Raw genomic sequence first — 288,358 nt, 5'->3', positions numbered from 1 at the left:
CCATATCCAAACTCCATGTCCACAGGGAAACATTCCACTGCATATTGTTCGGGCATCGCCCCACTGGTGAGTAAAGGCTCTAGAGTACTGGTTATGTTACATATCAATTATGTGGACCTGACGTTTACACAGCTCTCCCAAGTAATTGGGGTGGGTTGTGCACTTTGGTAACCTAAGCAGATTCTACATATATTCTCATGGCCCAAACCCAAAATACACAAAAGAAGAGGTCCATTGAATTCATGCCAAATGATTTAATATGGGGTTTTGATGTTCTGGAAGACTACAAATTATGGTCTGAAGGCAATAAAGTAGCTTTAGGATTGTTCTCTTGGGCGGGAGTAGCAAAGAATATATTACAACTGGTTCTTCTTTTTGAACAGAGAGAAGTTTTATTTTGCTCCTGGCGAAGGAAGTGTGCAGCCGGGTTACAACATTTACATTGCAAAACATGAACTAGTTTCTTCTTCTATGTGCCTAACTTTCAACTGGCCACTACCTCAATATCACCGTGCCACCTAGTGGGCTAGCGGACTAGCATTCAATAATCTCAATTTTACATTTACAACAGTCACTATAGCCACAGATACAGCAATTAGTGATTAATTGGAGGCCCTTAGACTGACAGCGATGCAAAACTGCATGGTTCTAGACCAAACCACTGCTGCACAGGGAGGTGTATGTGCTATTACTGGGACATCATGCTGTACCTTTATCCCAGCTAATGGTGACGATGAGCAGGCTATTCAATGAGGTATTTGCAACATGTCAGCTCTGGCTAATGACTGTATTCCTTATTCTCTGTTGCCATGCCACCTGTATAGTGCCTATATTCAGATCCATGCTCACCAGAATGTTCACTCAATATGATCACTCAATATCCATTAAACAGATGGTTCTGCAAGAACTGCCATACTATGATGATATAAACCAAAATCCAATTCCTGATGAATGCAGCCTACAATAATTTCTGACTTTATTTATTAAGAATAATGAGAAGGGGGGAAATGTGAGGGAAATGATTGTATGAATATGTATAAATGCTTGTGTGAACTTGTGAAAGGTGAAAATGCTTAGTGATAATCATAGAAATCATGTTTGTGCATCTGAACAGTATGTTCATGTGTGAAAAAGAAACAAAGAACATCTGTTTATTCTGAAACAGATCCTGCCATGTCTGTTTGGGTATAATCATGCATAGAATAGTCACAACAACTCCTAGAGGTTGGTGTGAAACAGATTAAGAAGTATGCGTCCCTGTTCAGGGTTCACTCCTCTACAGCAGCTCGTTTGTCTGTATCGGGTATTCGTGAGCCATGCTCTAAGCATTAAAGAAAGTGTGACAGTTCTATATCGAGAGTTGTCTCTTTCCTTGATGAAGTTAAGTGGGTAAATTCCCATGACAAGCTCTAGGACTTTATGTCTAAGATCACATGACGAGCCATTATGATATTTTGGCCATAATATGATTTTTACATGTGACGAGGAGGGGAGTGGAGAGGAAGTCCCCTTTACAGTTATCATTATTTCACACCTCAGAAACTCAGAGATTTACCAGAGACACTACATCAACAGGAATCAATTATTTAGACTGCAAATAGAATATGTGTCATGTTTGTGCTCACTTTTTCTGTCATACCTGTCAGCGTCATTAGAGAGGCTATAAAATATTCAAACACGTATAGATAGCCAATAAACTAAAGTAATATCAGCTGTGATGGAACTACTGCAACAACTACCAGTTATTCTATTATATGATATTTTCTGTCACATTCATGTCAGTACTGCTGAGGTAGAATCCCAAATTGCTAGATAGGCAGAGAAATGTCATACTTTTACTCTCCACAACCATATATATTTGCACACATTTGGAGGACATTGAACAACCAGGTTTGCAGTATACATGTAATGTAGTGCAACCGTTTTTGAGGAGTAGTAAGGGGACATAATTTCTTCGTTGCACTGCTGCCTCATTTTGCGCATAAAAAGAGCAATATATGGGTGCATCATTTAGTAATAATATCCACAGATGAAAACCAGTAAAATATATGATGAACCTATTGTAAAACAAAAACCACAAAAAGTGAAAGAATACCTATTGCACTTCTTGAATTTGGCACTTGTGAAGTTCCCCTGAGCAAAGCATGTATACCTGCTGGAGCTGCTTGGGTTTCAACAAGTGTATTTAGGCATGTAGAGATGTATCATATTGTATTTACAGGACCGTTTATTCTCTATTAAAGTTAAAGAACAAAGGTGAGTTGCCAAGTGTAACATAACTGACCTTCTTTGACTTCCTCTATTTTGCTGCAAATCTGAGATATTCAGAGGAAAGATCTATTGAGAGGGGAGACCCCCCCCCCCCCCCCCCCAACCAACCCCTTACTGCTACATTCTCTGTTTCTTTTCTCTTATGGGTTCTTTCTTTTATCACCTCTGCCCTTATTATTTTTTACTTTTCTTCCCTTTCCTTTACCTCTTCTTTAGCTGTCCCTAATAACATCATGGTGCTCAGCGGATTCTGGCATTTTCACACTAACAAAAATGAATCCATTCTGCATCTAATTTACAGTCCCCATAACAACCTTTCATACTCAATTTTCTGTGAAGGCTCTGCTGTGCTGCAGGTATTGGTGCAGTGTTGGGTTTGCATGTCTGGATATACCTCAAGGACCCATTCACCTCTGAGATTATAAAGTTATGCTGTACATTGTTTTATTATGGCAGCATGACTATTGGGCCTCTAGCTTCACAGTGGTAAACTTGCACAAATAACACACTCTGATTTTAACGGAATCTTGCTTTTGTTTTGGTCCAAACTGCTGCCTGGGTGTGGCATTCCTGATATGGGTGTGTTATGAATATTCTGCCTTCTGCCTACAAAAGTTAAGTTACCATAATAAGACAAAGGGCCCTATTTTTGTGCTGGTGCGGAGTGCAAAGTGCTGCAGCATACTGTTATTTTCTCACTGAGGTTATTTCCTTGACAGCACCAGGTTGGCATCTTGGTGACTCACTGTGCACCACAGTGGGATGATAGGCACAGTTGAGGGTGTGGGGATGCCAGTCCAGCAGCACACTGCAATCTTGGTACCAAGAATAAATGCGTCTTACGCCACTCACCTGCTTGGAGCAGATTGAAATCTCAGTACATTTGTGTTCCATATTATTTTGCCACTTTATTTGGGTGAAAGCACACTTATATAAACCTCTCTGAAATCACACAAACCGCTTTTTTTGTGTTTTGTCTTTAAACTTTCCAGACAGTTTCTTTTCTGGTAATGGCATTAATGACTGATTGCCTTGAATGATTCTTACCAGCATCTGTCATCCACAACAGCTAGCATCCTTTACTTTACCTGATGACTCTCTGTAAAGCCATCTGAAGGCGATAGGTTCAATCTGCAGTCTCTAATTGGAATGACACTGCACATTGTCAAGGTACAATTACCTGGTTAAATTTTGTGCAACCAGCACCAGACTGTTGCAAAATCACAGAAACCAGGCCACAGTTTTGCCTGGAGCTCCACGTTTTTTTTCCACAATATAGGTAAACATGTGGCAAGTAAAATCATGAGCTATTATGTACAGAAAACACGGTGGTTACTGGAACATCAGTGTGTCCAGCATAGTGAATTTAACTTAAAAAGAGCCTGCCTTGGCAGTATATTTTAGCTGCTGTATTCATATTTGAAACTTTTTAAAACCTGGACAGCAACAAGTTTTCTCTGAGAAAAACTCTGCAGGATTCCCAAATTGTCAGTACATCATGACTGAGAGAGCCCTCTGTTTAAAGATGATAAAAGTAGTGAATGTGCCTCCATATACCCACGTATAATGTATGATAATGTATTCTTTCTGATCCCACCCTATATCCAAGTGCACCACAAGTGCACCCGGCACGCCTGGCCACAAAAATACCAAACATGCGCTGAACATGCCCCAGGTGCTTTGTACAGGGCGCACTTGACTGCAATCTTGACTGTTCACGAAAATAGGGCCCTAAGAGTCTACAACCAAGCTAGCAGAATGGGAGGCTGTTGTTAGGCACAGGGGTGCTATGAGCTAAATGCTAACATCAGGCGCTACATGAAAAGTCAAGGATCACCAAATTCATTAGACTTTATCCACTAGGGACCTTGAATGTCTGCACCAAATGTCACAGCAATTGATCCAATAGTTTTTGAGATATTTTTCTAAAAACTGTAAATGTCAACCTCGTCATGGCGCTAGAGGTAAACTCAGCGGTTTGGCAAAGTCAGTGGGCAACTTTCTCTGAAGACTATGAATGTCTGTACAACATTTCATGGAAATCCATTTAATGGTTGTGCAGATATTTCAGTCTGGACCAAAGCGGTGGACCCACCAACTGACCAGCTAACCATCAGACTGACATGAGCATCCCTTGAGCCATGCAGGTAGCGTAGAAATTAGGAAATTACAAGAAAGTAGACAAGGAATGTAAAGTATGTTAATGATGTTTGATAACATGTGATTCCACTGAGCCAGACAATCCCTGTAATCCTGTTATAGACAGAACTTTACTATCATTTCCATAAAGACTGTGGCTAATTTACATCATCACCATGTCCAGACAATTGAATGTATAGTTCACTGCCGCTACATTCTGATTATTCATGGAAGAATTTTTTTAGTGCTGTTTTTAGTGCTGCTTTGATGTAGAAGTTACATAACTACATACCACGTCGATGCCATGTTGTTCAAACATCAAACATCTTCAAAAAGGTGCAGGCGTACTGTTTCAGTAACTAACAGCAACTCATTCTGAAGTTTTAGTTCTGTTGTATCGAGACATGCTGGAAAGCTGTATCTGTATTCCTGCCACATTCCTCCCTCTAAGCCTTCAGGCAGAAAGTCAGATGGGGAAGTTTATTCTCATACTGGGAAACAGAGGGAATAGTAACTGAATGAAACAATTACAGGACTTTCAGTGCTGTGGATGCTGTTTGGCTTCTCAGTGGCCATGCCTGCCTTGAACGTTCAGCTCTGAAAGTGAACAATGGGCCTCATGCATGAATCGTGCGTACGCCTAGATTTAATCTTAAATTGTGCGTGTAAACACTTTAAGAACTTTTGTGGCATTTATCAGTACTTGTGTACTTCCTGCTTGTTCTTAGATAAGATCAAAATTTCAGAGTGTCCTGGACCACAAGTAAGTCAATACACACAAAAGTCTCTAATATCTTCTCTTGATTTTGTAGGACCAACTCCGAGATGATCTCTACTCGGGTGGATTGTCTTGATGATCCAGGCGCACTCTGAGAGGTGGATGGGGCAATAGAGGCAGATGCATCTGACTAACAAATAAAGACCATTAATACATATGTATTTTGTTTCATTTGTTCATATACCAGTGATTTAAAATGGGCATGTAGCTTAAACAAAAATGGGCATGGTAAGCTATAGATTAGCTAAATTTCATGTGTTTTTTTTTTTTGTTTTTTTAATATGTTTAATGTGGAATCAAATGAAGCAATCAATTTAATTAAATTCCCTTTGAAGATTAAAAATTTGGAGTAATGCTTACCATTGTCTTCAGATGTTGCTAGTTGATCCTGGGGTATGCTGTCTGGTGCTGGCGGGATGTTTCCTGGTCGTGGCAGGTCTCTGTCCAGCAGAATATCAGACTGCACCCCGACAGAGAAACCTCTCCAATGATGGCTCTGATGCGCTCATCCATGTCTGTTGCCTTGACAGTTTCCAGGCCCCCTCCAGTGACTGTCATAGTACGTCTGGCAGCAGACAGTTGTTTTTTGACATCCATTTTCAGATCAAACCATTTTTTTTAAAATTTCACAAAGACTTCTTTCCTCTGCACATATAGCATTCATTGCACTGGTGATCTCTTACACTTTTCTGGGCTGATGACCCTATTCCTCACACTTGAATTTTTTTCTTTTTTTCTTAACAAAACTTCATCAAGTAGAGTTTCTATCTCTGTTGACAAAAAGTTTTTTTTCTTTTAACTGCCCTCAGATGACATTTTCTTTTCCTTTTTTTTTTTTCTTCTTTTGTCTGAGTTTAACATTACGTTGTCAAATTGCTGTGGCTTGTTGGTTTGGTGGTTTGCACACGGTGCCCTTGCTGCCCTTATATAAGTTTATTGGGGTGTTTCTTAATTGCAAATTGCCTGGCACACACATCCAATTTAAAATCAAATGCAATTCATCAACATATGCAAGTGGGTAAAAATAAAATTTGGCTGTCCGCATTTCATGAATCCCGCCAAGGATTTTTCTTATTTTCCTCTTATTGCCTTGTGCAAGAACAAATATAAGACAGATATATAAAAATATATATACATTCATGCATGAGACCCAATATTTTTAGACAAAATAGCATAATAATCCACAGTACAATGGACACATCTGTAAAAAGTACTTATAAATAATACAGACACTGCTTCTGTGCAAATAGCCTCGATGCCACTAGAAAAAAGATCTGTTTACTCTCTCTGTTTAAGATAATTTTATCATGCTCCAGCGTTATTACACCGTGTAATGGTGCAAAAAAGAACCAGAGCTATATTTGAATATCACCACAAATTTAGCCACATATGCAGTGATTGCTCCAGTCAGACTGGATATACTGTCCTCAGCAAAATAATCAGTAGCATTGGTCACTTCAAATGCTTAAAACCTGCATATGAGGGGCAAAAACCTGAATAGATGAGTGATGAAACATACTGAAAGGTATACAGATGCCTCCATACAGGACACAGGGGTCACTGAATGATTTGATAAGTGTGAAAAAAATGAAAATATTATATCACAGGCATGTCGTACCTTTATTAGAGAAACACAGTAGAGGGGTGACAGGAAACAAGGGTGAGAGAGACAGGGAGTGACATGCAAAATTTGAATGTTGTTCAAATTACTAAGTGTAATATGAAAAGAGTAATGTGCTACTTGTAAGCCACAGAGAATTGTCACACTACTCTGGCAGTTTCCCTCAGCTCTACAGAGCACTTTAGTGTCTATCAACTCCTTGTGTTGGTTTTATTGCCTGCAACCTTACTGTTTTGTTCAATCTCACACACAAGTCATTTCCAGCGGCAACAGAGAGCTGTTTTTCAGTGAAAAACACTACATATGCAGCACTAAACTGCAGATAGACAACTAGCTGTAATGGAGCTCTAAGCAGCTAAAGAGCCAGATATTTCCCTCAGGAGTCAGTGGAGACCAAAAACAGGTATCACAGGGGAGTGGATAGTGACATTTTCATAGTCTTGAAAAACATCATGTGGAAGAAGTTGGGGTAGATGGTTGGGCATAAAAAATGTCTGATTTTGACACCACAGTTTGCCACCCATCTCCTACCAACAGTCAACATGGTTTCTTTTAACCATGACCACAATCTGTCCTTAACCAATTTGTTTTAATTGCTTGATCATTGAGCAAAGAGTTAATTTGCAAAAACATGATTTAGGATGATGAATGCATGTTTTTTGGATCAGAAAATACTCACATAAACTGGTCACGAAATGGTCATGTGGGCAGACTCATCAGTATGGTATCATTAGGTGTGAGGAATTGTTGCTGCTGTGCCAATAGTTCATTTTTGAACCCACTCAAAGTAAGTGTAAATTTCAATTAAGGATAATTTCTGTCTGCTATAACCCCCAAAACCAAGCTGTGAAAGGATTTTGAGACCATGAGAGGGGAGGCAATTTTCTGCAGTTAGCGACAAGCTAATAAGTAGTGTGTCTAGTGTATATTGCACTGCCATGGAGTGGAGTCATTGTACATGAAACTGTCTTTTTGTGCAGAAGTCAATATCCATACAGCAGCAGAAGAGGAGTGTATTGGATGAAGCGACGGGACACACTGGTATGTGATAAAGCCCATTCTACGTGTTCCTCCTTTCTTTCTTCTCCCACTCCTCACTTGCTTCATTTGCTTTCCTCAGCCATCAAACAGTTATATAGACACTTCAGGGTCTAATCTGTGTCAGCTCAGTCCAGATGAGAATCCACTCCCGACTTCAATTTCACCTTTCAGTCATGCTTTGTATGCTACTGAGGTCCCATGAAGGTATATTAGAGGCAGCTAACACACATCGGTCCTCAAAGTAAGGCATTAGTGTCAGTCCTGCTCATATATAAGAAGTGACTCTGACATCCTCCCCACCCTCTACTTATAGGCAGGGGGCTCATAGGGGGTACCAACATGATCAGTGGATAAAAGGCAGTAAATAATCATAGCAGCGACATATAGGGGCTGTAACATGTAAACAAAATGGAACACTCCCTGCTGGAGATGAACACAACATAGGTTTTCTCAAATATTGTGTCATCAATCCTACAGAGTCACAATGAGCCAACAGCACATTGCGGCACATGGCAATGTGACTGGATGGATTTCTTAATCTTCAGCAATAGAAATACAGTCACATAATACTTGATGATATAGCCTGGAGCCTCCTCTCTGTAGACCTGTACGTTAACTGACCTGTTTCATTAGCACAGATATGCTGGTCTCAACTTCAGTTTGCTCATCTTGGGTTTCCACCACTCCACTCTCTTATCACCGTGGGTGTTTTGAGGAAATTATGATTCTGATTGAGAGAGATAAGCTAAATAGAATCTCATGGCCACTCATTAGTGGATTTAAATAGCTACTTAGTCAAGTAGAAGAATTTCATTTACTGGCTGCTGACTATGCCCAGTGCAGTGATTGCTTTCTCATTTTGTTAACTGTTCCCCATTGGCTTCAGGGATCCGCTGCATTTTTCCCCTCCCTTTTATCCATTTGATCTTTTGATTGCTGGTGTAAGGCTCTGAATACTAATGGTATATTATTGCTGATGTTAGACACTATATGTGCCACATGTGTCTGCTTTGCTGATTTTAGCAAGGTATTTGCTCTGTAACACTCTACAGATGCTGACTTTCAGGATGCACACTAGACTGTAAAGTCGTAAGAATAGGTCATTAACACTGATTTAATAAAGAGAGGCTGATAGTCATATAAACCATGTAAGCGCAGCATACAGTGGAGCTCATGAGGATGCAGTACAGGGGATTATAGAACACAGTAAAAAAGTGGTTACTGTAGCACAGTCGAGCCTCCTACTTCTGAGAAAAGGCTACACCCCCTACTGTGGCAATGTGGTTGATGTTCTGGCCATCACCTTGTGAGCATCTGACATTTAGGTTTTTGGATTGTAAGTTTGTTATGTGCACAGCGTCTACGCAGTGCGGTGACCAGTGAAAGACTCAACACTCTGTCAATAGAGAGGGAATTCTGTTAGAACAGCATGACAGCCAACATGTAGGTTCACTTTCATGTTGTCTTCTCTGCTTTAGAACTGTTGAGACTCAGCAAGTAAGTAAATGAAAGATTAAATAATAAAATAATTTTGTTTTTGCTTCCAAATCACTGATCTACATAATATGACGAGGCTGCAGATTTGTTTACAGCCTAAGTGGTAATCTGAATAGTCATGTCACTTGGCCTGCTGGATTTCAAGCTAGCGTGTTGCTATGTCCCGAGATCCAAAGATGTAATGTAAAAAATGTTCTTTACAGAAACAAAATGTATAAAAAAGAGAAAAAGCTTTAATAGCAATGAGTACAATCTTAAAATCAATTCTGAAAAAAGCCAATGAACCATATGCTAAAAGATGGATGAATTATTGGTTATAAGTCAGAAGGTAAGTGTTCATAGTATTACAGGAGTCTTTTCAAGATGATTGGAATCCTATTTGTATCATTGCAATTTAGTATTGAACCTATTTTTGCAATGTTCACTGAATAGGACAAGAAACAATAGACAGGTTTTCAGTCAATACATCAATACAAAATTTCTCAAGACAGTGTTGCATTATAGCAGCAAAGACAGGTTGAATATAGCTGAAGACATGCTGCTGTTGTTTCGTTATTTCTTAACATCTTAAGCGCCTGTTCAGACTCACAAATACCACTGCTTTGGTCTTTTAATAAGAATATTATGGTCCACAGTATCAGACCACAGTAACAAATTCTTCTCTAATAAGACGACCAGGGATTCAAGAAGCAGAATATTTTGCCATGATTGATCACACACTGATACACTTTTTGCCTTTTATGTGTAAGAAAACTAAATGCTTGTATTCATGAAAAGAATCTGAAGATTTGTGGCTTTTAAACAGAATTTTATTTCCATTAAATTTTACAACTCTTTTATAGAGAGGCATAGAAAATCTTTCATCCAAGTGAGTCAGGAGATTGAATGGCGGCATGATTGGAAAGGCAGAGAGATGGAGAGACTAGATAGAGGAAATCACCAAAATTCTGTCAGAAATACCTTTTGGCTCCTAATCTATTATCCCATCTCTAGTTGTGGTTTCTCCTGCTGCTGCATTCAAACTTATTATCAGCCTCTGCCTTCCAATACACCAGTTATTGTGGAAAAGAATGCATGCACAGATCTCATTTCTACTATTGTGTGAAACTGAGGAGCGTATCCAGAGACAGCAAAGATCTCATTGCATCAGCGTGATGAGGCCCCCAGGCTGGGTCAGTCTAACTGATTAACCAGCCAGCAGCATGTCAGTCATCGCTGTGGAGAAACACGCTGATGGATCGTGGTCGACACTATGAGGATGGAAGAGTGGCCCTCAGGCAAGGAGCTGCACTTGTGGCACCCCTCTGGGGCTTTAGACTCCAGGTGTTGGCACGCAGGCCAGTTCCTTCCTCCCCCCTGCTGTCTCACCCCCATTTCTCTGCCTGCACCTCTCAGCGAGGGCATGGTGACTCAGGAGAAAACTCTGGTTGGCCATGCATTTCAATACAGTCTGGGTCCACAGTGAGAACTGTGAGGCCATGGCTGCGATGCAAGGAGAAAAAAAGAGTAAAAGGTACATCAGAGGATGGAGAAAGATTCCGCTGAGTTCAAGCCATAGACTGTATATAAAGATAAAGGGCCCTATTTTCATGGAGGCGCAACGACCAACGCAAGCAGTGCTCTGACTGTTTGGTATTTCCTGACCTTGAAATTCGCTTTACCTGTCTGGTGTTTTGGTGGCCAGCGTAGAGCACACAGTGCACAGGTGGGAGGAGAGTATGGCACTTAATTAGTCTCAAAACCTGCGCATGTAAAAACCAGGCATGTGCATGTAATACAAGTTCACAAAATGGTATCCGCAAGCGGAAAACCATCCTCACGAGGAAGCATTTCTGCTCTGAGTGAACAAATGCAGTCCCTTACCAGGGAGTTACCAACATCCTTAGGAGTCATTATTTGGGGCCATGAAAGTACCAAATTTTATGTCAATTAATATGTCAAGCTTTTTCAGTGTTCTGAATTATGTGAATAAATTAAAAAATGTAAAGGCAAGACAGTGCAAATCTGTCCAACGTTGCATATTGTAGCTATAGAGTGTGTCTGAAACAAATATAACGCAGCTTTTAAAAAGGTAATTTTGCTGCTTCACTTCTTGTAGTAGATGATGCTGAATTAGGGGTGTGAACACTTCATAGGCCAAATCTGTCCTTTCAAATGGTTTGCATCTTACTCTGTACTACTCTGAAGTAGCATTGCTGCCGGAAAGCTGCCGTGCCTCATCAGCTGTCCATCTCATTGTTGTGTTCTCAAATTCAACTTCTCTGGTTTCACTTTGCACTACAGATTATACATAAATATAATAGTCACCATCTGCCACCGAGCAGTGTTTTTTTTTATTTATTTCTGTACAGTGATTGCTCATTCTTTAAATAGGTCAAACGGAGTGTATGGATGGTACTGCATGTACCTTTTGCCTATTCAAAAGTAGGCAGGAACACCAAGCAAATCTTATGCACTTTTATGAGTCTGACTCTCTGTCTGATGTGCTCTGTATAACAACTGAAATGGATCATTTAAGACATTTTTATAATGTTCTCCCCCCCCCCCCCCACACACACACACATACACACACAAAAACTGTTACCTCTGTAAGAACTACAGTACAATCTTCCATCATTATTGTAACACATGTCATGTTATACATTTTTGACAATCAGGGAGAGCTAGTTGACGAGAAGTCCAATAATTTGATCCAACTTTCATGCAGGTTTCTTTTCTCACTATTGCTTGCTCCAATTCCTCTCTCAATTTCTACTCTTCCCTCTCTCTCCATCAATCAACAGGAGGCGCTCTGCTTTGATGCTGCAGGATTTGGCGAACGGTGGAGCTGAGAGGGGACATGCAGGGCACAGGGAGTTTAGAAGGTGATTCTCCCTGTCTCCAGGTTTGCATGACCCTTAGCAAGAAAGACTGAGACAGGAAAGGGAAGCTGAAGAAACAGATCAGACAAGAGGAACAACTGGCCAGCCTCACTGCTAAATTCTCTCTCAAAGTCAATACAGAGAGTAAGATAGTTGTCAATCACACACACACCAGCATACTGTATTAAGATAAGATGAAACTTCATTTATTCTCATGGGAAAATTAGGCTGTCCCTGCAGAAAGGTGACATCATTCAGCAGTGGAGACACAACTAGAATATGAGGACAAAAAATTCATAGAAAGAGATAATAACCATAATAAAACAATAAATTGTCATTTAAATACACTGACAGTTTGAATTAGGTGAGAAAGCTTATTATTAAATAATTAATGAGAAGGAAAATTTAAAGGGAGATTCTGTACAGCATCCAAACCACACACACCCACCCTCCCTGCAGCTACCACCAGGTTGTTGCTGTGAATTTAAAAAGGTCCATTTTGACTTGCAGGACTCAAATAGAGGTTAATATATATATATATATATATATATATATATATATATAATTTGACCCATGGCTGGTCAAATGGCAAGATACATCATGTCTTCTAATTAAAGGATCACTTTATTCGTCAGACTCCCAACTCGGCCTTAGATGTATTATCTGGATTACAGTGTTTGTGTTTATTCAGTCACACCAAAATGCAAACACAGCATGTCATTGTAGAGATACTCCCTGTGGTGTCTAGCGTAATAAAAGCAGCTTTCATGTGCAGTGTTTGATAAATGAACTCTTGAAGAAATCCCCATATTACAGGTGAATTTTGTTTGTTGTTGGTTGTTACAATGTTAGCGATAATTACAGTCAGGATGTATTGTAGCTGATGTAATGTATCTTTTAAAGGAGTTTCATATTGCAGATATTGTGGCAAAACTGACTGAATTTTGTCTACCTCTCATCCTCACTTCCTTTGTTTTTCTCTATTAACTAGTCCTGTTTGCTGTCAGTGGAGGAAGTCAACTTTGCCCTCCTTGGTTGTCTACTGGAGCAAGGCAGAATGATTGACAAGATTACAGCACATCTGGAGCAGGTGTGCTTGAATGTCTGTGTGTATCTTTGTGTGTGTACTCACAATCATGCGCTCATTCTATGATGTGTATGTGTGTGTTTATGTGTATTTAATGAAACGGATGATTGGCAAGCTGGAATGTAGTTTATGGTTGATAACATTTGAAATGGGTAACTTAGTCTGATTTGTTGTGGTACACTGAGCATTTATTGCTTTTAATATTTTTGATTATTTTACTAAAAAAATATGCATGCATATATATAGTGTATATAAACAAAGATTTAACTGATCTTTGTATCCATTTACTGTACCACTATTATGTATGATGTATGCATGTAGAATAAGTATGGGTTTTTTGAAGGTCACCAGATGACCCTGATTCCCTCTTGTCACAGCATCACTGGCTCTGCTGCAGCTCAAATGGAGTATCAAGTATCAATTTGGAAAACTCGAGGCAGCTGTGAAAAATCCAACCTGATCTCACAGAAATACGTGAAATGACCACAACCTCTTACCGCATTACGTGGTGATGGCTGGTATAATGGAAACAATGTCAATGGAAAGTCAATTACGATCCTTTGTTGTGGTGGACACATGAACGCCCTGGGTGGTAGTTAATATTGTTTTATAGTCTATAAAACTTAACTTTATTGTTATTTTTATTGTCATTTGACTGAATTTATTATAGTGCCTTAGTTATGATTTTTTCTTCTCTAAAAACATTGTATTGTGTCTGATATAATGAGGTAAGTTTGAGGGAATGCCAGAGCTTCAGCTGTGTCAAATAGATTGTTTCCTTTTTTAAAAGGAAATTATATCCGTCATTTATCGTTTCCCCTATTATCCCCTAATAATAATTTTAAAAATGATGATGATGATGATGATGATGATGATAATGATTGTGAAGGCCACTCCCCCTGCATTGGAATGACAAATTTGTTAAGTATGATGTGATGACATTGCTCATCTGTGGTTAATTTGACTTTTTGCTTTATTGTGAATTTGCATATAATTCAGTTTGATATGATTTGAAATTGCATATGTACTAGAGCTTAGGCAGAACAGTCAGTTCTTGAAGTTGATGTATTGGAAGTAGGAAAAAGGGGAAAGCGTAAGGATCTGAGCGGCTTTGACAAGGGCCAAATTGTGATGGCTAGATGACTGGGTCAGAGCATCTTCAAAATGGCAGGTCTTGAGGGGTAGTCCTGCAATGGTCAGTACCTAGCAAAAGTCATCCAAAGAAGGACACCCGGTGAACCGGTGACAAGGTTATTGATGCCTAAGGCTAATTGATGCGTGTGGGTAGTAAAGACTAGCCCGTCTGGTCAGATCCCATAGAGGAGCTATTGTAGCTTTCTATGTATGGGGCTGCGTAGTATCAGACCGGTCAGAGTGTCTGTGCTGACCCCTGTCCACCACCAAAAGCACCTACAATAGACACATGAGCGTCAGAGCTGGACCATGGAGCAATGGAAGAGGGTGGCCTAAACATTTTCTTTTACATGATGTGGACAGTCAGGTGTGTGATGTTTACCTGGGGAAGAGATGGCACCAGGGAAGAAGGCAAGTCGGTGGAAGCAATGTGATGCTCTGAGCCATGTTCTGCAGGGAAACCTTGAGTCCTGGCATTCATGTGAATATTACTTTGGCATGTACCACCTACCCAAACATTGTTTCAGACCATCATGGCAATAGTATTCCCTGATGGAAGTGGCCTTTTTCAGCAGGATAATGTGATCTACCACACTGCAAAAATTATTCAGGGATGGTTTGAGGAACATGACAAAGAGTTCAAGGTGTTGCCTTGGCTTCCAAATTCCCTAGATCTCAATTTGATTGAGCATCTGTGGGATGGAAAAACAATTCCGATCCATGGAGGCCCCACCTCGCAACTTACAGGACTTAAAGGATTTGCTGCTAGCGTGTTGGCGCCAGATACCAGAGGATACCTTCAGAGGTCTTTTGGAGTCCATGCCTCAACGGGTCAGAGCTGTTTTGGCAGCACAAGGGGGACCTAAAACTTTTGCACAGTACTGTATGTGTTACATAACAATGTATTTAGAGAGATACAGTATGTTTGTGTTTCCTTGCCTAGGCTGTTGTTACACAAATAACTCAATCTAAAGTGCCTGTGATTTTGCTATTGCATTTTTTATCAAATTGCACAGCACCAAGGGATCTGCATGAACACCAGCTTTGACACCCATCACTGTTTCCTGTGAGCCACAAAATTACAAAACAGGTCCAGAATAATAAAAAATTATGCCTGAGAAAACTATCAGATATGCAACCATTCACACCTATTCCAGCCCTGCACAGCACGAATGTGTGTGCGTGTGTGCATGTATGCACGCATATGTATACAATACAGTAACACTCAATATTGGCAAAAATATATTCAGACAGCCCCAGACCTTATGAATTCAAGGACAGAGGTTGCTCATTTAGCTGTAGTGCTGTATATAGTCAGACACTTGAGAAATGTACACCTCGAAATAGAGTGAACCAAATAGATGGAGACAGTGAAGCCTAACCACAGCAACCCTCAAGCACCCTGTGCCCTCAATTTAATATAGACCCTAAGCAACATGCTCATTCCATCTGAGAGCAAGCTGCGATGTTACCTGTTTATATTTACATTTTTACTTAGATATTTATGGGGTCCTGGCAAAGAAAAGTAGGTAATTCAGGACACAATCATTTTCAAACCACTGCACACGATAATGAGGTCATGATTTCTTCTCGAAATGATGTCACATGCTCAATGGCCAGAGAGCTGTACTGTGTTCAGTCAAATTATAATATTATATTTGGTTGTTTCTCCAAATCAAATTTAGTTGGAGCGGGATTGGAGAATAAGAAGTAGAAATACAAATGGAGGAGTTACAGAGTGTGATCTACTTTGTCGCTTTAATTCATTATTATTGAAGGTAAATGAATCACCTGATTGCTTTTTTGGCTGAAGCGCCAAAGGAAAATCACAGTCACATTGGGGCAGGAAAAATAAACTGAACTACACTGGTCTAATTGCATTGGGATTCATGTCCTCAGCCTACAGTGCATTGCTCTGTCAACTTTTATCTCATTCGCCCATGACATTACTTTATAAGAATACAATATAGAAAGAGTCATACAACTCAAGAAATCTAATTAAATATGGCACCAACCATAATCCAACTGGTCACAAGCTTTCTGTTTTCTTATTCCAAAAAAGGCATTGACTATAAAGACAACAATGAGAAAGAGCCTAAATTTCTTTCTAAAAAAGTCAATAAGAGAACAGAGATTCAATATCTAATTATGCTTCTAATGTGCATCTTGGTGAACATTTTGTGAAATTTTTGTTTCAGGGGAAATTATGCCCTAAAGAAAGGTATATTTAAAGCTCTGATTGCTTTGAGTGACAGCTGTCTCAGAACATTACACTCACTTGTGTTGATTGCCACTTGCTCGCCACACCTTCATCACAACCAGTCTCAACTGAACAAATTTGGATTTTCTGACTTTCTGGAATAAATTTTATAAATGTGTATGTGGACATAATGTCACATAATAATGACACATGCATGTGTGTGTGTGTGTGTTGCCATCCAGGCATTGTGACCATGGCAGTAGGCACAAAGCCACTGTGAGCAGACCTTCAAAACAACTGGATTACTTTGCATGTGAAAACCTGTTACTGTATATTTGTTTTTATTTTTTGTACTATTCTCCTGTGGGAGAGGAGCGGGAGGGGGCAGTAGAATTAACATGGAAGTTCTGTTTCCCATGGAGGCTCTGTCAGAATAACCAGAGGTCAGCCATAAAAAGATCCCGGGGTCACAGTCTTTCTTATCACACCAACACAACGCAGAAGCCCACCAGTTACAGAAGGACAGATGTACACCTGCTTGTGGCATGTCATCCAGTGCAATATTGCTATTATTATTATCAAATTAATGAAATTCAAGTTGACAATTGCTTGCTCCAGCATCCTTGATAAGGATCCAGGTCATCAGCATTAACACAACAACATATCTTCCGGTTTATCCACACTGTTCCGTCAACTAATTTTATTTGTATGATCAGGAGAACATGGCCCTGTTTCCCAGCATCAAGTGATCGATTAACAGTGTCTATGCTTGACTCTGTAAATAGTCACTTCTCCCTAAACAGGACTTAGAGGTGACTGTCTTGAAACAGCATTTAACAGTTCCTTGCTGTCATTTCAGTGTGTGCACAGTTGCACTCCTCTACTACCACAGTGCCTGTTGGCTCTACAGGACTATCCACACTGCTACATCATCTAATTCTATTTGTATGATAAGGAGAACAGGGCTCTGGTCCCCAGTACCAATCGATCATCCAAGAGTGTTTTCCAAGAGCAACTCTGTAAACACCCTATTCAAATTCAGGAAAACTCAGGAGGGCTCATGCTATATGCTATATGAACATGCCTGGTAACACCATTTTAACATCAGTGGTCCATGGTGCTGAAAGGCCTATGTTAATTTAACTGCCTGTAAGCCATGTTACATATTAATAAAGCTCAGTAGGAAGCACAAATGAAACAAAGCATTTACATCAGGAAGTCTAATGTACACTTGACACTCATGACTCTCATGGCTCATTTGATGTCATACAAGCGTGTGAAAGTAAATATAATTAAGCACAGACTTAGGCTACATTTTGATCAATTTGGCTTCTGCTCGTGGCAGGTGTCGAAACACAAATTAGAAACTATCTTCAAATCAAGCAGCCATAGGCAGTGAAGGCACTGCAGAGCACAGCTGTGCACACATTGAAATGACAGCAAGGAGCTGTTAAATGGTATTTCAACTTGTCTACCTGATAAAAGCAAGATTGCCGGCTGACAGAAAGCCTGAGTAGATAACCAAGTGTATTCAGGAGGTGATAACAATTGTGAGCCAGGAACAAGATGTGCGAAGAGGAAGATATTTTCTTCCAGCTCAACTTTTTGCTGTGAACTTTATAATAATAACATTGAAAACAAACTAATTACAGTATATATTTTATTTTGTAATCTGTAATCTCTGTGAAATGATTTCCCTTTTTACAATCTTCCATTTTACTGGCAAACATTTTTTTCTTAATGTAATTCTTTTATGTTCAGCAAATTCACAAATACATCCAAAGAACTAACCCTGTAGAATAATGTGCCAAACTGATGCCCCTTTCCCAGCAGGTGAGAGAGAATATTCATGTAGCTTAATGTCTCAAGACTAATTATTTTAGAGCCTAATTTAGCAAGTATTTAAATCCATTACCTATTCCAGCCAAAATCTATCATTGACATTTGGATTTATTTTTAGTCTCCATTTAAATCACTGAAGGTACCAACAACACGGGGCCTTTTCAACCAGGCCCATTTCATCAGGATTCACAATTTTCTGCCTTTGCCTTTTTCCCGGGATAAAATATTAACGCTGAAGGCTTGACAAAATGATGACATCTTATCAATTAATGATGGGTTTAAAAGTGCAGGGGATATAGAAAGCGCTAATGTCCTTTTTCATTTTGTGGAAAAAAGACTGATGTTGTGGAATATTTATACACCAGCAATTAGACCCGGCTTTTTAAAGAGTACCAGCTCTGACAAATCATTCATCATGTGAAAGCGACAGTTCCATTCATAGTGTTGTTTTGTGCAGCTGGGCTGCTTCCATCATCAGAATTGAATAATTAGCAAATGTGCAGACAGGGATTCCCATGGCTTTCTTTTTGTTTCACTTATATTCTTTTTCACCCCATTTACCCTGAATTTGTACTAAACCTTAATAGGTAGATCACTCAAAAAGAAAACTTTATTTAGCTATTTGCATCAGAAATTGGCTCAAAACTTAATCTATACTGTTCTTATTATTTGTTATTTGGTAAAACCATGTTTTATATTGTGTATATTACAGTTCAAATGAATAAAGTTACATATTATGGACAACTGTATATTAAAAAAGGAATTCCTATTTTCTCCACCCTAGTTTTCATTAATATGAGTAAATACTCTGATCTGCCTCTTAAAGCTGCCATAATCAATAATTTTATATAAACAATAAACCAAATGGCCATGTGAAACGTGAAAGGGGTCGCTTATAGTGATGGCTCTATGGATGAATTATGGCCCAAGTCTACAATTCCCATCTATGGAGCATTTTAGCGTTCAGCTCATTGTTTTAGTTTGACAGTCTGCAGCTTTACTGTTTGGTTCAGTCTCCACTACTCTCACTAACCTTGTTTCCAGCAGCTGTTTTCAACATTAAAGAGCTCATAAACCCACCTGCCCAGCACCAAACAGCAGACAAATGCATTAATTGATGTTTCCTTCAGGAATTATGGAGACCAAAACTAACTAAACTTGTGGAGACCAAAATTAAACAAACACAGCTCCAAATGAAAACCAATGCTGCTCTGTGTCTGCTGGCTGTGTAAATAGGCAACTGTAACAACTTTATAAGGTAATTATATTTCAGTGTTGTGTTCCCAGCTTGTTGCGCTGCCCCTAGGTGGCCAAAAATAATCAATTAATGCAGGTTTAACGGTTCTGCAAGTTCTGCAAAAAGCAAGTATGGCAGCTAAATGTTACTGTATTCTCAGTAGAAGATACGAAGGCAGCTAATTAACAAGGCAAGTGAGGCTTAAGATTGTAGGGAAATAAGGTAATTAATAATTTGGTCTGTGTGTCACCATAATATGTAAGATATTCATTTTTTGGTGCTTTTTTAAACTCTCATTTGAGCTTTGTAGAGCCATTTTTCATCCACTGTAGCTATTTTGGGAAGGCTGAGAAGGAGCTGTGCCAGCTAATTTAATGGGTGTTATGTTTATTGTGCTGTGTTGACATGTGAACGTCATCAGTGCTTCAACTGATACTGTATGTGTTGGAATTTTAATTGGGTGCTCTATTCCTTTAAAACTCCTAATCCTTTCGCATCATACGTTCAATTGTACATCTTCATAATCCTAATATGAAAAATGAATGTATTGCAAGCTAATTTGATTTGACAGCAGGCTATTGTTCAGTCATGTTTCTTCGCATCTGGACATTTTTGAACTGGGTTCATAGACAGATTGATGTAGGGTTGACCCCATATCCCCCCCTTTTTAGTGCATGCCTATTATTTTAGAAGATAATAATGATATAGCCCTGAAAAATACTACTTTTGTGAATCTTTGTGTGAAAAGTGTTGGTTAAATATTTCAAGCCGTAGTTTTTGATGGTGTTGTGTTGGATTGCTCTACACTGTACTGTATGATGTACATAATACCCAGTGGAGTTGTGTCATCACTAGATCACCACTTTTTCTACTTTTCCTTCCACGGTATTGTCTTTGAAATACTTGATGTTAAAACTAGTGTGTATACCCCCAAATTATATAAAGATTTCAGTCCTTCACTCAACAGGTAATCAGATGTACCATAGAGCAGTGGACTTTAGAGCTGTGATGTTTGGCTGTCTGTAAATGTTGTTGTAGGTCAGGGGTTTTCAAAGTCTGAGACTGTGGGCCTCCCCTCAGACAAAGCTTGGAAAAAACTGTTTGGAGCCCCCCTGGGGAGGCTGGCCTCCTACTGTGAAAACCTCTGCTGTAGGTGTTGACCAAAGTAAAGATTGACAGGGCAAAATGTTAGACCTGAGTGCTCCATTGATTTATTGAGCAGTTCCAGTGTGTAATCGTCCTTACATAGAACAAATCAATCATTAGCTTGCTTATTAGTTTTACTAGATAACATTAACTACACATTTGTTGTTTGTTTTGGCCTCAATCGGCTGCAGGAAAACTAAAGCTAACGTACTACTTAGCCAGCGTTACTAAAGGACTAATTTAGGTTTAGCTAACATTAATGTAAGCTAAAGTTGAAAAGGAAGACATAAGAATGCGCCAAGACATTGATCGTATTAATCTGAGAATATGAATCTCAGTGCTGCTGATTCACCTGCTCATTTTGCTTCTTTTTCCAGGACAACATGATGGCACGGGAAAGGACACAGGATGAATGGTCCTGTGCCGTCATGTTGTAGAAATAAATAAGCAGTAAAATAAGCAGATGAATCAGCAGCTGATTCATTCCTTTAATTAGGAGCAAAAGTTGCGAGGGAAAGAAAGAGTTGGTCTCCCACCAATAACTTTCGTATGACTTGTTGAACCTCCAGACCATTATCCCATCTCTCCAACTGTAACTGGCCAGTGGGGATGCAGCCCTGTAACACACACCTACACAAGGACTTGAACTTGTGTCAAAAATTCAGCCGCCAAACTGAAAAAAATGACAGCAATCCTGATAAGTGAAATTGTTTTTCATAGTTTGTCCATTACGTGTTTGTTTGATTCTTGAAAGATTCTGTTCAATTTTTATGAAAAAAATCAAATCTCATACAGTACCTGCTTCCTTATTAACATTAACAAATTAACTATTAACAAAAAGGTCACAGCATTTAGCTACATTAATTGAGGTTGCTTATAGCCAGCATTTTTAATTGTAAAATATTCAGTTTAGTACAACTGCTTAAACTGGAACAAAGGTGTCAGTACTCTGAACCAGCAGCCAGCATAGCATGCACACGCATTATTTGGGGGCACAAACTGTGTGTAAGAAACATTAATTTTAAGATACATTTTTTATTTATAACTGGACAACACATCATCCCTCACACAGCTGCACATTTCCTCTTTTTGCAACTTACTTGGGCAGGAAACAAGCCTATTTTTCCCAACACACCATATACAACATGTAGTGGTGTAGTTACTGTGTAGTCACTTTCTATATTTCATTTTTATTACGGTGGTACTGGGTTATATGTGATAGCAGGTGGACAAAAATGTCACGTGTCGCTACTCTGTACCTTGCATCACCATATCACTTCATGCAGACTTACAGTACAGACAAGAATGCCAATGAGGCACAAAAAGAATCATGGGAAATTAAATCACAGCTACTGTATATCACTCATGCACTTGACACTTACAAAAATTACTTTCACCATGACAAACGCTGTTAGCACCTGGGGATGAAATGAGATCAATTTCCTGTGGCTGAATTTGCTCTTGAATACAGCACAGTTATGACAGCAACACAGGGAAAGTTGAAAACATACCTTGACAACTAAAAGAAATAGCCATTTCACTTATTTTCACACAACAATTCTACAGGCTTTGCTGTATATAGTAGACATATAGTAGTAAGTAGATATGTACCTCAGAAATATGCCTTTTGGTGGGCATTCTGTGCTTCTGTACTTTTTTAATCAGATGGATGCAATTAAAACCCAGATTAGAACATATTATTTTGCCATCACTCTCTTGATGTGCCTTATGCCCTCTCTTTCACACACAAATACACACAAGCTCTTACTAAAACACACTTAGACATCTTTATGAATTGGACAAGCCTAAATACATCTGTCAGTACTTACAGTAAAAGCTTATCATGTAATAACTGTACTTACAATCAGCAAGCTGCCTTTGAATCTGTGATGCTGGATGAATCTATCAGTCATTTTCATTTTTCCCACTACTCACTTCAGTTCAGCTGCTTTGTGAATGATTTCCCCCTTGACACATGAGCAGCTCCCTGTCATCAGCAAGATATGGCTTCATTTTGCTGGCAGTGAAGGATTTGTTGTGCTGAGCTTAGTGGGGAAGCACACATCTACCAGGAGGGCATGAGCATAGCATCATGCCTCCGCAAGGCATGAGTTTTACAGTAACTATCGTAAAAATATGTTTTCAAGAATTCTGGTCCAATCAACTGAAAATTCCCTTTTGGCATCTAAGAGCCAGAGAGAGAGCAAAACCTTCTTAAGTTCTAAAGTGATTTCACAGCACTAGAAGAGGCAATACAATCCATCCTCTGTCACTCTATTTAGAGGGCGAGAGTGAAGCAACAAGGAGCAAAGGGATCCTAAATCACCTGTGAACTGCAGGCTTGCAAGAAAAGCAAGGCATGCAGCTCAGGGCATTAGAGTTCAATTGCTTAGTTAGATCTCAGGACTCCCACTGAGAGCATAATGACACCCACAAAGTCCTTAAATACAGCTATCAATCCATTGTTAAAGGACAACCCTGTAATTAGTGGGTCAGAAAAGCAGAAATTGCCTTTGATATTTCCCGTCTCCTTAGGCTATCACTGTGCCCCAATGTGAAAATGTATTCTCTGTGCAAAATCGTTATCCAGCTGAATTTTTCCTCATTGATTTTATTGATTCGCATCCAGGTTTTGTGGCATCATGTTCTAACCATGGCTGGATTTTGTCTCGTTGAACCCTTTTTCTCCTTAATTTCTCCAACCTGGTCAATTGGGTCTTGAGGTCGAGCTCTGGTTAGATATGATCAATCACAAAGTGGATAGTGGCTTGTGCACAGTGGGAGTCCCCTTGATAAATGATTAGGTATTTGATTTTGTGTCTCGACAGCCCCTAAGGGTTCACCCGAGGCAGGCAGAGATGAAAGATGGGATGGTCACATGTGTGCAAGAAATGGGAGAAAAGTCGTCTGTCAAACTCTTTGACCCACTGGCATTTATTCCCAACACTAAAACATAGATGGTAGAGGTAGAGGTGTTTGATTTTATGGACTTGGGTTTGGAGAGGCCTAGCAGTAATGCCATCTAGAGATTGATTCAGTGTGGACTTTTTAGTGGGTCAGGTTTTGAGAATCTGCTTTGTCATTGCATCCAAGGCAAATTCCTAGAAATTGTGCTGGACTTTGTGATTTTAGCATGCTGGCCACATTCAGAGCTACAGGTCACTTTATGCCCTCTGGTCCAGTAAGAAACGTTTCTAAAAGCAAAGGTTGTAAAATGAAGAAAAAACCCTAACAATGCATGTTGTTTGGCCAAGAAATAAGAAGCTTGAATCTGGACTGTGAAGCAATTATGGCATAGTGGCCAAATGCAAAAAGACTTTCCCATTTTCATTGAAGAGGCTGTAAAACCATGAATACCTTTTTCTGAGTATGTTAAACACCCTGAAATGGCTCTATGGATTGATCTGTTTAATCCATAAAATTTGTCTCTAGCATGCATACTTTCAACCAGCTCGGTCAGGAAAGGACTATGTCTACTGCAGAAGTCTAAAACAGAAGTCTATTGAAACCTGAAAAACATATTCAGCGCAAGCACTCATAGAAATGAATGGGGCCCCATCTTCGAACATGATATCCAGTTTGAGCAACTTTGAAAGTGAGCAACTTTGATTGGAATGAATTGGGAACCTCTTGCAACATTGTATCCAGTTCTCAGCAATGATCAGCAATGATCCAAGAAACTGACCTTAAAGTGTACTAGTTCTAGTCAAGTCAAGTCATTTTATAATGCCAAATCACCTTCAGCACAGGTCTAGACCGTACTCTTTGTTTTACAGAGATCCAACATTCCCCCAGGAGCAAGCACTTGGCGACAGTGGCAAGGAAAAACTCCCCTTTAACAGGAAAAAATCTCAAGCAGAACCAGGCTCTACGTGGGTGGCAATCTGCCTTGACCAGTTGGGTTGAGAGAGAAAGAGTGAGGGGGAGAGAGGAGAGAGAGACACAGAGAAGCACAACAACAACAATAATGACAATAACAACAATAATAGAAATAGAAATCTGACTAAAAATAATAGTTGTAGCAGTGGGCGTCAAGCTGGACCATAGGGATAGCAGGCAGTCCATATCCATGTTCTAGTGGGATAATAGGGTACAACAAGCTCTTTAAGATATGATGATGCCTGACCATTAAGGGCTTTGTAGGTAAGGAGAAGGATTTTAAATTCTATTCTGGATTTTACAGGGAGCCAGTGCAGAGAAGCTAAAATCGGAGAAATATGATCTCTTTTTCTAGTTTTTGTCAGTACACATGCAGCTGCATTCTAGACAGGCAGGAGAGTTTATAGAGACTTGTTGGGGCAGCCTGATAATAAGGAATTTCCATGATCCAGCCTAGAAGTAACAAATGCCTGGACTAGTTTTAGACAGGATGTGCCTGATTTTTGCAATGTCATGTAGGTGAAAAAAGGCAGTCCTTGAAATTTGTTTTATGTGGGAGATAAAGGACATATCCTGATCAAAGATAACTCCCAGATTCCTTACGGTGGTGTTGGAGGCCAGGGCAATGCCATCTAGAGTAGCTATATCATTAGATAATGTGTTTCTAAGGTGTTTAGAGCCAAGCACAACAACTTCAGTTTTGTCTGAGTTTAGTAGCAGAAAATTGCAGGTCATCCAGGTCTTTATGTCCTTAAGACAGGTTCTACATATCAGAAGATTGCTGTTATTCTAAGTGTGCCAGTGTGATGTCAGCATCTTCAGTAGAGAAGACAGATGGGTTCAGAGAGCTGTCCATAGCTCTCACCTTCATTTTACCCTCTTCTCATCACTGTATTCACACAGATGATGGACGGCACCTGTCAGTGTTTTGACTACATGAGAGTATGAGCACTTAAATTGATTTATGAGAGGGTTAAAAGTTCCCTATTGGTGAATTTCTAAGTGAGACGATGGGAAGGTGGCTCTTATGTTTGAGCATCTTCATGAAACATAAACACATAAAACATGGAGGATATTGATGGCGTTGATATTTTACCCATCCATGTTCATATTTGCATGTGGACACTACATCTGTCATATAGCAGTGTCGATGGTTCATTCATTTTTCCTAAAGTAAAAGATTTGACTGCTGTCTCCTCAGATCTGAGTTATCTTCAAGGCCATAGCACACAATATGAAAACTGCATTAAGCTAGAACTGCATCAGTCATTATTTTTACAATAACAGTGGATCAAATGGCAGCTCCTTGTTTTGGTTTTAAAGCCTGCAACGTCACTGGTTCAGTCTCAGTGCTCTCATGAACCTCGTTTCCAGCTGCCACAGAAAACAAAGTTCTGATAAACTCACTGTACGCTACCTGTCCCCCCAAGTGCCTGACAGACCAAGTTAGCAACTAGCTGGTGATCATCCTGGAGCATCTACCTGCTACAGAGAACTAATATTTCCCTCAGGAGTTGATGGGGACGAAAACAGAGTGAAATGAAGAGTGAATGATTGACTTACATTCATCAGGAGTACAGAAACAGGAACAAGACATGCACTAAAAATGCTTTGATCTACAGTTAAAAATAAAAGGCACTTTTGTGGCTACTATATTTTTCTCATGAGGACTTTTTACATCACTACTGAGCTGAGAGAAAATAAAGGGTTTTCTTGCAGTGAGTAGGATCAGAAATTACTTTACTCTTAACAAATCAATTTTATGAAAGTTTTCTCTGATTTCAGTTGTTGTGAAGAGAGGAAGAGAGAGGGATCGCAGGGGGGGTTGTGGTTTGGTTTGATCACTGAGAGCAGGAACTAGTGTTTCTAAGTTTTCTTATATGCTGGGGGTGTTTACTCCCGCCAAGTTTAATATGTCAGTAAGTGCTTTCTGGGAGTAGCCACTCTGTCTGTCCCCTGTGATAATGGCAGCTGAAATCACACAGAAATCACATCGTCACATTAAAGTGAAATGATAAAGTGGCTCTAATGGATAAGCACAGATTCATAACCCTGATGTATCAGCTTTTGATGTATTGACTTTTGACTTTCAACTTGTACATGTACTAGTTCTTGAGTATTTCTTTTTTCACCATGTCTAACCTTTTTTTTCTTTCCCTGATGGAAATGGGCCTTAGTCTTTCTAATTTACAGGAATGAGTTGATGAACAGTCAAGTATTAATAGCATATTATTAACCAACCCAATAGTGGATGTAGGAGATATGAAGGAATAAGATGAAGGAAAGGGTGGACATGCCTGTCTACACATCTGTAGTAGATATAAGACCACTCCAATTTGGTCAGTGTGTTCAACTATGTGACACAGTATTAAGGACATTTCCTAATAATGTCATCATAATAGACCTTGTAGTGGGGTCCAGAGATATATTTGCAGCTCTGTACTACAGGGTCAGTAAATACAATTTGTGATGTGTGGCACTGGCTTTGGAACATACAAGTGGTCAAACATCCATCATCACAAGTAAGTTGCACATATTGATGGGTCCAGTGTAGGAGCCGGAGAAGACCTTGGAAACACCTGGGAGAAGAGTGATATTGCGAGAGAATGAAGACAGAAAATCTTAGCTAGGTTTCAAAGCTGTTTTTTTCAGCACTAGAGGCACTTGGGCCTTTGACATTCAGTTTTCTGTTATATTTTTGACAGAGGATGGACCACTTACAGATTAGATTGAAGGACTGTGCTCATGTAGTTCCCATGTTCTCTCTAGCTCTATCCATTTCAACCTTGCAGAGAACAGTACAAACTGTGTAGTATCTGACTGAGCTCAGTGGAGTGTAATTGAAAAAAAAAATCCATACAGTACCACAAATGAAACAATTCTTCAAATGTGATCTCTAACCATGAACATCAACCCCATATTGTCAAACCACCCACCCATCCATCTCATCTTAGCTTGTCCTCCACCAGCCACAGACTACAACCCCCTCTATCACTCCCACTACAGAGTAAGGGGGAAAGAAAATTTAAAAAAACAATATATCGGTGACAAATCCATAGAGAGGACCTGTAGTGAATGTTGTAAAAACTGAAATCTTTGATCCGTCCTACTGAATCTCTTCCCTGTTGAAAGTACTGTGCCTCAGAACAAGTGGTGTCATATAAAATGGAGCATGAAAGGTGAATTTAAGTGCCCTAATTTATGATAGACTATGTGCTTTGATCAGGACATAGTCCAACAATATCAGGAATATATACTGTACACCTAATACCTGGTGCATAATATGACATATTACTATATTCATTCATGAAAATCTATTTCAAGCACAGACACTTAATGTCAAGGAATTGACCATTTATGGCCAAGACTTATACTTACAACAATTCTGTTGGCAGAACTAGTTCCCTCTTACTGAACACATACATGAACATCAAAACTTAAAAAAGCAACAATACCAAACATTTAGCTTATACGGAGGAGATTAGTAGTGGAGGGAGCTGCAGCAGCAAAAAGTGTTGGCACAAGTGGAGTAATTGTGTGATGTGTCAGATTAAAATGGCTGCACTTGTATGCCTGCATAAATGTGATTGGACATAACAAGTCAGCTGATTTAAAGCATGAATGAAGCAGGTCATGCCAATCAGCTAATAAAAGTGCGACTTCAGTGGTCTGTCTGAACTAACACAATGCGAAATGTTAGCAAAAGCTATAACATCTTGGATTAGCTCAGAGAGACAGTTTTTCAACATTAATACTGACTTCATAAGATATCTAAGGCTGTAAGATCACCAAACTCATTTATATGACAAGAAGGCATGACTAGGTTAGGGCTAAAAAATGTTTGGCTCGAGCTCTGATAAGGGATGCTCTGCTTGTCACACTCTGTCTCAATGCATTTATGTTGGACAAAGTGAAAAGTATTGATGACAGCCCATAGTCACTTCAAACCTTCCTTTCAAACCAGTTTCAGGCTCTTCTGACTAGAAAACTATACAAAATACTCACCTTCTGAGAGACCAAAAGCATTAAGCATTTTATATGTAAAAGTAAATAATGAGCCATTCTATTCCCAATCCGATCCCTGGCTCCGTGCTCTCTGTCGCGCACAATAGGCTACATAGTGTGAGCTAACTTCTAGCAAGCTAGTCACTCATCTCACCCTGCTGCAATGGACTGAGAAAGAAACTCATGAGCCACGGCGTGAAAGAGAACTAGAGTAATTCGTCACTGCTAGCTGCTCCACAACCACCATTAGCTGCACCATTAGCACAGTCACCGCTCCCTCTGATTTAAGCCAGTCACCTGTTGAAGAACCAAGGTGTTCTCTTCTTCAGACATCCCTGAGAAACAAAATGGCAAGCCCTTGACTCAGCAACCTTGCCTGCCTGTCCATACATGCAGAAAGAATCAAGGCCCTGGATGCCTAAATTATAGACTCAACTGAACCTTGACAACAGACCTTATATAAAACAACACTTGGTGAGTAACTGATTAATTTATTATAAGTATGCCATAAGATATTATCATGTGGTATTAAGTTGGGTGATTTTGTTATTGTGCGCCTGTCATAGCCTCATCTATTATAATGAATTTGCAACTGAAAGGCCTTATATTCATTGACAGAGCACGCCTGTCCAGTGATGAGAACATGATTCAATCGCATTGATCTGGATCTGGATCGAACAAGAACACACGTCTACAAGTATTTTTGTAAAAGAAATATAATTGCTAAGATTGTGATGATAGCCAGCTCATTTTGCACAATGTGTGCACAGTTGACAGGCATAGGGTATTGTTCCTTTCATTTCTGACATTGTGATAGACATTTAATCCATAACATTATAACCAATGCACAGCAGGACACATGTACAGTATATCGTCAGCCTACAAGTTATTTTTGTTTGCAATAGAAATAAAATCAATAAGATTGTGGTGATAGCCAGTTCAAGTGTGTGCACAGTTAACAGGCATAAGTTAAATGCATTGCACTTCTTGTTGTGGCTGCACTTGGATATTATTGATTTCATTTCTGATGTTTTGATAGCCATTTCATCCAAAACATTAATACCAACGCACAGTTATCTGATTATGCATGTGGAATAAATGCACTTCTTGTTGTTGTCACATTTTGGATGTATTGTGTTATTATTAATTGTGGCTGCATGGGTGCTGTCCGGTGCTGAAGTCTTTCACCTTTGCACGTGAAAGATGTTTTTGTCATTGCATTGTGGTCACTTGTATTGGGCTTATAACTTTTTGTTGAATATTGTTTGGCCAAATTCAATTAAAAACTAAATTTATATTGAATGTGTGAATGTGAATATCTGCTTTTACTGAAAAAACAAGAACTTCCTTATAAAGTAACTCTGAAGTCATGAAAATTGACTGTTTTCTTAGCACCACACGTATTGGTCAAACTCCCTTTCAGCACTGAGAGAGAAAAAAATCCTGGTGCCAGCCCTGCATTCCAGACATAGTTAATGAAACCTGTGTGACTAATGAGGTGTATTTCAAATAATGAAGAGTTAGTCAGTACAGTGACTGACATTCAGCCTTTTCTGCAAGCTCACTTTGCAATTTAGCAAAAAAGTTAAAAACACAAAAAACATATGAAAGTAACTTCTGTCTTCTTTGAAAAATGACTTGCAGCGGCACCCCAAAAATAGAAGTAAGCAAGAACTGATATATAAATGAACAAACGGACATGGGTGCAGATCCCGGGGCGTGTCCCCTTCAACTTCTGATAGACATGAAGTTGTCCCCCCCAGTAAATTATTTCTAAATAAGTTATGTAATTGAGAATAGATATTTAATAGATGCTGACTCCACTTTTGAAATAATTCACACATAAACATCACACTTCTTGAAGGTTTTGTTCATATCCCCCCTATGTATCCTGCTCAGTGTTCTGAACCATTGCATATACTAAACTATGAAGGAATTTGGGGAATTTTAATGGTTTTAAAAGTTAATGGTTTACTTCATCCTGATACCTTTGCTTGCTATTGGACTACATTTCCCAGATTTCATTTCTGTAGCATCTCTGTAGCACATAAGTTGTGTCTTTCAGTGAGTGAGTCTAGTGGAGGGGTAGCCAACACGGTACTCGCGAGTGCTTGGTTGCCCACAGGGAGCCAATGAGTCATCCACAGGGAAGTTCTCTTGTAAGAATGGTGTTCCATGATTTCTCCACGAAAGAGGAACTCCTGACTACTGCCCCTGAAGACAACAACACAGGGGGTTGATATTTATGATGCGGTGAAGGGGTATTTTGTGGAGAAAAAGGTACAAGCCAGCCCCCACACAGGCTTCATTGTGCAATACAAAGGTGACCCAGATTTCCACAAATTTCTACATCATTCACCAGCAGGCAATATGTGCAAAAGTGATGGGCTTTGATCACTTAATGACTCCAGTTGTGAAGATCATAAACAGCATCCACTCCAAAGCTAAACAACACAGGTCATTCAAGGTTCTGTTGGAGGAGCTGTCAGCTGAATATGGTGGCCTGTTACTACACCCTGAAATCTGATGGCTCAACAAGAGAGGGGTTTTACAGGTTCTGTATCACTTTTGGGTGAAATCAAGGAGTTCATGGAATCCAAGGGGAGGATGCCTCGCTGCTTCAGGACACTGAGTTGATACTAGACTTTGCATTTCTGATGGACATCACTAGGAAACTCAGCCATTTAAATTGTGAACTGCAAGGTAAAGGTAGGTATGTCTTTGACATGATCAATGCTGTAAATGCATTTAAAACCAAGTTGAACATTTTCTCTGTGCATTTACAGAGAAAGAAATTGCTGCACTTTTCCTCTGTGCAGTTAGTGCTGAATGACAATACTTCTGCATATGGGACCTTGGACATGGCTGCAGAAAAGTACTCTCAACTCATAAATTGCCTTGGGCAAGAGTTTGAAGACAGGTTCTGTGACTTTGATTAGCTGGAGCCATGTGTGTCATTCATTTCAAATCCTTTCATGCAAGTGGACATGGCATGCATTGCTGAGCAACTAAGTGCAGCATTCAACTGTCTGCCTGTCTTTTTGGTTCAATGTGTCTGTGTGATTGAACCTTTCCTGATACGAACTTCATTAAGAACAAACAGAACCCGCCTTACTAATGCACATCTAGAAGACTTAATTAGAGTTGCAGTGTCAAGTTATACCCCTGATTACAGTATACTTGTGAACAGTATGCAATGCCAAGCTTCCCACTAAAAGACCTTTACAGACTAATCAGGTGTTTATAGATGTTTTCTTTTGAAACATCAACAAAAGGAGTTTAGGAACTTTTTTGTACAAAAATGTGACAAATGTGATGACTTTCAAATGTTGACACAGATTAATTGTTGAGATTCACAGTCACAATCATTAAACTTGCATGTTTATATATATATATATATATATATATATATATATATATATATATATATATATATATATGTATGTATGTATGTATGTATATATATATATGTTTTAGCCTTTAAGGTGGACCAGCTATTCTCATGTTAGTCACAATCTCAGCCGCTCCTCCGAGCTTTGCTCAGCCCCCCACCCACCCCCACCTTGTTTGGTTCTAGTTTTGTTCCACAATTTATCTTAATCACAAAACCATTCCATATTTTATGTTTTATGTTATATTTTTACCATTTGCTGTTGTTTGAATGTTCAACATATTGTAACCTTCTTGCCTAAGTGTAAGAGGGTGCAAGGCCATGTCATCATAGGAAAAACAGCTACACTTTTGTGTGCTTGGTGAGCTATGTAATGTAAATATAAGTGTCAGCTTTTTTGTGTTTTATTTCCTTTCCAGCTGATGGTTCTGTGCTTCCTCTGCCAAGTCTGCATGGATTGAGGACGTATGACAAGTGTACATAAAGGTCTGAGAAATCTGGTGACTAAGTCCACAAGCACTTGTCAATTTTGCAGTTGGACAGCCCTTATCCTTCAGAAATTTAGAGGGAATGCGTCACCTGTGAGGACAGATATTTGGATTGCACCTCAAGCTGTGCTAGGCTTAATGGAGCACAGAAAGAGGTGGAGTAAGTCCTGTCCAGTGCCTCTAATCACATCATCAATCATAGCTTCCATTATCATTTTTTATCATATTTGTATGAAAGTATCAACAGAACAACACAGTGCATCTTTGCTTTTCAAAAAATATACTTTAATACAGACATTTTATAACCAGCGTGCATCTATGACCTGTAAACCCATGTAAATCAAACTCAAGACAAAAGTACTCATGACACAGAAAACATACAGCAGAACAAGTCTTGACATGCCTTTGCAAGTACAACACAACAAACAGGTGTAGCAGCTTGATATTCAGGGTAGGGAAGTGAGAAATAGGAGCTTTAACCCATCTATACATGTTGGAGGTGTTCTCTCCCCTTATCGGCATGCAGTACAGTCTGTAATCCTTGCAACAAAATGTAACGCTGGCAGGTTTGTTTGATTTATATCTTGCCTTATCTTCAAGGTGAAGTCACTACTTCCAAAAGCCCATACATACCTACTGTATCTACGCCTTGAGATGGGTCTTTGTGTGTGTGTGTCTTTGTGTCTGTGTGTCTGTGTGTGAGTCAGTAGTGGGGAGGCTTGGGTAAGGTTAAATGAATACTTATTGTTGGTAACTGGCGAACACTGTGTGTGGACACTAAAACAGAAAGTTTGGATTTTTTGATATAAGGTAATACAAATTGCTGACCATTTGTAATATTGATATTGGAAACAAGCTCAGACAAACAGTAGTGTGGTTGGAGTTTTTCCAGAAATGCACACCAACAATTTCAAGCCACAACATAGCATCAAATAAACCAGTGTATACAGTAACTACGCACTAGAACCTGGACCATGGCTCACAAAAGCTGGAACAAGATATAATAACGAGGAGCTGTACTCAAATTGTGAATTGATGTTTTCAGAACTTTTTGTTTGCTGGCTGTTTTACTCATTTTTCAATAAAGCCACCTTTGGGTCACTGTGAATTGTGCAACCACAGGACTGTTTGCCTGAGTTCATGTTCACACATTAATGTACCTTTCCAGTCAATAACTTATATCACCTTATGTCAAATGATCTGAACTATCCCTGTAAAAAGTCATGTAGGACATTGTTATTTGTAAGTCAAGCCATACTTCATAGTTACTGAAGTTTCTTTGACATTTGCTTGTCTGATGAATACCTGTTTAATTCCCTTCAAAGTGGTGGTTTTGCACTGCAACAGTGCAGCAACAAAAGACATGTTTGTGTAGTAAAAACATTGTGCTGGAATATTTAATTCTGTTACCCAAGAGGCTGAGTTTGTAACTGATGCCTTTACAAATAGTGTTTTTATAGCGTTTACACTCAACATTCAACCAAGGGTGAGAAGTGATTTTTGAGCGTGATGTGAAGAATCATTTGCAAGACAACTGAGAAGTGGTTAGACATAATACTGACAATGCCAAAAGACAAATAAATAAGGTCAGAAAACATGTTTAAGAGGGAAACGTTATCATACAACATGGTCAGACTAGAATTTAGCAATTAGCACAATTAGACAATTGACAGCAAATTCAGACAGACCTGAGATATGGCTTGAACATTTTAACATCAGTAAATCAAGCAGCTAAATGTAGAGACATTGGGATAATCACTTTAAAAAAGATGCCATCACTGAGAAGATTGGAAACCTCTTCTGGCATCTATACGTTTTACATCTTGTTCATCTGAGTCAAATTTTGCTAGAAATCCGGATTGCCTTGTAACACAAAAGTATGTTTCTGTTAATGGCAGATGACAAAAGCATTTATATTTTAAAAAATCACTTAAAGCTGCATTAATCAATTTTTTTCGAGTAACAGGCAGAAAAACACAAAAATAAGTTAGCAGACACAGCCACCACCATCATCACTGGCATATAAAATTGTTAAGGCTAATGTTTGCCTATTTACACAGCAGACGTGGACCGATATTAGTATTTGTTTGGAGTCATGTCACTGGCAACCTCATTAATATAAGTCCAAAATTCACTCTCCTTAGTTCTGTTTAGTTTCCAGAAAGTTACAAAAAAAATATCTAGGTCTTGCTAAATGTTCAACTTTCTTCACCAGCTAGCTGCTAACTGTCTGTTCAAAGTATGATGCTTGGCAGGTAGAATCAAGACAGTTTATTGGAGCTTTTTTTTTGCCTTAAAAGTGTATGAACTCACTTATTTTGTTGGCTGGAAAACCAAAACAGTGAGCTAAAAAAGGCTAAAAAGGATAGCTGCTCACTCATCATGCTAAAATCACAAAGAATGACCTGTTTATATTACAGTCAATTTATCAATTTTTATCAATTGTTAAAATAACAATATATTGATTTACAGCAACCTTAAGTTCAGAAAAAGAATATTAAAATGTTATCCTAACTGTTAACAAAAAGCAATAGGGATCATGGAAAATGAAATTTAATTCTGGGAAACACTGGTTTGAGATAAGTGCTACGTACCAGTCACCATAGTCTCCTGTTGTTATGCTTAATATATGAAGGCATCACAATTAATTTGGCACAGATGCATTGACGCTTAATGATGCTAAATGTTACTCCTACCAGACTGGGACTGGCCAAACATGATTAGAACACACACTCAGTACATAGCAAAACAGACACCATACTGTTACTTTTTTAACATAGTGAATCACTGTGCAGCATAGAGAATACAACAGTGTTTTGACAAATATTCAGTAATAGTGAACAAACATGCACCACAAAGTCAAGTAGTAGACATTTTAACACTCACTGCTACATCTACTGTAGCTAAAGCTGAAGTGTTCAACTGTGTGAAGATATTTAGCTTTAATATTGCTGTTGACCTGTGCTTATGATGGGAATACTCATTGCTTTTGTACATGGCTACTTAGCTAAGCCACTCTTGTGCTACGATATTTATTGATGCATTGTATCATCTTCACAGTGCCTATAGAGAGCTTATCACAATACAGGCAGTGCATTGCAGTCCGAATGTGTGTGTGTGTACATGTGTGTGTGATTGTGTGTGTGTGTGTGTGTGTGTGTGTGTATGTGTGTATAGATGTGACTGTGTTGCTTGTGGTTGTGTGCATGTTTGTGTGCTTGCTGATCCCCTGTTGGCACTTCATAAATATGTTGTCCTCCTACATCAGCAGCATAGGCAATAGGAGACTGGCATTTCCGAGTCCCATTGACCATCTTCACTAAAGATGAAAGCTTTGACCCAAACTAGTCTACACAGGATACACTAAAATAAAAGTATCCAAATTCAGAAGACTGCTCCGTCCTCTTGCGGAGTGGAGATGAATGACAACGCGCTGCCAAAGCAAAGTACTGAAACAGCATAGAAAAACAATGCTTTCTCTCCAGGCTCCATCACAAGGCTTCAAAGGAGAAGGCAAGGACGAGATGAAAGGCTTGGATGCATTGTGGTATGTGAAAAACACTGGCTAGCCCTCAACTAACTGGTGTCAAAGTTTGCGATTTTAGCAGTCTCTTTTTTCATGGGGACATGACGGCAGATGCTATCAAGTCGGATCAAGTGCCCTCTAATGTGACACACTAGCAGGTGTGCAGTAATGGTCAAGAGATCATCCAAGATATTCTTCGAAGGATGGAGGAGTATCCAACAAGCAAATATTTACAAGATATCTATTGGGTAAAGCTCTGAGCATTTCTGTCTATACAGTTCCTTCTCATCCTCTCTGTTGTGCTTATTTTAATCAATTATTGAACAATCTACTGCAACATGCTGAAGCACAAAACTTCTTTTGTATTTGATGTTTTGTGTCCTGAATTACTCTTGCAAATAAAATATAAAAAGTGCTAGAATCATCAACTATTAAAACCCTTCAAACCTTTCTTTGACCTTCTGTTCCTCACACTGTACTCCCCAACAAATAAAAAAACAAACAAACACTTAAAATTCTGTTCAAGTCCATACAGTTTCTGAAACACAATGTGGCTAGATTACAGAAGGTTAATGCGGACTCTGGGGGTCAGAGGACAGAGTAAGAGAACACGTATTGGGAGGAGGTTTACTGTTACATTGGACACACTTTGTTCTCTGGGATGGGGAGCTGGGCAAAGGAGCCACAGTCGGTTGGGGAGTCATCAGACCTGGGCGATGCTGTACCACCCACAGGGATGCGGGCCGCAATGGCTGACATTTCTCCTGTTTGACTCTCAGCAGTAATTCCAGGTCGCTCTGACGTCTGGTTAATGTTGCTGTCTGGGATGGTGCCCATGCCGGTGAAGAGCTGGATTAGGCACTTCCTGAACTGGACAGAAATCAAGAGAATTAAAGGCAGTTAGCTTGATTAAAATGATTTTCATTTACAATATTTAGGGACCATGTTTATACATTTTGAAGTACACTTATAAGAAGATTGATACCACTTGTGTGTGTGTCAAGTGTGAAGCTAGAAAGGCATTAGGTAGGCAGTTAGCTTACTGTAGTAAAGCTTAGCATAAAGACTGGAAGCAGCCAGCCTGGCTCTGTCTAAAGTTATAAAATACAACTTACAGCACCTCTAAAGCTCACTAATTAACATTTTATGTCCTAATTGGTTGATCAGTTTGCAAACAGAAATGTACAAATGAGAATTTGTTGTTTTAGAGAGAGTTACACAGTGTAATTTGTCAATTTGTATATGGGATAAAAAGAAATAAAGTGTGTTAATTAGTGAGTTTTTAAGGCGTTGATAGTCTACTGTAGACATATTATTTATCTTCTGACGGAGCCAGATTAGCTTTTTCCCCCTGCTTCGAGTCTTTATCCTAAGCAAAGCTCCTGGCTCCTGCTCCACAGACATGAGAATGGTATCAATCCTCTTATCCTAACTCTTGGCAAGTAAGCAAAATGTCAAACTTAACTAATGCTTTAATGGATGCAAAAAGGAACTGCCTTGCATTTTCACTTACTTGCTAAGTCTTAGTGTCTACAGACACACTAAATGAATATCATTTTAAAATGTTTTGTCCCATTGTATATTACTTGTGTCTTGAGAAAGGAAGATCCCGCACACTGCTCTTGCTCAGCATCACATTTATTAATCATAGGTGACATCTAAAGACCTTTGCGATGCTAAATTGTGAAGCTTTTGAAGTTTGAAGTTTTTTGGAACGCCCTTGATGTGGCATGCCAGTGAATTTTGCCCAAAACATGAAACAGGAAGTTGTTGTAACTTGACTTTACATTGTCCAATCTGCCCCAAATTTCTCTTGCTTGATAAGAGCCTGAACACATCTACATGTCAATATTGAGTCATAGTCATAGCGCCACCTACTGGCAACAGGAAGTTACAGGTGCTTTATTTTTACAACCTCTGCCAAGTAGGTTGACCAGATCCACCTCAAATTTGGTCAGAAAAGCTTTAAGATCTTGATGATGCTATATTGTGAAGCTTGTTAGTTTTCATTAAATGCCATTGCCATGGCCATGCAGCAAATTTCAATGCTTCAACAAGAAAAAAGAAACTATTGTAACGTGACTCCACATCATCAGATCTTTCCCAAATTTCACATTTGATAAAAGTCCCAGTCTGAGGACATGTACAGGCCAATATTGAATCATACTCATAACACCACCTACTGGCAACAGGAAGTTGTAGGCCCCATAATTTTACAAACCACTCCTAGCAGGTTAACCAGATCCATCTAAAATTAGGTCAGCTAAGTTGTAAAATCTTGATGATGCTAAATAGTAAAGCTTTTGAGTTTTCATCGAACGGTGTGTATGTCCATTATGAAAGAAGAAGCTGTTATAACTTAACTCCACATGATCAGATTTATCTTAAATTTCACATTTGATAAGAGTCAATGCCTGATGACTTCTACACACAATTTTTATTCATAGTCATAGCACCACTAACTGACAACAGGAAGTCAGCCCTATGTGACAAACTTGAAATTTACATGGTTTACATGTCTTCACATGATATACAGCAACATGATGCATAATTAGTGGGTGTTTTCTAGTGTGACATAGTGGACACAGGAAGTGATATTTAACTCCTTTGTGTAATGAAAGTTCATGTGCATGTCAAGCAACCTCCACTAAATGTATTACTGCATTAATGACCCATTTGTGTAGCACCACCCACTGGCAACAGGAAGCAAGGCGTATGTAAAACTTCCTTTGATGTACATGAAATTTAAAGTGTGTGGTCTACATTTGATATGCAGCAACATAGTGTACACAGGAAATAATATTTTACCCATTCACACGGTGTCTGATAATCCTGAAAATTCAGAGCCATGTCAACCAACCTCCAGTAGCAATACCATGGCTGCCGCTCCCTCTGATGCATGTGAGGTGTGAGGGTCCGTTAAAAGAGGCTTAACTATTAAGCATCATCAAGGTCTTAAGACTTTTCTGACCCAATGTGAGATGGATCTGGTTAATTTGCTAGGAGTAGTTTGTAAAAGTATAAGGCCGATAACTTTCTGTTGCCAGTAGTTGGCGCTATGGGTATTGGCCTGTACATGTCTTCAGACCAGGACTCTAATGAAACCTGTGGAATTTTGGAAAGATCTGAAAATGTGGAGTTGAGTTACAACAGTTTTCTCATGTTGAAACATCGAAATTCACCGCATCGCCATGGCAACAGTGTTCAATAAAAAATCATAAGCTTCTCAATATAGCATCATCAAGGTCTTAAGGCTTTTCTGATCAAATTTGAGGTGGATCTGGTTAAGGTGATTTGTGAGGCAAAGATCGTAAAAGTACAGCACCCATAATGTCGCAGTGATACAAAATGGAAATCTGGTACTTTAACGAAAGCTTTTTAACTTTAATGAAATCTAAATTGATTTTTACGCTGTTATTTCTGTAACAGTTGAAGCCTGGATACAAACCTGTGCATAAGTTAATGCACTGCTTATCTTATTATCTCTCTAACCAGCGAGGTGAACCAACTCCATTAGATCTTTGAGAGATGTGAGAAAAAAAAGGATCCACACAACAGCTCTTTGGTATACATACCAGCGTAATTGTTCCAAATGCTTTACTTGAACACAGATTAAATGCAATTAGAGGCTGTTTATCTAACCAGAACAAGTCTCTGGCAAAAAAAAAAAACCCTCTGTCATTGTTTCTAGTAGGTCTGCTCAGAGGGATTACAGCTGGGAACAGGATGGCTGTTTTAAAACATAGTTTCCTTATATACAGAAAAGGAACTTTTATACACAAACAAGAGAATGTTCATTGCATAGGAAGGACTATAGGGATGGGAAAAAAACAGTTGGTTGGCTAATGCAAGGGTCTTCTGAGGTAAATATAAAGAATTTAGGTCAGTGCAACCAAGACGTTTAATCAGCTCAAGCCGCAGTACCCCGGGTGGAAATAGCATGGGAGGCCAGGGAGAGGGAAACCAGTGTGTCACAGCTCCCGGCCTGACTCCAGGCCTCCCCTAATGCAAATAAGACCCATAATTTCCCTAATGATCCCAGATCATGTATGCCTCACACATGTCCCACCAACAGGGAGAGCTTCCTCTTCACCACTGACCTCGAAGTGGGTGTGCCCACCTTTGACTCTGCATGAAGTTCAGAACATGTAAGCACAGTGCTAGTACGATAGGATAAATAGTTTGAAAAAAAAAACAAAAAACAATTGGGTTTGAATGCCAAATTGTGGTAAAAACTTTAATCCAAGTACAAACATGATTACTGTTATTAGTCTTGGGAACCGTTTCTCAACAAACTAATGCGCCTGTAATCTTCAGGGTGAAGGAACATGTCACCCAGTGCAGCGGTGTGGCTCATTGATGTGTTTTCAATAGTTTTTGGACAACAACAGAGGTCTACAGCACAGAGGAATAAGATATATCAGGCTTTGGATTTACACAATACTTCTAAATACATCCATTCATTGTTGGTTTGGCTCTGCACATAAGATTTGTTGACAAAAAGGAAAATATAGAAAATTACCAGCCTTATCCTTTAACACATCTGACTTTGACACTGGAGACTGCTGTCTGCTTCCTGTCTCTAACTGTGAATGTTGGTTGCTTTTAACCCAAACTACATTAATCAAGTCATGTGCATGTTATAAGGAACTGACATACAATGCCATTCTGGTCGGCCGAGTGTTGGAGTTTCCCCATTTGCCATTGCTCTTTCAAAATGTATTAGCGCAAACAGTCTTCTATTACAGCGGTTTTATTCATTGACTGCAGTTCATTCCAAATGTATCGCATGCTAAGAAGGGAATATTTTGCTGCTCTTGGATACTACTATCTGAAGACTAAAGACTTCTGAATTCTTTGACCAGACCATTTTGTCTGTCCCTCCAAGGTAAGTGAAATGCTTCATTAATACATATCATAATGTGGCCGCATTTCTGGCGAAACTGCATTGTCGACGTCAGCAATTAACTACTGTGACAAAATACTCAACACAGAGTGAGTCATAGAAAAATGAGAGCCATCCGCATATAGAAACAAATGAAAGATGTGTCTAAATATCAAGATCATATTGGAGAAATGCCTCAGATTGACTGAGCATGTCACTATGGAGACACACAGTAACAACAGTTGAGGTTACCCTTACATAACAGCCATGGAAATTATACAACATCTGTGTGCTGAATATGACAGACTGAGAAAGACAGAGGCAGGTGCAGAGAGAGTATGTTTGTGGGTATAAAGGAGATCTAGATGCTAGTTTCATAGGATTTCCTTGTTTTGCATTTGTCAGAATTGACAAATTCTCTACCAAAATGTATCTTACTTGCTTGTTAAAAATGTGCATGTTAAGATAAGCATTATGATTGCTGGCACTGTTTTAAAATCACTTCTACTAATATTATATCACAGATTTTAAGAATACAAGCGTTGGAATGTATTTAGCCTGAACTACAATTGAAAGAAAAAAGATTAAAGAAAGAAAGCCCAAGTATACATCAGCCGAAACACATTATCAATTAAAAATGATAAAAATAGAGTTTGCTGCTTATCTTTATGAAAGTCCAGAGGGACTGAAACAATCAATAAATTGTGATGGTGAGCAAGAGGAGTGTGCAGATTCTTCCTCTCTCAAGACTGAAGTGATACTTTTCAACGCACTTGCATCTGAGATAGCTGGATGTCCTTTGAAAAAATAATACGTGCATTGAGCTGTGTGCATAAAATCAGTAAATCCAAAATATCATTTTTAGTGGCCAAAACATTTCAACTGTTAATAATCAAAGAATCAGTCACCATTTTCGAGGGCATTGCACTCTCAGACACACATACGAACACAATGGCAGTGACAATCAAGTCAACAGTTGTTCTTAGAAGACCACAGCCTTTTTCAGCCTGTCCTCACTAATAGCACCACAATCATTGGTTTCCACATTACTTTAAGTCTAAAAACACTAATTGACCTTTTTCTGTGTTGAAACTGCCACTCTGTGAAGCCCTGGGGAGAAATCATGATTCCTGACCCTTAATGACCTGTTTAATTTAACTCAAAAGCCTCCTAACTTTAACCAGTAATGCTTTTCAAAGTGATGTAAAAACCTCTCTGTTACCCTCTGTTGTCATGAAAACACAATGGTGCTATGATGATGTTGTAGGCTTTAAAAGTTAAAATCCTTTCTGGTGAAAAACATCACTTTTAAAACACTCCAACACAGAGAATCATAAACTTTCATTTTAATGGAAAATGAATAGCCTGGAACACAGTAACCCTGAACATACACAACAGATACTTCCATCTTCTCTTTAGAGCAGTTTAAAACTGAACTGTAGAGATTCATAAGGGTAGTGAAACAGATTTCAACACCACTATTAGGCCACCTGAAGCAACCATATAAATGATATCACTACAATGCCATGATAAATGTAAGCATATGCATACAGGAAGCATGCAATGGATATCACAATGATCATTCCTGGTCATGTTTATTCTAAACCAACCAAACCAAAAGTCTTCAAACAGAGGGAACTATACTGTATGTATCACCACAAGCAGAAGTCATCATAGTGATGTTAAAAGAAATCCTGTTGCTGAAATTTGGATATGTAAAACACTTGAAATTTTGTGTCAGCATGCCTTAGATTGTTTAATATGGACTCACTGGGTTCAATCTTGATTGGCTTCAATTTCTGTTCACATTTCAACGCCCACAGACCAATAAGTTTCTGTTCTGTCTGTTATCAAAGCTGGATGACCAACTGGGCCAAGTGACCAACGTGCCATTTTTCACTTTTTTTTGAGACATTTGAGAAGCTTGTAGGAGGCTCGCACAGCTTTCCCTGATATACGATATATGTTTTGCAAAAGTCCTTGTTTCCCCAAATCTCTAAAATGGAAGTGGCAAGTGCAAAGTAAGAAGAGTTACAATGGCCACCAGGTTGAAATATACTGGAATTTTCCTTTAAATGTTGTCATGAACTGTGTGCATGCTATGAGTGTTTAGGGGTGGCAGGTTACATACATACACAAGGAGACTGAAGAGGAATCGTTTTTGCCTCGGCTAGACCATAGTGACTTCATCCAGCCATGTTGGTGGGTCATTTTCATCTGGCCTTTATTTTTTCAAGGTCTTCGTTCGTTTTGCTCCTGGTATCACAGCTCTCCCCATTTATTGCTGCCATAATGGGCAAGGTTCAGGTGAGGGAGGTTGTACTACAAGAAAGTGGTCGCAATCGTATGGCTGTATTCAGCTGTCAGCGATTATGATAACATCACTTTGCTTTCTGACAGTAATGGATTGGTGAATTGCAATCCATTATAAACCTATTAACTATGCAAAGGAACACAGTGCTTATAGTATATTCCACCTTTTCATCCTATGAAAAATATTCCAAGGACATATGCATTGAGGACATAATGTTTTAAGCCCATTTGTGCTTGTCTGCTCGGTGCATTTCTATGGCCATCCTCCCATCAGCCATTAGTGCTTTTGTGAAATACAGGTTTGGGATGTGAGGGAACTGTAAATATTTCTCTCTTAACAGCCACTTCTAATGACGATCTCGAGCTTTCTAACGTCTTCACCAATCACACAACTCTCCTCAGACAGTAAAGATCTTTCATGTGAAGCTGCAGCCCTTTTGAAATGGTGAAATGATGTGTTTCCATAATCTGTGGGCTAAATCGATTTGTGGCCCAAAAGGCCACTTGTCTTATTCACTGAGTCATCCGATAAAATGTGAGCATGAAGAGTCAAAGAGTAACATTCTCTCATCCCTCAGGAAAACCTGGAGTATATGCTTCTAGTACATTCATGTACCTATGCAAGTACTGTAAATGGTTGAAGCACTGTAATGTTTTTTTTTATTGTGTGATTGTATAAATGCTCTGAGTTTTACAAACTTGATATATGCCAGCAGAAGTAGAGGGAGTAGAAGAAGTATATTTTCTCAAAATGGGTCAATAAAGTTTTCCTGTCACATCAAGGTCCTAGTGTCAAAACATCAATTTATTAATTTTCTAAGTAAATCTTGTCAAACCAGTCAGACTTAATTTTCTTACGTGCTTTATTTTTAGATCTCTGCTTTGCCTTTCCTATTGATCCAGCAGTGTGGTATTGAGAGAGCAAAGCCTGTGTAAGCCTAATGTGAAATGGGATTTAAATAATACTAGTAGATGTGATAAATGGATATTTCTTAAATGTTCTTTCACCTTAGAAACCTTTTGACCTGAGAGATCCCAGTTGGCTGCCTCTCTCTAAAACTGCTACAACAAGTAGCTATAGTCATGCATCATGGAAATCCCCTAAGACTCTGGTTCACCTTTCCTTGTTATGTAACTTACAGAGGGAGAGCGAGACTGAGTGAGAGAGATGTCATGATCAAGCAGTAGAGGTCAGTTGATTTCTATAAGCACTAGCAGTTAAGCTTAAGCAGCGGGAGCTCTGCTCAAACCAGAATGTGCCTGCTAGCTGTCCTTACTTACATCCAGTCAATGTCTTAGTGGTGACACTGGCTGACCCATTTAAACAGTGAGTGCAGCTCAGAAGTGGGGCAGTCAGATGGTCATGCAGACTGCATGCAGTTCTCTGGCAAGGAAAGTCTGATCTGGGAGTCTTTCCAAGCACATATACATATAGTGGGACTTGTATTACTTTATATAAAAATAGATCACTTTAAAGTGTACTGTAGGCAAGTCTCAAATTTGCTCATGTCAGTTTTAATGTTTGCTATACTGGCAGGACTGTGAAAAATCCTGTTGAAATAATAAAACCTGTCATGTATAATCAACACTGTGTAGATGGAGGAATACATGTTAACATTAAAAGATTGTTAAAGACTTCAAAGGAAAACTTTGCACATTGGTGGCTCTAAACTGCACCAAGAGGTAAAGAAAACTGGAGAACAGATGTGACATCACTAAATTGGACACAGTATGATCATGTTTATCACAGACACTAAGATCTAACGTTGGTGAGTCCAGCATTCTAGGAGCAGTGAGCCCCGCAGGGCATCAATGTTTTGCGGGATGACACTGTGAGCTCTATTTCTTCACACACGAACCTTTTTGGCTGGAGTTTAAGGTGTGCAGCAGCCAGTCAGGGACATCTATAAAGAATGGGCTTGTGAGCTTCTGAATAAGATCACTCCATGTGAATTTTGCTTGATTAAGCTCTGAAAATAACTTAAAATTATTTGCACCTTAATTGTTACTGATTTAGCCCCTCTAAATCTCTTCCTCCACTTACTATAAGTGTAGTTACAGCAAGTCACCGACTTGTGTGCATGTGATAAATATCAGTTGCCAGCTCAACCACCAAGACATAGTCTTTGATATCCAACTTAATTGCTCCAAACATTTGGCCTTACAATGTTCTTTTGTCAGCATGCATGAACAGATCAAGGATAAGGTGGACATAATCACTTAGAGCATATTAAATCCATGTGATTCATATTACAGCATGCTATAGTCAAAGTAAAGGGGAGGTGAAAAAGCACAGAGTGTGGCAAAACAGTGTTGTTCACTGTCTGAATTTAAGCAACACAGAGACAATAAGATATACTTGTCTTAGAGTTTGTCTTCACAGTGTTGAAAGTAGTCTTAGTAGGTTCTTGTCTGCACTCTGTATGTCTCCACTCTATAGGTGATATTTTCTGTGTGTGTAGAGGTAGAGCTACTAGACCCACAGTGGTTAATCGATTAGTTGCAAACTATTAAATTAGTTTCCAACTATTTTGATAATTAATCGTTTTGAGTCATTTTTTAAGAAAAAAATGTCCAAATTCTCTGATTCCATCTTCTTGAATGTGAATATTTTCTGGTTTCTTTAGTCTTCTATAACAGAAAAACTGAATATCTTTGGGTTGTGGACAAAACAAGACATTTGAAGACGTCACCTTGGGCTTTGGTAAACAGGGATAGACATTTTTCACCATTTTCACCATTTTCTGACATTTTATGGACTAATTGATTAATTGAGAAAATAACAACAGATTAACCCATGATGAAAATAATCATTAGTTGCAGCTCTATTTTACACTGCACACTATCAAAAAAATACACCGACTGTGAATATTCTACAATTAGAAATGATTAAAAATAAATAGGATAAGCTAATTTATGTTTTATTTTATTGATAATGGCCTTCATCGAATTGGACACAACCATGGCTCGTGTGCAAGATATGTCTCACAGTCAATGCTTACATTATCTATGTGGGTATAGGCATAACCGCTTGACCTTTCTGGGATAGCTGCCTTAAATAAAGCATTAATTAAGAGTGCAGTTAGGATGTGACACTTGCCAGTTAATAGACCTTCAATCCAGTCATTTACATCTTTGGTGTCACACTATAATTAACTCAGAAACCATCATGGGAGGCAAATGTCAGCTCAAAACAGAAAAAAGGCAAACTGTTACTTTGAATAAAGAAGGATTGTTTCACAGGAAAACTACCAACATGACTGCACTGTGGCTTACACTATCATAAAATAGCTTAAAATGAGCCTAGAGACATGTGGACAGGGCTGTAAACCAGAAATACCATGTCATGTGTGAAAGGAGTAAAATAGTGTGTGTCTCGCTTACATTGAGAAAACGAGCTTGACAGCACGATGTAAAATTAAACAAAGTAAATGGCATGAAAAAAATGTCAGCAGTCACTGGTCTTCCACAATTGCAAGCCTCACAAGCGTACCATAGGTGGCTAATGTATTTTTTAACAGAGCCATGCATGGACAATTGTACTCTCTGGATTTCACATTTCATTTATACATACACCATGCATTACTGAGAGACAGGCTAACACCCAGTAACAAAAGAAAAAACATCTTAATATTCTGCAGCAACTTTTATCTGCTACATACAAGTAGAGATGTATCTTTGCTACCTACCCTCTACACCGCAATAACTAGTTTGGTACTAGGCAAAAGGCAGAATCAAGTAGAATAATTTACATTGGCTGAAATAAATTTGCAATTCTTTTGGCTCTAAAATGAAAAGTTACCTGTTTGTTCATGAAGACGTAGATGATTGGGTTGTAGACAGTGGCTGTTTTGGAAAAGAAGGCGGGGATTGAAGCCATCCTGGGATCGATTTCAATGGTCGGATGAGCTGTGACCAGTATGGCGAAGGCTGCGTATGGTGTCCAGCCCACCATGAATGCCACAATCATCACCACTACCATACGGGTCACCTGCCGCTCAGGCTTCTTGGCACTGGCCAAACGACCATGAGAGACCTGGAGGAAACAATGACAGGCTGTACAGTTCTTTGTTACTTAATAGACAGGCCATATATTAAGATTGAACAATTACATGTTTTTAAGGCTGATATAACAATTATTTTATTTTAATATAAAAATGTTAAAAATAAGCATGTTTAAATAATTAAGTTTGTGTTTCCCATCATTTTATCGTTATTAGGGCTGAGCCTTCGAAACAAAGCTAAGACTACCATTGAAACTGAAACACTCCATTTTACCCAAAGTAATGAGTTTCTGTTTTTTTAGGCAGGTGACCAGCTACCCTAATTTAATGGTTTCTGGAGCAGTTAGTTACAGCAGAGCACTAAAGTCGCACTTGCATTAGCTAATTCGCTTCAGCTGTTTCATTCATGCTTCACAATCAATGGCTTGTTCACCAGCTGTGTGGCTGTCAGCAGACTGGTAACATCCAATCATATTCATGGAGATATACAACGCAGCCATTATAACCTGACACTTCTCCCTATTACTGGTGATTTAACTAAGATTTTAGGGCCCTATTTTCATGGAGGCGTAACAACCACAGCAAGCAGTGCTCTGATTGTTTGGTATTTTCCGGAAACTTGAATTTCACTTTGCCTGTCTGTGTGGTATTTCGGTGCTGAGAGAAGTGTGCACGGCGCACAGGTGGGAGGAGAGGCACAACAGATGAGAGGTTCATTAAAATGAGGCAGCGCAAAGTGAGCTGTTGATATTTTGCTGGAATTTCAGTCGTAGATGTTTGCAGAGAATACACATCTCAGAACCACATCTCTTTCTGGGCAGTATGTGAGTGGTTAAGCAAGAGAGCGAGCGTCAGAAAAGTAACAGTGAATGTGAGCAGAGCAGAGGAAAAGCTTAGCAGTAAGGCCGTATTCAGACCAAATCAGGCGTTCAGTCGTAGGGTTGAGCAGAGGTGTGTGGGGGTGTGGGCGTGTCTATTTGTCCTCCAGAACATAACCGCTGTGAAACAATCAGAAAATAACATTTTATTGATATGATTCACCGGCTAGCTCACTACCAGCGCTCCCTCTCTTCATTCACTCTCTAGCTCGCTCGACCACTGCTGCTCTCTCTCTCTCTCTCGCTGGTGCTCTCTCTCTCTCTCTTCTCTTTTTTAAAATGAGTCGGGAAGCAGACAGCAAAGCCTAACTTTACTTTTAACGTTAGTTGTCGTTAGTTAGTAAATTGTCAATCTGACAGTGAATGTACAGTACAGACTACAGTGTGTGGCTGCTAATCATCCCCCCCCCCCCCCCCCCCCCCCCCCCGCCAGGCCAGAGCACTCAACCTAGGGGAAACACTGGACCTGATATGTACTGTAACAAAAGCGCCAAATTAGCATAATATTTTCAGCATAGTAAATCGACGTGGATCACAATTATATATATATATAATCCTTGCATTAGCATGCTACTTGAGTCTGATGTTTCTGATGTTTTCACCAATGACAGAAAGATTATTATAGAACTTTCTATGGCTCTGGCACAGAGTGTGGAGATGGCTCTGTAACGCAAGTGTGAAATCAGAAATGTCTTCTTCTTCTTTCAATGTGTGTCCTGTACGAACTCATACTGACCTTCCTGAGCTTCCGCAGGAGCTTTCCATAGCAGAAGAATATCACTCCAAGGGGCAGAATGAAACAGGTGGTGAAGAAAGTGATGATGTAGCTGTGGTCTATGATGTTGGTTGAATACCTGTTCAGAGGTGGACAACACACATTTATTGAAGCTACATTCAATCAGTACAAAAAGGCTTGGTTAAGGTTATAAATCTAAAAAACATCATCAAAAAACAGATAGTTTCACATATAATTGTTCAATATACATACATGTACTATAATATTGATAATGACAGAGAGTAACTGATAGACATATGACTACTGTATAGGATCAAGCAAACGATTTGTTTGAGAACACTTTAGTGTCCCTTTAAGAACAAAATGGTGAACAGTCCCATAATTTCACAGCTATGAGCTGTCTGTGAAATGTCATTTTGACAATCAGAGGCTTTTATCTGGCTGGAGAGAAAGACAGCAGTTTTGCACCTCATTTGAGCTTCCGTTAAAAGGGAAATTTCACAGCTGAGACAAATCTCTGTGACACAATTAAGGGCCCTGAGGCCTCTAATTTAGTCTAAGTATGTAATTTCCATGAGAATACCTACCACCATCAAATGACACAGGCTCCAGATTAATTTGTAAGGAAATACCTGGCAAACGGAGTGGGGTGTGTGTGTGTGTGTATTTGGCGAGTATTTTTATGCATGCAGCTTAATCCTTGTTGCACCTGAAAAATGTGAAACATTTTTGATGGGGAGATTCATGCCTCATACATCCATGCCCATTCCTCATTAATTTATTGTCATGTGACACACATGCAGAATTCTAGTTAATAACACATACTGTAAGGATCCGCTCAGTTTGTAGTGGGTAGTGCCATACTGTAGTTAAAAGACACAGTAGAATTTTGCAGGATTTTCATGGTATATCTGTACAAAATAACTCCAAACACTGCATGCTGCTTGACATTCTGGGTCCCTTGATAGCAGCTCACTTTGGACCCTGAAACTGTAAATATCTGTAATCCCTGGTATGTTTAAGCATCCATATACAACTCTAGGCCGCCTGAATCATTCAGACTTTCTCACTTCATTCAGCACCCTGAAGCCAGGAAATAAGCAATGCTAATTTTTCCTCTAATTGCAGCCATACAGACAGTCACGCACCGCTCATGTCTCTGCCTGGACTCACCACGTCTGCCCTTTTTAGTTTTATGAAAATATAAAGTAATGTACTCCTGTTGTCAACCTCACACCATTTAGTTTCTTTCTATGGTCTCTGCCATGTGCAGACACACGACGGACAACTTGAGGGTAAGCCCCTCCAATTTGGAGGTCTTTTAGCTCTGTACATGCAAAACATGTAGTTAAATCTGTTCAGTTTCTGGTGTATGAGTTAATAGGTCACCAACTGCATCGGACTAAAATGAAGGTTACGATATTGTAACCCTAGTTCTATAAGCACAGGCGGAGCCCTCTTCTGGACTCTATGGGTAATACCCTTCCAACCACCTCCTTTATCTGGACTTTAATAGCATTTTAGTGAACAATTGAGAATACACTGCTTCACAGTGGCGACCACAGATAGCTGCAATAATGCCATGTGAGCAAAAATGACAGTGAGTGAGCTGCTACTGTATGTTCAAACAGCCACAGTTTGGGAGTGACAACTGTTTTTTGAAGAACAGTAAGTCTATTGGATTGTCTGGTACAAACATGACTTCCCAATACCACATAAACATGGCAAGTGTACACATCAAAGATGGCAACAACTTGTAGCCTCAGAATGCCTACAAGACACAAAAATGAAGAATGTACAACGAAAATTACACAGAACACTGCACTAAAATGTCTTCCATTTTTATTGACTATAACTTCACTAAATCTGACAAAATCAAATGACTAATGCGACAAACTAAATCCAAATCAGGTGCCATTAAAACTGCATGACTCCATCACTTAACACTATTTTCCATTTAGCTTTACAGATGCTGCCAGTTGTTGTATTCTCAGTTTCATGATCATGCTGGTCATAAACATAATGCTGCATTCACATGGATTCAGGCAGATGGTAGACAGCAATCCGGATATCATTTTAGTGGACGAGTGCAGGACAGTAAAATTAGGTGAGGCCGGCAGAGAATACCGGCAATGGTCACAATAGACAGCTGTCAAAAGTTAAAAATTTTTAACCTTTTGCTGCCCTCCACGACGGAATTTACGACCGGATGTTAGCTCCCTCACACAAGGAGAAAACATGGGCAGTCTGGACAATGAGAAACTAATCATTTTAAGGGATACACCAAGTACAGTTCTCCTTGCACTGTCCACGTTGGAAATGAATGAATTACCTTACATTTTGGAGGTAATTTAACATTAATTTTAAGTTTGCAATAGAATTTTAAGAGAAAGCTGCATTTTGTATCTACATGCATTACTAGAATAATTACATTAAATAACAGACAAAATAATTTAATTCAGTATATTTTGTTCCATTCTTTGTAAACAATACAACATCTGTTTGTTTGTTTGTCTGTTTGTTTTTCCATCCAGATGGTGTTGTCCGCCTACCGTCTGTCGTCTACCTGAATCCATGTGAACGCAGCATAATGAATGCTAATGTTTATGGTTTCATCACTTAACAGGGAAACTGAGCAACAGGCCAACTTCCCAAAAAAGGGGTAAGCAGGTTACTGATTTGCTGTACACGCACCCATTTTCCCAGCAAGTCCAGGGATTTGAGCTGGCAACTTCCATCTGTGTTAACGTGACATGCCAGATGGTTTGTTACACAGAACCATCTGAGAAGTTGTCCTTAGAAACAGTTTGAAAAAGGGCAGGCATTTTAAAATACTTGGCTGGTGGTTGGATGAACCATCTGTTGATCACTATCTATCATGGGCTATCGCTTCTCACTCCTGTCACACCTTAACCACACCTGTAGCTGCCAGCAGTTCTAGGATGCTGATTGGTCCGAACCACTGGCGGTTGCCTCGCAAGGTAATTGTGTGTATCTGTGTGTGTCTTCATAATAAATGTCTAACACAATAACTGAGTGCTGGAATGGATTTGAAAGAAAGTCTGCAGCATACCAGTAGTAGATTGTATTCCGACCCCTCACCAAGGGCACAGCCACTTACTGACAGTCCACTGACACCACCTTCTCATTTGCAATCCTTCAAAACCTTGCATTTATGCTTTTTAACATTCAAAATCCATCCAATGCAGAATATTGACATGCATCCAGTGATAAAAAGACGCACATTAATAAGGCTTTTAAAATTCATTCTGGCAGTGCATGTGGCAACATTTTGGACCTCACACACCTGTGCTGTTCACACTCCTGCTGTTAACCAAATGTTTTCTGACAGAAATCATGCTGTGCGCAGCCAGAGGTGGCTCAGTTCATCTATGCACTGGGTATCTCCATAAGGTGATCTCTTAATTGTATTGTCTGAACCATTCGTTTCCCCCACACTTCTTCTGAGCAATGGTTCCCTTACAGGGCTGGAGGCAAACACTCAGCCCCCTATCTGCACGCCGTTGATCAAAGCAGCTAAATAGCATTACCCAGATGGCACCCTGAGGGCCAAGGTCAGAGCCGACCTGTTTCTTGACTTTTTCCATGAGACACATTTACACGGTGTGAGCTAATACGGCTGAAGCAGCAATGTAGATCTAAGCCAGAGGGTTGAGTGTAGAATGTCAATGGTCTTTATCTGTTTGTGTTTGAGGTATGTGGTAAAAAAAAAAAAAAAGAATCAGTGCAGGGTTTTATCTGGGCCAATGGCTGGGTTGAAGCACTGGGGTCATGATTAGGTTATAGTATGCTTTAAGATTAGGGTCACAGAAGTTTAAGTTAAAATCCCTTTAAAGATTTTCATGAAATCAAACCCTGTTTTTGATAGTATGGTCAGCATTTTTTTCAGCAATAGTTGCTCAGTGTATTTAATTACCCCTCTGTATTCTAGGTTTCATTGTTGGTGGCAGACTCCACCAGGGCTCCAAACTAACTTTTTTCACCACTGGCTCGGCACTGTCCTGAAAAACTATTTTAACCATCCTGAAGTGAATGTAAACCATCCCAAAATCAAAATTTTGTTTCTTAAAGCAGGACAGAGGGCCCCCAAATCACTAGATCCGTACCTGTTGATGTATGAGTGTTTTCTTTAACGAGTTACTTAGATTACTTAGATTAGAGATGCTGTTTTCAGTAATTGTAAACGTTTCCATGGTAAACTGTGCCTTTGCAATATAGTTTCATATTTATGTAGTGCACTATGTATGCTGTCTGGTGTCTCTATATTTCTTAGTATTCCCCATTGTTCTGCTCTGCTCTGCTCTCTGCTATGTTCACATTTTAGGGAATGTAATTAATAGTTTCCTCATTAATGATGTATTATTTCACCACCTGTGACCCATCTACTATTAATCAGAATGTAATTTTTTATGACCTGACCGATCCGCAGATTATCCACAGTGCAATCCGTGCATCACTACTGTCCACTTACAAGCTATGTTTAATAAGTGTTTAAGGCTTAAATTATAACAGAAAACTAAAATAATATATTGAAATTGTCTAAATGTATGCTTTAGCTAATATGCTTACACACAGCCAGGGTAGCGCTGTTTTGTTTAACCAGTGCAACATATTTGCAAGGTCCTACCAGCAAGCTGTTTGTGACTGAGCAGATAGATGGACTATTACCGCAGGAACATTTCACTCACACTGAGTAGCCAGCCAGTGATAGTGGTATGCATGAGAAAATGTGCTCTGTTAATTCAGTTTGTCATTTGCTAAGCGATAGTTTAAAATAAATAAATAAAATAATAATTATATATAAAATCCCATTCGTCCCGGAGGCGTCCCGGGGAAGATCTCTGTTCATCCTGAACACATTTTCTACTGTCCCTGGGATGACGGGATGACGGGATGACGGGACGCCGTTAGTCTTGAGCACTGGACTCCGCCATTCCCGTGCTGGATTCAAATTGCCTTCATACATACAAGGGATTCAGAAGAAACAATGTATGCATTTAATCCAATGTTACTGTTTTTACTTGTGTCTCATTGATATCAGCCTCAGTGTTCACTGTTCATTCTCCTCATCAGAACTGTATTGAAGTACTGCTAATGCAAAATGAAAACATTTCCTACTGCCACTGCTTCACATTAAATGCATTCAAGTGGCCAGCCGGGGTGGCTTTTATTGTGAAGCAGTCACATGAAACAGAATGAGTTTGTCACCAAGGTTAAGCACCCTGGGAATCATTCATCAACAAGAGTCTACAGTGATGCTAGCAGCTCTGTGAGTCTGTAGATAGGCACAGCAGAGCTTTGAGCTAAATGCTAACGTTGGCAAGCTCATATGCTCACAATGATAATGCTAACATGCTGATGCTAAACCTGGTATAATGTTTACCATTTTCACAATGTTAATTTTGCATGTTAGCATGCTAACATTTGCTAGCCACTGTGCCACTGGTGTTGCAAAATAAACCCAAACCAATATCTTTACATCTTCACGTTAGGTTTAAAGTTTTGTTTTGATTGTGGTTAGGCAAGTGGGACTTGATTTCAGGATAAATGTTCACTCCTTAGAAATCATACACCAAATTTGAGTGTGTGTGTGTGTGTGTGTGTGTGTGTGTGTGTGTGTGTGTGTGTGTGTGCGCGTGTGTGTGTGTGTGTGTGCGTGTGTGTGTGTGTGTGTGCGTGTGTGTGCATGCATGTGCATGTAGTGGGGAACTATAAATAAAGTTTGCTTCAGCACATACAGGCTGCAGCTGTGATTCACACAATCACCATTTATGAATACTAAACAAAACAGATCATCAGTGCATCAGTGCACTATGGGGGCAAAATAATTAACCACAGTCTTCAGTATTAAATGGTCCCTTAATCATAGAGGTTTTGAGCAATGCAGTTTTGATTTTATTTTCCGGGGTTTGGAAATATTGTGCCCTGAAACATGGAATGCTGACCCAGTACAGTGGAAGTAAATGGAATTTCATTTATACTGCTCAAAGCATTAAACAATGAGATTTGAAAAATTTAGTAGCAATATGTCTTTTCAGAAAAAAAAAATTCTGTTCAGTTCTTCTCACAGTGAGGATTATTCTAGAAAATCCATTTTTGTTATTTGAGTGAACTGACCCTTTAAGGCCAATTTCTAAAGGTTTGAACAATCACAGATCATAGAAGGATATTTCTCACCAGTCAGGTTCACAGGTGGTTCCGATCTTGCTTATAGTGTATCTGTTCCAACCCAGCACTGGAGGGAAGGTCCAGATGAAGGAGAAGGTCCAGACGAACAGCAGACCAAGGATAGCATGCTTCGCTTGAAGTCGGATGTTCCCCAGAGGCCGGCAGATCACAAAGAATCGTTCGAAGGACAGAACGGCCAGGGACCACAGGGCCACGATCCCTGAGGCAAACAGCAGGAGGTCAGTGGGACGACAGCAGAGAGAAACACGCACCACCAAATCCTAGAATTTGTTTTCAATTCCGATGAAAATCACAGCTGTGTTTTTCATTTATCTGACACAGTAATAAAACTAAACACATTATCTTCCAGAATGTTACAATGTGTGAGCTCTTGATGTGTGTTTTTGCATCTGTTCATCTCTTTCAGATTGCTTCCCTATTTCACCAAAGTGTGAAATGTCATTAGTTTAATTTTATCTCCACTTCTGGCTTTTATCCAGCTGGGGTGGCCTGGTTAAGACTTCCCTCTATAGTGCAGCTATTTCTTATTGTTTGACAAAGAATCCCAATTCTGTAACATGGCGAGGTGAAAGTGGTGGTCCTGTTGCTAGAAATACTTTAATGATCCCGGGTGGGTGCATTAGGCTGCCTCCTATTGGGCTCAAAAAAAAGAGCAGACTTTACAGTAATTATGGTAATAACTCACTCTCACCGACCGGCTAATTACCTATCTCTCCACAGCCAGGTACTCTTAGTGTCTGCCTACTAGGCTCATTGGAGAGGACAAAAGAGAGTGGTGGAAACCAGGGTGTTCAATTATGTCACACACATTAAAACAAGAGCCTCTGCAAAGGTTCACAAATAAAATTAACACCATTGCCTCATTGCTCTTTTTGTTGCTTGTTAGGGTTACAACTGATGTTCAAAAGGTGTGTTCATGTAGAAACACACCCATCATGTTTCATTCAGTTTTAATGTGTTTATCTACAAAGCACAGGTGCATGGAGACAGAAAAACTAAGAATAGACAGAAATAGAAAATATTCTCACCCTGAGCAGAATATTAAGTGGAGCATCCATCCTGCTCATGGAGAAGAGCTAGCTCAGCTTAATCCATTTATAATTTACTTACGCATACCCCCCTTCACACACACACACACACAGGTGACACCAGTACAACACAACCGTCAGTCATTGAAACCACTGGTAAGACCAGAAGTGGATTGGCTTTCGACTACAAGCCCCTTGAAGAAGTAAGCCTATCAGCATGGCTTCCACAATGATAATTTATTACATGAGGTGGTTTCTTTTGTTACTGGACAAGCATCTCATCCTAGTAACAAAACTCTGTTTTTGTGATGCCATGTGCTACAGCTGCCCTTTGCCTCAAGTTATTTGTTTCAATACTCTTCTTAATAATGAATAATGCTATGAGGAGATTCTACCTTTTAGGTGGTAATTCAATGCATCATACCACCCTATGCACCATGATCCACTATGCAATTTATCCATGTAAAACATTCAGATGTTCTGTAATCTTTACTCTATGCTATAGTCCCAATGTGCTTGGATCAATTGTTCTTTTTGTTTAGTATATATCAGGATGTAAAGTCTATATTCTGGGGTATATACACTCAGCAAACACACAGTGAAGAGCAGCTCTGGCAATGATCCATATGGGGTATTGTAACTCATAATAGGGACCAAAGATCAACTATTTCAAGTGAAAGTAATGCGATAATATTCCAATGGAATCATGTGAGCATCACACACCATATGAGACTCATCATATTCTCTGAAGCACCCATTATAAATTAACATTTACTGCTAACGGTATAGCTGGCAGTTTGACAGTCTGTAATAAAGACATCCTGTGACTTACTCGAAAGTCGTACTTGTACTTTAAGTAGTGAAAATAGGATTGCACAAACTTTGTTACCAAATCCAATAAGCAGCCTTTGCTTGAATTAATCAAGTATTCTTTTTTCTCTTGATATCATGCTCTTGAGGCTACTCACCAGATGCCCGGATCCCACTTTGGGAGATTCAGTCTTAAATAGACTTTCAGTAGAGACAACGAACCAAACATAAACTGACTTTGTTAAATGTGATTGGTGGTCACAGTGCTGGTAACCTACTTATGGTAAGTCATGCACCAGCAGTATGTCAGAGGGCTCCTGTCCCACTGCTAACATCTGTTGTGAGCGTGGCTTTGAATTCTGCCTCACAGGCTCACAGTGAGATTTTGTTACTGATGCAGCAATCTACACACATCACAGCTGAACAGCACATATCATGCAGGTACTGTTTTAATACAGAAAATCTTAACTATGGGTTCATAAAGAATCATTAAACTGCAGTGACTTTTTGTCAGCTGTTGCCTGAAGTACATGAAGTTTTAAGTTTTTTTTTATCTTGATAGTAATCAGTTTATGAATAAAAAAAATGTTTCCACACACGTGTCAATCATCCCAAACCTTGTGATCTGGTTTTAATTTGCCATATTCTCCATAATGCTGGTTACACTTGCACCAAAGGGCTTAGCTTTAAAAGGTGCAGAGCTGATTAAACCATAAAGTTACTTAACTTTGCACACACCTTAAAAAACCACTGTAAAATCACTCCTATGTGAAATAAGTTATGTGTTTGCTGGGCTACATTGTGAATTATATTTAACGATCGTCTTCTTGCTTTAATATTTCCACATATAGAAAGTGGTATCTTACTCAGACATAGTACATTATTGCTTTTTTTTCACGAACAATTTTTTCTATATATGGACGCTCAGAGACACTGAGCAAAACTCCTGTCAGTAAACTCCATTATGATCCTCTTTACTTTTACGATAGTCAACTTTTTTGTACTACATTTTGCTGTGTGTGAATTTATCAACCTATGGCAGCCGTGGAACTGATTTGCCATTTTTATTTACCTCCCTACCAGATGTCCTGTCAAGATAATTAGTGAACAGATGTTAAAGTCAGTGTTGATGAAAGTCTGAGAACGCGTCATGTGGAGCTGCTATTCATTTTACATCTTTGCAATATATAGTCTGTGATAAAAACAAAAAAAAAAAAACAAAAACGCTCCAACACTGACATCTACAGTTATGGAAGTTGCGTTCACATGCAACCTTGCAATTAGCAAAACCAAGAAAAAAACAGGTACACCTACCGAAAAAAGTAACAGCAAAGCCCTCCAAGACGCAAGCCCACTTCCCAAGGAAGAAATAACCCCTGGCGTTTGTCAGGAAACTTATTAGTCCACCGGTGAGGGAGACAAGAAAGTCAGCGATGGCCAAATTCACTATAATGTAGTTCAGGGGCTGTCTGAGTTGTTTGTACTTGAAAGTGACAAACATGACGAGGAAATTTTCGCTCAGAGACAGCGAGGTGACCACAAACATCAGCACGGCCAAGATAGTGAAGTTCCAAGGCGCGATGTTCTTGACGGGTGCATTGAACGGATCATTAGCAGTGGAGAGTTCCGCTGCCACGGTGTAGGACACAGCGTTCACAGATAGACTTAAAGTATCCATTGTCCATGCCCAGAGTGGAGGCTACTTGATTGGTGACCCTAACCGAGTGAATATCCGGTTTGTTCTCTTTTTCTCATACTCACAACTTCATTTGGAGTCGCTCCTGGACAGCCGCGGTCACTAGTCTGCGTTAAACACACAGTCTACGCTGTGGAGCATCCTCTGCGCCCTGGGACTCTTCTTTAACAAAGTTTATGTGTTGAAATCCGCGTTGACTGAGGCGCATGGTCGAGACCGAGAGAGAGAAATCCGCCCTAAATCTCGAGTAGAGCTGTTAGAAAACGTGAGTCTACATGTGAAAGCGGAGTAGTGGGGAGGCACACGTTGCAACGGCAGAGGCGATGCTTTAAAAACCGCTGGCAGCAAGTGCACGAATGACCGATCAGTAGCATCTTGGGAGCTCTTATATAGGCGGCTCCGGCTTCACTGCTGCCCTCCAGGAGAGGCGACAGGACGCCACGCGATCTCTTCTCGTGCGCTCCTGTGTGCGCTGTGCACACTGGTGACAACAAACTCTCTGGGCTTGACGCACACATGGCTGAACCCGGCAGCTTATAGCCGCGATCGATCGATTTCTGTCCTTTTAACACAAACCAGTTTGATCAATACACCAAGTGAGTCTTTGTTTTAAGAGCGTTTAGGAATTACACGCTGAGATGTTGTGGCTTTGTGCTTTCCGGTGCGCACTTCATTAATCATGCGTAATTAGGCGCATCAGGAGGCTGATTGGTCACAGTATTCGTGGAATTCATCAAAACTACATGTGTTCACCTTTCACACATTAAAATGTATGTGCATGTAAATGTCTTTGAGTGATGTGTTTTCAAACACCTGTGTGGTCGATTAACCTGGACAGATGAAATCAACCTTTTTTAATCAACTTGTCGTCTGTGTCTTGCTGTGCTTTGTGCACGACTACAAAAAAAGGACACGCAATAATATTAAAAAAAAAAACAATGCTTTGTCTGCCTGCTGCCTGATAATTACAAAATTCAAATAAATAAATAGCCATCCTTGCTCCAGCTAAATGTGCCATCAAGAGGTCAGCTCAGACAACAAGTAAATCTTTGATTATGTTAGACTGACCCCCACCACACAACACAACCACACAGACAAAACCAAAACCACCTGCTCACTAATCATCTAAATGAGCTTTGTTCCTCCACTTTCAGTCCTGTCTTGTCCTCATTCCCTCAGCATTTCTTTTAAATTCATTACACACATACACATAGTACATGGACAATGAAAAGGCTGACTGAACATATTGGCACTGCACATCACAACTTGCAGTTCCACAATACAATCACAACAGTCGAAGAAAAGTTTGTGAAGTGAAAACAAATTTTAAAATGTTTTAAATCATAAAAATATGTGACACAGGAGAGAATTTGACACACCTAATGATCTCTGATCTGTTCATCAGACTAATCATTAACAATTATATTTATACAGATACACTTTATGATTGGGGGTTTAAGGTACGACAACTGGGAAAGGTTTTGAAAAATATTTGTGATGCATTTTGAATGCTATGTTTCAGTCCATCCCTTTGCCCTCAAAATGTGCTTTTCCCTTTTTACCATTTAATTTATCTTAATTTTTAACATAATTCAGTTTCTGATTGCCTGTTTCTAGTCCTTCTTATACATAAAAATGGAAAAAAAAAAAAAAAATTCTCAATTTTTTGTGTACAAAGCATGAACATTATCTGCATTAAATGTGTAATTTCACTAAATTTCTTCAAACTATATACACAAAAGCACATTACTGTCAGCTAGAGCCAGCTCCACCGTGGATCAAGCGTCTCACTAAGCATCACTACAGTATATTGGTTGTTAAAGTGAATGATAAGAATTTCTCATGTAGCAGCCTGTTGGCATTTCTCACATCTGTCTATCTAATCTTTTAGCTACAGCTGTCCCAAACTGCTTTAAAGACAAGAAAATCAAATGTGAAATGCTAGTGGAAGGTACGCATCATTCTGAACTGCCTTTACTGTAGGTTATGACCCTGAGATGTCATTAGCAGTTCTCACTGACAGTGAGGAGGCACAGCATGGACAGGATCAGGAAATCCAAAGAATTAGGAGTTAGAGATTTGTTCCAAATTTATTCCCAATCTTAAAGGTGTGTCATTTAAGTTTTTTGGTTCTACTTTCATGTTAACTTGAATGTCAAGTTCACGTCTGCACAGAACTTTTCCTCCGAGGTGAATCACCTTCCCGCTGTCTCCATCTCTGCCCAGTCTTTGATCTATTACCCTCTTGTGGAAGCCAGCTTGTCACACCTCAGTGACCATCATGTAAATGAAGATTTATTGCCTGCACTGTCTTTCCAGACCTCTGTATGACTACTTTTGTTTGGCAGGTGTTTTAAAGTTCAACTGTTTGCATTGCTCAAGAGCCAAAAGAGCAGATCAAATCAATAACATTCCAAATTTTAAATTTTGCTAAAATATTTTCCATGATTTGCTATTAATATGCCACCAGTCTCTCTGCAGCGGCACTGAAATTCTATTACACTTGACAAAACAGTTTTGCATGAACACCTACAACCTCACATGGTTATTCTGAGTCAGTTCAATTTCAAACCTCAAAAAGTAATAATATTCAAGAAATCACCATAGATTACAACATTGCACTCCTGTGGTAAATGTAGTTTTATGGCACTGATGTTTTCAACCTCATTCTGTTGACAGACAACACAATCCCATCTCATCCCTCCCTTCAATTACATGTTTACCAGGCTACCACCAGGGCAGTGACCTGTGGAATTGGCTGGTCTTGCTGTTTCACTGAAGGCTTAGGATTGGATGGGAATGAAAGACCATGGGGGAAATCTTGAGAAGCGCTGGCAACTGAAGGACAGTCCTGAAATGGACAAGTTAGTGGTCATTCCTTCAGCACTCTATTATGTGTGGAGGTGGTGAGAATAGGAAAAACCCTTGCACACATTTTTTTCCACAGTAGCTAGTGGTGCATTGATCCACTGGAAGTGCACTAGAAGTAGAAAAGGCCCAACGGTAATTTTACAGAAAAAAATTTTAATTTGGTGACAGATAGCTTGGTAAACATGACTTTAATAATGTCCCTTATTAAATATTATATACTGTATTAAATATTAAGGCACACATAATACTATATTTACTTCATATATACTTTAAGTATACATATACTTCAGTTTCCCTAAATGTGCAAACGTAGCTTAGCATAACATAACACATTAACACAGCTAATTAGGCAAGGCAGACCTGTCAAGCTTGGGTTTTTCAAAACAAACTAAGCTAACTAGCTTACTACCTACAGTAGCAATCAAGAGTTACGTCCAAAGCCAAGGAGCATATCATAGTACATTATTTTGTGAAGTTACAAAACACAATAAAAAAGCCCTGTTCAAGATAGCACATTCATCCTGTGTGGAAGTTGCTGTATGCTACCCTATCAGAGCATAGGCTAATGTTAGCGGGTCTGTCCCCTTGTTGAAGTTTACACTCCAGCAACCCCGGCCAAACTTGTGTTTCGACACAGCGTTACATTCGCTTCACACATTGGTTAATCTACATCATTAAAAGCCTTTTCTTTTGTAATGTTAAAAATGAAACATACAAACAATAATTCAAAAATTAACTAAAGGGCACAGGGGATTAGCGAATAATCACTTTGTATTAAAGCCTTTGTAATCTGTTTCAAGAACCTCCACATGCTCACCAGCTTCATCTCCTTTCATACTTTCCTTTCTCAGTTTGTCAGCACATGAGACACAAAGCTATTCTCGTGCAGGTTGGATTATGAAATTCTTCTTTTCCTGGTGGACAATACAAAAAGGTGGCCCTGTTTATTTCACTTCCCTTGCTCCAGATCACCTGCAGTGTGCAGAAACACCCTCCAGCTCTCAAGCTTTTGTGTTGGTGTGTGTGAGTGTACTTGCAATAACATCCTGTGACTTATTTAGGTGACTTTGGACATGTGTGCTACACTCTGGTCCTCCACTTGATGTTCAACTAGAATACACAAAACAGTTTGGAAACTCAGCATTAAATTGTATTCCTGAGGCTTTCTATATCTGCTGTTGGACACTCTATACAGACTTCTCCTGGGATTTGAATTGAAATATTAGACTATATACAGACACCTTCATACAAAATATACACATTGCCTCTAAGAATTGTGTATTCAAGGAGCATCCATGGTGCATTTAAAGTTCTCTCACAGACCTGTGTGGTTATCACAAGTAGAAAGAGACATTAAAAAAGGGGGGATTTTGTGTACTGTGATTTCAAAGCATAAGGTTACATGCAGTAACAACCAAACAAACATTTCAGCCTCTGCTCTGAATGAAATTCTAATACCATCCACACAAGGCATTTGAGATCACATACCCACTTTGAACATCTAATTTAACAGACTGGTATATGTATATGGCACTGGAGCAAAGGTTTGTCTCAAAGGTTGCGAGTCGGGGTTCTATATCTTGCATTGTAACATCAAATACAGCCATGAACAACAATATCTGGGTTTATGCCAATAATTACAACCTCTGGGAGAATAAATGTTTTACGATGATCTCACTGTATTTAAACAAGAACTCTATGTAAAAACAGTTGGGTTGTCTAACTACCTCTACATATTAACCACTATTAATGTCACATTTCTCTATGAAGTTCATTATGGATTTAGCAGTATGACAACCAAGTGAGTGTAAAGGCTAGTGTAAGTGTAGTTTTAATATCAGTCACATTGCACATTCCCAAATTATGCCTAAAACGTTGATGTCAAAATGTTTTTTTCCCTTTATATTTTTCTTATATTTTCTTAGTTATGCCAAAAGTAGAAGTCGTGTAAATGTATAAATGTGTAAGGATGAATTTAATAAGTGACAAAATTGTTAACTTGTAATGTAAAAGCCTGCAATAAAGTAAAATAATAAAAATAAAAATAAATTTAAAAAGGTGATGTCATACCACACTGCATTCTGTTGTACTTTTGGAAACTCATTCCTCAAGGATATATTGACTGACTATGCCTGAGCATTCAATGAGAAGTGCTAATTATTGGAGAGCCTTGTGTTATTAAGGAGAGTAGTAATGGTGTTCCTGAGGTGAGGGTGTGTGCTTTCACAAAAGGACATTATCATATGAATGCAAAGAATGTACAGAGGATGCATGTTTAGAGTACGGTGCAGTTATGGGCAAGGTTTTTACCATTTGCGTGTCCTTGTGTTGAGAAGACAAACTAGAAAGCAAGTTGAATGATGTCAACTTCATTTAGATTTCACAACATCTGTATGCCTCTTTTAGTCATTTAGAAATGACATAATGTTGTTACAATGTATTACACATCTTTTGAGTACCAGAGCAGAGAGATGTGCTGCCTGCAGTTGTATGCAATAGTTTGAAAATATGTAAACACAGCCTCTCTAGGATATGGAACATAAACACAATATTTTCAGCAAACATTAACACATAGATACTTTTATAATAAATTGAACAAAAATGAAAACATCATTGTGGCATATGCAAAAGTTTGGGCACTCTACATACTCAGTACTTAGTAAAATCCCCTCTGGCAGATATCACAGCTTGCAAACACTTTTTGTAGCCCAGCTAAAAGTCTTTCAGTTCTTGTATTTGGGATTTAAAGGTAAAAGGCAATATTATAATAATATCTGCAATACTCTTAGGCCGTCTTGCACGCACAGCTCTTGTAGGATCCACCCACAGATTTTGAATTATGTTTAAGTCAGGGGACTGTGACGGCCATTCCAAAACCTTCAGCTTGCATCTCTTGAGGTAATCCATGGTGGATTTATTTAGGATCATTATCCTGTTGTAGAAGCCATCCTCTTTTCAACTTCAGCTTTTTTACAGATGTTGTGATGTTTACTTCCAGAATTTGCTGGTATTTAGTGGAATCCATTCTTCCCTCCACCTGTGCAATGTTTCCTGTGCTACTGACAGCAACACGACCCCAAAGCATAATATATCCACCCTCATGCTTAAAGTTCTTTTCATGAAATGCTGCTCCTTTCTTCTCCAAACATACCTTTGCTGATTGTGGCCAAGAGTTCTATTCATCAGTCCACAGCACTTGTTTTCAAAACGCACCAGGCTTCTGCAGATGTTCCACTGCGTACTTCTGACGTTGGATTTTATGATGAGGACACAGGTAAGGTTTTCTTCTACTGACTCTTCCATGAAGGTCTTGTTTGTGTGCCCAAACTTTTGCACATGCAACAATGATGTTTTTAGTTATTTATTTTATTTTTTAATCAATTTATGGCATAAAAAGTAACTATGCATTAATGTTTGCTGAAAATATTGTGTTTTATGTTCCATATCCTAGAGAGACTGTTTACATATTTTCAAATAAAAAATCACCAAAATGTTATTTGTCAAAGGGTGCCCAAACTTTTGCATATAACTGTATTTGTCCTCTGTGGAGTTGCTGTGTGTACATGAAAGGTGAACTTTTTTAATCCTCAATAAATCATTGTCACATAAATGTTTAGACTCTGGAGACTAAGTCTGGTGATATGCTATATTTTTCTTATTGTAAGCAAATCCCATGAAAATACCAAAAACTAACCATTAACTCATCAAGTATTGTCTGTGTGGCCAAAGCCTGATAAAGGATATTCCTCTGTGCGACATAGACCCCCTGTTGTTGCCCAAAAGTGATCCAAAACACATCAGTGAGCCACACAATTTCACCTGGTGACATGTTTCTTCATTATCATGAACATGGGCACCGCAATTTACTTCGAGCTCATTCCACACACACCCTCCTGCTGCTTTAAATACTCATTAAAGCAACAAATATGTATGAAATATGATGAAAATGGTCCCCAACAAATGTGCCATTTACTCCTGTTTGAGTAACGATTGCTAACAACTACGGTGCCCAGCTGCTTTATGAAATTACTCAGCCTTTTACAAAAAAGACACTACATATTTGTGACCCATTTCTAAAGATTTAAAACAAGTAGGAATGAATGGTCTTGGGGCTGACAACCACAGACAGAATAAGGAGCTTGGGAAGTACTGTGAGACAGAATAACACAATGTGGGTTTTGGTCTTTCCATGGGATTGGTTGACATTACGAAAAATATTAAATGTCAACATTTTCCTTTTTTCCATGAATTAAAGAGATCATCCACAAGACAGTGCTGTTACTGCTCTGCATTATTTTTTTTGTACTTTCAGGTCAGATTTTGGCACAAGGTGACTTTGCCTTATGGCGCCAAATATTAAGATGGAGGTTTTTGCCAATAGCAGGTAGGGAACAAGTGAAAGCAGAAGGGGCAGGAAAGAAGATAAGATAGAATTCATTCTAAGATTAGTATTCATTTGACAAAACATTGGAGATTTGAGATCCGACTTTAAAAAGGTTCATCTCTAATGTGGATTTAAAAAGGTGCAGATATGTAAGTCCACCTCCTTTCCTCAAGAGGCAGATCAATCATGTGACAGATATAATGTTCCTCTATCTCTGGCAGACGGCTGTCAAACGGAGGTCACGCTAATTCATTCTTTGTGAAATCACAATCAGGCAGATCAATAGTCCCCACCAGCCACCATGAACTCAGCGAGATGACCTCTGCAATTCTCCTCGCAGCTCAGCGCTTTTCCAAGAATGCAGCTCTAAACCCAGTTTTGAGTAATGACTTCATGAAAGGTCTTACGTTGATTACTCTGGACTCTGCTGGATGGTTCACTCGGTGAACTAAAAGCAGCAGACCATCTGCAGGGCTCACCGGGGAATTGCATTACCCCCCAAGACACGAGAACACACGCTGATTACACACAAATCCCCAAAGCAATCCCTCCTAGGTTACCCGTTTTCTTTAGAAACAAACATCATTAAGTGCATAAAGTGACACAGTTTAGAAGAAGGATGATGTGCACTACGGCCACCATATCCCCATGTTTGGATGTGACTGTTCATGCGTCTAACCTTTCCAAGTATGTGTTTACCTTGAGAGATGTTTAATGCAACAATAAAAATCAATTACAGGCCCGCAACGAAAGGCAGAGCCAGTCGGAGAAAAGATCTGTATAATTACAGGTCACCTACAGGTATTGATTTTTAGATTAGGTCTTACTGATTGAAATGAGAGATGAATAATCTGATAATCAACAGCTGTGAGTTAAATGTGTCCTTTAAGATACTCTTGTGCTATTATGCTATTGCACACGACCTGTGCTCATCATTAGCATCTGCTGAAAAGGTTGTTGAGAAGAAAATGCTCCTCAGTGAGTCTCAGGTTTGAAACAGAGGCGTGAGCCCAAGTGTTTACATTTCATACACTGGGATATACAGGAAATATCCAGGTATCAGAAATAATCTCATTTGTATGTTTCACCCCATTTGTATGTTTTCCTATTAAACCTCACAAAACTCCAAGAACTTCACCAACAGTGTATTTTAAAGCAGGATCTTTTGGCAAGCTTGAAAAAAACACCAGAAAGAGTCAAAGCAACACTGCTGAGGATTTCTGTATCCCCTCTCTGCCCTTCTCTTTTAAACAGTGAACATTTTTATCAAAAGAAAAGCATATCTGACAGATTGCAGCAATACATAAAAATACAGATACAGCAAGATTAATGGGTTACGATAAAAAGGCACAAGTTAGGGAAAAGGCATTTATTTTACAAGGTGATTTCAGTATACCTTAAATTTGAATACTTTTAGGGTAACATAAAATAATAAAACATTTTAAAAAATAAATTGTGAAGAGATGACAGGAAATGAAGGAAGGAGAGGTGTAAAAATGGTCCCCAGCCAATTTCTAACTGGGGACATTGCAGCTCATGATTGGTGTCTTCACCTTGAAGTCACAGGGGTGCCCCTTTTGGTCCCACAACTTTACTGTTTTGGTTCTCTCACTGCTCTCATAGCATATTTCCAGTGGCAGCAGGAAATTGTTTTCCACAAAAACACTGATAATACCACTGTGCACTATCAGATCCCAGAATCAAACAGGCGACAAAGTTAGAGTTTAGTTGGAGAAGAAAGAACATCTTGCAGCTTAAGAGACAGATATTTTTCTCAGGAGTTGAGACTAAAACAGCTAAAAGGAAAATGAATACATGAATATTGGACTGAAATTCATTAGGTGACCAGAAACGAGACTCCAAATGCTAATGTTGCTCCAAATCTGCTGGATGTGTAAATAGGTGACAGTTTGGGCAGGTGGGAAAAAGTCAGAAAAGTTTCAACAAGTTTTCCAAATTAAACAACTAAACATGTCATTGGTCCTATCCCCTTCAGAATGACACTGCTGTTTTCTGATCTGCCCCAATCAACAGAACAATATTTCCATTTAAAAAATAAAACCCTTTCAGATGTTCATCGTCATGGTTACAATAATAACCACTTGGGAATAACCGCCATCATGGTTAAAAGAAACAAAGTTGTAAGTAGGAAACAGGAGACAAACAGCAGTCTCTCATGTTAAAGTCCAACATTTTGTTGATCCATCCATCCATCCCGTCCTCCTCCCTGTATGGACTTGGTCACTCTTTTTTACACTACTTCCTCCTTTGCTCTCGACGGACCAACTATATTCTACCCACATAACCTCAAGAGTACTGCCTCATCAACACTCGCTCATTCTACAGTAAAAATATGAACAACAAACAAACAGATACCACAATAGTTTTAAGATGAAAAATAAAAAAATAAATCACTTTTCTTTCAAACAAACCACATATACAAATGAATAAATTGTTAAACATTACCAACTACTTTTACTTGTTAATAACATCTGAGACACTGGCACTTATTCATAGATTTTACTCGATAGATGACTCCTTCCATGATGTCATGTGCCCAGAATGTTCTGGACTATTCTCATGGGTTTTGGGTATTTCACTGAAATTTTTCCAGTCATTAAATCCATTACTGATTGATTTGTAGTTTTTTGTGAGCAGCAGCTTGCAGCAGAAGCAGTAAAGACTTTTTTTTTTTCTTGGAACGACCCAGCTTCTCTTGATTTTCTCTCCATTCACTAATTTTCTATAAAAATGGTAGTGATGGGAACTTCTCCCATCCTCTCATTTTGGATATGTAGAGTCTTATTTTACCTGATATGGCCTCTGCTGACTATCTCTGTCCTCACCATATTAAACAGGGCTGGCCAGTCAGCAGGACCCATAGGTGCTGCCTTGATGGACTCACATACTTCAGGATATGTTCCAGTTGATGGTGTCTGCAGGCTGTAGACTAGTAGCAGTGTGTGTTGTGCTTATTGTTCCTTCACCTGCAGGCAAATCTAAACATACATGCAAATATAGTTATTATTCTCTTAGATAGGACACACAATGATTCATAAATTACAACAAATCAGGCAATAAACACATCTCAAGCATGAATTATAACAGTTTAATGGTTGACCAGTACTGTTCAATAACATGAGTGAAAAACGGTCAAGAATCTAGGTTTAAATTATGTTTGATGGGAATCAGTTATTCTAGCTTTAATGTGTCCTGTAGATAACTTGAATTGATGAAAGTCCTTTGTGTCATTCTACTGCATATAAAGTGGCACTGTACAAATAAACTTTATTTAATTTGACTAAGACCTATATTTAATTACTAACAAGGTGTAACAACAACAACAACAACAACAACAACAACAACAATAATAATAATAATATAGCAGTGTATTATCAATTACACAGAGACCACAAACAACTGCCTGAACTTACCTGTTTCAGAGAGTGGTGTAGATGCGAGATCAGATGTAATTTCTCTAGCAGCTGGGGGCTTCTGAAAATATTGCCTGAGTGCATCTGGACAGTTATAGAGTAGGTATTAGCCTATTACAAACAAAAACATGTAGCTGCAGAGTAGACAAACAACTGCTGCAGCCTGTTGCACCAGCTGTGTGTATAATATATAATGTAAATTATTACTAAGTTGTGATTTATGCATTACTAAAATAAAAGTTTTCACCATGGAGATAAGTTATAGCATAACTTTAAGTAACAAATATTTACACACATGCCCCTAGGGTAAATCATAAAATGTCACAGAACTCATTGATGGTAAAACAACAGTTTTTCTGCCACACACCATAATTTTCTCATTAATTGCTGCTATTTTACAACACAGTAATCCAGTATAGACCTAATTTATTGATATAATATTTCAATATCGATCTAGCTTACTACAATGTGCTAAGATACCAAGTGGCTCATGCCAGCTTATACGTAGCTGGTGCAACCCAGTGCAGAAATCTATGTTTTTATGGATTCACATTATATTGACAAACAGGTACATAAAAAACCCTTCAGTGACCTTGTACAATACAGTATAATATTGCCAAAAACATAAGGTAGCTCATTTGTACTGTTTCTTGCCCTATACAATGCAGCTGTCTGGCACTACATAGAAAAATGAGTCTGTACCATAAGACATTTGGACATCAAAGGGCTTAAAGTATCGCAAGTCATTACTCGCAAAGCTTTTATTGCACTTACAGTAACATAACAAGTGTAGTTGTCATCAACTTGAGTACTTCACCTGGTTCACTGTCTCTTAGCTCCACTGTGTGTGCAGCTCACACAGGGAGGGCTCAGCCCTGCTCTCACTTAACCACAGAGAGCAGAGGAGAGTAATGCAACCATAAATGACAGCAAAACGTGGTAGAGACTCTGGTTATTGATGTTATTAATCTAATTAGCTTTGTGAGTAAAAAGCCAAGGAGAGTAACTTAATCCATGTAAAAGATGGACATATGATGTTTGGGGCACAGACCTGAAACTATTTACTCATTGAATTTACAGAAAATGTGCTGTATCATGATATGCATCATTATCAGGATATGAAATGACCTATATGGGGATATGAGGTTTTGGTCATATTGCACAGCCCTACTTAAAACCATTAAAACAAAATTTGCTTAGCACCCGACTCCTTAGAGGGTCTTTTAGTACAACCAAACACTGAACAAGAGTTTTTTTAGGCAACCAAAATGTTACAATTAACTTTCATGAACTGAAAACACACTGAAATAGCGACAGCTATGGCTACGGCTTTGCCTATACTCTGTGAATCTGGGGTTACACCATGGTTACGTTACCTAACCAACGTTGTCGCCATGGTAACAACTTGTCAACTTTTTAATACAATTGTCTAGTTTTGTTTAATTTTCCTTACAGCACAACCATTGTTCATAGAAAAATAACGTACCATAATATCCCTTTTTTGAGAGTGAGAACAGAGACACTGTAGCTGAGCCTTTGCAGTTACAGTAACATTTTAAAGTGCGGTCAACAGTAAAATTGGTTTTGCTAAATAATGTTTGAGCTGATGCTCTGTCAATAAATACATCCTGCAGTAGTAGTTCACAGAAAAATATTCCACAAAACCAAGAACTGAGTTCAGACCTAAATTGTCACCTGTCGTGCAATGGTGCCATAGAGGGGTTGTTCAGCAAATGACACTTTCACTCCCTTTTGCTCTAGTGCTTTTAGATCTTCTACAAATGAAGTTAGTATTTTGTCAGTGCCATATTTTTTGCATCTTGGGAATGAAACAAAGAAATGAGATGGATATTCATCAAGGATGAATACAGATGTAATGGTGAATTGTGGAGTGTAAAATATAAACATCCAAGCTTATGAATGCCTTCTTTTGACCCTATTGGATTTGATTATTCAATGTCATCATAATAAACTTGAATATGCAAAGCATTTCTTGGTCTTGAATATAACGGGTGCAGTCTGTAGTATTTTCTATCACATAAATCCTGGTATAAAACACTTAGAGCAGCATATTTATTAATTTGACAGCAGACCTCCTCATTCTTGAAAATTAACTAATTTTTTTTTTTAATGGCGGTACATAAATGAAAGTGTCATTTACTGGTACCTACTCATATACTCCAGATACTTTGTTTCTATTTGAATCATATCTCACTCCTAAGCAAATTTCCACCGGTTCAACAACACCCCATTTCTCAGTAAAATACTTTGTCCATTTAGAGATTGTGTTTAAGTCTCTGAGTGGATTGTAAGTATTACTGAAGACGTCTTCCACCGCACTTGTACTGGGATTCTCAACAGGCGCTGCACTTAACACTTGTTCTTTAAGATGAACTTCAGTGACATATTCCTCCATGCTTTCAACAACAGATAATACAACATAGTTGGCAACACCACTCCCCTGCAATTTTGCTATAATCGAAGCACAGATTTCTTTTGCCTGTTCTGTTGACATATGAGATGTGGAGGGTTGATTTATCCCGTCTAAGTCCATATCAGAGGCATTTTTCTTGTGAGATCTGCTCACTTTAGTCTGACTGATGTGGTGTTTCCATATTAACATCATTGCTTGGGCCAATGTTAACAGTGCTATGACAACTGCTTAAATGCTTTCGAATACGTGCAAAACTTTTAAACTGCAATAAACATCCTGCTTGAGCACAAAAAAGAACAAAATTTTTGCCAGGATATAATCCATGCAAAAACTTAAGGTGCTGATTTAATGCATTAGGTGCATCATGCAATGATCTACAAATATGACATCTACATACATTGATCAATAACTTGGCTCTGAGCTCCTGTTCATGAACTTGGCTCTTAATTCTTTTACCTTTGGGCTTTCTTAGTGGTGTTGACATCAATACAGTAGACTGTTGTCTGGAAGAATGTGTACAGGTTACTGAGATCATCGTCATAGCTTGCACTGAAAATTAAGTGCACTTTAAAGAGTTCATCAAAGGGCTGCCAATGAAGTGGTTCCCTGGCAGAAGAGGAGCTTCTTATCCATCATGATGTAGAACGTGCTGATGGCCTGCTTGCTGGTCCCAGAAGCAAGAAGGTATCGCTGCTGATGCCCCTCCTGGTTCTCTTGGTGTTCTTCGATGCTCCTGCAGGACTGAGGGAAAAACAATGACAAAGTTACATCGTAATGTGTTCTTTCAGTCTGATCTACACGTAAAGCACATACTGTGGCCCAGTACATACCTTGTGAAACACAACTTGGGGGCCCATAGCCTGGTATGTGCTGATCTTCAATGTTTTCTTTTCATGGGCTGAGATGGTAGGATATGCAAGAGCAGTAGGAAAGATGCCATATCACTGTCCCACTCTGTAAGAAGCAAAAAAGTCCAGCATCAGCTTTATTTGAATCACAACTATGTTCCCTTTTAAAACTTCAATTTAACCTACTGCCCGTAACCTCCCCAGGCTTTCTGAGCTGTGTTAAGTTCCATTACAGGTACTGCATATGACCTGATGCTTTCAAAATGATTCAATTTGGCCTTTAGCTGAATAACTGGATGATCCTCAGAGGATTCATTATTGTACTGATTCCTGACAGACTTCAGCAAACTCTGGAGCACTGGGGTAGAAGTAAGAATCTCTGATCACCTTTCCATAATAGGAAGTATGCCACTTCTCCATTAGTTTGGCATCTATTTTTGGTCCAAAGAGAAGACTAAAATCTTGAAGTATCTGCAGCAACACAGAGAAAAGATTTTTCTTTGTTCAATATACATTATCTGACAATCAAATGATAAGCTTTTAGCTATGAATTGTGATAACAGAAGAGGGATTCCCCTGCAAAGAAAAAAAAAGGGAAATTGTTGTTTGCTCACTTACCGAAGTACCTGACAGCACTTCACAGGGATGGGACAATTATGACATTACTGCAGTAATATGAATCTACTGCAGGGTTGACACCAACACTGTCATTGCTGTTTTTTTCTCCAATCTCAACTGCTAATGTCCTTTCACAATCCAACAAGGATTGACTAAGCAGCTGACACACACGCTGCAGCACTGCAGCAGATGTCCATATAAAGAGTTGACATCGGCTCGGTTTGAAAGTAGAAAAAACCTTTGGAAATCGAGCATTCAGATCAGGCTGAAGCTTTTTGCTCACATGGATTACATACATTTACTCCTACATACATTTACCCCATTATTTTGACACTTCATGCCACATTTAATATGAACATATGACATTGTAACATTATATATATGACTGAAAATTAAGGAAAAGCATAATTGGTCCCCTTTAAAATGAAAAAAAGAAAAGTTCAGTTAAACAGCTGTAACCACCTAAGCTGTCCTATTTCACACAATTCTGCTCATCCTTCCAATCAAATCTATGCTTTGCTATGCTATGCTCTGCTATCATCATCTTACCCCTCAGTCAGACAACCATGTGCGCTGTAAGAATGTTAACTATCTGTCTTCTCCTACTGTCATACAGCATTCCAGTCTCTTCATATGCTTCAAGCACTGTTGTCCTTCCAGGGTTTGTCAGCAGGATCTGTTTTATCAGCTACAGAGATGACAATAATGAATTAGAGTGGCACTTGTTACAATGTATACCTCTAACAAGGCCAAACAGTATGGTCTGGATTTGGCTCTGTGTCTATCAAAATTTAATCAGTTATTCTTTGGATCGCAAGGAACCTTTCCAGAGTTACATGGGAGTCAGTACAAAACTTGAGTAATTCCGAAAGCATACACATTAAAAAATGCAAATGTAAATATTTCCTCCTTCCCAGAGGTATGGTTAGTTGTTTTACTTTTAGACCAAGAGCAGCAAACTAGTTTCAGTCATCATTATAGCATGACGGTAATGATGATCAAGTAAAGCCAAACTTGAAAGGACACATTTTTCCTTACTCCAGATTTTTGTGAATGTAATGTAAGGATTTTATATTGACATGTTTTTTGTTTTATTTATTTTTTTATCTTACTGTGTGTTGAATGGCAATAAAACATTTAAGCACATGAAATTAACCAAAAAAGTGACAACAACAACAATTTCAATTCAGATATTATTTATACTGTCTATATGGAGACACCTGATGATAAACTAACCTCTCTGACTTAAGAACTCTCCATTGCCTCTTCATCACTTCTAATTTGCTTGGGTGGTCTTGAGATCTCACTGTCACTGCTACCGATGGAGGCGATGACTGAGATCTGCCTGAATCTCAAAACAAAACATATGAACAATTCACCTTATTTGCAGTTGAACTGTGGACTAAATCTTGAATTCAGTACTGGACATGACGCCTGCTCTCAGCCATGCAATAAACTCTGCCAATATCTTTCCTGACTGAACAATTAGGAATCAATAGAGAAAACGTCTGCTTTGCTATGCCACAGTTCGTGCTATAAAGACATCACTTATCAATTAAACCCATTACTTCAAGATAAACCGTGTCTCAATATTTCATATACTAATATTAAAACTGGATTTAAAGTAATTAAGTCAATGCGATGGTTCATCTCCAATGACCACTTCTGTTAATGCAATATAAAACCAAGCTTCTTTTTAAATTTACCATTGTCATCATGACTGTCCTTGATGACAAAACAAATCCCTTCCAGAGTGGATAATTCTGCAAACACTTTCATCTGTCTCAATGACAGAATCATCTTCCACAGTGATTTTGTCCACAGGGATGGAGAACGTCTTTCTCACTATGTGATGAGGTTAAGAGAAAAAATGGCATGACAAATTGTTGAAATTATACAATATAATGACTTAACCATAATTTGAATTACTGGCTAGTCGTACCAATTGGAAAGTTTACCTGCAGTAATTAATTTTTCAAAATCAGCTGCTTGTAATTTATTTGATGTATTTCTTGCAGTTTTGATACTGCACCTTCATAATCTTTTTGCCATCTACAACATCAGACTATAGAGGAAAAGGGGGACAACATGAAATTTCTTAAGATATCCTTTCAATGCTGTTTTAATTATGAATAAACATTGTCTTTTAATAACCTACTCAGTTGCTCTCTGATGGACATAAATATACTTGTTGGAAAGAAGCTGGCGGGTATTAAGATGCTCTCTTTCATTTGGACCGCTTTTAACAAATATGAGTTCACCTTGTGCTGTAGTGGAAGTGTTTCATGTTTCACAAAAGGCCTTAAAGAAGAGGAGTCTCTGTTAGCATTTCAGGAAAGCTTTCCAACAGGACTAGTTTTTGTTATCTTAAAAAAGCTTTTTTCCAGAAACAGCTTTTGGAAAAGAAGGTCATATTATAATCAGTGTCGTCTTAAATTCAGCTCAAATCCAGTAATTTAAGGAAAACGTAATGAAATACAAAAGAAATATGGGAATGGTACATTCAGGGAACTGTACTCATTTCCTCAGTATTTCTAAAACTCTGGCTACAGCTCTGCTTATCATTTCATGTGCGTATGATACAGAGTGATAGAGAGCGAGATAAAAGGAATAGAACATAATAACAGCTTATTGCCAGCTCCAAGTGAGCTCATTAGATAGAGAGCATCATTCTGGGAGAGTACGTGCACACAGATTGGCTACCTCTGACCTGAAAAGTCTGACAACAAATCAATTTCTCAGATTTTGTGACAACATGCCTCAATGTTGGTCTTGAATCTGAAAGTCTCAGCAGTTTCACTTACAAGGAACTTTGACTCAACTCAGCCCCTGCAGATCAGCCAGGGAGAGTTGTTCAAATCATATTTGCTTTGTACTTGTCAGTCTGATTTCTCTCCCTTTGAATGAACAGCTATTGACTTTGCAGGCCTCCGGTATGTGAAGCAGAGATGACCTATGACAGAGTGTCAATATCATTTCTGCACCTTCAGCCTCAGCTAATTTCTTCCCACACTGTGGACCTTTTAGAGATCAAACAGCCACGGCCCTGACTGTGTGTCTGGTCTGGGAAGGGCGGGGGGAGGTGACAGAATAAGATTTTGGCGACTTGTTTTGATGACACTCATCCTGGGACCTTTCTTCATATGCCAGTCTGCCGAATGGCATTACACGTTTCTCTCTCCCAGTTTATTTGCCTACTCTCTTATCAGCCACATGAGAGGCCCAGACAACCCCCCATCAGGAGACGAATGATAATTGTCGGCGCCTTTCCAGCAAGATGCAGGTAAGGGAAATGGACTGGCATTTATCCCCACATTAGTTTATTGGTCAAGCCAGAGAAGATGGAAGCGAGGCTACGGGCAGCTGGAAACAATCTGATTGTGCCACTCTTGCAGACCACAGGAGTGTAAATCACAACCTCAGCAACTACATTTCTTTCATGAATAAGGAATGAACAGCGGTGAAAGTTCAAAGTCTTTCCTTCATCTAATTTTCATTCTAAACTATTAGATGTCATGTTCACCAACATATGTTAATTGATCTGTAGGGGAAAGTGGCATAATAGCAAAGTGGAGCATAATTGAACGCTCTCATTAAGTCACACATGTCTGTGGTAATCAGACCTCAGGCCTTTACCCCTCATGTAGTTATCTTAATCATATTCCCCTGCCGCACTTGGAACCTATATAAATGCTAATTGCTCTTTTGTAATTGTACACAATGCCAGACGTTCCCTGCACATGCTAATAATATGCAACAGTCCCATGAAGCTGCAGCAACCTTTGCGATCATACAGATAAATGACTTTCGTGTTAAACCGTTCATTTGTTATAACCTTTTACCACTGTGCTGAATCAGAGAGCACGACATTATGCTGTTCATTTGGTGTAATGTGACACTCACGCAGGTGGACCTCCACTGGTGTTGCAGTGGCTTGACCTTTCCAAACTACTCTCTGGGGGCATGTCTGTAAATGTCGGATCACTTCCTATTATGAGAAAAAAGTTACTTCTTGTTATCCCGCTTTTGTAGAGAGCAAGTGTATGTTATATGCTACAGTGTCATTGAATTATGTGCACAAAAAAAAAAAAACCTCCAATAAATACTTTAATGGCTGAACTTTGCTGGATATTCGGGATGTAAGCGGAGGTTAAAGGACACAATTAGGGTTCTCTCTTTTTCCACATTTTGGAAATATGCTTATCGGCTTTCTTGTCTGGAGTTTGATGAGAGGGTCAATACCATTCACATATCTGTCTGTTAAATATGAAACTATGCCAGTTAGCTTAGCTTAGCATAAGAATTGGAAACAGCTAGTCTAGTTCAGTTCAAAGGTAACAAAATCGATGTAGCTTAACATCTAAAGCTGACTAATTAACACATTATTTTTTGTCTATTAAATCTGTATAAAAATTGAAGTGTAAAAATGACTGAAAGGTTATGCTTTTATGGGGGTCAATGTGTGGGACTATTTCTTGGCCAGACTGTCTGGACAGTCTGTCATTTGTGCACTACAGTTTTTGTATTAAACCAAGTAGATATAGCATGTTCATTAATGAGCTTTAGACCACAGGTGGATTTTGTCATCTTTGGACAGAGCCAGGCTAGCTAAGCCTGTGCTAAGCTAAGCTATATGGCTGTAGGTTCATATTTACCATACACACAGAGTTCTGTCCATTCAGTAAACAAAATACTTAAGTTTGGGTGCAGTTTTCAACCAACAGCAACACTTAATATTTGCTTGTTTGTAGCAGTGGAACTAAATGTACAAGGGGCAGCCTTTCAGTCCTTGGATGGTATTCTGTATTGGCTTGTTCCAACTTTTCATAGAAGTTACAGTATTTTTTTTACAATGAGTAAACTATTCAAACCCACTGCACCATTCCTTACCAATGTATAGACTTTGTGCATCATTACACACATTTCCTCATAATTCAGACTGAAACTGATCTTCACTAGAACTGAAAATGAAGATATATGGGTTTGAACAAAGTTTGGCTGCACAGCATGAGCTTGTAATAATTCGTACTCCAGTTGGTCAGTGAGGTTTATGGGTTCATCATAATATCTGAAGTCAATGTACAGCCAGACAGTGAAGGTGAAGAGACTGATTACAGGGATGTTGGCTCCCCATGTGGCTGTTTGCAGTATCTCAGTGTTGCTAAATGAGCGTGGCCTAAGGTAAAGAGTGTGATGGAGCAGCTGGCTGTCTGTTGGGACCTTCAGCGCCGCTGGATATCCAAACTGGATGCCCCTGATGCATGTCTCAGGCTACAGACACTTCCAAGAAAATCAACCAGATTTATCCCCCCCCACCCCCCCACCCCCCCAACCCCCCCTTCCTGCTGTATGCATGTCTCTGTGTGTGTCTGTGTATGTGCTTGTTCATGCTTTTGCACAAGTAAAAGTACATGGATGTCCGCTTTCTGTATAAGCATATGGTGCACTTTGTGCTTAGACTAGCATTTCTAGGGTTTGAAACTGACTGAAAGCTGTTCTCCAACTTCTCCAGTTATACTGAAGACATTTTTCATGCCTCTGTCCTCCTTCAGAAATACTTAAATTTTATGTTTCAATTTCATATTCTGGCTTATTATAAGTCATTTAATGTATATTGTGTAAATATAGGAATGATGTTTGTTTTAATTATGGTTGAAAAAATGTAAAAAGATGCATTAGTTTTGATGAGGGGAATACAAGCAATTCACTTGACAATATGAGGATTATGGAAGTAGATGCAAATTCAATTTTACTATTAAATATGCCAATAGCACATAATTTGTGTTGATATCTAGTATACTCAGAATTTTACTTTTGATACTATAAATACCAGAATTTCCCAGAATTTATGTTATTGGGTTAAATATAACAAGAGACATTTTCCACATTATCCCAATCTTTCTTTGTACCCATATTTGTGGTTGTTCACGACTTTCAGTTGTCCAAAAAAGGGTAAAAGTAGCAGAAACATCATGGGAACATCATGTGACTTAAAAAAAAAAACTCTCCAATGAAATCCCCCAGATTAATAAAAATTCTTTAAAGGTTAGCAGCTCATTAATGCTCCTCAAAATGAAACTGGGATTGCAGTTGAAGCATTGTAATTCCAAGGTCACAAGTTTCTCCATTCCTTTAATGAGGCATGCTGCAAATTTGAGATCAAACACAAATCACATAGAGAGGGCAGCGGGAAGGGCAATGCAGGCGAAGACGGAGCTCCAAAAACGAGGCCAGTCTCAGCTGTTCGCCTGGAGACTCGAGAAGGCCAGGGAGATGTTGATCTGTCTGCGCTGAGAAAAACCATGTGTCACCTCAAAAACACAACCCTCCTCCCCCCTCATCCCACTGTGACCACATGGGGACCGGGCAGACATGATGTTCTTCACTTCCTTCCTCTGTATTACACAACATGACCTACTTTATTCAGGTCATCAAGATAAGGTCATACTGGCAACAGGTTATTTGCTGGATGGAGTTTCCAAATATAAAGCATCCAATGATGGATAACTTGAATTTTCTCTTGATCTCTTGTAGATGGAGAAATATCTTGAAAATACAGATATTTTAGTTGTTGCTGTTTAAGTGGAGTTAACCTATTTACCCATTCAATTTGTGAAAATAAGTTACTTTTGTAAGTTCTTTAACAGTCACTATGACTAGCCTTTTCCTCTACATAAAAAACTCATTTTAATTTTATAAAATATGATGCATTTTTACAGCTTAAACTATCAAACAGGATACAGCATTTAAAAATTGCTATATCCACCTTGACCAATGACAACATTAAAATGTTGCCAACATGTTAATGCATCATAATAATATACAATTTAAAATAATATAGCATGTTGGAGGGAATCATTCTGTATATATTTTAACTTTTGATACTTTAAGAATATTTTATTTTGAATGCCAGAGACCTTTACTTGAGATTAAAGATCCCCCTATCAGACATGTATTAAGACATATAAAACATTCTGCATGGAACAATAATTTGTGTCTATGTTTTTTCTACAAAAAAGTGTAATTACCTCCTTAAAATCCTTAAAATGACATCATCTCCTCCCTTCTCCCTCATTAAAGAAAACACAATCTATGAATATGAAAATTTCAGAAGTTTAACTGTTCAACACAAGACATCTCCTACTTTATTGTAGAGTCCATCCTCAGTGTTTGTGCACTGGAGGCTTCAAATTTCCACATCACACTTGTTTAAGTTGAATATTGGACCAGGGTTTGCTTCCAAACTAGTTGTGATGTCACAAATAATGCTCATAGGCCCTGAAAATTGGAATTTTGGTTAACACAGAGAAACTTTTCATTTTCAGCAGATCAATGTGAAAACAGATTTCTAGTGTCAAACTCTGCATGTACATCATTCTGCACAGTGAAGAGAACAATACCCAACTGTCAGAAAAAGAAGAAAAACATATTTTTGAGAGGAGGGGGACTATTTAATTATTTTTACAATCTGGTATTGCCACTTTCACTTGAACCCTCCACTGAAAAATGTATTTGCTTATTTTTATTTCACCTCATGCTAGAAGGCTGTTTTCACATTTATGAAGTGAAGGGAGAAAGTTTCTCTGTGCTCACTTTAAATCTGAGTTTAAGCCATGAATATGTCATGTGACATCACAACTAGTTTGTAGCCAATCGTGGTCCTGTATGCAGCTTATACAAGTGTGATGTGGAAACTTGAAGCCTCCAGTGCACAAACACTGAGAATGGACTTTACACTGAAGTAGGAAACATCTTGTGTCCAGCTGTTAAAGTTTTGAAATGAAACAATATTTGCATATGTATAGATTCTGTATGTTTAACAATGTAATTCAATTTTTTACCAAACCATATCAGAATGCCATCTTTTACCATATCAAATTATCATTAAAAGCAGAATATTTTTGTCTTAAACATGTCTGGAGGGGATTTTTAAGTAAAAGATATGAGTACTTTTTCCACAGCTGCAGTCTGCATATGAACATTTGGATCATGGCCATGTTCAATAAAAGATCTAATCCGATGTAGTCCAAAAGGATAAATCAGATAGTTATTAGGGGGAAAAAAATGTTGACCTGTATTCATTCTACCACGAAACCAGTGGAGGAAAATACAGAAACATCAGTAGCTTAACAGATTGGTAGGATGGGCGAGTGTCCAAGTTAGGAGTTGAAGGGAACAGCTTGAAGGCTAATGAGCCAGTCAAGTGGATATCCTCTAGAAAAATATGTCAGGAGCTGCTCTCATCTCAGTGATGTGCTTAACTGAAATATGGCTTAATTCCTCTTTGGACACACAGACCCTTGTTGGAATCTTTAAACTAATGAAGCAGAATAAACCCTTTTAACCTGTTGGACAACATGTGAAAAATACCACATCACTACGTTCAGCATGTACTAAACTCAGGAGAATCTCTATAAAACATAAAAAAACGAGCAGTCAGGTGTGCAAGAGTGTATACAAAAAGCTAAATATACATTCCAGCAAATGAATTGTAATATAAAATTAATAAGAAACTGCATGCTTAGCAATTTATCACTAAATTGCTGTTTTAATTTACATTTCAAACTGATGTGAAGCGAAAGCTGAAGGTGACCAGACCCTGCTGACCCTGTCCAGCAGATAAATGAACGGGAAAGATGTAAACTACCCATAGTTCCTTCTGTCTTTCATCTGTGCACTTAGCAGAAGCTATAACCTGCTCTGGAGAAGACAACAGGAAGTCTACCAATTTGACCAGCCAGCAGCATTTCAGTCTTTGACACACTCAGAGCCATTGACGTAGGCTAGACTTATGTATATGTTTGTGCATGTATGCACATCTACATTTGCACGTGGGTATGTACGAATGTATGAATATGTTAACAAAACCTACAGGGAGGGTAGCCAATGCACCTACCATATCTCAACAACAAGTTGTGCAAATTTGTCCATCATACAAGTTTATCAGTTGATTCAGTCCCTGTCAGGAGGTGGACCCGCAGTGGAGACAAAAACAAACACAAATATACATGTATAAAAGAAACAGCCAGGCAGGAATGTGAAGAATAATTCCAGCCGATAACCACACAAGCAGCTCTGTGAAGCTGTACTTTTGCACAGCATTGCTTTGAGTTAAATGCTAAAATTAGCATGCTAACATGCTCATAATGACAATCCCAAACCATATTATATATCATGTTTAACAGGTATAATATTTAGCATATACACCATCTTAATTTAGCATGTTAGCGTGCTAATATTTGCTAATTAGCACCAAACACAAAGTACAGCTGAGATTGATGGAAATGTCATTGACCTGGTGACGGTGCTAAATGAAAAGTCAAGGGATCATCAAAGTTATTACAAATCATTCTGCAGGGAACATAGATGTCTGTACCAAATGTCATGATCCATCCAAAAGTTGTTGAGATTTCACTTGACTACAAATGTCAACCTCATGGTGGCACTAGAGCAAAAACCAGCGAATCCTAGCCACTAGCATTTGTCAAATTGAAGATGAAAATGTGATATGAACGCCTTTGTACCATATCTTAATAGCAATTTAGTTAAAATCTGTCTTTGGTGCTCTGCAACCTGTTTTTACTAATATTATAATTCCATCTTAAAAGATGCCAAGCATAAAGGTCGGACACTTAACTTATCATTATTGGGTTTATTAAGAAATATATTACATATATATATATGGCATGATTAGAATTGCATTATACATGATGGAAGACATTCATTTTCTTGTTACCTATCAGTCTGTCGAATAAAGGATTCAGTCCTCTGCCGAGTCAGTGAGATTTTCGAGGAACTGGAGCACTGTAGAAGCAAACTCCTCAAACTGGTGTCTGTCTGATGAATATAGGCAATGTTCATTAAGTAGAGTCAGGCATACCAGCCTTATGTGAATTCATGAGGACAAGGGAGTGGGAGTGACTCTCTCCTCATGGTGACAGCTCTCCTGGAGTGAATCACTAAATGAGCTGTGAGCAGTAGCCCCCGCAGAGAGTTCTCATGGTGGAGCTGCTGAAACACATTCACAGTTCCCAACAGAGCATCACCTGGACGAGGAAATTCAATCTAAATCCTGACATTGTTTTATTGTAAAGCAGGGATAACAGACAGTATAAGTCTGCATTCCAGACTCAACCCAGATAGCTACACTTGTAAAGAAAAACGTCAAGGGGGCCGTGGGAGAGAGAAAACGGTAGGGATTAATAGACGTTCTGCATCAAATACTTTTGACTCTGAGTTTTCTGCGGTGGACTCACCTGTTCTTCTTCACAGCATCTCCATGCAAATGTCACCTGGCAAACAGGCCACCATGTAATAAGTCAAAATTAGAACCTTTGTTTATCTCTCCATGTTTATGAGGCGAGACAAACAGTAGCATTTTCCTTTTTTTTTCTTCCATGAAATGAAAGCTGGTCCTGAAGAAAATCCCAACACTGAAGCTGGGGCAAAAAGTTGAGAAAGCTTTAGATAAAATCCCCCTTTAAGTAACAGTCAGTAAATGACAAATATCATGAACATCAGTGCACTGGTTTGACACTTAAAGCTGCAATAATTGACTTTTTTGACCACTTGGGGGCTGCAGAACAAGCTGAAAGTTGTCTCATCATCTTATAAGGGTAACATGGCAAATATGTTAGTAAACAGTTACTTACACATCTAGCAGACACAGAGCAACATTCATTTTGAGTTGTTTTTAAGTCCAACATTCACTCCTAGCTTAATATTTATTTCTCCTGTGGAAAATATCTGGCTCTTTAGCTGCTGTAAATGTTATGCTATGTTCAGCAGCTAGGTAACTTTAGCTGTGTCTCAAATCACATACTTCTGTTAGTACACTTTCATGTAGTACACTGTGTACACTATGTACTTACTGGTGTAGTGCGCAAATCTTGACAGGGTAGTGTTGTCTCAAATCAAACACAGCTGTTGTGCACTTACCAGCTACCGAATCATTACAGATTGCTAAATTAATAGGTAGTGTGTCTCCCTCAAGCCCAGGTCCTCTACCAGAGGCCCGGGAGTTTGAGGGTTCTGTGCAGTATCTTAGCTGTTCCTAGGACTGTGCTATTCTGGACAGAGACCTCAGATGTTGTGGTTTGTGAGTCACAGCCCCCAGTACACTGATTACCACTGGCACCACTGTTGCCTTTACTCCCCACATCTTTTCCAGCTCCTCTTTCAGCCCTTGGTATTTTTCGAGCTTCTCGTTTTTCCTCTTCCTGATGTTACTGTCGCTTGGGATTGCTACATCTATCACCACTGCCTTCTTCTGTTGTTTGTTGATCAACACTATGTCCTGTTGGTTAGCCATCACCAGTTTGTTAGTCTAGATCTGGAAGTATATATATATGTGTGTGTGTGTATATATATATATATATATATATATATATATATATATATATATATATATATATATAGCATAGGCGTCAGGTGTTGGGGAACCAGGACACCCTGATGACAAATGGGCTACTGGAACAAGACATAGATGGAGTAGAGCAGGGAATAGGGATCTGTTGGAATGCTACTATACAAGTAACCCCAATGAGAGGGGCTACATGCAGAGGTTGTGAGATATATGGTTGCTTCAAAACCTAACATCTAAGCTGACAAAGAAACAAATACTAGCTCAGTGTTCCAACATCCGCAAATGGCAACTGCTATCACAACTACAGATTGATGAGGTACAACGAACATTCTACGGCAAGGGGGAGCCAGAACGATGGGTCGGGGGGAGATATCTTCATCCCCACAGTCCGAGATTGGGTACCAAGCCCCAACAAGCCTTTACGACACATATTCCCTTACCACAAAGCCAACTGACCTGAGATTGAAAATCATGACCAAGCTGGACACCCTGCACCCCCGTAGCCAATTAGCAAGGCTAAGAGACAAAGTACCCTCATACGTCTGCTCGAGGATGTGAATGCAGCACTACGTATTATCCCTACAAGGACCATAACTGAGACCAATCAGCAACAATGATCCTAGAGATGATTGGCTACAAGATGAACACCTTAAGCCACAGAGAGCATGACCCCCCATTGAGAAGGAGGCTGGAGGCCAAAATCAAGGTGACACGGAGAGAAGTTAGTCAACTCTCAGAGCAACAGAAAGGTGTGGGGATGAAAGGGATACCTAGGAAGTACAACAAACTGTCTATACCTGAGGCACTGGAGACTGCCAAGCAAAGGCTCACAGCTCTGACTACCCGCCTGAAGAGATACACAAGAGAAGCAGAAGCCAGAAGAATAAATAGGATGTTCTCCACAGAACCATTCAAAGTGTACTCTCAGTGACAAGGTAATAACACGAGAACAGATCCACCCATGGCTGAGACTGAACAATACTGGAAGAGCATATGAGAGAAGGAGGCATCACAAAACACTAATGCTCAGTGTCTAGTGGATCTAAGAACAGACCACAGCAATCTCTCAGAACAAGATCCAGTAACCATTACAATAGCAGACATCCAAGAAAGAGCATCAGATATGAAGAGCTGGACAGCACCGGGCCCTGACATGATCCACACCTACTAGCTAAAGAAACTAACTGCACTCCATGAACACCTGGCAGCACAAATGAACCAACTGCTGATGGATGGGATGCACCCAGATTAGTTAACCCAAGGACAGACAGTTCTGATCATGAAGGATCCCCAGAGGGGCGCAATTCCATCCAACTACCGGCCAATAACCTGCCTCTGCACAACATGGAAGCTCCTGTCAGGAATCACAGTGGCTAAGATGAATAGGCACATGGCCCAATACATGAGCAGGACCCAGAAAGGAATTGGTAGTAATATCAAGGGAGCCAAGCACCAACTACTGGTCGATAGAATAGTCACCCAAGACTGCGAGACCAGGAAGACCAACCTGTGCACCGCCTGGATTGACTACGAGAAAGTCTACAACTCAATGCCACACACGGATACTGGAATGCTTGGAAATGTACAACATCAACAGGACACTAAGGGCATTCATCAAGAACTCAATGGGGCTGTGAAAAACAACTCTGGAGGCGAACTCAGAACCAATTGCACAAGTTACCATCAAGTATGGCATATACCATATGCCATACTTGATGGTAACTTCCTCCCTGCTGTTCTGCATAGGCCTGAACCCCCTCAGCCAGATCATCTCAAAGAGTGGCTACGGATACCGGTTCCAAAGTGGAACAACCATTAGTCACCTCCTCTACGTGGATGACATGAAGCTGTATGCCAGGAATGAGCGAGACATCAACTCACTGATCCACATTGCCAGGATCTACAGCAACGACATCAGAATGGACTAGATAAGTGTGGTCAGATGGTATCAAAGAGAGGAAAGATGTTATTGAAGATGTTATAAAGTTATTATAAGGGAGAGACTCTGCACTAAGGACATTGAACTGTTATCCGTGTCACTAAGACCCCAGTATCTGTGTTTCCCCAACTTTTTGTTACAGTGGTGTATATCCATCCAAGGGCTAATGAGGCGAACGTACCGGAGACCGTTGAACAGGTGATCCAAAGGCAACAGTCTATTTCCTCTGATTCCCTAGGGGACTTCAACCACTGTACCCTGAAAAAGACTCTGTGCAGTTTCCATCAGTACATTACCTGCCCCACGCACCATAATAAAAGCCTGGATTTATGTTATGGATCCATTAAAAGCGCATACAAATCCATAGCCAAGCCACCCACTAGGTCAGCTGATCACAACTCAGTGATCCTTGTTCCAGTTTATAAGACCATTGTGAGAAGGGAGAAAACACAGACTAAGAAGATTATAGCTTGGACTGATAATTCCATCCAACGTCTGCAGGGGTGCTATGACTGCACAGATTGAAAGGTATTTACTGACTCTTGTGCTGATATTGATGAACTCACTGATGTTATCAGTAGCTATGTATGTTACCTTTTCTGAAGACATGAAAATTCTAGTGAAATCTGTTTAAATGTGTATCCAAATAGTAAGCCCTGGGTTACAAAGCCACTAAAGGCTCTCATGAATAAGAGAAACAAGGCATTTTATGAGGGGAATTTAGTGGAAAAGCATAGATTGCAATGTGAAATCAAATGTGAAATAAGCAGGGCAAAACAAGGCTATAAGAAAAAGCTTGAGAGAAACATGAGTACAAATAATTTTGGGTCTGCTTGGGATAGAATGCAGACAATCTGGAGCTAAAGCAAAATTCATATCTGCATCAGCAATGCTTGTTTTGCTTGCTAAAAGGTCTTTCACTGTTGACAATATATAAATGACCATTTCTTTTATTCAGTCAGTATTGTGTTTTTCTGTTTGTTGGTTAAGAAATCTTAGTGTGACAAGTAAAGACACTCGTGAAGCACTGCAGCAAGGTTATAGCAGTCAGACAGGCTGGTCTGCCCAAATTATTCAAGAGACAAGCCCTGCAGAAAGCCTTCTTGGTGTTGACCACCTACTACACTCAGAGTTCCAGACTCTCCCCTCATGTACCCATTTCAAGGTACCAAGGCTTAAAACAAACACAAGCATTCATTCGTTCCTACAGCTATTAGCTTGTTAAAGAGATATGCACTCTCACTTCACCGTAGTAATGCTTTACTGTGATGTACTTTACTTTACTGTAGACTACAACCTACTGCGATGTGTGTTTGATTATGTCTTTTTTAACTTTTGTATTGTTCTTTTTGCTGTCTATTGCTGTGTTGCTCTTGGCCTGTGAAACAATTCCCCTGGGTCATAATAAAGTTGAACTTGAACTTGTGGACTTAACACTTACCAGTCTCTGAAACAGCAACAGTGCAAGAGAGCTAAAGGTTGTGATTCATACCTCTCGCAATCACACAGTCTCAGCCATAGATCTCTGCTTGTAGCTCTGATTTTTTAAAGATTGACCTCTGGATGGGTAAAGATATTGTCATAATACTGAGTCATGTTTTCATACTGTGCCTCGCTGTATATGGTTACCTCTGTGCCTGTGCAGCTTGACTCACAGGCTTATTGTAAATTCCACTTTATTACACTGATAATCTGAAACAAAATGAGTTTCTGATATTTTTCCAGACTGCTTTTTTCAAATTTTCCATAAAGTGCTGTGTTTATCTTTGGTTTAAAAGCTTATATCATGATATTGCATATAGACAGCAGTGCTAACACATTATACCTTTTGTAACTTTGAAAAAAGTAGTGTGTACTGTGTTGAATGTAACTTCAAGTTTTTAACAAACAAGATATAAACTGTTAATTTGCAAGCTTTTCAAATTTTTTCCTCTTTGAACACATTTGGGCTAACTGTTTCCCCCTGCCTCCAGTCTTTTTGCTAAGTTAGGCTAAATATCTGCTGACTATAGATTCATACTTAGCTTACAGGCCAGAGAGTGGTATCATTCTCCCTATCTGACTCTTGGCACTGCACTATTAACCAAAATGTCAAACTATTCCTTTAAAGACAGGGAAATGTTCAGACAAATGCTCAGATGTAAAAGAAACCACAACACTGTAGCTATTTGAACATAAAAGCTAATGGCTGTATAAAACTAAGCTTTCAGATGTGTTGGTTGTCTTTTACAGGTGAGGTTGAGAATGGTCCTTTTTCCACAGGACCTTTGCATCTTTAAGGACCAAACTCATTTGCTACCTAAAGCCTTATTGTTCATTAAGAAACTGACCTTGCAGGGTATGAAGCGGACTGTCCAGGTGAGAGCAAAGATAATCATATGGATCAGTTGTCAATGGTGTCACACACCCTCCTGTGGTCTTTACAGTGTACTTAGAGTCCGAGTAAAGGAAAATGAGAGATTTTATTTTAAACACAATATATATATACATTGTTGAAAACGTGAAAAGACTGTGAACTATGTAGTACTGAACTGTGGAGATGGAGTGTTTCACCATATCTGTGTTCAGGATTTTTTGGGCGGGCCTGAAATGGTGGCTCTATGACATAGAGGGGTGATTTTTTTTTGAAAATATCATCCATGTTGCTTGCCTTACACCGACAAACAAATTTTAAATGGTGTATTTTTATACGGGACTTAGGTATGAGCGTTGTGAACACAGAGGCTGTTCAGTTGGGCCGTGCTTTCAGCACCTTCAGCAGACCCGCCAACAGCCTTTCAGAGCAGAGAATACTGCTTATTTTCCCACGGTTTTGAAATCTAACTTTATATACTTAGCAATTTTTTTAATCATTCAAATTTGTCTGGGTGGTTAATAATACATTTTTCACAGACTTTAACAAAGCCACAGGAGCACAGAAGAAACAGATCCAAGTAAACTGTTCACAGTGAGGTCTATGTGTATCATCCCTCTGAGTAACTAGGGCATTGTTTCTGAAAAGAGATGCTGCTGTTGAATTGTTCAATGCTGTGAGCACCACAAGTAAAATTATATTCTTCTCCATTGTATTGAGGTAGTAGAAGAAATCGCAGAGATAGATATCGCAGAACCTGAGTAGTTCACTAACAAGGCTCAGAAAAGCAAGGCTTACTGTGAAAAGCCTCTTGCATGAGTCTAACAAATTTAGCCAGAATCACGCTGTTTCACAAAGCCAACTCAAAGGTAATGTAATCAGACTATGTCAGATCTGGTTTACGAGCTGCTCAGTTCATGACATCAAGCACAGATCACATCACCTCACAGTGAAGAAAACTGTGGTGTTGGCAGCCCCAGAGCAGCACAGTAATACAGTAGTAATACATCAAAAACACCTTAAATACCTCTGTTAGATCATTATGTTTCAGTGCACTACTTCTGTTGCAACCCTGTCTCCTAGAAATTACTTTTTATATACCACTTAATTGCAACAGCAAATTCATTTTGCAGTAGCATAATGCTGACCGAATTACTTTTGGCTAAATGTTATTAATTATAATGACAAAATGTTATTAATTAACATATCTGGCATTTGGCAGGAAAAAAAAAAGTTGCAGCCCATGTCAAAATGTGACATGGGCTGCAATGGACAGCTCTTCATATCCCAGACTTTTCTCTTCCCCACAACATACATACTTAATTTCAGCCGAAATCTGTAGAGAAGAACTCCCTCTGTAAGGGAACTAAATCTGTAATTGCCACCCGACCACTAAATGCATCAAAGTCAAGCAATAGGCCACTTCAATATCAATTGCACAGTAATGGATGCTTCAACTGGCTGTTCACTTGTCCTTGAACTTATAAGCTGCCTGGCATGATTTCTGCTTTTGAGGTTCATCACAATGGAATGAAAACTCATGACCCTCCTTTGTTGTCACCTAGAAACTTTTATTTTCTTCTCTTTTTTTCATTATTATGTTAGCTAAGGTGTAAGGTTGATATGAGCAGAAGCACTTCCATATAGGGAATGTCAAGCAGGATCCTATTAAAATATTGTAGCTAAAGAGTATATTTCAGTCAGTGTACATTTCAAGTCTGGGTCTTGGATAGTTTTCATGCAGGCACATACTGTCAACGCAAGCCATTCACAGCAAAACCAATGAAAAATAATAGTTTCACTGCTGCACCTGAGGCTGAAAAGAAGCCAATTCACTACATGGTTACAATCTAATTATGATTTACCCAGAAAATCATGTCTGACTCTATGAGCTCAGGTTATTAATTGGTCTCAATGGCGCTGCAGTCATCATCTGCATGAACAATACCTTCATTTGTTCATACCTCTGTGCAGTTGGATGTTTACCTATCTGCCATGACGAAAGCAGTCATGGTCTAATTAAGGTCCCCATTTACTCACAATCCAGCCAATTTCCTTCTTTTCTAAGCCTAAACAATCAGATTATACAATGAGGTATCAGTCAAGGTAAATGGTAATGAGAGCATGGAAAAAGAGCCTCCTTGTGACAGGTCGCCATCATCTATCAGCCTTTATCCTTGACCACACAGACCTCTTTCAGGTCTGCTTCTATAATCAGCCATGATATTGGTGTGTGAAAGCTCATCACATTACCAAGAAATGTACCAAGGAAATATTGATTTGTATGTTTTATCCACAGCTGGCCAATACATGTTCACACAGCACTGTGACCTTTAACCACACAGATATTGGACATGGATGGAGATGGAAGAGTTTGGGTAGTTTTTTTTTTTATCCCTGCCAGCTCATATGTCTTTATTTGAAGGTTGACATGGGTACGCTGTCCAGGCAGAAGTTTTATACAGTACTGTAAGATGCTGCGGCATGTTGTGATGAATGTAATTAATTACGGCGGTGACGGTAGGCAACCTGCATCCATATCCCTCTTCCTCCATCTCCCCTCCTGCTCTGAGAAAGCTCCATCCAACTGTCCCCACCAGTTCATCTCTATTAGGGAGCAAATGAGCTGTCGAGCTGCCCGCAGAAGTGCTCAGACAACAAAGAATGGTTTTCAGCCCTCTGGAAAGGCTCCTGTCACCCCTGTATGGTTATCTACCTTCCACTCCACATGCCGAGGCCACTGATCGATCAATAACCTAGACACTGATTGCTTCTTTAAAAGAAAAAGTAAGCCTTTATAAGCCACTTAAATACATTGATTAAAAATTTAGCTCTGCAAGCATGCTCATTAGGAACAATTTTGGTAATAGGAGTGGGCATTGCTCATGAAATATCCCTGTTCTATGGGTAATTGTAAATTCTGACCCAGAAACAAAAGCTTAGAGAAAAGACAATGGTGCCAGGCCCAGCCACTCATTTGTCTTAATCTGGATAAACTCCTTTATCCTTCATCTGCCTTTAATTCTCTCACTTCTTATTTGCTCTGTCATCAATACCGGCAACAGCCAAAGTGGGCCAGCCAGCTGCCAAGGAGAGCGAACATTAACACGGCGTCCCTGACAAATGTCCTTAAGAACAAAAAATGCTAAATAATTTCAGGAAAGTTGAGGAAATTCAAACATCAGTAGCCACTGAGGCCTTCATGGTGCGTCAGAGGCAGGAGAACCCTAGCAATGCTGACCTTTGGGTGTCGGAGCAATCAATCAGCCTGACCCTGTAGGTGCTCCAGCTCTCCAAAACAGCCCAGTCTGTACCCTTGATATCTGCCTAATAGGAGGCATTACATTAATCTCGCTAGTGACACTGGTTACGAGAGCGCCAGACGTTTAACTTCCTGGGTGCTACAATTCAACCTTCCAACATGCAAAAGACTAAACTTTTATAAAAAAAAAAATTATGCCATTAAAAGATGACCTTATAGATTTTTAAGGCCTGTTGTATGTGTAAATTTAAGTTTCTTGATAATGGATGTCAAAACTCAGAAAGTCTTAAATATCGACCAATCAACCAATAGTGAGAAAATGTTTTTCTTCCCAACTGGGTTTGTTGAAATACTGTGACTCACCAAAAGGACACAGACATCATTTGTTGCAAATCATTGACAAATGAACTTTCAGAATACTCTAAACCATGTTTTTTTCAAGGTATTAACATTTTAGGAAAAGGTTAATGTTTCATGATTGACAGATATTTCATTTCAATGCTCAACGCCCCAAAAAAAGCTAAATGAAAACACCCTGAATCTAAACACCTTAAGGTGTTTTGTGGTTATTTGACTGCTCTGACTAAATCATGCTGCCTCATAGCTGCATAAAAATGCGCTGGTATTAATCACAGCTGCTGCTGTTCAATTGTCATCATCCAAACAGAATGTTATCTAAAACTCTAATGTTAATCCTTGCACTGATCCATGTTCCTACCTATTGATCTTTTCCTGGTTATGTCTGCCATACTCAACACAACTATTGCATTCTTTAAAGCTACTATGTGTAGAGGTTTTATGCGACACTGTTAAACTCTTTGCTGTTCTTGATGCTACCACCAGATGGCATTAAGAAATCCTAAATGTAGGATGTAAGATCTAGATCAATATATAAGAACTAATCAATATTTCATTGTTAAAAACTGACATCAGTGTAAGGTGTGTTCAGACAGAAAGCAAAGCGGATTTTCGCCTTGCTTCATTCACACGAGTTTGACTGCTGGACCATTTGTGTTTATTCACCCCAAACATACCCAGATCAGAATCCTAATTGGCCCAATCAGGTTGTTTCAGTTAGATCCATAGATATGGATATATATGCCAGCAAAACACTGCTATGCCCACACCTATCCAGCAAGTGGCAGCATACAGCAAGCAAAATCCTTGTTTGCTTCTTCCTCTTTTTGCCAAGTCATGACAGTCATTCAGTCAGCAAACAGCATGAAAAATGGACAACGAAATAGGAGAGATGCCATCAAAAAATAAAAATATCTGTGTACATATTTTAATACCTGGGAGACTATTTTCCCACCCCCACTAGTCAATTAATCGATTAGTTGCCAACTATTAAATTAATTGGCAACTATTTTGAGAATCGATTAATCGTTTTGAGTCATTTTTCAGAAATTTCCTAATTCTCTGGCACCAGCCTCTTCAATGTGAATATTTTCTGGTTTATTTAGTCTTTTAGACAGTAATTGAATATTTTTGTATTGTGGACTGTTGGTTGGGACAAAACAAGAGATTTTAGGTTGCATCTTGGCATTGGGCAATAGTGATCGACATTTTTCACCATTTTCAGACATGTTATAGACCAAACAACTGATCGATTAATCGAGAAAATAATCTACAGATTAATCGATAATGAAAATAATTGTTAGTTGCAGCTCTACTTTGTTCACTCCCTCTAGGACAGTCTCAACAGCCACTTTGCTGCTCAGTGGACTGTCTCTCTAGTTTAGTTGAATCAATTTTATCTTGCTGCAGGACTTTCTACAGCTGGTCTTACTGACTTTGTGACACTGCCATCAAACAGGTGGTTAAGAACCTCCTGATTGCCTTAGATTTAAGTACTCCCCCAGTTCAGGTGCTATTTGATCTTACTGCCACTCTCAATACAGCTGATTGGAGTGTACTCCTGAGCCATTTCTGACAAAATACTGCACATTATGGCCCAGCTCGTTCTTGACTTCTCCCCAAGCTCTCAAATGGAATGCACTGTGTTTCTTTCAACATGATATCTGAATACCCCAAAGGTAACTAAGGTGCAGCACAAGGTTCAGTGCCAGACTCACAGGAGTTTTTTAACTTCATGTTGTATTTTGTAAGATCCTACACAGTGACCTAATTTATTTATTATTAAGTAAAACATAAGCATTTCAAAGACCACACACAACTCAAAAACATGGAATTTTTCAGTCCGCTGCAATTAAGGCCGTGGATTCTACTGAAATGTTCAAACTGAAACATTCTCAGCGTCATATGATCATACTGAGCACCATTTATCTTAGGAGGAATTCACTCTCTACCTTTCCTACCACGGACAGCACTGATAGAGTGAATAAGTGTTAAGAGAGTTTTGCTTTGCGAAGTTGTGCGTGTGTGTGTTTGTGTGTGTGAGAGAGACACCAGTGCAAGTGAATGTAGGATTGTGGTTGCTGTGGCTCCTCCTGCAGACAAATGCAGATTCTATCACTGGCCAAACTCCCATCCAACCACCAGACTACATGTACCTTATGCTTTAACCCCTTTCTCTCTGTTCATGTTACTGTGCTTTTACTGCTCTGGTTGATACATGCTTAGCCATCCAGGCATGGGATTTCTGTAAGAGTAAGACCATACAAATATTTATTTTCATCATCAATTGCCTTATTTCCAAGTGAACGAGAAGGGAAGCAAATATTATTTTTGATTTTGATGGGGACACAGTAGTTTCAAAACATGAGTCTGTTTGCACCAGAAAGGGTGAAAATCAGTGTGCTCCAGTCTCTTTTCTATCTAAAGTTTGCTGCCCTTGATTTGAGAAGCACCTGATGCAGCTTTACAACACTCCAAAATGTGCAGAGAACTCTTTTTTACAAAACAAATATTAGCTTGGTGCTAATGTGACCTAATCCCTAAAAATGTAGAAACACCTGCAAGAAATTTACCAGTCAACAACCATTGATGTATGAAGGAAAGAAATAACACAGCCAGATATAATCAGGCTATATCAATCATGTGGAAAAAAAAGATAAGTCTTTACTTTTTTCCTCTCTTTTTTCTCATTTTTTTCCCAAATAAATACTGAGAAACTACAATTGTGTAAACATTTGTAGAAGTTTGCAGAACATTAGGAAGTTAGTAAAATATTTCATGTTTTCTTATTATTTTCATCTTTTAAAGCTCCGTCCACAGAAATAGAATCCAGCAAATTCCAAAAACCTCTGCAGCCCAAACATTATTTGAAGGCAGAGTATTGGTTGAATTAAAATTAAACAGTTGGTCTCCTCACACAAATATCTTGGTGTTTTTATTGACAATTCATTAACCTGAAACACCCATGTGGACAGTCTCTGTAGCAGATTACAACAACAACTGTACTTCCTACATCAACTCAGAGTTCATAGTATTGATCAAAAATTTATGTTAGACTTTTATCAGGCAGTTTTAGAGCGCCTTATCAGATAGAGCATCACAGCTTGTTTTGATAATCTCTCTGTGCAGCTAAAGTCTAAACTGGTCCAGCTGATGAAGACTGCATGGAAGATTACAAGGGTAAAACAACATACATCCCTGCAGTCTACTTAGGAACAGACTACACTAAGGCAAGCCAATAGGATAGTAACTGACCCATCCCATGTTCTACACACTGAGTACCAGCTACTGCCCTCAGGTAGGAGGTTCAGAGTGATTCGTAGCAGAATAAATAGATTTAAAAATTCACTTATCCCAGTGTAAATAAAACTTTTAAATAGTGGCATATAAGGCCAGGATGGACACTGGATGTTTTATGTAAGGGATTTTTAATGAAAAAGAGATTTTCTCTGTTTTTTATTGATGTGATTATTTTCTCTGTTTGCCTAGGTACTTTAAGAACCATGGTATGTTACTTATTTACATCTTTGTATATTTTCTGTATGTAAAATGGTTTTAGTACCTTGTTTGTTATTTATAAACTCATTTGTATTTTGTCTTTGTATATGAAATGTTGTCTTTTAATGGCTGCAGCATGGGTGAAGAGCCCAAGACAAATTTCCCAAAATAAAATTAATCTTAATCTTAAACCTCAATGCTTGAAGCCAAAGAATAGCTTCACTTTTCATTCTAACAAGTCAGAATTTATTTATAGATATCTTAAATTATCCATCTGATCAGTTTTCAACTGATTTTGGTGTTTTGACATGTCAAACTGAAATTGTAGATGTATATATAAAATGGATTGTTCTTTGTAGCCATTTTATGGTCACATGGCTTGCCATCCATGAATCCCCACCTGATTAGATCTCCGCACTGATGACTTGGGGTAGCTGGGATGTATGAGGCTGCAGGCAGCACGTGTGTTATGTCAATACCTTGAGGTGGTCGGCTTTCCCTTCATCTCACAGGGGAATTGAATCAAACACACATCTGTAAGGTTTCGTGTCATTTACCTCTTGCACTTGACTTCAGTGAGGAAAGAGAAAACTCTCTATATAGAATTGTCACACTTTCTTTAATGCTTAGAGCATGGCTCACTCACACTGGATACAGACATACAAGCTGCTGTAGAGGAATGAGCCCCAAACAGTGGGGCAAATACTTTTAATCAGTTTCACACCAACCTTTAGGAGTTGTTGTGACTACTCTATGCGTAATTATACCCAAACAGACATGGCAGGATGTGTCTCAGAATAAACAGATGTTCTTTGTCTCCCTTTCACACAAGAACATACTGTTCAGACGTAAAAAGTGATTTCTATGACTATCACTAAGCATTTTAACCTTTTACAAGTTCACACAAGCATTTATACATATTCATAAAATAATTTCCTTCACAAAGGTCAGCCGCAATATTTCCATTGGTTATGTGAAGTGCAGCCTGCAGCCAATTAAGTGTTATTAAAACATAATTAATCCGATGCTCATTCCTACATATTAGAATGCTGCCAACTGCCATTTATTCCATAATCCAATACGCCAAAAATAGCAAATGGGTTGATTGAACATCATCAATTACATATGTAGTACATTTACAAGCACAAAGTTTAATCTATTTGTAAGCACATTTGCATCAGCCTGCACATACAATCTACCTCATGCTGTCCAGTCAAGGTGTTATGGAGTCATTTTCCTATTGTTCCTGTTGCAAACACAAACCAATAAATTGGCAACTTATCTTAATAAGTCAGCCTTCACATGGGTATCCATGGGAAATTTTAGGGGGATGATATTCTATAATCCTTAAGTATCAGTGAAGGTATGGTTCCCTCCTGTCCTACTCCGCCAAAGAAAATAGGCTGCCCGCGAGCTTGGCCAAAAACAATGTTTTTGTAAGTTACGGTCAATCAAAGCCGAGCTGCACCACCCAGCGCTTTCATTTCCCTCAAGTCCCCCAAGTTATTGCTCCCTGATCTGTGCTGTAATGCAGCTTTCACTCTCTGATTTCCAAACGACCGCAAAATATGGAAACAAACAGACAGAATAAGAAAGTTTTGTGTTGAGAGATGTGTGCTGAGATGGATGGGACTCATCATGACTCTCTTCCTGACAATGTTTAAAGGGGACCTATTATACTTTTCCCTATTTTCAGCCATATATATAATGTTACAATGTCAGATGTTCATATTGAATGTGACCAAAGTGTCAAATAATGAGTTAAACGTATGCAGAAGTAATCCCTGTGAGCAAAAAGCACTGGCTTCAGACTGCTCTGAATGCTCGGTTTCCAATGTTTTTTTTCCACAGTTCCTCTTTAAACTGTTTTTACAAGGATAATCATGGCTGAATCTGTTGTTTAATTTGTTAAATGAAAAAAAGAAAAAAAAAAAAACTACCAAAACCACTGATATACAGTATGTCCATGTCAAACTGACGTCCATGAGGGCAGAGACATCAGGCTGCAATCTACTCACAATCCAGGCACACAACCAGGAGGCTGTTGAGTTTCTTGGCCCTCTTCTTGATGCAGGTTGCCATCTAGTGGTTCTACTGAGATTTCACCCTTCCTCCAGTGTGAAATGAGGTTTCACATCACTATTACAGAAGAAAATCTGTATAAAATTAGCAAATTATATTTCTGTGAATTTACACAATGTAGTTACAATTTAGACAATGACTAATTCACTCTACAAAAATGATAAAAGACAGATAAAATATTAATTCTGTAATATGAACACAAAACACCAGGCATAACTAATTCAGTGATTCCCAAATTGAGGGGCGCATATACCCTTTTTTTTTTAAAGGTGATATTTTGACCTGTCAGACACAAGTGTCACTAATAACAACACTTATTGCAGCCCTGCACTGCAATAACTGGAGCTGGAGCAGCATCATAATTAATGTTATTAGTTGCACCTGTGCTTTCCTGTGATGACAAGTCAGAATGTCTTCATTTGGGAACAATAAAGAAACACAAGTGCTGTGATGCCAGGAGGACCATCAGGATCAGGATTCAGGTCAGCAAGATTTATTAAAATAGCAAAACATGTCAATTACAAGACAGACACACGTTTGACAGGGAAGAAGACAAAAACTGGTGATTTCATCAGTCAAGTAAGAAGCAAATAAGAATCTTGCTCTGGAGTGTCGATATAGCAGAAGAGTCTTGTGTTTTTTGTCTGTAAAAACTCTGGACAAAGTTTAACTTGTATTGTTCATTTGCACAACAAAATTCTTGAAAGAATCTTGGAAAAAAGAGGCACTTTATTGTATTTAAATACAATTAAACTAGGTCCATTTTGTGACTATAGTTGTCCAAGTGTTACCTGTTGATAAAATTGTAATCAGTTTATGTGTCCTGATGATATGTTCACTTAATCTGCTGTAGCCCCTCAATGATTTGTCAATTGTTAAGAGGTCTGTAAGGCACCGTATTTGCAGGATTAGACATATTTTTTTACGCTTAAATTGTTTGAGATTTTGACTTCAAGTCTACCATCAGGCTGCTTTATTTGTCTTTAACCATATAAACGTTTAGTATAATCACAGCTCTGGTTTTGGTGAAAATATTAGATATATGTTTGTGTAATAAATGTGCTAAAACGTGCTGTTGGATGATGGTGGGTTAACATGAATGTTTGGTTTGTTGTTAGTTAATAATTCCATGAGGAATCAGTCATGTAAATGACCAGACACGAAAATAAAACAATTCATTCATTCATTTTTTCATTCATTCAAATTTGAAATTTATTTTGGTCTGTAAATAAACAAACAAAAAAATGACTTGAGAGGCCACTGCTACTGAAAAACTGTGGGTTACTGCACACAGCAAAGAAAATAATACTGATTCTGATTTTCTTCTCTTTGATTTTTTTTTTTAAAAAACGTTGGAAACTGATTTACTTTTCAATCAAATAGGGGTCTGTTTTTGTTTTTATTTATTCATTTATTTATTTAGTGTCTGTTTTAATTCTTGATAGTCGACCAGTGAAGCAGCAACATTTTTAATAATAATTAATCATAACTAATCATGACTATTTAATCATGACAACAAAACTTGTCAGCAGCTAGACTAACTGTCACTGTTATTGACATCATTTCCTTTTTAATAAAAGACACCTGACAACATTATAGTCTATCCCAAACTCTACACTTTATATGAGGAAGAATTCATTACATTCTTTTATGAAGAGTAGCTTTCATGAAGCTCTAGTGCTCCTCATCATCTTCATACAGCTTTTAACACATAAATCAAAATATCAAAGAGTTTTCATTCATATCAACCAGCAGCAACATAACTTGTTTGCTTGTTTGATGAATATTTTTTGTTCAGGGATGACTGACTGAGCACATCTGAGTTTTAGAGAGCCAGTGTAGTAACAAGTATATTCGCGCCACTAGAGGGCGCTCCTCACCAAATTATACAGGTTTATAATCCAGATTTCCTCTGCTTTGATTGATGTACGTGTAATTTCAAGTTTGAAAATGGTCCCAGTGCTTTTTCTTCCATTTGACCTCCCGCCTAGTGAATGACTGCAGATGACATGAGAACAATAATGTAGTTTTACATGATGTCTTCTCACCTGAAAAAAACAAACAAAACAAACAGTAGCCTACGTATTTTGAAGGGTCAAACACTTTTTTTTATTTGTAAACGCAGGGTAAATTGGATTATATCTATATATATTTGTACTGTTTATAATTATTTTGTTGATGTTTGAAAGTGCAGAGAAGCACTGACACTAAAAGCCCGGTGCTGAAGCTGCTCGGTGACTCTGAACACAACTGCAGACTCCAACAAGCGTCTTTTTGTCCAAACATCTTCTTATCTTCGCTGTCTCTGCTCCGTCAATCCCCATTTGTGTCGAGATTACACTCACATAAGATTATCTTTACGCTCTTTATTAACCTATTCTTTCAGTGCTTAGACAAAGGCCTGTGGTAGCTGTACGCGCCATCAGCAGGCCAACAGCCCATTATTACAAATCACAATAGAATTTACCGACATAAATCAGCTTTATATTCGTCTGAGCAACAGGTTTATACAGATTTATTTTCTGTATTATTATTGTTGTTATTATTATTTCTATATTATTAGTATTATATATGCATATGTCTATTATTAGTATTAATAGTATTAGTATTATTGTAGCTTAGATTCGTTAATGAATTAGCCTATTAATTAAATTATATGTGACAAATTATTTTAGCTGTGATCCAGTCGCTGTCTTCGTGTTTAAATCGTAGAAATAAAATATAATTTTATATCGCTTCAATCATCTTTCCGGTGATCATCTCATCTATCAGGATTTTATACCTTCTAATCGTTTAGTGAGCGTCACGTCTATTTATTTTACAAATATGAGTTTAAGGGTTTAAATTTTAGATTACCTGTAAATTTAGAAGATGGAAATTGAGATGATTCATTATGTTAAAGTGCGATGATGGTTTGAGGGTGACGGGCTCTCTGGCAGCTGCTGTCTTGGCTGCAGATGAACTGGAAAAAGTGCCAATCTTTCAGTCATTGATCTCTCACTGGGTCAGCCTGCAACTGCTTTATTTAACTCTTGACACTTTACAAAAATGAAGGAGACTGAGCAACCCGCTGTCAGCACGCTGCTTAAAAACTCTAATACGATATATGTGTTTTTCAATAGGCCTAGTGATCATTTTAGAAAGACTTTAAAACAAGATAATAAAATCAATGTATATAATCAGGGGGAAATGCGGGTATAAATTAGAAACAGAGGACCATTTACAGAATTAGAAAATGTGTATATACTGCATCCCTTCATCGTGAAGAAATACAGTCAAAATTGTGAATCACCTCGCGTTGAAAACCTTTTAAAATCCACAATCTTTTCCCCGGTGAGCAAATGGGCAGCAAGGTGCATTTGCTGAAGCCTTTCAAATGCTAACGTGGCCATATTTCACTCTTACAACCTTCTCACATCTCCATAAAATATTCCAGCACTCAGAGTGATGACTGGAGCCTGGCGCTTTTTCTCACACACTTTCACCGTAATAACGCAGTTTGTCTGAAAAAACACACATTATCTCAGTCATAGAAAAGCGAGCTCTGTCCTTTAAGGAGTTTATACTCTGTAATGATCAGTACAGTGTTGTCTGAAAGGCCAGTGGCTGCTGCTTTAAAAAAAAATCCAGTTCTTTCAAATATGTAATGGGAAGCATGAAATAATAGGGATGTTCAGCAAGATGGAGTAAAGTGAGTGAACAGTAATCTTTAATGCAGGAATAACTCGGTTTATCCGACCTCATTTTCCAAAGTACCGGGATCAATCACAAAATATTAAAACACGAAGAAGAAAAGTCCCAGCTGCATGTCATATCAACGTATGTATTCTAAAGAATCAAAATAATGTTGAAACGATTCGCTTTTCTTTAAACCGTCTCACGATATTTTATTTTAACTAATAAAATCTCCAATCTGCGTCAAATTCACTAAAAACCACGAAAACATCCTTCTTCGCCCCCGCCGGCTCCCGTATCTACTTTAATATACTCACACTGTCTTCAGTAGGAGCTTATAATGTAAATGTATACTCTTTGTCATATGTGGAAACAAAGATTTCCACCGTGTGAGACGCATCATTAACAGCGCCGCAAAAGATCTTAATAGAGTGTAGCTTCTGGTGCATTCACGGTCACCTCCGACTCTCTGACTTCCGCAATTTTCAAGTCTTAAATACATCAACAATCAAGTTGTTTTACTTGTTGATAGCAAAATTATTATAGTTTATAGATTATTTTCTATAGTTCAGCTATTTGCCTCTGTAGAAAAATTCTGGAAAACTGTGTATGTGTATCAGGCGTGGTCTTTTAAAATACATTTAAATTACAGATAAAAATACAACAATTCTATTTTTCAGAAAAGAGAACTTTATAGAGGCCTAAATAGAAAAATAACCTATACGTTATCCTACTTTTTTCGGTTGTTGGTTTGCTCTGAAACGCCATTTTTCCGCAACATGGATCATCATCTATCATGAATAAATCCAGTCAGTCCTATTTAGCGCTGAGTTGGCTCGTTCCTATGCAACTCAACTGGAAACTCTCATTTCCGACAGCACGTCAACGCAGCACCCGTCCAGCGGAGACGCACATGTGAAGCAGCGGAGTTTCCGTCTCCTCCAATCAGGACGCCGTTTCACTCAGCCCTGTCCAATGGGAATAACGCGCGTGCAGGTGGCTGCGCTGTTATCAACGGGTCCCGCTTCACTCTCAGCATAGAGCGAGTCCATTTATGGAAAGACAGGCCGAGCCCTTAATGGTTCCCATCAAAACCACTAAAACCATCATCAGCCCGGCCGACTTCCGCGAGGATTCCTGTGGCGGGCGCATGCAGCTCTCTCCCAGCTGACAGACTGACACCAAAACAAACACGCGGAGAGACATTTTTGGGGGTTGAACAAGCTCTTCACTTCCCAAGAGAGAAGAAGTTCAGCTTTCCTCAAGTTTTTCAACATTCCCAGAGTCTGCTGCTTCTTTATCCAGGATACTGCCGGAGGAGGCGGCAGAAGTGGCCTGGCTCCAGAACAGCACCAGACCGCTCTGTGCCGTTATCCACTCTGATATTAGTTTAATTTAATATCCTGTTTTTATCCGAGCGACTTTGGTGGTTCATGTTCACAAATGTTAGCTGTCGGGCAGATGGAGGCTAACCGGCAGAGTGCTTTCGTCCTGGGCAGCACCCCGCTGGCGGCGTTGCACAACATGACCGAGATGAAGACGTCCCTGTTCCCGTACGCGCTGCAGCAGAGCCCGGCGGGCTTTAAGGCACCCCACCTCTCCAACCTCAGCTCTCATTTAGCCGGGGCGACCCCTCACGGAATAAGCGACATCCTGGGGAGACCCGTCGCCACTGCGGGACAGCTGCTCTCCGGCTTCCCCAGGATAAACGGCCTGGCCACCACCGCAGCCGCCGCCGCAGCAGCGGGGATGTACTTCAGCCCGGCGGTGTCGCGGTACCCGAAGCCCCTGGCCGAGCTGCCGGGGAGGGCGCCCATCTTCTGGCCCGGGGTGATGCAGGGTTCTCCCTGGAGGGACCCGCGAGTTCCTTGTCCCAGTAAGTCCTGGTTCTCTGTCTGTTTTTGCGCGTTTATGAACAGTTTAAATTCAGAAAGAGTCAAGAATTATCCACGAGGCTGTGAGATGTTTTTGTAGAGCTTTGTTTCTTATTTTAGACACTGTTTTTAGGCCTGTAAGAGTTCTGCTACACAAACATAAACAACTACACTTACATACAGGCCTAGTTTCACACAAACATCACAGCCTCTAAATATAGTTTTATGAATATTGCACTTGTACCAAAAGAATAAAAAATCATTAAGTAATTTAGCCAATTAAAATTATTTTTGAGCATCAAAGACACATTATAACTCCATATTAGAGCAATAAAGGAATCTAATGTGATATTTTAAAATAATAATATTTTTATAAACTTGTATTAACACACGAGACAGTTTGTCAGTAAACTCATGCAGCTCAGACACTCTGAGCTGTTTTAGGAATATTTTAGGCACATTTTTAGTTGAGGGATGGTTGTTGAGTAAATGTGTAAACATTAAGTGTAAAATAACATGTTTACTCCCAGTCTGAATAAACCTCTTTATGTATCTTTTTCCAGCTCAAGCTAACTTAATGATGGACAAGGACGGCAAGAAGAAACACTCCAGACCCACTTTTTCAGGACAGCAGATTTTTGCACTGGAAAAAACTTTCGAGCAGACGAAATACCTGGCCGGCCCAGAGAGAGCCCGCCTGGCCTACTCATTAGGAATGACCGAGAGTCAAGTCAAGGTAAAGACTGTCAGCACCTGCTGAGGAATTTTTGGCAAATGTGGAAAATATCATGTGGCTTCTCTGCAATCTGAGAAATCCCACTTTTGGCTGCGCAGGCCAAGAAAATGAGTTATTACTGAACAATTACATTTACAACTTGTTTATATTATCCTTCTCAAAATAATAATAATAATTATTATTGTTATTGTAATTATTATTATTGTGTTATTTAATAATATATGATATATAACGTGATTAAGTTATATCCAGGACTATTTACACCTGTTGTGATTAGTGTGAACTAGTGAACCATTTGTCTTTGTGCCTTCACTTTATTACTTTCTTATTTTTGGACCTGTTGAGCATCTTTGCGCGTCTCTCTCTCCTCAACAGGTTTGGTTTCAGAACAGAAGAACCAAATGGCGGAAGAGACACGCAGCAGAGATGGCCACGGCCAAGAAGAAACACGACTCTGAGACGGAGAAGATGAAGGAGAGCTCGGATAACGAGGACGACGACGAATACAACAAACCACTGGACCCAAATTCAGACGACGAGAAAATCACGAGACTGTTGAAAAAGCACAAGGCCACCAACCTGGCGCTGATCAGCCCCTGCAGTAACAGTTCGGACACCTTGTGATGCCCACAGCTTGGGGTGGGGGGCAAAGTGTGGGGGGCCAAAGGGTCCAACAGAGACTTTGTCGCACTCTTTCCGACCCCCTTTCCACCTGACATTACGAACATGCGTCCGAGGTGATCGCATTTTGTCTTTGACAGAGCAAGAAAACGCGTAAAAAGCAAGAGACGCACTGAAGACGCGCTCACCAAAACGTGAATCCAAATCCACTTACAGACGCGTATAAACGGAGATATGACTTCTGTCAGAACTGGACCACCAGAAGACTCATAATGACAAGTTCATGTCAGCTGAAAGGACAAAAATATTGGGACAGGAAATTTGTTTTGGCGACGCAATTCAGTTTTTACGCATACAAGTGGAGTTTTAACAACGGGTGTAAATGTAAACAAAATATTATATACACACAATCTGGATCAGTGTTGGGCTTATCACACACACTCACACTAATAGTGTGAATCATTACTCTTATTACACGAGTAATGCTACTCTACTCTGGCAGTGTAATTCACACACTTGTTACATTATTTTCCATTACACCTCTCCTTCAATGATTAGCAGCCTTTGTCACCTTACAGAGTCATGAAGGTCGTTCATTTCGCTCTGAATGAGACTGCTGAATGTTCTTATTAATTGATGATATAAATCTTAAGACTCATAATATTTTCACTTGGAAGAAAAGTACATAATTGCCAGTCTTTTTTTCTTTTTTTTTTGCAGTAAAAGTGCACACAGTTTTTGGGGCAGCTTAAATCTGTTTTTTTTTTGTTTTTTGTTTTTGGTGAAAACAAAGGCAACCACTTTTATGTACAGGCTTCATTTCTGAGGGATGGTGGGTGAGATTTTCATCTGTGACTGTCTGCTTTTATTGAAGCTGATTTATTAGCAGCCACAACACTGATCCGGATGTCAGACGCATGTGTAATATGGCAGGTGTAAACGGGGCCTGTGATGCTTTTAAAGCTCAGTTTAACCAGGGTATCCACTGTCCTAAAAGGCGAGAGAATAAAGAGGTGAGAGGAGGCGCAGGTGCTGCAGCCTGAAAATGAAAAATGTACGTCAGATTGTATTGTATATATTTTTTACTGAATAAGTTATGTTGTTTGAACCAGTGGAAACGTGGCAGCCTTTTCTCCCCCGCAGCCCTGACGCGCTTATTTCCCTCTCAAATATACCTGCTGCTTCCTTTTTATTCCTGATTGTCGCCCATTTCTCCACGTTTTACAATTCTCAGTTCAGTACCGGCACACAAATGTAAAGACACAAACTGCTGTAAATAATCACTGTAAAAAAAAACAACAAAAAAAACAGCTTGTTTTAACGACATGACAGTACACACTTTTCTTTGGTTTCATTTGGAAGAGTTTTATGTTTTTACCTCATCAGACAGCGGAATAGAAAACTGGACATTGTTTATGTTGCTATTAAAGAGAGTATTATTGCTTCCGGGAAGGTTATAGGAAGAAAAAACACTTTGTATTATGAATAAATTATTTAACAAGCATTTTAGTTTTATTATGGGTTTTGTTTTAATGTATGGGCTTAATATAAATTAAAGATAAATTCATGACTATCAGTAACTGAATTTCATTATTGGTAACTGTGACGCTGATGTGCTGTGAGAGGGATTATATTATATTACAGACTGCACGGAAAACAAGGACCTGAAGTTAGAACAACAACAACAACAACAACAATAATAATTACACAATACATTTAATTTAGTTCACGTATTTTTTACCAAAAAACAAAGTGACATTTTCGATTTTTTTCCCTTCAGGTTCAACTTAAATTTTATTTTTCAATAATTTATTCCATCAAGTTACATTAAGTAATACAGATTCTATAAAACATTAATATTGTAGCACATGATACACTGTTAGATATTTGAAAACTATTATTATTAAAGGTGCAGCTGTTTAATGATTTTAAGGAATCAAAGCAGGAAACGCGCACTTCGTACTAATGACGGCTGTTTGATTTTGCACTCATGTTTCCTGCAAACTCAGAATGAAGCTCTACAGTTCAGACGTCCTGCTATCTGACCTCTAGTAGAATTTATTGTAAATATATCCAAGAAAACTATCGATTATGGGTTTATAATGGTTTCTGTTAAACAGTTATAGATTTGTGTTCAACTCAAACCCAGTAGCATAGAGACGCTTGACAGAAGTGCTCCCTCTCTGTTCATGATCAAGTATTACAGCTGGATTCTTCTCTGTAGGTTGAATCAATGGGAGCTTTATGCACCGTGTCATTTGGATTAAACCAATCAGATATTAGCACTCATAAAATCTAATCCCATTTAGGAGTGAGTGTGATAATCTATATGATGTGATTCAGAATGAAGAAAACGAAAAAGAAAAGTATTTTGATAAAAGCCCCGATTTGTAAGAGGAACTTTTTAAATTTCCCATCATGTAGATAAAGATATACATTTATATTCCAACACGTGGAATAATGATTATTTATTCTTTGGTATATATTTGGTATATCTCCCCAATTGAATGTAGGATTTGTCTGTGTGTTTGTATAGAATCCGTCATAAGATTATTATTGAAACTCTGAATTGTTTAATTTTTGGAAAAGTTCATATAAGCCAAACTCTCAAAATATCTTCTCTCTTATTTACATTAGACTCTTCAATCTCTTAATTCTTAAAGCAGCTTCTTATAGATGTATATGACGTCAGCCGGATAAAAGTGTGTTAAAGGGCCTCCAAACATTTGACAGCGTGAATTGGCTCTTTTAATGCACGGAATCAGATTTTTACTACATATCCTGCGGGAATATTAACAAATGCGGTGATAATAAAACCTAAGTAGATAAACCCAAAGGAATGTTATTTTTCGTTGAGGCTGGTGTGGAGGCCCATCATCAGCCAGTTCAAACTGGTGTGACAGAAAGAAGAAATGTGTGTGTGTGTGTGTGAGGCCTGTCACTGTGTAATAATACTCTGATGCTCTTGTGGAAGGCTCATTGATGAAAGCCTTTTATTTAGAGCTCTTATTGTAGTAAAGAGGTAAAATGAGGACAAACAGCCGTTGAGCTCTAATGGTTTTTATTGCTTGAGAACTGCATCACCTACAGTAGAGGCCAGGCCGTCCAGAGGGGCTAGAATAAAATCTCTATCTGCTTTTTATAAGATGGAGTGAAGGAAAACTGCGGCTTATACTCCTACAGTATACACAATGACCAGCAGGAACAAAAACAAGCAGGGCTTCTTTTTTTTTTTCTTTTTCTTTTTTTTAAACTTTTTGCCTACGAACCAAATCACACAAGACAACATAAATTCTGCTGCAGGCACAAAATCATTTCCACTTGCGGTGATTTAGATGAAAGAAAAAATCACTGAGGATCAATCTGACGGCTTCACACAGTCTGAAATCTGTAGTGTAGTAAATGAAATCGATAAAAAGAAACGCTGGCGTTTCATAACAGCCGTCTCCCATCGCCTCATTTAATGCTCAAATTATTTGCAATGAAGGCTACATAGAAAACAGATAAAAAGCAAGTCTTCCTGGTCTTTCCCCGCATTTAGAGTTTCTCTATTATTTTTTTTTTTGAACATTTCATAATCAATACCTTTACCGTCTGACTTAAGTATTTAATAACTCTTACACACTTCATGTCTGTGTAGGATACTTGGCACCATAATGCAGTAACAAAAATAGACCAAAAAAAAAAAAAAAAAAAAAGTTTACATTTTAAAGATACCCAAGCCTATCTAAAATATCACATTCAGAACCATAATATTATTAAGTAGAAATAAGTTAGAGTAAGAATAATAATGAAATAATGTGAGAGTGCTATATATGAAACATTATCTTATATACTTGCATGGTCTATGGCACTGCTTAAAACATTCTTGGATAGGCAATAAATCACGTTGGCTGAACAGTTGCTCTGTTTCTCTTCTCTTGTACTGACTATTCAAAGGTCACTGTGGCTGCAGGAACACCCAAACAGTCACTCTGTCTGCACACGCTTCAGCATAAACATTTTGGTAAGAATTATAAATTATCTCTTTAAAAAGTACAGTATATAAAATGAGACTCAACTGATGTGTCAGGCATGGCAGTGTGTTGTGCACACAACAACAACAACAACTCAAAACAAAAAATATATATATATAGAAACAGTTGAAATAAACTGAAAAGATGCATCTATTCCAACAAAAAGGGACCACAAAGTTTGGTCAGAAAAGAGAACGGCACTAAAACCATCAACAACTCTATGTTATACTGTCCAATGTACAAATAAACCTAACAATATAGATATACAACTTTTTTTGCATTGCACTTTTCTTTTTTTAAAACACCTTACATACTGTATGGAAAGTAGCTTCTATACATAGAGGCATACCTAAAAATGGCGAGTACGGTGTCTAAAAGTATGTAGTAGGACTGATTTCAATTAGAGTTTTGGCAACGAGGCTGTGGCATGGAAAAGAGTCGTCCGTCCTTTTCTTTTTTTTTCTTTTTTTTTTTTTCTCTCTCTGGGGGAATGGGGTTGCATGGCAACGGTGAGGTCAGCGATGTGTGTCTTGTCTGGAGCCGGGCCCTCGGGTGCTAGTCCACATCTCAACAAGTGTTTTATGGAGAGAAAACGACTGAGTTTTCATATGAATGAGGTGTCAGGACAACTGCAACTGATCAGCACTGCTGAAAAGTTTGTCTAGGTTCTTCAGTGTACGCTTGTGCAAAGTGTGTGTGTGAATGTGTGTGTGTATGTGTGTGTGTGTGTATATATATGTTTATATGTGTGTATGTTGGTGTCCTGTTTGTTTCTCCTTGTGTTTTCATAGAGGTGCTTCACGGAATATCTTCTCCCCCCTTTGGCAACACTTCCCTGTGGAGAAAAAGAAAAGGAAAAGTTTTACTCCAACACACTCACATATTGTTTTCAAAGAATAAATGACCCACTCTTTTCTTTTCAAAGTTCAAATACAAGATGCAGCTAGTTTGTGAGTACATGTCTTAAAATGACTGCAGCATTTTAAGCAATCAGCAACCATGATGTCTGATGGTATTTATCATCAGATTAATGATAAATTATTTTAAATAAAAAGGCAGATTTGCCTTCAGGAACATTAGTGCAAAGTAATGAAAAATCAAGCAAATCAAAGCAAACAATAGCAACAATGGAAAGAATTATAATAAAGAAAAAAATAATATTTACCACGACATCACTGCACCACACAACACTTGTGCTTATTTGCATTAGGTTTACCTGCCCCCGCTGTTATTCGGAAGGACAGGAAGACAGGCTGGCAGGGGGACAGAGACAAATCAGAGTTAGAAAAAAGAAAAAAAAGAGAGCAGTTACAGAAGACTTTATTAATGCTCTTTGGGACAAGTGTGAGCTCTTTTTTCCCTCTCTGAGCTCCTAGGACACACAGGTTAAACTCACACTACCAGCGCTGTGCATTTTTGGGCCCGTGTGCTAACTACATCGGACATTTTTTAAACATAGCCAGCTGTGATTTTAGCAGTAGTGTGTGGCTGGGAGGTGAGGGCCGCTGCAGTGGCTGTCAGTGTGCACAGGTCACCTCGCACACACACACTACTGTCTGTGTCACACTAAGTAATGATGAAAGACCTGACTTAAGGCGCCTCTCTTTCAGCGGAAGACCTTCTGTCTGACACCGCAGAGACTGAAGCGACAGTGTTCAACACTTTCTATACAGAAAAATAAATCCTCTCTGCTGCCATGACCTCTCGCCTACTGTTTGGCTTTTTTTTTTTTTTTAAAGGGCAGATAGTTTTTTTTTAATAAAGCTGCTGATAAGTGAAATTAAATGTCAATATTTCATACATATGTTCATATTTAGACATATAATATGTAACACACATAGCTGTTTCCCTAAAATAAGTGCAGATGTGTTGAGAGAAGTCCATCCTTTTCCATTCCAGAGGCAGACTGCCTGAATCACACACGGACACTTTAATCACCACAACACACACTCACACACACACACAGACACACACACAGACACAGACACAGACACAGACACAGAGAGAGAGAGAGAGAGGGAGGACAGGAGGTGAGCAGAGCCCCTGTTGTTACCTTGTGGTCCCCCATGCAGACATTGGGCCCAATGTTATCATAGACTATAGACTTCTCTTCATTTTCAGGCTGCAGAGACACAAAACCAAAACCTGAGTACAGCAGTGAACAAAACATCACAGTGGTTAGATGAAGGTGCTGCGGCGCAGCGTGTGTTACACACTGAATACACACAGGATGCACAGTCAGCAGCACAGTGTTTGTGTTTACACTGTACAACCATTACAGGCTTGTGTCGGCTTTTATGACACGTTCATGGATGAGCAATCAATGTACGAGCTTCATTAAACACAATTAGCAGGAAGTAAAAGTAACCTGGAGGTAGCAGATAAACATGAGCTTCAAACGTGGCTTTCAGCTCCACTGTAGAGGTCAAATAACAGTTTTCACAAAAACAAAATATTTGAGGTGCCAATAACATTCTAATTTTATCACGAGTGCTGCAACTTTCTGTGGTTTATTTGCCATAAGCCGTAAGATGTTTAGTTTCTATGTACACTATAGGGATTCTCAGCCATTCAGTTTGAATGAATATGAATTTGTAAAGGTTTATTCTACACTATTAGACTGAATAACTATTAGTAAAAATATGACAATTCATATGAAAAAAAAAGAATCACAACCAACAGAAAGTGAAAAACATTTATCTGTATCAATCATGTTGTTCAAGTGTTTAATCAAACTTTTATGATGCTAGATTTAATCATTTATTGATGACTCAGGAAACATCGCAAAGACTTTTTTTTTCTTTCTTCAGTGTTCTCACAGATTGTGAAGGAGCAGCAGCACAGCGTCTGAATTATGAAAAACACAAACATCCACTGAACTGAACGCACCTTTTAGAAAGTGTTTTCACTTTGAAACGTATGCACTGCGGTGAAGAGAAATGAAAAGCAGGAGTAATTTACAAAGTGGGCATTTGCCTCTCGACCAGATACACTCCCACCATAATCTAAGTGCCTATCTGAGGGAATCATGTTTCAATATCACTTTCTGCACACAAAGAAGCTGTTACCCACTCAGACATGAATCTGCAGACTGGAGTATAAATCATACTTGTCTGGTTGAACTAAAGACTTTTTAAACAGCCACCCAACCCCCGCGCGCACACACACACACACACACACACACACACACACACACACAGAGGCTGGTGGGTGCTACCAGTTGTGACTCGGTGAGCTGTGCTGGCGCTTCAGAAGAAAGACACAGAGAGCTTGAGAATGAACCATAGAGTGAAATCCAAATTAACTTCAGACCAATCCTGCAGGGGAGCGGGGTCAGCACGCGCTGTGCCGCCACCTCACTCTACCTTTTCTAGCAGGCCACGCACTGGCACCTCTCTATTTGTCTGGCGGCCGGCCCCGAGCCGCTGCCTCCCAAAGCCGGAGATACATTCATCAAACACACACTTGATAATTTACAAAGGCAGCATAAAATTGTGGATTTTCGGGCTGCATAATCTTTAGACAGATAAACAAATTACCCGGGGCCCTCCGGCAGAGAGGGAGCGCTCGCTCGGCTAAACATTCATTACCGGCACTCCTGGAGCTGGTGCTGCGCTGCACAGCCAGCGGGCAACCTTTGGCGTGTTAGGGCTCGGCAAGCAGAAAATAACATGATGGCGAGTTAACCGACCGTGCCATGATAGATGACGCCACACACCAGGCTGTTTACGGACCTATGTCTCAACAATCTGTAATGCTCGGAGCCTGAGAGTGTGTGCTCAGTGAATCATCAGCCAATCTGCGAACACACTAACTGTCTGCATTACAAGCAATTAGCCGGTGCTTGAGGAGAAGAAAGCAAACAACAAAACAGCTGTGTGCACGTGAATCACTTTTGACATCATTCTGACACATTAAGTGGGTGATATGTGAAACAAACGGGGGTGTCATCATTTTAAAAACACTTTAGCCATTGTGTTTCTCATCTTACTGTAATACACGGTTATTGTTTTAGTGTGGCTTCAGTCAGTGAAGAAGAAAGATCAGGAAGGAATTTCTCATTTGTGGTGGACAAAAGAAAGCCAAACTTCCTGAGCGGCCCCCTGCTGTGGACCGTTAGTGTACAATACACTGCTGCATCTCTTTCAAACACATTAACAGATGAAAGCCCGCAAGTCGCAGCTCTGAAAAGACTCGAAATTTAAAGTTCACAGCTCGTGTGCTTAGAATCCAGAATTCGGGATCTAAAAATGGTTGAAAATGTGGCTTTTTTCCAGATGAAAAGGTGTTGTCTCATGGAAAACACAGCTAAAAAAAAATCTGGGAAAACTTTGCGAGGCTGCATGGTGGATTTCTAAGTAATCCAGCAAACAAAATAGTGAGTCAGAAGTGAACAGACTGCAGCACAGGCTGTGGGAGGAGGGGGGGGGGGGAGGTGGCAGATTGGCTGCAGTTTACAATGCTGGGATGGATTTGAAGGGGAGTGGGGGGCCTGCAGGGTTCGACTCTCTGAGGAGGGAGACAGATCTGTGGCTTTATGAAGAAGATGGGGCCCACTGGAACTCTATAAGTGCCGGGATATATATACTGTCTTGGTGGACCCATGGCTTAGCGCTCCAAATTAATATTCACAGACACCGCATCCTTCCATCTGTGAAGTGACAGAGGAGGGGGAGGAAAGAGCACGGGTAACAGTGTGGATCAAGGACGATGGAGCTGTAGATAATAGAGAGTGATGAATGAAAAGGCACCTGTATTTCTGAGGGAGAACTGCTGACATTTTGGTCACGATATGTAGGAAATCTGGATTTTAAAAGCTTCTGAATTGGATAAAATGCGTTAGTTTGGATGAAGCTCACCTTTAAGACCAGGTCTCGGGCAGTAGAAGACATGAGGATTCGGTCACACCAGGCAGGGCATCTGGTGTTCATGTACTCCTTCCCCTGATTGCTGTCTTCACTGTATGGATAACTGAAGACACACACAAGCAAAAAAAAAACATTTATGGTAATTTCTACACATAAAAGTTGTATCCAAATAAAAACGAACTTTACAATGAGAATAATAAATGCATAGCACTATACAAGAATAACAAACTGCTGTACAAAGAACAAGACAATAAAGGAAAGCCAATCAGGAAAGCAATAACTGTGATGCATATGAATCAGCAAGGCTGCAGAGGAGCAATAAATATGAGACGTCACGTCATCTGCCTTATCTCAGAGACAGATCAAAATGTTTTCCCGGGAAAACAGGAGGTCCATTAGTATGACCAATCATCTGAGTAATCTCTTGAATCAACACACATGGATGGCTCAATCAAAGCAATCTTTCTCTGCCAACTGTACAGGTTGTGAGTGTGTGTTTGAGAGAAAGAGAGAGAGAGAGACAGAGAGAGAGGGAGATGGGGGGGAAAATAAGAAGAAAGAACGAGAGCGATTTAGATGGAGCGGGCCAGAAGGAGATTCAGTTGCCCATATGTATGGCTACATCCCTACACGGTCATCAAAAACAGATTAGGTGCGGCGGGAAATGGCCAAGAGAGATTGTATCTTGGAACAGCAGGGAACAATCGCATGATTTAAGCGACGGCGGGGCTGGAGTCGGGCGAGGAGCCATCGAGCTGATACAGATTTACATTGTTGAGAATTCAATTTGCCCCTTCGGCTCATCAAACTGCTTCAGATTTACACGCCACCAATCCAATTTGTTTGTCGGCGCTCATCAGGATGTAAGAGCGGGCTTACATACTGTAATACCAATCCAATTTGCTCCTTCAGTGCCACGCGTGCTAACCGTAGCGTACCACAAAGTGACTCCTCTCCCAGGACGGTGATATCCTAATGATAAAATAAACACGCGCGCACACACACACACACACACACACACACACACACACACACACACACACACACACACACACACACACACACACACACACACACACTGTGCTTTTGATTCATTAGTCTTGCCAAGCTCTGATAACTTAATTGGACTTTGTGCTAAGGCAGAATACATTCAATGAGTATTTGTTGTGATTGCTTTGCATGTACACGCCTGCATTCATATCACTGTAACTAACACTGATAGAGCTGCTGCTACTATGACTTACTGCTTTCACTAGTAAAAATGAATGTTGCAAGAAAAGCACCACTACTCCAGGTGTTTACAGTTATCCCACAGCTGGTCTAACACCAGTACACTGTGATATGGTGACCATTTTTGTAAACTGTGAACAAATGTCTGTGTGTGTGGTGGTCTGTGTTTGTGGGGTTAAGGCTGGGGCATGAGAAGGCTCACATGCACACACACACACACAGAGCCCCCCCACCAGGTGTACAAACAGACCTGTGGAGAGCTACTTAGAGAAGTTCCCTGCCTCCAATTAGCATTAATAGCACTTAAACCATGGGGGAAATGCATGGGGGTTTTGGTATGCTAATCAAAGGGCTAAAGAAGTGATCCCGGGATAAAAGAGAGCATGAAGAATAGGATGAGTGAAACAGAGATAGACAGGGAGGCAGAAGAGAGGGGATAAAGACGGATCAGACAGAAAGAGGCAAAGTGAGGGTGGAAAAGAGCAAAGTCTTCAAAGGGCTGCTGGAGCTGCTTGACTTCAGGGTGGCCTGAATGCTCCTGCTTCCTGAGGGACGGACCCTGGCCTTAAACAGCCTGTGAACAATCCTGCTATCAGGGTCTGAGAGCCACTCTGTTAGAGCTTTATTGACTAACAAGCCTGGGGTCATTTTGGTGTTAAAGAGATTGAGAGAAAATCAAGTTTTCCCCTTACCTCCTTCAAACAATGAACTCCCTCCTGATAGCAAACTTCCCCCGAGCACTTCAGCAACAAAACTTTGCTTCGTTCAGTTATTTTTGATGACAGAAAGCCATTGTAAAAGCTGATTAAAATACTCAACAATGGCCATTAAAGGGCCATTCTGCGTCCCTGTGTGTGTGCAGGTATAGGTTGTTCCCATTTCTGTTTTACCGCACCCTCCATTGGCTCCAATAGAGATAACAAGTCTTAATGCAACAGCAAACAGTGGAATGGCGCGCTGGGGCCAAAGTGATTAATGTGTCCGATTAGCAAGCTCACAAACTTATTGCGGAAGGTAAACGGTCCAAGAGGGCATGTGGGCTGGAGGCCGTCAGCTCCTATCAGACCCTTATCGCCCACAGCAAGACTAATTACACTAATTAATGGGTCAAGCTGATAACTCCAACAATTGTGTATCTGTATAGGAGGGGAAGCTGTACTTCAAGGGATCCACCCACTCATACACACACAGCATGTATGTCCAAAACATACATGCAAACAGCCACATGTAAAGCTTTACTAACTCTGGTCCCAGTGCTAACATACCGATAATGACTAAATTAGGAGAGCACCTTTTGAAACAGAAAGGTCTTAATAGGAAAATGCAGCCATTAACTGTCATTAGTGGGGTTGAAAACAAAGGCACAGAAGATGTGACAGTTATTATACAAGCAGGGTTGCTATATTTGGCAAACAAATTATGATTTGATACAGTACCAGTCAAAAGTTTAGACACACCCTCCCATTCCCTTAAGGAAGTGTGTCCCAACTTTTGACAGGTGCTGTAGATGTTATTCTGTCCTGAAAGTGATGCAACTCAACAGGACCAAATATGTTTTGATAGTTTGCAGACATTAAGAAATTACATGTGCTATGACTCATTTTCTGTACGTTTTTTGTGCACCGCAGACAAAAAACAACAACTGTGGATATTCACAACAGTGGGTAGTGCTTCATGCTATGTGCAGAATTTTGTTTAGACTGAACTTTTTGAATTTTGAAGCAGAAATGGAGGAAATATGGGTTTTACATACAATTCAAAATAGTGGAATAACTATCATGGGAAATAATACTGATTTGGATTTGTCTTCAACCAAGAAACCTGAGGGAATAAATTGCACTCTTCTCTGTAGGGTTCAGGATCTTTTGAAGAAAATTTAAGGTTAACTAATCCAACAAAATATTACTATAAGGCCAAACTGTTTAATTTGGACATATGAAATTTACAGCACTTACTAAATCCAATCTTGTGAAATATAAGGCTATGTACTGTATGTCTACAGTATACTGTTTCAGTAAACTGTTCTGCAGGTGCATAGATCTTCAGACGAGTCCTTTTAGTGACAGAGCTAAAAATATCTGCACAGTGCAACCAGTTCCTTTAAACATACTGTACATCCAAGTGACCAAGTTTAAAAAAAATAAAATTAATTAAAACTTACAGTACATTATATGCTTACATGCTGCAAATGTGCGCAAGTGAAAAAGTGACTAGAGAAAAGTTCTAGATATGACCCTACTGATGGTCTGAAGACTGAAATATTTGTCTTGCAACTTCGTCTAGGTCATAAAAGTGTAAACGGACAACTTGCGTCCAATAAGAATGTCACAGATACGGACAGTTCTGCTTTCCTCAACAACTATTCCTTACATGAAAACCTATACAGTGGTGAAACCTGACTTGCTTACAGTTACTTTTTGAGAAAATTTGACATAAGAATACTGTTTTCCGGCTTGTTGGCTCCTTCTTTGGTGTTGCTGACCACATATCAGATGACATGTGTGTGCACGGTCAGACATGGAGAACTTCTAGCACCCATTGAGAGCTGATTCATTTATGCTTGGTTTAGGGTTTAATGTTTGACCGGGCCGCTGACACATTACTTACATGTATTCCGGCTGGTGTCAGCTTGTTTGTCTCGCCACAGTAAAAACTGGCAAAGTGAGCACAGGCCCTACCTTTAGTGTGTCACTCAGCCTCACCCAGCAGAGGGAGAGGCTGTTGAGACATTCATTACAGTGCTGTACAAGCTACTGTATCTACACCACACGTTATTTGTATAACATTGAATAGCTTAGCTCCTTAAAACAATGAACAATAAAACTTAGATATCACTTGAAAAGGAGGATAGAAAATCAAAAGATTCAACCACAAAAGGAATAAGACAAACTAAAAAACTGAGATACTGTAGTTGGGCTGGGCTACCAACCGGCCTCCCCAGGACCAGACACTCCTGGCATGGACTGCTCCAGGCCAGACTTCCTTGTCCCATATTCTCCTATCTCTCCATCGAAAGCTATTACCTTGTTCTAAATAATGACAAATATGTGACAGGCCAAACAGTGGACTATTCAGTTGTTCAGTATTTAATGAGGGCAATATAAACTTGGGAATATAGGTAGGGCAGGAAGCCAAAGATAAGAGTCATACTATCAGTGACATGAGGTCAAGGGTGCTAAACAGCCTCATGGGATGTTGGAGTGGCTGTGGCAGGGCTGCGATTGGCTAAAAAGTCAGGAATGACTCGCTGCCTCTACAGCTATGTTTGTTTGCCGTTGTCAGGGGAGGCTTGGCAAAACACAACACACACACTCATACACAGATTCAAAAAGATCAGCCAAATGCTATCAATAAAGCTGAATGTTTGCTTCAGTTTGTAGAGCTGGGAGGCTCGCAGGCACAACATTGGCATAGTGCAGTACAAACAGAATGAAATGCCATCAGTAGCTCATGGCTCACAGCCTGCTGGGGTTCGGCTATTACATGTTCTGCCTTTAGCTGCTCTAAATGAAGACGAAGACACAGATGGCATCCATTTAATCGTCTCTGTGTAAGATTGTTTTAAACAAAGCCTCCATTTCAGTGGCATCATCTCAGACGAGAGGCAATGACACATGACAGTGGACAATCTTCAGCTATTATCGCCACAATGGCCCCTCATCATTTTCACAGGCTCTCTAGTAGTTAGAATGATGGATGCTCTGATGGCTCTAAAACAATGTTCCTGTTCAGTAGATCAGCCTGCAACGCTGGATCCTGTGGCTGCTGTGAGCCAACACGAGCCACACACTTACAGTGCCTCGGCCGCAGTGCTTTAACCCAACATTGTCATTAAAGTACATCTGTGGTTCTCCTTAAATGGAGTCATACATCCAGTATAGGATGGCTGTTCACATTGAAGAGAACAAGACGCCTCCTTCATATAGGATGCAAATAGCAGGGCTATAGGACCAATGTGATCACAGTCAAATACACAACTACACATTGAGAGAGGATGACATCATTAGTACAGGCCTACAGAGATCACGGGAGCTGTATGAAGAGTGTTATTCACAGAACAAGGACAGTTACTGTATACAGGAGAGCCATCTGTGTGAGCACTTCCAATGAGCTCAAAACGAGTCTTGAGGAATTCTCCACCGCTCTGATAATTCACTCATATGTACTTATTAGCAGTTATGGAGGAACTGGCAGGTGGCCATTTGTGTCACCTGATCAAAATTTCCTCTCCTCCAAAAGAGCAAAGTCATTCTGCCTGATATCAGCTTTCAAACCTCCCCCTTCCTCCTTCATGAACCTCTGAAAGTTGTAGCTTTTCCCAGCAGGCAAGTCACTTTGTTGGCTTGTCCTCATAGTCCTGCAGCGTTTGGAAAATGTATGCTAATGTGCCAAGGTTGGTCCCAGGGTGCTTCCTCTGAGTTTCCTGCCAGGCACCAAATAGTAAAGACACAACTGTTTATCAGTTTCTGCCTCCTCACTGGCTTCACCTCCTGACCCCCGGGCCATGCTCTGCTCCTTTCCTTCGTTCCATGTCTAGACTTAACAAACACAGACACATGGGACTGGAGCCATCCTTTCCCCTCTCATGCATTCCCATCATTCTGTCTATATATACTACAACAGAAGTATGGTTGAGCATTGGAACAAATGAGAAAAATACATGCTACAAGGATACATTTTCTATGTACTAGTTGATTCCCAAACAAAACATTTTTGCACATTTTTGACTGTCGGTTTGGTTGGTCCACAGACTGAAATATCTTGACAACTACTGGACAGATTGCGAAGAAATTTAGTACAGACATTCATGTCCCATAGAAGATGAATCCTACTGACTTTAGTGAACTACTCACTTTTTCTCTAGTGCCACCATGAGGTTCACATTTGTGGTTCAGTGTGAAATACAACTATCAGATAGATTGCCATGATATTTACAAAAGATATTCAAGGTCCCTTGAGGATACATTCCAACAACTTTGGTGATCCTGACTTTTTGTTTAGCACCACCAACAAGTAAATACTTTCACTTATGCTATGATACTGTGTATCTCAACATGTACTCAATGGATTAGCACATAATCTGATACGTCATGGTTCCCAGATGACTGGTGATCCTCTGACTTTTCCTCAAGTACCACAGTGAAGTTGACTTTTCAGTTCTTCATTGAAATATCTCGAAAACTATTGGATGGATTGCTGTGAAATTTGGTGCACACATTCATGGTCCCCACACGATTAATTGATATAGCTCTGATCTCCTGACTCTTCATCTAGCACCATCATCTGGTCAAAATTTAATTTTGCCCAATACTTTGGTTTATGACCGAATACCTCCAAGACCCATGACATTCCCATAAACCTGCTAATCATCAACATGCTAGCATTATCATTGTGAAAATTTTAGAGCCTACTAGCAGTGTTTCAAAGAGCTGCTAGCATGGCTGTAGACTCCAAGTCATGTTAGATTAATGGTAAGCCACACTCTTAACTTCGGAGCAAGTCAAATACTCGTTTATAGCAAGCACATGCCCAACATGCAACAGCAGTTCCTGAAAGAGGGGAAAGAATGACTGAACTGATTCACCCTTTTTGCCCAGATTTTCCGAGCTGGTGTAGAGGTTGAAATTTCCATGCTACCACTGTCCATCCAAAGATACACATTAATACATCTATGCAAATGCAAAAATACCAACTGGTAGTGTTTCTAGTGAATTCCCAGATGTTATGTACTGTATATGTATTTCCCATGGCTTCTTCCTCTGTCCCACTTTTTCACTTTGCAACAGATATGGGACAGCAACTGCCTTTTCTACTCCTGGCTTTTCCCATTTTTCCTTCCACCAACCGTAAGCGATTTCCAAACCATTTCCATGCCCTGAAATCACTCATGATTTGCCTATTGATGGAGTTGTACCGCTGCTCTGATGTCACTCAAAATCTCCCTCAAAGCCCATTCCCAGTAACCATGTTACAGGCAGAATACATTCCACTGCTCCCTCATTGTCCACGGCATTTCCTCCTGAGCTGGGGTCCCGATTCAATTTTTGCATCGATCTTGTGCAAAAAAAGGGCAAAGAAATCGGATCAGAGGAGTACTAAAAGCTTTCCTTTAAATCAATCACAATGCATGAATAAGTTACTTGTGCCTTAGTATGTTTTAGGGGATATTACCTTAGTTATGCCATTTCAAATATGAAATCAAAAGTATAATAATGTACAGTAAAACTTACCATTATTTTCAGTCAAATGGCCATGCTGCAGCCTACGTAAAGATAATGATCTAATGGCTGGTTGCAGTCTCATACATTACACGTGATGGAGAAACTGTGTCTAAATAAATGAGTGGTTTCTGATTAATAGACTCATCTATTCTCTCACAGTACACTGGTTAAGAAATCTGTGTACGACTATATGTGTGTGTGTATGAGCGGTCCCGCGGCCTATCACTGCACGGCAGCCGACTGGCTCCAGGTCCAGCTGTGACAAGGCATGGGCAAATTCCTCACCTCGGTGCCCGAGTACTTAGACTTGTCACGGCCAACTTTGACAGACGACTTTTTGAAAGTAAAGCGATATGCTTTTTACAGCTTGCAGCCTCTGCAGCGATGCAGGGGGAAGAATTCAAGTGTGTAAATATGGAGGCAGAAATCTATGTCGGCCAAAAACTGAATGTGCATTCCAAAAAATGTAAATGGGAGCTGCTGGCCAGGGATGCTTCAGCTGTGGTTATCTAGTAAAAAAGCTGGAGATGATTGAGGCTACCGCCACGTATGTACATGAGTAGCTGGAACCAATCAGTCAGTTTGTGTTATCCAGTTCATCCTTGACAGCATGTCTCATTTTGTGACAACTTCTTACCCACCACTGGACAACAGGCAGAATTAACTTGCAGATTAAATGTTTGTGACTAGTATTGATTTATAGATTTAAACAAAAGTGAGCCGTGTGTGTGTGTGTGAGGGTGTGTGTTGGTGAGGGTGTGTTTTGATGGCCTGCATTAAAAAGAGTAATAACCTCACAGATGGCGAGGGGCTGGTCCGGAGCAGGCTATGTGATGGAGAACAATCGTTGAGGCTTGATTGCTCAAGGAGCACAAGGCAGACCTGACAGGGGGAGGGGTTCCAGTACATGTGTGTGTGTGTGTGTGGGGTGTGTGTATGTGAGAAGTGGGAGGAGGGGGTTGTTTAAGTTTAACTAGGCCACTGCTACCCATTACAGGGCTGACAATGATGTGGTTTGTCGCGCACACAGAGTAGATCAAATCAAATTTCATATGCTGCTCCCGGGTTTCATCTATTTGATTCATCATCACCTCAAGTATGTGGAAATCATTTGTATTCTCACACAGCAGCACATTCATTCCTCCCTGTGGAGAGATGATTCAGTATTATATGGATAGGTGCAAAAGTCAGCCAGTGTAAAAGGACAATAAATCCACCTGTCACTTATGCAAAGTGATGTAAATGGGGTCCCTGATTAAGACACAGAGTCATTTAAAAAACAGGGACTTGCAGAACCTTGACACACACATACACACACACCTACTCAGTCTCGAACTCTCACACTCTCACACATGATAACTTAATCTCAAACTCACACTCAAAGCCACTCACACATACACACACGCCATGTATCTCAAGCTCTCTTTCTTTCTCTTTCTCACACACACACACACACACCCACACCCACACACACACTAAAATCCCCCGCCGCCCTGCGCCTGCCACTAGAGCAGTTTATCAAGTAATTATTGTTTGATTACAGCGTTTCATTATCTGCACTGATTGAGTCACAACCGACGGCAAAGGTCAAGCGCCATTAACGCGCTGCTCCCGAAACATATTTCCACGCCGGCCGCGTGTTTGCCCTCCCTCTCCTCTGAAAGGGCTAATTGCAAATGCATTTGTTTGAGGAAGAGGAGAGGAGACCACCCGCTCCAATCTCCCCCAAGTCCCACTGAGACGGAATATCAATGCCGCCCAAAGCGTTCTCTTGGCGGCACACGCACCACACACACACACATATGAAAAAACATACACAAGGGAGTAGTTTGGGGCCATATCCAATCATACTTAACAACTGATACCCATCAAACACAGATCCAGCAGCTCTCATAAAACCATTTTGGACAATAAGGAGGTGATTGACTCCTTCTGATTGTACATAATAATAATGAGTCCTTGTGGCCAGGATTTGGTCAGCTTAGTCACTGCATCTACAACACTAGTGCAGTGCCCGTTCACATGCCTGTTTGGAACAGGCCATTGCTTATTGTTTGTCGAGAACCGCATATGTATGTATCAACTGACAAATGTGTCAATTAAAACGATAAGGAATTAATGGATTAAATGGTTTAAATCCAGACACAAACTTCACCAGTGAGACTAAACTGAGGTTGAACCATAGAAGCAATTTACAGTCTTCCATTGGTTGATTCTGCAGCCAATCAAATGTGTCTGCACTCTTATTGGCTAGTTTTACTACCTCTGTTTTTTCTCTCCTGTGTGGACTCATGTTTTGCTCTCCTGCAGTTTAACTGAGTGGGGCGCGTTCCTTTGTCCTGCTCAGCAAGTCAGAGCTCAGAAGCCCCACCCCGCTGTGATGTGATGGTGTTTATATCAAACAGCCCTTGCTGCACTCAGACACAGAGCTAAGCGGCTTGCTGTTTGCTTGTTTATTCAAAGTTTGTTAAATGTGTTGCATTGCGCTTCCTTGGGTCCTCAACAGTACACCTTCCAAGTGTGAAGTTGATTGGATGAAAAATTGTTGAAATACTAGAAGGACACACATACATACAGACAGAGATTCCTTCTAGAGAGTGATCATGTAATCATGCCCTGTGGTTAACTAAAGAGGTCTTAGTTTCCTTTATGTCATTATTCAGTGAAAACCATTTATCTCCAAATTAGATGATTTTGAATTTTTCAGATAGTCTGAGGGATTAAGTGTTATTTTATGGGTTGAGAAATTTCTACCACCCCTTAGGCTAAATAAGACATTTAAAACAATTATCTCAAAAATGCATGTCACAGTGAGTGACAAGGGTTCTTCTGAATATTGGATATAGATTGCATTAAATGAATTCCTTTGTGTTGCAGGAGCTTTTTTCTTATGTCCGGTGACTGCAGCTGGGCAAAAATCACAGGCCAATTATGTACTTACATACTCTATGTCCTGCTAATACTCAGGATGTCTGAAAGTTTTGTGGTAAATCTAAGAGTTCTGAATATTTGGTGGGATGGAATTTAAGTCAAATAACCCCTGACAGGGACATGATAACTAACACTTTAAATTCAACATTTAATCAAGGCCTAGAAGATTTCACATTTTAATCATAGATATTTTAAAAATTCGAGACATGACATCACTGCAATAATGTACGACAGTAGCAAAACATAGAACAGTAGTGTAGTGTTGTAGTTATAAGGAGTGTGAATGCATAAGGTGTGTTGCATGTGATGTAAAGAGGGTCCATACCTGGGTGGGAAAGAGATCTCCAGTTCATGCAGCCGATCCTTGAACAACGACAGCTCTTTGTCAAACTCTAAAAGCTGTATAAAAAAAAAAGAAAAGAAAAAGAAAAAGCAATCAGTGGAGGGATGAGGAGAGACAGAAGCATCAATAAACTCATTACAAATGAAATCATATTACTTTTTTTTTTTTTTTTAAAAAAAACAAACTTTTTTGCTCTTTTCCAGCTCTGCTCTACATTCACACAGTTACAGTAAACATCTTCCCTTGTCCTGAGCTGGTTGTTGACAACAACCAATATTCCATTTTTGTGACCAAGTATATGTTTCTCAAAACCTTGATTTAATAACAGAACAGTATGAGACTTCAAGTTTGTCTTTGGTAAAAATAGGTAGGTCAATAAACATACATGCCAAGACAATCTTTATTCACACCTTGTCTTATTCAGACAGTTTTGCTGGATGGCTTGTACTACAATAAACTGATCCACAGAAAATTCATTGGCAACTATTTTGATAATCAATCATTTAAGCTCATTTTCAAGAAAATTTCCAAACATTTGATGGTTCCAGCTTCTCAAATATAGTACACTGAATATCTTTGGGGTGTAGACAGAACAAATAATCTGATGACATCACCTTGGGCCCTTGGAAATTGTGATGGGCATTTTCCATAGTTTTACAGATTAATTGAGAGGATAATCTGTAGATCAATCCATGGTAAAAATAATCCTTTGTTGTAGCCCTTAATGTCAGAATTCAGAGTTTCAAAGGAAACTGAAAAGGCCCGATGAACACTGAAGTCAAAACCCTTCTAACAACAGGCTCCAGTCTCAGTGAGGTGTGGATTATAATAAGCCGAATGAGAGTTGATGATACCATCTTTTGGCTTATTCAGTCACGTCCATTTACCCAACACTGGCAAGAATTGACAGCAGTTGACCAGTTGTGTGTGTGTGTGTGTGTGTGTTCCTAGCCCTGTCCTACTAGGGGTCTATCTCTCCACACTGACAGTGCATCCACACACTCTTCATCAATCATGTCTCCTCACCCAGCTGTATTCACTCACTAGAGTGTACACACACACTTCCCCCAATTTCCCCCCTTTCACAAAACCCATAAATCATTAGTGAAAAGTGCAATTAGCAGCTTCTTGTACACATTAATTATCTAGGAGATGAACAGGTAGCTAGGGCACCTGCATGACTGCCTCCCTGAGAGATTGACAGCGACGTTTCCCAGCAACTCCCCCCCTCACCCCCGGAGGGCCTTGTGCTAGCCCCACCCTTTCCTTTAAGACAGGAAGACATCTGAAGGGACCCAAGACATGTTCATTTAGTGGTAAATTGGGCCGTTGTACATGTTTCAAACACGAGGCTACAATTATGGCCTGATGAAGACCTCATTCTAGATGGGAAGAGTCTGACAGCAGCTCTATAGGCAGCTTGACGTTAATGACATTACATGGGTGTATTACAATATGTTGATAGGTACATGATGAAATATCCACAGAGATGTACACAGGGGTAATATTTAGAAGAACATCCTCCCAAAGTGGAGACACGGGAGGAAGGATGGACATCATATGAGTATTATTATAACACTGGAATGTAACTACTGTTTTCCATCTACACTGACATATTTATGCTATCCGTCTATGACTGTGTGCATTTGTCTGTTGGGTACACATGTATAAATACGCCAGCATGTGCCTTCACAATCGCGCTTGGTGTTTGTGTGTATGTGTGATTGTGTGTCAGTGGTGTAGAACAGTGGCCATTACTTCCAGGCAGAGGGGCCTCCCAGTCGGAGTCTCTGTGGTTCAGGAGGGCAGATGTGCTGCATTCATCAAACTCACACTGCCGGGGTCACAGGAGAGACTCACACACTGTGGATGAAGGATGGCAGAGCAGGGGATGCAACCCCACGCTCCACTGTGCACCCCGTCTCACCATCCACCCACTGATACCTTCTTCTAGTGTGTGTGCATGTTATAGTTTGTCCAATACAGTACTTTTAAGGCCAATATCAATATTTGAGTTTTTTTAAAAATTGTACAATTACCATAATGACTTTCATATGAGATGATATTTTTTTTCTGGAAATTATGATTGAAAAAGAGGGGGCTGTATTATATTTGAGGTACTCGCACCATCAGATGTCCTTTTTGAATGGGTTAATGTAACAGCGGCAACAACAAAGAGTGTTGTGTTATGGGTTGTTTGTAGCCTTAATGTTGCCTTTGGGATTTTCTGATGGCTCATGTAACTTGCTTTGCTGCATGGAGGAGATAAATTCCTGATGAGTGAAACAAGGTGAAAGCATCCTCCGAAATCATTACTGCAGAAACGGACCGAAGCCCAAAGCAGTCAAGAATTACTGCTGTATCACAGAATGTCCTGATGAGGACCTTAAAAAAGATATCCGGCCCCTTCCAGGAGCCTGACAGGAGAGAGTGTAAATATGTGACTAATAAACAGAATGAAGAGGTACGCTTGCTTAAGCTACATAAATGTGGGATTTACTTTCTGCTTTAATGAAAGTAATCAATGTCACATTTTTTACAAGAGAAAAGACTTTGAAGATGAGGATTATTGTTGGACTAAGAGTATCTATGGGAAACCTTCCCAGCAGAACTAGATTTTGTTTTGTCATCTTATATTCCAGCCAATACGGTAAATATGTTGCGATACACAGTAATTTTTCAACAAACATTTTTGATAAGGATCCGTTACATTATTTTTGTTAGAATTGTAATTTTATATTTGAAAAAAAACTTGTCAGTACTCTCTGGTGGACAAACTCTTTCTGAATTACTGCAAACATATCTTTGGTATTTCAGTACTGAAATTTCTACACATTTATTGTCCGACATATACACCAATACCGATATATCTGTAGCAAGCTAATATTGGCTATTACTGGATATTTATAATGTGTGTGTGTAAGTGTGTGAGGTTGACATAAAACATGGGGAACAGAAATGGTGGAAAGTGAAAGTGCATGCAAGAGGATATTTAACAATCCAGTATATTAGTATAATAGCAAAAGCTCATATTGATATTTAAAAATTTTGGTAACAAGCCAGTTGGTATCACTATATTCTGTACGTACACATGCATCTACATGCTCACAGGTGTGTCTGTTTGAGGTAAAAATCCTCAGATTATAAGTGTTCGACACAGTTAAAACAGCAGGAGATGAGCAACATATGGCTGTGTTGGTCTACTATGTGTTAAGTGAATGTTGAGTAATTCATTCAGGTGGGTGGAAAACCCTGCGGCCAGAAATTTCACACTACATTTCATCCCAGGTCAATTAAGCATAATGCTCCGCTGCCGGGTCAGTGGTTTAAAAAAACAGCTTATATTGGTTCAAGGCCTCCCGACATTATAAAGCCAGGAGTAGTTTGTCAACCAGAAATGACCTTGGGAGTTGTGGAGGAGGTGGTGCGAGATGATGCAGCTCCGGCAATATCACGGAAGAGAAAAAAGATGAAGAAGTGTCTGGGTAAAAACTACCCTGTCATGGGCTCAAATTTCTGACTTTGCTTGGATGATCAGCACCCTCTTAAATCAGTGTGGGGGTGATAGTTAAGAAGCAGGAAGTTAAGGGGGGTAAAAAGAGGGAATACGAGGTCTTTGGCCCCCCAACCGTCCCTCTCGGCGTGCTGGCGGCTTGTCCACCACCTGTAATTGTGCTTTGATTTACGCGTTGTCAAATATCCCCTGTGACAACACCTGCTGCCATTAAAACCCATCAATAAATGTTGGGGTGAAAGGTCATTTAATTTGATTTTTACACCTCACACTTGGCTTTCATTGCAGCGGCCATATTTTCCCTTCTTTTTATGGGATCTTCATTATTTCGTGTGGAAAAGCGATAAACTGTCACTGACGGGGGGATGGCAGATTGGTACAGAGAGGGGGCAACGCAAACAAAACTCAAAGCTACAGTGCACTGAACCGCTGAACTCTCAATTTTTTATGTCTATTAAATTATGCAGAGAGGGATGAAATTAGATGATTTCTGATTCAATGATGAGAAAAATGTTAGCAAAAAGACACAGATGTCCAAAATAAGGGCTTAATTTGGACTTTTTTTGCACCTAGAGTTACCAGGCTATGACTGTAAAAACTTAATCTTTTTCCAAGAGTACATACAGCCTAGTGTGCATGTATGCTATCTGTTCTGATAAGGCTAAGTAAGCAATCAATACTTTCCCCAACTATTCAGAATAGAGATGAGCGACACTAAGAGACAGCCAGGGACCCAATGCAGCATCAGTTTATACAAATCCTATAAGGTCACATTTCATTTAGCATGGCTTCTGTATTAGCACTTAAGAGCTCCGACAGGGAAAATATGAAACAACTTTGGGCTGGAGAGGCATTAATTTTTTTTTTTTCCAGGGCCCGCTCATGTTTAAAGCGTCTCGAGGCTTTTGAGTAATGCTGAGGGCGACGCTGCCAGCATGACAAGGAGAGGCAGGCCAGACAGAAAGGTTCATCACTTACTACAGCTAGTACACAAACACACCCTCCTCTCCCAGTCCCCCATCTGCCGACACCACACTGATAAAGTTACAATAAAGAGATACTGAAACAAAATCAATGGGGATGGAGGAGGGGGACGGCCCCCCGGGTGTGTGTCTGTGTGTACTCCAGGATAGGACGAAACTGTGTGCTGATTGCACATCTACAGATGCACAGCACAAACATGAACAGTACGCATGCGTGCGCACACACACACACACACACACACACACACACACACACACACACACACACACACACACACACCACAGTCCTCCCATCTCTCCATCGGAGCAAGGCCCCGCGCTGCCCCTTGACGCCACGAGCACCCGGAAAATTTAATCTTCCCAAATACTCATCAGGGCTCTCCATCGTCCCGCCGTGACAGCACTGGGGATAATTAATTATACAATTTCGATGGGAATATCGACTAAACAAACCTATTAATCATAGCAAAAGTCAATAGGCATGGACACATTCAATCATGTCCCGGCCAATGATTACTCCTCTCAAAATACAATAATTATTTTCAAGAGCTGCCTCGAATTAAATTTCTGTCAAGCTGGTACAAGTCTTGCAGTTGATGAAGGATGCAATGGATTTTTTTTTTCTTTCCCCTTCCCCAGTGGAGAAGTGTGAGGAGGGACATTTATCCTTTTGGAAAGGTAGTTTGTTTTATAAGGATCATAACATGGTGTGTTTAACTAGACCATGACCATCAGATTATCTCTGATGCCCCCATTATGTCGTCCATCTTGTCTGGCTTGGTGAGGAGGAGGAGGAGGAGACGGAGGAAGGGAGGGAGGTGGATTTGGGGGGGAGGGGGGGTGCCCCAGCAACCTACAGCTGCTGTTGCACAGTCAGGGTCCCTACACATTTCTGCTGATCAAATTCAATGATTTTTCCATGTCATACAGTACAATGTGCAAGGTCAATATCTGCCAACATCTGTGTCTTCCAAATCCCATCTTTGGTTAAAAGGCTGAAGCGTGTCCTTTGTACCTTTTATACCTTTATCACTGGTATATGCTTTGTATGCTTTTCTTTGGGAAAAAGGACACGTGTTAGTTGATTATTCTCCTCAAGAAATAACCAGATGTCCAACTGATGGGTCCAGCAGATTGACTTGTTCATATAACAGAAATTGTGTGACTATGCGTTACTAAACCCACAGAACTTTATTTTAAATTCTTTTCATTCTTTTTCTGAGATTCCAAAAATATCACTACAGTTAAATATCCCCTCCAGATATGCTTTAAATACTCTACTTTAAATAATAGTTAAATTAACCAATTCATAATGATAAATTAATTTAAGTTTTGCTAAAACCGACACTTGTCCATTGTGAGTGATGAGCTTCTAGCTTCTGTAGCATTAGTGACATTGTTTGCGACATGTCTGATGGTGCTGACTGCAAAAAAGGCTTAAACAGCTTCCTGCAGCACAATCCACTGTCAAACCAGTCCCACTTATAGTTCATACATGTCTGATGTCTCCCAAAAGCATTTCATATCCAACATTACTGCCTATGGTTGGCAAGACAAATATGTAAAACTTTCATAAACAAAATGTAAGACTTTAAATACCTTCTAAGCCCTTTTTTAGGAAACTAAATTCAATGCTTTTCAACACCTGCAGATACCCTGTATGTAATGCCATGGCACATGTAGGCAAAATATCACAAAATCAAAGCTTCATTGTTATACATCACATTAGACAAAACCTTGTGTGTGTGTCTGTGTGTGTGTGTGTGTGTGTCCTTCGGAGGATTTTTAGCAAGGTCCAACTTTGCACTACTTAATGTAATATGTGGCCATATAAAAGTTGAAGTGTGTATCAGGTGTTTTCTTCTGCAGTCACTTAAATGTTCACCTCATCTAAACTCAATCTCATTTAAAAGTTATTCCAAAGACATTTGGCCTCTCAGTGGGGACAAAGAAAGTGTGTGTGTGTGTGTGTGTATGAGGCCAAAATGATGTGAGAGCATCAGTCAATGCATCTGCATGTCTCAGGTCAGCAGCTGCATTAATGATATTTTGTACATGTGCTTGTTTTTCCTTTACACTGCTCTTTCTATGCCCATTATCCAAATATAAAAGACCTCAAATCAAATCTTGTGGCTGCAAAGAATCTTTTGATTTTCATTCTTGTGCTCTGTCCAAGTTACAGATAATCAGTTTGAAATGCAGTAAATGGCAGCCATTGTTACTACGCAGTGGAAAAAGAAAGTCTATAAAGTCAATAAAACAAATTAAATTAGTAATAAATAACTTGAAGAGGAGAGATGATGGAGAGAGGATGAATATATAAAGGGTTAGAAAGCCAAGGAGGTGACTTACTGAGGTCCCATTGTTTTCCCGGAAAACGTCCTGGTTGACATAATTAAAAAGCTTCTTTTCAAGTTGAAGAACAACCTAAACCAGCAGCAAGAGAGGAAAAGGGGACTGATTAATATCAATATTAAAGTGAAGTGTGCTTAGTAATCAGAGAGCTAATGAACAGCAGTGTGCTGCAGTGGTCAGCAGTACTGTTAACTCTACATGTGTTTCACTGATGCATCACACCACATTATGTTGAATGTAAAAACTACCTGTAATGTCTCAGAAAGAGGTTACAGGTATGTTAAAGGGAAACAACAATGAGAAGTTTGTGAAATAATCAATATATTTAGGAATTATATTTATATTTCCATTTTTTAACCATATTTCCATTAAGGCTTAGTCACAGCAGCATTTAAAACAGCAACATTTCACAGCTAAATCATTTGTTTTCAGTTGATTAGCTACATTCAATGGATTTGCACGCAGGGGAAAAGTAAAAGTCCACTGAAATCTTTTGTGTCTAGTTCAAATTTGATTAACTTTGACACACAAATTATCGCTGTTGACCATTAGCAACCATCTTGAGAGTCCTGACCTTTCTGGGAACAGAGCTGGAGAGTCCAAAATGGAGGAAGTTATTGTAGCTTTTTAGCTGTGATGCATCATCCAGTTTTATTTAACCCTCCTCAAAATATAAATTTTTCCATAAAAGAGATGAGTTTTTTTGTTTTTTTGAAATTATGAGACATTAGAGAAGTTAAGAGCTGATGGAAGAAATTTCTCCTTTGAATAAAGTGTGAACTTAATGTCCTGTTAGTATCCAAGGTAATGAGCTTGCTAACAGTTGCAAGCTAGCTAACTCAAAGAGCTTTTATCCTCCTCTTCAGCCCGTCATGTGATTAAATCATATACAATCCTAAAAAAAAATTTCACCTAAGAGCAACTAGCGCTAGCAAGCTCCCAAAGAAGATACATTTTGCTATCTCAATTTCTGGTGTGACCAGCCTTAAAGAGAAAGTTAGAATTTTCTGAAGTGGGGTTGTATGAGGTACTTAACCATAGTCAGTGTAATACCTGCAGTAGATTTGGGTCTTCCCGGTTTGGAGAAGCAGACAGGAGTATCGGCAAAGAAGCTAAGCAATGTACTGCTATGGATGGCGCCAGCAGCAAAATGTATTTTTGCCACCTAAAAAAGGCCCACCTAAAAAAATGATCAGTTTACATTTACGCTATATTTAGAATATTTTCACCGCTTTACCTTGCCATCAGACAGCCCTTTCCTTTGGCACTAAATTTTCTCAACCGTAGAACTTATGTATTCTTGTGCATGCTGCTTATTTTTTTATGCCACAGCAGCTCTCTCTGACCCAAACAGCTGATCTACGTTTTGCTGCTGGCCCCGTCCAAAGCAGTACATTGCTTAGCTTTTATGCTGGTACCCCTGCCTGCTTCTCCAACTGGGGGGTGTGTCGAACACCATCTACTGCAGGTAATACACTGACTATGAATAAGTATCTTATACAACCCCACTTCAAAAAATCCAAACTATCCCTTTAAGACAAATTTGATTTTATTGAAATTCAACAAAACAGTGTTAGGATGACAATATTATTTAAGTTTCTTTTCAAATCTATGTTCATTTTAATAAGGTTATGACAAGTCAATATTTTGACAGGCAGTTTACCTTTCGGTCATTATCACTTTCTCGGAATATTAGCTTGTCGACTTCATTGGTGTCGGCGGTTCTGACTGTCTGCATGGTGGCAGTGGAGCAGAGACTCTGGAGGTGAGAGAGGAAGAAAATGAATCATCACAAAGAGACAAAGAAGCAGGAGAGGAAGGTAAAGGTATACCCCCCACGAGAAATGTATGCACTTCATGTGTTCATAAGAAAAAAGAAAGAAGTGAATAAAATGGATAACTGTGGCTGTCACCCACACATCATAAAAACACACACGCACACATACACTTTCTACAGTAACATTTATGCTCTGCGGCCACACTTTTACTGCAGTCCTGGTACCCAACACTATGCACAATCCTGTGATGCATCTGAATGATTTTTAAAGAACCGTCCCACAAACAACCAGCTCACTGTCCCTTCTCTTTATTTGGGTCTATGTACTGACCCCATGGACTGTGTGCATGGTTAAATTCCCCTTTGTGGACTCTTTTAACAATTAGTTAAACATTCGACCATCTGTGTTTGAAGACAGTTGAATGAGGTAATCCCTCAGCCAGTGGTTCCCATACCACACGGCAGAGACTGGGTGACCTGATTGAAATTCAAAGCACAGATTAGATAATCGGGTCAAGCCAATATAGCAGGCAGAAAAAGGCCCTTTAGACTGAAATGTCACAAATCAGTCCTGCTTCGGCCACGAAGAAACGGCACACCAGATTAGAACAAACACCATGCCCTGAGAGAAAGTGGAACAACTTCCCCCCACTGCCTCAAATCCATTTCTTCATGCTCACCCCCCCTTCCCCAAAAGCAACTTTCTAAAGCCCTAACAAATCGCTCCATCTTTCACTCATTTAGGCCATCCAAATGCAGGGTCAATATGGTCCCCTGGCAGCCAAATGCTAATGCGCTTAAGTGCGCTTAAGCAGCTTTGTGCAATGAATAGGCCAAGGAAGGAGCTAGTGAGAGGGGCAAGAGATACTTTCCCTGTCAAAAAGTCATTGTAGCCACAGCTAGCAAAGACAACCACAGAAAGTACTTTTTTACCATCTCTGATTAGTACCCAATGCACATTATGTGAACCTAGTATCATTTCTGCTCAAAATGTTCAGTACATTTTAGATATTAATAGCAAAAACTACAAGACTCTGGAAAGTCTAGTGAAGGTTGTGAGTTTGACATATTAAAAAAATATTTTAAAATGGACCTTAGTGGTTTTGGATTCTAAAAGCATCAGGGTCTTGTAATTCTTCCAAGCGAGCCCCTTCTGTCGCCCGCTTTGCAAATCCAAAAATCAGTCAAGCAGAAATCCCTGGCCACTTCATAGTTACCGCCGAAGCCAGAAGCTCACACTGCTTACTGGCACAAAAAGCATCAATATTTAAAGCACAGAAATAGCCCCTCCATTCATGTTCAAATAATTTTGATAATCCAGTAAGCGAGGCTCGAATCAAAGAGCGGTCATCACGAAACAGGAACATGTCCTCAACATTTGGCAGTGGTACATCGACCAATCACATGTAAATGAGTGTAGATATGAACAGAGGGGACGATACATATAGGTTTCTTCTTAGAGAATAGTGGAATGACATATTTCCCAGTGAGATAATTGGTCTGCAGGTTTTGCATTCACGTTAGCTACACCTTGTGCCAAATGTCAGCTCAGTAAGAAAAAAAGACAATTAGCTAATGCTGTCTTACCTTGTAGGAGAATGGCTTTTCCCAGAATGGTGACATTTTAGATTCCTGGGTGAATTAAACTATTTTAGCTTTAGTGAAACTAATGATTCCAACTGCCGATTTTACATTTGGCCTTTTGGCAAGAGTAACAAAGCACAGAAGCTGAAGACACCTGATTTATTTGAGGTGTGTGTTACATACGTATATCCACAGTGTAAACGAACATGTTTTTATTCATTTTTATTTCAAAACTATTAAAGAGTGTAGCAGGTCACCACTCATGTGGTCAGTCCTTTACTGTAGGTATCCTGGGTTGGACCTTTGCATGCAGTGAATGCTGTGATGTGACTGATTGATCCATTCATAAGTTCATTGACTGACCAATCAGTGTGTCAGAATGGTTGGTGGTGGCTGATTGCACTGATTGATCACAGCTCTCCTACTGTCGTCCTCTGTGAAAAAACATCCCCCTCATCCAACACAGATTCCAGCCTCAGCCCTTGCTCATCCCAGTGCCTCTGTCATAAGATCTGCCCACCAAACACCAAGATGGGGCAAATGAGAACCCCATGCTGTCACTTAAGGCCATATCAATGCAGTGATGTCTCCTTCCTATTGCCAGCAGAACCCAGGTGCTTGTGCAGAATCTCTGAACAAATCTCTTCTTCTTCATGCAAGCCTTCAAAGCTCCTTCCTCCTAAGCACATTACATGTAGACACGCTCTCACTGACCACCCTAAATGATATTACCATAATTCATTTGACTGCAATTGCCTCCTTATTTGATACATGCCAATTAGTCTGAGGGAGGGAGAGAGGAAGACAGCCAATGGGAAAACACTAACGGACAGCTGTCATGAAAAGCAGCTATAGTCCAGGGGACAGTAAGGATGTCTTCACTCCTCTGGGCTCTTTAACGGATCCTGCAAAGTGACTTGGCATTACATCTCTGCATTATGGGTCACAGGTCAACACTGAGTGTTTGTACAGGGCCAGAGGCCGGGGGGCTGGGATGAGAGGTTGCCGAGGAAGGCGCTGGCTTTGTGCATCAATGGAGGATAATCTCATGACTGTCGGAGGAGGAAGCGGCTGTTTAAAGGAGCTCTCTATTCCAGCTGCTCTCCTTAGAAGAGAGGTTAAAGCAATCTGTGCCACTTCAAAGACCAAAGACACACACACAACCAAGCCTTCTGTCTCCAGTCCTGCCAACAGATGGAGGCAATCCACTGTGCCCAACTTAAACACTAAGAAACCCACCCACAACACCATGACATTCCTGACAATGCAAAAGCAGCAGGCTCTACTCTGATGGGATGCAGACACAGAGAAGATTATATTGAAAAATTGGTCTCACACTGCGAAGGCCAATTTTTTTTAGCATTTCATTAGAACATTAAAACCTTCACCCTCGATTCTTGGAGATGCAGGTCTGGCATTTTGATCTGCATTTTTTTTGCCCAACACAAAGTTGGTCAACAGATAAAAAGGGGTTCTCTGTGAATTTGCCAGCAATGTGCTGAATCAGGTGCAAACTTCAGAGGGAAAAAAGACTAGTGTATTGGCACTTTCTGTACTTTTGCACTTGATTTAAGATTTGTTTGTATTGTTGTGACTCTTATTTCATTATGGTGTATGGCTTGTGGCACTTGGACAATGGTTCTGGCAGCTCTGGCCTGTTAGAGTTACTATCTAATGACAAATGTACACCTACAGCATTCTAAGTTGACTATATCAGTATTTGCTTTATGCTAATTTTGTCATACTGACTCTGATGAAGACACAGTAATGTTGAAATGTAAGTCTGGTTAATAGAATTTTAGTAGCAGAAATTTGTGACATACTAGCCAGTGTACAATTAATTTTAACTTTTTAATTCCAGTCCAATACAATGATTTAACACTATTCATTAAACTGTCATTCCACCCCATATAATAATCCATTGAGTGCATTTAGAACTCAGTGATTAAACCTCAATTAGGTAGAGAGAGCACTGTATGAGACTGTGCAGAGAGAGACAGAGGATGAGTGGACAATGAGCTAACTATTCATTCTTCATTACCAGAGGCAGGGGACAGGGGCTCCCCTTTGTGTCAGCAGGGGCAGTGGCATTGTCAGAATGCACCATTATTTTCTCACTGCCACGCAAAGTGAGGCTGCCAGCTGAGTTAAGGTGTGCCAGCGGGGCTGGCAGGTTCAGCATGAATTGCTTAGCACTCCGATCACTTTTCTTCCGATCGCCACCGTTCATCACACCCATCCCACATGCGTGATTGCGACATCTGCGCGAGTGGGGTAGAAGGGGGCATCCAAAGTAGGCAACAACAAATTTGGCCTCTTGCTTTCCTGCCAGCTATTACACAGGAAAGCCAGTAAATCAGCTGTGACCCTCCCCACCTGATCTGACTGGACACAAGCCAGAGTTATCCACTCCTCTCTCCCTGTGGCCGGCTAATTTAATGCTTCCAAACACGCTGGATTAATCATTGACAAACAGAAGAGGATGGGGATTCAACATGGAGGAGAGGTGACAGTAGACACGTAATCACCCGCCAAGTTAGCCTATGTGTGACCCACTGGTCAGCAGTTGACCCTAGTAAACCTGGCCTGTGTCACCCCTAACAGCAAGTAACACTCACACAAACTCTCAACCCTTCCCATGAACCCATTGGGCTGTGTGAGAGAGCTGACGCTGAGGGTTGATGGCAGTGTGTGCGTTGTAGGAGGTCTCCTAACCTGCCACGCCCTCGCCAAAAATGAGCTTGGAGAGGTAAGAGGGCGTGCGAGGTAGTGATAATGTGCCCTATTTATCTTGTGCATTATAACATCTGGGAAACTTCTCTAAAAACAATGGCACGCATTGAGGGCTGCCATTCTGGCTTTACCTTCAGAAACTGGCCAAAAGCATTTGTCCCCTTGGAATGGATAATGGACAGGCCACAAATCATTCAGGACAACAGGACGGAGGGGTGTGTGCGTGTGAGAGAGAAACTGAATGTATGTGTATGTTTTGTGTGAGTGTGTGTGTGTTCCCCCCTGGTATTTAACTTCTCTGCTGGCCCATTCTGCAGGGCCCCGCAGGACAAATTGCCCTGCATGGTTGTCTTTGAGAGGCAGTGCAGCGCGCAGAGAAAGGGACAGGGCTGAAACACAGGGAACAGGCCTATAAAAATTCATCACTTTGACCCCGGCGACCTCCCACTACTGGGGGGTTACACACACACACACACACACACACACACACAGAGAGAGAGAGAGATGCACGAGCACGCACTTGCCCACCCACCCAAACTCACACTCGAAGCTGGGAGCAAATATTCTGAAATTATATCCACACATTTTGAGTAAAGCCTTACACTAACAGAAACATGCTAACTTAAACATGTCCTATAAGACTACTGAAGTCAGAGAAATGTACTAAGCCTCCTGATCTCTCTGTCTCTTTCTCTCACACATACACACTAGCAAGCACAATGGCCATGGAAAAGCCTTCTACACAGGAAAAGGCCACCAGATGCTTCATTGTGACTGTTTCTCTGTGTAAAGTAGTGGCAGTAAAAGGAGGGTGGGTTCTCCTGAGGCGTATTAGTCCCAGTAAGAGGAGGACATTGTCTCAGGCCGGGCTCTTGACACATTACTGCCACCTATACAAAGAAAACCTAATGAGAGATTTAATCTGAGATACCTCCCCTGCCACTTTTAATCTGCACTTTGAAACCAACTGCGGCAGATGTCTGCAAGACTGTTTAACGTACCAGGTTCTCTTAACCTCTCAATAAGGTCATACACACTCAGATTGCTCAATAGCCATCTTAATGTGGCATTCATTTGAATGTTGTTAGCTGCAGTTGTAATGTTTCTGAAAGGGAGCTTTGTGATCTGAAGGAGTAGCCAGCAGCGCTACTGCAATTCATGTTTTCTTTTTAACACCCTAGACTTAAAAAGTACATTTATCCTGTTAATGAGAAAACAAATTCACATCCAACCGTGAAGCAATCATTGAAGCACATTTAAATATAGCCAACCGAAGTGCTATTGATAGAGTATAAACACTTACTAAGCACCTAAAAACATTGCACTCTCATTTACCTATTCCACCGTAGCTCTCGCTAGGAATCAATTAAAGGAAACAGACAGTGAGGTAATCTGTCGTTGTTGAGTCAATTACAGAATATCGAAAACCCAATCAGTGATTGGTGATTAGTGACTGTCCAATAAGAATGCAGACTCTGCTGAGTTCATTACTCTGGAATTCGATAAAGATCAGGACCGGACAATTAATGAAAGTCTAATTCTGTCCCTTGTAAAAAGGAAGCGTGGTTGGATGAACATCAAATATGTAACAGAGATTCCTTCGCTTGTTAGAAATTTCCAACTTAATCTAGGATTCACTCCATAAACACTGATCAAATCCAGAGAAAACCAGAGAGAATTACCAAAACAGTTGATGGCTTTTTCAGGCAGGCAGGTGACCAACCATCTTCCTTCTAGTGTGTACTGGGAGGAGAAGACCCAAGTGAGGCACAAAACCCTCCTCATTCACAAAGAACATTGATTCATTTGGAGCACCACCCTTTAATTTGTTTGCACCATTTCATCTAAATGATGTGCTTGTCCACCAGGGTGAGAGAGAGAGGTGTAATTCAGCCAAGGAAAGGGGAAAGAGGAAGGTACTGAGGGGAGGAGGAGGGGTCTTGACACCCCACCACAGGGCGCTAGGCAACCATCTAGTGGGTGGGCTTTGTGATACATTTTACCAATTTTTCATGCCCATCCCTCTTGATGTGACCCCACTCAGGGCCTTTTATGCCCCTGACAGCTCTGCGCAGGAAAACATGCTGCCGCTCTGATAGCATGAAATCGGGAACAAAGACCCCCAGGGAGAGGAGAAGGGGGCCACTGAGGCACGCTGTGCTCCGGTCCCGCCTGGCTCTGGACACAAACAGATGTTAGGCCAGCCCCGGCTCTCTTGGCCCCCTGAAAGAGGAGGCCCTGTCGGAGAAATGGGCCTGAAATGCATTGTTTTGGGTCTCCTCTAAGACAAAAACAGGAGCCACTCCTTCTGAAAGGGCCCGGCAATATGGCCGTCACAGATAAATCACACAAGGGGGACTGAGAGAAAGGCCCATGAATTCTCAATGTGGCCCTTAATGGGCCCTCTTAAATATGATGGGATATTTGTGTGCGGATGTGAATGGAGCCCGGTGACTTTTAATGTCAGTGGGCAGAGTTGTTTAAAAGCCCATGGTGCCAACACTGGGTTTACAGCTGTGTTACAATGAGCCATTCTGTAGGAACATCACTCTGCTGCTGACAGTAAAGATTCACACTGGGAAACCTGGAGGCCAAGTTGTTTCAATAATCCTATCACTTCTACTGTCACAATGGCCTCCTGAAGAACAACAGAACATTACATTGTATCATCACTGATATGTTGTCCTTTTTAATTTTGCTGTGGACTGAACCAAAGCAAATAAACACCATGAATTAAAGGCATTGCCTAATTTGAATAGGAACTGTGACTGACTTGTTGAATGGGCAGCCATGCGCAGCCATACTTAAAGAGACTGCTGCTTTGCATATGCATTAGAACTAACTATAATGATTATAATTCTGGAAATAGCAATGGAGACAGTGTCTGTGCATGTTTGTGCACAACTCCCAGAGACAACATGTGTTATCTTGGCAAACTCTCCAACCTTCAGAGAGAGAAAAAACAATTATTGTGCTGTGCTTCACAAAGGCTGAGGACTGCATTAGTCAAAAATAGACTGACATCACACAAGTTGGACACTATGTGCCAGGCACAAAGAGATTCCTATCCTTCACAGTTTATGCCACATTTCATCTGGACTAAATAATAGCATCACTGTTAACTGGTGGCTGTTCCTCCTTGTGATTTCAAAGGCGTGGGTGCATTTTGACTAACAGAAGAAAAGACAAACCATCAATAAAGCTACAAAAAAAAAACTGAGCTGGAAGCCGAAGTTGATTAATTGTGATTTATAGATTACATTGTTTAAAGGTGGTGGATTATTAACAGGGAACGGCAACATGACAGGACAAAGTAAAGGAGAAAATTAATAATCAAACGAATGTGCAAGTGAATATGTTTGGGATAGTGAGGAAGAACAACAGGAGAATGAGTGTATTTCAGGGCAGTTTGGGGATATAAATTGTGTCTAAATGTGGACGACAGGATTTTGAATTACTTAAAATGATCACTTTCAGCAGAATTCATTGTGCATTGTGTATTAGCAGCACAGCTGACAATTCTTTCTTGGATGTTATATACAGCAATAAAATCAATGTTCTGCAAGCCGTGGCTGTCAAACAACTGGTTACCCAAAAATTTCCTCTACTCTCTGACTTTCTTTAAATGAAATATTCAGAGAGAAGAGGTGACAGTGCACCAGTAGTGCAGCAGCAAGTTAAAAGAGAGATCTCTACATTGGCGGCAGCAGTGAATGATTGAAGGGTAACTCAGGTTACATCCCTGACCGGGGCCAACCCCAGGGGCCTACAAGGCAACGCGCCCTCCCAGGCCCTGTTAGTGCCAGGCTCTGCGCTCATCCTTGGCTTGGTTGATCACGCCATCCCGCTGTTGGCATGGTGTTCCCAGCTGCCAGTCACAGTGCCCCCCCACCTCCAAGTACACAATGGCAATAGCATGGCTGGCGCCGGGCTCAAACGGCCTGTTGTTAATGAGCAGGACCAACAGAAGCCACTGCTTGTTCTTCATTTGCCAGCGTTTTAATTATATGGACAGCGCTCCCATCAAAGCTGCATCGCTCAAGTTACGCCCTCATAGCTGAACTCTTTTTTCCTCTGTGTCTTCAGCGCAGCTGAAAAGCAAACAGAGAGAAGAGAGAGATAACAGGGGCTGTTGTCTAGAGGGAATAGTCTCCCTCTATATCCAGATGGGTTATCTGTGATATAATGGGCCCTCATTGTGATAGATTGGACTCTTCTAGGCAGATAATAAGCCTTTATTGTATTCTAAGGAAACATCTCCATCATAGGCTTCACCTGTAAGGCTATCAACAGACATGGGTCAAATAGCAGGTGCTAATAACTCTGTTTTAACTTACATGGTACACTAAATGGGTGGAGTTTCCTGCATCAGGACAATTGAGGCAGTGTCAGGTTAGTTGTCTTTCACAGAGAATTATATTGATTTAGTGGGCTCCAACAAACCATGTAAAGGATTTGCAAATAGAATTTGGCCCAGGTCTGGCAATAAAATAGTAAAATACAACACTCCTCTCAGTATGTCCAGCTTGCTGACACTATATTTGGGACTGAAGTAAAGAAGAAAAGAGAATTGTTATAATACCATCCTTGTGCACTGTGACATAGAAACTGTCAAATTTATTGTAATAAAGTCTTCCCTTTTTAGTCTAAATCTTATTAACTACATGAGGCCTGTAATGTGTAAATGTATACATCTGTAACTGTGGGTGTAAATGCATAAGTGTTATCTAGGAAAACTGAGGGCAGCCAAGGAGGGATGCAGTCCCTAGTGTCAGGGGTTCCACAGAACAGAGGCCCAATCAGTGCTGGCCCGCTGGTTAATGGATGGATGGCCCCCAAAATTAATTAGCCTGACTAATGTAGTGTACACTTAATTACACTGGCTGCCTTTTGATTTATAGCTAGCAAGATACACACATGCTAGTCAAAGTCGGGCTAAAAAGGGAAAATTGTTTACCCTTTACTGGTGCAAATTATTTACCCAGACTAGGTTCAGCAACTAGGACAATGGCCATCAACTATCTAATGAACTCTTGTTGGTTGCAACAAGAGGGGCAACACAATGACTGTAGGTCTGTAGCCTGTACTTTCCTTCCACTACAGTATAAATGTCCAATTATTAAAAAAAATTGTAGCTAAACATGGTTCTCCAAGATACTTAGTCAATCAAGTACTGATTCTTCAGACTTGATTAAGGCAATAGTATTTCTACCAAAATGCAAGTTTAGCTTCTACAAATAGAAGAACATAAATTTACAAAAATAGAGAGGCACATCCATCTAGAGCCTTGTGTACATACATGCAGCAATAAACATAAATACAGAGAAGATGGCATTCATGACAAGATTTGTCTTAAACATGTCTGCTAAAAAAAATCTTCACTGTCATGGGCGTTTGTATTGAGTGATTTCGCTGTGTGAAAAATAAATGATCTATCATGCTGGCCTGTCATTACTGAGCATTTTACAGCATTCATTAGGAGAGGGGCTAGTCTAGGGCCCCACCTTTAATTTCATGCTGCTCAAGCGAGAGAAAGGACACAGGACAAAGGAAGGAAGATTGATGCCTGGTCCAGCCCTCTGCACTTCCAGCAGACGCAGACAGGGGGTGCTGATTCAAAACTCTCTCCAGTCTGTGAAAGGCCAGCTAGCCTAATGAAATCTGTCTATGTAGCAGCAGATCAGGCCCAATTAAAACAGCCCCACGCCATGTCACGGGGACAGTAGATCAAGTCAGCAATTAACCTTCCCGCTGGCCTCAATCAATCCTTAAATTGGAGCATGCTGGCCAGCAGCACACAATCTCTGCAGATATTAAATTTACATTCTATTAAGTTTAATTAGGAGGGATTTTAAATATACTAGGAGTCCAGGCACGGAGCCCTGAGCCTGTCATCGACACTGCTGATTCATGACTACTGGCCACTGGCTCGAGGGATAGACACACTCTAACACACTGCTATACACTGTATACCACCCATTGACTGAAGCACGGACCCAAGGAAAACCTGTGTTCGCTGTTTGTGTGAGTGGGTCAACAAGGGTTATCTGACCTGCCTCCATGACTAAGCTCCCAACGTGGGGTCTGACACTGCTCAGCTGCAGTAAGAAAGGGTGAGCATGGATTTCGATAGTAAGATTATTTAAGGGTTTATTATAGGATTACTATTGTAACCTTACTGTTACTACAGTACAAACATGATACATATTGTAAATGACTAGTGTTTTGCACTTTGAATGCCCTGTCTGATCCTGCAGGATTCATGACCATTACTGCCTGCTCCAACAGATTCACCATCCTCCTGTCTGCTGGCCCTGAGGTTCTGATCACTTCTAAATACAACAATGTTGTTTACTGACATCTGCCACATCACAACTGTAAAAGTTCATATGAGGATGTGAACTGTGGAAATTAGGTTTATTAAATGTCTTTACAAGGAAAAAAAAACAGCTGCAGCTTGAGGAAGTGGTAATTCAAATGTATAAAAATGTTAATCAGTAAATTGTAAATGCTGATTCCAATTGTAGCAGTTACAAGGCAGCCGTTAGAGCAGCAGAGTTCAGGAAGGATGTGCATTTAGATGCATATTTATGATCGTACGATTCTTAGTGAATATGCTCACTGTGCACTCCCATCTCCATTATTGTAACATTTGCCCTCAACATTTGCGATGGGATCCCGATCCTTCGTCCCACTTATACATAATTCTTGTTGACTGTAAAGATGATTATAGAGCTGCAGATTTTTCACTACCATTTTATAAGGTGACCAAATAAAGAGAAGAAATTATTACACCTGATTGTCCATATTAAAGTTCTCCAAAATTGCGATGTCGACAACCTGTTTAACACAAAATTATAAGATTTGGTGCAATTTCCAGTTAAGCAGTAATGTGTATGGAACTACAGCATACCACCCAGGTCCTAAATAATCAAGAGCTGATCAACTGTTTCCCTGTGAGCAACATATCTAGTATTGAACATGAGTTGAACACAGCTCTTCCATGTCATATACAGAGATTGGAAATGAGAGGGGTATAATTCAGCATAATCCATTCCAGGTCAGATTTGACCTGTTTCACACTCACACAGGTGACCTTAGGGATGCCAACGGTATTTGGGCACTCCTCACAAACTTAGGTATCGGGTCTCAGGTGCTAGGTTGTGGCTTTTACATGAAGGATTAAAAGAATTCACGGGCAGCACATCAACAAGTAGGCTGTGGGGTATCTGATTTGCCAGACATCAAAACCCTTCCTTTGCTGTTCTCCGTTTCATCAGCACCGATGCAAAGCGTGATCAAGCCAAAGCATGATCAGACTCATGGGAGAGGAGAGGAAGGTTGGTGGGGACTGGACCACCTCCAGGCTGCTCAGCCCTAGCATTAGTCTCCACGTGGCTGTGTCCTTTGTCTGCCAGTCAAAGGGCCGCTGAATGGGGGTCAATTGAAACCAATTCCCTCTGTCGGACACAATTAATGGGGTTGCCCGGGCTGGGCAAGAGGGGGGCTGCCGCAGGCCTTTGGTTACTGATCCTGCCGCACAAGCATGCCAGGAATTTGCCACCTGGAATTTGCCCTGTGACAATAACAAACCCACCCCCTTCCAAACCCACCTCCTTTTTTTGTACACACATGGATACATCCTAAAATACCCCTTGTCTCATACACCCACCCACAAGGCAGGATGGGTGACAGGGAAGTGGCTAGTGGTTGTCCACAGTCTAGTCACCCACAATGGACCAGAAACAGAGAAGAAGAGAAGTGGTGTAGCGTGCAGCTGTAGAGAAATGTCCTGGAGTATTTTCTGACCCAGTGACTCTCAAAGTGGGGCCTAAAGATACACATGGGTGCTTGAGGGTTGTCTTGGGTGTTCTACAGATCAAAAGGCAAGTAGTTTAATTTTGCAATCATTTCATCCACTTAACAGAGTGAAAGTATCCATTCATCTGCATGGCAATTTTGGTCCCTTTGCAAAATTCCTATCGATTTAATGTAGAGAGGGAACAGTGAGAAAAGCAAGAAATGAGACTCACAGTGAGAATGAGAGTCAGTCTCTCTGTGTCTGAATCAATCTTCGGATAAGTATGGACGATCGATTCACCACCAGCCCATCTACAGTTAAGCACTTCAGTGGATGTGCACTAATTGTCCTGTTGACATTAATTGTCATTAAAGGGCTTAAAATGGCCGCCCGGCTGTGAGTTACACCCCACACTGAGGTTGCAACCCATTTGTTTATTGGTGACATCACAGCTCTCCCTGCCGTGAACACACAGGCCGCTGTTAAATCAGACAGGTTGGCCACTGCGCTCGACAGGTTTACATGTAGCAGTGCTGCCCCTTTAACGACGTGTTTTCGAACAGATGACATCATCAACCTTTTCTGTTGTTCCCATTAAATGGTCAGCATGTTTGAGAAACCCTTATTAAGCTGGAGGGAGAATATCTAGGTGTGTGTGTGTGTGTGTGCTTTATGCGACAGCCCACAACTCTAACTTCCTGAGTCAAAAAAGCCCCCCTGCATTGCTGATACACCCCTTTAAATGGGGTGAATCAATCAGATTCATTTGGCCTAACAAATTGGTTTGTGTGTGTGTATTTGTGTGCGTGTGTATTCGCTCTGGATGTGAATGTGTATGTGAATGGGGGCCAAGGTGCATAAGAATGGAGCTGTGTGGCGGGGAGAGGGGGCAGAGATGGACACACACCGATGCAGGCCTAACACATCCCTAGAAAAGGGGTCATGACCCCTGGTGCACTCAAACAGCATTTCAGAGTGGTAGAGACATGGAGAGGGTAAGTGCTTACCTACCACAGAGCAGCATGGACAAGACAGGAAACATGAGGAGAGAGTTATCTAGATTAGCTACACACGATAAACACAGATAGGCTCAGACGATGCCCAAATCATCTCATCTGACTTTGTTTGATTAGATGCTTTCCTTTTAGCTTAATGCACCCATGTTGCTTGCCAGTAATGGCATTGAAAACACATTTTTCTTATAAAGCCAAGTAACATTTTATATATCTTAATGTGTAGAACACTGTGTCTTTTGTTACAGAAATGCTGATAAGATATAAAACAGCCTATCATTGATATAAAATCACTGTGGCAACCTAAATGTGCGCCAGGTGACATTTAATTGCAATAGCTGACTTCTCAATGGCCCCAGTGTTTGCACATCTGCTGTTGTGGATTCTGTACTTGGATTTATTATCTACTAAGCGACGCATGTTCACATGATCAGTGAGTTAATGTAACCCAATTACAAAACCAAAATCAAATGTACTGCACAAACTTTGAGGCAATCAATCAATGCTCCTGATAGATTGCTGAGTAAAAACATGTGACGTTTATCCCACTTAGCTGACCCTCTGGTGATTTACTGCCCCCCTGGTGGCCAGATGACTAAACTACAAAAGGTTTCTTCTTGTGTGCTGCACACAGCAAAGTCCTTCCTAAGTCATTTGAGCAAAACTTCCATTCAGAAAACCTTCCCTCCTCTTCCCTTCTCCCATGAATGGGGCTCTGGATTGAAATGAACAATGCCCACACCTTGAACAGGCCCACTGATTCGAGGGCCATTGTGCTGCAGAGGAGGGAGAGGATCGGCCAACAAGTGGCTCTCCCACTCTGTTATCATAGGACACCACTGTCTGCGGTGGGCCTTTATGACTTGTTATGCCACTAAACCCCCATCTCCTCATGGAGAATGCTGAATGACTGCACTACCTTGGCTCTCACCGGCCTCATTTGCACCAAGAGAAGGAGGGGAGGAGGAGGAGAGGGAGGGAGCAGGAGAGGAAGGGAGAGAGAAAGAGCAGTGAATGGCACCATAACATAACAATGCACTTGGAGGCTCAGTTGGCAAACACAGCTGGGCAAGCCACAGTGAAGCATTTAATGAGTCATAACTCTAAAGAGACAGTGAGCTACTAAAACCACTTTTACTATATTGCACTCTCTCTCTCTCACACACACACACATACACAGTTTTATTGTACATAACTACATATGTATAGAGTATTTCAGCAAACAGCTGTGCACACATTTCCCATATCACCCAGATCTACACAATTAGTTCATCATTTACCAATTCATCAAATACAATACAAAAACACTCACCTCAATAACCTGCTTTGAGTCCAGCCTGAAGTTAAAGTCCCCAAAGACAAAATATGGCACCCTCTCATACCGCTGGTCCGTGATCCTGCAAAACATTACAACCACCTGTCAGTGAATGTTTCAAACAACCATCACAACCTCTGGTGGGTACAGGCAGCCTGAATGCACCAGAAAAAATCATCATTCCTAATAATCCTGAATTATAACCATGAATTACAAATAGCAGGAAAAAATCTGAAAACCATCATCTGTAGAAACTTTATCAGTGGTTGTTAAAGGACTGTTACAGATGTGATCTGATGGTTCCTCTGACCTCTGGGCATTTAGTTGATGAGGACCACAGCACCACCTGGTGGTCTGAACACTTTGATTAGGCGGTTTCATTTCTACAGAGGAGGGGACAAGATTTTTTTTTTTTTTTTGGAAAGGTTTGTGTCTTTTTGTACTCTGGCTTTTAGTACATGAGTTTTATGGCATTCATAGTTTATCAGATAGTACACAAAGTATTGTAAACATTAAGATGGGGCAGATAGAGGATATGATACACACATTTAATTTGAAATCTGAAAAATAGGCCAATTATGAGGATTAATAAGGTGTTTAAATAACTTGCAATCCTGAAAAAAAATTAAATCATGTTTCTGGACAAACCATGTGTCAGGGGTCAGATCAAAACCTGCAACACTCATTGATGGAACAATCATATCTTCTTGATGGAACAAGAGTGCATCACCAATTTAGCATTGAAGATTCCACGATGGACAATTTAAAAAAAAAACAGTGATATGGCCCTTTTTTATTCCATGCATTCTTTAGCTTAGTTTCAGGCAGAGATGAGGAGCGGGCTACAGAGGTCTGGTAAACGCACTTCTTTTTCCAAGACCTGTAAATAGTTTGATGTGTAAAATCGCTGCAGAAACCTAATAATAATGTTTAAAAAATGTTCATATTTTCTATGTGCATCTATTTATGCAAAAACAAAGGAATGAGAGATTGACACAACTCAGTGACCATCTTTCCCATCATCCATGTCAGCCCTGCAACAAGTTAAGACTCCTTTACTGTACCTGCTCCATCTGGCAAAGTGCTAGGGGGATGAAGTAAACATGCTTTCAATTCAAACTGTTAATTCTCAGCTGACACCACAATTCAAGCCGATAATCGGCTTTGATGGCAAAGTAAGACAATTTGATAGAAAATTCACTTTGCTGAATTGATCAAAAGGAGAGTGAAGTGACCCAAACAACGAAGAGATACATCCTGGAGATACTCTCTGTGTGTTAGTCCTGCACTCAGTGAAGACAGGAGCCCAGCGACTGATTTGTTGGTGGGCTTATAGGTTCAGACCAAGAGTCAGTAACAGACTTGTATATCATAAGGGACTATCTACTCAGTCTACCACACACTCTGCTTCACTTGGAATCTGACTGAAAGGAATCTATTTATTGTGCTTTTTTGATGCCTTCAACGGGTCGTTAAATCCAACACATTTTAATGTCTCTTGTCTTGCTAATGTTTTTAATGCACTGAATGCATTGCTTTTTAAACCAGAGAGATAAGTGTCGGAGGATTCATAGAGTATAGATCCTATCTGTCATGGACTACTTCCAAATATCCAGAACCTCGCCGCAGTGCCAGCATCCCAGTGACTTATATAAAAAAAAAAAAAAAAAAAAAACGCAACTAAGCGACATATAATTAACTCCTATGCCTCATCACCTACTTAAAAGTGGCTCTTCTACAGAGCAGAGATAGGAAATTAAGGTGGACGTAGCACAGCCTCTTGTGTAATTAATGATTCAGGATGCTTGGCTCGCTATCTCCACTAATCGCGCGGATAAATCTCACTGTGGACTTCCCAGGCCCAGATAACAATATATTTATGGGGCTGTAAAGAGAGAAGCCTCTTCTTGGTGGTGGGTCTCGGCTCGGCCGGCTGTCGTAAAGCATGGTCCCTTCCTCTCTATGAGGCAGGGAGAGTGAAGGGCAGGGAGGCGAAGGGGACTGGAGTAAGAGGCGGGGAACACGGCTATTATATTAAATAGAGACTGTGTAACTTGACATCCCATTATATTAAAGAGACACTAGATTGTCTTTCTATCCTGCAGGTTTTTCTAGAGGGGTCAACATGGAGATGGGAAGAGACTCAAGAATTTCATCTTCAAAATAACAATGAAAATATTTCATGGTTGTGATTGATGTGATAACTAATTTTTAAGACTGTTCTTGACCATTAACCAATTGACAAATGAGCGCTTCAAAACAAAATCCACCATTTTTATCTGTTAATTTAATCATTCAATCATTCATAATTTTACTAGCAATTTGGGCTGCAAGTAATGATTATTCCCTTCATAAATTAATCTGCCAATTATTTGCTTGATTGATCAGTCAACTGTTTGGTCTTTAAAATAGAAATAGACAATAGTGAAAAATGCATATTACAATTTGTCAGATCCCAATTTGACAATTACAAATTACTTGTTTTAAACAAGACCCGAAAATATTCAGTTCATGGTAATTAAAAAAAAAAAACCTAAAGAAAAAAAAGGTGCAGATCTTCACATATGGGCATGTGGAACCAGTGAATCTTTTTCATCTTTGCTTAAAGGACGCAAAGTTGTTTGTTGTATCAATTTTCTGCCAATCAACTAATTAATTAATCGACATGTCTAGGTTCTACTCAATACATACATACCCTGATAGACTCAAAATGAACAAGTGAGCAAGTGTACACCTTGCAGACATGATGAAATTTAGTCACCTTGAAGCCCTCACAAACCCTTCAGGTTACATAGATACAGAAAGTACAATTTGTTTTTAAGTCCTGACATCTTAAACCTTCATCACAGCTAAAAATAACATTATTTCAGATAATCAGCAAAAGTTTCAGTTCAATTTTGGGATCCATCGGCCTTTGGAAAACACAATTCCCCTTCACCTGAGTGCATCACTTCTTCACAGCTATCTGAGGGGAAACAGTGGATCCAATACCTTCTTAGAAACAAGGAAAATGTGTCTCACATTTACAAATTGGCGCTTTTACAGCATTTGGTTACATAAGTCACTTACATAGATGGTCTCAAAACCAAAGGATTGCTGATTCAGTAACCGCAAGATTCTACATTGTGAGTAACCATGGATCCTGGAGCAAAAGAATAAACTCCTACAGTCTGACTCACTGCACATCAGTACAGATAAATAGACTGCACTAGTTAAAAAAAACTATGTGTGTATGTAGGACCCATGTCCATCTATAAAAAGGTAGAAAATGGGGGCAGGGGGACATCCAGATTTCTGTGTGTGCGTGTGTAAGCAGTAGCTCATTAATACACTCAAACTGGTACTGATGTCATTAATGACCTTACATCCTGGTGCTAAGAGACTCAGCTCTATTCAAACAGGGTTAGTGGCCAGTTTATCCTGCTGTCCTGAATGGAGGGCAGTAAAATGGCTGTACACAGGCGTCACTGCAGTTGTTATATGCCTGGGAACTCATGTATTCCTTGTGCTGATGCAGAGTTTACCACATGCCAGCAGCTATGAGTGAAGAATATAAACCAAAAGTCAGTCCACTAAAATCCAAACTTCAGTCAGTAATCTGTACAAATGCCAATCAGACGATGATGAATAAAGATAAGAAAGCGAGTTAATAGATGAATGGGGAAGAAGAGAAGTGAGTGGTGCAGTCTGTTTGAAGGAAAAAAAAAGAGATGGTGAAAAATGAAAGAGAAGGAGGCAGGGAGATAAGGAGAGAGAGTGTATGTGTGTTTCTCCATAGCCTGGAGGTCTTTCTACTCTACGTCCTGTAGCTTTATCCTGCTAACAGCCATGTCTAATACCCGAAGCCAGGCTGTTTTGTCTGCTGTTCGAAGGTATCAGCCACAGGTCAGAAGGTAACACTCTGTTTACACGATCATTTCCTAAAGCACTCATGCTGACCCGCTGGTGTGAAAGTTGACTTTTTTCTTGGCCTTTGTGGGGGGAACGAAGAATTGCAACATTAGCTACAGCTACTGGGCGTGAAAGGGCCCTGAGGGTGGGGGGTCCCAACTTGGGCCCCCCCCCCCTCGCTGACCCTCACCCTCGGCGGGGGCCCCATTAGCCTCGTCATCTCAGTTCATTCAGGCAAACTGTAACAGTGTCAGTGACATTCTCCCACAAAGACGCACTCCTTTACACAGTCTATAAACATGCTTTCTCCTGGCCAATTCATCGCGCAGTGACACCCCTGAAAGAGCCTCTTCACAAGGGCCGTTCTCACTGAGGTTTGGGCTGGGGCCTTCATCAGGCCTTCCTAGGGGCCACACAAAGACAGGGGTCAGACGCTAATTTATAACATGGCCCCCGACTCTGCTCCCAGGCTCCTTAAACCACCAGCACAAAGCAACCACCTCACATTCTCTCTTTCTGATTCTCCTTCTCTCTCTCACACACACACACACACACACACAAACATGCTGTCATAGACGAAAAGAAGAAGCATGTTCCCAAGACTGAAAATGCTCTTGCACTGAAGACACTGACAGCATCTCAGTCTCTCAGATAACACACATAAATACCACAATAACACATCCAAAATCTGTCTGCTTTGGAATCTTTCTCCCTCGATCCCTCACTGACTCCTCGGCAGATTAAATGCTGTGATTGACAGCTAAACTGAGCCGTAATAGACAGTCTATATGGGATTATGAGGGTGCAACTGGGGGCCATGTCATGATTATATTGACAAGATGACTTACCATAAGTTGGCCGGTCAGATTGGACTTTGCACACAATAGCTGGGCTGAGCGCAGTCATCCATTGTAAGTAAATGTTGAGAATTTGGGAGAATGTTAACATTGTGAAGAATGTGCAGGGTGACGTCTTTCTGAATAGGACAGGGGTGGCCCCTGACAGGACCTTTGACACTGCAGGACTGCCTTCCCCACGTCCCCCTGTTAGCACCCAAGCTCCTCCGCAACGCCCAACCCACCGAGAACGCCGCGCAGGAGAGAGAGGGTACTGAGGGGGTGCAGGGGTGTCGCTGCGGTCACGCAGAGGTTACGGAATAAGTCAACTCAAGCACTGTCAACACAAACTCAAGATGGAAGAGACCTCTTTGAGTAAAGGTGGAGCCAATTATTGAAATAATGTGAAGAGTGAACATTCTGTCACTCTCACTGAGTTGTCTTATGAATCTTTACTGCATGGAATTTTGTCTAAAATGGACTGGAAGGTGGAGAAATGATTTTTGTCTACATGGCTGGTTGATTATGGACATAATCTAAAAAGCATTAGAAAAGATAGAGCTGCAGTTTGCACTCAAGGCTGGATTATCAACTGGGTAAAGCAGGTAACTGCTTCCAGAGGCCCCAAAAGTCCCAGCTTCACTGTGTGTGAGTTGGTTTTTGGTAATTTTATTAATTGCAAATGTATTAATTTTGTTATTTTAGTTTTTTATTGCACTAACGTAAAGAATTTTCCTAAATAGATAAAATAAACTAAACTAAAAAATCTAAATGAATTGTGTTTTAACAAATTATCACAAATGGACGTAGAGAAAACCTGGGCCAAGTAGTATTCCAGTATAGAATAGTATAGAACAGTGTCGCACTAGTGCAAAATATAATGAGGCTGCCATCTATGGTGAGGAAACCTCTTCTTAGATCATTTCTTATCAGCTTTTAAGTCAGAATTCTGGCATCATGGCAACACTCATAAATATTAACTGTGAGATAAGCTAAACAAGGAAAATGTAGTCAAATAAATATTTGTCTTGTTTCTCATCTAAAGTACTGTATATCTAATTTTAATTAGTTTATGAGGTCAACAAAGTCATAAATAAAGAACTTTTGAGAGTGAAGAGAAACTAGCTGCAAAGCTGCCTCCTCCAACAGTCTGAATGGCCAATGTCCATCTATAAAAAGGTAGAAAATGAGGGAAGGGGGACATCCAGATTTCTGTGTGTGCGTGTGTGTGTGTGCGTGCGTGCGTGCGTGTGTGTGTGTGTGTGAAATAAACAGGTCCACTATGAGCAGAGAGACACTGGGGAAGATTAACCTCTGCTCCTGCAGGCCTCCCAGGGTGAGGAGTCACAGTGACACCACACACACACAAACACAAACACACACACACACACACACACACACACACACACACAAACACACAAACACACACACACACACACACACACACTCACACACTCACACACACAGTGTAATTTGTATATAGCTACTGTATGTCAAAGTGTCTTCTTTTGATTTAGTTACCAGAAATGAACACATTAGAAAAAAGTAGTTAATTATCTGGTACATGTTATGGTATTGTTATGCATTGAAAAAAGTGAGCATTTAGCATAATGCACACATGAACGCATACACACTACTCTCTTTAATAAATGAATTCTGGCTTTATGGAGGATCTCCCTGCGATTATCCAACCCTCCCTCTTGCAGCTCAACATGTCTATTGGCTGGAAACTAGCCGGCCTTTCTCTGCTCTTTCAGCCTGTTGTTCTGGGAAAAGCCTAAAGGGAAACATTTAGATTGGAGGGCTCTTTGAGACGCTCTGACAGTTGACTGATGACCGTCCATAAAATGACAAAGCATCACTGTGTGGTGGCCAGTGCGGCCCACTGCCTCCCCATGGGAAACTAATTGCTTTGAATTGTTAACGGCAACATTATTTTTCTGCCAATCATTGCTTTTCAATGCCCCGAAAATGAGCATGAAACAAGTCTTTTCAGCGAACAAAACAGTTAAATGTCCCCAATGTTGATCAAATTAACTTCAGCACTGTGACAATGGACTATATTTGTGTGAAAATAATGGCACGCCACAAAGGACGCCTTCATGCCAGGATTTCACAGTTGTAATGTAAAACTGTTCTCCCCTGAACCGGACCAGCCACTCTGAATGGGGGTTGGAAAAAAGAAACAAACTCCAATACACAAAGGGATTTTTTTAAGGAAGAGGAAAAAAACCTGTTGATTTTATCTCATGCTATGATTTCACAGGCTCATTTAGCAGCCATGGTTTCCATCCTCTAGAGAGACCCGGGATTCAGCCTTACTGTCATTATACAGCTGTCTCTTACAGATGTAAGCAAACAAGCAGAATTATTTACTGCATACACATCTCCAGTATTTTTGGCTGATATTTTAACATAATGCATTAACTCAAAAATATATCTCTAAAGAAAGGTATTTTTTTTTACATTGTGTACAAATAAAAACTATTAAAGCTTTACATAATTAGAAAACAATGATCTTCCACATCAAGGCGTAGCTGAGTCAACATGGTAAATAATGCCTGATGCAGCTTTGAGCACATATGTGCATTTTCAAAGGACAGGAAAACAAGCAGGGGATAAATTTCAAGCAGAGCTCTGCTATGCTCTCATGGAAGTGGCCCACACATCAGCGCAGGCTATAGAGCTGTGCTTTTTTGATGTGACTCAATAGTGAGGTCTGGCTGGCTAAACGCTGTTCCTTCTCAGCATTGTTCCCCTGAGGCCTTGATGCACTTTGGAGATAAACACCGTTTAGCAGTTAAAAGGGCCACAGAGGAAAAGGCTTATCAGATGTGTTCTCAATGGGCCGTAAGCTGCATTATTAGGCCTGGGCCCCAGATAAGGTGGAGGCTGAAGTTTGATGCCCAGTAGCAGAGCTCTGTCCCCAGCACTGCTGTGTGATCAGACTCCAGTGCCGGCTGCCTCATGGATCTCAGCTGGTGGTGTGTTCAGCAACCCCCCTCCCCTCCTCTCCCCATCCCGCAATGAGAGATTAGAGCTCAGAGGAGAGAGGAGAGAGAAGAGTGAAGGGGGGGCGAGTTTGGCTTTAGATATTCCCCCTGTCCCTTTTCCTGCTCTGCTTTCTGGGGGTAGGAGTTAGAGTTAGGACAATGGTCAAAAAGATGGTTCCCAACCAGCCGCTGAATGGGAACACTGTTGGTGGTAGCGCTTCATTCAAAGCCCGGCCCGGGCACATTGTCCTCCCAGATCGGCAGAGGAGAATGGAGTTTGCTGGTGGCTGCCAAAAGGTTAGCAGCCTCTGTGAAAGGACCGACCCATTATTCACTGCCCTTTACAGAGCCCAAGGACCCTTTGTGCTCCTCCTCCCTTCCCTCTGCACCGCCAGCTTTTTCTCACTCTGGTGCTCCGGATCTGCGCCCAACGGTTTCCCCCAAAGTGAGTGACTGAGGCGCGATGCCCCCACTATCCCACCCCTGGACCCCTAGCATGGAATACCAGGCTAGCCAACATATAAAACCTCACCATCACCACCTTGTCTCACACCATTAGCCCCTCCACCCCAGACCCTGTAAAAAACTCTTTAAATGATATGGCCCAGAAGTAACAACAAGGTTTCCATCTTCAACACAAGGGGATTTAGAAAGAGGGAGCGTGGAAACTGCCACTCAGCCAGCACAATTTCTATTCACTCCCCTCAGCCACCCAAATACAACTCAGAGACTCAACTATTTAGGTCTATTTACGAGCCAACCCTTGAAAATAAATCAACTGCAAAAGCATGACGAAAGCAGAGGAAACAGGATGAAAACACTTAAGTGTAAGCAACAAGAAAGGTCCTTTTGAAACTTCATTATGCCAGTAAATCCAGGTAAGTTACAGCGTCATAAAAACAGCAAAAGCTGCCATATTCTTAAAACACTCTCACTTCCCTGTCCATTAAAGGCGGACCATTCTTTCATCAAATCAAGAATGAAGTACAGGTAAAATATGACCTCGTAGAGAATACTTTAAAAAGCGCCTCATAATTCATGCACATCAGAAAGCCTGGTGGTAATGTATGCCACCCATATATGCATGTAGTTATTCAAAGTGGAGGTGGCGAGGAGCCTTGTCGTGCATTCTGATGCCATTTGAATGGGAGGTCACCTGCTGCAAGGCTGGTACTAAGCTTTTATTCTGTGTTAGCATGGCCAGGTAGGGAGCAGGGGTTGTACCACGCACTCTATCATTCTGCTCCGCTGCAAATGGATATCCCATAAATCATATTAGAATTGCCTATGAGTGGATAGCATGGTTTGTATAGAGGCTGTCTTTACTTAGTGCAGAGTGAGGAAATCTTTAACCCTATTATTATGATTCCTAGAGCCTTGCCAGTGTAATAAAAAATGTTAAACGAATTTTGAGAATGCATCCTCCTGGGAGCATGAATGTGCAAATGGCTCGGCAATATGACTTTTAGATTATGATGTATTTTGTGTAGAATTGGAAACTTTGGCTGGGTGCTGGTGCAACAGGAAAGGTCAAGTCAACAAAAACTTCAGGGTTCATCATCATGAAGTGTCAAGAATGAAAAAGCTTCCACCTCTGGGGAACATGAATGTGCACAGAAAACATGGCAGTCAAATTAGGAGGGATCCTTTGTGACCCATTTCCAACCCATTACGAGATGAAAGTGAACCAAAGTGTTTGTCCAGGGGGAATTCGGACCTGATAGTGGTGCAAAACGTAGGATCATTAAAATGATCCTGTGGAGGCCATGACTATCAATATAAGATTTTATTGCCGGTAGTGGGATAGAAACAAGGATGAATGAAGGATTATACTACAAAAATACAGAAAAATGCTGAAACGTAAGAAGGACTTAGAGAAAGGTTTAGGAAAAGAAAAGATAAAAGAGAGTTGGGAGTTCACAGACCGTGTAGTGAGTAAGACCCCCCCCCCACCACACACTTCTACAGTCAGATGTAATCCCACTGGTCTAGGGCTGAATCCCACCATTACAATATCAATACAGGTTTTGTCATGTCAGGCAAGACTGGATTGTGACTAGTATCTACAAGCTTTTTTTGTATCTACAACCATTCTTGTATTCTTTTTATTTATCCCTGGCGGTGACCGGTTTTTCATCCGACACACCTGTCCTGGCTATAAGACTTTCTGAAGTGGAAGAACTTTGCAGTTATCATTACCTTCTAAATATATCTGCAATTTGATTGCATCTGAAAATTTGCAGGTTAAGTAGAAGGATTCATACCCAAAATACCTTGTTCCTAATTTAATTTGAGCACATGCTTCTCAACTAAGAGTAGACATGTTATACAGAGAATGATTCCAAAAAACACTGTAAAGTATGATTAAGTCTCTTTACAGTCATATATCAATGAAACATTTGTTTGCAGTAGGAACAGGGCTTGCCTTGATCTTATCAAGAATCACAGTAGAGGGATTGAAAATAAGAGAAATGGATGTAGTGTACCTGTCTAAAACGTAGCCAAGCGCCTTCTGCCTGGTCCCAGAGTAGACCGAAGGGCTATTCTCCCAGGCCACCAGGTTGGAAGCATCATGGAAAAGGTGGATGTTGACCAGATCAAAGGCACTGTGTTGGAAAAACATAGCGTGAGCAACTAGCCAGAAAATCAGTTTCACTCCAACTGACAAACTGATATATTACAAACTAATTGCTACTTGCTTTTAACTTAGTACTTGTAAGCATCTTTAGCATTGATAAGAACTCACTGTTTTGGAATCCATCTCTGTACACATAAATGATATTGGACAATTAATTTATGGTTGTTGACCTATAAGTGAATGTGATGAGAATGGATCCCATGAGAGACAGAGATCTGTGAATCAAGGCATTACATGAGCTTTTAATTGTATGATTAAACAGTAACAATGAGATATTTCTGTCATTATAGAATTGCTACACATTCCTAACAAAAACACACTTCTAATACAGATGCTATTTAACCTGCTATATGCTACATGCAGGTGTGGATACCAATACAAGCACTAATTTGCTTTCTTTCAGTTTGTCCTGTCAGGCAAAAGCAAGATAGCTCAATGTACAGTGATGAACATCTCCCTGCTGATCCTATCAATCTACTGTGTTTTGTTAGCATGGCGTTTAGCAGGGAGACCCAGAGGAATTGCTCTTATCTCATGGGGTTTATTGTGCGGCGACATCCTGAACAAATGAATACATGCATGGCCTCTGCTATCTGTGTCGATCCTATCTTTGATCTGATCTCCCTATTCTTCACCAGCCTCTCTCTCTCTCTCTCTCTCTCCACCGCTCTTGTCAAACGTCATGCCCCTATTAAATGCTTACCGTTTCAGCTCTTTAGTTCTCATGTCATCCCTCTATTAGATTACAATCCCCCTCTTCCACCCCTCAGTCACCCTCCCTCCCCCTGCCCCCCTCCATCCCCTGCTCTGCACACTGGAAGCAAGCGTTTGTATTCATCCCATACAGGTTCAATTGCATGTAATGTTTTTTGTCATCTGTCATATGCAACTGCTTGACTAACGTGATTACGTCTAATCAAATCCCTGCTCTCTTTGCGTGGAACACTGTCCGGAGAGGATCCAGCTACCTAACTCACTCTCTCTGTCCATGTTTGTCTACCACAACCGCACCTCGCAAAGCTCACTGTGAGATGTCATGACATGGTTAGATCTTCATCTCTAATCACAATGATACACTTGTAAAGATTGAGGGCTGAACAGAGATGAGATGGGATGTATTGTTGCAGGGACTTATTAAAAAGACTCACCAGTCAGCCAGGGCCCATCGAGTTCTGATGAATCCCTTTCTGGACCACTTGCACTGCAGAACAGAGAGACTCAATTTAGTGTGACAGTTGTAGAGTTTGACGTTGCTAAGGTTTTCAGTTGTCATCATGAGGCAAAAGAGAGATATTATGTCAAATGAAGAGAAGAGAAGGAAGAGAAGTAACCATATCCGTTGTGTGGGAGAACAATTTCATTACAAAAATCATAAACAATTCAATTAACAGATGAGTGGATTAATAGATTAGCAGTGGTGGAAGTAACCACATTTATTAAAGAACTTAAGTACAATTTTGATGTACTTGCACTTAAGGAAGTCCACCTGATGATACTTTATTCTTCTACTTCACTACAATGCAGAGGAAGATATTGTCCTTTTTACTCCGTTACATGCATCAATAATATAAATCCAGCAATTTAATATATATTATAATACAATAATCTGAAAAAGGCATATTTCTCCTGCTTTTTTTTGTATTTTATGTGATGGTAAAAATGAAGGTACTGGACTGTTGGTTGGACAAAACAAGCAATTTGATAACATTAATTTGGACCAAAAGAATATCTTATTAATTGAGAAAATAATCAGCACATTAATCAATAATAAAAATAATCCTTAGCTGCAGCCTTTAACAAGTGGAACACTTTACAAAATTATATGTAAAGATTCTTAATGGGCAGGAAGTTTGTTTATTTGTTTAAACCCAACTAAAAAACAGCTCAACTTTACTTTTCAGATATTTTGTTTGCAACATGTGTGATGAATAAATTGAGAGAAATGTTATGAACTTCTGGCTTCATTCCAGAGCCTCCCGCCTGTATAGGTGAGAGTCATCCAAAACATACAGAGCATATAAGCCACAGTATGGACATCTAGTATGCAGCTGTTTGATCAGATCCCACCAGCCCTGAGTTAATTATCCAATCACAAGTCCAAAGATCTTTCTCAAACAGCACATGATTCACCATGAAGCTGGTTATTAAATGAGAGACAAATTGATGTTGTGAGTGTTCTCATTCTGAATAGATAGATCAGTCTCTTTCCCTCGGCCTCTCTCTTTCTGTCTATCTCTCTCTGATACTCCTAATGGGGAGTTAACTGCGGTGATGAATAAACTAATTATGGGCCAGGTCACATAATTACAAATTGACTAATTTTATTTAAAAAACTCAGATGCAAATTAAAGGCTAAGAGGTATTTGATTGCGCCTCACATCCTTCAATCTGCATTAGTACAAGATTAACTGTATCAAATTGAATTACATTAGCATACTTGAATTAATCCATACTGCCTCGGCAGGATGTATGGGCCCAATTATAACTCGCTGTCCCAATATTGTGACTTTGAAAGCAGCAAATGGAATTGGATTTGAGTGTCACACTGCGGCATAACTGACTGACCTTACACTTAAAAATATATGTTGTTTTTTTTAAACAAACTGAATCAGAATATATTGAAAAGATAAATACAAGCAATGAGGAGCGAGTATGTTCAGTAATCACTGTACATGTATATTCAATTACATACCGACTTTGTTGCATGGAAAATCTATTACTGCACTACATGTTTTCATCTGAGAGCTGCTGATGTAAAGTTGAGTAAAGAAAGTGAATGTTTGGGGGGGAGGGAGGGGGGAGGGGGGGACTTGCTCAGTGCCCATACGAGCTCTGACTGCAGCCAGAGACGTTTAATCTCGATTTAATTTAAAGAGCCATTAACTACAATCACAGCATTAAAATCCATCACTTGCTTGACACCCGGCCCCAGATTGCCCCATTTCCTCCACGTATGACTGATTGACCCCCTGCTTCATCGCTTGCTTATAAACACGTTCACGACACACATGAGGTAAACACGCGGATGACTATGATGGTGAAGTAGTACATGCATCCATGTATTTTTATTTTGTAAAAAAAAAAGGAGTCCAGTCGAGACAATTATATCATGCAATCAATCAAAGTGCAGAAGAAGAAAGGTGTCTCTCTCTCTCTCTCTCTCTTTCTCTCTCTCTATTGGGTAACATGATGACATCATGACTTGGTTGCTGCAGCTGATATTGGAGTAGAGATGATGACACAGATGCTGTCCAGCCCCATTTAATCTCCTGCTGAAACATCATCATCACTCCCTCCCTCCCTCCCTCCCTCACACACACAAAAACACACACAAAAATAGCTGATTTTTGCCAATATAATCTTTGAAACACCAAATCAGAGTTATTAAGAATAGGAGACATATTCGGATTAAATGGATAGGTGACATGTAATCATATTATATATCAGGTTTAGTGGCTGTAAAGAGTCACTGGGCGGGGATGAGGGTGGGAATCAAAGGGCAACGGTAAAAGGTCACAAGGCTCAGGGTGACATTGGCTGACCTTCCACAGGTCAGCGATGGCGTCTCCGCCCCTGACAGTGATGAACAGCGGCTACACAGTGGGTCACATCCAGGGGTGTCGGGCAATACATATGCGGGCTGACCGCAACACACACACACACACACAGGATGAGAAAGAGAGACAGACAGGAGGGGGAGAAAAAAAACAGACAAGATGGGGTGGAGTAGGGTAGTAGAACCATCAGATTCACTGGAAATCACTAAATAAAACTCCCCGATTGTGACCAATGGAAAATTACACTCCTATAAAATGTCAAACGTGACACAGTCAAGACACACACACACACACACACATTAGCCCCAATTCTCGTCCAAAACACCCTCTCGCCTCCGTTTCCCAGTCCATCCCGTTTGATTCTTTGACCTTTCGTATATTTCAGCTCAAAGTCCGACCCCCATAAATAATATTATGGCGGGGGTGATGTTGGAGGGAGGGGTGATAGAAGAGTGCAGGACAGGGCGGGGGGGTGAGGAGGGGGTTACACAAAAGCCCTGTGACAGAAATGCACTGTGAGTAATAAGTAATACACACAAACGCTGATTGATTTGAGCCCCAGTAGACAGTCGCATTTATCTTTATTCCATCATCCAGGGGGGCCCATCAAATAAGAGAGGGCCTCACATAGGGTTTATGTGACTGGACAGCACATGGACATACGTGTGTGTGTGTGTGTGTGTGTGTGTGTGTGTGTGTGTGTGTGTGTGTGTGTGTGTGTGCGCTCTCGGATAAAGATGTACCACATGTACAGAATGCAGTCTCTGTCACTGTCACCACTCTCATATTGCAGTAAACACAACGCAGGACTTTAAGCTTTCACATTGTAAACTAAGTTGAAAGAAAATGATGGACAAAAAGAGTCAAAAAGCAGTTGAAATGAGTTTTTTGCGGTTATAAAATTAATTTTTTCTGATCCTTCTGTACACACACAAAAAAAAAATGAGTGTAGAAAGCCTTCATTTGGCTTTCATTCCCCCTCATTTATGAGAGGATAATGCGGTCTCATGGATCACGCCTGTCACACAAAACAGCATCTGTGTCACAGGTGTCTTGTCTGGTGATAAATGCGGAGAGAATTTTACAAGCAATGCCAGTTTAAATGACTTCATCTCCTTAACGTACGCATCGCACCTATGAATCACATGTGGTGTTTAAATCAAAGGAGTAAAATATGAAGGAAGTTAACTTTCATCGAGGGCAGAACTTGAAAGTAATCACAGCCCCGTATCACAGCTTACTACAGAGGGCACTAAAAGGGTATGAAAAGTCAGTGCTTTTATGGACATGCTCATGGTGCCAAACAACAAATACAAACTCATATGGATGTTGATCTACAGCCTGCCGGCTATTTTCTTCCTTTCTCTTTTTTTTTTCAGCGCCTGTGTAAAACAATCAATAGCAAGGGCACATTAAGGTCTGGGTCGTATACTTTATTTATATAAGGCAATGACAAATCCTTATGATGCAATGGTTTTTGGAGGCATGTATTACTGCGCCAAACAAATAAATATATTAATGCCCACTGGGGAGGTGGAGAGATTGACGGAACAACGGGAAACGACAAGCCGCCAAATCCATCACGGCGACCTTTCAAAAGAAATGCGCCCACAATTTTGTCCACTTCCTTCTTATTCAGCATTTCAATTAATGTCCCCGCTTCTTTCCCCTTCACTTACAGCTATAACTCAGGGTGGGATTACAGAAAGAAGTGATGTTTTGCATATGTGGAGGGGTTGTCACTTAAATCAGAATCAAATAGGAGCAGAAAGGTCCACGAGCAAGAAGCAGGAATGTAAGTAATTTTAGCCGATATTTTACGATATTGAGTTTAGCCACTTTTAAGAGCTGAAACAGAAAGCGATCGTAAAAGGATCTTTTCAAACGTTATGTAATATTATCCTGGAAAAAGACTGAAGTTATGATTGTTTTGAATAACCACTGACGCACTGGTCGGATACTGAGTAGGACTCTTTGTGAGCATGCTGCTCGGTGTTGTCTGCACATGCACTTTTAGCTATTACTGTGTACAGACACACACACACACACACACACACACACACACACACACACACACACACACACACACACACACACACCATGAGTCTAAACAATTGTCTCAAGTGCGCTGAAATGTACTGACTGGCATTCTGTTTCTCACTTTTATACACACACACACCATACACATAGAAAAAGCCCTCCTACCATGATGTCATCAACATGTCGCTCAGTGACACTTTATTAATGGGGGACTGTAAAGGTAAGACACAAGCAGGGAAACACACACATCTGTCTTCCACCAGCTACCTGAGCTGTCCGCTATCACTCCTGCAACCTTCCTCGGAGGATTCTGTCTGACAAACAGGATGAATTTCAAATAAAACCTACTTTATTTGCATTGAAAATGAGTTGCGAGCATGTAAACAAGATACCTGCCCTCTGTGTCTTTTCTGTGTCTCTTTCCACATTCGTCACCATAGCTACTTGACACGTCTAAGACTGCGTGACCCAAAACTGAATGAGCTGGGGACATGAGCAACTGGTTCGGGTCTGTGTGTGGCGTTCTGTCCGGTCCAAGATCCCGGTGTAATAGGATTCCTCAAAGCTGCAGATGGATGGCAAATCTAGGCGGTTTCATCTACTAAAAGAGGGCATAAATCACGAGCGGAGGAAGCGGGGACGAGGCAGGGGTTATCACCAGTCTGCCTCCCTCATGAGAGCTTTGCATTAAAGCATTAGTGAAATTAATTCATCTTTCATAAGAGGTTTGAGCAGTATCTGTGATCTATGATAACAACCAATTTCTCACTACGGAGGGCCGGAGGAGGAGGAGGAGGAGAAGGAGGAGGAGGAGGAGGAGGGAGACAGGAGAAAAAAAAAAATAAAAAAATACTCGGCGACCCTGATAGACTACACAAATCTGCTCTTTTTAAATGGGCTAACATTATCTGGAGTGCTGCTCTCTGGAGCATCATCCCAGATTCATATCCCAGTCGGGAAAGAAGCATAAATCACCGGGCAAAACTTTTCTCATCTACCCCCTCCTCCTCCCGCACCTCCTTTCTCTCTACATCACTCCCCTCATCCTTCTCGCACTGCGCCGTGCCAGGTTTGTTTGGTGGTTTTCTTTGCTTGTCCTGTTAAACACAGAACAATGCTTTGCTGTAATCATTTTAAATGGCTTTGCGCCTCAATCAGTGTAATTGGTTTTAGATCATCTCTGGAAAACTGAGTCGTGAAACTGTTGGGGTATGTGTGTGTGTGAATGCATATGTTTGTGTGCATGTTTAAGGGTGACTAGGGGTTGGGGAGGAGGAGGGAGGGGGGGGGGTGAGTGGGGTGGGGGGGCTCGCAGTGTGTGAAAGAGACGGAAATTGGGGGGAAGTGTGTGAAGGGGCCGTATCCATCTGTTTTGCATATATTTGCGGAGGCGGCCGTCGGAGCATGGTTGACAGATGAGTGGGGAGTGCGGGGATGACACACGGGCGGTTGTGCTCTTTATTACTATATCAGCACAGCTCTGCTCAGCGCTCAGCTCCCCTCTGATGGCGCACCGCACCACACCGGAAAACTGAAACACAGCGGAGTGAGCAGAGAATTGCTCCACGGGACACGGCAGACACAGCGAGGAGTTTCTCTGTTTCACGATTTGAATTTTTTGACTGATTTGTCTTCAAATCAGCCGTGTGTCGGCCGGATTTCCTCGAAGCAGAGAAAAAAAAACTGGGATTGTAAAACAAAAGAAAAAAAGACTTGAGAAAAATCAATAAAGAAGTAGGATGGGAGAATTTGATTATTGTAGAAATTATTATCTGGATTTTGGCAATAAAAGAACACAGGTTAAGATATTTTATAAGGTTTCTTTTGCAAGTCAGCACTGATCACTTTTTCAGCTTAGTTTCTGTTAAAGAGCTGTGTGTTAATTCATCACCGTGCCACTGTGATTTCTGTCATTTGACGTCTCAACAGGAAGATGACAACACCACGTGTTTATTACACTACCCACCTCAGGAAAGTAGTCCTGTGGAAACTTCTCCTTCTCCAGCGAGGGTGTGCTTTCTAGTGTCTCTGAGCAGGTTTCCTTCCCGACCACCTTCCTGAATTTCTTGGCTGATGGAGAGAGAGAAGAGGGACAGAGACAGAAAGAGAGGAAAAGAGGAAAAGACAAGAAGCTTATTGTTACAAACATGGAAGGTTCATTTTTGGAGACCCCACGTGTGATTGAGATTCTCACGAATAACATTAGTGCTCACTGAGAGCCACAGCCACCTTCGCCTTCCTCAGACAACTGCCCCACCTGCTGGTCAGAGTGAGGAACATCTGCATTCAGTTGAAGAGAGTGTCAGAGGTCACGGCGTGGGTAAAATAAAAATATACATACACCTGTCTTAGATTTAACAGGATGATTGTAGTTAATGGGTTTAAGTACTGTAAGTAGAATCACTTCAACTCTCTTGTATGCTTGTGGTTCTTTCATCCAATTAGGTTTTTGTAAGAGATGTGTAAAGCTTGCAGCAGAGCATAGTTGACTGCCTACATTTATAAACAGTAGTTGCTAGATTATGTATTTAAGTGAAGGGCTTTGCTGTATCAGGGTAATTTCTATATTTACTATAATCTAAACGTAACATACAACATCTACTGCATGTCCGTTCATCCTAGAAGTGGGATCTGTCCTCTGTTAGTTAAAGCTTTTTCTTTATCCAGATTGAGGGTCTTGTACGTTGTAAAGATTGTTAAGTCTTCTGAGGCATGTTTGTGATTTTGGAATATATACATAAAATTGACATTGACAGTGCAACAGAACTAATGTGATAAAAAGGTCCATATTCAAACTTATGTACAGTGCAAGCATCACTGCCAAGAGTGAGTTGGTGACGTGTGTGTGGGGGAGGACTGGTTTTAAATTATTGCTGTGAGACAACATAGTTTTATACAAACATCTGCTAACAGAATTTTTATTTGCATAAAGCATTTAACCGTCTAAGAGTTCTTTTTTTTTTTTAAGTAGTCATGGTGAAACTTGAACTCAGCAGGAATAATATGGAATTGTAAACAGTTTGTTTCATTCCAATTTTGTTCAACTCTGTGAGCGTTTCAAACTGTTGGAGTATTATACCGAACATTATAACAAGGTGGTTGTATTATTAAACCTCTAATATCGGGTCACTTACAAAAATCACCAAGTGACTTTCTTAAAGAGCATCCAACAGGCCTTTTTCAAGACATTTGACACATCACAGTAGAAAAGCACAGGTGTAAATAAGCAAACAAATGATGGCTGAATTCCATTTAGCTGCTTCAGTTTCAGGGTCCAGGTATCGTGCACGCTGGCCGACTGTCACAGCTTACTGAAACACTTGAATAGAACTGAGACATTGTTAATGTTACTAGTAACACCTGTGCTTTTCCTACTTTGACAAGTCAAAATGTCTGCTGTGAGAAAAACAAAAGAAAACATCAACAAACCTACACAGTATGTACAGTAGTTTATATAAATGAGATTTCAAATCTAATGTTTAAAGTATGTGTGTGTGCGTGTGGGGAGTGGTCCTCTCCCCTCTCGACCCCTCCCCTGCCTTCGCCCTGTCCTTCACTGGGGTAACTGGTGCTAATGCTGACTTGGGTCTAATAGGAAGCGAGACGCCTCCACATCTATATCCCTTCTTTAATTAGCACGGCCGCCAGACCCCGGGGCCCTCTGACACCGCAGGCTGATGAGACCGCTGTAACTGTCCAATAACCCGCCGCACACCATTACTGTAGGCCCGAAATCATATGAATTAAATCCTAATATTAATAAGCATTACCATTCTATCCCGCTCCCTTTACATTATCCTCAAAGCCAATCTTAGCTCGCTGGTTTTGATGGAAGCTGGAATAGCCTGCAAATGGTTTGTGTGTGATATGCAGGGGTGGGATGAGGGGCCATGATGTGAGGATTTCATTTCAAGATACTGGCAGTGATGTATATGTGTGAGTTGTGAGTGTGTTGTAGAGAGAAGGGGAGGGGCTCACCTTTGAAATCAAACTGGTGGATGTTTTTCAAAGACTCGTGGATAAAGTAGAAACTTCCAAGAGCCTGCAAGAAGAAAAGATTTTGTGAGATGGTGAATAATTCCTATACATACTTCTTCAAAACATTCATTTCTCGAGTGAATCTGGATCCAGCTTTTCACAATATTTAGTGTGCGAAGGATCAGCCTAATGTGAGAACGCTGCGCTGATAAACTGCGCTGAAAGTCTTTAACACACTCCACAGCACACTTCCCACAGCTCCGCTCAAACACTACACACCATTGTCTACACAACAACAGGTGCAACGTGCTCTCGGTACAGTACACTCAGCGCCATCTCTGTACACCCTATTCTTGGGCTCAGAGTCTTCTAATGTGGGTGAGTCAACAATTTGAGCTTTCAAAAGGACACATTCAGATGGACTTTTGAATGAGCAAAGATCAACTTCAATAGGCTTAAAATCTTAATTTTCCCTGTGAACAATCAGGAAACTTTCCCAGTCGGTGGACAAGCCAATCAAACTCTGTGGGAAGAAGTGAGAGTCGTGCAGAGGGGGATTTGATGCGGTTCACAGTCCACTACACTGCTTTCTGTTGCTCCTCTTTACATTTAGGGCAAATGGAGGCAAAGCTCAAGCTCAATCCTCTGTGTCTTTGAGATAGCAGACCTTTGGCTCGGGATAATTCTCAGTCTCCTTTCTCCCCTCAAAGAGAGAAGCAGACGGGGGTGAGTAACTTTTACGATAAAGAACAGAGCGACCAAATTAAAACATAAGTGAGTAGAGTGAGAAAACAATGGCTTAAGGCAGAGAGTGGAGGAGAGAATACAGTGAAGTTGTAAGGTAGGAGATAGAAAAAGAAAGATACCTACGCTCAGGTACAGTAGAGATGAAGAGAGGATGGAGAGGAGAGATCAAAAGAAAGAGAAGACAGCAGAAGAAAAGACTCCAGGCATGGAGGAGGATTTAGTCGAGGGTTTTCCTGTGTTTTCCTATTGAGGCTGGTGCAGACGCCTCTCTCCGACACGCTGGGAGAGAGTTTGTGCCCGGCCCGGCCTCTGCATTATTTATGAGCGCCGGCACATCTTGAGATTAAACATTTGCTGATTTGTCAAAAGCACAAACATGAGGTCCTGCCCATCTCCTTGACATATAAGTTCAGCCGAAGGAAAAAAACACTGTCGCACATTTAATTGATGAGAAGAGCGGCTGGTGACCCGAACCCCGCCGCGTTCCCCTCCCTCCGTCATTCCTTCCTTGCTCTGACGGAGGACAGAGGGAAAAAAAAAGGGAGATGGAAGGAGGAAGAGTGGGTGGGGGGGGGGGGCGCACATGAGAGGGGACGGTGTTGGGTGAAGGCAGGACTCAAGGTCACAGCTCCCCATTGCGAGAGGACGGCTTCCAGGAAGGCCCCCCTATACTTATTTGTGCTCACATGTCTTTATGTTCTCTTTCACCTTAAACTGCCATCGAGAGACTTAGAAGACAGAGATGGATAGGGAAACAGGGCGAGCGATTTGTCAAAATGGTGCCACTATGCTAACTGCTGATGTTTGTGTGAATCTTTCAGTGGGTAGTGAAGTAAAAATGACCAAATGTTGAAATATGACATGAGAAATTTATATTTCATACTATTACAAATTAAATTGCAATACCACAATTTTTCAGCTAAGTCAAAATATTACAGCTGATAAAATGAGTTGATCAACAGAAAACTAATAGACAACATTTTTTAATAATTCCCAAAGATGTAGTCATTCCAGCTACAGATATGAAGATGTACTGCTATTTGGGTTAAACTGTTGAATCAATAAAAAAGCAATATGAAGTTTTTGCCTTGCAATAGACAAAATTATTTCTGATTATAAATCTATTTGAATCATAAATCTATTCATAAATCAGATTTATCTATTACAAAAATAATTAGTTGCAGCTTCCAAAGTACACTCGCTGGCTTGAAGAAAATTTATGTTTGACCCAAAAACCTGACCCAGAAACCTTAATGATGGTCTCTGCAAAGAAAAAAAATAAAATAATATAATGAATGATTAAACCCTTTCGTTGTCTCTGCTGCAGTAGAGGCTGATCCCTCTACAGGCCCTCAGTGAATGAGACAGACCACTAAAAACAAAATTAATATGACATCAAACAAATCGGCACAAATCAATTTTCAAATAAATGATAAGCAACTATGCTTAAGTGGCTATCCGTGTAATCGCAAAAATCTACTTAACCCTCAACCCTAATAAATATTTATTTGACATCAGGGTTTAAAACCCAGCAGCTGCTGTGCTCTCTCTCTCCTCTCCTCTGCCTCCCTGCTGCACTCTTCATGAAGAAGCTATTATATTAGCAGGGCGCAATTAATCCATTTGTCTCCTTACATGACAGGCTCAAAATATTCATTAGGGCAGGACTGCGCTGACAGGCCATGCTTATCTTTTACCAGTAGCTTTACAATGGCCTGTGTCAAACGTATGTTTGTCACGTCCCACTTTATTGATTAGCTGCCAGATTCACTTGAAATAATTAAAAGTATATTTTACATATTTATAAACCCTACTGCCACGGCGGCTACTTAATTTTCCATTAGTAAAATGCAGTCTATTAAGTGCACCATGAGGGCCGCGGGGGAGGTAAGGGGAAATGAGTAATCACCATAATTGTAGACAGAAAGACAATAACCGCGCCATAAAAGCAGGGGTTTTATGACTCGTTCTGGCAATGCTATCTCTTATCACAAGTCGTATTGGCTATGCCGCTCTGAGATAAGGGCACACTGACACAACGGCGGCTGTGCTCGCTTTCCGTGTGTGTGTGTGTATGTGTGTGTGGGTGTGTGTGTGTGTGTGTTTCATGCAAGTGTGCAGTTGACATTTCCAAAACCCCAGCAGATATGGGCTGAACAAGTCCCAATAGACTGGCTGGTGGAAAATAGAGACTTGAGAGCTGCAGTACATAGCCTGCATACTTTGCTCCGCTGAATGCTTTATCGATACTGAGGGCTGCAAAAATTAGTTCTGGCCGATGAAGAGAAGCAGGAATTCTGTGACCTCTGAATAGATTTTCTGCATTTAATGTGAAAAATGAGCCATAAAGCAAACATAAAAGTAATAATTTTTCTTCAAGGTCTCACCTCCAATCTGTGCTGAGGGAGAGCGGGGCCAGTCCCAGGAGAGCTGACACATACACACTCTAGTGTCATCAGACTGTCACTGTACAACTTCAGAGGGTAATGTTCTGCTGTCCCCCAGCCGCTAGCAAAGTGCAGGCTTATGGGTTTGTGGAGCACAGTGATGAGAATGTGTGTCCAATAATGTTTTAATAGGGAAAATAGACGATACACTCAAGAAGGAGATCAGCAAAGTGAAGCTCACTCTGAGATGTTGACTGTGGTTGAACAACAGGATGCTTTGATTAAGATAGTATTCTTTTTTTTTTTTTTTAACTCTATCAGATGTTGTGGTTGTAGATGTGCACAGGTAGAATGTCTGTCTGCACCCTTTTGATGAAAAGTGTCCGTTGTAAATTATTGTTAATTGTGGCAATAGAAGTAGGAACTCCTCTACACACCTTGGGATGATTGCTTATTCCATGGAAAACCGATGGCACCACTCTTGTGGTGCTGTAATAAAGGCTCGTTTGCTGAAATGCGTCATCATCCAGTAAGTAATAAAACAGTTAACTGACGCCAAGGTATTGGGGTTTTGGAGTTTTTTTGGAGTGCCGCTATCAGTTCATAGGTATTAGTCTTCTGTTAGTACAACTGGCGTTTCCTTTGGCAGAGTTGCAGGTTGTAAACAAGCCAATAGTCTAGTCAGATTATCTAAACCTCTTTATTTGGAGGTAAGACTGAAAGTGAGCACACTTGACATTTAGGTAATTAATAGGCCTAATTGCAAAGGAAAACTGCACGCAAATTAGAGCTCAAATAATTCATTTGTCAATTTCCATTGACAGAAAAGTAAATGGCAACAATTTTGATCATCAATAAATCATTTATGTTTTTGTTTTGTTTTTTTGTTGATGTTTTTTCAGCAAAAATGCCAAATATATACTGGTTTCAATTTCCAGGAAAATATGCTGGGCATTTTTCACTATTTTCTGACACTTTATAGACCAAACGATGAATCAAGAAAATAATCAGTAGTAGAATCAACAAGGAAGTGTGGTAGGTTAAAGTTGAAGTCGGTCTGTAAAAATGTGATGGATGTTTACAACAGTAATTTACTGTCCGCCTTCATAGTTTTTTTCAAAATAGGTTTGGTTCAAGGGGTTTGTTGACAACCTGTTTGATCATCTGACTGCTTGTGTTCCTTTTAAGCAATGTTGACAGATTTCCAGATCTCAGCAAGTAACCTGATGAACAGTACCATCCATTATTACTGACAGGAGGAACAGCCAAAACTCTAAAAATAAGATTTGGTTGTAATGACCAGAATTACCCTTTAACAACACTTCTTTTCAAGCGATACAGTGCTTGCTCTGTAATCAGGGTTGACTCTGTGTTCGGGTTACATGGCTCGTTACAGCTACCTCTGAGAAATATCTCCCCAGGGTTTTCTGTGGCATTTTGCCTTCTAGACAGCAGAGACAAAATGGGCTGTTTTCCAGTTTATATCTCGTTGCTCAGAAATCCCTGGAGTCCCCTCATCTGTCAAACCACAATTGAGGCAACACTTCCACATAAACCTGCACAGAGAAACATAACCACAAAAAAACAACTCAAATATGTACACACACATACACACAGTCTTATCGGAAAGGTCAATCAGATATGCTGTCATGAAGAAATGGTGTTTCGATACATCAGGACCACATGCTATGTCACAACAGCTTAGAGCAGCGGGAATAGACATAAGCTCTGACTAATAGGTACATAATACCCTCATTAGTCACTAAAGACCAGCATTCATACATGGCTAAATTCTAAACATCCTTCAAACCAAACTGTAAAGGGTGGATCTTTCAGCAGACAATAGAGCAGCATGCTATGTGCTCCGACAACAGCTAGTGAATGTAAGAATCCACATTTCTATTTCAAGATCAGCCCTCTATGTCCCAGCAAGGGACCCATTGATATGCAGGATCGTAGGCTAAAAGAGCACCTTCACAGGAGCCTCTCTGCACAAATCTCCAATACTGCACAAACAGCCTGTTTGTCATCCCCGGCAAGGAAAACACCCCGGCACAAAAGTGAGCAGCATCAATAGAGATGGCTTGCTTTTTCAGCTCGGAGATACAGATGGAGAAGCCTTAGTATTTTCTACCCCTCCTGAGCCCGCCGCCCACCCCCGGGCTGCCATATGTGTTTGCCAAGGCCCTCTCCCAGTGCCATTGATTGAGTATTCAGAGTATTGAGCCACAGTGTCTATTATTCATCGGCTGCCTGGAAAGCCTGACTGGATACACAGACAAAACTCTCATTAAAACTTCCTCTGTCACTTCCTGTGATTTGAAAGCGGCCCGAGTGTTGGAGTCATCAGTCACGTCCTGAAGGAGCCCTTGTCTCAGGGGTGTGTGTTAGTGTGTGTGTTGGGGAGCAAAGGTAAGGGACAGATGGAAAGAATTAGACTGATCGAAGATGTAGTAAAAGGAAACATGTTCACTTGAATTTACTTATTTATTTCACAGTAAGATAAACAAGTAAGTTAAGCTTACTCTCCTTAATGCTCTTCCACTGCCCCCATGAGGGATTTCATGAGCAAAGCTTGCAAGAAAATTGGTTTACATGGCAAAGCAGGACTAGTATTGATCCCTTACAATTAAAACAGCAGCACAGCAGATTCTCCATTCTGATTCACTAGAAGACCACCTGAACCTCATTTTGACTGGAATTGTGACTACAGTGGATCATTTTTTACCTTACAATACCAACAAGACTAGAGTCTACAGCCACAATAGTAGCTTTGTAAGGCTATAATGGTCATTATGATAAAAAACACAAATTGAAATAGATAAACCAAAGTATTGGATAAATTGAAAAGTCAGTGGATCACCAAAATTCACACAAGAAAACCAGATGAACAAAGAAAAAGGATCCATGCAGCAATTGTCAAGACATTTCATTTTGAAACACAAATGTCAATTTGCTGGCGGCGCTGAAGGAAAAGTCTGGGAATCACAAAGGTCAGTAAGATTCATCCTCTGGGTACCACGGATATTAGTACCAAATTTCATGGCAATAGTTATTGAAACAGTTCACTAAAAAACAAAAATGCCAACCTTATGGTGGCGATAAAGGGAAAGTCAGTGGATCACCAAAGTTAGTAGGATTCATCCTCTGGGGAACATGAATGTCTCCACAAACTTTTATGGCAATCCATCCAATAGATGGTATTTCAGTCTGGACCAAAGTGATGGACCGACCGACACCGCCATCCCTAGATCCACAAAAGGAGACCACCATATTGGTTGCATTTTCCAAACTCAAACTCCATCCACCCATTTATTGATTGTCTATTTCAAGTAAACCACCACTGCTGTATGAATCTGTTATGATATCTTTATTTTACCTCTGTAGACTCTGAAGGTTTTTGGCAGAGTGTTTCCGGGCTTCCACTTCATTATTCTAAAATCTCCCAGAATGCAGAGCGACATACGCTCATGATTGATCTCAAAACCACTGATTTTATTTTCTTTTGAGGAAAATATTATGGATGGGTCTAAACAAGGCATAATTGGCCAAACCCACGGCAGCGCCTGACCTGCCAACAATCCAGACCCACTCCCAAGGTTGGCTGCCTCGCTGGGAAATATTGTGCATTAATTTCATTTAGTCTCCCCTCCAACATTCAATGGTAGAAGTTAATTAAATTGCTTGTCCATTGTGTTCATCCACTTACAAAGTTAATGATATTGTGCCGGGGAATTAAAGAGCGTTTTATAAAGCGCACGGGATGGGAGCTGGCAGGCACTACATTGCCCAGTTGAACCCTGTCAGTCGGCGGGCTTCTGGACCCTCTAATTAGCGGTGAAATGGATGCTTCCATCTGCCAATTTCCTGCCACGCTCATCAGTCGTGCAGTCACTCCTCTAACCTGCCCGGCAGAGGGGTCTAAAGCAATAAAACCATCACAGCAATGACATTCAACAAAAAAAGGAAAAGTGAATACACGTATACATGATATGACTCAGACTTTAAAAGTGCTTCTCTATAATTTTTTTTGCTCTAGACCACATCATTGGCTTCTTCAGCATAATCCAGATGGAAGAGTTTGATAACTTTGTTAAAATTGTTCGATACGCACAGTAATAGCACCTCGTTTCTATTTTCAGAGAAGATGGTTTGAATATGTCTGATAAAGCAGGGAGAAAGTAATGTGCTTCATTTGATGTTACCAATTTTGATGAAATGTGCTGTATCTTTGAATCAAAGATACATCACTCCTGTCCTAATTAAAGGACAAAAATCTAAATTCAATCTAATGCATGATTTCTGCTCAGTCCCCAATTTCTAGTAAGGTAGCAGTGCCCTGTTCACTAGACAGAATGATTAATGCTCATATGTATTCCAACTGCGTATTTACTAATACCATGTTGCTACTTCAGCAGCTTTTAACGAGGACATAAAAACAGAGGATCAAAGTAAATGGGATTACACCTGTGGGGCCTGCGCTGCTGTTGACCTCTTAATGAGACTGGGCAAAATGGTCCTTTGCATGGCAGAGCAGTCCAAATAAATTCATGGTGAAAATAAATTAAACAGCAGCTCCACACAGGTACACCTTACACATAAAGTGCAGGTTCACCCAGAGACAACCGCTACTGCAGTAGCCAATGGTGATGCTAGTTAGTCAGACACGAGGAGCACTACTCTGCCTGTGAAAAGAATTCTCCTCTGCGGCTCTGGAGGGAGCTTTCCAAAATTTGAAAAATAACTGATGTAATTTTTTGCTTGAGCTATAACAAAAGGTGGAGGTGTGGGGTTTGAAAAATGGGCATTTAGGAGGTAGGGAGGGGGTAATGAAAGATGCTACTGAGTTGCATTATGGGAAGTGTTAGGATTCAGTGTTTCTGAAGCTTGACCTATAGTAAGGAGTAAAATTCAGAATATCTTGGCCTCTGATGCTTTGATCTTGACCATTCTAATTTTGTCTCTTGTCCCCCAGTTTATTAAGCACAATGCTAAATCACTGAGGTATTCCTTTAACCTACAGTAGAGCCCTTTTTATCCAGAATCCAACACTAACCTAAACAAAATTGATGTTTTCAAATTGCTAATTTTATCTGACCAACAGTCCAAAGGCACAAAAGTTTTACATTTATGATCCTATAATAATAGAGAAAAGCAAGCAAACCTTCACAATTGAAAAGATGAAATCATCAGTTTAATATTTTCACATGCATCTCTACATCTTCCAAAGATAGTCTATGTAAGGTTTCTTAACCTGCTTCTCTATCTTAACATTCATTTTGGTCACGTGGGTGTACACTGCACTTTGAAAGGCATTGACTGGTCAGGGGTAATTAAAAAAAAGCTGTAACCAGAAACACAGGAACTCATAAAAACCACTTAGAAAATCCTTTACAAGCTATAGATTAGTTGATATCACTTCATCTTAACTCAGAGATCTTTTACAATATATTTTCAATGCCTCGAGGTCAACAGGACCTTGCATGCCTTGTATATATATATGATGTTCAGTGTTAAACAGAATGTTTTAACCTAATTAGAGAGCAATGTCAGAGACTGCTCTGTTGTGTCTCATGCTCTGGTGAATTGCTGTTGACTAGAGCAGTTTAACAAAGTAAGCAGAGCACTTTAAAGGTCACTTGACCCCATGATTTACACACAGCTATGCTAAGATTGTTCTGTAACTTCATAATAAAGCTCAGGTCAAAACACTGCAGTGTACAATTTAATGAGGACACAAGCACAACTAGTACCAAAACAGGATGTAATATTCATTCAGTGACAAACAGCGAAGAGCAATATGCAAGATACTTAAAGATCTGAGGGAAATTTTACAATGTCTGTCCCAGCTAACAAGGTCAACTTCTCAAACCTAACTATATCAGACATCTGCAACTGAGCATGCAGATGTCTGATATAGTCTTCTTTCTTCACAGGAAAATAATCTTTTGAAAGCAATCTTCAAATAAACCGCTGATCGTAAAGGCCAACATGGTAAATGTCCACTTTCTTTAAATAACTACGCTGTCTGGCCTTGACAAAATCACCATTTTAAAAAGGGATATGAAGATGATGAATATTTGCCTTATTAGATTATTCCCAAAGATGAAAAATCAAAGTCTGAACAATTGAGGTATCCATTAGTAATTAAAATGACATTACCTCCTCTCTATTTTCTCAGGCCACTGCTTGGTTGCCAGGGCCATTATTCAATTGTTTCGGATGCTGGGAGATAAAATGTCTTTAATATACTTATGCTCATTAATGTAAATCATATTTGGCTATGGATGTCCAATAATCAAAAAGAATATTTCAACTTGTAATTCCCCATCTGTAAAAGTATTCCCATTAGGGCAAGAGGCCCATGCAAATGACAGGTCTTTGAGCTCATTGATTTTTTTTTTTTTTCATCTCTGCATTTTGGAAAGGCCACTAATGTTGTCATGGACTGTTCATCAATCTATATTATTATCTGATTTAATATTGCGCCTATTCATGTGGCCTCATTTGTGAAAAGAATTGATTGAATTAGGATCATGCAGACTGTAGGGAGAATGGAAGCAATATAATTTTAAGTGATCACTGTGGTCAAATGAAGACTGTAAAGAAGTTTGGCTTTGAAAAGTTTTTGATAGTGACTGACAGCAGAACTTGTTTACTTTCATGCATGTTCATGTTTTTTTTTTTTTTGCAAAATCTAATCCTATTTTAAAAGGGGTGCACACACAGATGTCAACATCTGGGGTAGAGTGACCAGTGACATAAGCAACTTTCTGTGTCCAATAATCAGTATTGAGCAACTCTCCCTAAGGACGCTAAGACAGCTGTCAGAGCTGTGATGTCAGCTAGAAAAGTAATCAGTCAGCTTCTGTCTGGAGGCAGCTTTGATTCTGTCCCTGTCCCACGCTGCCTGTGGCTAGCTCATGTGGCCTTGTAATGACAAAGTGGCATCCTTGGCTGCCCAATGAGATACAGCTCTATTGCGCAGACCCATAATGAAATATATTAGTTTGCTGCATCTTAGTGGCATAACTTTGTCACTTGTGAGAAGAATTTATCAGGGAGGTCCTCATTTCTCTGCATCAAGAGCCCTTCCTCCTCCCTTAGTACAAACACAACTCTTCCTAAATGAAGGCAACATCGTCTAGATCATGAGCATGAAACATCTATAAAATATGACAGCTTCCCCAGCACAGGGACAATCGATGGTGGTCTATCTCCTTGGGCCCAGAGACTGGATTGCACTCTCCTCTGAAGATTCAAGCTGAAAAGTCGCCACATCAGAGGAGAGGGTTCAGTTTTGAGGTCGCGTTCAGAAAAATCATTTTTTTCCCCTCGATGTATAAAAAAAATAAGCAGCTTTCTGTCTGTGTTCTGTCTGGGTATGAGCAGAGGCGTTCTCTGAGCACAACAGTGACCACAGGACCGTGAAGCTTTAGAGGAGTCTGCAAAAACACACGCAGCGGCTCGTCTCAGGCTAAGACGCCCGTCCGGTGGCTCTTTGTGGCCTTCTTTGTCTTTATGTAAAAACCAATGCTCGCCAATGATGTGTTATGTAAAATTCCCAGAGGCTTGATTTAAATGGTTGGATATCCTCCATGCTAGCTTAGTTATACTCCAGTGCATCGCCCCTAAGAGCACATGGACGCTGCATGAAAAGCAAATGTAAATGCAGCCTCAGCTTCTTAGATAACAAGAAATTATGTCATGGGGTTTTTTCCTCTTATTGTATTATTATAATAATAAATAAAAAAGAGTGAACAACAGAGGACTTTTCTTACGCAGATGTTTCTTTTTATCCGTACAAATCACAGCATCCGGCCTTTTCCGTGGCCCCTCTTGAAAGACAGCTTTAAGATGTGAGTGAGCAGAGGTCCTGTGCCAGGGGCAAGAGTGGCAGCAAACCCACGTCTGCTCTCCTGTAAATATAACAACCGCAGAAATGTGGGAAGAAAAGAGGATTTGGAGGGGCCCACGCAGGTCTGCGACAAGTCTCCTGGGCCACCCTTTTGAATGCTCAACAGATGACCAGGTGGTACTGTATTGTATATCATTAGGTCACGTGTAAGAGGAGGAGAATACGCCATGTACAGTGCATCTGTTACATCTGAGACCGAATCAGACTCAATGTTACACATGACTTTGGCTTTGCAGTTGCCATTGTGAAGATTTGGAGCAGTGGCTATGCATAAACAAGGGATAAAACATTAACAACCGAGCTAGAGGGTCTGAGGGAAATATTGTTGAGGTGAGGTGCAGATGAATTACATAACTATGCTGTATCAGTGTATCTGAAGGAAATTGTGCCTTTAAACAGGGATCAGACATGTAGTCATGGATGATTCTATGCTTTTCATTTCTTTTTTTATGCTGTTCTTATTGTATTACTATGTGTGTATTGTGCAGTTTAGTATGTCTTTTCCTGTCTAATTATATAAAAGTCCATCTACAGACGGGTGTCGCAAAATTGTAAATTAAAAAAAAATAAAAGTGAACGGTCTGAAAAGGATGATTTGTCTCAGTAACTGTGACACACTAACAGCTTCTACCTGTAGCTGATACTAGAAAACACTTGTAGCATGTGAAGAAGAGTCAGCTAGGTTAACAGCTGGTTTATTTGGCTAATTAACTAGCAAGTCATTCTGCAATGTAACTGGTTTCAGTATTAACCTGTATTACAAACACTACTGACTCTAGCTGCTACTGAATCTTTTAGCTAGTAACTCAGATGTCTTAACAAGATAGTTAGCAACAGTTAGCTTACTTATTATAAATCAATCACATTTTTTTCAAAAACACATTTTACAGTGGTATAATTCTTCTGCTCAGAAAAAGCACCTATATTAATCATAATGTATATTTACTTCTGTTGGATCTCCAGACTTTCATTTAGATCATCGGATCATAAACCTTGTCTGTCATGACTTCCGTGTTTGCTTCCACGAATCTTTTTAGTCTTGCAAGCATCAGAACGTTCTTTTGTCTTTATCATCTCCAAATTAATCTGATCGATAGGCCTTTTTCACGCCTGCTATGACACCATTGATTCGTCATAGCAGGAAAAGAACAGGTGAAACTAATAACACTAACGATAGCTCTGCTCCAGGAATTAATCACTCACTTGCGGAAAGTCCGTTAGATCCTGTATATCAATAATTATCTGATCATATCTGTAAGCGAATATCACAGTTCAATGGTCCTAAAGTCTCAAAGATACAGGCTAGGCAGAGATAAGACTCACTTCTCTTTAGCTCTGCATTTTGAGAAATGCTTCATTTCCAGTTGGCCAAAGAACGCTTTGAATTTTTTTTTTTTTTGTAAAGCACAGAAATGTAATTAGGCAGTTAAAACTAAGAGCTTGAATTTAACTGAAAGAGCATAACATCCAATCTAATTAGAGGGCTCTTTAATGAGATCGTAATTAGCTACAGCATGGTGCACACAGGGTGCCACTGTGGCTTGAACTTGTGCAAGGACCCTGCTGACTGGGGCACCCTTTGTGTTAGATTGGTTCCCACTTGGGAAGCATTACTCACTGAAATATGGTTATGCTTTGCTTTATACCATTATAAGACACCGCTTGGATATGCTCTGAGGGTCAGACAGAGGTTTTGGCTGCTCATTAGGTTTACAGGCAAAAGTTTAAGATGTTACATGAAGTGAAAGATCCTGTTCTGGGAAGGTTTGAGTTTCTAATGAATTGTCTTTTTAGCTTAACTGTGAGTGTTTCCTGCTTCAAGCAGCTGTAAACACCACAAACAGATGAACATACAGCATAAAACAAGGGCAACAAACCTAACTAACATTGGGGTGAGTGAATGTAGTCAATAAACAGGCCTATATATTTGCTTGGTCAATCATAGGAGATGCATTTTGGTGTGTGCATGAAACAACATAGAGACAATACATCATAAGCTAGCTATTGCACGCTCCGCCCTAAAACAAACCCACAGTAAGTTTCATCAGGCAAGTCCTGGAGGTCCTGTAGTTGCTAGTTGCCTTTCTGTTTGCTCGGCACCGCCCCTCATCTGCTGAAGCCCGTCTACCTCTGACCTCCAGAACCTTACAGCGACTGCATTAATTTTCCTAACAAAAATCAATCGGTCGAGGAATGGGACAAGGAGGAAGGCCCTTATTATTACACCAGGCAGGACACACCCTCTGGCTGGGAGTGTACGGCTGTTTTTATAGGTAATAGTTTAACAGGGGGTGGCGGCTAGGGGACAAAGGGATTGCTCATTTCCCTTGACCCCAGAGATGAGTCATTCCAAATAAACTTACACGTGCCTCATTTAATAGCATTAGAAAATTAGGCCTTAAGACAATTTTGGGGTTATTTGATGTGAATTTGTTCTTTGTTAATCACAAGGGGGGAAGCATATGAGATTAATTTGTTTGAAAAGATGGCATTGGAGTGTCGAGATTTGAAAAGGAAAATAATGCATTCAGTCAAGGGCAAGAGAGTGCATATGACTGCAAATTTCCAGCCATGTGGCTGTTTCATTTTTGTCTATTTATATACTGGCTAGCCGAACAGACTCGCAAACATTCCCCAAAATCAGATTAGGAAATTATGAGCCCTATAATTAACCGGCTGTTTCAGTCGAGAGCTTTGGCTTCCTATTTCCTAATGAAGACCAAGTGAAAAATGATTTAATAATGCAACAAATGTGCTTTATGAGCTATTAATATGTAGTACATAACATAAACATGACAACAATATTGGCTACACATTTAAAGATCTGAATAAACTGTCTACGGTGGGCAGACTATAGAGTTATGACAGTTAAAGAGGAGAGGCAGGCGCTGCATGGAGAGCTTGTGATGCCATTACTCTGACAGCAAGCGAGGGATCATCAGCCGTGAGAGGGAGGTGGAGTGACTGAGTGTGTGTTTAAAATGGCCTATGTGTTTAAAATGTGCTGCACAATACCTGCTAATTCTATTAAGTGCTTCTGTGGTGTGGCTGCGTGGTTATGGGTTGATGTAAATGGACGGCTGGTTGACTAAACAATGCAATAGCATTAGAATAAGGTGATTGGATGACAGAGTGGAGTAGAAGGCCTGAGCCCAGCCACCCCGGGACTTGCCAAGTCCATTACGTGTATTGGAGACATCTTGATATCCGTCATTGTTGCCAGCCAAATACAAAGAAGAGGTTGTTGTTTTGTTTGGCCTTCATTGTCAAGATGGCTTCCACCTCGGGACATCCAGGTGCAGGTAATGCAATCAAATGAGGACCTCACAAACAATCCCCCCCTTTTTCAATCTGCACAGGGGCCTTTGGGCTGTTTTAGGAAACACTGGTAGTAACCTGGCTCAAGGACAAGAGCACACTTGAGTTGTGTTTTGACTTTGCCGCAACACCACCACTACTTTATTTTATGATGTGTACCTGTTTCCATAAATCATTTCTAAAGCTGCTGTCAGCACACAGTGGAGAGCATCAAGAAAGTTTGAGAGGAAGAGGAGAGAATGGATGTGGAGGCTCATAGTTACCACCGTGATAGCACTGTAATTTTAAAACGGCTGTTAGCAAGTTGCCAAAGTAAGGTAAGGTAGGCAATACCCTCAAAGTAGTCCAACACTGTTATAGGAGAACACGATCACTTCGATTGGATCTGTCACATGCACTCATTAACTGTGCATATATCTGTGCTGCACATAACTGGTTCAATGTTGAACATGTTTGAATGTTGAAAGAGAAATATGATCCAAGAATCTTTCCATTCCTGCATACTAAATTTTAGAATGGGCCTCATGCATGAATGTTTTCATATTTTTCCCTTCTATTTGTTCTTGCACAGAGCAATAAGAGGAAAATCAGAAAATCCTATCTGGAATTCAACAATCTCTCTTAACTGCCTGAACTTGTTGTAAATGGCTTGTTTCAGCCTGATGAATGCCACTTGTTCATGAGGAGGTGCGTTTGTGAGATGTAATCATTAGCATAATCCACGCCCCTAAAATTGCCATATAAGGCTCCATATTACGCTCCGTTTGTGGGTTGAGTTTCATTCACAAAAAGTTCCCAAAGAGTAAAAACACTGCACAGCCTCAAGTCCTGCTTTCAGAAATCAGAAGACAAACAAATTTATGGGTGACAGTAGGAGACCTGAAACAACTGGAAAATATGAATCCAATCTAAAGAGGGAATGCTTTGACATGAAGTTAGATTTTGAAAAACATCTTTCTAAAGCAAAGTGCTTCATGATGGGAGGCAGTCAAGGGATGTGACAGTCACAAAGATATTAGAGAAAAGTAACACAACATGAAACTGGACAGAGAGCTGCAGAGGGACACAGAGGCAGCTGTCGCATGGAGAGTAGTTTCCAACAACTGCTGAAATGTAGAAGTTGCTGCGCCAGAACATGGACATAAAAATCATAAAATCTAAAAAACCTTTGAAATAAATTGCAGCCATGATGATGAACATATGGTAAACAGAATATAAATTTTGCATTAAGTTTGTTTTGTTTTTTCAGTATCATATTTAAACTCCAAATTAATTCAGATTAGGGCATTATAATTTTAAGTGTTTCTCCCCAGTAAAGAAAGGCAGAGATGATGTGTTCATGACACGTACAACAGGTCTGGACCATTCATAAATTTTGTTTGTACCTAAGAGAGAATTCTAAGTACAATACAAGAAAATTGATGAGTCCCACAAATGTTCTTAAATCACTTGTACATGCATTTTAAGAACAAATCTGTTCGTGTTAGTGCTTCTTGCACGAGACCCAATTTGTTCTAAAAGTATACTGACTTGTCCAGAAAGGCACTTTTTCCCAAAGTGGCTTTTTCCCTTATAAACGCATGCATTAGGAGCAATTTTGTAATTCAGTTCTTGCTTAAGGAAACTGTGACATGTGGGCGGGAGGAGTTGGGGATTGAACCACAAACCACCCTAGCTACACCAATCAAAACCATCTTTAACCAGCATTTTTCATTGTATCATCGGCTGTTTGAGGAAAACTGTATAAACTTACAATGCACCAGTAAAATTATTCAACCCAATAGGTAGATTTTACAATTTAATGAAGCAATATTGAATACTTAATAAAAAACATCAAAGGATCAAGTTTGATGAGAATGGTGAAGTACAATAAGTATACTATGATATACATTACAGTATATTAATCAGTTAAGTTAAACATCACATCATGTGGACAGAGCTTAAAGTAGGTAAAAAGTCGTACACTTATTTTTAGTGGAAATGTTTCATGTCAGGCTAATGGATTTGAATACTCATCCTTCCTGGATGCACACACAGCGCCAGCTTTATTCTTATCAGGCCTCTCACTCTAAGAGCCAGTCATTAAACGCACTTGTGTGGAGTGTGATTGTTTGAGTATGTTCATTGGAGACAGGTGTCAAGAGGTTGTTTCTACCGCTATAATTACTCCACAACACAGCGCTTACCAGACGAGCCACTGGCTTTCTCCAAACTGGGGAGAAATTGCTTGGATTTAATGTAACAATCCCCCCCCTCCCCTGATATTAACCAGCTGTGCGTGACATCAGCCTCGAGTGAGGAGATCAATTCCCCAGGAAAGGGTCGTCTTCTTCAGACAGGCCGGTGAGCCAGGATGAGAGGGAGAATCACGGACCAGCACTTCCACCGCTGGGGGGGATGTTTGGATTAGAGGCTGGCGGCTCGGTGAAGGTGTCTCACCCCTGTTCCCTCTCCCACCTTAACAACCCTCCCCCCCCCATGCCCCTCCCTCCTTCTGTACATGATACCTGGCATGGGGTAAGGTGCTCCCAGAGGAGGCAGGGGATATATATATACACTTAGGCAGGAGAAAGGTCAGGCGGGCTGAATGTGGCAGGCAAACAGGCAGTGGGGGTCTGGGGGCCTGGGGATGAATCACAGGAGAATTGGTGCATGGCAGTGAATGAATAACCCGCCATGGCTCCCCAAACCCCATTATTTCCCTCCTTCTCCAGCGGGGCCTGAAATTCATGTCTGCGCATGCTGCCAGTTCATTAGGGGGAGGATGTCATTCCTCTTCTGGCTGCGGCAGGACAGGCCAGGCGGGCCCCAGGAGGACCCAGCCCTGTTTAATTCCACATCAACCGCTCCACTGAGGGCCTTAATCTCTGCTTGTGTGATCAATACTATATCAGTGTAAATTAAAATGACAATTTTAAAGTAATTAAGCCTGTTAATGCTCGATTCAAATGTCATTATTTGCACGAGCAGGAGCAGAGGGTGGCTCTGCTTGGCGTGTGTGTGTGTGTGGGGGGAGGGTTTTTGTTCTTTTTTTTTTTTTTTTGAAGAGGGGGCTAAATTAGAAGCCATGTCCACAGTGACAGGTAAAACGCTTTAACTGGCACAGCACGATGTTGCCGCCGCAGCTCACCAAAAGGAGGGCTTAACAAAAGCAGATTAACTCTCCACCCATGCCGGCCCTGAGACCTCTCCAATTTCAGAGGAGGGTAACCCAATTGCTGAAATTTGATTTGTACAACCAAACCCAATTATGGCCATATTAGATGAGAAGTGGCAGGGAGAGAACGCTTGCCGACGGAGGCAGGGAAAACAGAGGGGGCGGGAGAGGGTGCGGGGAAAAAAAGAAACGTTACACAATAAAAATGCACTTAACTATAGAATGAAGCCCAGCAGTAATTGTGTGATTAGATTATTTTTGTCTCCCTCCTCACTCTGCTTTTGAAAGGCTATTTAGAGTCATTGTGATGGTTAGAGTGAAATAAATGGGGCCCAACGTTAACCTTGTCCCCATGTGTATGTATGTGTGTGTGTCCTGTCTCATGAGGTGAGGTGATGTGTAAGTGAAAAGGAAATGAAATGATCACATTGTTGGTTGTTATTATGACAGGCTCACAGCCAATGGCCAGCGACCCTCTACTCCTTTTAGAGGAGATTCACCAATTACACCCAGTCAAACTGCTTAGGGGCCACACAGGGTCCAACAAACCACACTTCCGAGAGGGGACCTAACATCATTAAGAATTAGACCTGCACTTTCCACCTCCTGTTTCTTCATTTCCCCCATGCTCCGGATAGGAACACATAGCGCACACAACGAGCCTCGGGAAAGAGAATTTCCCTGCACTAAAAAAATGCCCATATCTCACAATTAGCAGCTAACGACTCACGTGCTGACAAAACAAGAGGAAGTGTAGCGATTAAAAGGAAGCCATTAGCACGGTGGTATGGATCGGTCATGGATGTGTCTGTCACTGCTCAGCTCATTCAGCAAAAGAACCAGACGGCCGACGCGAGACAGAACAATTCTACGACGCCGTTGTCACCGTTGTTGAACCAGCTCAGTGACAGTTACAGGAAATAGTTCAAATCTGTTTTAAGCAGCGATTGTTTAGCAGCTCCCCTCCAAATGTCCCACAACGGTGCGATCGCTTGTTCAGATGAATGATAAGAATTGTCTGAATGTTGATTATTATTAATGTGAAACATCTTTATGCTACACACTGGGCATTTAGGATAGAAGTGTAGAAAAATTTCATCAGACATGAGAAGGCAAATTTTAATGTAATTTTCCCTGACTGAAAGAAACGACTTGTAGAACGTTGTGAGCTATTAAACATTTGAAATTGAACTGACTTTATCACAAAGTCTGCAACAGTACAGCATGAACCCTGAGCACTGTCCTCAGTGATGCAGCTCCATGAATTATTAAATACTTGCCAATAGTGAGCAGATAGAAAGCATCCCTGCTGAAAAACAAGGGCAACCTGTGGGTATTTAATTAGCAGGGTGGGTGCTCCTATGCATGCCTGATCATGCAGGGTAAAGGACACCCAGGGGCCTTTCAGAGGGCCGGAGAAAGCTTGGCATTGTATTGGTTTGCGTCCAAGCTGTCCGATCCATCATGCTGTCTGTTGACTGGTGTTTGCAGAGCCAGCCCTTATTAATTATCAGCTCATTTGGAGAGGAGGGGGTGTGGGTAGTAGGTGGTAGGTCCCCTTTGATCAATGGAAGCAATCGCTCCAAGAGAACTCTGCTGAGGGTGATTAAGGTCAATTTGGATGTTTGTTCCAGGAGAGGATGAGCGGACGCGGCTGGGATGGAAATGTGAGAGGTGAATGTGTTAGCTGTAGATAGTTAATCCACATCACTGTGTCTTATTGGCAACAGACTTATACAAGTGTGATATGGGGACTTGAAGCCTGCTGTGCACATGCACTGAGAATGGACATCATGTGTCCAGCAGTTCAACTTTTGAAATCAACAATGTTCATATATCCAGATATTCTGGATTTTTCAATGAGAAAATTTAACTTTTTTGTGGAGAAAATGTATCAGACAGAAAATATTATTCAAATCAGAGTATTCTTAATACATATCTGGACGAGATCTTTAGATAATTAAGGAATTGAAAACACTAAAATCATTAGTGAAATTCTTCTACCCAGAGAGCAGTGCTGGCCCTTCCATCATTTCTGTGCTGAGGTGCCCTTGAGCAAGTTCCAGTGTAGTTACATTGTCCAACAGAAAAGAGAAAGAAAATGCTAATCTCTGTATTCTATTTCTTTTAAAACGGGTTAAAAAGGTGTATTGAAAATCCTGTTGAAACAATTACTTGATCAATCAATTGGTTGAATGCCAGAAAATTCTAATAATCAATTAGTTGTTTATTGTGTATGACACCTGATAGAAAATCTTAAGGTATTAAACTTTTGGTCAAACAAAACAAGCATTTTAAAGAGGGCATCTTAGGCTCCGGGACTTTATACATTAAAAGGCTGCTTCTATGTGAATGAATCACTACTAATAATGATCCAATGATGATTTTTCATAATATAATATTCTGAAAGCACACTAAGTACTTTTACTTTACTGTTTTACTACTAATGAGCATTTTGCTGATACTTCTGTACTTTTACTTTACTACAATTTTGAAAGTAAAAACTCTGTATTAGGCTTTCATGACTGGTAATAAATACCAATATGACTCAGTAAAAGGGCATCAATGTGTGAATACACTGTACATATACATGTTTGTGTGTATGATACACGTTGCTGTGCAGATTTTTGGAGAATAAATTGAGTGGGGTGGGTGGGAATCTTTTTTTCTCCTTGGAGAGCGGGACTGTGAGAGCTGTGAGGGCTCTCAATAGACAGAGGATTATGGAAATCAAAACTGAGAGATTAGCTAATGGGAATATAATGGCCAGTGACTGCCTGGGTCAGCTGTACCATGCAAATGAAGCGGCTATAACCGGTGGTGGAGGAAGAATCGATATGTATGGACAAAGTGCTGGCTAGTGACAGCTCTATGTCGGTAATGCTACACACACAACATACATGTATATGCACATCTAGGCATACAAGCACACGCGTGCACACACACATACACACAGAGTGAGGGCCTGACGCCAGCAGACAGGAGTGAGCTTTCAGCGAGAGGACCCGGCTCAAGTGGGGAACCGGAGATATCGCCAGCTCAGGCCCTGCTCCCTCTCACTGATGTCAACAGGCAGCATGTGATTCTCCTCGACGCCTGGCTCTCATCCCCACTGACACAGCACTGAGATGCAGATGCAGATGCTGGTGCAGTCCCACTCTCCACGCTCCATCAAATATCTATTCATCCCGAGTTGGCCCCAAAACAGAACAAACGTCCTTGTGGACAATCAATAGTGGTGCGACCGGGACGGCCAAGTATTACGACAGCATTTAGATACACTAAGTAGTTTATTTTCCTACGGACTCTGGACAATCTGACATCCGCCATTTAGGATGTGCAGATATTAACCTTCTTGGGATGTATGAGGTAAAGCAGGTGTCGTAAAACGCAATTGACTGGGACACATGACAGCTTTCATCATCAAACTAAATGGAACATCGCCTCTCTTATATATCAGAATACCAATTTTGAGCATGTCAGAAAAAATTTCAATTTCAGGTGGGGCTTGCCGTGCCTGGCCTCTCTCCCCTCTCATTTTCATTCCTGCCCGCTCGGCACAGCCATTCATCAGGACCCGGGCAGAGGACACCTCCCGCCTGCTCACAAATGCATGGAGCAGGCAATAAAATTAACCTTGTGGCAATTGTTTTCCCACCCGTTTGATGGCCCCGTGTCAGCTCATCTGTTACGGCGGGAAGGAATAAAAAAGTCAAGCTCGGATGTGCAAAAAATTATGACTCAAGGGGGTAAAAGGGGGGGGGGGTACCTGTATGGAGCCGAGCTAATGCCAGATTATGGAGTCAAAGCCCGATCAATCAGCGTTGGGAGTAGCTGAAAAAATGGTTGCTTGTTGATTTGTGTCTGGGAACAATAAAGAGCATCAAGAGCCTCGTAGGTGGTTATTATGAAGACTACTGAGCAACAAGACAGTCTGATATTTTTTTTACAGTTCAGCTAGCCGCTATCCCTGACCCGGCCCTTTCACTGGGCGGAGGGACAAGACGGAGGAGGGAGGACGGTGAGAGGAGGGAGGAGGGGAGGGGTGGGGGGGGGGATAAAAATCCTTCAGAGGGTGTTTATTTGCTCTCAACACCTCCTAAGCGATCAATATTTTTAATTTGGGTCCGAGTTATTATTTTTCACATCACTGCGCCGGGGAGCAGAGTAAAGTGGCTCATATTTTAGCACTAAAAAGATCGATATGACAGGCTCACCTTCACTCTGCCCCTTCGGTGGCTGGGGGCCGCACATCATAATGGACGGTGGCGAGGTACACCCGGCCCGCCTCATGCTGGAATCACATCATTATCTGTGGCTGGAGACCCCCCCTCCCACCCCATCACCACCACCCCACACACACACACACACACACACATATCCCACCCTCCACTGCAGGACAACAACACCTCCACCTCTAATACAACTGATTTACTCCCTCAGCTAGATCCCGTCCAAACACACACACACACACAGGTAAACACTTTATCAGAGCGCTGTTTATGAGGAGAAGTTTTGTGGGTGTGTGTGTGTGTGTGTGTGTGTGTGTGTGTGTGTGTGTGTGAGAGCAGCCCATGCCCAGTGCAGTGATGATCCAGGAGGGCAAAAGGCTCCATTCCTTAGATTTGACTCCTTGTAATAAATGCATCAATTTCTCCACCTCTTTACACTATCCATTAATTATATATACTGTACATTTTCAGTCAAAATGTTTTCAGAGGGAATGCCCACTCTCTCTCTCGCTCATAACTCAAGTCTGATGGTAGATTCATTGATTGTCGCTCAACACATGTCCTGAGTGTGTGTGTGTGTGTGTGTGTGTGTGTGGGATTCCGCGTGCCTGCTTGCGTCAGTGTTTATTCGGCTTTGACGCTATACGTGTATGTGTGTGTGTGTGTGTGTGTGTGTATGCACTTATGTCTGCCCTGAGAGTATGACTGATGGCCCAGGAGAGTTATGGCCGGGCGATATTACCGAGCTGACATCTACTCCATTCAAGTGGCCTCAGTCGGTGCCGTACTTCTCACCATATTGAAATAAGAGCTCTCTTAGATTTAGTTTGCAATATTTTAACCTGCTTATATGCCTGGGAGGTGGAGGATGGATGAAGTAGAGGAGGAGGAGGAGGAGGGCTGCTCCTGCTAGTTAACCTCTTTGTGTAAAACCAACAGACTGTACACAGGGACCCCTCCTCTATGACCCCACTTTCTCTGGATCCCGCTGTATATAATCTCTATATGCAACCCAGGTTTTGTTTCATCATAAAAGCAGAACAGGAGGGTGATATAAGATGCAGTTAAAAAAAAAAAAAAAAAAGGTGATAAATGCAAGTGACACGCATTTCTGTGCAATACCGTAAACACACTCACGCTGAGGCCCTGTCAGCACAGAGGGACACTAAGTGTTCATAAATTCCTGGCTGAGCAGAGCGGTACTGATGATTGCATTACAGCACGCTGCCTGGAGGAGAATTAAGGACTCACCTCTGAAGCAGAGTGAGGCTGAGCTGCTGGCAGCTACTGACTGGGCTGCTCGACCAACCAGAGATCAGAAGGCTGTTTAGGCAGAGCGGGCGAACGAGCAAATCAGAATTTAGGCATTTAGCTGATTGTTTAGCTGAAATCCTTAAATGTACAATGAGAGACAGTAGGTGGGATTTCTGTGCCTTGCTCAAAGACTCATCAACATGTGTGTGTCTCTTTCATGAGACAGCCTTTTAATACTAAAGTCCACCTCAGTAAAGCTGGGTTGTCTTTGTTTTTAGTCTACAGCATTTGCTTTACCTGCATGGGGCTGTTGTACACTGTGCTTCCTGTCTTTATGATACTATGTTACACTTTTGACAAGTAAACTAGTGTGAAGCAGTATGGAACAGTTTATTTGCTGATCTGACAGCTCCACCCACGCTGTTAATTTTAAAGCAACCTCAAGAACTTTTGATTCAGTTTATTCTCCTCACTATTCAGTTTTATTTCTCTGAGTAACTCACCTGTATATTAGTCATTGTTGTTCTTATGTGTTTGTTGTTGTCTTTTTCTTTATTTTTAGTCATGCAAGAGACATGACTTAATGGTCTGTCCATCAGTCTGCCAATATAGATTGAAATGTGGCAAAAACTACTTGATGATCCTGTGACTTTACCTTTGACACCAATCTCAGGATGAATTGTAATCACTTTGGTGATTCCACCATCTACTAATGACATTCCCATCAGCCTCAACTGTACTTTATGTTTTGTGCTACTTAGCACATGTTAGCATGCTAACATGCTAAACTAAGATGATGAACATGGTAAGTATTATACCTCCTTAACATCAGCATGTTAGCATGCAGACATTAGCATTTAGCTTGAGCCACCGATGTGCCAAAGTACAGCCTCCAGGCCACTAGCTCGGCTGTAGACTCTTTGTCCTGTTGTTGTTTGTTGCTGTTTGCCTTTTACAACTGAAACTATTGTTGATCAACAGAAAATCTGCAACCATTGTGAGAATCAATCAATCTTTTTTTAATCAGAAATTACAGCTTCTAGAATAAAAATATTAGTTTTTTAGTCTAATATAGTCTATAATAGTAAAGTGAATATCTAAAGTACATGTATATATTTTGGACTGAAACACAAAATCAGACATTAACATAAGTTAACATGGGTTCTAGGAAATTGTAACATTATAGTATTAGTATTCTCACTATTTTCTGATATTATAGATCATACAGTTAATTTATCAATGGTCAAATCATAGTAAAAATAATCATTAGTTGCAGCCCTACTGTTTTGTTACTCTCCTGTAAAACACTTGTATTGTATTTGAATAAAATGTTGCTACACAACCTCTACAAATGAAAATGAATGTTCTAAAAGTACAATGTCACAGGAATTGAACTTCAGACTTTCACTGTATGTCATCCTGTTTTCCTCCAATTATCTGATAATCTTAAAAAAACTAATCAACACTATAATATATATATGTATACTGTATATGTGTTTGTTCAAATCCTAATTACTCCAGCAAGAGCAAGGGTGGTTTTATGATGTGAAGTGCAAGTTGTTTCACATTAAATTAAGTGGTTGAACCATTGACCATGTTCACATACAGCCTAATAGAATATCAGTTAGATTTATTTCAAAATGTAACACTGCAAGTCAAATCTAAACTTCTTCTGGATTCACGCCGTAGTTTGCATGTGCTGTAAAATAAAACACGGAGTGACCCCATAAAAATGAAGTAGCTGCAAACATGCACAAGAGTTTTGACATACATGACACAAACGAGACGGGATAAAGTGCTTGATACTCTAACATCGTCTCCTACGGTGAAAACACTTGCAAACACGTAGACAAAAACACACAGGCGCGGATGCATACACACACAACCACAGGGTAAAAAAGGAGACAGCGGTGTCCTGTCAAGCCACAGAGCCTGATTTATCCTCCGTCGCTGCTCTCATTCCTGTCCTGCAGACCACAGACATGAGGGATGCCTTTAATTTCCCATTAAAATGCCCTGGAACAACAGAGGGCTGAGGAGGCAGAGTGTGCCGCTGTGTATCACTGTCTGTGTATGTGGATAGCTTGATTAGACTGTGTGACAGTGTGTGTTTGTGCATGCGAGTTTGCTGGCATTTCTGGTGGAGCTCTACAGACATCACAGTACAAGTGTGTGTCAGGAAGCGGTAACAGGGGCAGACATTAGCGCACATCATTCCAGATGACACGGGCTGCAGCTCCAGGGCCAGGCCCACGATAAATATTAATGGCCAAGAACAAGTGGATTGGGAGTTGAGTTATCAGGGCGGGCCTTCCTAATTGACATTTTACCTGCTGTATACCTTAACAGGGCTGTAAAACACCGGCTCGGGGCTCAGCCGTAGGGGGGACGTGTCAGTCAAGCTCTTCCCCATCACAGCTACCTTCCTCTGGGAGGAGAGGAGGAGTTCCAGCTCGCCCGCAGTTCTCATTGTTCAGATTCAGCATCAAGGTGCGACATGTAGCATTTTCACATTATTACAGTTTAATTTGGGAAAAATTAAAACGCGGTAAACAAACGTGGCTGCAACCTCTTCATCATATTTAAATTGTGTGTCAGCAGGTTGGATTTGGTGGAAAATCTGTTGATTTTCACTCAAAAAATGTCAAACTTTATAAACAATTTAAAGGAGATTTGGTTTATCATTTCTACAGTATCTGAAAAAATGCCTTTCTAAGATGCCAAAGTCCTGCTGTTAAATAGATATTTATGGTTTTCATTTCTTTAAATTTAAGGTTTTTTTAAATTTACAGTTAGGACTACAACTTATGATTATTTCCATTACTTTAGTTCATAAAATTTAAATTTAAATGAATAAAATGTTTTCAAAAATAGCCATAACAATTTCTCAAAGACAAACCTGACTAAACTAATAGCTTTTTGTGTTTGACCAACAATTCCAAATCCAACAATATCCAATTTACTATCACAAATGACCAGTAAACCAGTAACATTCACATTTAAGAAGCAGAAACCAGTGAAGTTTTAGCATTTTTGCTTAAAAATGACTTCTGCAATTAATCGCTTTTGCAATTAAAGCCGTCGATTAAGTTTGTGTCAGTGGTCTAATCAATGAATTGGCTTCAGCTCTCATCACAGTTGCAAAAAAAAAAAAAGGGTCTCTTTTACATAACTTCACACGTTCATTTATCAATCACATTCCTCTCTTTCACTGACACAGAAATGCAGTTCAAACACACACGCACACACACTCACACTCCCACACTGGGCAAGTAAACAATCTGGCCTTTAGCGTACACTCGCTACATTACTACACTCCCACTCATCCGAAACATTCACTTGGACTTCCAAAGAAACTACGTAACTGCATACAAAAACACAACAGCACACACACACACACACACACAAGAAGTGGAAGCTTTGGACCCAGAAAAGTGTTCCCACTTACATTATCTGAAAATTGACAGGCGGGGCAGACAACAAACAATTATCCCCGGAGCACGGGGGGGGGAGAAAATCGAAGATTGAGAAAACAAATATGAGTGATGTCATCAAAGCTAAATGGCAAGCCCTGTGTGAGAAAGACTGGAGAGTCTATTCATATTTACTGTTGCAAGGATTTCAATATCAGCATCATAGAAAGCACATCAGATGTTTCTCTTTCCGCTGACTGATTCACAAAGAGAAGCGCAAACTGCGATCTCTATTTGATGAAAATGAAAATACAACAAAAAGGTTAATCTATACACAAACACCATTAAATAAACAGCTCATAATGCCGGGATATTAGCGGCGCTTATATGAAACGGCAGATAATTATATTTTCTAAAGGCCAATGTTTGTAATATTTTTTTGAAAAGAGCAAATGTGACTCAGTGTGTGCCGTGATTTATGAGCGTTTGTGGACGTGCAGTGTAGCGTGGTGATAACGCTGAAAACATGGAGGGGAACCAGGACAGACACACCTCAGTAATCACAGACAAACTGTGACCTCAGTCCATATCTGAACCACATCAATATAGTCTTATATGCTCTTTTTTCCACATAATCTCCTGGGAATGCAGAGATGATTATTTGACACACCAGTAGTCTGTCCATTAACAATCTAACATAAAACTAAACTTAAAAGCATGTTTCCTTGTAAACTACAGGATGGTTGCAGAGCACAGGGCTCCAGTCCTGTCAGTGGAGTTTGGTTTGAGTATTTGGCTCCACCAAGAGGCCAAAGACAAAACAATTCTTCAGCTGCGGGACAAATAAATGAACCAAGAAGGTCATTCCTTCAAAAGTCATACTGTAATATCATAGACAGCCATATTTGATTCATAGATGACAGTAATATTCATTGAGATAGAAAAGAGAAAGGATTTGAAGAGAGATAGTATATTAATCATTATCGGCCAATGGTCTGTGTATTACACTGTCATAATACTGCACACTTGAACAGTTTGATAAAATTGGAGAAACTCAAATATTTGTATAGTAACTTTTAGTTTTATTGGCTTGGGCAATGGTATTTTAGCTTTTGAATCTGTTGCTTTAACCATAATGTTCTGTTTGGGGCCCTCTTTAACAGTTCAAAAATACTTAGTCGTCATTGTTTTATCAGCTTGATATTTCCTGAATTTTCCTAATCTTAGATTTCCTTATTTGGTGTAATAGGTGTAAAAGCGAAGGATTATGTCTACAAAAGTTTCTCATAAAGTAGGGTTTACTGATGCCAGAAGAAAAAGAAAAAGTTATTTAAAAGGTAAAAAATGTGTTGATTTTGCAGTTATTAATTGTACACACACAGCAGTGAGGTCTGTGGGACCCCAATCAATGAGTAAGTCAAGCCAATGTAAAATAATAACACAAGGGTTAAAGTGATTGCCTTAAAATTTACTTTTGTTAATTAAAGTAACAGTGAGCAAATGTCAAAGAATCCATGACTGCTCAATTAATTCTGATAATCAATAAAGAAGCAGTCCCAAAACATTGAACAAGTTAAACCTGAGAAACACTCAGCACAACACAAATTTATTTCCAAACATCTACTGCCATCTTGTGGATATCTGCTGTTACTGCATATTGAGGGGGTGAACACAATAGACTGTGTTACAGTTCAATATACTATTATAAATATAATATTAAGCTGGAATTTAAGTCTTGAGTTCAGTAACATTTATTCTATGCAATGTCTCCCATGCACAATAAGCACATCACAGTAAGTATAAGTATATATACTGTAGTTTTTCTTTGTATCAACTAATGGTTGCAAGTCACTCCACTGATCAGCTTATGAAGTTTTACAGTTCCTGTGCAAAACAGCCTGATGCTTGTTGTCTTTCTGTGGCTCTACGTTTATGCAGTATTTAGGTCTTGATAGGCAAAGCACCCAAATGAAGCATTTTTTTTTTTTTATATAAACCCATTTGAAGTCGGCAATGCCAAACACCCTGGCTGAAGTTTTCAGCAGGTGTTGGCTGTTGTGACAATTGTGCTCGGCCTTTTCTCACCTAACATGCAAACATGTTTAGGGTGACAGTTTTCAGTTTAAGGTCTGTCTACATCAAACATTTCAACCACAAGCTAAGATTCCACCACAGTGTCCTAATTTAAGAGCTGTGATGACAAAATGACTTGTGCGAAGACATCGGTGCACCGTAACTGTCTCAGATATTTCCTCGTTATGAACATCAGAATTCAGAGAAATGGTGGGCTGTCACACTTTTACTGCTAATGTCACCACTACGACTATTACTGGTAGTGAGGGTAAAATGCGTGAGGACATTTTTTTTTTTTAATGTTTAATTTGATTTGGGGTTTTTTGTAAAGAAGATTTTGAGGCTTTACATCAGTTTGAAAGTAGACTTAGTTTAACAAAGCTGTTTAATGAAAACAGTCTGAGGTCCTCGGTGGTATCATATCTCAAAATTTCTTGAAATAACAGAAATGTTGTTTTTGTCTCTTATTTACAATCACAAACATAACTGTGCTGTGTATTTTCTGTTTCGTAGTAAAAAAATAAGGATAGTTATTGCAAATGTTTTTAATTTGCAATAATGCAGTAATACAGTTTTGGCAAATCAGTGTTAAATTTAATCGTGGTTTAGAAAATTGAATTGAGGGAAAAAGAAATAATCATCTCTTGAATCAAATCACCAACTTGAGGAATCAAATCGAACTGTCAAACCTAACTTACCTCATGTAAATCAGGTGAACGACAATTTAAAGATCAGCGTTTGTGAATGTGCAAATGTGAATGCACCATCAGTGTACTTACTGTGAAATGCTCCTGGGATTTGTAGTTCTCATCGAGGTAGACGCGGGCTCTGCTGTACTCCTTCATGGCATCACTGGACAACAGCTCTCTGGTGGACAGAAAACACACACACATTGAGGAATGTCAACAGAAGCCAAAAAAATCTAACATTTCCTCAACTTAAAGTAAAGTTAAGATACTTTCCAATGAAGCTAACATGTATCCTAATAAACACTTTGCACTATAAGGCACAGTCTTGAAAATAAAAACACAATGTAGCTGACGTACAGCTGTGATGCGTCCAGTGGGGGGAGTAGCCCGCTAAGTTTAAAACAGACTACTCCTGCTTGTTCCACGAGCCATGAAGTGGGCGTTGCCTTATCAGAGAAATGGCTATGGTCAAAACTATTAGACCTAATAACACATCATAAGCACAACACTTACTTGACAAAACTATCCACGTGTGACATGGACGCCTCGTAATTCTTCCCACCCACCTCTTGACAGTGCACTGCCAAGAAGTGAGGCTTATGGGACTGCACTGTCTGTAAGGGAGGAGAGAGAAAAACACAGGTCAACAAGGAAGGAAAGGGACAAACAGTTCCACTGCAAATAACTTTATTTTTAAGTGCAGGTGTATCCATAACTTCTGTAAAAACACCATATGTCAGTAAGCCCAGTAAGCGCAATACGTCATTATAAACAAAACTTTTATTATTCAGCCAAGCGCAACACCTATATGAGCGTGGTGCCTGAGCCTCTACAATTCTTCCTAACTCAGCTTTGTGACATGCTACTATATTTACACAAGACAAAGTGCCTTGCTAATGTAGGCAGAAGGCACTTAGTGAGCTTGTTCCACAAGCATAACGCCGGCCCCTCTTCATCGACCATCAGGGATGTGCCTGCAGCGCTGTATGTATGTACAGCAGGGTGTGACGGATGCTCACACGTCACGACTCGTGCTGACACATCACTCACTATACTAATAAAAACTGGGCTGATGCAGGAATATGTCAAGAATGCTTATCGGAATATGGGCAAGACTCCAGGAAATACAAACTGTGATAGAAAAAAGATTGCGGTGAAATTAAACATAAACTTTTACAAATTGGTCTTTACATGTGTAACATGAAAAGTGGTAATATTCACTTCCTGCTAGGCACTTGAGTCACATGACCTGATGTTGCTTTCCTTTAAAATTTCCTCTTACACGGAGTGAGGTGTTTGTGAGCACCCTGTCAGAGGTGTTCAGAGTGGCTGACCTCTAATGGAAAATCAATATCACAGAGTGATTTACAGCACTCACAAGCACTCACAGGGTCGGGCCTATGGATGGTAGGCAGAAGCTATACATCAATGTCACAGAGTGGTGGTGGTGGTGGTGGTGGGGGGGGGAGCTACAAATGGTCCCCGAACCTGAACTCAGCCCTGCTACTTCACCAGCACCCCACCTCAGCGTTGCATTATGCTCACTACAGGCCCAATCAAATAAAAGTAATGTATGGCAATAACACTATGGATTTTCCATCAACCCATGGCTTGTCACTTAGCTCCAATGACCCAGGAATGGGGGGGGGGGACCTGCAGCAGCTCAAACTTGGAAAGATTAGTGGACCTATCAACTCACGATGGAAAAGGTCACACTCTCAAGGAGCTTGCAACTAATGTCAGGGTCCGATGTGACGTGTGTGCGAGTGTGTGTGTGTATGTGCGCACACCTACATGCTTGTGTTATTCAACTGCATTCTATTTATCTTTCCGAGCTGTAAATTCAGCTATGCTTTGGCAAACAGACAACGGTGGTAATTTAATTACCAGAATCACAGACACTATCAGCCTAAAACCAAACATCAACCAATGACTTTACTTTGGCAAAGAGCTAACCTGTGACCGATATCCAATTACATTTATCACCGCTAACAAGAAACTCTGTTGACATGAAAGTGATGACCGAAATATTGACACGCCAAATATTGTATCTCTAAAACCTGTTTTTATGATGGGCAACAACAGCAGTGGCCTCTCTAAACAATCCTCAAATAGTGACAGCTGCTGTGGCAGCGGTGAGAAAAGCCTGTCTGGCCATGCTGACATGAGTAACAGAGTGCTGCCATATGGGATCATTTCTCAACCTCACAAGGATGTCAGACGCTGATGTGTTTGATATGGAGGTGTGTCCTCTCGTCCTCTTTCTTCCTTCCTCCCTCCTTTCCATGACCTGATTCTTTAAAACATTCAAATTCCAAGGCGGTTCCCATTTGTTTCTATTACATATTTGTCAAACTGTGCAACGCCTTTTACAGTATGTACTACCCTCCTGCAGTCTAATCAAATTAAATCTTTCAAATTCACAGTCCTACACTCAGAGATAACAGCAAGTATCTAGACTGCTCCTGGATCTGAGACATACGTAGTGAAAGACACATAAATAACCCCTGACATAAACATAAAAAAATGTAAGTGTTCTTGTTTGCAGTTGAAACGTTTGAAATGGTTGAAATACCGAGGCAGTGGAAGCTGAATTCCAAGTACTAAAGGAAGTAGAATTTGTAGTTAAAATGAAAGTGCTGAAACAAGTTGACATTTTAGTTTAAGAGTGAGCAGTGAATGAAGTTGAAGTGCCGACTGAAGTAAAGTAACAGTTGAAGTGAAAGAGCTGAAAGGAAGCATAGTTGAAACATACTTGAAAATTTACCCTTAACGTGTCTGTTGAAGTGGGAGGTCCTGAAAAAGAAATCTGTGACACCTCAAGTGCATAAACTGAAAGAATGTGTCAGTTAAAGTGTCGGCTGTGTGAGTGTAAACGGTGAAAGCAGTTGTAGTAAATTGTGTGTGAGCAGTGGAAGTTGTGAGATTTAAAAAGACGAAGTTTGGTTGTTGTTCACAGGTAAGACCTGAAACCTGAAAGGGTTTAAAGTTTCAGTCAAAGTGTAAAACATAGAAATGATTCAAATGTCAGTTAAAGAGATAGAGGTGAATGCAGTTGAAGTCGATGTGTATCCACTGAAAGCAGCTGAATTGTCATTTGAAGAGTAAAAGATAAAAGCAGTTGAAATGTCTGTTGATATGTAAGTGGTAAAAGTAGTTGATGAGATAGACGTTCGGTAAACATGGTTTATAGAGGTTTTGCCATGGTTTCACAACACACGCTAACAGAACAGAAATCACGGTTTAAGATTGTAAGTACTCAGGACTGACTCACTTTTGCTGAAAACAACAGACTTGAAAAGCTACGAAACTATATTTTTAAATCTGAGTCATTTATGCCAAAGAATATAAGTTGGTGTTTTTTCATTGTGTTTCATCTTTATAAACTGGTGTAAAGGTCTAAAGCTGCACTGTGTGCCAGACATAATCTACTAGACAGAGAGGGCCTTTGATGAAGACTAATCAGTAGAGCCTGAGTCCTATTTCATGGTTCCTATTTGGAGGTGGGAAATACTCACAGAAATCAGGGAAGTCTGTGAACTGACGTACATTGAGTGTTTTTTGCTTTACCATGCAACTGTGGTGCAGTCGCTCACGCAAAAGATTCTGTGTAAATAATACAGAGAATATGGGGCCCTCAGGATACAATCTGTAGTTTAGTGGACCATCCAAGTTAAAAAAAAAAGATGGATTTTTCCCCTATAAAACCCTATGTCAAGAAGGCCTGATATCAACAGAGAGTTCAGGAACCATAATATAATTAGAGATTGGGCATTTAAAATAACAAAAAGACCAATTAACTATCCCATGACCTTCAACACTGTGCGTCTCTGCAATTTACAGATCACAAGACTGGATGTGGAGACCTGACACAATCACTGGCCCGTGACGGTCCAGAGAAGTTTCCAATGCAAATCAGCTGTGGGATTATTCAATTGAGTGCGGTGAAATGCAAAACACTGTTTACATTACTACAGCAGCGCCGGATTCCCATTTAACCCAGTCTATTGCACACATGCCGAGCAGGGAAATGACCCTGCTTTGCTTACGTGTAAATGACCGGGGTATCCTGACACAGACGGAGAGTCCTGATACAGGATTTGATTGGACTCACTGGAGCGGCATGAGAAATAAGGAAATGAGGAACAAAGACTATGAGAGGTTTGACATGGATGCAATAACTACGGCTTTTCAAATAATAGTTACAGCAGTGACATTTACACTATAAACTATATGATTATTTATCTAAGTTGACATCCAAGAGTTTGTGGGAGGTTTCGATCAAAAGCTTCTTTTGTTTTCTCACTTCATTTAGATTCATACAGTCAAATATGAATCAACCAATGACTTACGTAATTTTCCAAAAATGCAAAATGCAGCTTGTGAGTTTTGGTGATCCAAACTTGTGATCCAAATAACTATGATATTTTTGGCACTGGGTGAAGTAAAACCTTACCTGAACTTAATGGATGTTTATGCACTCTTTCCTGTAATTTGTTTTCTGTGATGTTCATACCAGAACATGTGAAGAAATAGCTAAATGAGTAATAGCATAAACTCTGTTTCATTTTGTTAAATCACTCTTTACAAGTATGAGTAAGTACCGGCAAGTCGATGTAAATATGTGTTCCTTTACGGCGCTAAAACCTGACAATCAAACAGTAGATTCCTGTAATTGGTTCAGATGACATTATCGCTGCTGCGAAACTGCAGCGCCGTTAAAAGAGATCTACATTTCCAGGCATTTTAGTTTGTTCTCACCTGCCCAAATAAACTGAACTTTGAAGTTTACACTACTGAGTTTGTCTAAACTGCTCCAAACATGCTTGGTATGAAGAGGGCCTGTTGGAAAACACAGCCTCTGCAAAATGAGTCAAACAGTAGGAAAGATATAAAGAGAATATGAAAGGCAGATCAAAACATGAGAGCACTGAAGAAGGTTTTGCAGTAGCTGGTGCAAATATGCCAATGGACTATGATCAAGGTGTGTCATCAAATAAATCATTTTATTTCCTTAAGGAATTCCCTCGCTGTTCCCTGTGCTGAATAGCTGAACGGAACAAGACACAACAGCTACAATACACACAGACACCCAGACACACAGTACATAAAGATATGCAGAAGGAGTGCAGGTACTGACAGGCAACCTTGTTCAATGGCTTTTGCTGTGGTTGCAGCTCCGTAAAAGCCAGTTCAACAGCTTTTATTGTTTATTTTCCAGGATGCTGAAGTGGAACTATGGCATGATTAGTTTTGACACATAAAAAAAAAAATTGACAGCTTTTTCCTTACAAGCGGCCTGTATGTCAGCAACAGTTGACTGAATGTGGAATGCACACAGTTGCCATGAAGCAGCAGTGCACGCAGAATTTTTGGGGAGTGTTGCCGTGTGAATGGGCAATATCCCTTTCACGAGTACCTTCAAATGTTTCCTGATGGCAAGATGTTATGTTATGATTAAAGCAACAGCGCTGATTCTCTTTATTGGGTGTGAGACCAAAGGTTTCCTGTGTGAAACAGCATTTGGATTCTTGCCAAGCCCACTCAAAGCAGAAGTCATGATACTCTACTGCATTAAATGCCAAATATGCTTTTCTTTTTCATATGCACTGAGGTTTTTCAGTGGAAAACATATCATAGTTGTAAGAGTTCATGACTAAACAGCAGGCTAACTGGTGGACCAGAAGACACAGTGAGTGTATTGTGTGTGCAGAGGGGTCACGATGAGCTAGCGCAGCGTGGCTGATTGTAGCTCGAGCCGTCACTGCTGGTTGTTCCCAGCCGCGCCGAGTTCAGAGTCTGATGCTTCTTTCCATGACGTCAGCCAACAGCAGCACAGAGCTGGCATGAGGCTACAGGCCTGCCTGCTTTACACAGGGGCACACCTCTCTTCCTCTCACTCTCTGCCTACATGCTGTTCTTTCCCTCTCTCTCCCCACACAGGCATTAGGAGATGTGATACCTTCCTCTAAAACACGTAAGCCTGCACCACAATGCAAACAGAATTCCTCAACAGCCGTAACCAGGACATGCTTCCTCATACAAACACATACACGCTTTGTGGAGGCTGGAATCACCTGGCAAACAACATGTTTTGGCACGTCAGTGACAGTAATTATTACAAGGAAGACTAAAGCAAAGTTGACAGAGACCCAGAGACCCATTTAATTTAAAAAAAAAAACACAGGAAAGTGGTTAATGAGTTGAAGAAATCATGTTTCACTGAAACTCTTACAGAATTAAATAGTTTCAAACTGAGATAAACCTATTAAATACTGGAAAATTCAAACCTAAAAGAGAGAAAAACAGCAAGGGGACGTGCTTTCGAAAGAAAAGCATAAAGAAAGGGATCATATAAGATAAGAAAAGTAAAGAGACACAGAGAAGCTTGGCTAACATGACAGAAGAGGAGAGGGAAGGCTATGCTGAGCTAAGGACAAAAAGACTCCAAACCAAAGGATTTAATACACCAAACAGCTACCAGTCTTCCTCTCACTAAAGTGAAGCTGTAGAGTAGGACGGTAAGCCCCTTCATATCCACAACTCTTATTCTAAGTTTTCACCCCAAGACATACAAAGCTAGCCCTGCCCTAACTTAAAGTAGTCTGCTAAAGTAAGTAGCAGCAGAGGGAGCAGTAGATGGTACAATGTTGCAGAATACCTTGATAAAACCCTATCCCCTTGTCATTAACTACCCAACAGAAGTGAAAAGTGCACAGGCAAAAAAAGCTTATAAACACAAAATAGTGAGATAAAACCCAGAAGCCACACAGGAGAGAGACTGGTTATAACTAACCTGTTACTGTACACCGACAGTACTGATGCCTGGCGGAAAACCTTAAAGAAAATTTTTTTTAGGCCACCAAAATGTTACAATTAACCTTCATGAACTGAAAACACACTGAAATAGTAACGGCTAAGGCTACACCTATACTGTGAATCTGAGGTTATGTTATTTAGCCAATGTTGTTGCCACAGTCGCGACTTGTCAATCACAACGTAGCCACACCCCAAAGCATTCCCTGCTTTATCGTCAAATTTAAATTAAATGGGACGTAATTTACAAAATAAACATCATGCTGTATTGAAGACTTGAAACAAGCCATAAACTCATCGGCAAAATGTTTACTGCCGTAATAAATCAAGTGAGAATTAGGGTCATTTTCTCATAGTCTTCCATACAATCCGACTTCTTTTTGGAGCCACTGGAGTCGCCCCCTGATGGCCATTAGAGAGAATGCAGGTTTAAGGCACTTCCGCAGTGGCTTCACTTTTCAGACCCGGAACAACTGCTGCTTAGGAGCACATTCTCCGCGCCTCATCCTGCATGACATCCTGCTAGTCAAGCCCGACATCCAAAAATGAGGAGTTACGCTGATGCACTGATGACACCAACCAGCGCTGCTCATTTATTTATTTATGCATCCTTCTCCTTTGTCCCATGCAGAATGAGTTAGCCTATTTGTTATTGGACATTACTGAAGAGTACATCTCTGACATCACAATAATACTCATAATCTGTTTTGGTCTTTTATAAAGACTGGATTTAAAAAGATTCTTCTGCAAATAAGTAGGCGGAAGATAAAATTCTGCAAATTTGTAATTAAATCAAATAATTGGTTAGTTGGTTATAAATACATAAATATGCTATTAGTTGACTAAAACTGTCTTGGGTCAAGGATGGCCATACCTTCTATTAAATGCTGTAGGTTTTATCTCTTCTTTAAAACTGTTTATATTTGTATTTGCTATTTATATTACTATTTCATAGTAACAATGAAGCCTTTTACTGTTTCCATGTGGAATATTTAGGGTCTTAATTCTTCACTGTTCAGATGTGAGAGTGAATCCCCTGAATTCAGAGAAAACACCAAAGACACAGACATCATCATCATCATCCTCTAAGAGACCTGGTGTATATCAGGCTCTGTCACTACTGTTAAAAGGAGGAGGGATTCAGGAGGGATTATTATCTGGAACAAAGAAGAAATGTCAAATTACATTACCCCCATAAAATATGAACACTCACACATATGGCTTAAAATAAAACAAGACATCATTAACCCTCCAGACAGACATATTCCTGTGTCCTGCCTACATCCCCCTTAGTGACTCACCATACTATGATGAAGATATCTTCCCCTGCAGCTTCCAGGCCAAGGGAAGTATGCTAAATTGTGGGAACCTGAATGCACACACTAGCTCTTTACCTGACTGCAGAGCCAGGTAACTTTCATATATTTGGACAAAACTTCCTACAAAACATAATAACTTTCCTTGTCACAACTCTGACCTCCAGGTTAACAAGAATGGCAGAGACCTCTTGCAGCTCTGTCAAAGCCTGGGTCTGTACACTGTCAAAAGCAGGGTACAAGGAGGCTCTTCTTTTCTTTTTTTTTTCTTTTTGCTCACCTCTTGGCAACAGCACAGTTGATTGCATGGTAACAGATCTTGATCCTTTCTCTCTCTCAGTGAATTAACAATTAATCCATTGACCCCTCTGTCTGACCACAGCCAAATTACTGTGTTTCTCAAAAGGACAGAGACAAACAACAGCACACATCCACAGCCTTTTAATATCAAGAAATCAAACAGAAGGACTGAAAACAGCACAGAAGAGTTCCAGAAAGCAATAAGCACCCCTGAAAATCAAACACTATTAGATACCTTTCTGGACACCACATATGTTTATAGTAAAGAAGGCATAAATGATGCAGTTAGACATGTCAATCACATCATCAAGCAAAAAATTACAATTAGGCTAAAACAATTAAAAAATAAACCGAAGAATCCCAAAGATGACAATTGGTTTGATAAAGAATGTAAAGAAATTGGACAAAAGTTTAGGAGATTATAAAGAATGTAAAGAAATTGGACAAAAGTTTAGGAGATTATCCAATCAAAAACACAGAGATCAAGGAAATGTAGACTTGCACCTTCTTTACTGTGACACACTTAAACACTCAGAATCAAAAAGGCACAATAAACACACAAACTACTGACATTAATTGAGGAATCCATAAACACAAACTGATTTGGGGAAAAATGAAATAAACTTAAGAAATCCAAATCTATAGAACTGGCAATACAGAACGGAGACATATGAGTCAGTCATTTCCAAACACTTTTACCAACAATTATACAACACGTAGTTCCAACCAAGCAATCCGATTGGTCAACAGACGTTTAGAACATGCTCCTAATCAGCATGACAGCACACCTAGCCGTGCTCAAATGAAAAACGCCTTGTCACTAAAAACATTACTCCACCATTCATCAGAAGTACAGACCGTGACATTGCGATAAGAACAACAGACACTTCTGGGTAGACGACTGGTGGTTGATTTGAATTGTGGAGATATGTGAACTTGGCAAACTTGTTTTTTCTGTTCTCCATTTCAGTCATAACTGTAACGTTTGAAGATATATAGTTAAACATGGTGGTCCGACCTATCTGACGTTTCTGCTGGGTTTATTCTATGTACCGTGTTGCTTTGCTAGTGTCTTTGGTTTGTTTTGCTTTGTGGGGGGATTAGCGGTGAAAACCCGGAGCGGAATTTTGAGTTGTCTTTTGTGTTTGTGAAACCGGATTGAACTGAACTGATAAGGGGTTTCCCGAGTGGATTGAACGCTGAGACTGTGGCATGAGTTACACACACACACCCTCACACACACTGAAAAACCCGAACCATTCTCCACCCTTTTATCGTTACCCGGCAACCCTATACACAGCAAAACTTAGCCATTTTCCCTTCAGTTGAGAGTATATCTCAGCTCCCACACTGGCATCCTCTATCAGCTGTGTCGGTGAGTCAGTGACATGGCGCCACTAACTTAAAAATGTCTGTGAAGTTTGTAGACGTAGTAGCTAAATCTGTCCATGGAAAAAAAAAATTTTTTTCAGTGGATATCTTAGTTACACGAAGACTGAGCTAGCAAAGGAGTTTTGTGTTTATATGCTTGGGAAATCCCACGATCTCTAACTCAATTTGGCTGGTTGACTCAGCAGGGACTAGAAAACGTCTGTTGCTAGGTCGTTACTAAGGGTCAGCCTACTTGCTGGAGTAGTAAACTAGGCTTCATTTCATAGGAGTCTACTGACGTGAGTGATTGTTTTCCAGGTCTTAGTCATATCCCATGTATTTCCATGGAAACGGAGATAACACAAGCAAACAGTTTTTTTTATTTTTAGAGAGAACTGCCTCACAATATGAAAACATTTTGTTTATATCTTTTATTTTGATGGTAAATGTTGTATAATCGCAATATTACACTCGAGGGTGTGATGCGGTCAGGAACAAGGCGCTTGCGCCAAGTTCCGTAAGCATCGTGCCAACAATGACGGTGAAGCACACCCTCGAGTGCAATATTGCTTAATTTTACCAACCAAATCAAAACCAAATAATAACAAAATTAAATCAACTAGTATTGCCCATAAAAGAAAATCAGATTCCCCTGACTCCCCCATTACTGAGCAGGAACTAAAAGAAAAACTACTGTGCACTAAAACCAGAAAAAGCCAGCTGGCTTGACAGCGTCATGAATGAGATGCTGAAATACACAAGCGCAAAATTCCTATTGGCTGTCCTGAAACTCTTCAATTTGAATCTGAGTATAGTTTACGTCCCTGACATCTGGAATCATGGTCATGGACATGAATTTGACTACCAAGTGGAATAATTACCAAGACATCTGTGTCAACAGTAATGTGGGGAAGGTTCTCTGTGGCATTATAAATTCAAGACTCATAAACATCCCTACAAGCACAGTATCTTGAGTAAAAGTCATATTGGATTTGTATCACACCTTAATTGACAAACATATTCACCAAAATAATAACAAAATCTTTACATGTTTCATAGATTTCAAAAAGGCATTCAATTCTATTTGGGTAAAACATGTGTAATAATTAAATCAATGTACACAAACAATAAGTGTGGTAGAAAAACTGGCAACAAAAGGACATTTTTCTCTCTGACGCGTGGAGTGAGACAAGGCTGCTGTGTGAGTCTGACTCTAGTCAACATCTATATTAAAGAACTGGCCACCATCCTAGAGAAATCAACAGCACCTGGTCTCACTCTACACGACTCAGATCAAATTCCTGCTCTACGCAGATGACCTGGTTCTGCTGTCTCCTACAGAACAGAGGTTACAGCAGAACCTGGACCTGCTAGAGCAGTACTGCCAGACCTGGGCCCTAGAGCAATTAGGCCTAAATACTGGTTTCATCTATAAAACAGTGACCCCCACTCCTATCACTACAAAGCCCTGCAATGCCAAGAGCTGAGCAGAGAAAAGAGTCCCTTCACTCAGCTGGTCCTGACGCTTAGTTCATTTTCTAACCCTGTTCTGCCTCAGGACCAGTCTGAGAACAAATCAATTACAGTCAACCAAATTATAACACGACAGAGACAAAACTACGTCAGCAATCGGAACAAACAAACAAAACACAAAGCAAAATGCAATGTTATCTGGCCCTAAATAGACAGTACATGACAGACTACCTGACCACAGTGACTGACAGTCAACAAAGTACAGAGTCAGTGAGTACAGCCTGGCCATCGACACAGGCCAACACAACAAAATCATGGCTCCCCAAAGAGCAGCCGTTCTGCCAACTGTGCAAAAAGACAAAGTCAAGACAGAGCTGCACTTTCTAACAGAATGCACAAAACTCCAGCCGGTCCGAACCTGTTGGAAGATCACATGGAGAGCTGCAGTCTAGCAGCAGAGTATGTCTTTACCTGCCACACTATGAGGAACACTGAGTGATTTACTATAGATTTGGTGGCTTGAGAACGATCATAAAAACCATTAAAACTGGAAGTGAGGGCCCAAAACTAGACTGCAAGATCAGTATCAGAAACGGAGGCATATTTTAATTGATTGGTATTGGTTAGATGAAGACTAATGCAGTTCAGATCATTTGTTTGTGTTCCAAATATACTGCTTGTAAACTGTGCTTCATTAAAAATCACAGAGCAGTATGGAAATTATATAGCTACCATATCATTTCTCTCTCTGAGGAATTTCTCTGGTAGAAATTACCACTCTGAAGTGCTGCTGTTGGTTGAGAGACCTGCATTTGAACTTCAGTATTTCTTGTCAGAGATGCTGTAAAAATCCATTCTAAACACAGCAAAAACAGTTGAAGAAAAAAAAAAACGGTTATGACCAAAAAGAAAAAAATGTAAGTTTTGTTTTTTTATTTTCAGTTAAAGCACCTCCTACATTAGTGTTTTACAGGAGGAGTGAATATCTGCTACCAGTGATGATGTCCATAATTTGACTGGTGCAATATCTGCATGTGCTGTGACTGAAAATATTATAACTGATTAGTTAATATTACTTTAATTCCAGTGGCCACAAAGGCAGTTAATTAGCTGAGGGGCCGCTGTAAACTTCCACTTTACAAGTGAAATACAAACTTTAAAAGTATGATGAGTCCTTCCAAATGTTGCTAATAGTTAATAACATGTGCTGTGTTTAAACACTACATTTAAATAAAAATTTGAGCTAAACAGTATGACGTTCTGCAGTCTGAAGCGCACCACTGAAGTCAAGTCAGAGCGTCAAGTAACACCAGCTTTCGGATATCAGTCAATCAGTTGTGTAGGAAACGTCCACCCACGGGTTGAAAGTTTAGATCTTGTTTCAATTAACATAAATATCCTCTTTTGAAAAAATGAGAACATATGCAAAATAGCTGCGGTATCATTAACGTAGGGCTACAAGTGACTGTTAGTTTCTTAATTAACTGATTAATCATCATGGTGAAAAATTCCCATCACAATGTCCTGGAACATGTGGTGATGTCTTCATGTTCTTCAAAGTTGAGTTTAGTATCACATTTTATCACAACGTTTGGGATTTCTGCCTGTGAAATAACTTCAACGATTAATCGATTATCAAAATAATTGCAGATTGTCATTCTGTCAGTCAGCTAATCAACTAACTGTTTCAGCTCCACATCACAATTTAGTTTTCCTTACATAAAAAGCGAGGATTCGAGTTTCAGTTTGACTTTAAGGTGGAGGAGTCAGCATTAGAAAGATACTCGGCATGACATGACATGGAATCAGGATCAGGGACTTCCTTCAGTGTATTTCCTTCACTGTACAAAATATCAGCTAAATTTAGTTTCTGCTGAGTGAAAGAATGGAGTCATGAGGCCCGCCTCAATATGCTTCAGCTCTTAATAAGATACTAACTGCAGCTGATTTGAAGTAATGTGAAGAACACTTAATGGAACATATTGGTTTGGTCATTAGCAGGGAATCTAATCATGTCATCTATATTTATTTTGTGGTTATTAGTCCGGGATCACATTTAATCTGTATCATGTCCATTCAGTTTATATGAGGAAATCCATTACTCCTACATGCTACAACATTTGAACAGGTCTTAGAATACATGTTGTCTTCCTCAAAACACTTCATCAGGTAATTTGACATGTAGTAAATACTGTTATAAAGTCAACTAATCATCTGAACATCATGTTTTCAAGCTACAAGTATAAATTTCTATGTCCTTGCGGCGATATTTGGATTTATGACTGACAGCGTTCCTGTATACGCTTCAGGCCAAACAGAATGGCCGCAGTCAGGCAGTGTGTGTGTGTGTGTGTGTGTGTGTGTGTGTGTGTGTGTGTGTGTGTGTGTGTGTGTGTTCAGGGTGAGTCTAGAATACTTTCTGTCACAACCAATCGACCAGCGGTTCCTGGGAATAGTAAATAGGATTGTGTGTTTTTCTTAACAGTGTTTGAGGTGTCATTTATTTACTTGGTTTACATACTGATCTGAACTAACCACTTTTTCCAGCTACTCACCAGCCACTGTTGCATTTATATTAGCTGTACACATAGACGCGGTGGAAGGTTTGGCTTTCTAGACCGGTCAGCAGTAGCAGAAAAAAAAGGAGGGTAGCTGTCCAGTGCAGAGAAGTCAAATAATACGTCTGCACCAATGCAGGCACCGGGAGGAAAAAGGTACACAAAAAGGCTTTGACAGGCAGAAACTCAGAATGGCAATGCAAGCTTGAAACATATTAAAATATATGAAAATATTTCTGCACTGAATAGCTCTCTGCATTTATATTAGGAACACTTGAAACAAAAGGATGTTAGACTTCTACCCGCAAAAGTACATTTCCTCAAAAAACATTATTATGCATTATGAATGAGGTGTGAAGAAACAAGATAACGCAACATCCTAAAATATAAACCTTTGCTGTCAGTGTGAGTCAGTACATAGCCTCTGTTTATAAACATACAGTGTATCCTTGGCACTGTGTAATATAAAGTATACCCTCAGAGAAGTAGCATTTGTGGTAATTGGTGGTCAGACGGTTAGATGTTTGTACTGCTTTGTTTCTTTAAAGATGTAGCTCTCTTTATGAAATGCAAAACTATTTTAAGTTTAAACATACAGCATTAAACAGCTAAAAAGCTAGTCTTGTAGTGTTGGTCAATGTGAAGTTATTTCACTAACTTACACTGTAAATATTTTTATTCATTCATTCATTCATTCATTCATTCATTCACCATTATGCTTACAGCTCAGGATAATAATAGTGTTGTGATCGGAACATAAATGTCTGGGTCACATGCACTTCTCACAGGATACTTCTACAACATGAAGCTGCAGGTGGATAGCTGCTGTAAGTTAAACCACTTCCTGGTGAGAAAATCACCCTTAAGTGTTTTGTCTGTGAGTGAAACTGTGTGTCTTTACATTTACATTGCCTCTATATGCTGAGCAGTGAATTTCTACTCACTCCAAAACAAAATCCCCCTTTCTCTCTCACCTATAGCATGTTGAAGTTCCTGTATAGCAGAGCAAACTTTGGCACCACATCATCAGGCTACAGACGTTCATGTCTCTTGGCGCTGGCACCGATATGCTGCAATTTGCTGACACACAAATCAATACAGGGCTATTTAGGCCGGGAGTGTCGAGAAAACACTTTCAGAATTGCTCGATTCCGGTCATCTCCGCTGATGAATTTGGAGATAAAGTTAATTTCATTCTCTGTTTCATCTTCTCTTTCTTACTCAGTGTGTTTCTCCTTGCGTGTCTTTCATTATCTGTGTTGTTTCTATGTCACTTTCTTTTTGTCTCACTTTGTCTCTATATTTATCAAGTGTTACCACCTTTGACTTTCACGGCTTTGTATCAACATCTGCACGGAAGGTTTGATACTGGTGGCGTGATTGATACTCTTTTCTTTCTTTTCTTTTTTTTTTAAAGTTGAAATGAAATTTGAATTCTCCTTATTTTTTGTGTTAGGAAATATAAACTATAGTGATCCTGCAGCAATTTTCCATGCATTTTTTTTTTTCCAAAAGTGGATAAAACTTTTTTCTGACACATTTGTGCTACATGCTGTGCTACTGACTGGTGAACACCATCGCCCCATTGATGCCTGTTTCAACAAGCACATGTAGCATTAGTGGTAAGAGACATCTGTCCCTGTGAGAGGACTAATCATGCTTTTAACTTTGTATATGATAACGATATGATGATGTTAGCGCTGGTTCCTGCTAGATGTTACTTTTTGATCGTGTTATTGCAACACCTGCTGATGCAAGGAAGGAGAGTAGCTACCATCAGCAGTCTTTCTTACTGACATGAGAAGACTGTCAAAACTCACAGTAACTGGTATTACTGTGTTATATTAACCGCTGACTTGAATCATGACATGGTGTAACCAACATGCTGTGTCATGGAGTAACTCTAGGGCTGCAACTAACAATTATTTTCAGTATTGATTAATCCGTTAGTTGTTTGGTCTATTAAATGTCAGAAAATAGTGAAAAGTGTTGATCGCTGTTTCCCAAAGCCTAAGATGCAACCTAAAATATCTTGTTTTGTCCCATCCAACAGTCTCCAATATGATTATCAAAATAGTTAAGACATTAATTTTCTGTCCATGGACTAATCAATGAATCGACTAATCCTTGCAGCTCTATCCAAATCATATATGAGGCTAAGCAATGGCTAAAAACATTCCTCTCCAGCTGGTTAACTGCTTGTGTGATCGCTGGATTTGAAGAAATATAATATATTGTCCAAATGCAACAACTGCCACTGGGACCAGAAGTTCACACTTAATGGAAAACACTAATGTAGGGGCACTATTACTGCGGAAAAACATGTCAAACTTGAAACTCTTCTTTTTGATAATTGTGATTTTGGCCAGATAAGTACACCAGTTATATATTCTTAGTTAAATTTATTTCAGTATCAGTCAGCTTGAACTACTCCAGTCTGCATAAATATGCCCTCTGGAGGTGGCACTGCAATGGAAACATCTTGCAGAATATATATATATATGTATTCTGCATTCACTTCTCCAGAAAAAGTTGTTTAGAAGAAGTTTGGTTATATTTCAAAACTAAAAACAAAACAAAAACTGTTTTCTTTGTCTTCACTCTCTCTGTCTCTCACTTTCAGCAGCACTTTCAGACAGCAGTTAGAGTTTGAGCTGCCTCACTTCCCTTACCCCAGTGGAAAGAGTTGTGGTTAGTCAGGGGTTCCTATGTAGATGAAAAGGTAAGATATGAAACATGACTGAGCTTGAGCTTTTGCTTTCTGAAAAACAATGCACGTAGAGGAGGGAAAATATGGTGAATAAGGTCACAGCTGCTTAACCCGACATTAGTCTGCAAGATTTTTAAAAAGACAGGATCAGTTGATGATGAAAAGATTAGAATAAGTGAGGGCTGCTGCTCAAAAAGAAAGTCACAATAGTCACAGTCCATGTAGATCTTTGCACAAAAGAGGAGACTCATGCCTTCACTTGACTTCAATCTACAGAACTTATAATCACGTGGACTAGCCTCAAGGTTGTGGTCACAGTCCCATGAGAGCACTTCAAACTATAGAAACACATGGCTGCCTTGTTCATTCAATGCACATCCATTGTACTGCTAATGTAGGAAATTGGATCGAATGATGTGGAAAAATAAGGAGATTACAAATTATAATAACAGATGCTGAAATAGTAAAAACTGTAGTATAACACAAAGTCTGGATTGTTTCAGAACAAAATCAACACTCAAACACTCAAACTATGCCGTAAAAAACAGGAAATTACATTTGTAAATTACAACTGAACTAAATTAATCGACTTTTTTCCAATAGATTTATTTAAAGATTATTCATAGATGTATTAATTTAAAGAATAATGGGAAAAACGAGGTTTGCGTCAGCACGACGTCAAAACACATGATTGTACTAAAACCGCAGCCAGAAGCTAAGTTACTGCACATGTATCAGTGCAGGACACAGCTACCAGGAATCTTATACGTCTGCTCAGTCACCTCACTTCACCTTACTATGCAAAGCAAAAGTTTCTCGTTTCAGCAGCAGTGAACTGATCCTCAAACACCCCCACAGAACAACAAAAAATGAACCTCCCAACTCCAAACGGTGATTTATTACTAGCTGGACTAAAATGATTATAATATTTGAGGCTGGATACAGTATCACTTACCTGGTAAAACTCCCTCAGCCATGTTTTCTGTAGATTTTCAGGCTGCAAAGAAAAGAGAAAAAAAAAGCCATTAGTGACATCATTAAGGATTTCTCTTACAATATCGTTGATCAGGGGCAAAATGTGTGTTTTTTCAAGTTTCAGGTGGGTCAGGTGAGGAAAAAAAAACCTTCTATACCTACTAGACTTCTGGGTAGTGTCTTAAGATTTCCTTCATTCTGGTTAAAGCAGATATGAGTTATCTACAAACCTGTTAGACCTAACCCCTGACTTTCTCTCACTTTGGTCTATGAGTCAGAGATGGTAAATAGAGATTCAGATTAGAGAAATACATATACCCTATATGTACGTATGTACCTATTATATGCATCTTCTGACAGGAAGTTGCCTTCCTCCAGTAACAGGATCTTCCTCTCAGGGTCACCAGTCACATGCTACAGGGCATCGACAAATCTCTCGCCTTGTCTTTCTCTTTCTTTTACCTTTTTTTGCTCTGTCTGTATCTGCCATTCCCTCTCTCTCTCTCTCTCTCTCCTCCGCTTTAAAAGGCTATTCCCAGGCCTGGACTTCATTTAGTTTGTGCGGTGGAAACAGAGACAGGGCCCTGGGCAGTCTACCATTTAAGGAGAGATCTCCCTATGTCGATAACTAGGTCGGATGAACGACTGGTGTATGTGTGTGTGTGTGTGTGTGTGTGTGTGTGTGTGTGTGTGTGTGTGTGTGTGTGTGTGTGTGCGCCTGTGTTTGTGTGTGTATTGGGAAGTTTGTCCTAATAAAACTAGCCTATAATAAGAATACGCAAGGGGATGTGCAGGCTCTGTTGGTATCTGTAACAAAGCCCTAATATATTACAAACATAGATGCATCCTTGGATGGCATCAAGGCACAACGCATATCAAATACCTGATTGCCATGACAACTCTATATAAAAACATTTTACGGTACTTACGTGACTTATTTCAACTATCAAATTTTATTCTCATTGTAGTGCACTTGGTAGTTATACTCTGTTTAGCACTGAGGAATCAAATCCTCGTAAACATGAATATGTCTCTACATAGATGACCAACATTAATTGTATACAAGTGAGCATATGAGTCATTGATTTACTTTGGAAATCACTCAAAACCTCCCAAGTAAGGGTGAAAAGGCCTTATAAGCCTGACAAACCACTCATAACTGATCTGTAGATGTCAGCAGCCCAAAAAGTAGCACTGTTGTCCTCTATCTAAGGTTAATAGACTTAATGAGGGGAAAAGTATGAAAATGCAACATTAATTATAAAAACACAAGATTCATGTAGGATATTTACAAGATGTGAAAATCTGCAAAGCTGGTATGTCAAATCACACTAACATCAAACTAGTCAAGGTATGTTCCAGAAAAACGGAAAGTAAAAATTCAGTTGAGAAGATTGACACCACTCTGGGTGTGTGTGTGAATTATTGAAGCAGAGCTGGGAGGTGTTTAAGACTGAAAGAAGAGAGAAAACAGATAGCAAAAGTTCAAAAGTGTATCTAAAGCAGTCTGTGTAAACAGTATACAAGCAGTTGTGTAAAAAAACAGCAATTTGTGGTTTTAGGGGAAGTTACAAACTGTAACATTATCTTGCTGAACAACAGTGTATCTGTTCACCCGACACGTCTGTGCACAGCATCTCCAGCTATACTGCTGGTTGCCAGGCAACCTCACTGTGAAAAAAAACTCCAGGAATTCACTGCACCCAGGCGTTACTCGTTATAGCATGTAACTCCCCCTAAAACCCAAAATTCCATTGTCACATTTTTGTTTGTGTACAAATAAAATACGATATCAGTGACTCATAGTTAATAGCCGTGTCCCCCCCCCCCCGCTGCTTCCAGTCTTCAAGCTAAGCTAAGCTAAGATAAACTAAATGCTCTAGATCTGCAGTTAAAGCACAGACACTAGTGGTATCAATCTTCTCATCTAACTCTAGTAAAGAAAAAGCAATTCTTAAAATGTTGAACCATCCCTTCAACATCAAAGAAGGAATTAACTGCAGACATTTGTTTTAGAAAGCAAGAATGAAGTGCACATTATTCCTCACAAGTCCAGAATGTATGAGAGTGACCTAAACATAGCACACCTGTATCTCCACAGATAAAACACTACTACACTGACATATTAATAAATGTGGTCAGGAGCTTATCCCTGATATATGCTGACATTTCCAGGGGCACCTAAATGTCTCAAGACATAGCAAGTGTGTGTGTGTGTGTGTGTGTGTGTGTGTGTGTGTGTGTGTGTGTGTGTGCACCATCGTCCCAGCCTCAGCCAGATCAGACAGAGCATAGGTCTATATAAGGACATAAGCACTGGACCTTGTCATTAGTCACATGGACAGAGGAAGAGAAAAAGAGAGCGAGACGGAGACAGGCACACAGAGGAACAGAAAGGCTCAAACCAGAGATTTGCCATCTGACCATCTCTGTTAATGTTGTAAAGAGCCGACCAGTCAGAAGTTTACATTTGACAGGTCAGACTGATGGGTGTTCCTGTTTTATGGCTCGGTACATGTAGAGGTTGTGTGTTTGAGTTGCAGGGCTTATTGGCAAGTGGTTCACCGAAACCACAAATATGATTCTGTGCACATTTCAAGTTTTGATCCTAATCCTATGAAGTGTGGGATCCCAGCGATCGTACCATACAGTAACATCATAGCCCTTGACGAATCATCCGGATATTTTTAGCTCTTTCCATCGGTTGTTTCTCCTAGGACCACTGTTAGCTGCACTCTCTGCAATTTCAAAGGTTTCCTGTGTATCACACTCACATCACACAGACACTCAGCAGTGCAGGGTGCAAGTGCGACAGATTTCTCTACATACAGTGTCTTTAAAAAAAAAAAAAATCTCACTGCGAGTGCACAAGTGGACCCTGCATGAACCAACGCAGCGGTGGGGTGACTGTGGTATTGAGGCAATAAAACCATACTGTTAACACTTTTATAAACAAATCTTAAAAGTATCTCATCTGGGGAATACATGTCCTAGATCAACTCCACGTGAAGCAGAAAGAAAACAGCAGCTTGGTAGAAATGCATCCAGAGCTTTCTAGAGTGTTCAGATTTAGGCTGACCCGACTCTGATGTGCTGCCATTCTGGGAGACAGATGTTGACCTTGCCAGGGTGGCTCAGATGAGGACCAGCGGGGCCCTTAGAGACCCAGTGCCCTGTAGAGAAAGTAGGCTAATAGCGGGAAGGGAGCACAGACCAAGGCTTCTTGTCAGTGAGCTATATCCGTAGCCGCAGCACTTTGTCATCGCCCTCAGCTCATCAGAAGTTAATTTGCAGTTAATTAGAAAGTGGGGCTATACTGGCAGAGAGGTAAAAATAAACCCATACCCTCCCCAGCCTCTCCTCCACATACACCTCCTCTTTCCACTGGCAATTTCACTCGCTTAGTTCTCTCCACCTCCTCTCTCTTCTTTACCCATGCCTCTGTTTTCTCAATCGATGGCCTACTTTTCAGATAGTGTGGAGAACTAAGAGACTTCTCGGGTTTTTAGTGAAAATCTGTTTTAAATCCCAGTAGCCAGGAGGTAGATCTTAAGTGTTCATGCCCGTTTGATAAGCATGACCATAAAGTTTGGACTATGGACCAAACAGAGGCATCTTAGAATTGTCCACAGTCCACCAGCCAAAGAGTTAGAATCAAACAAATTTGCTTTGAACACAAACTCTACTCAGTAAGACTTCTTTAAATTTACATCACTCCCATTGCATTAAACATAGAGCTGTAAACACTAAAGAGGAAAGTGGATTTCAATATGACAAGATACCTTTACCTTTTCAGTTTGATCTGTCAATAAAACCTGGCAACTTTGAACTGATCAGCTCCTCTTTTCACCAGGACGCCACATTACTTTCTGTGGTGACTGAGGGTAAGTATGACGTATCATCTTGTGATAAGATATTTGCCAAATTGCAAATGCCCAATCTTTGAATTTAACCAATAACAAAGCAAAGCAAAGCAAATGCAAAGCACTGTAGCTGGTCATGCTCTCCAAAATGCAGCATCACACAGAGTAGTTACATTCTACTATGTGAAAGACCTCAGACAAAACATTAAAGCTGCACTGGGCAACATTTTTGAGTAGATATACCTACATGTATCTTAAAAGGTCTGGTCACCCTTATCACAAAAAATAAATATCTTCAAACTTACCCCTAATAGTGTCAAACAATGTAGATAGTTTCAGTCTTATGTGTTCAGGTTACATGATACAGTATCTGCCACTGAAACTTACTACTGCTCAATGCAATAGAGTTAATTATTGTCCACTATATATATAGTCCCACTGAAACAGCGAAATGTGGATTATCCCAAGTAACCAGTGCATTGTTACCAGTCCCATTCTATTAATATGGACTACTTAAGTTTGAAAGGCAAGGCAAAAGCAAAAGTAAAGATATGACTCCACAGCACCAGATGTGTGTGAGAAATCATGTTTTTTTGCGATTCTACTTAACTGACTTGTTCCCCTAAACCACAAAGCGACAGAGAATAACATGTTGTTGACAACGTGTTATTCTCTGTAATTAGGCCTCACTATTTGTAAATTGTCCTTATTTGCAAAAGTGTAATTCTTGTGTAAGGTGTGGTGACCTCTACCCAGAGGAAGTGATGAATTAAAACTTGTGGCAAAGGTTTTTGAGAAAATTATTCTCACAACTGTTACTATATACTAGCATTGTAGGAATATTGTCAGCTCGTAGTCTGCTCTCAAAATGCTAACAATTTCACGCAAAGTGACTAAAAATAGTCACCGATTCTCTCTTTTTAAAATGTTGCATAATGTTTTGTGTCTCTGCTGTGCAAAAAAACAGTAACATGTAGCTCCGCTAGTCGTGCAGAGGTCACAACCTTCGTGCAGACGCGAGAGCCTCGGGGGTCATGACCTGAAGTGCACACACTGTTATCCCTTTGTGGCTCCTCAATGATGCATCCTTTAGCTGATGGTGTTGCAGCATTCCCCAAGCCCAGCGTGGTATTACAGAAGGCCATTTAAACTGAGATTGGTGGGGATATTACGTCAAAGGGCCGCCCCGTTAAAGACCCCTGTGGCGATCTGCTGGGAACACATGGCCACCACATGAGTTTCCTCCTTCTCCTCCTACTCCTCATACTCAGTAATCCTCATGCTGTTTTCTCTTGGCCTCCATTTCAACTTCAATATTATTATTTTCATTAGCTTCTGCTGATCCCTACGTTTGTCCATTCTCCCCGTCTTCTCTGGTTGTTATTTTGCTTCATCCTTAACAAATGTGCTATTCTCCCATTCCCAACAAGCGTGCCCAGCTCTCACTTTCTCAGACCAGAGCTGCGGGTCAGCATGGGGTAAGAGAAATACAGTTCAAGAAAAACTTTGCTCTGTAGCGTGCAACCTCTATAATTGAAAATACAGGAGTGGAAATGAGGTGTCTTAAAAAAGCAACAGTTGCTTGGTTACACCTGGCACTAATACTAGACACACACAGGTCTACCGCAGAAAAAAAAAAAGCTGCATTTGACGTACAACTTACAAGCCAAGGTACAGTGCAGCTCTAATGTGGTTCTCTCCAGGCCCGTTTGGGACTGCAGGCAGACAGCACTGGATAATTTCAAAAGAAATGCTTGTGGGGAAGCGACTGAAAATAGAACAACCGTCTCTACATGTGTTCGAGTTTCCTTGAAGGACATCTTAAATGTAACATGCATGTGCCAGGTGGTGGATGCTTTTATCCGCGGTGGCTGACACACTGGTGTGAATGACGTGGGGTGATACAGGACGTATCTGAATGGAATATGCTGACAGTAGACATTTTGTGCCAATATTGAATACTACACGAAACAAAGCCATGAGTAGGAAGCTGAATGGTTGATTGATTTTATATTAAAATCACAAACTGAATTAATACAATTTTCAATCACAAGAGCTATTTTTAAAATTACATTGGTAACTTCTTAACCCGCTGTAAAAGGTGAAAGTTTTGGTGACCATTTAATCAACCGATATGACGCTTTGATCCACACTGAAATATCTCGACAACAATTGAAATTATGTACAGACATTCATGTTCCCCAGAGGATGAATCCTACAGCCTTTGGTGATCCTCAACATGTAACTAAGGTGTAAAAGTATTTCTTAGTTTAAAAAAAAAAAAAAGTGCTACCACAGCTCTTTACTGTTAAATTTGTAAAGTCAGCAGAGTCATACTCAAACCTAATACCTTTTCCATTTTAGCAGCGTGAAGGCAGCAGTGTGAATGGCAAATATTTCAATTATGTAGGAAGATTATATTTGTCGGAGCCCAAACATCACAATTGTTGCACCTAGTTGCCCAGTGGCAGCAAAACTTGCATTAGTGCCATGCACTGCAAATTCAGCATAGTCTCAAATTGTTTTGTTTTGAAGCCATCCATGTCAAGTTGGATATGCAAAATAACTGCCAGGATGACCTTTCAGAGAACCGAATGAAAAGCATCCTTTTAAGCACATATTCAGTGAGTCGTGTCCAAACTGAGTAGACAAACTATGAGCTAGGCATTATAAGAAGATACACAACCTTTCTTTCAAATCATAACCACCTCATTTGCCTTTCAAAATGAGAGAATAAACCAGTGACAGCTTTGACTACTAGGAAGGCTTGGAATGTTTCTCCAAACCGCCATCACTCACAAAAAAATCTTTTTATAGAGACTCCCTACAAACCTGTGATATTGTTCCAAACCAACTCAATTATAGCCATTATCTCTTAATAATAGGATTTTATTTCCGTGTAAACAACGCAAACAACCTGACTAATAACAATGAAAAGCTGCCAGCTGCTAGATCACAAACAAGTACTTAAATACAGATGTTAAAGTGCAGCAGTGGCAGTGTGCAGAGGCCTTTCACATCAAAGCCCTGTTTTTCTTCGACCCTAGTGGCACAGCTCTTGTGCATGGGCAGCGTGTGTGTTATGTGTGTTGACAGACTGTTAGAAAGGAGGTTATTGGCTTTCAGGGGAGCAGGCAGCTGCCTAAAAATACCCTGCCTAGATGGAGGCCATCGACTGCGGGAGGGGATGGGAGGAAGGAGAGCAGCTGGAGAATCAGCAGGGGAATCGGCCAATTGGCTGGCCCGGTGTCCGCCAACAGGTTCCTGCCGATGTCACTTTCCCTAACAACTGTGCTTCACAGTTGCTCTGTGGTGGCTGGATGACGCAGAGGTGCGTCCCTTCAGTGTTTTATGTAACTCCACATCAAAGAGGCTCATTATGGAATTAATTAGAGCAAAGCCACATTAAGAAAACACTGAATTAGACCTTGCTCCCGAGACATGTCTTTACCCTTGTGGAGGATAAGGTACGGAGGAGGGTCAAGCCATCAGAAGTGCTTGTTGGATCTAAAAGTGTTTGAAATCCCCCCCTTTGCCCACACCGTCTATACATCAGAATTAGGAGGGCTGCATCCTATAATTTGTTCAACTTTCAGAAAACAGACAAGCAAACTTTTTGTCATTCTTCACAAAACTACTTCTGTTCATGTGTACAGCCGTGTGCAACACCATGATCGTCTTTGCAGACAGACTGAAAATGTTCGTCGTTATCCCCAATTGAACAATTATCGCATTTCGTCCTTCAACAGGCTTTTCACCCCGCCTTAAGAGTTTGGTCTTTGGAACAGCTATGAACTATTTGTCTTTTAGACATGGTCAGACAACACTTTGAACAAACTAGTTCATTTGAAGCATACCCCAGCCTTTAGACTGGTATGGAGGAGAGTTGGACAGATTTTCAAACAACAATGTCAGTACTACCCTCAAAATTTAGACACTTATATGCAAATGTCATCAAGCTCCAATAAGGTATGGGTGAATAGGTGTCAGTACACTGTGACATTACTGGTGGGACTGGTGGTGACCAGTACAACAGAGCACACCTTTAGCTACATCAACCACACCCAGCACCCAGGGGTAAAATGGACTTTCAACCATACAGGGCAGTGCAACACTGCTTTTCAGCCCGGTGTTAAGTTACTCTTTCAAAACTATATTAACTATAAACTTTAAATTTACAGTTTTGGTTTGGTCTCAGATGAGCTATACATTTACATCAGCTCCCCCGCTGTTCCTGAGGAAGGCAGCTATATCAGGTGCAATTTCCAACCAGATCAAATATGCTTGATATTTGCAATCATGTCACACCAATAAACTTTCAGCATTGGCTGCATCCCATCATTTACCAGCATGTCAAGTGTGTGATCACTGAATGTTGATGCAAAGTTTATCTCATGATATTTTTAATTTAGTAAGTAACCACGACTAAGTAAGGTCATATAGTATCGGTTTCAGTTTGTTTCATTAAGCTTTTTTGCTCAACCAATCATTTCTCTCATGCACTTCTTTAGTAGCAATGAACTCCTGAGCATGTTTACGTACCTTTCACCTAATGCATGCTGGGAAAGGTTACACACCCTCATGACCCTGAACAGAAAGATGATGTTGTAGAGAATGCATGATGGAGTTCTTGTTTCTCAAAGTTTTGTTAAAAGCTTTTCTACCCTGCTATGAAAAAAAAAGATTCTGGAGAAAAATGTATACATTTTTTCTGACTGTATTACACGGGCTTCATACCAGCCACTCTAGGATGGATGAGGAGGAATCAGAGGACAAGTGCAGGTGAGGATAAAGTACTGAGAGCTTTGAGAGGGATAGACTGCTGACAGAGGCTGGATGGTGTACATTTTACTAATAATAATTTCATACTAAGAAAACAGCTCACAGTCATTTACCACAAGACCACAAAACCTTATGTGCAAAAAAAAAAGAAAAAGTATATGCTCAGCATAAACAGAATCATAGCTGCAGGGAAGATGCAGCAGTGCAATAGTGAACAAAGAAAATCAGAAAAGTAGTATTCATATAAATGCACTCACACCCACCCATTTTAGTGTGAATCAAGACTGCAATCAGCTGGGATTTATGTAGATTGAGTGTCATCAGAAAACAGGAAATTACAGCACTCAGAGCAACCACAGCTGTGTGGTTGGAAAGCCTTTTCCTCACTGCGTGAGACTGCAGTGCACTCACTACCATTCAAAAGCTCACACACCTTTTAGATGGATGGATATCTGTTGAGAGGGACACTTAGAGTAAAGGCTCAGACTTCTAAATAAATCATTTCATCAGGCATTTCTATCACAGTAGTCAACATTTCTGTACACATTCAGTTTACTATTCATAAGAAGCAGATGAGAATCAAGTATAATTATCTCATAAATTACCTCTCACTGTAAAACTCAATAGTGAAAAGTGTTCACATGCAATACACGCTAGGCTTAAAGGAAGCCCAGGAACTGACAGAATAGTGTGAGCTCTCCCACTCACACCTCTGCCATGTGTTACTCAACACAGACAGCAAACTCCCTGCAACAATATGATGCAGAGAGCCTCTGTACTGTACTTCACTACCTCTTTAGTGGGATGTCAAACAGGAACCTTGAAGATATGGCAATTTCCAGCGAAAGCACCAAAGAAAGGGAGGGGGAGGGTGACTAAGCATTTATGTGTGTAACTCTCATGTACGCTATACGAGGTTAGAATTTGACGGATGGTGCAAGGACATCTTATGCAATGTTATTCTCATTTACTGGGCTTAGATTCATTTCATTCAACGCTAACATTTCATTTAATTATATTCTTTATGTATCAAATTTGCAAAGAATTACATAAACTGTAAGTGCCTTTAAAATGATGTCAAAATGTGCCTATCAAACAAATGTTAACCATTACTGCAGAGTTACAAAGCAGTAGATTCAAACTGCAATAACATCCATGCATGCTGCAAATGAATGTTTCCTCATGCTGCATCTATGTCAACCCCACAGGTATTGCATGATAATGCATACACCCAGGTGCTGTACTATGAAATGTGGGTTGTTGTTAATGTGGCAAATCAAAACAGAACTGCACAACTTATAGACACACACTAAACCAAAAATGTGCCAAACCACAGGCCACTGGCTTCCCAGCTGCTGTGGCGCTAACTAAAGAAATAGAAGTTGAATTAGATAACGTAGCCAAGCCGACTGCAATAGATGCAAATGATTCAAGCGTCAATATCAAGGTTGTCAGAATCAATATAGATTTTCATTTCACTGCAGAGTACATGTAAGCGTGTGTGTGTGTATAAAAAAAGGTCAGGCACGTGCAGCACTCCACAAAAACCAGGACATGTCATCACAAGACGCCTAAAAATAATCCACTGGAGGTTTGTCAAGTCCTTTGTGGAGGAGCCACTTAAAGTCATACTCCACTCACAATCAACCTTTAAACTATCAAATATTCACCTATAGCAGCTGTGAAAAAAAATTGTATCTAAATGAGGAACAGAGGTTGTGGTCTGACTGTGGTTACAATGCATTTAAATAATGGATGGGGAAAGTGGAAAAGCAACACTTGCCCCTCCCTTGTTGCCACCACTGAGGTGCCCTTGAGCAAGGCCCTTAATCCCAACTGCTCCAGTGGAGCGGCTCAATGGCAAGCAGATCACACTGTGGTTGTACTGAGCAGCTTCTAGGTCTGAATGTGTGTAACTGAGTGAATGTGATCAGGGCGTTCCTGCAAAAGAGAGGCTTCCTCTCCGTGAGACTTCCCTGAATAAATAAAGCTTAAAAAAATAGTGGCCAGTTTACAAAGCAAAATAATATAACGTTCAAATAAACTTATCAAAATACTCCTGAAACATAATCCGTCTCCCTGCTATCACTCCATATATCCAGTATGTTCTAGACTGTCATATTTTTGCTACTATGAGGCTAAAGACATTGTTTTGGTCTCAAGCCGGTCAAGCTGACCAGGACATTCCCCATTCAAAACATTATCAGTAGTGTCAGGACAAGACATTTTCAACAGAATAACATACTGAGACAATGAAAATGTGCCTTCAATTCACCATTTATAATCACAAAGGAGTCTAATGAGAATTAGAATTAACTAAAACTTTACTTTTGTTACACTAATATCAATAACTAAGACACTGGATACTGACTGGTCAGAGCTAGGGGTGTAACGATCCATTGATCTGGATCGATGTATCGGTTCAATGATCAACGATCCAATATCATCGATGCAAAGTGAAACATCGACCTACCTCATCATCTTTAAGATACTTTATTTTGAAATTCCCATGGCACGCCTGTGTCACCATTTCCATCCCAGTGAGCCTCCATCCTAAACATTGAAACAGTGCTAGCGCCAGGCACATAATGGCAAGCCGCCAAGAAAAAGACAATGAGGATATGTACTCCCCTCTTGGGAATAAATCAGCGGTGTGGAAATATTTTCGGATTTCGGAGAAAAGACAGGTCAACAGACAAAGCACATGCCGTACGTAAACAATGAAATTACGAGCTAAAATACTCAGGAAACACAACGAGCCTGGCTGGGAACCTTAAAAAGAAACACAACATTGACCCCTGTGCTAGCATTAACACGTCAGATGCTTGCTCACCAGCTTTGACCAGCATTTTTCCGAAGTACAACTCTAAAAGAGCGATGAGTATCACAGCTGCTGTTTCATATTTCATTTGCAAATACATGAGGCCTTCCAGTGTTGTCGAGAACAACGGTTTTCATGAGCTACTGCAGACTCTGGAGCAGAAATATGCAATCCCGTCGAGACAGCGCTTCAGTGAAACTTGCATATCGAGTCTGTACAGTCAAGTTAAAGATGGTAAATGGGCTGCATTTATATAGCACCTTCCTAGTCTTCCAACCATTCAAAATGCTTTACACTACATGCCAACATTCACCCATTCACACACACATTCATATGCTGACAACAGAGACTGCCATGCAAGGTGCCAACCTGCTCATCAGGAGGAGTTTCTAATGCTCTACTGCTCACACCCACACACTGATGGCACAGCTTTCAGGAGCAATTTGGGGTTCAGTATCTCACCACAAGGACACTTCAACATGCAGACTGGAGGAGCCGTGGGTCAAATCACCAATCCTCCAACTAGTGGACGACCTGCTCTACCTCTGAGCCACAGCCGCCCAAAAGATGAGATTAAACGTGAGTTAATGAACGCAGAATGAGTCTCTATCACTACAGATGGATGGATGTCATGTACAACAGATGCCTATGTAACTGTGACCTGTCTTCATATTGACACCGACTGGCGAAGGAAGAATTCTGTTCTTCAGGCACATATTTTGACACACACGGGCAAATCTTGGGACAGCTTTGAAAGAAGCCTGTGAGGAGTGGTATATACACGATAAAAAACATGCGCTTGTAACAGATAACGCCACCAGCATGTCCCTAGCCGGAGTAGAGACAAATCTGTCACCCCTCATCAAATGCTTGGGACATATTATAAACACAGAAAGGCCTTAAGTGTGCTGGTGTTGCACGTCTTCTGGACAGAATGAGATGGGTCGTGTCATTTTTCCACCACAGCACGGTAGCAACCACAGTTTTGAAAGAGAAGCAGAAGTTGCTTGGAATTCCAGAACATGAACTGTTCCAGCGTATGCTCATGTCTTGTTTTACTTTGTTTGACATGTTGGATCGTTTTTTGGAGCAACAAGCTGCAGCGTGTGCTTCACTCCTGGACAGAAAACTAAGGAAACGCGCAAATGATGTTAATACACTCAACAAAAGTAACATGACCGCAACTGAAGACTTGGTTAAGCTACTGGTACCAGTGAAAAGTGCCACCACCATCATGGGTGAGGGAGATCCTCCCACTGTGTCTATCATTGCACCACTTGAAGATAAATTGTTGGAGCATTTCAGTATCTCAGGGGAAGACTCCACTTTAGTAACAGAAATGAAGCAGACTAGGGTCAGGGAGCTTGATGTGCAGAAGTCCTGCATAGAGTATCTGCCATTTGTAAGTGGGGAGGAGAGAGATGCTACTTTCCAGTGTCTCATATGTGAGGCTGCAGAGCTGTAGGACTAGAAGGTAAGATCATAGTTTTTTGTCTAGTTTTGGTAATGTTTTAGAAATACAAACATTATTCATGATGAATAATATAATCATTACTTTTTTTAGTGTTGAAATGCTTTCCATTTGTTACTCTGTGTATGTGTGTGTGGAACGTGTTGTTGACTCAATGTTATAAACAAGTGAATGAGTTAAATCATAATCAGCTAACAAGTGTCTGAAGTGCACACAAAAGGTATTTTGTCTTCTGAAATAATTTAGTCTTGTGTTTTGTGTCACTTTAGAATACGTTCCCGCTTCCAAGATGTCAAAGGCATTTCAAGATCTCTTCGGTGACACATTCTGCACTGTGGACCCTAACCTGACTGTCAAGACCACCAGAGAGCTAGCCCATGCTGAAGTTGCTATGTATAAAGAAACTGCATCTTTGATCCTGGGAGGTAATGTGTTAATGTGGTAGGTAATGTGATGGTCAACAGACTGAGCTTCCTCTCCTGGTAAACCTTGCCAAAACATACCTTTGCATTCCAGGTACTCATTTCCCCCTCTGAGCGTGAATTTAGCACTGCAGGTGACATCGTCCGTTCAGAACGCAGCGTTTTGTCTCCTGAACATGTTGATCAGTTTGTTTTTTTGAAGAAAAACCTTTCAAAGAAGAACACTGAAGGACATACTTGACTGTTGTAGAGATCCCATAGTGAGCCAATGAGCTGTAATCAAACTACTGATGATTACACTTTCTTCTAACAACTGAAATGTATTGATGTAAAGGTTAAGTGGTGACCTTGATTCTAACTGTTAAAAATACATTGTTTATGAGACACTAAATATGAGTGAAGGTCTAAACAAAAATCTTACTTAAATGTGTAAAAAATGGTAACTTAAAGTTCTTTCAGTTTTGTTTTATAGGATGTGAAAATTGTAATGATCAATATCTCTAAACCACTGAGCACAAAGATAGAACCTTGTAAATCCAAGGTGATGACGCACTGATGTGCATGGTTTATGTTCATAATTGAAAGGTCATCCATGGCTCTTTAATTTAACTAATAAAAAACATTTGCACTTAAACATGAGAAATGTGGCACTTTATAGTGAACAACAGGAGGTCTGTTTTTACTCTTTTTTACAGTATTAAAAAGAATAGATTGTTTTCCATTAAAATGTCCGGAAGAGCTCAGTAATAAACAAATCATATTTTAGTTGCTTCTTGTAAGTTGATATAAATGTAAGTGATTATATTAAATGGGCATATAATATCGTCTCATATCAATCGCAGGCCCATACGCTTTTATTTCTTTCCGCAATTATCTACGAAATACAAGGGAATCTATGAATCATCAAATGTGATTCTGTTTCTGGGTGTGTGTTTCTGTATACAGTAGAAAAATGGGTGACTAAATAACAGGGAAACTCATCACCACTGAGAGGAAGGGTGTGTCTGGTGTTTTAGATGCCACCCAGACCCACCACACTGTAATTACAAGTCACAAACCACACGCAGATAAAGACTATCCATACTGCGAGGGCCTGCTGAGTCTCCCTTTGATCCACACTGAGGTTTGTTTCCTAACCCTGCTTACTGTATCTCGGTTGTTCAGTAGGGACTACGTGGGTAATTTAATGCACATGATCATAATACAAATGACAAACTGGTGCTATAAATCTGTCTTCTATTTTAGTGGTCACAGAGAATAACCACCACAACAATTTCCAAACTCAATACATTTTCCGAACATTATCTCTTGACTGACTTGATCTTGGGTGGCGTCGTTTATTGCTTTTTATGGATCTATTAACTCTGGGCTCCAACCCTTGGATATTAGAAGCGTATTACATTTGCAACATTTTCAATGATTCCAACGAGGACTTGCCCTGAATTTAGCCCAATAATGACTGGCTCTGGTCTGAAGCAAGGTTTTCCCTAATGTTTCATGCTTATTCTGAGTAACAAGGGATAATATGCCAGCAGGAAACAAGGCCAAAATCTATTCAGAGAATAAATTCTGCTGTGTGGGTTATTTGCTGCAGCTAAATGGCTATATAACCTAGCCTATTCTGAGTTTAGGGCAAAGGGTATGGTGGTAACTTAAAATAGATTCCCAATTCTTTTCACACCTGTCAAAAAAGGACAAAACAATCCTGACCAACTCCTCTGTACCTTTTAAAGATGTTAACTAATGAACTCAAGTTTGTTTTTAACAGGGTACAAAGATGAGGTTTTTTTCTACTTCTGACATCAACAGGTAGAATGCTGACGGCATGCCATCTTCTCCTTTAAAAAGACGAAGTGCAGCAAAGTGTCCTTGAGCAAGGCTCTTTCATACTTCTAGTGAAGCAGCTCATCAGCAGTGAAAGGCCGAGGCTGTAGCAAAGAACATCCACGTCTGAATGAACGCAACTCTTCTGGAAAAGAAATAAAAACTCAACTTTTACAAGCACCAGACACTTTCCTGAAGAATCAAACAACGTTCCACATGGCATCAAGTAATTGAAAGATCTAATAAAATGCGGCACAGGCCTGGTTACTGTCACTGTAAGTAGAACATCTTATTCACTCAAACAATAACCTGCGAAGGCTCTCAAGCACAAGGGCATGGAAGCCTTCTGCATTTCAAGGAAAATGAGAAAATCTGAAACTGTGCTATGCTGAGGTTTTCTACATAAACATTCATAGATCAGTAGGGCAACCGCTAAGAAAACTGGGAGGATTTCTTATTGTTTTGAGTCGAGAATGCATTCCATGTGAGATTTAAAAGCTATGTCAGATGCAATGCTGAAGGTTAATCCTTATGTTTACTTTGCTCCTGCCAGGGTAATTCAACAGAGAGAGCAGAAACGGTAGCTATGCTGCAGAATAAGTCACATCATCAAGGCGCCCAACAACGAGTGTATCTGCACAATATTTATAATGCCTAAAATCTTGGCAGTGATTTTCTAAAAATAACTCCATCGTCATTATCAGTCCTTTTCCCAAGAACCTTTGGGACTTCCCTAAAAGTTACAGACTGGCTTCTACTTTCTGACTTCTTTGGCTGCTTCACTCATTTATTTTTCTTCTAAAGAATATGAACATGTGAAGACAGAGGAGCTGTTTCAGCAGTTGGTGGTGACTGGTCAGAGTTTCAGTTTTAATAAAATACAACTTCAGGTATTTGTAAGATCCTTAGAGAAAAGTAAGGATCAAAGACTTCAGCAACATTTTCAGTATTAACTTTATTATGAGACCAAAACGTTTCAGCCTATGGCTTTCCTTCATCAGGGTCAACGGTGCAGCCTTCATCAGATGACTAACAAAATAGTAGTAGTAACAGTAGTAGTAAATAAACTAAAATTATGTTGTGTTGCTGGAGTTTGGATCCTTCAGAGCTGCGTTTTTTTGGCCATATGAGAACATGTGACAAGGAGCAGGGGATTCCCAAAAGTCTCAAATCCAAAAAGTTGCGCAACTGAAAAATGGACACAAGCATGTAGAGCTGCAACATTTAGTCAATTAATCTTTTAGTCAATCAACAGAAACTTAACTGGAATTTTAAATAATGATTCATTTTCAAGAACTATTCTCCAGTTGCAGCTTCTCCAATGTGATGATTTGCTGTTTTTTTAATCACTGTAAATGGAATATGTCAGAGTTTTGGACTGTTGGTTGTACATTTGAAATGGAGTGTGAAATTGAAAGTGTAATTAAAAGCTTTTTCTGGAATTTTCGACCACATTTTGTGGCCTTCAGCGGATTTTGCTCAGACTAATGAAGACCATGAAATGCCTTTTGGTTTTTTTTTTTGTTGTTTTTGATTTTTGTCAAAGAAATTTCACATTTGACTCTCGGAAACTGTGATGGGCAATTTTACTTTTTTTTTTTTGTATATTTTGTAGACTAAACAATTCATTAGTTAATCTGGAAAATAATTGGCAGATGAACTGGTAATGAAAATGATTGTTAGTTGCAGCCCTAGATATTTACATTTACATTTATTCAGACACAATAATTCTACCTGGCCTCATTCTGTTTGCATTGACATGGACAGTACATCATATAATCAGTTTTTGACATTCTGATCTTCTGGACTTTATTTTTTATCCATCACCTTCTGACCAATGAAACACAGCCAGTCAAATCACCCTTTATTTAAATTCACCCTGAAGGACAATGCTCATTACCATATTAACCATACTTACAAAGAACTTTCTAAATATGCAAGGACAAGACATTCAGCAACACATTTGACCATTACCACTACAATAAACATTAGAATACAGTATTACTACACAGCTGCCCACTAATAACTCTGTCTACAGAATAGTGGTGTAACGGTTCATGTATTCGTCCCGAAGCGTTCGGTACAAGATGTTCAGTATGATATGCAACTTTCCCGTGTTCGGTACGCTCCCTGACCCAAACAACTCCTGTCAAAATAGTTTAATAATCCAGTTATTGCGACGTACGGAACCATAATTCTAGTGCTTGAATTCTACCCAGAACGTTTTGGCAGTGCACCATTTAGCTGTAGCCTGCTAATGGATGTATGCCCACCAGCTTAGCCAAGTTACCCTGGTTACCCATGCTCATGTAGTGTCGCTGCCGACATTATTATTAAAATATGGACCGTTATCTCTGTATTTAAACAATACCACGTCTCCCTCGTCCCACTCCCCTCTCTGTGACAGTCGGCTTTGAGTGAAGCCATTCAGAACAACTATAAACACATTTGATTTCCAACGTGGTCGGACAACACATTGTGAGCAAAAAACTGCTGTCAGCAGGTATTCTGACTCCTTGCAGGAAACAGAAAGGTTATTATCTTTTTCCACTGCAGCACAACTAAACTCTTTCAGTAATAGTTTCCACTGCAGCAACTAAACGGTTTCAGTAACAGCTTTGGCCAACAAGCCATTGTTCGATGTTTACATTTTTCAAAACAAAAAGGACAAAAACATTATTTTCTTCCTTTCTTTTTTTCCTGCTGTATTGAACACGTACCGAACCGTGACTCAAAAACCGAGGTACAAACCGCACTGTGAATTTTGTGTACCATTACATCCCTCATACAGAAACTCCATAAGTGCTTTCACTGCCTTAACAAGTGGTGAGGTGCTCAGCGCCTGACTGGCCTGAGGACATCTTGAGGGACATACTTAGAAACGCGTGCATAATTTAGCAACGGAATAAAGAGAGACAGAATTAGGGTGTCACAGATTCCACATGAAAAGCCTGCTCTACTTTCTCAAGCTTTGAAAAGTCACTCAGATGCCTTCCATCTCTAGAGGCATCTGCACAGAAATGTTTGATGAGGATGGAAAGCTTTTTTTTTTTTTTTTAGTTCTGTTTTTATGTTGGTGCATGTTTGTGTACAAGGTCCAGGTCTAAAACTGATTATGATATTGATTCTGGACTTTGTGTCTTGGTGTTAGGGACCATTACTTGTATTGATTCAACAGAAACAAAGAGGGACATTTGGTGTTAATCTTGAGAGCTACCAGGAAAGACAAATGTCACAGAAACTGCAAAAAAACAATCTAATAAAAGCCTTTTCCCTGGTTATATGAATAACAGGATACTAGGCTATTAACATGCAATGCTATTTACCGTTGCTATTGACTGAATATGTCAATCATGTCTTCATTTGTAAGCAAAATCAATCAGAAACTCCAATACAGGGGCTCTCACAATAGCCTTTTTGTTCATATTTAATTTACTGTATGTTGGCTAAAGGTGAGCCTGGAGAGGTTTGACAACTGCATGTAAATGAGACTGTAAATGTAAATATTTAGACATCCACGAATCAGTGAGAGCCGCGACAATTAGTCTTTTAATCGACCGACAGAAAACTAATTTGCTGCTATTCCGAAAATGGATTATTTTTTCAAGTCAAACAATTAAATGGTTCCAAGCTCTCAAATGTGAGAATGTGCTGCTTTCTGTGGTCTTACATTATAGTAAATTGATTGTCTTTGGATTCTGGGCTGTTGGTTGGACAAACAAGACAATGATGACATTAGCTTGGGTTGGAAGGAAATTGCGATGGGCTCTTCTCACTGTTTTCTGGTGTTTTACAGATTAAATAATCAAATCAGTGTTGACCCTGGCAGGTGTAGTGTGGTTATTCAGTATGAGAAAGTAAAAAAAAAAAAAACTCACACTAATTATGACTATAATCAAACACATAATAAGAGGTTATTTATCATAACAAGGTCTAATGTGTCTTTTGAGTCCACCCAAAAGACACTCTGGTACTGATACTGATCGTGGTACTGATATGTTGGAGTTTATTTTGTTACAAACAGAAACCTCATTTTTAAACTCTTACTTTAACATGACTCTCATTTTAATCCTGAATTTGTATCTTAAAGGCTGCATTAAGAACAATATGAGCTCAGTAGATAAGTCCACTGAATGAGCGATTTATCTTTGGTTTAGAGGAAATAAAGAAGATATAATCAATCTGTAATCTGTTCCTGTGTGAGAGTAAGATGTGATTACACCTGTAGTGCAAATCCCTGTCACCAGTATCTGTGTGCGTGGTGCGTGATTTGCCGACGCGATGTACCTGACCTTTTGTTTTCTGCAAAAAGTGATGAGGTATCGCACAGATCAACTTTTGATTTCCTTAGTAAATGAAGTCATTGTGAACTATTATCTAGCAAGGAAGTAACAGGAAATGGTTAAGAGTAGGAGGAGAGACACAATGTTTGTAGTACAAGTTGGGTTTCCTTCAAGTGGCAGCGTATAACCTCCTACTTCCTGTACAAGAATTGCATTATTCTAGAAATACTGTAACTGTACCACTGCTCTGCTTCTCTGCCTTTCTTTGGGTCATCAATAACTCATCTCTGAATCATAAGCCTCTGCTATTTTTGCCCCCTCTCTGTCCACGTTGTCCTCTGTCCTCTAACCCCTTAGTTGCCGTATTTTTGGTCTTTCCCTCTTGCCGTTGTCTGTTCTTATCTCGCACCGCTCTCCTGCACACAGCATCCTGTTTGCACTGGGGCAGGACAAACATTGTCTCTGTGTGACGCCGAAGACATTTCACAGGCTATCACGTTTTCAGCATGGGCCTGATATCTCTATAATTGGGTTCTTCCTGCTGTGGGAGTGCGACAGAGAGGGAGAGAGAGAGAGAGAGAGAGAGAGAGAGAGAGAGAGAGAGAGAGAGAGAGAGAGAGAGAGAGAGAGAGAGAGAGAGAGAGAGAGAGAGAATGGAAAGAGAAAAAAAGAGGGGGGAGGAAAGAGAAAAGGAGTGAGCAACAAGGGGGGGGCACAGAAGGGTCAGTTTCCATTTCCACCAGGACCCCATTAAAATATCTCCGAGAAGGCCCGCAACAATTCTTTCTGTCAGCGTGTACTATGTAGAGCAGAAAGATCAACATGGGGATCCGTGTCAAACAAAAATAGCTTAAATCCACCATAGTTCGTCAGGCAAGCCCAAAACGGGACAAACCAGACTCTCCTCCATTCTTTAAACGAGAAAACATGTCCAAAATATGTCCAAATCAAGAATATATCTCCCATGTAGTCCTCTCATTTAATGGTTCCCCTCGGCATTGACCTTCATAGTGTGCCAGAAAACCGGACTTACAAAATAAACAGTGGAGAGGGTGCTTGATTTCCACAACACAGTGCCTATGCTCAGACCTCAACCAAACCCAGAGTGCATGAGTCACGCCTCAGAAACACCACAACAGCCTTTAGTGGTAAAACCTGCGCCAGGCAAAGATGTTAGACACACGACAAGCTCGTTAAAGATGGCTGACCATCTGCTGAAGTAGCAGAAATATTCAAGTGAATGCCCCAGCTGTGTCTAGAACCTGTATGTAAGGGTTTTGGTGGTGGTATTTAGACTGCTGAAGAATAACAAGAGTATTTCCCCACGACATGGCCCTGTAGCTGACCTCTCTGTATTATTTTACGCTTCCATGAGTTACATGGGTACTCTGTATTTGAGCCCAACCCAGATAGGGTCACTGCGAACGGGGCATATGCAATTTCCTTTATCGTTTTCCTTTTTTAGCGATTTAGGTTCACAGCTCTCATGACAAGCTTGAATAATTTCACAATCCACTTTCACAATTTTCTTATGAACTGACATCACAGAGCAGCGGTTGGGAAAGTGGTGTGGCTAGCCCACATTTCAGAGGACATTTCAAGTGTGTCATACATTTGACAGCATGAGGAGTTAATAACTTATTTTAGAGTTCAAAGACTGGCCTAGTGGCCATGTAGGTCATTTCAAAGACAGAGAGAGTGGGGAGAGAATTAGGGGTAGATGTGTCTTTGCCCACCACGGTACTGTGAGCTGAAGAAGTGTCTTTAATGAAAAGACTTTGATCCAAACAAACATAAAATGTCAGTTCAAGCATTCACACATATTTTCTCTGTTTAATGAAGTCACAAGTGTGCCTAAGTTGTTTGATCTTTGGCACATGGTCTACTGTGACAATCTTGGATCTATGTGAAAAGCTATTTACAGTCTATAGCCATGCTAGTGGCCCTGTGATGCTGTATTTAGGCAAAGCAATGCTTTAAGTGAAAAATGCTAGCGTCAACAAGATAACGTGGTCAAAATAAAAAGCTCATTTTTTGCAAGTATAATGTTTACGGTATTAGTTAAGCATGTTAGCATGCAAACATTTGCTAATCAGCTCTAAACACAATGTACAGCTGGGGCTTGTGGGAATGACATTAGTTTTAGTATTGGAGTATTGTACAAAGGGAAACTTTGACGCGATGATCGGGCTAGATGAAAAGACGAAACATTATAACAAATCATCCTCTGGAGACCATGAATGACTGAACTATGTTTCATGGCAATCCATCTGATAGTTGTGGAGACCTTTCACTAAAAAAACAAAAATGTCCATCTCATGTTGGCACTGCGGGAAAAGTCAGGGGATCACCAAAGTCATTTGGCTTCATCTTCTGGGGACCATGAATGTCTGTGCAAAAATTTGTACCAATCCATCATGTAGATGTACAGATATTTCAGTACATAAGTGAAATGCCGAACTGCTAATTGGGCAAGACGAAAAGTCAGAGGATCACCAGAGTCATTAGGGTTCATTCTCTGGGCACCATTAATACCTGTTCCATTTTTCCTGACAATCCATCAAATAGTTGTCAAAACATTTCACTATAAAACAAAAATGTCAACCTCATTATGGTACTAGAGGAAATGTCAGGGGATCAGCAAAGTTATTAGGATTCATCCTCTAGGGACCATTAATGCCAGTAAAAAATTTTATGCCGCGCCATAGTCGTTGAGACATTTCAGTCTGACCGCCAGACCATCAGATCAACATTGCCATCCCTGGAGCCAGACCTTTGATAAAAATTATGGCTAAAAATCCTTTAACTACATTCTGAAGACCAGTAAATTATCCAATATTCACTCTAAAATGTAGTAAATGCCTTGGAACTAAAAATATATGCTGTATTGGAGTATTGTACTGTACAGACTTACCTGTCTTACTGTTGAAGCCAGCAGCAATACAACCAATCTAATTTGCTCTAATCCCAAGTGTAATTTTTTAAAATATTCACACATCTAGCCAAATATACTGAGAAATGAGGGTAGTCCAAGAATGGGATGACCCTCAAACACACACTGCTACATCACAAAGATGAGTGGGAGCTGTAATGTAGGCAGACACTGAAAACAACTATTCACCTGAGCAAATGCAAACACTTTTGGGCACAGCAGACTGCCAAATCTGAACACTGACCTGCCTCAGTTCTATTCCTATCCTCAAAATGATTCATTGTTTTCAAGCATTATTTCTCTGGAACAGCGTCCTTGCTGTCTGTCGGGCTACATCTCCCTTTAGAGTGCAGTGAGCTCCCGCCTCACAAAACACCTCATCACTTTTACAGATGCAACCACCCGGGTTCCTATTTACTTCAGTCTGTTCCCATTCATCATCTGATATATCTAATCACGTCTCCAGGGTAGTCCTGTCACTCTCTGGTGACCTTCCAGCAACATAAAGGCATACAATAAGACAGGACGAAATGGGGAAACTGCACACAGTCAAACTGATACACACATACACACACACACACACACACACACACACAGGATAAGGACTGTAGACTGGTCATCATGAGAGACGCATAAACAGGAATTGAGAGACAAAGTTCTATGTAATCTCTCTGTTCCAGATGCTTAATTCATACAAACTCACAAACAGCCTTTGCCTAGAAACACACCCTGTTGTCTCTGACAAAAACTAAACCATTTGAGCTAACTCAAACACCCTGTGGCAAAGAAACTTCACTGAGTCCAAGAGACAGATGCAAAACATTGTGTGCCCAACCTCACCTTCACCTCGCCTGAGGTGAAATGGACGTGGGAAACACACACTGGGCCTGCTCATGCACACTCACTCTGATATAGAGGGGTGGGTTAGGCCATAGGGACGTTCTTTTGACTCTTTTGACTCTGCAGCTAAGTATCACCTTTCTCACATCCGAGTTTATGGTAACCACAATAACCATAAGTACTAGAGGAAGAAGAATGGCTGCATCTTGGTTTAGTGTGCTTCTCATTTTATCAAGTTTTATTTCTCCTAAAGGCTCGGTCAAACCAGCATTGAAAACGTCAACATTTTGCAGCAAAATCAGTTTGTTTTAATAGAATAAATAACAATTGTTTTCATTATGATTAAATAGTCGATTATTTTCTCAATTAATCAATTGTCTGATCAACAGTCCAAAACATAAAATATTAATTTTACAATCAAATACTGAATAATGAAACAACTGAGACACTAGAACTAGAAATTAATTGGTATTTTTGCTTGAAAAGTGGCTTAAATGATGACTAGTTGTTGTGTTGTTAAAATAGTCGTGGATTATTTTCTGTCCATCAACTAGAGAATTAATCATCTAATAGTTTCAACTCTAGAGGGAACAGGGAGCCAAGTCCAAAATGGAGGAGGCTATCATAGCTTATCATCTGTGTTGCATCATCTAGCTCTTAATCCTCTTCTGTTGAGAGTATAAACTGCTCCACAAAACAGGAATGGTTTTAAGCCCTTCATGAGACAGGAGTCAATAGTACAAATACTATATGTGTCTCTTGAATAAACAAGCTTGCTAATTGACATTTAGAAAGCTCGGATAGCTATTGTTCCTAGCTGGCTAGTGCGTTAGCCATTAGCTCACCAGCTAGCCCTGTGAGTACTCCCTATGTCACACAGTTCTGCTTCCACCCATTAACTTTGCTGCACTATTTTCTGGTGTGACTGGGCCTTATTGGTTGCATGTTCAGAAAATAAGATCTTTTGAGTCTCATCAGGAATGTTTACTATGAACTAATGTTATTAAGATTTAATACAACTTTTTAAAAAGGTGTACAACATATTCTGGAAAATATATGTTTCATATTTTAATAAATTATAACAAATTTATGTTTTTATTGAAGGTCTCTGAAGTGGATTATGGCTTTTATATGAGCCTGCCTTCAGAGTTTGACATGTTTCAGTAGAGCAATTAATCTCCTACAGTATAACTAGATAAAGAATCTGTTATCTAGGGACTATCAGTTCATTCCTGCCTGTATTTCCAATGGTTTGTTACAGTATTAGAATCAATCTTTGTGCTCATTTTGGTAATCAAAAGTTCATTCAAGGACACCAACAAGATTAAGTTATCTAGATCGGTTCATTTAATTTCAGCTTTTGTAAAAATCCATGAGGATGGGAGGATACTGTAGGAGACAAGGAGCCTTTAGGAGAAAGAGAGAGTTCAGTGAACCTAGAAGTACCAAAGGTCAGCTAAGGGTCACATGTCATTTTACCCCCCATTTTCATGTGTCTTCATGTTTATGCATAAGCAGCTTTTTTTTTTTTTAAATCCGAATATCCAGTGAGGTCAACTACCTTGACAATGGAATTCTCAAGCACCAGTAAAAATTCCCACTGCTGATCTGGCATATCAGTTGGCCAGGGTTCCCACAGTCCTGCACTTGTTTTTCTAGTTGAGAAGAGGGAAGCAGAAAATATGAAAGAAGGGAAAGGCCAGACCCAGACCAGCTTCCCCGGCCACCTATCTTCTTGAGTGTCCCTTCACACACCACTTCACCTTGGCCAGCAACCAATCAGATAAGACAAAAAAAAAAAAAGAGTCACTTTTCCTTTCGCATTTCACTGTCACTATGTTTGGATACATGTATGCATGCATATATATGTGAGCACAAAGGAGAGAAAAAGCACTTCAGGCTAGTCCAATGCGCTTGACTAACTGCAGAGAATGCAGACATACAGTAGATTTCACTCCCCATGCACTCCACTTGACCACCATTTCATCGAGAAACTGAGAACACACTTTTTCAGCATATTTAAACAGTAAACACACACTGGAGATTCACAGTACTGAAGGAGCTGAGAGTTGAGGCTAACTGTTAAACAAGGTGTCATTTAAATTGACAAAATTCTGCTTATAAGCACACTTACTCCATCAAACTTATGTGTGATCAGAGCTTAAAGGTTGAAAAACTGGACTAATGCATGACTGGACTGACAAACGTGCAGTGTGATGGATGCAGACCCTTTCTTATTTACACATAAACTCTTGATTCAGAACCAGTGAACAAACAAAGGCCTGCTGCTGAGCTGCAGCTCTGACTAGAGATGCTGCTATTCAGCAGGGCTTAGACTACCTGTGCTCATTTAAGCAGGAGCACTATGAATAGAGCTGTGTTTTTCCATCCATGAATCCTTGAGTGATGTTTTATCCTGCTGCATTACACAAACAACACAAAGGTACATTAATATGTTGAAATTCAATTATGTAGACTTGAAGTAAACTGGAATATTACACAGTATTCCGGTCTACTGATTACTAGAGGTAGTGCTCCAAATAAAGATGAGTGCAACAGAAGAATGTATCAACATAACTAGTGTCGGGGTGTAAAAATAAACTGCACACTGCCTGTAAAACGGATTCATATTCCTAGAATCCATATCCCTGTATCTCTGTGTTAGAGATTTGTAATGAAGATGTGCAACTTGAAGCAACAGCGAGCTAATAATTTTAAACTCATTTTACAAGACAGAAGCACAAAACAGATGCCAGACCTTGTAAACCCTTGTACTCTTTTGTGTCTGACAGTTTTATGTCTATTGGACCGCTTTAAATAGCCTAAGTACATGATTTTTTTTCTGCTGCCATACTATTTCAGTGGTACTGTGAAGCTGGGATATTTCTACAACCCGGCTGACACACTAAGCAAGGCTTGTGCAGGGACGTGTGTTTAAAATTTTTACTTACACAATTTAACAAGGTTTCCATCTGTCACACAGACAAAGCAAATACCTATAAAAGCTAAATGATGAGCATTAGCAGGTGAATAAATGTACTCTTTTTTTTTTTGCAGCAGGCATTCGTCTTCCCTTTCTAACTAGCCTCTTTTCTGGCCAAATTGGGTAATAAAAATCTGTGAAGCAGGCAAGGTAGAGAAGATACCATCTGTTCAGCTGGTATGTGGACTGGTATCTCAGGGCTGGTCTGTCCCATGGAGCCCGAGAGACGAACGGACACTTGTGTGAAGGAGCGATGACAGGCTGCAGGCAAACGGCCAGGGCAACCCTTCACAAGTGTGTGTGTGTGTGTGTGTGAGCATGTGTGTGTTTGTGTGTGTATACGGGCCAAATGTGAAGCCTTTTTCCTTTTATCTAAAGCCTGTCAATCCAACCTCACCACTCAAATCACTGCTTAACTGTCCACTTTTCTGTTCAATGAAAACAATGTTACAAAGAACTGTTGCTGTTTTAGTGACAGATCTTCAGTTCTTTCATCAGTGACGCCAACTCAACCATCTGAAACATCTCTGATACAGCAGAGCTAGAGAAAGGAAAGAAACATCTATAATGAAACACTGACAGTGAAATTCAGAATGTGTCCCTAAGCAAAAAAAGCGTTATTTAGACAAGTCAAATCAGAACTTAACCCTTGAAATACTTGATCCCTACTTGTATTATTGTCTTCTATGCCAACTTCCGCTCTGTTTTTGTCACTGGAAGCGGTTTCCCTGGCCGGGAACCATGGGACCTTTTTCCTGACAACACCGTAAAGAAATAATAGGATGTCTTGGACAAAGATATTGTATACTTGTGGTTGAGGTCTATATATAGCCGCCAGAGGAGAAGCAGAAGTGGTGGAGAGGCGAGGGAGGGTTTGCATTGTTCGAGCTGTCCGCAGTGGAAACTTTACTGTCGGTAGTGGAAGACCAAGTGATAACCCTCAGCAAAGGCCAAAGGGTGATAAGCTAATGAGAGGGATCCCCCCCCCACACACACACACACAGGACTCTTCCGTACACATGAACACATATGTGCTGGAAAACTGGCAAAGCCCCAGTGACAATTTCAGAAACAAAGGGGAAATCAGTGGGGAGTGGTCAAGCCCCCACCCAGCTGTTCCCGACTCAGCAGACAAATCAGCACAGTGCACAATAGAACTGCAGCTAGTCCTGCTTTTTAGCTTTAGTGTTGTGATCACTATTAATAAACACAATGTTCTGTTTCAATTATGGGAAACAATATCTCATTAGTATTTTTTTTCTATTTATATGAAAATGTCTTTCCCTCATTTAATTCATTCCCATAATTGTCTGTTACTGTTGTCCTTATTTACAAAGACGATCATGGATTCCCACTTAATTTGTGAGTAGCTTACATATCAATTTAACATGCATACAGCTGGCAGCTCCTAACAAAAGTCGTTGCACAAGATTTAAAGGTAGGGCTGAACAATATATAGTTATTATATCAAAAATCACACAATGAAAAAGTGCAATTTTCAATTCACAAGAGTCCTGATTTTAATCATAACTTACATAATAAACAAGCTGTAGAAAGTCAAAGTATAAACTGCTGGTTGTTGATTTATATGTAATGACAATGTCTCCAGTAAATTTGAAATGGCGGTAGCTGCTAGCTTGATAGCTCACCTTTTAAAGCTCTGAGTTTGGACGTTCAGGATTCAAAGCGACGGAGCAGCTTGTTGTGTCAGTCTGTGAAGCTAACGTTAGCTCGAGCAGCTACAGTGAAGAGATGTTTCATCATTATGTGTCAGTGTCACACTATCAGATAGACCAGACCAGCAGTTTGTCATTAATACAATAAGTGGTCAAATTTGCGGTTGTTATCAATTATTATGACACCACTTTTGGATGGCATGATTGTATCTGAGTGATGTGAAATATACAGATAATGTAACATCTTTATAAATATGAGCTCAATTGGTCAGTACCTCTATAAAAACTAAGTCACCTTAATTAATGTCAACCACAAATACAGGTCTGCCGTTAAATTTATTTTAAAAAATGATCAAAATTTAGATTGCAATGGCAATATTGCACAGTTAATAACAGCAATTAGATATTTACCACAACACATTAATCCCCATTTAATGCCATCTACCTTAGGCCAGTTTTATGCTCTATGTAAGCAAAATAAAAGGCAATAAATGGGGCATTTCTCACAACAAATAAATTTTAAAAAACTTGTGCCAACACTTATCAGTGTCAGTTTTTGGCTGATAATCAGGCTTAGGTACATTTCACTATTTTAGAATACAGCACTGATCTGATGATCAATATTACAAACAATTAATGTATTCAAAGTAGGCAACACTTCTGGGCCTTCATTTTCTCCAGAAGTGAGGCTGAGAGTGGGAGGACTAATGATGCAGTAATTAAAGCAGGCGCCAAGCTCCAACACTACAGCAGCTTGCTGAGGAGTAACACTCAATACCCCCCCCACCCCCCACCCCCCCACCGTGCAGCTGGCCCTTTATTTGCATCTGAGGGAAGAAAACAACATGAGCATTTTGGATGCAGCACAACAACTGACCTGCAATAACCACAAAACAAATATTTCCAAGTATTGCTTACACAGCTCTACAGACAGCTTTCCACATCGTGCTTTCGCAAGTACATTAAGCTCAAATTTGTGTGTTAGTGTGTGTGCTTGAGTGCGTATTATATATTGCACTCAGTGCATATCTTGGCTTGCCTAAAATGGGAACCGAAGGGTGTCAAACAGTCAAATACTGATGTTCATTGGGAGGGAGTTTTCCATTATGGCTTAGCAAGTTGTTGAGAGAAACCAGACGCAGTTCTCGGTGATAGAGGATATACTTTTAAGCAATGAAACACTCTGATTAATGCACGCACAAAGTTTTTAATTCACCAAAAATGTGTGTTCGTGACCAAATCACGGCCGATATTTATAGCAGCATAGCATACAGTAATACCATCCAGGTGCTCAGACCAACAACATGACTCCGGAGCAGGAAAACCGAACGCAAGAGTCTGGAGGAAAAGTGTAGTCATAAGCGTAGTCAGTACCAGGCCCTGCTTAATGACTTGGCCAGACCAGCTAGTACATTTTCAAGCTGGGGCCACGGTGGAAAAAAAACAATGGCCATAACAGGGAAATATTCACCCACCGACTGTACGTGGAGCTGAGACAATAAGCACTCTCCATCAAAGGCTTAGGGTTAAATAAACACCCGTCCTGCTGGGAATGTGTGGTTGAGTGTGTATGGGAAAAAGATAAAGGGAACTGGTGAGTGTAGAGGTCTCTGCGGGGGATAAAGGGAGCGAGAAGAGAGAAGAAGTGCAACAGTAAGAGAGCCTTTTTCTCTCTGGAATCGTAACACAGTATATGCAAAGAATCTAGACTACAGCTTCTTATCTGGTGAAAGCCTGCAGGTGAAAACTTGCTAATAATCTTCTTCCCCCGAGTGACCAAAATGAACAGTTCTGTCTAACCTGCATAACAAGTTAATCAGAGCATGTCTCAGAGGACTTTACAGAGGAGGACCTGACATGTGACTCTTATCATATGCCCTTCAGATATGTGAGCAGACTTATTTTTTTGTAAGCTGTACATTTGTAAGGAGAGTGAAATTATTCAAATGAGGATTTTTCAGTGGCAATGGCACACAGAGAGTAAAGTCAGCTCAGAAGAATTTAGAAGCAAGGCAGGAGGATAGTAATGTCTGTGTGTCAGTCAGTCAATTTGTTTAAAAAACTATCAGTTGGGTTTAAGGCGCAATTTGCCCTCTGTCATATCTAAATCTAAGATGATAGATGAAGCTTCTTCATAGTGTTGGGCGATATGACCAAAATATCACATCCTGATATAGGTCATCATTTCATATCCTGATAACCATTTTAAATCAACGAATAAATAGTTGGTTCGTGCAAATGCATAACTGGTGATATGGATTGAAGTGCAGTAGATACAAACTCCATTTAAAGGAATAGTTCGCCACTTTTGGGAAGTACATCTAGCATGGTTCTGTCCAAAGATTTAAATGATGTCACAGTACAAGTTGCCAAGTTTGGTACCATCGTGCATGTTCAGAGATCTATGCTAAAAACCTGCGCTCACAGACTGGATCTGGAAACTCTTGGACAGACAGCAAATAAGCACGCTGTTGAATTATTTCTTCAACAATGTGATAATCTACAAGTAAAAATCTAAAAAGTTTGATCAGTTTCAGGGCCAGTTCCTCAATAGCAAACCATAGATTTTATTTTCACCTATCAAAGTCAGTCAAACATGTGTGCAAAGCAAAATCTGCTGATTAACAGGCTAAAATATGCAACTTATTTTTCATTGAAACGTCATATTTTTTTAGTAAACGATGCCATCTTGTATCAGCTCAACTGTAGCAGTGTGCTAGGACAGACAGCACTGTTCACTGTTTTACTTGGACTTTTACTGCAGTCAAATAGTTCAGACTGTATTGGCTGAAAGTTTGAGAACAGACAGAACAATGGCTATAAATAACAGATGCATTCAAATTATGTTGTCTCACAAAAAGGAGACCAATAAAATTATCTTCTGGGTCTTACGAAGCCGCAACGGCGAGTTTGCTTTCACACAGCCAGATCTGGGTTGTAAAGAGAAAACACAGTCTATGGATCAGATTACTCAAACAATTCTTCTTTAACATGATAAAGTCATTTCTGGAATAACTGCATTGATAGTGACGGTATGCTGAGGCTATAAAAATACCACAAAAAGTCAGTAGAAAATCCAGTCTTGCAAAGCTATCCCTTCCATTAATCTAAACTGTAAAGACATGTGATCTCTGTGACCAACATAAAATTTTCTACAACTTTTTTTTTCTTTCTTTTTTCAACAAACCCTGCAGCTGCTGGTGAGCTATCTTGGTGTAATGTGGTGCAAAGCAGGGAGGACAGACTATCTCAAGGCCCTGCTTCTACGACAGCGCGGGTAGGCGCGGAGCCACGGCTCCTTTATTTAAGAAGTTTGGCTTCTGTGGAGATAAAAGAGGTATGAGCACTTCTGTAATCATTCAGTGTGTGTGTGTCACTCCCCTGCAGACTGTGAGAAAACACAGCAGGACGGAGAGAATAGCATGTGCGTGTGTTCATGTGAACGTGTGACTATGACAAACACAGTAAGAGGTGTAAAACCCACATCATCACTACATGTAAGTGTAGTGGACCGTAGATAAAAAAAAATGTAAGTGGACGGGCAGCCTGCTGTTGCTAAGCTAGCTCTTTAAAACACACACTTTGGGTTTACAAGATGAAAGTGAGCCAAATTCCTTTGATAAACACCGCTGACGCAAGCTCCAATACTGCACATAAACTGTGCACAGAAACTCCAGGTATAAACACCAACAATTTCATGACACACAGTTAAAAACATTATCTGCAGACGATCCAAAAGTCTTTACTTGTTTTTTTACTCTGTACAATGTGTTTTTAGATAAAATCATTCAAGTGAGAAAGAAGGTGTGAACTTTCCGACCACATCAATATGCGAACGGAGGAAAAAAAGTCTTATTTCTCATCATGTAAGGGTCCGACCATCCATGTACAACACAGTGCATTAAAGGAGCCGAAACTCCGTTAAAACTGCCGACTGAAAACTTGGCTGTTTTATCATGTACTTGCATTACACATATGTGTGCAGAGCCTTCCCTTTTCTCCGAATGTGAGGTTTTTGACTTTCTTACACCACAGCATTGCATCATGAGGGTGGGATTATTTCAAAAATGATAAACAAACTAACACTGCACTTCCCTGTGCTCAAGACTGCAATAATGCATGACCATTGAGACACTTGCAGAAAAGGTTCTGGTAAAGAAGCATCAGCTGTTTGCAGGATTTTAAAGTCCACATAAAAACACATTTTCTGACTTACTCCTAGTCGTGGCCTTACAGATACTTTTTGATTTCGTGACAAGCTTTTAAGGTATTTCAAACTTGAGACCTATGCAAGGGGAATTCCATTCATCTTCATTATACCAGGGTGTCAACAGAAATCTCAGAAAGATATCTCAAAACATCCGAAGGTAAGAACAAACCTGTCTGATTGGCTAGATATAACCACTGAAGAAAAAGAAAGTCAGAAAATGTCTTTTTTTTTGTGATTTGGGTGAGTTTGGGGTTGAACTTAATGCATGCTGAAGACAAACTTTAACAGCACAAGTACATCATAATATATGAACATAAGTGCACATCAATATTGCTGTAGCTTTTGGTATTAATCCTCTCCTTCATTATCTCTCATTTTACCCTATTAGTTGAATGTGACACAAGCACTGAAAACATTGTAGATACACTCAACTCTTCTTCAAACACAATGAATGACGCAACAGACAAACATGTCTGGACGTGGAGGTAATCCACAGTGTGTATTCTGTCTTCAGGTAACTTCTCTCCGCATGTCAGCTAGCATTCAGCTGCTGAAGCGTCATGGCTCCGAGGCTACGGGGCTGTAACGCTGCAGCAACATGAATGCACTATTGGCACGGTAGCACCGTATCAGCCCTATATGTTTACAAGCACGGAGCTCTCTGTGCTTAACCTGATACTCAAGTAACCTATTTTTGTGTTGATGTATGTACTGTAAATGTCACGAATGGCTTAGAATAACCCAGTTATGGCTCACACATGAGAAATCAGGTTAGGATGCCTCATTTGCTGCCGTAGTAAACAATTTACGGCTGGTTCTGAAACGCTTGACCCTTTTTTATGGTTGTCAGTGTTGCCCTGATGCTATGTTTTGATGTCAACAAAAAGTGGCAGCGAGCAGTATTAATTAAATAGTACACCAATAACTAATTTAGAGCTCTACATAGCTTCCTGTCTTTTGCGTGCGATGTTATTTACTCCAGCAAGAGTTGACTGTTACCTCCTGTACAATTAACGGATATAGATGTCATATAAAACCAGTCAAAAAGATCCTCGACGTCAAGTGTTATTTGATGTAATCTATGTCATCTCCTCTGTGGCTGATATAACAGCAACAAGTTGAACATGACTGAACACGATAAGAAACGACAACTTGATACTGGGGGCGACTGAACCCCGAATTGTTGTCTCACCAGGCAATCTTATGAATGAGTACTTGGCTTCATCAGTGGGATGGGTGGGGAATGGGGGGGAGGGGGGCTGGGGGGTGTCCCTCTCTGGCTTTCCCATCCTGGATAATTATGGCTCTTGGAGTGAACCCAAGCTTCCCTTACTCTGCATCGACACTCCCACCCTTATCCCAGTTTCTTATCTGTGTCCAATGGGGCCTGGCTGTTCATTGTCCCATTCTGCTCACATACACATGCACACATTCAATTAAATCCTCCTGAGCAAGGGAGGTGGGGGGTGGGGGGGAGGTCAGTGAACTCTGGAAAAAGTTGTTGACCCACTGTAAAGTCCCTGTCTCGTGTTATATATTACAGAGAGAGTCAGTGTGTATGTCTGTCTCCGGATTCACATATATGTCTGTGCATGCGTCATTTCCCCCGAGAGACCTCCACTGTAAACTCCCCTGTCTGGTTCTGAGTGACTGCTTATTTTGCCTGGTAAGATCAACAGCTCAGGCAAGCCGGGGGGGACAGATGGTTCTCCACATCAGCAACATAATCATTTCCACACCTCTGCTGATTTGGGCCTAAACAGACTCTCCTGCTCTGTGTTGTTCCTGGAACATGGTGACCTGACTCAGCACCTGGGAGATACAGCTCAGGAAAAACAGCCTGATAAGCTCTGTGTACAAAGACGATACAGTGCAAACAAACAGGAGGATAAAATGATGTCATACCCTCAATAATTCATTACAATATGTACGAGGCCACATTGAGTAGTAGTGTGAAATCTCTGATTTTACCAGATAACATAAGGTTGTTGAATTTCCTAAGTTGGATTAAAGTCTGGCGTGAATCACATGGAGCATCTACAGTACAACCTCAGCTCTGTCCAGTTTTGGAAATATGAGCGACCGAAAAAACAACTCAAAAACAGAAACATGTCAGAGCTCAGGTTTGTCTGAGTGAGGTGACCCGAGACTTCCAAGAGAGCCTTGAAGCAATTTGTGTGCAGTCAGGAAGCGATATGACTAAAGTAAGGGAAGTGGCCATGAAAAATACACATTTAAAAAAGCAGAGGACCACCATGCACACATCCATACAGGGGGTGGGTCAACATCCACACATCTTCACGAAATATGTGGTTTTAGCTGGTGTGCTAGCCAGTGGAGAACATGCTAGCACAAGTCAGTTTTCTCTGTACTAAGCATTTAACTGCACCCCGGGATTCTCTGCTCTCAGGATTTTAGATCATTTCATGAGTTAGTGAAGAGCTCCAAGCTCAATAAGTTCACACAGTTAATTCAAAAGACATATTTGGACCAGTGATTCCTGTTTTTTAACTGGGATATAAATTATTCCTCTTTTATTGAGCAGTATATAGCTTCCTCCATTTTATACTCTCTGTCCCAAAGTGGAAATCAACTCAAAAAATTTGAGCAGATTTACTTCACCCCCACGGGCAAATCCTCTGATCGCAGCAATTCAAATGAGATTAATTAAATTTCCCGTATTAAATGATGGTGTGACCGGGCCTTTACAGTCGACAAAGCTTTGTATGTCTGGAATTCCTATAATTGCTTATCAATGGAATGATTTCATTAAAAGTTTATGGTTTTCCCAATTATTTCAGATGAACACTATAAATTAAACCTGCCACTGCAAAACAGCTGAAGATGAAAGTGGTGATGTCGACAGAAAACTATTACTCCTTAATAAGATAAACGTTGCCTAATTATTTTCCAAGGCATTTTGTTGAAGCTAACTTGTTGACTGTCCTGCTGTTACAGCGACAGGCTGTAACAAGTCGGTGAAGTCTGGCATACATTCCATCATTAGAGTGAGTGGCTGTGTGAAGACAACCCAGACCACTGAGTTACCTCTCAGAACAGGGAAAAATATTATCCTGGAGGGACATAATCTTTCACCCCTATTGACAGTCTGGAGTCTGTGCAGAGTGGTCTACAGCTGCAGGGCTTTCCTCTAGACTTTAACACTATCATACAGGCGACAGTTTTCCACTTCCAAAATGAGATTTTCATGCAAATCATCACACATACAACAGCATACCACATGCAAAACATGTTGTCTGAGAGTCTGATTCACAACATTTATGAAGCAATCTCATTTTGTTGTGCATTACGCAAATAGGTTTCATTTTAAAATCAAAGTATATTGACAGGGCAGGGAATTATACTGAGATATTTTTCTAATATCTTGCATTTTTATAAGACTTTTTTGATAAAATAAGGCAGTAATAAAGAATTTAAGATGATAACCGAATGTGAATACAGTATGTTTGAATGCCTTTGGCTTCCCGATGCCTGCTGGTGGCAGCTTCCAGCTCTTTCCAACATCTTTTCCTTTTGAAATTCTAATTCCCTGTTATGACAGGATGGAGGAGGGCAGAGCAGGGAGAACACCAAAATAGCATCATCTGATCTTTCTTTCATAAACTTTTCCACTCCTGCAGCAATACACTGGAACAGAGTTTGGCAGAGGACGAAAAGCGAAATCAAGCTGTCGGATGAAGTATTTAGTCACAGTCTCTGCTGTTGAGCTTCTCCTCATAAAACCTGAGCTAAAACATGGAGTGTTGGACACAAACTAAAGACTTGATTTTAAGAATAAAGCTATTCTCACATCATTAGCTTTCTCCATTTCAACTTCTTATCGGCACAGCATCACGTCTGGGATCACATTTTTGAACTTCATACATTGCTGCTATTGCCAACACTGTAACTACAAACGCTGCATGCTCAATTACATTATTCAGTTAAGGAATTCACTACCAACGACCATGTGACTATAATCTAAATATAGTTTCCTGGGTCTATGCTGGCTGCAGTAACATCTTTACATGTTTATAAAGGAAAATACAGTTTGGCCGCACTGCTCCTCTCCACTAATGAGATGCAGAGGACTGAATTTTGTAATGACAAACACAAATGAAATGCTTAAAAACCACCAAAAAAAACACATTGTGTAATAGTCATTGAAGACAGGGAGCAGCGTGCGCACAGCTTCCAGGTTTGAGGACACAGTCAGGCAGGTATTTTTTCCTGCTCTGTTCTATCTTTAGTGGTGTAAATATGGCAGCTCAGTGGGGTCCAGGCAGTGATAGCCTGAGCTAATGAGCTGTCAGTGGACAGGAGAGGGAGAAACAGAGGGAGTGGGGGGGGGGGGGGGGGGGGGGGTGAGACATGATGAAAAATAAGTTGGAAAACAAAACCCACAAGGGGGGCTATTCATAGTAATCCATTGCATCACCATATGGTCATTTTGGGCTTGGCAAACAGGAGGTGTATGTAATCAAAAACAGAGTGGTTGTAATCAAAAGGAAACCACAGCCAGTGACCGGTGTTTACTGCAGTGGAAGCACTTGAGGAGAATGTAGGAACCGTCATTAGATTCATAGGAACAGAGAGGAGTCATTGTCTTCCAAAACATCTCATCGGCTTACATCTACAGCTATAAAAGGTAGTAGGAGAGTTGGCATCAGTTTGTCAGATTTTAATCATTTGGCTTAATCCATCGGAGCTTTCCTCTGGAAAATCTCCAAAAGTCATGATATGATCTCTCTATTACTGTCAGCGAGCCAGTCTGAGTTACCACCACACAAACACATGGCAGAGCGGACAGGAACACTCACATCACACCTATACTTTGTTGTGTTTGGACCAAACCGTAGTAGGAAAGTTGACTTTTTTTGCTGGGTTCATTTAGGTTCACGCTGCAGAGCTGCAAGCAAACCGAGGCCTGTAAACACAACTGACAAAGACTCATAAGTGGCTCATTCACTGGACTGAGCTGTGGTATCTGTGGTAAAGTTCTGAGTGGTGGAGGAAGTTAAATCAACTGGATTCCAGTCCCTGCAACTTAAGTGAAGCATGATGGACGCATCTGCACAGGCTTGTCTGTGATATATTTTCTCAGATGTTCCTGCCAGATAAGGAAAACACGAACATTATCGGAATATGAGAAAGCAACCCAGGTGGCAGCTTGTGCTCGACACTTAATTGTTTGTTGAGTTAGGTTTTCCATGGATGAATTTCAACCACTGAATTTTACACTCTGGAGTCATTTCCTGCTTCTTTGTTGGTACAGTAGATTACATTCACACTTCAAGAACTACACCTCCATCCTCTTGTAAAATAACAAAAGCTGCACTGCACTGCAGGCGTCATGGTGTGGTTATTTGGTGACACCCAAGTCCAGTAAGATCCCACCTGGTTAAACAAACCCAACTACAAAGGAAAACACGTAAGAGCTCTTCAAACAGTTTTTAAGTGAAACATGCCCATGTATTGGCATGAATTTCCAACTTAAGTTCAACTCAGCTGTAACGGTTAGCTAATAAAGACTCATATCTATCATCAGCTTCGTCTGGTCTTCAGTGCTGCGCCACAGGTCTGCTACTGACTGACATGTTTTGATGAGGTTTGTGAGATACCACCGTGGCATTTCAAAGGATCGCCTGGATCAAGCAAGTCATTCACAACCTCATTAACTTACTTATAACTATCTAGGCTATCTTTCCTGTGGTGGATGTTAGTGGGCATGACAATGTCAGACAGCTGACAGTTAAGCAGGATAATTAATCAGCTTCATCTACTGTACGCTGAACTGTGAGTTAAAGGCTGACTTTAGATCAGGAATCCTGCAGAACCCATGGGATTCCTGCAGTGTCTTCCCACTGTGTCTTGAGGATGGGAACGGATGATAAAGTCAAGCCTGGGGAGAAGATATCCTGAGGCTTTGGAGGACTTAATGTATGTTATAACTTCACCATCGCCTGGGAGCCTTTTAATATGCAGAAACTGTTTCAGCACAGCATTTATCATTATTATCATTATTTGCTCAACATAAATTGAGAAAATCTGTTACCCAGGAGGCAGATTTTGAGCTCTATCAGTGAATTGTCAAAAGCTCAACAAAACTAAACATGAGAAATGCTGTATTTGACTGAAACTGGATAACACTACAAGTAACAGAACCAGGACAGAATCTGATGGGAATAAATAAATCAAGACCAGACAGAAGTGGAAGAAAATTTCGGTCATGTATCATCTTCTACTGTGTGTGGTGATTCAAGTGTAGTACAGTTACATCAGCCTCTTGCTGCTCCCTTAAAAGCTGAACCTTGTTGTGTTTGAACTGACCAGATGACCAACTGCAAAACTTAAGAAACAAACAATCCAGCTCTCAGCTGGAGGGGTTACTTTACCTTTAAAAAACACAAAAGTAAGCATGGGAGACTCAACAAAAAGCAAATAAAGGTAAACTCTTGAAAGCCATTTTAAACACGGGGGAGAAAACAATGTTTTCCATCATAATTAGATTGACAGAGAGCCAGATTGAAAGACTGGAAAATGGCTTAGGCTTGAGAGTGACTGTTTGTCTTCTGCTTTAGATACTGTTCAGACAATAACTAATAACTGGATCAGGATAATAGCCAAATGGGCTGGATGGAGATTATTTGCCATAATGAATAACAGTGTGAAAGGAATAACCAGAGCTGTGTTATGAGGGTAGAAAAATACTGAGTCATCTAACTGCAAAACAGCGTCTCGGAACAACATTATTGTGTGACTAAATAATTACAGCAAGGCACTGAGACTGGCTGAGACAGAGGTTCTATTCCCTGCTGTTTGTGGGCACAGTCCGGGCCTTTAATGTGTTTTGTATGTTAAAAATACACTGATACTGTATGTTTATTTAATTTGCTCATATCCTGACCTTTAGACCCTAGTATGGGTCCAGCTCCAGTGAGACCTTACAGTGATCCATGATGGAGCTCGATAGCTTCTTTCATTAGATCCTACCTGCTTCTTTCCAAACCCCACATCCCCAATTTGTCTGCCTGGTGCCCAAATGGTGATAAAAAAAATTCTCAGACTTTGGAAGGCTCCCTCCAGAACCATAGAGGACATTATGCAACTTTCACTGGCTATGTCCTGACATGATGAATAAACTGAACTTAGTGTGTAAAATCAGTGAAGTGCTCCTTTCAGTTTATTGTTAAACTTAAAATTATACAGATAAAAAGATTCAAAGTGTATATGAAATCTGGGTAGTAGCAGTAAGTCAAGTCAAATTTATTTATATAGCTCAACATCATAAATTGCTTTAAAATTTATACAACATCCTCTATCCTTCGAGCAACTCAGATCAACTCTGATAAGGAAAAACTCATAGACATGCAACAGATGTTGTGTGTAGCAGTAAAGGCAGCAGTTCTGGACTAACGGCATTAAAGTAATAATGTTAGTTGAATCTAATTTCTTCAACTCTTCAAATGCAGGAGACGATATAGGGTTTCAGGAGGCGGCCAGTTTCAGTAAGCTTAGGACGCACTGACTTTCAGAACAAACCGAGTGAGTCGGACTGACTGTGTCCACTGTGCTCTCTACGCGCTCCAAATTTTATCTGCGTCACTCCAATCTAAACTTTAAAACCCGAGGCGTCAAGCTCCCAGGGGCACGACAGTATGACAACGCCGCCCAACATCATCCGATCCTAAATGCACCCATCAGTCGCTGACATTTGTTCAGAGCTGTCTTATCCTGTCATTCTATCTCCCTCCTACACCTTCAATCAACAGGACGGAAAAAAAAAATCTGTGTATATTTTATGCTAAAGGTTTGAATCGACACTTGCAGAGTGGCACTCCTTGTTCAAACACACCACAACTGTATGTTAAGAGTGTGTTTACATTTGTAATGGCTATAAACACAGAAGCCTGCAGCCGCAGAAATCAAGCTCTATGAGATGACATGGGAATATACGTCCAACTTTATCGGGGTCTCGTTAGGCCACCATAACACAGAATCTTTTCATCTACATAAGATCTAAATTTGGAGACGGCGTTAAAAGCATTCCACAAAGACTTCATTCAACTTTCATATGCATCAAAAAGGGGAACCAGCACACTGAAGACTATAGACTCATACTGAATCCAATCAGCACATCTACTCATAGAAGGAAACATGCTATAATGTGCATTTTGACTCAGTCTGTTCAAAGTCTGGTGGAGCAAAAAAAAAAAAAAAAATTCCACGAGACACCCAAAGCTGGGCGCTTGTGAGAGACAGGCTATTTATAGGCTTACTCCAGAGAGGGAAACAGCTCTTCCCTCATGTTTGGGATCAGCACTTCACACGGGTGAAAGGAAGGGGGGGGAAGAGGGAGACTCACCATTGACACAACACTGAAAGTGACACAAAGTGTTTAAACTTGAAACATTTAGTCAACATATGAGTTACACTTTCCACCATAATTTAGTGCCATCAGATACCAAGCTACAGCCTAAGATAGAAGAAGGAAAGAGTCCAAATTTATGATAACAGCTACAGATAGCATTCAACAGCATGCACAGGCACTCCTTAGGAGACCTGACACACCTATTTTTACACAGAACATGGTTTTGCTTTCTTCAGCCAAACAAGTGTGTTGCTTTAAAGTGACTATTCAAATACTGCTTGCTCTTATAATGGTGCAAATAGGACATTGGTGCGTGTGTGTGTGCAGCGTCAGTTTTTATCATAACACACACTACTCACAGCTTACGAAATATCCTGCGTCTTGTGTTCAGTGAGATACTACAGGGCAGCCATGACATGAATAAAAAAATTAACTGGAAGGTGTCAAAACATCAGTTGCCCCACTCTATGTTGCAGAAAAAACTGTCATGTGTAATGAGTGAAGTGCTTCTTATCTAATATCTTGTCTTGTGAAACTGTTGTCAACAAAGAAAAAACTAAAAAAAAGATATGCAACCACTGATATCAGTAAAGATCTATTACACTTTTAGCAGTATATTGTTTGTACTGCTTTTTAAAACTTACACAAGTTTAACTGTATTGTCTGTGATGCATACAAACATTTTACATCAGCCTAAAAGGTGATTGTACTCTGCAAAGGTCAAGAGCTTCTGCACACTTGTAGTTAAGGTTGGATATATGATAACAACTGGATCTTGTGTTGGTCATGTTAACACTACAGTAGTGATACAGGTGATGACCAGTGCTCATATCTTTACCTAGCCATTCATACAGGACAGGCAGAAAACATGAAAGAAAAAGTGGGTCATTGCATATGTAGAATACATAGGTTTTAACACATGGAGCTAGCATGTGTCTTTATGGTTATTATGAAAGGCCCATGTGTTCATACATGAGAGTATAGGTGTTCAGGCGAGTCGTGACCAGCTGAGACGTTATTTAGCATCACATAAAGGAGTTAACTGTGTGTAAAAAAAAAAAAAAAAAAAAAAAAACAATTACAAGCACAACACTGGTGTAAACAGACAGCTGACAGACAGCGTGTATCAACGGGGAAACTCACATCCTCGAACAGGGATCCGACGTTGGCGGTCACCAGCAGTATTCCTGTGCCCTGCGCTGTTGTCAGCTTCCCTGCCATAATTCTCTCTCGCAGGTGGGTCGGGGGACTTGAACAGCGCACTTTACAGGTAAGAAGCGGAAAAAACAAACAAACAAACAGGAGCCGGCGAATGTCTCACGAAACTGGTTAGAACACTGAGAATTTGCGACTGAAGCCGGGGTTGAGGCGGCTCGGCTGGAGCATATTTTTCAGCAGTGGCCGCGCATCTACTAGGAGTTGCTTTGCAGTAGAAGGTCCGTTTGGCGGCGGCGGTTAGCGTGCTGGTGCTCTCGTGCTACTTTTTCACGTTCAGAGCCATCGTAAAAGTTTCCGTTTTAATCCACGGCGAGTGCTTGAGGGCTCTGGCTCATTTCAGCGAGGAGTGTTTCCCCAGCTTTGTGCAGTGTAAAAAGTCTCCCTCCTAAAGCAGGACTCTCTGCCAGGACCATTGCCTTCACTGTTTAGAGAGGATAGGCTGGAGTCCTTCACTGCTCTGACGTCACCGTGCCAATGGAAACACGGGGCTCTCTTAAAGGGCCAGCGCACCGTAAACACAGCAGCTCCCCTTCTCACGTCACGACGTCCATTATCGGACACAGCTGGGCAACCCCACGGTCTTTTTCAGTATGTCCACCACTTATGTTGCCTGCAACTGGAAATTAAAGATCCCCTCCAAACATGTTTTAAGATGTATATAGATATGCTCTACTTTGAATATTAATTTGTCTGGTATGTTTTTTTCACAAAAAAGCTCAATTATCTTGTTGAAATCCTTAAAATTACATCTACCCTTTCTCCCTCATTAATAATTCCAGAATATACAAATATGCAAATATTTTTCATTTCTGAAGTTTAACTGTTGGACACAAGATGTCTCCTATTTCACTGTAGAGTCCATTCTCAGTGTTTGTGCACTGGAGACTTCAAGTTTCCATATTATACTTGTGTGAGTTGAATGTTGAACCACAACTGGCTTACAAACTATTTATGATGTCACAAATCCTGCTCATAGACCCATCCACTGAAATTGGATTTTTAATCAACACAGAGACACTGTCACTTTCAGCAGATGAATGTGAAAACAGTCTTCTAGTGTCAAACTCTGCACATACATCATTCTGCACAGTGAAGCTCAAACATCCAACGGTAGGAACAAAAAGAAAGACACATTTTTGAGTGGAAGGGGACTTTAAGCAACTGTCTTATTTACATAAACTATTTCTATTTTTCTCATAATGGACAACAATATTCCATGTATTTGAATGAAATCTACATGTTAATGGCATGGGCTGATGGAGTGCTTTCCATGAACGGGTTAAAATTATAGAAGCAATGCTTTCAATGAACAGCTTCAAGGTTCAGAGACATACATACAACAATGTAACCTCTTTGTCATGGCATACTTATCCATGAATCTCACTGATGCCATGTGTCCTTGAGGATGCCACAGGCATGGTTTATATCTGACACAAGCAAACACGAGCTTGTTCATCCTTCATGTAGAAACAACTGAACACATTCAGTTGAAATTGCAGTTAAAATCTAGTCCACCGGGACCACATTGAACCACTGATGGATTCCTTTTTTTTCACTTAAGAATGGTCAGTACCACTTTTTTCTTTTTGTTTGCATTTTCTCTTCTTTATTGGATTTTATTGGGAATTAAATTTATGGGAGAAAGACAGCGAACATACAGAGCTGTTGCACTGTCCTGGGTCAGTTTAAAACTCATAATGTCTTGGTTAAAGCTGGTATCCATTATGTTGTTTTTTGTTTGTTTGTTTTTTGCTAAACTGAAATATCATCTGTGAAATAGAGTCATCCAAATCATCTAAAAAATTGTATGCATCTATGCTTTTGAGATCAACTTGTCAAGTTTTTAGTTTTTCAAGTCTATTTGATAGACAGGTGATAGCCTAGCATTAAACAAATTAACCACCACACATGTTTTTTTAAATGTCAGAATCAACAGATATGCCATTTTCACAGTAGACATTTTGACATGTTACAGTAGGAAAGGCACAGGTGTAAATAATAAAATTAATGCTTCAGTTTCAGGCTCCTGATATTGCGCATACTGCTTACTGTCACAATGTTATGGTTTACGAGGACACTTGAATATAACAGTCATTGTTACTGATATTAGTAAGACCTGTGCTTTTCCTACTATAAAAAGTCAAAATTCCTGCTATGAAATAAGCTCAACTATATAAGCTATAAGCTCAAAAGTGCAGATTTTCACACAAATATCAACAACTTCACCATCTAACGTAACATTTTGATTACTTCACACCATGTGGTGGAGGACAACATACAGAAAGTTATACGTTTTACTGTTAAAGTTGCAATGAGTCATTTTTGACCACTATTAGGCGGAAACACATGGAAATAAGTTATTTACACTGAAATATGTTATCATGTTCTAATATGGTTAGCAAACCATTTATTAGTTATTTATTCAGCATAAGCAGAGCATTGTGGATATACCTTTGTAGTCTTGTTCAATGTTCACTGGCATTTTTGCACCATGGTCCACCAACATCAAAAATGTCTGTATCTCTTTAGCTTGCTAGTTGTTTTTTCATTTCACACTGGGCAGGTAATGTAATGTAACTGCTTGTGGGCTGAAAGAGTGACTGCAGATCACTTTAAATAAACCAGCACTGTTTTTGTTTGTAGAACCTAGACATCAAAACTGTGAAGGGAAAATGGCCTGAGGTGTTGAATTTGAAACTCTGTCAAATTACAGTGAGTCATATGATTCATTGCTAATATTCTTTTAAAAAATGCTGTTTAATAGCATTAATGGTTTTAAAACAGCTTGTTTAATACAACACGGTGTGATTTCTAGTATGGATACATCATCATCATATCACACCTCTGATTAGCCATGATTAGAGCCTCCTGAAACCATTGGATGCCTCACAGCAGGTAACTATCACATCCATCTATGTAACTGGGCTTACTAAGCAGCCATTGGCAGACAGCTACAATGCTCCTGACCTGACATCCATGTCCTAACATGTTGTGCTACAGAGTTTAGATGATAATTGGCCTTTCCATTGCGTGAGCAATCCTTGCATAGACCTAGACTTCCTTTGCCAAATGTGGACACGCACTCTTTGATCTAAAGATTTCCTATTTAGGTTTTGGCAGGAAGATCTTGGAAAACAAATCATATTATGTCTGGAAACCTTGGATTTTGCCAAGGTGTTCAGTTACAGCCAAGCCTACGTGTAATACATTATTGTGAATGAGAATAGATTATATTGGCCTGTTTCTGGCATCACAAAACCTGTTTGTTGACAACATATTGCTCATCTAGTATTAGCTCACCTGTTTTCTTACACGAGGCTTGGCACTGAGCTGGGAAAACAGGGAACTGCATCTGAAAATTGACTGTTCAGTGCTGGCTTAGGCTTCAGAGTACATTTGATTTCAGTAAGCAGAGCTCAAAACTGACTTTGTACTTTAAAATATCCACAGTATTGTTATATAAATGGCCATGTACACCTGTTTGAATGCAGTGGACTGACAGTTGTGGTCGTCATCCAAATTTCGGGATGAAAAATGATCAGTGGTGTCGCTTTTTGTCACCTTTTAGCATTTGAAACCTAACATCTGGCAGTAGCACAGCTTGACCCTCCTGCATCATTCACAGATCATCATGTATTAATTACAGACATGCTTTTCACGCGGCATGATGTGATCTCCCCTGATGGTTTTGAGGGAGCCTGGGACCATAAATAGCTCACTCCAGTCAAAGGTTTGAGGTCAACAGCTCAGGGCAGGCATGTGACACACTGGATAACAGCGCAATGAGCTCCTGTTCCTGAACAGGACAGATGAGGTAAGAAACAGAGTGAGAGCTTTCTTTATTGACCAAGGTAATACATGTCCATGAACATCTCTTGGTGCCACTGGAGCAGAGAAATGGGATGATGGGCAAACATTTTAGGCCTCTGATATGTGAATTGTATGTCACCACATTCAGTATGCATCCAGCTGTGCAGATATAACGGGAGGGAACAGTGGCAATCCTCAAATGGCTAAAGGATGGCACATGAAGCTATTATGTTAACAGCATCAGCAGAGTGTGTGTATGTGTGCGAAAGTGAGTGTGTTTGGGGAGGGGGGCCACGGTCATGGCTGACTAAGAGTCTTTGAAGAGAGCTGAGAGATTATCGCCAAAATGAGAGTGCTCACAGCTGTGTCTGGCATGGGAGTGTGTATGTGTGTGTGTGTGTGTGTGTGTGTGTGTGTTTGTGTGTCTCCCTGTTTATAGTGTGTCTCTGTGACTCCATGTTATGATTGTGTTTTCATGAGTGTGTGTTTGTTTGCCATGTTCTGTATGTGTGAACATGATATGCCACTGAATATCCATAATCAGTCATTCAGAGATATGAAGAGGATAATGATAACATTCAAAGGAAAGACATTAGGGCCAGTGCTATTGTGTGTGTAGTTTGGTGTGTGTACATGTACAGGGCTTTAATTAAAAACAGATCAGACCACCCTTGAAAACAATCCAAACTAGATTATATCTCTTTCACTGAATGTTATACTCAGCACTATCGCAGTAAACTAAGTACCATTAGAGCTGTGTAAACTGTGTGGACTGTACTGGAACATTCTTAGTCTGACTGACTAATGTTTATCATGAAGTTAACAACTTTTTGTTCCTGTATAGACATAAGTCAGGCTGGGTTTGGGTGACTGAGAGTTAATAGTTTTGCTCAGGAGGAGGCCAAAAGAAGACAAAGCGAGAAAAAAAAAAAATACCATTACCGGTGTCCTTAATAGGCAGAAGAGGAATGAAGGAAAGAAGAGACGGAGGATGAGGAGGACAGAGGAGAGAGGGGAGGAAAATGAAGTGGGTGGCTCGCTACAAGTAGAGCTCATCAAGCCCAACAATAAATAACAAATGAACCTAATCTTTAGAGGAATAGTTTGACATTTTGGGAAATTCACGTGTTTGCTCTCTTGCTGAGAGAGCAAGACTCACCAGAAAGAGTCACGGTGACATTCATCTGCTTGTCCTCACAAAATATTTGGTTCTACAAACTTGATGACATGTAGGGTGTACTTGCAGGGCTAATTGGTAAACTACTGTAGCTAGCTGGTGAATTAACAGCTAACTAACCTGCTAGCCAGTCAGGATACGCTTGCGCTAGTCAGCCACAATAGCTCCCCAAGCTTCTTTCTATTCTCTGCATTGTCCTGTTTACTCCCCCTGGTATTTTGTTCTCAGGATTTTACATCAATTCATTCAATAAAGAGTTTATTGAAGAGGGGGAAAAAAACTCCTCAAGCTCATGAACTTACTAAAATTGTCACTTAGCAAGCTAGCTTGGTAGCTAGCGGGATGATAGGTTCACACCATAGACTGCATGTATGTTATATACAGTTTATGGTTCACACAGTTTATTCAGACAAGGTATTTATTGACTCATGTATTGTGAAGCAGTTCATACAGAGAGAGGGTGGTTAAAGGAATAGTTTGACATTCTGCAAAACTGCAAATTTGTTTTCTTACAAAGATTGACACAACTCTCATGACTGCACGGTAAATATGTAGCTGAAGCCAACAGCTGGTTAGCTTACTTAAGCAGACTGGAAACGGGAAACAGCTAGCCTGGCTCTGTCTGAAGGTAAAAAATATCTGCCTACCATAGGGTGACCATATTTTCAAACACACAAACCAGGACCCTTAAGTGTACCTCACATTCACACGTGCACAAGTATGTGCTTATACACGTAACATAAGGATGGGGGCATTTTCATCAGGATGGGGGGAAATTATTTCAGCGCTTAACACACCTACTGAGCGCACCTTTCAACACCATGGACAGCTCCTCAGCAGATGAGAAATTATGTTTTGTCTCCCAAAATCCACCAAGGTATTTGTCAGTGTGCACAAGCGCAGGCAGCTGGCTAAATGGCCGACTGTGACACATTCTGTGCCAGCTTTTTTTTTTTTTTTTTTACAAAACAAGGTACAAAGTCTTTGTGGCTTATAAATAATTTTATAGGCTATAAAATTAAACTATAACATAAAAATAACTTTAACTTACATCTTCAGAACGCTATGCTACAAGCTAGTCTTGAGTTCACAAAGATTAAAACGTCAAAACATTAAATCACCATTGCACCTTGTTAATAACAAAAAACCGAGCCTTTAAAGGAAGTTACTTTTAAGAAGATTGATGGGTACTTTACACTTTGCAGTCTTTCTTCTTAGTTAGAGTTTCTTTTCTGGAGCTCTCAGCCCTCACGGAAACCACCACTTATGTTTGGCTGTCTTAATATGATCTTTCATATCAGTATTTCCACCGTGCGTGTATACTTGCACTGTGTGCAGAACTCAGCATGTTCATTGCCAGGTACTATATGACGGAAGTAGTAAGCCTCCTGGAGCTCTTTAGATTAGACCAACTCTTTCTTCAGGATGATAACATAGCGTCATAAGCTAGCAACAGCCTTGACAACGACACATTGATTGATTGATACACGTACAGACAAATCAGTGTTGAATTCAGACACATGGTGCATTATCTATGTTTTTATATTGGGTTATGTAATAATGAATGGGACAGAACATGATAAATGTCTATGTAAGTGTGGAGAACAAGTATTATATAATAATTATTATTTGAATTGTGGTGAAAACCAGGAAAATTTGGTAGTGAATGTTGAAAACAGGGACATTTTAGTGTTTTACAAGCTGGGACAAATATTCGCTGGGACAATCCTGGACAAACCGGGACATCTGGTCACCATAGTCTTCCAGTACCTCTAAGGCAATTGACACAGTATATCTGGTTTGTTTAATCTGTACAAAATCCAAAGTGTAAAAACAACAATTTGCCGTTTCACAGGAAGTATGTGCTGAACATTTACCTGGCTGGAATCATAACTTCCTGGAGTCTCTGCTGTTAAGTTCATTTGCTTTAGAGTTGCTGGTTGACAGATTTTTTTTAAACCTTTAGACAGTGCCAGGCTATCTGTTTTCTCTTGCCTCTAGTCTTTATGCTAAGCTAAGCTAACCATCTCTCCTCTATAGCTTCATAGTGATTGCACAGACATTAGAGTGGTATTGATCTTCTCATCTAACCCTCGGCAAGAAAGTTAATTTCCCAAAATGTTGAACTCTTTAAAATGATACTTCAGATTAAAGCAATCCCAGGCAACCATCATCTTGGTCTGCTGGTTTGCTTCTGCCAAGGCTAGCATACCTCCATCACTTTTCTTCCTGCTAATCAAACAGCTTGAAGGGAGTGCAAGTGGAAATGGCCCTAAAAATAACAGGACAAATATGTGTGGAGGTCTGTGTGCACACAGATAACAACACAGGTAATGTGTTCCATGAGGGTCAGTAAATACTACACAGTTAGTTCTGGGCAGGATATCCCACAGGGAAACGTAAGGAGGGGGTAATGAAATTTGTGTGTGTGTGTGTGTCCACTGCTGATAAGGAAGTTCTACGCACTGGCCAGGAGCTCCTCCTTCTGCACTCTGGGTAATGGAAAAAATTATGTGGAATTCCAGACTGCAAGCAAGTATGTGCACTTTGACCCCATCTCTCTACTGCTTAAATTCGCTTATCTAAAAATAGGAAAACCTGGAAATAATCTGGCTTTCTCATGTCTCCAAAGGAGCAGGGATTCAGCTATGTAATGATGTATTAAGACTGTCTCAACATCAAGTTTTATCTCCAGCTGCACTCAGGAATCAGTCATGTAGACCTGATGTATGTATCCCAAGGGAGCCAGCTTTGTTAGCATGGGAATTTACCATGAGAAAACTGTTTCATTAGTGGAGTGGAGCTCTGTGTGTGCACTTGGTGTGCTGGAGAATGTGCGCCTATGTATGTGTGTGTGTGGTTGAAGTTTTATTCCTGGGACAATTTATATCTCTGACATGTTTCCATATTATTTGAATACACTATACTGTTTTCAAACTATATGTTTAGTGAAGAACAGTTTGTATTATCTGAGGATGATGTTCATTTATTGACAGTTTCTTTGACTGAAATACATAAAGTAAAATTTATTTACACGTTTTTTTTACAACGTTTTTCACAGACATTTGTCACAAAGTGTTTTTCATGAGCATCATGAATCAAAGAAGAAAAACACATTACACATAGAAACATAAAAATGCCGATTTGTTTCTTACAGGTTAGCCAAATGCTTGTCTAAACAAGTGTGTTTTTAGCTGCTTTTTAAATGAATAAACAGAATCAGCAGACCGTAAGGGTGCGGGCAGAGCATTCCATAGTTTAGGAGCCGCGGCACCTAAAAGAGGCATCATTTTCATGGGGGTAACATTGGGAATCAGGGTGAGTTTCACTGCTCTATTTGCGCCATGTTTTTAAAATGTTTTATCCCTTAACATACAGTTCCCTCTTTTGTTCCCCCAATAGCTTTAAGGTTTTAGAATAATCTTATTCCACGCTGTCTGACAATATCATATTCTGTATCAGCTTGTTCCTGCTCTTCATTGAAGCTATGATGGAAGTTTATTCTTGACCTTGGGAAAAGTAGTTATCCTAATTCAAGCTCCCTTCACTAGTCTACCAAGTGCTTCTGATGTTTTTATCAGTGAATGGAGTTTATTCAGTTGACATGGACATGGCTCAGTTGTCATAATGTGAGTTAAGTATGGAAATTCAACCTTGTTTTTTTTTCCAGAGTCTTTTTATACACATTTAAAAATGTAGCCTATTTACGTATCTTTGGGAATTTGGGATTTGTGCTGGAATTCAACATAGAGTTCTGTGGGTTTGAACTATTTTGACTGTACAGCACGAAACACATAGCACATAGCATGAGGTCGAGAAGATTGGCCCACTGGCAGGCCACTCCTTGTTGAGGGGTTAACTGATGGTAGTAATCATATCATGTCATAACATGAATTTTCAAAGCATAAAAAAACAATCCTCAATACATGTATATCATGTCAGGACCAGAAGGAACTAATGTCAACCCTGGTAGTCAGTCTTGCCTAATATTACCTTGTGCAGAGTAAAGGGGTTGACACGTACATTATTGTAAATGCAGTTTGTTTGTTTGTTTACAGTCAAAAAGGTCAAGAGATTACTCAAATATGATGTTGATTAATTCATCATCTGTACAATTGAATTGTGCCAAACTGATATATCTGTAAAATGAAATAAGTAACTTTTTTTTTTTACTAATGTGTGAAAAGAAAATGAATGATAGATACATATTCTCACTGATATGTTCAGTTGCTAACTGATTTGTTTTTATAGAATGATTGCTAATTGCTTGAAGAAAAGTGACTGTTGCAGAGCAGAATGCTAAATATATATCATTGTATGACTAATTTTGTTTCATGAATAGCAGTTGTTAAAAAGATGTCAGAATGAAGTATAATTAATGTGGAAGCCAACATGCATTGAATTCCCTTTTTAAAAAGTTTGACAGTGAGACAGTTGACGGTTAGTTTCTCAAAACATAACTCAAATATCGTCAGGATTAGGTGATTGAATTGAGACAATATTTTTACCACAAGGCAAATTTGTCCTTTTTTAGACTGACTGCATAAAATGCAATTCATGAAAACATGACCTGAATTAACCTGTTTCAAGAAATCTTCACTTACACTTGAGTCATTTCATCATCTAGTCAGAAATATGGGGAAAGAATACTGCCCCCCAAGCAAAGACCCAAACAAACAAAGTGGGCATACAGGGCCATGAAAAGCCTATTTTCCCAAATTGGGAGCTTCAGTTAACCCTCATATTATTTCAGTTGGGTCAGTTCACAAAGTTAGGCTTTTCTGCCTGGACTGTACCCTTAAATCTCTGGCATATTTCTCCACCTCTCTCTCTTGGCCAGAGTAGATCCCACAGCGAGGAAGCCTATTTTGGAGCACCCAGTGGGTGCTTTATAATATCGCCCATACTAATTTATCCTCCCTTACCAATTAATTTGGAGCACGTTATTCTTCTGGGACAAAGGTCAGTTATTTTCTGAAAGAGGCTGCTGATGGCCTAAATCATTTTATTTCAAGGGGGACTGACTGAGCCATGAGTTGAAGCAGGGACAGTTTTACCATACTATTTTTAGAATATTTCTAATGATGTAACTTTGAAACTCTATGGAAACCTACTGTATACTTATACTTTTAACCTTAAAAAAACCATACTTGGAAACTTAAAGCAGCAATAATCTATATTTTTCTTGGATCAAATGACCCTATCACAGTATTCCTGTAACAGTGTGTGACTCCTCCTAGCTGGTTAAATTAGAGTTGTGTTTGTCAAAAGTCCATCAGTGGATGTGCAACAATTTCTTGCATTTGAATGCACAAGACTGAAATGATTCACACCACTTTTTACAGACTTTTCCATTAATCTTGGTGGCTGCACAAGTTCTCAGACCCATACAGTTAAGAATCCAGGAATATTATTCAATCCATATCTTACATTTTAGCCACATATCAAGCATATAACACAAACTGCCTTCTTCCATTGTAAAATAGCCCACATACGCCCAATTTGATCAAATTCAGAATTCAAATTCAGAATCCTCATACATGCCTTCATAACATCTAGAATAGACTACTGTAATGCACTTTTCCCTGGCCGACCTGAGACAGCAACAAAAGGTCTTCAGCTGGTCCAGAATGTAGCTGCCAGAGTCCTCACAAGGTCTAAAAAGTTGGATCATATAACACCGGTACTGATGTCTCTGCATTGGCTACCGGTTCATGCAAGAGCTGATCTCAAAATCCTCCTTCTTACCTATAAGGCTTTAAATGGACTGGCTCCTTCATATATCTCCAGCCTTATTGCTCCATGTACTCCATCACATCCTTTACGTTCCCTTGGTGCCAGTTACTTAATTGTTCCTTAATTCAGTAAGAACACTTTTGGTGGTCGAGGTTTGGCGAACTGAGCTCCACTTCTCTGGAATAATCTACCACTGCACATTTGGGAGGAAAGCTCTGCTGACAGTTTCAAATCCAGGCTCAAAACACATCTTTTTTCTGTTTACAATGACCTTTTCTAATTTCACTGACTGAGAACCCAAATCACTGACTGTAGCTACACCAACCCTGTTAGGGTTATATGATCTCTGTTTTAAAATGACTAACCTCAACCTTGTTGTAATATTAACATTTCTACCTGTGTATGTGTGTGTCAGTGCGTGTATGCGTATGTACTTTTACATATAATATTGTTTGCTTCTTTTTTCTCATGTTTATGGACTTGTAAAGTGTACAGAGACTCTCTGGGTGATGTGCACTTAAACTAAACTGAAGTTGAAGTTGAACTGAAGTTGAATGGGGTCAATCATATTGACAAGCACAACTCTGCAGTTCCCCTCAGCTCTATGGAGCATTTTAGCATTTTTCAGCTCATTGATTTGGTTTTACAGCCTGTAACTTTAATGCCTTAGTTCACTCTTAACATTTATATCAATCCTTTATCCAGCCACAGAAGGCGACTCCTAAAAAAACCCTTGTAGGCTTCCTGCCCAGCCCCAAACAACAAACAGACAAAGTTAGCAACTAGCTGGTGAACATAGTGGAGAATGTAGCAGCTACTGTAAATAACCAGATATTTCCATCAGGATCTGTTACAGACAAAAACAAATCTAAAAGCAGAGAAAATATTGGCCTTACATTAGTCAGGTGGACAGAAACAAGACTACAATTAAATGCTCTGTCTGTTGGATGTTGGCTAACAAGTACACCGTAGCAACTTTAAAAAGTGATAATACGCCGATGTTGGGTTAACTGCTTCTTTTGCTAATGTATTGTCAATCTGTACTCTTTAGTATTTTTACATAAACAATGGTTCAAATTGTCATATAATATGAAAAGAGCCATTTATAATGATGAACACACAGAATATTACGACCCGAATCAACAACATTTTAGTGTCTGTCAGCTCATTGTTCCGGTTTTACAGGTCACAACTTAACTGCTTTGGTTCACTCTCACCTCTCTCATCAGCCTGGTTTCCAGTCGCAGCAGGAAGCTGTTTTCAATTTTTTTTAAAAACATCTCTTATGAGCCCACTCTATGCTGCCTGCATACAGACAAAGTTAGTGAATAGCTAGTGAACAACTGGAGCATTCAACTGCTAAGAGAAGATCATTTAAAGCTTTAAGGGGTGCAGTTTCTGTGCTTGCCCTCAAACCTCACTGTAATTTCTCAAAGAGACCATTACCATGAATGAAAGAAATTATCTGCTCTGTTACAATTTTTAAATTAATAACAATGTGGTGTTTACAGCTTGTTTCCTTGCCTCAAAATGACCAAAAAAACAAAAACAACAAAAAAAAAACCCTACCAAAAAACAAAAAAAAACTGCTTTGTTCCCTTTCTCTTATGTTCACTGTGTGACCTCTCACATTGAATAAAACCATTGCACTTGCACCTTTCAGTCTTCCATGATCCTTCTGTGGTCACTTCTTATGGTAGTGACCTCTGAATTCATGCTTATTCTAACAAAACATATAACCTAATCTCTCCTCTCCTCTCCTCTCCTCTCCTCTCCTCTCCTCTCCTCTCCTCTCTTCTCTTCTCCTCTCCTCTCTTCTCTTCTCCTCTCCTCTCTTCTCCTCTCCTCTCCTCTCGTCATTTGCCACCTGCACACAACAGGTTGGGCCCAAATCTGTCAAATCTTGGAAATGGCATTTACCAGCACACAAGGACTCTTCTTCTATTAGTGCCATCTAGAGGGGATACACTAATCACACACACAGGGTCCCTTGCCTTTACAAAATGGCAAAACTTACGATACGAGTGACGATATCTTCTGTTACAAAGCATCTTTGTATAAAAGCAGGCTTTTTTTTCAGTAAATAGGGTCTGCTCAGAAATACTTGTGCGTCACAGGCCTGAAGCCATTCACCAAAACTAAATACAACAACCATTTTAGCAACAACAGCCCATCCAAAATACATAGGAGGTTGCCCCACTTTGGGCCAAGATCACCTCTCCCACTCATTCCTCTATTCATTCAAACCATAACTGGCAATATGTCAAGCGAACGACCCCGTGATTCAGACTTCTTGTAATGAGAGGACTGTACTAAATATAAACCGAGAGGATTAAGCCCTTTTTTGCTGCTTGTCAAACACAAAGCTCCTGAAGGTGCTGAAAACAGGCCTGTGTGTATCTAGGAAACGGCTGCTGCCAAAATGGGAAACAAACCTCGCTCTGTGCTGCTCTCCAGAGCCTTATGTAAATGTCCCGGCAGAGTGGGGCTTAATTGACATCAACTGGTGGCCCCAGCCAGACTGAAAATGATGAAATTGTTCCACCTTGTGACCAACAGATGTTTGCTTTCAGGATCATAACTGAGCCTCCTTGTTTGACCTGTTTATATATGTTTTGGCTGTAGAGAATAAACTCTTTACCAGAAATGTAGAAACACGTAGGCACAAAGACTGGTTGAACAACTCAACTAAACATGGGTGCAAGATACTTGATGATGGTTGATACATGAAACATGATGGTTAAGAGAAAAAAACACACAATATACACAATACTGTAATAAAACTATGATGCTTGCATTCTTACTTTATTCCAGGAGATGGCAGTAGAGATCAAGGCTCTTCTAACATTTGCAGCATTGATCTAATTTCATAAGAGGCATCTTGCATAGTGAAAGAGGATATGAGCAAATAAATGTCAGACTTTCAGTCATTATCTGAAGTGCATCTGTAAGACCTACTGGAGGTCACTCTATGTCCTGTTTTACATGATGTTTGCCTACACCCTACTCTGTTGTCATCATATTAACAGATAGGCTTCTGTAAATTTAGTTTTTAGATTTTGTTTTATCAGCTTGTCCTTTCATAGAATAATATTGTACTAATCTATACATGTTGGGCATGTTTGATGTTTGAAGAAATCCTGTTTTCAACATGGACACCCTCATCTTGATAAGGCTGTAGGCTTCTCGCTCAGAAGCATAATTTCATACTTGATGTGTCTCTATGAAACCTCCATTCTCAAAAGCAGTGGTTCTTAAACTGGGGGCGTGTAGAGCCATTGCAGATTGAAAAATGTGAAACGCCTCTATAGTTGAATTAATCTGATTAATTTGGGAACAATAAAGAGTGCTTAGGTCCAAAAAGGAGGTTAACAGAGAGGTCAAACGTGCCATCAAAACTGCCAAACTGAAATATAGAGACAAAGTGGAGCAAACATTTATGCGAGGGAACATCTGCTCAGCTTGACAGGGTCTCAAGAACATGGCAGCTGTGAATACTGCTTCCACCACCTGCAAACTCATTCAGGTTGCAGGCAGCACCCCAGCATCACTCCCTAATGACCACAACTCCATCTCCACACTCAAACCTGGTGACTCTGCCCTCACCATAAACACAGAGGATGTGGTGAAAGCCCTCAAGAACACCCAAGTGAACACAGCACCTAGGCCAGACTACATCAGTGGCTGTAACCTGAGGTACTGTGCTGAGCAGCTAGGGGGCATGTTTGAGCTCCTGTTCCAGAGCTTCATGGCTTGCGGCATAGTTCCCCAGCTGTGGAAACACTCCACAGTTATTCCCATACCAAAGAAGGGCATTATCAAGGCCCTGAATGACCTCAGGCCTGTGGCTCTCACCTCTCTTGTGATGAAGGCTATGGAGAGGGTCATCAAAAACTATATCATCAAGGCAAAACACTCACAGATGGACCCACTCCTGTTTGCGGGCAGAGGGGTTGATGAAACAAAAACATTCATCATAGACACCATATATAAGCATCTGGAACACCCCAAGACTACAGCAAGACTTGTGTTTGCAGACTTCTCCTCAGCATTCAACACCCTGCAGCCACACATTCGTGCTGAGAAACTCACCACCCGCTTCCATCTACAAGACCGACTAATCCTGTGGATAATGGACTTTGTCACCAACAGGTCACAGAGAGTGCTGGTCAACAACACCTTCTCGGATCTCCTACACACTTCAACTGGTTCCCCGCAGGGCTGTGTCCTCTCACCCCCGCTCTTCATCCTCTACACTGATGACTGCAGGTCCACCCACCCAAACTGTCACATGGTCAAGTTCACTGATGACACACTCCTCCTGTCTCTGCTTTCAGGCCCCTCATTGCACAACAGCTCAGCTCTTCATGAGTTTGTGGACTTGTGTGACAATTCCCGCCTGGATCTTAATGTGAGCAAGAACAGGGAGATGGTCGTGACCTTCTCGAACAAGCAGAGGGAACTGGCTGCAGCAGTCATCACCACTATCTCACAGGAAGCCCGTAGAGAGGAATATAAGTACCTGGGCACAATCTTCAATAACCTGTTGAAATTTGCCTCCAACACAGAGGAGATCCTCAGGAAATGCCAGCAGCGGCAGTATCTCCTGAGGAAGCTCAACTCCTTTGGGGTTATCAAAGGACATCCTCACAACATTTTACTACTTTTTCATTGAAAGCGTCATAATATTGACATCGTCTGTCACCTGCTGGTTGCCCTGACTGCAAAAGCCCTGTCTCCTTTAGCCTTGAGCAGGGTCTTACAGCCAGAAAGGCCATGCCTAAAGATCTGAAGCTCATAGGGGAACAACAAATTTGACAACAGTAGCCAGTAAAGAAAAAGTACTGTATTTTCCCAAGTACACAGATCTCTACCACAAAGTGTTAAAATTCCATAGTTTATACTGTAATAACATAGCAGTACTCGAGTAGTTGTACTACTAGCAGAACTTTATTGAGTCCACAGATGGAAATACCTTGAGCACAGTCACCACATAAATGTAAAAATAATGAATATGACAAGCGCCAGTGAAACCACTTTGGTTACACAAAGGACGAAACGACCAACATGTCAGTAACATTCTGAAACATAAAATAAATGAACATTAGTTGTTGCATGAGAATGTGGTCATTACAAAGCCTCATGGCACCACAGATGTATACAAAAGGTTAAACAAACACATAAGCATCTTAAAAAACATAAAAAATAAAAAAGATGCAGATTCTCCATTTGGTGAGGAAGGCCATAAGATGTGGTTGACAGCCACTGAAACACAAAGTAAGTGGTCTGTGTTGAGATTTGTTTTTGTTAAGCTCCATTTTTCAAGGTCAATAATAACCCTATAAATTCAACCTAAAAATCTTATTTGGTCTCAGTAGCAATCTGTCATTCACTTATGAAGTTGGGTGATTGTGTTAATGATTTTTTTATGACATTTAATAACGTGCTCACTGAGTGTTAGAATCCAGTTACTTCTGATGTGCCACTGGGTGGCAGTGTTGCATTTATATTGCTTTAGCTCTCTGGATAATAAAAGGCCTTTGGTTGTAATTGTAAAGACATTTATTTAATGGGATGCAACAGTGCCAGTTTGTATTGTCTGGATAATTTAGTCAGTCAAGCATTATCTGACCTTGTGATCCTGCGATCAAGACAGATGAACCATCATACAGCTGAGTATTGAAAATCATTCACTTGTCAATTAACACAAATGATTCCCAAGGTATCTTCAGTCTTTCGTGAAATTTTGGTTCAATTTAAGTTAAACAGCTTTTGAAGCCCATCACTTCAGAGTTGTGGGTGGTATCCAGGAGCCACTGGCTAATGCCCACAGTGTCCAGAAGCCCATTATCCAGTCCAGATGAGGGGGCATGATAACATCCTGAGTGACAGCTCTGTGGCAGCTGTGTGGTGAGGGAGGTTACCCCCACCCCACCATTCGCCTCTGAGTGTCCGTTCACAGAGGGAGGCGTTTGTTACTGTGTGACAGCTGTCATGGCCCCCTCTCGCCCTCACCCCTTCCTCCACCACAGCTTTCCACATCATTACCTCTCACAAGAACCTGCTGTCCCTTAAAACCTTAGACTTGTCAATAAAAGGAGAAATCTCTGCATATGAAGAAGGAATTTGGTGCAGTGATTAAACTCAGTCAAATTATGAAACTCCGAGCAATGAAATGAAGCCCTAAAATTAAAACACTTCGTCTGGAACAAAGAAAATGGAAAGAAAGAAACACCTACAGAAGTTTCAACCTTTTCAAAAGAAATCCAAGATACAAGATGTCACATTGCACACACTCTTTATTTGATTGACAGATGACATTTGGGAAGTGGAACGCAGCAAGACTACAGCCACAGGCAGTTAGCAGACAATATGTAGCAAGAAAAAACTTGGAGTTGTACAGTAAACCATTAAAATAAGTTGTCAAGTTCTGAATACTAAACATGCACATTTCACTTTCAAGCTTTTAGTAAAATTTGTAAACACTTTCATAATGAAAATCTTCTTTGCCTGACTAATCAGAGATGCTGATGCAGGAAAACTGTATATATTGTATAAGACTGACAATGGAGAAGGGTCCGAACCTGGGGGACAGGACTCCCAAAGGGTACCAAGATAAATCTGATGGGTCACCAAATTATTAAAAAGAGTTAACAGCCATGTTAGCTCCTCTGTGAGGCTCTGCTTAGGTACAGCAGTGCTTTGCTTTGAGCTAAATGCTAATGATGCTGTCAGTAGATTTTCAGGTATTTGGTCATGAAGCAAAGTATTGGACAAATTAAGAAATTGATCTGATAATGGCAATAGAAATTGGTGGAATGACCAACTAACAGACTGACACTTTCTCATCTTTATCTCATGTAAAGATGAAAAAGGAAAAATATTTGTATTAAATAAAATTGTTTATTTTTTCTGACCTTTCTCTCATTTTTGCTTTTTTCTTGTGAAACAATGAATACTTGTCATCATTAACATATCACCTCTGAAAATGAAATAGCCTGCGCAGGAAAAATCTCTCTTTGGTTTAAATGCTCACAATTTATATCTACACTCAGGCCATATTCTGTAGTGAGGGGTCACAAGTAGACACTCCTTCATTTTAGTTTCAATACTAATAAAGTTTAAATATTTCTCGTATATAATGCTGCTTTCTCACCAAAGCCCCGGGAAGCACAATTTCATGTCATCATACTGTATGTAGCACTGAACTGAAAATATAAATGTAACTGGGGTGAGATGACAATAAAGGTCCTTGTATCCTTGTATCTTCTAAGTTAAATAGCCATGGTCATCCTGGAGACCTTGTGGAGGTGTGTGACATACAGTAGATACATATGTAGAGAAGAAGAGCAGTGCAGTATGTGGTGGTGAGCGAGCATTGATAGTCCTGGGGTTGAGATGGCTATTGCAATGAAAGCAGATGTGGCTTTTTATTAAAGGATGAGTCATAGATTTGTCAGTTCTTCTGTATACATATAGTACTGCTATATTTCATGACATCGCTATTTAGGGTTGGGTAACATTGCCTGTGGTTTTCATTGAAAACTGGATCTCTTCTGTTACTGTCATCAATTCCCAACATGATGACTATAGTACAGATGGACCATGTCAAACTGAGGGAAAGCATCCTGTTTTTTTTTTTTTGTGGGAAGGACTTAATCTGGGCTGATTCTGAAGTGGCTTTTCCAGTGAAAGTCTGGCAAACTTGAATTTTAGCATGAAGAAGACATCTGTTTTAACAGGCTCATTCCAAAAGTGGTGTTCTAATTGGCTTTTTTTTTAAAATACATTTTTGATGTAACATTTTTATGTCACTTTTACTCATTTTTCTGTATCACTACAGTTAAAATGTGCAAATGGTACTATACTAGCTAGAATCACATCGACTCTCTTACTTCTACATAACTTATGGCTTCTTTTATTGTTAACTCTTGTAATCACATTTGGACTTCGAAATGTGCCTGCGGATTTGTTTTAGTTTTTAATTTGAAGAAGAAGAAGTCAGCAGGGAGACAGTTTTGTAATAGAATGAATGTCTCCACCCAGGGCTGAAACTGCTGTGTGGGATTCTTTCCTGTAAATGTACGATAACTTTTCTACTCTTGTGCGGCGCTTATCTCTCTATTGTGCTGTAAAATGCAGAACAAACTTGTGTTGTACAGAATAGATTGTGAATCACAACATGACTTCCTAATTCACTACAGCATAAAAGTTAATTTAATCAGATATTAAATCCATATACGTTGTGCCTCCCTCCCAAAAACCATACTCATCTGTCTCCAGTGCAAGTCAGCTATATATAACTTATCACCCTGTAAAGATTTAACAAAGACTTTAAGGGAAACTGAAGGCTTTTAAAGGTTTCTGATATGTGTTTTTTTCATTGAGTAATACCTGAACAGTATAGAACAATCCAGGCCGTTTGTCGAATGAGTCACAGGCTGAGCCGTTAATTCAGGGAGGAGGTTAATCCAATGATGGTAATGACACAGACTTTCCTGTACGTACCACTGTTCTGTTGATTCATGGCCTGGTTTCCACAAAGTCTCTGGCAAGGTCACCTTGAAGCACACACACACACACACACACACACACACACACACACACAGTTCACAGAGGCTTAGACATCTATATGGTCTGCGAGTGTCTGATGAATAAGCCAAAACAAATACTTGGTTTCACTCTGAATCAGAAACTTGTAAAAAAGCAAAAACAAAAAAAACCTAACTTTGCAACTACCGTGTAGAAAACAAATAGCACAAATAGTTTGTAGCTTAGTTAAATTTACCTCAAAAGTCATTAGCTCCTTGGGCTACTGCTTGCATGTGTCAGGGTTATGCTAATTTGTTAACCTTGCTTACTGGCTGAAAAGCTAACTACAGAAGGACATCAAAGAAATAAGTCAGAAACTTTTGTTTCGGAGGATCTTTTTATGAGCACTAATCGACTTTTACCGGAATAAATTTTCGCAAAAGTAAAGTAAAAACACTACATAAGCAATAAGCCCTATTTGGTTGACTCATCCCAATTAGCCAAATGTTAGCTTACGTTAACTACGGCAACTAGCTCCTTTGTTGTAACTTTAAGGACTTTCTGCATCTCATCTAACTTTATACTTATTTTATTATATTACATTAAACTAAAAAGAACACACACATACAATATTGAATTCAGCTGCTTTTATATGGGGTAGTTTAAAACCAGATTCACTCAAGTGAAAATTGCAAACAAATATAATCTTGGTTTCTTCCAAGGGACCATTCATCTTTTCCAGGTGGACAGCAAGCCAGAACAGACATAAATTAATAAAATTGCTTGTCAGCCAGTCCACTGCTTCCCTTTACCTTTATATGGACACAATCTGAACCGAGGCAAACAAAAGCTAAATGGCAACACTATGGAGGTTATGGGTTTGTGATGGGGTTCACTGCTTCTTTAGTCCCACTTTCCATTTTCATCCAAGGTGTCACCATTATTTGTAAAAAAAACAACAACAAACAGCACAATGATTAATAGTACAAAAAATAATTATGGTGTTAATGATAAGTTAAGCTCATATGTTAGAATGTATTAGAGTTACTCATATGCAGCAGTAACATACAAAAAGCTACATGGCAGCAAAGATAGAGGTCATATGATTGAGGGTTGATTTTCTGTGCTGTTGTTCATTTTTTCACCTTGGTTCACCATGCCTCCATCCCATATAATTCCACTCTGCATGACTCACCGAGCTAGTATCAAGGTAGTCTGACTCTGATTCCGTCCAAAAGGTTACACCACTGTGATTCAGACTCTGAATCACTTTACTGTAATGTGCTCATGATCCCTGGTGCATATGGTGTGAGTGAGTGATTGAATGTGCGTTCACTTACATGTTCGCTATGTGTGTGTATTGTGAGAGCAGCAGCCTGTGTACCAGGGGGGTTTCCATTAAGATATTCTATTTCACTTCAGCTGTGAGGGGAAACATGCATGATAATTATTTTAGATCTGACACCAAATTAAACACAGATTGTGTCATATTTAATTAGGGGGTAATTAATTGCTGCTCTGATTAAGGGCGAATCTCAGATACATTCACTGTGGCTGATTCATTCAAATACATGAAGCATAATGTATTGTATAACTGCTGTAATGCCTTAGTGTATGGCTGTACCAAAGATGCAGTGCAGTGCTTTTGTCTGTCAGAAAAAGCCATTGATTTCTTCCATGCTGATAACTCTGATGTGTTTGTGTGTGTGTGTGTGTGTGTGAGTCACTCATCTGAGCTGGGGCTGGGAGCTGTCGATGAGATGAGTGGAAAACCTGTCAGAGAGTGAGGTGGCAGTTAGATACCACCATGGCCCGGGGGAATTGTGGGTGAGAAATGTGTTGCCTGCTGGATTCACCATCGTCCTCCAACCATTAATGATGTGGGGAGACGGTGTAAAAAGGCCTATTAATATATTCAAACAAGGCTCTGTTACACTAGCCTCCATCATTGTATTTTAAGGTTGAGTTTGTATTTCATTGGTCTTTCTGAAAAGAAGAAAGGTAATTGTGGGTTTTTCTATCCATATTCTAAGTTAAATGTGCATCTACTTTGAAGCACCTTGTCATTTTGACCAAGATAAAATGACAATTATTGCATTCATACTACAGATTGAATGGGCCTATAAGCATGCAAAACCTTAACGGAGCTGTAGCTGTTGAATGCTAACAAAATGGTCATTGTTCATGGATATCAAAAACATCCAGTTTAGCATAAAATGTCATATTTTAAGTATCATATTTTAGGTTATTAGATATTTAGGTTTTAGATCTTATTAGCTGATGGAAGTAACCCTGTATGACAAGAACATAATCTGGCCAAAGATAGTGTCTATCTTAGAAAATATTTAGCTTTCTATAAACTGGTGTAAAAAATTTATATTTTTATATATATATATATATATATATATATATATATAAAATTGCAGTGATCTACTGAAATTTATGGAAGCCGGGAGGGGCCATGGAGAAACAAAAACTAATTTGTGCTCCTGATTTAATACCTTGTGTGCACAGATTACTTAATTAATACTCTCGACCTATTTTGCCAGAAGTTTGAAGAAAGTGACGAAGAAGACATTGCACACAATCACTTATTTCTTGATGTGGGGCTGATGCATAATGAATCATGGATGTGGTGAATGCAGAGCGGTTAAAACTTGTTTGATTTACTTCAGGTTTGCTATTAACCCTGAACCCTGAAGCTGAGTTTTTATTTATTTATTTAACTGGATGATATCTGCGGGAACATGAAAGTTTTGTGGCGAAAAAATCAGTTATCCTGTAGAATCCATTTACCGTAAGGGATCTCAGAGATAGCACAGTGTTGTGCTTACTGCACAAGCCCAAACCTGAAGTTTATCCACATAGTCCAAAATCCAAATAAAACCTTATTAAATTCAAGTGATTCATAGTGAGGGAGTATGCAGGATGAAAGAATGGCATGAGGGTAAATTGTATTAAATTGAAAGCACAAATTCTTAAATTGAGGGCACAAATTAGTTATTTCTCCATGGCCCCTTCCAGGCTCCATAGAAATTCCTCATCAGATGGCTGATTAAGCCATAGTTGCTCCAAACATATTTGCTGCCCAAAAATTAGAGATGACAGGTTCGACTCTTTTTACCTACTCAGGTTTGTATGAGTCACTTAATAAAGAGAGTCAGGTTTTCAGTTTTCAGTGATCAGTCATGTGAGTTAAATGTTTACTATGTCAGAACTTATTTAGCAAAGGTGCTTTCACCTCCTATTTAGCGCATTGACTCTTAACTCTCTCTCTTTCAAAAAAGGCAAAAATGACTTCAAGCGAGTATAAAAACTTTTTTGCTAAATTCAGGAAGTTTTTTGATTTTTTTTTGTTTCCATCAATCTTTTCCAATACAATACTTCAAAATGCGCATAAAAATACATTGATGGAAACACGGCTAGTGATTGTGCAATCTGAGACCTTCAGCTCCAGGCAGGGAGAGTGAATACTGAGTTGAAACAAGTGCCAAAGTGGGTGCTTTTCTCACAGGGCTAGGTTAATACAGTAATTAACTTGATACATTTCCACAAATGCAGTTAATATAAGAGTTGCACAAAAGTGACATGTCTCGCCTCGTCTTCACAGTTTGCACTAGCTAGTAGTAGTAAAAGTAAAAAGAGTTTCTTTCGAATGATTCATTCATGAGTTGCACATCACTACAAAAAATGCCAAAAATGACCAAGTCCTGTTTTGTAGATGTGTTTGTGATGAATGCAGTCATCACAGTGACAAATACATATTGCATTTCCTGTGATGGCATCACAATAAAAGTCTCTGTGTTTCACCGGTTGAATGTTTTTAATGTCAACTAGCAGCAGCAGGAAATATTGAGTTTGGATTAGCATTACTTATGACCAAATAATACCTAACCAGTATCATTTCCATCAGCCTCAGCTGTACTTTGTATTTAGTGCTAATTAGCAAATGTTACAATGCTAACAAAAAACATGGTAAACAATATAAACCTGCTTAACATCATCATATTGCCATAGTGATGTTGCGAGCATGCTGACGTTAGCATTAGCTTAGTCACACAGAGCAGCTAGCATAGTTGTACTTTCAATTCTGGAATTCTGGCTGTTTCAATATCAGTCAGTCAGTTTCAATATCAGTCATAACATGTCATAGCCTATGAGAACGTATCACTTACCCTAGTTTATATCTAAGCTTTTCCATGTGTTTGAAGGCAGTGAGACCTAAAAAGCACTAATTTTAAAAATTATATCTGAAACTGTAAAAGTGATTTAATACTCACATGTAAAGCATATTTAACTTTGCAAAATAAGTTCATAGATTTTCTCCGTTGCTGTAATATCTTATCTGACCTTCATTCAAAGTGACTGCTGACATTCCTAGAATTCACCCGAGGGAATGAAACCTCAAAACTTGATCTGACGCCCTGAGACACAAAGCAGCAATTACGGAAAAAAATTACACTTGTTATCGTAAAAATACACTTCGCCTTTCCTGTGTCTGAATTCGTGTTGATGTTTCACACAAGTGAGAGAGTCCTTGATGAGGCAGTGATATTGAAACCTCTTTAAAATGCCTGTGCGTTTCACATGGAGAGACAGAGATAATGACTGCTATGGGTATGAACGCACACATTGGTATTTCCTCCCTCTGGGAACACAGCCCACAATCAAGGCCTGAAACACTGATTCATCAAGACACATACTGTAGGGAGATACAGAGGGAGAGAGAATCTGAAAGAAAGGAGGAGAGAGAACTGGAGAGCCAGAACTTGTAATTTGTTCTGTACATTTATCATTTCTTCGGTGTCAGATGTTACTTTAATAAGAGTGTGTAGAACATTTCAAAGGGTTTAACGTGGTTTCTGGTGCAGATGTCAGCATGCTTTTCCAGCTGTGGGACTGAATATGAAGTGAGAGTTGTGGAATGACATGAGCAGCTTCTTTTACCCACTGCGGAGAGGGTGGTGGCGTGCAGGAGACTGGAGCTGCGGTTATTATTCTCCTCTAGAACACCATCTGATGCTGATCTGCCATACAAGGCCAAAGAATGTCAAAAATGAGGGAGGGCAGGGAGTGTATGAAGCCGCCTCTCTTGCTTTCGCATCTCAGGACGCGCACATTTACTTTACACGGTTGTGAGCTCGCATGGAGGCAAATGCAGACATCCACACATGCATGCACACACACACACACACACACAGAAATATTGAAGAATCAACAGTTCCCAGGCCTCAGGAGGTGGAAGCTATGCAAGCTCAGCTGCTCTGACTTACAGTAAGCAAGTAAGCTCCTTGGCTTAACCACAACCTGAGCACAGATCTGTTTTCTTTTCTCCCAGAGAGCCGAGCTAAGAACATTTGCACAGTCCCCCCAAGCGCTGGAGGTAAATTATCTGGTGCTTGCACCATGTCATAGTATGTTATCACTTCAGCGCTTATAACACCAAAATCTGAGACTGAAATCATTTCATTTCAATGGAACTGCTACAATCAGTGGATTTAATTGTGGAGGCAGAGCAAAGTTACGCAGTGCTTTTGCATAGAATTCAATTTTGGTGAACTCTGACACACCAATTTGTGCCCTTGACCAGTTGCAAACCACCTTGCCAGTACTGACCTTTAAAGGACCAGTGTGTAGGATTTAGTGGCATCTAGCGGTGAGGCTGCAGATCGCAACCAACTGAATACCCTTCCCCTTTTCCATACAAGCATGTAGGAGAACCGACGGTGGTCGCAAAACTTGCGAAAAATGCGAAAAGCCCTCTCTAGAGCCAGTGTTTGGTTTGTCCATTCTGGGCTACTGTAGAAACATGGTGGTGCAACATGGCGGGCTCCGTAGAAGAAGACCACGTATAGATATAAAGGGCTCATTCTAAGGTAACGAAAACACAACTATTCTTATTTTCAGGTGATTATACACTATTTAAAACATACTTATGAATATTATATTGCATTTAGCTTGTCATTTAAAATTTTGTTGGATGTGTGCATCTGATTCCCTTTAGTGTTTTGATTCTGCACGTCAAAAGTACAAGGAGACTGGATGCATTTCCATATGGAAGAAGGTGGGAATAAATTCAGTCAAGTTTCAGAAGTTTTCTCCTTTTCCATTCTCTTATTTTGCGGCACTAATAAACTGTTTCCTGTTGGCTGCCACACATCTTTCAGACTTTAATGATCAAAACCAAAATCTAAAATCAGTCAACTGATCAAGTGATTACTTTAATCTGATGATTCACAGAATATTGTTCAGCATAAAATGTGTGATTATATTTGATGTTGCATGTGTATGTACATAATGTTTATGGTTGATTCTGACTGAGGCCATTTTCATTTTGGCACCTGTAGCAGCCCGGCCCCACCCCATTATCAAAAGGCGCTAATCCACTGGATCCTGTTAACCTCACACACGCAAACCCCCCATACCCCCTCCACTCTTCTTCTGAGTTAATTAGATTGCAGTCTGTTCAGTGGAGAGAGTTTTGGGAGCCATCCGGGGCTCCAGTAAGCGCCTGTTGTGGTGGTGCTGCAATGTTAATAGTCCTGGATTAGTGAGACAATGGACAATGGAGGTGGTGCTGGGATCAAGCTGTGAGGAGGCAGGGTTCACAGATGGGATCAGCATAGCTGCAGGGCCGGGCTGCATACACACACACACGCACACAAGGGACATGGGAGTCAGCGCAAGTGTGCAAAAATCTACATACACGTGTCTATGTGAGGACACAGCCATGGATGCACAGACTTCTGTTTTTCGCATCTACTTTGCACCCATTTTCTCCACTGTGAAGGATCACATTATCACATTGCAGAGTTACAGATGAACACATTCCAATCCCAAATCTGAACACACACACACACGAGTTACCTAATCCGTTTTTTTCATCATCATCATCTCCTATGTCAAGTATCACATTATCACGTTCCTGAATCACAGACAGACACATTCCGATTTAAGATCCTTAAACCAGATTCCAATCCCTAATATGAGTGTGCAGTTCACTGAGGAGAACAGGATCTGTGTGTGTGTTTGGCGCACTATGTGTGAGTCGATGATCTTGGAATGTCCTTTTCCATTGTGCCTGATGCTTTTGATGTTGGCAACATGCTGCGGTTCAAAATAATAGACGGATAAAGAAGAACCAGAGCAGCCAGAGGGCACACACGGACTGGAGGATAACTTTGAAAAGCCAAACAGAAAGAGATACCATCAGATAAGCAATGCAGTAAATACCACCACATGTAAGGAATGTGTGTATGTGCATGCATGTGTGAATGTAGACAGAGAAAACCAGAAAGATGAGAGACCAAAGATGACAGATGGTGTGTAAGGTTACATATTAAGATATGAACACACCCTGATCAGAGCGTGGGCTAACCCCCCTTCTTAATGTACACAACACCTTCTCACACATTTGTGGTTAATATGTGTCAAGCTGTTACAATACTGATATAGCTCTCCAGAGAATAATTTGATTGGCACACACACTTCAAAAGAGGTTTGGGGGGAAATTAAATGTCAGCCTTGTTAAGATGTGAATACATAATCAAATATATTTACAAATGAGCCTTAGTGGTTTATCTGCTCATATTACTAGCTGGGTTAGCTTTGGCTCATAACAAAATGCCACAAATGGAAGCATTTAGATCATTTAAAAAAATAATTCTACTGATATTTCTGTGATAAGTGATAAAATAAATAAATGTTGCATATAGTTTGCTTGTTAAAATTAGTATTTAGTATTAGTGATGAGACAAGATTAAGAGTTTTGTACAGACATATAGCAGCTCTGTGAGGCTGTACTTTGGTACAGAGGCACTTTGTGCTAAATGCTAATATCAGCAAGCTATCTATGACAATATTAATATGTTGATTAGGCTAAAGTAGCCTAAATAGGCTTCATCCTATGTCAACCATGAATGTCTGTACAATTTTTCTGTACAAAACACAAAAAACGACAGCTGGCATTATACTTCCTAGAGCCATGCTGCTGACATGGCTAAACACACTAAAATATTAGTGTGTTATTCAGAGCTTTGCAACTTGTTTGGACAAGCTCAAAACTGTTACAGCATTGTCTTCATAATGAATCACAACCACTGACCCACCCGACTGTCACTGGGTGAATTATGTAATATCAGTGTGCTGAACAAAAATGTTATTTTGTAGTGATATGACTTCATCACATACTTGTGTAACATATAGGTGTGGTGAATGCAGTCTCTCCTTGAATTTCCTGTTCTTAGAACAAACTCAAATAAATGAATCGTGTGTTCTTATGCAAATGATGTCATAACCACACCTGTGTGTTGATATGACTTGCTGAGAGGACATATGGCAAGAAATGGTCACCCAACATGCAACTGATATATAATCAGATTAAAGGATTAACAATTAATCAGTAACATATTAAAAATGAATTGGCTCTATAATCTCGAACTAGTGAAAGACTGAAAACACAAGCAACATCATAGACTCAAAATATAATACAAGCAGTCTGGTGACTCTTTATGTCATGTACTGCTCAGTCTGCAGCTCAAATATGACTGATTACCAAAACTGAATCTCATCCCTTGTCTTCTTCCATCTTTTTTAGTCTTCTCATGTCGCATGGCTTCATCATTATGAGAGACCCCTTTTACATTACACTTTCAGTCATTTCATCCACTGTTAAGATGAAAATATTTATGAGTGCAGCTCTAAAGAAAAATCACACACACCTGGATATACCAAGACTGGCAAACACAAAGGCTATAAACAACAAAAAGCTTTCAGTGGAAGTTCAACCACTTGGGCTTCTATGTGAAAGGGCATAAAAAGTCATTTACAGCCTTACTGCTTGTTTTCTTTCAAGGTCAAATGTCACTCATGCCCGTTCATCTAGCACTTTAACATTTCAGATGCAGCTAGCCACTCATAAATCCAGCATGACCTTTTAATACTCTACTTTTCCTCTGAGTTTCCTTTACAAAATACAGATGCATTCTCGATACATGCAGCTGCCAAAACTGGCTATTATACGATCATTAGTCAGCTTAGTCAACATTATCCTGTAATTTTATTTTCACACAGATGCCGCAGACATCTCTTCCTTCCTATGGTGACGCTAGTACACTGATGGTTTAAAACCCTTGAGGATGGTTTGCCTGACTGTGGCTCCAGTAAAGAACACCAGTACAGTCATTGGACAATGGAGGAGGTGGTAAACAGGAGGTTGAGAAAGAGAAGAAAGAAAAGGCCAGATGGGAAGACACACAAGACCGAGACAAAAGACCCTCTACTGATAAATCCTTTTGAGGGAAAAAATAAATTAACTTCATGGGTATGATCTACACACTCCCACATCTTTAAAACTGATTTCATGAAGAGATGCTGAGGAATTGCCCATGATTTCTCCATGTTATATTTCTCCATATGAGTGCCCATCCCCCTTTAGTCCCTGCAGTGAGAGCAGGCAAGCTGGTAAAGTTGGGGGCAGGGCGACTCTCTTTCTTTCGGTCTCTAGAGCCCGCTGACAGCTGCTCTGAGAGGCCTGGGGCTGCTGCTTACTGCCGGGCAGAACCACAGCCACATCCTGGAAGATACAGCGAAGGACTCATGCATGGTCACAGCCATGAACTGCCACAAACTGGAGCAACCTGAAATAAAGACAGCCTTGACAAAGAAGTCCCGATGTTTACTCAATCTGTCCACTTATGTTAATATTTGAGGAATCCCTGTGTGGCTGCACGGAAAGGAAGAGAGACATGACACACAATTGTGCACTGTTTAAAGGTTTAAAGTCCATCGTAACTGACGGCTGCTTCCTGTCGGGCCCAAATCATGATTACTCAGGTCACATGGATTGACCCACAGGCTGTCATGTAAACTGTCAAGTGGAACCGCACCCAAATCCTTGAAAAATGTATCTGGTCTCTTCCTGGAATCGTGTGAGCCTGTTTGGGAAAGGTTGCATATTTGGCAATCATTTGCTAAAGGAAATTCAAAAATTGCATAATGCAGCTATTAGGGAACATTTTTTTACTTTGATGTCCTTAACCAGAATTGGAATTGCTGAGACATATGACTGTACAAGTTTCAATACTCCTATTCACTTTCAAAAAAACCCCCAAACTTAACATATTACGTAAAATGACCCACATGTAAGGTGTTTATTATCCTTATTACATTATAAAGGCACAGAGAGACAGAGAGTGGAGACAAGGTGCTACTGAATTTAAATGAGAGACTGAAGTGATCAAACCCCAAATGATTAACCTGGATCAATAAAACGACCCAATTTAAAAAGCCCGGCCAGCAAACTTAGGCTGTCAATACTGATGACAAGAATGAGAAATGACTCCGAGGCATCAAGGACAAAAGAGGAGACAGCTCTCCCATGCATGGCTCTGGAGACGTGCCAAAGCCTGTTTTTGAAGCCACCATACCATTTGCCTAGCAACTCCAAGGACAGGTGGAACACGTCAAATAAACACAGACACGTCAGGCTGGATGTTCCTCATTTTCTTCATGACTGCAAAGTGCAGAGTAGAACATTTTCACACGCTCACTCGGAGTAAAGTTTTCCACCACAGTAAATAAACAGGAAATTACCTCCTCGTAGTGACGTTTGTAATATGACGTCTTATAATCCTGATCAGTCCAAGAGTATACAGTAGAGTGCAAAATTATTTGCTTCTGCAAGTCTCTTGTCTATGGAAGCCCATCTCAGCCAGGAAATGAAAAGAGATACAAATAAAAATGATTCGGTGTATGAGCCAGAATTTTCAAGGAGGCGGTCAAATGGACAGTAGTACTTTTCTAGGGGGTCAATGCTCCATCCAAGGGGCACGATAAACAATACTGTGAATACACATGCTGAGTGCTACAAAATAATATCAAAATGATGTTAAGACTGGATATTAGACATGATATTTTAAACATATAACTTTGTTTTATTTTAGATGACTGTGAACAAAAGGGGACTTTTGGAAATTTTCTGCTTATGTAATAATGACAAACATCTGGAAAGTCACATCTGATATCAGATATCAGACACATAAGATATCAGACATCATAAAAATTGATCCTACAGCTCTGAGCTAATGTTAGCTAACATAACTATTGCTCAGCCCTTAATCTCTATAAACAGATATCTGCATATGAATGCAGAATCTGTAGACAAGGGACAAGATTTTGGGATTGGAAGCTTTCTGGTTTCCGTTTCCATTCCAGTGATTTCTACAGGAACATGCTTTGGTTGCTTGCAGGTTAACAGTCCTTGTGCGGAGCAAAATAGGCGGAAAGCATTAGCTGAAATGTCTGAACCTAAAACACCTACAAAAGTATTAATGTTTATTTGGTTTTAAACTGTTAACTGAGTGTTAATTAGCTACTTGTGAAACAATCCAGTCAACTCCAACTCCATTCTTGCCTCTGAGGTTGCTAATCGGACTGTAAACAATGGGAGTGTATAGACACAGGTCCGCAGTGCACATTTACTAGGTTCAACAGTCTAACTCTTCCTTTGGACAATTGTGCGCAGGGAGGTTGTAGTAACAGGACATGTTATGTTTTAATAGGGACACTGTTGCAATTGGGTGGTCTGGCTCAAAATGTGTTATTTCATTGACTAAGTAAGTCAGAGTTTTTATCCTACCATGAGCTTTTTTTGTTTTTATTATGGTTTAGTGAGTCAAAATGTTGACTTATGAGTATATTTATTTTCATTATGAGAGCAGAACTGGGACTCCATACTTGTCACTATCCAGTTATACAGTAACTTGCTGACCTCAAATTCAGCGAGTCCGCTTCAATAAACCCTCTTGAGAAAGTTTTAGCGAAGTTCCGGAGGACAATTCCATTAACATCCGTATCATGTTACTCCTTTAACTGGACCACCCAACATGCCTAATCTGGGGTAGCAGACATGTCGTCTGAACAATGTCAAGGCAGGTTTGCTTTCTTAGCTTCTCTCAGCTCTGCGCCTGTTCCTGCGAGCATCCTCTCACACAAAGCTCAGACAGGCCAGGCTTCCTCCAAAGTTAATTACGGCCACAGCTTGCGTGGAGGCATATCATTAGCAGTAATTGCACACAGCATCCCACTGCCATGTGCCTCCCTTTTTTGTCCCAGATTTACGCTGCACTGATCCATGAAGGAGCAGCGCACCGCTCCAAATGCGGTGAATGGGAACGTGGTGGATGGAGGGGAAGGAGGGATGCAACTCCAGGCCTCCGTGTGTGAGCATGTGTTCACATCTATCAACGGGAGGAAATCAGGGAGTCTGGGAGTGGGTTTGAAAGATGCCGGGGTAAAAAAACGGCACATGTGGATGAATTGTGCAGTTCCATGTCAACTCCAGGAAATACGGGGATTACGGAGTGTGTTTGTTGTGTAAGCACGTGTATGGGTATATGTGTGTGTGTGTTTTCATATCAACAGTGAGGCAGTTGTTCTCTCTTGCTTGGTTGAAAAACTGGTTGGTACACGCTGAACCATGAACTGTAGATTTTCTAATCCAAATGCAATTAGCCTGTTTTTCATCTCTTCAGTGTGAGCAGGCAGATGGCTGAGGCCCACATTGGAGAGATCCACTTGTAAAGCATGCTGTCACAGTACACCATCGCACTACACCTGTATGGAAATGGAGCTCTGCAAAGATTTTGGGGCTTGACATCAAATGGGTCTGAATTACAGTATTTATATAATATTCAGGCTACTAGCTCATATCCTGGTTAATAGTTTGACATTTTGGGAAATTTGCAATGGATTAGAATGGATTAGTAATGTAAGACTACGAGGCTAAGGTTTTATAGGCACATTCATGAATATACCGATGAATATGAAATAATCTATAATCTTAGCATGTCAGATAATATTAGAACATGTGCTAAAATCCTCATTGTGAATAAACAGGAGCAGCCATTTTCCTCTAAAGTATGCTCCTAGCCAAGAGACCCACAGTGGAAGGCGATGTTGGCTGCATTTCAATAAAAACCGCCCCCAGCATGACAAATCTCTCCTCAGTGGTCACTGCTGTCCTGCCTG

At 40.1% G+C, this 288,358-nt stretch overlaps 3 protein-coding genes across 4 annotated transcripts; 1 reads left to right on the top strand and 2 right to left on the bottom strand.

The window, feature by feature from the left end:
- Positions 1–32,911: 32,911 nt before the first annotated feature.
- Positions 32,912–59,375, bottom strand: valopa (vertebrate ancient long opsin a). The gene is made up of 5 exons (XM_067609450.1): positions 58,322–59,375; positions 55,158–55,368; positions 48,960–49,077; positions 47,144–47,377; positions 32,912–37,013 (listed from the first exon to the last, which is right to left on the bottom strand). The coding sequence occupies exons 1-5, from the start codon at positions 58,683–58,685 to the stop codon at positions 36,777–36,779; spliced, it is 1,164 nt and encodes a 387-aa protein (XP_067465551.1). The 5' UTR covers positions 58,686–59,375; the 3' UTR covers positions 32,912–36,776.
- Positions 59,376–98,557: 39,182 nt separating this feature from the next.
- Positions 98,558–106,630, top strand: nkx6.2 (NK6 homeobox 2). Its single transcript, XM_067609448.1, has 4 exons — positions 98,558–98,630; positions 102,702–103,699; positions 104,261–104,433; positions 104,809–106,630. Exons 2-4 carry the CDS (start codon positions 103,267–103,269, stop codon positions 105,055–105,057), a joined length of 855 nt encoding a protein of 284 aa, XP_067465549.1. The 5' UTR covers positions 98,558–98,630; positions 102,702–103,266; the 3' UTR covers positions 105,058–106,630.
- A 1,468-nt stretch (positions 106,631–108,098) lies between these two features.
- inpp5a (inositol polyphosphate-5-phosphatase A) lies at positions 108,099–256,517 on the bottom strand. 2 transcript variants are annotated; one of them, XM_067609446.1, is made up of 16 exons: positions 256,000–256,517; positions 214,359–214,400; positions 197,373–197,473; positions 196,950–197,037; positions 167,672–167,735; positions 165,660–165,763; positions 159,245–159,297; positions 157,945–158,064; positions 147,736–147,820; positions 133,179–133,274; positions 131,513–131,587; positions 124,646–124,719; positions 113,930–114,041; positions 111,124–111,192; positions 110,287–110,323; positions 108,099–109,905 (listed from the first exon to the last, which is right to left on the bottom strand). In XM_067609446.1, exons 1-16 carry the CDS (start codon positions 256,075–256,077, stop codon positions 109,856–109,858), a joined length of 1,248 nt encoding a protein of 415 aa, XP_067465547.1. In that variant the 5' UTR covers positions 256,078–256,517; the 3' UTR covers positions 108,099–109,855. The 2 variants fall into 2 exon arrangements, with proteins under 2 accessions (XP_067465547.1, XP_067465548.1); XM_067609447.1 differs by having other exon boundaries at positions 110,236–110,323; positions 256,000–256,516.
- Positions 256,518–288,358: the final 31,841 nt, after the last annotated feature.

The sequence above is a fragment of the Thunnus thynnus genome, chromosome 14 (genome assembly GCF_963924715.1).
Source record: "Thunnus thynnus chromosome 14, fThuThy2.1, whole genome shotgun sequence".
NCBI classification, from domain to species: Eukaryota; Metazoa; Chordata; class Actinopteri; order Scombriformes; family Scombridae; genus Thunnus; species Thunnus thynnus.
The sequence above is the reverse complement of the archived record's forward strand: the minus strand, read 5'-3'. Positions and strand labels throughout refer to the sequence as shown.

Excerpts from the sequence above, each read along its gene's own strand:
- valopa (XM_067609450.1), bottom strand. The coding sequence starts at position 58,685 with ATGGATACTTTAAGTCTATCTGTGAACGCTGTGTCCTACACCGTGGCA. Across the intron at positions 55,369-58,321 it reads CTTTGCTGTTACTTTTTTCG|GGATCGTGGCCCTGTGGTCC; the intron begins GTAGGTGTACCT and ends TGTTTGCCTCAG. Across the intron at positions 37,014-47,143 it reads ACGTCTTCATGAACAAACAG|TTCAGGAAGTGCCTAATCCA; the intron begins GTAACTTTTCAT and ends ATTTCTGTCCAG.
- nkx6.2 (XM_067609448.1), top strand. The coding sequence starts at position 103,267 with ATGTTAGCTGTCGGGCAGATGGAGGCTAACCGGCAGAGTGCTTTCGTC. Across the intron at positions 103,700-104,260 it reads CCCGCGAGTTCCTTGTCCCA|CTCAAGCTAACTTAATGATG; the intron begins GTAAGTCCTGGT and ends ATCTTTTTCCAG. Across the intron at positions 104,434-104,808 it reads TGACCGAGAGTCAAGTCAAG|GTTTGGTTTCAGAACAGAAG; the intron begins GTAAAGACTGTC and ends TCTCCTCAACAG.
- inpp5a (XM_067609446.1), bottom strand. The coding sequence starts at position 256,077 with ATGGCAGGGAAGCTGACAACAGCGCAGGGCACAGGAATACTGCTGGTG. Across the intron at positions 114,042-124,645 it reads GAGATCTCTTTCCCACCCAG|TTATCCATACAGTGAAGACA; the intron begins GTATGGACCCTC and ends GTGTGTCTTCAG. Across the intron at positions 111,193-113,929 it reads CCCGAGACCTGGTCTTAAAG|CCTGAAAATGAAGAGAAGTC; the intron begins GTGAGCTTCATC and ends GTGTCTCTGCAG.